This window comes from Falco biarmicus, chromosome 7, assembly GCF_023638135.1.
Source record: "Falco biarmicus isolate bFalBia1 chromosome 7, bFalBia1.pri, whole genome shotgun sequence".
Lineage (NCBI taxonomy): Eukaryota > Metazoa > Chordata > Aves > Falconiformes > Falconidae > Falco > Falco biarmicus.
In genome coordinates this window covers 58,303,833-58,562,435 of record NC_079294.1, presented here as the reverse complement: position 1 = coordinate 58,562,435, position 258,603 = coordinate 58,303,833, and the positions used below count along the sequence as shown (strand labels likewise).

At 41.9% G+C, this 258,603-nt stretch overlaps 3 protein-coding genes across 7 annotated transcripts; all 3 read left to right on the top strand.

The window, feature by feature from the left end:
- The first annotated feature begins 5,600 nt into the window (after positions 1–5,600).
- SHC4 (SHC adaptor protein 4) lies at positions 5,601–40,909 on the top strand. 3 transcript variants are annotated; one of them, XM_056347020.1, is made up of 12 exons: positions 5,604–7,081; positions 17,660–17,730; positions 24,733–24,796; positions 25,682–25,801; positions 27,461–27,514; positions 30,508–30,559; positions 31,906–32,032; positions 34,019–34,196; positions 35,580–35,640; positions 37,013–37,192; positions 38,664–38,917; positions 39,662–40,909. In XM_056347020.1, exons 1-12 carry the CDS (start codon positions 6,503–6,505, stop codon positions 39,815–39,817), a joined length of 1,896 nt encoding a protein of 631 aa, XP_056202995.1. In that variant the 5' UTR covers positions 5,604–6,502; the 3' UTR covers positions 39,818–40,909. The 3 variants fall into 3 exon arrangements, with proteins under 3 accessions (XP_056202996.1, XP_056202995.1, XP_056202997.1); XM_056347022.1 differs by lacking the exon at positions 5,604–7,081 and adding an exon at positions 9,224–9,424; XM_056347021.1 differs by lacking the exon at positions 37,013–37,192 and having other exon boundaries at positions 5,601–7,081.
- A 2,751-nt stretch (positions 40,910–43,660) lies between these two features.
- Positions 43,661–71,368, top strand: CEP152 (centrosomal protein 152). Its single transcript, XM_056347101.1, has 28 exons — positions 43,661–43,736; positions 45,060–45,182; positions 47,874–47,974; positions 48,238–48,304; positions 48,528–48,872; positions 49,339–49,507; positions 50,236–50,376; positions 51,266–51,405; positions 51,698–51,898; positions 53,350–53,497; positions 54,212–54,303; positions 55,124–55,287; positions 55,869–56,076; positions 56,950–57,063; positions 57,202–57,332; positions 57,517–57,645; positions 57,787–57,922; positions 58,651–58,830; positions 59,337–59,609; positions 60,031–60,162; positions 60,428–61,078; positions 62,735–62,909; positions 64,383–64,562; positions 68,021–68,102; positions 68,235–68,341; positions 69,095–69,251; positions 69,513–69,616; positions 69,848–71,368. The coding sequence occupies exons 2-28, from the start codon at positions 45,096–45,098 to the stop codon at positions 70,519–70,521; spliced, it is 5,088 nt and encodes a 1,695-aa protein (XP_056203076.1). The 5' UTR covers positions 43,661–43,736; positions 45,060–45,095; the 3' UTR covers positions 70,522–71,368.
- Positions 71,369–89,400: 18,032 nt separating this feature from the next.
- On the top strand, positions 89,401–247,010 carry FBN1 (fibrillin 1). 3 transcript variants are annotated; one of them, XM_056346772.1, is made up of 66 exons: positions 89,401–89,496; positions 89,937–90,208; positions 103,978–104,060; positions 104,967–105,065; positions 112,097–112,192; positions 113,785–113,880; positions 145,131–145,328; positions 148,634–148,759; positions 153,275–153,400; positions 157,259–157,417; positions 160,831–160,989; positions 162,290–162,430; positions 163,230–163,349; positions 166,774–166,899; positions 169,026–169,148; positions 173,998–174,120; positions 175,421–175,573; positions 177,808–177,861; positions 178,780–178,905; positions 182,071–182,196; positions 182,857–182,976; positions 183,949–184,086; positions 185,069–185,119; positions 187,740–187,865; positions 188,696–188,920; positions 190,195–190,320; positions 190,413–190,541; positions 191,030–191,155; positions 191,291–191,416; positions 192,326–192,448; positions 196,105–196,230; positions 197,044–197,169; positions 205,425–205,547; positions 206,111–206,233; positions 208,040–208,165; positions 209,699–209,821; positions 210,403–210,525; positions 211,394–211,558; positions 211,963–212,031; positions 212,141–212,266; positions 213,570–213,692; positions 214,317–214,475; positions 215,403–215,474; positions 217,693–217,818; positions 218,914–219,036; positions 222,103–222,228; positions 223,013–223,129; positions 223,542–223,670; positions 224,142–224,261; positions 224,697–224,822; positions 226,810–226,959; positions 229,361–229,426; positions 230,164–230,280; positions 230,646–230,765; positions 232,371–232,493; positions 232,918–233,049; positions 233,673–233,798; positions 234,354–234,560; positions 235,167–235,292; positions 235,507–235,629; positions 236,625–236,741; positions 237,530–237,658; positions 238,515–238,634; positions 241,936–242,167; positions 243,204–243,378; positions 245,738–247,010. In XM_056346772.1, exons 2-66 carry the CDS (start codon positions 90,039–90,041, stop codon positions 246,125–246,127), a joined length of 8,598 nt encoding a protein of 2,865 aa, XP_056202747.1. In that variant the 5' UTR covers positions 89,401–89,496; positions 89,937–90,038; the 3' UTR covers positions 246,128–247,010. The 3 variants fall into 3 exon arrangements, with proteins under 3 accessions (XP_056202747.1, XP_056202746.1, XP_056202748.1); XM_056346771.1 differs by lacking the exon at positions 89,401–89,496 and adding an exon at positions 89,599–89,744; XM_056346773.1 differs by lacking the exons at positions 89,401–89,496; positions 212,141–212,266; positions 213,570–213,692; ... (1 more) ...; positions 215,403–215,474; positions 217,693–217,818 and adding an exon at positions 89,599–89,744.
- Positions 247,011–258,603: the final 11,593 nt, after the last annotated feature.

Genomic DNA, 258,603 nt, shown 5'->3' with positions numbered 1-258,603 from the left:
ATCCGCAGGAGAGCAGGGCTCCATCACACATTGTCTTCCCAAGTAATGCTAATGCCATAATGCCCAATGTTTCCCCTTCTTTCCCCAGCTTTTATATACTCACTGTGATGTCTTATGGTACGGAATGTCCCCTTCGCTAGTTCAGGTTAGCTGTCCTGGCTCTGCTCCCTCCTGGTGTCCCGTGCCCCTCCAGCCCTCCCGCTGGCAGGGTCTGAGAAACTGAGAAGTCCTTGACTTGATACAAACATTACAAAGCAACAACTGAAGAAAACATCAGTGTGCTATCAACATCGTTCTCACACCAGGTCCAAAACGCAGCGCTGCACCAGCTGCTAAGAAGGAAATGGACTCTCTCCCAGCTGAAACCAGGACAACAGTTTCAAATAAAATTGCACAAGTTCTCCTGTTGGGTGACATCTTTCAGGAAAAAAAACAAACCCTAAATGTTATTTAGAGCATTGAACTCCTCGTAATGCCCTTCTTGCAAGGTATTTTCAGATGGGTTCTGCCCCTGACCATTTTGTCTCAGACTCCTGGGGATTTGCCAGCTGCAGTTGGGAAGGTAAGTGCCCTCTCTGCCATCGACCAGCTGGAGGAGGTGAGCATCGGAAAGGCAAGGATGTTTGGTAGAAGAAACCGTGGGTAGCAAGAACTGGAAAAAGCTCTTGCAAAGCTTTCCTTGGGGAGGTTTATTGACTGTAGAGGAAGAGAGCAAGTTAGCAAAAATAAAACAATCGGAAATGCCCCCATGTCAAGGTTTCCTTCCTGATTTACTGCAACCATGTTAAAAGCAACCATCTAAGGATGAAGCGGGAGATGCTGAGTGAGGGTATGTCCTTCAGTGTTTCCTCAGGTCTCCTCTGTGCAGCTAAGGAGATACTGGGAGGAGTCCAACCGTGTTGTGGGATTTATTCTTTTCAAATATATGCTCGTGGGTTGCCCTACAAAAATACAGCTTTAAGCTGAATTGCAGGAAAGGAGGTTCCCTGCCCGCTAATGCATAGATACCAAGCCCTGTGATGCTGCTGAAGCATGACTGCTTGCTTGTGAGCTTGACAGTAAGTTTGCAGTGCTGATGCTGAAACTTCTTTGATGTGCTGGGTTATTCTGCAGAGATGAAGCCTGAGGCTGCTTGAGGCTGAAATTTGTCTTTGTACCCCTCCTGCTGCAGGGCTGTGCTCAAAGCCAGAGCCAGGCACTAGATGCTTAATCTGCTGTTGCTTTCAGCACCTTGTGATACAGCAGCCATCAGATGATGCTGAGTTTTGCTCTTGGCCACTTGGCCTCCCTGCTAACAGGGCTGAGTCAGGCCGGCAAGTGCTGCTGAACAGATCTTTGGGCTCTTAGCGTGCAGATCTTCTTTCAGAAAGCAGTGGTTAGGGCAGTACATTGTTTTCTGAGAGCTTGCAGCAGCTCTGATGTGTTCGGTACATCCTTGCTGAGCCTGCAGAGGCTGGCATCAGCCACCTTGCAGAAAGGACAGCTGTGGCATGGGTCCCCCACACGGTGCTCTCCTCCAGTGCTCAGCTCTCATCTCAAGTGCTGTCAATAGCCTGGGACATGTGAGATTATCTTTGACTGCTTTCCCTCAGAGGTGCGCTGATGGGTCTGTGGTGGCTGTTGAGCAACCTTCAGGCTCTGAATTTTGGGCCCTTGCACAGGAGTCTCCAGCTTGTTGCTCTTCCCCCATGCTGCAGGGCTCTCCTGGTGGAAAAGGCAAAGCCCAGCAGTGTTTGAAAGAGGAGGTGAGGGTGCTGCCAGGCAAAGCAGCGGTGAAAAGGACAGACGTGAAGTACATCCACCTAAGCCCTGTTGCATTCGACGCTGGGTCCTCCCACTGGTGCTCAGCTGCAGGGATGCGCCCTGCACCCAGGCAGAGCAATGCTGCCTTCTGTTGCGTCAGCCCCGTGCGGCTCTGCTGCCTTGCTGCTGCAGCTTTGGACAAAGCAACATTGCTGTGAATGGTTAAACTGGGCTGAGCAGAACACAGCGTGGTGCCTGAGCAGGAAAACTGCGACTTGTCTGTCAGTCACCCTAGGCCATGTTTTCTGGGATTGGCTCTGTTGGATCCTTCAGAGCTTGAATGGGAGAAAAGCGGTGATAGTCTAATGTCCCACTGCTTCTGTACCCAAGGCCTTACCTTTGTCCTCCTCAAACCCATTTGCTCTCGGTTCCGTGTCTTCAGTCCTTGCAAAACCCTTCTGATACACCTGAAAATTAGGAGTTGGGCTGCAGTTGTCAAATACACCAGGTTGTAACTCATGCAGAACAAGGGAAAGGTACCTATAGGAGATAAAACAGTGAGGATGATTCAGTATGTGGGAAAATAAAATTTTCTCAACTGAAATGAAACGGTGGCTGTGCATGACTTTCACTAGTGCAAGTAAGTGTCCTTCAGGGCATCCCAAAGGTGCCTGCCACCAGGTTGCAGGTTACGGGGTTTTCCTGTCGTTCTGTAACACTTTGCTGATTTCTGCCAGCGTCAGCCAGGCGTATCAATGAGGAAGGAAGGAAGGCAGATGAGCTCAGTGCACCTTAGCGTGAATTAACTCTGCTGTTGCTATTTATACAAGGGAAAAAATCCCCTGTTTACTCCGTGTTCTAACAGGAGCGCTGAGCTCTGTTGTGCTGGTTGCAAGAAGCGCATAGTAGATTCCTCCTTCCTCCGGGCTCCTGCAAGAGTGCAACTGCTTTTTGGATGTGCTCTGTGGGTGGCCAACAGCTTTGCTCCCCAAGCTGCCCACACCCTCCTGGTGCAAGACTGCTGAGCTGGCTGCTCTCATCTAAATTGGTCCCCAATTTGCCTTGAGCTCTCCTGTCGCCAGTGAGCACCATGTGCATGTCACGGCGTCTGCTTTCCCTGGCCCCTGGGCTGCAAGGAGAGGGTGGTGTGGTGGCATTAACTGCCTGCTAGAGCTGCCATCCCACAACCCCAGCCTGAAATTCTGTTGCTCCCAAGGGTGTCCGGGGGTTCCTGGGGCTCTGGGCTGGCACTGCTTGCTCCTGCCGCAAAGGCTGTGGCTGCTGCCTTCTCTGCAGCTCTCTTAGAGGGGTGTTGGAGGTGGCTGTAGCTGGGTCCCATGTCACGGTGCTGCCCTATTGATGTGGTTATGCCTGCTAAAGCTCCTGCTCCCTGTGACGTGACATGACTGGGGACTGCTCGCATCAGTTTTTCATGCAGTATATTTGAGGTTGAGAGACCATGTGGGGCTGTGAACAGGGTGTGATGGAGGGTCTGGGTGCGAGGGGGCTTGTAACATAGTGAAGGGAGGTTTCAGCTCCCGACTGCACCAGAAGGGCATTCCCATGTAGCCTGAGAGCACACGTACGGTGTGGCCTTTGGCAGCACACACAGTCACATGTCACCAGCCATGTGAGGGGCAAAAGGACTTTTCCCTGTCTCTTGCCAGCGCAGCGGTGGGCGGGTGGGTGGGCAGCGAGCTAGGGCAGCTCCCCGGGCTCTGAGCACTGCGGGCAACAGGGAACTCAAGCTGTGAGCAAGAAACACAGGCTCCTTTTAGGCAGCATTCAAGACTGTAGGCTCGGTTTCACCAGTGCTTAAAGGAGCTTTGTTCTTTGTGCTGATTAGAGGCCGATTTCCCAGTATCTTAAACAGAAATCTTGTTTTTAGCCTTGAGAAAAAAAGCTTTTTAATTTACAAAGGCATGGCATTTTTCTTCTCCCTCCGCCCCCTCCCCACAATGGCTACTATTCCTTGGACAATGCCGCTCTTTGCTGGATTCTGCTCTTGAGCTTGTATTTCTTGATCGCTGCTGAAAGCAGAGCTTGTCGCAATCTCATTTTTCTCTGGAACGTGCTGTAAAACACCAGCTATTCTTCACTTCCCACACGGTAATCGCACTCGCTGGTGCCTGTGAGCCCAGGAGTGCTGGTTAATGTACCAGCCTCCCTCGCCTCTCTGGGAAAGCCCCCCTGAGCCCCCCGGCACCTGGGAGGTCAACAGTGCTTTGGCCATGGGGCCGCAGGTGCTGGTGGCATGCAGGGCTCCAGACACAGCTCTTGGGTGATTCGTGAAGGACAGGCTGTTGCATTATTGCTTATTTTTCTGGAAAACGTTCCCTTTCACCAGCCAGGTTTAAAGCCAGTCCTGTTACCCCTTTTCACCTGCCAGCCCTGTCAGCTGCAGTAGGACACAGTGGGGGCTGCAGCTCCTGCAGGGCCCCGCCTGCCCCTTTTCTCCCTCACACAGCTAAGGAATTCCTTGGATTGCCTTCCTCCTGAGGAAGGAGGAGCTGGAAGAAGGGCTCAGGAGATGAAGGCCAGCATGGGCCAGAGGTAGTCCATGGCCATGAACTGGTCCCTACTGGAGCTAAAGCGTGGGGGAGCATCCCAATCACCAAACCACCCTTTCCTGGTGTCGTCATCTGCGGCGAGGGGCTGCTGTGAGGCAGGAATTGCCTCGCTGTGTGCTCAGAGAAGAGGTGGGAAGGACGGTAAGGCTGATCTGGCTGGAAAGAGATTTGCTTTGTCTGGTTGCATGGTTTTTGCAGCAGTAAAAAGAGGAATCAGGGAGGTTGCCTGGGACAGGAGCCTGGGGCATCAGCATACTGGTCCTTGCTGTCCCCTTTAGGATACGCACAGCTGGCGCATCCCGGGTCCCTTCTCTTCGCCAGTGAGGGCACCATGGCTTCTTCCAGCCGTGATGGGGTTGTGTTCCAGTGTGGTGTTGACATGAAAGAGTTAAGACAGAAAAACGTTTGTGCTAAGAGTTTCTGGCTTCACATACAACCCCTAGTGCTGCTAATCACTTCTGAAGATTTCCTATCCTTTTGTGCTCAAAGCCATCATTAAAGCGTCATGAGAAATTAGTCACTCTGTAACTCGCCGCTGGTCCAGGTTTTGCCTTTGGGTTTGACGTTGCGGGCAGTGTGAGCTACCTCCCCAAAAGGGTGGCTTCAAAAGCCGCCGCTGTCGCCAGCAGAGCCTGGCCCGGGTTTCCCCCGCGATGCACTGTGGCAACTGGGGCGCCTTTCAGGCCGAGTACCGGCCTCCGCACGGCGGAGAAACCAGCGCAAGGGCTGCGCGGAGCCTCCGCCCGTGGTTTCCCCTCTCCCCCCGCCACAGGCAGGGCAGCCCGCCGCCCCTCCTCAGCCGCCGCCGCCTGGCAGCACCGAGCCGCGGGGGGGGGAGGCCGCTGCCACCCGGTGCCACCGGGAGGATGGCAGCGCACGCTCGGGGCCCCCAGCCCGCCCTCCCCTCCCCCTGGCTCTGTCGCCCCCCGCGCCGCCCCGCGCGTCGAGGCCCGGCGGGGAACCGAGGGTGGCTCCTGCGGGGAGCACCGGTGTTTTCGGGGGCACGGTAAACCCGGCGGCCCCGACTGCTGCCCGCGGTACCCGCCGCGCCAGAGGGGCTCCCCTGCCGGGGCCGCGGCCGGGGGCGCTGGGACAAGCCCGACCTCCCCGCTGTGGCGGGCGGGCAGCCCGGGGGCGCGGCGGCGCCCCCTGAACCCCAGCCCCCGGCTCTGCCCGTGCGGAGGCGGCCCGGGGGGGGTGGGGTCCCGGGCCGCGCGCTGCGGCGGGGGGGGGCCCCGGGGGGACGCCGGGACCCCGGGGGGGCAGAGGGGCCCCGGGGGGACGCCGGCCGCGGCCCCCGCCCCGCTCCCCACGCGCTGAGGGCGCGTGAGCCGGCGGCGGGCGGCGATTGGCTGCAAGGCGCACCCCGGGGGCCGCCGGGCCGCGGCCGCCCGCCGAGCGCCATTCACGGCGCTGCCCGCCTGCACGCGCCGAGCCTCATTCACAAAAACTTCATTCATAAAAGCGGCGGCGGCGGCCGGGGCTGCGGCGGGGCCCGGCGCGGCGGGGGCGGCTCGGGCGCTGCGCAGCGGCTGCCCCGCGGCTCTGCGGGAAGCGGCGCCGGGGGCGCAGGCACATCCAGCTGCTTCTGGATTACGGTGCCGACGGGCTTTCCAGCCAGAATTAGCGATACCGGCGCCGGGAGCTGCCGGGGCGGTTCGGTGTGACCCTGACACCGGTGCGGTGCCTGGCGGGGGGCAGCGTGGGGATGCTTCTCGCCTTCGGGGCAGCCGGCGATGGAAACGCGGAGAGCTGCGCACCTCGCGGGGTTCCTGCCGGCCTGAAAACGTGTTTGAGCTCGTCGCGATCTTGCTCTGCTTTGTGTGGAATATGCTTGAGCTTTTGCCGCAGCCAGGACTCCGCGGTTAACGATGCCACGACTGTGAGTCTTGGGAGCTAGGCGGGCTTTCTTGCCTGGCTTGAGGCAGGGATGCAGGCAGGTTTGGGTAGCGGCACAGCTTGAGCTGCTCTACCGTTGATGCTGCTTTTACTGCTGCTTACAAAATACCAGATGTCTATGCAGGTTTAAGCCTTGTCCATTGAGGAAAATAAACCACTCAAGAGGGAGTCGGCAACAATATCCGATAGGTTTCTGGTTTTAAAAATTGTGTGACTTGCTTGGTTTTCATATAATTTATCTACAAGAGCCAATTTATGCGAGAGTACCCAGTGACAGCACTGCCAAGGCTATGAGAGAACGCAGCCAGCAGAGCCTGGGTGGACACGTCCTGTATGTAGGGTTATTCAGACATCAAGGGATGCTGCACAGGGCTAAGTACAGCCGATTCAGGAATGATTCGATAACATCCCTAGATGAAGGTGCGCAAAATACGTCTTTAAATATCAAAGGTTCGTCCTCCTCTTCCCACTCTTCGACACCTAATTTGCTGACAGAAGATGTCTCCCTGGGGCCACAGGACACCTGCACCACGCTGTGCACGCTGATCCCCCGCATGGCTAACATTAAACTCGCCAACCCATCAAACCTGCCGGGGCTGAAAAGCTTCTGTCTGGGAACGAAAGAGGTGCCACGAGTTAAACTCACGGAGTGCGTTACCATCCCAAGCAGCCCAACCTCGCCTGAGATCAGCTGCCTGTCGGCCTCTTACCCACAGCCGGACCTGGACAAGCTGGCCCTAACCCCAAAGCCGGCAGGGGACTGCGTCGTGCGGGGAGCCGAGGGGGCCACTTCTGCGGGCAGGCAGGACAGGAGCCTCACACAGAGCGGTGAAAGCGTGGGGGAGCCGGCAGCAACCTACGGCGTGCGGGTGAGTACTTCTCACAGGGTTCCCATTCTCTGACAAAGCAAACTGCTCAGGTGGCTGCAGGGTGACCTACATGCTCCCACTCATAGAGTCGGTGCCCCAAACCACTGACTTCTCCCATACATTTCTTGTCTCCTGACATACGTAGGGCTGTGGTGGCGAATGGAGGGAGTTAAAAGGACCACAGCCACTCCCAGAGGTAACACAACATCTCTTTCCCAAAGACTGCCTCTAGACTCTCTGAGGAGTGCAGCTGATCTGCAGTTCAAACAGGGGTTGCTTTGGCTTGAAATGTGTGTTGAAGGCAGAAGGAGGCCCATGGAGAGGGCTTCCCAACCCTCGCGGAGCAGCTCCCAGGGACTAGGTGCATGCTGGCCCGTGCTGCTGACATATTTGTCACGGAGGGTGTGTGAGAGGTGCTGGGACCGCTGCTGCTGCCTGGAGAACCTCTCCTCTGTGCCTCCTGCCCTGGGAGGTGACCGGGCAGGATGCAAATTCCACCCTCTTCCTTCGATGTTACAGGACTGTGTCGGATTTTCTTGGTAACTATGACGTACAGTAAACCCTGCCTATTTCTTCAGAAGACACCCTGAAATAGCCTTCCTGGGTATTTTTCATGTTGTGGACTGGGGTTGGTGGGTATCGTCTTCTAATTAACAGTCAGTGGCTGAGAGGGGACCATGCCTCCTGGCCTTGGTGCTTTCACTCCCTCCACCCCTGCCACACCTGGGAGTTTCCTAATTTTCTTTTCCTCTCTGGACTTTACATCTCTGTGGCCAGACCCTGTCATTTGCTAGCTGTTTGCTTCCTTCTTTACGCTCTGAACCTCTGACCCTGCACATTTAAGTGCTTACGCTTCATCTGTCAAAAGCACTCCTGGGAAAAAACTGCCTGCTGCTTGCATGGAGGGAGCCAGTGCAGACCACAGGGGAATGGCAGAGAAAATGGGCTAAACCTGCTTCAGAAATACTCCTGTAATGGCTGGGCTGGCCAGGGGCTCCTGTAGCTCTCGCAGCCGTCATGCCTGTCCCTGACATGCGAGGGGGACTGCAGGAGCAAGCTGTACAAGGGTTTCTTAACCAGCATCTGATCCTTCTGGTGGGCTGCAGGCAAGGGTGCTGAGGGTGCACGCGTGTGTTTGTAAGCTCTCAGTTTGGTGTGCAGGAGGTATCGAAATGTGAGAGTAAAAAAGCTGTGCAAAATTTGTGTCTCCCAACGTGGTGTTTCACAAGCAGGAAAGTCTAAAGGAAGGTGCAAGGCCAAGATAAATCAATCAGTCCCTTTGCAAATGCAGCAGGAAGGGTGGGCAAGTCAGAGGGTAGAAAAGCAACATGGGGAAATAGCCATGTTCACCTTTCCCCAGGCAGGAATGAGATGCCCACCTGGCATCCAGCAGTGGTAGCACAGCTGGATTGATGGGACGTTGGCTGAAAGGTGATGGTACCCCAGCACTGCAGCAGCCGATGTGAGTGGAGCCGCAGGAGCCCCCAGGGCATTCACCTGGGGTGCAGCAGGTAGAGGCAGGGGATGCCCTGTTTCATCATGCTGATACGTGCCCTTTTGTTTACTTGCCTTTAAATTCTCATGCTAAAGTGAGCAGTTGAGGTTTTGACAGCAGCAAGCTGCTAAAATAGATGGCTGAGCGTGCAGAGTGTGACTTAACAGTGACAGTGCAAGGGCCACTGCAGCTCCAGGTGCTACGCTTTTGGCCAGCCTGCTGCTGGGCCTGCGCTGGTGGATGGCGTCGCGTTGCCCAGCACCTGCCACGCAGGATCTGCCTTGTGTGCTGCGGTTTGAGCAGTGCCCAATGCAGTGGAACTCGTGATGAAGGCTTTGAGGTACCTATAGAGATTCAGATGCTGACATGCTGATGCCTGAAGCACACTTAAAGTACTCGGTTTCTGACATGGGCAGGAGAAGATGAAGCGCATGCGGAATTTCCCGGGTTTCTGTTGTGGCCCAGGGCTGAGAGCAGAGGCACTGAGGTGTCGTCTGCTGGGGAGCACATGAGCAAGAAAGGCAGAAAAAAAAGCAAAAAAAGAGAAGGACTTGACAGGAAAGTCGTGTGAAGGGCTTGTCCTCTTCTGCTGCTTCCCAGGTTGTATTTACAGCGTGGTTCTCTGCTGGAGACTTTCTGGAAGTCACCCCATTTCATGGGGAATGAATGGGGATCACTTGTGGGAGCCTTTGCAACAGGGAAATGTTGTTTCCCTGCATTTTTCCTGCACCTTCCGACTGCTGTTGCTCCCTGCAGGAGCCAGCCCCAGAGGAGCTGCAAGAGCATTACTGACGTGTCCTGGCCAAACTCTTGGTGTTTTTTCAGCCAGCTCCTTCAATAACAAGCAGGTCAGTAAATAAGCAGCCTGGAGGTTTTGGGGCTTCAGCACCAGAGCACAGGCAAGGTGCTCATTTCCCCAGGGACCACAAGGCTTCCCTGGGAGCTGGGGGTGAAGCCTCAGATGGGCTGGGATGCGGCCAGGGGCGCAGGGCTGCAGCATGGCAGGAGTGCGGTGCGGAGGGGTGGTCTCACCTGGAGGCAAAGTGGGGCTGAGAGGCTGAGGGGCCAGGCAGCTGTGGGAGCTGCTCCCAAACCTTACCCAGTCTTCCCAATCCTCACCCCCTCGCCCTCGCTTTCCCTCCTTTGGTGTTTGGAGGCACCCGCTGCCCCATGCAGCTTCTTCTGCCCTGTTGGGTAGGGAATGGGATCCTTGGGATCTCTGTAGAGACCATTTTAGGAGAAGGGTTGGGTCTCCATTATGGGGTCTGCTGCTGGAGGTCTTTGGCCTTAAAAACTTAATTGGAGTCAAGAGGATTTTGCACTTATGTGGAGAAAATCCAGTTATTTTAGAAAGGCAATAATATGGTGAGGTAATGAAATGTCTTTGGACAGACGCTGTCTCCTATGGAGTGGAGTGAGGCAGAAATTGCCTTTCTGGGGTTGGTTTAAGACGATGCGATGCTGGGCTCATTGTGTCTCCCTGGGAGGTAGCTGTGGCTGCATGTGACTAGTGGTAACAGGACACTTGTGTCATGGCTATATGTCACCCGGGCTCTGGTGAGGAAGCCGAGACCCATAAAACACCTATTCCCCCGAGATGCTTATGCAAATAACAAAAAGCCCAAATATAATATTTTAACAGGAGCCCGGACAGCTCTGATACCCACACTGTTACGTTTTAAAACATACTTTGTATGCAGTTCGCTGTAGGAATTAGAAGATGGATCTTTACCTTGTCCTTGTTCACATTCTACCCGTTTTGTGCCTTGCCACAGTGCCACCCATCTGGAGCTGAGCTTGTCTCTAAATGGTGCCCATAGCAGCCACGGCACTCTGGTCTCCTGCTGGTGTTCGTTACGGCTGTGATGAGCCTGAGGAATATTCCAGGAGACACTTGCTGTCCTTCCTCTTGCTCAGTGGGGAGTGCCAGGGGCATGGCTGCTTCTGAGTGGGAGGGCAAGACTCGGTTTTCGGCACTCCTCTGCACCAGTGGCCCCTCTGAGACCAGGGAGAATCAACGGGATGGTGTTACAGGGAGTAAGGGTCTGTGGCAGGGCTTAAATCAATAATGCAAAGTCTTTGAGAAATGGTGTTCAGATTGGTTTAAAAATGTGCTATTTTACTAAAATATGGAAGGGAAATGCTATTGCCAGATATTTTAAAGTATAATGATGTTGTAATGAAATAATATGGTACAGGTTGTTTGCAGCATCCTTGGTCTTCAAGGAATTTTACGAATAAGCAGGTTGATCCTCTGCTAGGAGTTTGATGGCATATATCTATAGATACATGCCAACATATATATATAAAATCAGTTGCTTATCTCTAGAGTAAAAGAGGCCGGACTACTTCTAACACAGGAGTTCAATATGCCATTAAGTACGCCCTGAAAGAGTGCATGTGGGCAGCTGCCCCCTGCGCAGTCCTGCTGTTGTCCATAGAGGCTGCAACAGGTCAGCCTGGAGCAGCTGCTCCCTGCCTCTGTGTGGGAAGAGGGCATTCAGGGCAGCCCTTTCGCAGTCCCAAGGAGCCACCAGCCCCTCTTCTGTGCTCAGGGCAGGGAAATAATTGCGGTATTTCAGCTGCAGCCACCTCCCCGGCATACAGCACCCTGACACCGCACTGCTGCTCTGCATCACTTGTCATAAATAACTAACTACACGTGTACGTAGAGCTGGGGCTCTTGCAGGAAGGAGATGGGCTCTGGTGATTCATGGCTTCAGAGCCATAGCTGTGAGACATAAGCCGGGGGCTCAGGACTGTAGGGTGCTGGGGTGGCACTTGCTCCACCGGGCGTAGGGGGACGGGGTGTGTGGCAGCCCCGCAGCACCTATGGGTGCTCGCCTTGTCCCACGTGGCAGCTCCCCTCCGCAGCCGGCACTGCCTCCAAGGCCCACGCGCTTCTCTGGGTGATTGCTTCTTAAAAGACTCACATGTTTTCAGGCTGTTTGCTTTGTCACAGCCGGGAGCACAGGGACAGGGCAGTTTTGAACCAGTTCTGTTGGAGCCCTGGCCTGAGTACCTGAGCGCTGAGTACCAGCACTTTCTGAGTGCTGAAGAAAGTGGGTCTCCAGCACAAAACTAAAAAGGAAAGAAAAATGTGTGTCTGTCTACTTACAAACTTTTCCCTGGCTTTTTCTCAAAATGTATTTTAAAATGGAAAACCTGTGAAGGAAAGGGCCAGACTTTCCCACAAAGATTTCTGTTTATCAGAAGCTGTTCTCCATCACAAGAAGCCATGGCTCGCTGCCCCTTAGGGAAGAGGCCATGCGTGTGGGCAGGAGGAGCGGGGCAGACCAAGCCCATCGTTCTGCACCGCTGCTGCTACGGGGAGGAAGTTGAGAGCAGAACAAGCACATGAGGAGATTTAGGCCAGCCCTGACGAACCACTGCTGGGCTTTATTGTAATGGGCTTTTTTCTTCCTTGAAAGTGTCCCGTCTGTTTTTCAGCCCGTTTGGCCTCGGTTTGTTGCTTTCTCGCAGGTGCCCCAGGGGTACCCACGCCTGCAGCAGTGCATGGCCGCTGCCATGGGCTGCTTTTGCCTCTCCACTGCCCCTGGGGATGGGGGACAAGCTCTGCCGGCTTTGCTTTCAGCTCTGGAAGGGGTTGGTGTTTGCTGGAGGAAGCCAGCACAGTTCAAGCTGAGGAATGAGCTGATTGAATCTCCCGCAAGGTGCAAACATGGGCCAAAGCTCTTCATTAGCAGCCTGACTGGTGGCTGCTAGTGGTGTTACATAGCACAGACCCCAGCCCGGTAAAAGGCTGCTGCGTGTTGCAGGATGAGCTGCCAAGCCAACCGGCTGCTCAGCAGCATGGTGCAGCCTGCGAGCGGACAGGAGCGCAGCGCTGCTGCCAGGATAGCTGCCGTGGTCTCTGCTTTCCAGTGGACACAGTGGCTTTTCGACTCCAAAGCCACCACAGGCAGTGTCTAAGGAAGGGCTGAGAAAACTCCATCAAAACTACAGTGATCTGTGTATTGCTCCTTCCCCACGCCCCTTCCTGGCTCCTGGCGCTGTCCATGGAGGAAGGCCAGTGCTTCACCTTCCTGCCAGGGCAGAAGCCGGGGGATCTAAAATCAGGTGTTGCAACACGTGAGAGCATGTTCCCAAGGCTGGCAGCCAGCACAGGGAGAGCAGCACCGCTGCCTTTACAGGCAAAAGTAATTTTTCCTTAGTGCAAATTATTTTTCCTTAGTGTAAAAGGCAGAGGCTTGTGTCCTTGCAACTCCAGTGCGGTCGTCCTGCCACGTGCCGGTGGCTGCTGCTCTCTTCTGCCCAGTCTCCCTTCTCACTGGGTCCCTTGCAAGCTAGAGGTGAATTATTCAAGCAAATTAAAGCAAAACTTTCCTGCTGCTCTGCAGCCACCTATGCTGCATGGCAGAGAGCTGTGCCCTGATGTGGGGCAGCACCCAGCCCGGGCAGCCCTTGTCTGCAAGGAACAAGGGTGGGGGGCAGCTTAGAAATTTCCCCTCACTTCAAAAGCACTTTGTTAAAGTAGTGCCAAGGGGAAACGGTCAGTGACCTGCTACACCATTCAGACACGCACCAATCTGTGGGGCTGGGTGGGATCTGGCAGAGGAGATCATCTGGAGGGGGCTGGAGCACCCAGCCACTCTCCATCACGGATCAGGAGCCCTGGCTGAGCGGGGAGGCCCCAGCTGGCTGGAGGGTGGCAAAAATGGTGCCCATCCACAGGCAGGGCAGGAAGGAGGATCCAGGGAACTACAGCCCTGCCAGCCTGACCTGGTGCCGGGGGAGGCCGTGGAGCAGGTCACCCCGAGCGCCATCACCCAGCACGTGCGGGACAGCCGGGGATCGGGCCCAGCCAGCGCGGGGTTATGGAAAGCAGGTCCTGCCTGACGGGCCTGATCTCCTCTGTGACGGGGTGACCCGCTGGGGGCTGAGGGAAAGGCTGTGGGTGGCGTCTGCCTGGGCCTCGGCAAAGCCTCCGGCAGCGTCTCCCACAGCCTCTCCCGGAGAGCCCGGCTGCTCCTGGCCGGGCCGGGGGCTCTGCCCAGGGTAAAACGCCGCCGGGCCCAGGGAGCGGCGGGACGGGGTCACATCCAGGGTACAAAAGGGCCTGGGGGGCTGCCTGGGCCGGCTGGGCATGAGCCCCCCGGGGGCCCGGGTGGCCAAGGAGGCCAGCAGCGCCTGGCTTGTGTCAGACACAGCGTGGCTAGCGGGGCCGGGGCAGTGACCGTCCCCCTGCGCTGGGCACTGGTGCGGCCGCCCCTCGAATCCTGGGGTCAGCGCTGGGCCCTCACTGCAGGGGGGACACTGAGGGGCTGCAGCGTGTCCAGAGCCGGGCAGGGGCTGGGGAAGGGGCTGGGGCACGAGTCCCAGGGGGAGCGGCTGGGGGGGCTGGGGGGGTTCAGCCTGGAGAGGAGGGGGCTCAGGGGGGACCTCATCGCTCCCCACAGCTGCTGCAAGGGGCTGCAGCGAGGGGGGGTCGGTCTCTTCCCCCAGGTCACAAGTGACAGGACAAGAGGAACCGGCCTCAAGTTGCACCAGGGGAGGCTTAGATTGGAGATTAGGAAAAACGTCTTCGCTGGAAGGGTGGTCAGGCACTGGCACAGGCTGCCCAGGGGTGAGGTGGAGTCACCGTCCCTGCAGGTATTTAGAAGACGCATAGATGCAGTGCTCAGGGACATGTTTTAGTGGTGGGCTTGGCAGTGTTGGGTTAAATGGTTGGACTTGATGATCTTAAAGGTCTTTTCCAACCTAAACAATTCAATGATTCTGTGATTCCTGCGGGTGAATCACTGGCTGTCATTCAAGCTGGAGCTGGAGCAACTGTGTTATGGCAGGGAATGAAATGGGTCTGGATTAGAGGGTGCCTGAAAAGCTTATTCACATGGGCCCTTCCTAGTGCCTGCACGTCTCCTCCCACACGGTCCCTCATCCTGTTTGCAGTCACTCTCCATCATCTCTTGTAAATAGATGTGAAAAGATGTGCATGGTCAGTAACTGCCCTTCTCTCCCCCAACCTCCCCACCTCTCCTCCTTTCCGTCCTGAGAGCTGTTGCTCACCCTGGCAGGAGTTCTCCATCCTGCTGCTGACAGATCAGTGGGCTCAGCATCCCTGGCGGCATGGGGAGACAGCAGCCAGCCCCAGATCACCCTCCAGATTCAAACACCGAGAGTCGAAGCAGCCCCCGGTGCCAACACTCTCCCCAGCCCTTTGCAGGGAGACAGGGGACAGCCTTGTGCACGTCCTTAGAGGAGCCGTTCCCTTTCCAGCAGGGGCCAGTGAGTCTCTCCCTTCTGAGAGCTGTTGCTCACCCTGGCAAGAGTTCTCCATCGTGCTGCTGACAGATCAGTGGGCTCAGCATCCACTTTCAGTGGCAATGTCAGGTCTTTAGCACTGGGCTTGTTTCAGTGTTGGCATTATATTTTTCTATAGGTAGCTGGATTCTGCAGTTGTATCTATACTTGTGGCCCGAGGCTGGTTACAGCACCCTTGTGCCTGTGTCCAGCTTCCCCCCAGCTTTCCCTAGAAGCTCAGTGAAGCTGAGCCGTGCTCCTCTTTGTGGGGCTTCGGAAGATGAACCCCCCTTCCTTGGACACTACCTTTGCGCCCTCAATATTGCTGTTATCACGTTACGAAAACAGCCGGTGGAGAGCCTGGGCTGGGGCAGGGGCTGTGTGCTGTGTGGCTTCCTCTGCTGGGGCATTGCAGGTGGGCACGCGTGGCTGCTGCCCTGCCGATGCTTTAGCTTAACCCTCCCTGCAGCAGGAAGGTGGGAGCTGGCCTCGGCCCTGCATCCCTGGACAAGCCCACTAGCTTTCTGTGGGAGCTGCTGCTTGGGGTATACAGGCTGGGGAGCAGGGGCACCACCTGCACTGGAGTCTGGGCGCAGGAGAGGTCTCTGAGACAGGCGTTGCCCTTCTCTCCTGCCTTCCCCTTTCTCTCACACACCAGTCATGCTGCTTCTTGGACTCAGCTATGGAGGAGTTAATCTTCTCCTTGTTTATTTGTTAATTGTTTTTTCTTCCTTGGAGAGTGTCTTTTGTTTTTTGGAATAGGCTTCTGGTATCCCATTGTCCTTTTATGTGCTCCATGGGCTTCTCCCCAGCTCTGTGACCCTGACTCCCTCTGTCCCATTCCAGCGGTGTCCTCCTGCCCAAGGTTCTGCTGGTTCTCTGTACCCTCCTACTGAGATGTGAAGGTTCAGCCATTACTAGCTATGCTGGTTTAGATAACCAACGGCAGCTAAAATAAATGAGAGATGCAGTGAGGTGCCATGTTAATGCACTTCCCTACTCAGGCTTTTAAAGAGAAAAAAAAAAAAAAAGTCTTTTGTGAATCATTGATAAGTTCAGCTTCACTTAGGGTCACTTATGCAAAAACCTAATATTGATTTTTCATCTTTGCTTAGAGTAGCTTCCCACGCATCTGTTCAGGATGCAATGGGGACTCACTTATCAACATATGACTCACCTGCTCCTCTAAATCTTTCTTTTTTCAAGGATAGAGGAGCAGCCACCAGCTCACAGGATGCTTGACCTTATACTATAGGATCAGAGGTCACCACTGAGCTACAAGCTGAGGCTCTAGACGTATTTTCCACGTTTGCTTTGTTCTCATTAAGCAGGAATGTCTTTAACAAGTAAGATAGCTCTCCAAGTCATTAAATGTTCATTAGGGAAGCAGTTCTGCTAACCCTTCAGATTCTTATTGATGTCTTTCCAGGTCTCTGACCTAATTCTGGAGTTCTCCCAGGGGTTACATTGCTATCTGGAAAGAAACCAAAATAGGGATAATACAATTGTGGAATCCCTGCTTGACTGCGCGTATAATGTTCTCTTTTTAACACACACATTAATTTCTGAAAGTCTCCAAAGCTGAAACAGATACCTCAATCCAACTGCCTCTGAATGACCCAGCAGAAAAATCAATTCACAGGCAAAGTGAGGCAGAGGAGGTAAATACTGTCCCTTTCTCTGGACAGAGAGTGCTTCCGCCGTTCTTTCAGAACAAGAGGACAGAGCATGCATGTCCCTGCCTGGGATTTCCCGGTTGTCTGCTGTATCCCAGAGGCTTTGACTTTCTGCAGGAGAGGACTGCCCAGGCAGGTTGTCGCTGCAGCCCTCAGGCACTGTATGAGCACTGCAGGATGCTCCCAAACCCCCTTTTACCTCTGGGAGAATTAGTTGTGGAAGAGGAGGCGCAAACTGAGAAACCCAGACCTATGCCAGCCTTGTGAAATGGAGATGTCAGAGTGCTTCAACAGCAGAGAGATGGATATCAACAGAAAAGCTGAAGGAATTAGTAAGATATGTTTTGGGAGAAGTGGATAGACTTAGCCGAGCACGCTTCATTGAGATGAAAAGGTTTCATAGGTTTGTATGTAACATCAAAGGGGTCTATGGGCTGACATGCCATCGCATTCTTGATGTTTCTGAAAATTAATCTTATGCAAATCCCAACTGAGTACAGCTCAGCCCCATACAGCAGAAGTGTGGGAGTCAGCCTCTAATGTAAAGCAGGTCAGTGTATAGTGCGGGCTCTTAAGAGCTGTTGCTATGAGCTGGGATTGCAACTCTACCTCTTTCATCTTCTGCAGAGGTTATTTGTCATCAGATGTGCAGCAGCATGGAGCCAGTGGTTTTCCTCACGTGTGGTAATACCTGCCGCTGCTCTGAAGGGACATGCAGCTCTTCTGCATGGGGTCTTTCAGTGCATCAGTCCCGTGGGGCTTCCAGAGCCCCTCTGCTCCCGGGGAATTTCTCTCCAATGTTCATGTATTCCTCTCATCTCAGTGCCACGGGCTAATCTGTGAGGATAAGCAGAACTGGAAAAAAGGAATGATTGGATTTTGTGTCCCCAGAGTGCTTTACCTTTTTTTGTGCTATGCTGTTGAAGCCACTGGTATCTTTATTGTTCTCTCTACACTTTTCAGTAAAATAAGATCTATTTAGGAAGCAGGTTCAGGGTGGCTGATTTGATTTTCCAGTTAGACTGGGGTTCTGCATAATACTTGGTGGACTGAAATCATATTTGCTTCCTTCTGTGAGCCTCCTCTTACCTCTGTGCTAGGTATTAAAGTCCTCCTTTCTCTCTCTCTCTCTGTTTTCCCTAGTACATGGGCTGTATTGAAGTGCTGCAGTCAATGAGATCCCTGGACTTTGGCACACGAACACAAGTCACCAGGTAGGTGGTGTCTAACTGAAATTCAGCCCAAGAATGAAAAGCCCATGTGATAATTTCTGTATAAAGCCAACAGTGCGTGCCAAGCTCTGAGACAGTTTTGAATAGCAGTTTGTGTGTTTTGTTTTGTTTTGTTTTGTTTCCCAAGCGATGACTTGAATTATTTGATCATCACAATAGGCTATTTGCATTGGAAAATGAATTGTTTCAGCCACAGACCTAATTTCACTCCTGGTTCTTGTTCTGGATGCAGAGAGCCTCCCCCTGCAGTCGTAGCACAGTACAAACATCCCCAGCTAGCTGGGTGCCGGCAGCAGCCGGGCTGTGCACGCAGGGTGCTGCCTGCGCAGTCACCCAGGTCACAGGGTATATCTGCTGGTGCTGCCGCGGCTGCTGGGGACCAAGGCGGCGATGGATGCTTGCAGGCCCCTTGGCCACGCCACTTCACACCTGTGCTATCGGTCAGTCTCTCAATCCAGCAAGGTCATCTAGTGAATTTTCATCAGAGGTGTGACACTGCTTGACCCCATCTGCACCAAGGCCAGGCTCTGCTCTGCTGGAAGTGGAGTCACGAGGAGAACATGTTGAAATACAGCCATTTCCAACTGGCCTGCAGGCCTACGGTTCCAGGCTGCAAATCAGAAAAAGATGAGTGTTTTGCTCTCAAATACAACTGAATGTGGTTTAAACATTAAATATTTTGTGGCCATTTGAGAAGTTTGCAACTTCTGTTGTAGATTGTTGCTAGTTGCTGGGTGTATTTCATTGATATATGCACCTGTGGGGTTGCCGAAATGTCCTGTCAGGAACAGAAAAGCCCAGTTTATTTTTATCTTTGTTCTTGTGAGTCAGTCAGTGCAGGAGTGTTTGAGTTTTCAAAATAAGCACCCTGTTCCCAGCTCAGAGCACCATGTGCTGCTGGGATGTACTCAGGGTCCAGCAGCCAGGACTAGTGCTCTGCCAGGCAGCCCCGCAGCCACCTGGCATCCCAGCACCTCCAAAGGCTTTTTGGAGGGCTGGGGTGGGTGCAGAGCATTTTGGCCTGGCCTTAGGCACATTTGGCACATTCCCTCCTCCCCTCAGCTATTTTTCTGGCATGGTTCACGCTGATGAGTGTGGTTGAGGCTTCCTGCGCCTGCCCAACTCTTCCTTCCTGCTGGCAGATGATTTACAGATGCTCTTTTGCTTCCTCAAGTGTTCATATCAAAGAAATCCTGTAGAAAGGAAAGGAACATGAAGAGATAAGTGTTAACATTTCTACCTATTGGCTCCCAGGCTTATAAGCTAAAAGGAAGAAACTGGAAAACTTGAGTTCTTAAGTGCTTATATACTGCACTTGAAAGCTGCCCCATTTGTTTTATATTCAAAATCAGCAGTGATTGTTGACATTTACAATCAGCATAAGCACGCAGTCACCCAGTTCCTGCATGTGTATATGAAGAAGTGCCTGAGATGCAAATATACACCCCTCAGCCTAGTCATTTACTCATCAAAAAAGAGCTGTGTAGTACACTTAGCCCACGGCAGTCAGCCCAGCCCATTCAGACCGAGCCACTGAATTCTTGAACAGCCTCGGCCAAAGAGCGAGGTTATCTCCCGTTTGCAAGACACCGAATATGTATGCTGCTGCGCCTACAAAACAGGGCTTTGGATGGTTTGTCTGGAAAATAATGAATCTGAATTACTGTGTGATGAGAGCTTGCCAACTTAAATTTGGCCCGAATAGTAAGGTTTTGTTAACTGGAGCTATGTGAAAACTTAACAATGGAAATCTTTCCATCACCTAAAAAAAATGCCACCATTGACCTTAACGGGCTCTTTTGTGCATGAGAAATTCAAAACTTAAACTGTTTGCAAACTGAATGCTGAAGTGCTGAGCTCATGCATGCAAACTTTAAAGTTCGATCGATTACAAGCTGACTGGAGCGAAGATAACATTGATCATTCCCCTATTGTTCTCCCGGGGGAGTAAGTTTATAGACAGCATGCACAATGCACCAACCAAGGAGTTATTGGAAATGATCCCATTTTAATCATCTCTGTTCTTTGTACTGAGGGTAGAAAAATGTTTTTACTCCGATGCCATTTCACTAAACAAAGAGGCATCTTCTGTTTTAAAGTGATGTAGAAAGGGTTGCTAATTGTGTCTGCTCCCCGCCTTGCTTTATGTGTGTGTGCATTCTTAGTCTCCTGATCTTTAAAGATATTATTTACCTACCTCACGTGAACGTTGGAAAGATCAACAGACTCGTGTTTGCCAAAGTGCAGTGAGGAGCCAGAAGACATGAGCATGGAGGATTTATTTTCAAGTTTCTTGCTGGACTTGCATTTTCAGTGGCGTACCAGGCACAGGGCTGGGGAAGGCAGGCGGTGGCCTCTCCAGCGCTGCGAGTGCGGTGGGGGTGCAGAGCTGCCGTATGGCTGTCAGGCCCAGTGACGCAGCACAGCAAGGGAAGGAAGGGCCAGGCACCCAGGTGCTCTGTCCCTTTGGCCCTTGGTGGCTGTACGGCGAGGAGGTTGACAGAGGAGATTTTGCCGCGGCAGTTTTCTTTTCCAGCCTGCTGCCGTTGCCCGCCTGTGACCCAAGTCACCTGCTCTTAGGACATCCCTCCTATTTTGCAGAAATCTGTGATCCCAGACTCCATGTAGATGACAAGAGTAACACTGAGAAATAATAATAAGGGTGGCAGGTTCCTCTGCTTGACAGACTTTGTATTTTTCTGAATGGCCGCCCATAAACATGCTGTGCTTCTTGTCCTTGGTACCAGGTATGTTTGGGCTGTCGCCCTCCTGCCTTTGCTGGACCCTTACATGCACTTCCCTTCGCCAGCCCTTCAGCTCTTTTCGTATCATGTGTCTCCCACTTCTGTTAAATCAAGCTTATTATTAGTCATTGCACTGCTGGAAAAAGGGATTCTGTATCTCAGATGGGGGCATTAACTTGCAAACTTGAAAGTGGTCAGGCGGTGAAGGGCGTCTGAAACGTGCTGCTGGCGAGGGCTGCTGGAAGAAGGCTGACTTTGTTCAGAAGATTAATTTCAACTTTGTCGAGCCACACAATCCCTTTCTGTTAGATAGCGTAGGCAGAGCCCTAGATGCTTAAAAGCCAATCTCCAACAGCATGCTTACTTGCTTACATCAGCCCATCTCTCATCTTTTACTCTCATTTGGGGGAACAATAAACAAAGCGCTCACTGTTACTGCCAGGGTGTTGCTCTCCTGCATGTGCATGCTCGGGGAGGAGCATCTGCTGTGGGTTTTGCTCCAGAGGTGCAGACTCAGGGAAAACCTGTGGACTGTACAGCTGAGCTGATCGAAAGGCTCATGGATGCCAAAAATGGGGCCGTCCTTGTCACTCCCTCCCGCCCCAGTGCTTGCTGAGCCCTTGCCGAGTGGCTGGCTGCTAACCCAGCGGGCACAGGGAGTGGTGCCCTGGGGGACTAGGAGGCTGCACCAGATTTTTGGGGGGCTGTGGCACTGTCCTGCTTCAGTACCCCTTAGCCCAGGAGGTGGGGAGTTGTGTGCTCAGGAGTATCAGTGTCCCAGTCAGAGAGATCCCTCCTGCTCCCCTGTCCCACCTCCTGGATCCCACAGAGGTGCCCCCTGGGAACTGTGCCAGCCTTGATCCTTGCTGAATAGTGCCCAGGAGAGTAACTTGGGGGAAACTCCCCCCCCAGTGGATGGTCTGCTGCTGGTGACAGTCCAGGGGACCAAAGTGCTTCAGAGTAATATTTTTCAGGATGATAAAAAGAGCTGACCCAAATCTCTTCCATTCACTACAGAAAGTGAAAACTGTGTCAATGAAACAATGACCAGTTTATGTAATCGTGTGGGCACTGCAGGACTGACAGGCAGTGACTCTGCTTCACATGGCAAAAGATGCCTGAGGAGTCGAGGAGCAAGATTTTATTTGCCTTAAACTACAGGAATTTAAATTCCTCACAGCTCTCCGGATTTCATTCTGTGGCTCCCAGGGTTGAGAAGAGCTGTTGCAGGGTACGCAAATGGAGTCATCTCATTCAGGGTGATTTAAAAGAAAACAAAAAAACCCCAAACCCAAACCAAAGTGTTTGCTTTGGATGAATGACAGGGAGGAGAGAAAGAAAAAGCAGCCACATGACTGGAATAACAAGGCCACATTTTTCTGCTTCTGCCTCAGATTTGGAAGATATCAAATGGACAAGCAAATGCTAGAACCCATAAAGCTGCACATTCATCCAGGAACCAGGCAATTAATGACACAGGCTATGCACAGGTACATGCCATCTGGCAGATCTAAAAGCAGAGACTTGCCTGAGCAGCTGTTTGAAAATGAACAGCTGTAAGAATGAATTAATAGTGGATTTCCAGGAAGAAAGCACGGATACAGTAAATCATATTTCAGTTTACTGTGGACGTATCCAGAGTTTCTATTCTTCCTAATATATGGTGCAGTTTGTAGTTTGGGTCTACCTGCCCCCTGGAAATGACTGAGGGTTCAAAGTGTTCAGCTGTAGCAGTGAGGTGTTACTAAACTGCTGCTTTTCACCCCTTTAAAATAGTATTTGAGAAGGTTTGTTAGATTGCATGGAAAATCGCCCAGAGGTATACAGCAAGAAATGCCTGTGAGAAGATGATTTCCCCTATCAAAGAGGGGTAGTAGAAACTATTAAGTAGAAATTATTTGCCTAACTTTTGGTTCCTATTTGCTGGACAAGGGCTTCAGGGCATTGTGAAGTGGGCAGTCATCACACTGGCTTATACAAGAATGGATGGGATCTGTTGCTGGCAACTTTGCCTACAACTTCTTATTCCATATGGGCTGCCTGAAGTGTGCGAGAACTCATTTGTCACTAAAATAGAGGACTTCCCTGTTTTTTCCAATTTGTTCTGTGTCTGGTTTTCTTTCTAGGTAGAGCTAGACATGAAGGCTCCTAGTAGCCCTAATGTCTTGGCTCTGATATTAATTTCCTTTAATATTGAATGAGAAGATGAGCTCTCGTTTTCCAAGCTGATTATTGGAATCTGCAAGATCATCCTGCAGGATGCCTTTTGTATTTATTTATTCATCCGTTCATTCATTCATTCATTTATTAATTTATTTAGTTTTGGCCTTTCTACTGGTAACAGCTAAATAAAACAGGAACTAAACAAGAAGGATATCAGGAATTTGCTTCAGAAGCATATTTTCAGCTGTGCAGGGGGAAGTGCTTTGCTTTAAAAGGCTGAAGAAGGGCAGTGTTTAAAAGGCTTGCGTTTCTGACCCATCCTCTATAGCCCACCATCAGGCTTCTCTTCTTCCCTGCTGTTTTCACTCAGAACATATTAATGACATTTTTATTATTTTGCCATGGGTGAGGTGTCTCCGTTCATTTGACAGTCTGCAGGTTAAGTTCCTCAGGATGTTCTCTGACAGGATGACCTGATGTAGCATCGCTGATCTTCCGTGCTTTAAGCATGTAGCCCCTCAGCGTAGCGGTGTCGGTGGGACACCGAGCAGGGGGCAGCTGCGGTTCAGCAGCACTGTGCTGGCTTTACTTGTGGTCTGATCTGCTCCCCAGGCACGGCGCGGGGTCCTGGGGGACCACAGTTCTCAGTGGGGCACCTCTGCTTCATGGGGCATATCTGGCTGAAGCCTCTCGCCATTGTGTGGTCGCCTGATATTTTTCAGCCCTTCTGAACCAAAACTTTATCGGAGATGAAGCCCAGTGACATGTTTCTCCCACACACGTACCAGGATCTGAAAACAGACAGACTTTCCTAACTAGCTCATTTCCTAATTAGCTCTTTGGATAATAATCTAATAATATAAACAAATAATTAAACAAACTAATTCCCTTCCCCTTAAGAACAAATCAAAATCGCAACTGTTGAAAGCCCAAGTCTGGGTTCAGCCATGAGAGAATGGCTGAGGCTACAGCCTCAAAATGAAGTCACCCAGTATGGGAACTGGAAGGGGATGGGGGAGGCGGCAGCACAGCTCACCCAGCAGCCCCGTGGTGGGGGGCCAGGGCAGTAGCAGAGGTCAGGGGCTGCGGCTCACACCGGGGTGTCCAGGCAAGGTTAAGGAAATGTGCTAAGCACATCCCAGCCCAGTAAGTCACCGTTTTTCTGTTGACTTTAATGCAGTAAGTATCGGTCAGGGAAAGCCTGTGACTGCCAGCAAAAGGGTTTTTTCATGCTGGTGGGCTAACCTCAGCCAGGGCAGTCGAGTGCTCCACTGTGTGTCCAAACCCGTCACCTGCCTGAGCATGTATCAGGATTCTCTTTGTTCAAGTGCGGAAAATAGACGCAGTGCGCCACTGTGGTATATTAGGTGTGTGATTTAGCTGTCTTTCATATAGACCCATAAACATGGCGAGTGCTTTATGCCTTAGCCTTCTGCTTCTCTAACCGAGAGGCAACTGTAGAGAATAGTGGGTGGCTGGAAAGGATGTCTGGATTGGGAAATACCTGCCAGAGATGGAAAGATATGAACTGAGACCTCAGATCTGAAAAAGGAACTGGAGAGGCTGATTACACCTCCTTCTCCCCCAGCATTTTTTTTTAAAAAAAAAAAAGAAAAAGAGAAACCCCAAACACCAGAAGGGCAATCAGGGCACACAGCTGGGCTCACTCAGCACCCCACTCCTGCTCTAAATAAAAAGGATTAAGTCAGGGAGGTTCTCTTCCCTGCCAAGCCAGAAATCTATCAGCTGTATTAAGGAAAAGGATTTGAAGGCGTTAGGTTGTTTGAGTTTCTTGTGGTTAGTTGATGGGGATTTTTTTTAAAGACAGATTTTTGTTACGTGAAACTGATGTGTTTTGTGAAGAAAAAGAATCAACCCAAACCAAGCTGCTGAATCATTGTATTCTGTTAAGTAGTTGCATTTTTTTTTTAACAGTGGGAGGAAAGAAGAAAGAAAAACAAATGTGAAAGACCTTTCAGAAGATTTGTTTATAAGTGGGATGATAACAATAAATTGCAGAGTTGCAGGCCCTGTTACGGATGATCCAACAGTTTGTGCTGTATTTTTCTGTTTGCAGGGAAGCAATAAGCCGACTGTGTGAAGCTGTATCAGGTACAAATGGAGCTATAAAAAAGCGGAAGGTAAATACTGTTTTAGCTGAATGATTAATTTTCTATATCTGCTTTTGATAAGCTGGATACCTGATTCCCTAACAGACTTCTGTTCACACTGGAGTTAGGTCACATGAATCCATCTGAACTCTGTATAATCTGAAAGCGCTTGCAGCAGGGTGTTCAGCTTGCTGACTTTGGGGCTGGGGCAATGTCCTGCCTTATTTTCTTCAGGATTAATGCTTTGCCCAGAGTTCCTGCTCCTACCAGCCTTCACAGTGCTTAGTGCTTTACAAGTTTTAGGTTCTGGCTGGTAAAATGTCAGAGGCTATTTTTTTGATTGGAAGAAGGAGCTCATTCGCTGGAGGGTTACCTGACTTATTTGATATATGTAAAAAAATCACAACTAAAATGGCAGTGTTTAGTGGGCTGATCGCTTATTAAATAACTGGGATGCAATGAGGGGCAACAGCCATGGCTGCTGTTGGGTTGTGTCCAGTAGAACTTACCAATTCCCTTCTGTAACTATGGGGCTTGGGAGGAATGAACTTGTTCCTGAAAAATTAATGTATGAGAGATTTTCTTGATTTACTCGGAAACGCTTTATCCCCAGGAAACGGGGTGGAGTTCAGCAAGAAAACTACACATTCTGAATTACGAAGCCAGCTATAACATTTAGCTCACTGGGATTTTGCTTTAAAACTTTTTTCCCATTATTGACATAAAACCCATGCCTACAAGTATTGTGTTCAAGGCTGATATTTGTTAGAAGATCTATTTGCATCTGATCAAGCCATTGTCCATGCTCCATTGAAATTCTCAATAAGATATTGTAAAAATCTACTTGACTTTGATGTGTTTCTGCCCCTGACAGACTCAGCTGACAGCCTCTTTCTTTTGTTTCTTTGTTCAAAGCCTCCAGTGAAGTTTCTGTCTTCTGTACTTGGCAAAAGTAACCTTCAGTTTTCTGGCGTGAATATAAAGCTGACCATTTCAACAAGCAGCCTTACTTTGATTAATGTTGACACGCAGCAGGTAGGATACATATAAATCAGTGTCCTTTTCTCTATGCCACTGTATTTTCCTCCTTTTGTGGCTTCTGAAGGAAAGGCTGGGCGCTTCAAAGGGAAAGCAGTACCCTTTAGTCTTCTTGTGGGTGCCTGGTAAAGCTGAATTACATGATGCCTCTGAATTTAAAAATGAGAGCACTTTGGAGGAATTGGACATGTAGTACATGTCCTTTTTGTTTGTGATGGTGTCTTCCATGGGGAGGGATCCTTAAGCGCTTGGCAGACTGTTTCTCTGTGTGTGTCTCTGGCTGTACAGTGCCTAACAAACAAGGCACTAGTCCTGACTGGAGTTTCTGAGAAGTCCTAGGAAAAAAATGAAATTGATATAAACAATGAGTCAGAGCTTGGCTTTGGTGGTGTTCAGAGCTGTTCTACAGCTGGGTAACGTATATGCATAATCAGTTATACTATGCAAAGTCTCTGGGCTCCATCGAGATGTGCTCCTGAGAGCCTGGATCATGCCCTGGAGCTGGGGTGTGCTTCCTTCTTGGCAGGTGTGATAAGGAGCTTTGTCCTGCCCACATAATGCCTCCATCAACTGTTGGCTTCAGCTCCCAGTGTGATCTCGCCTGGGGCCAGCAGTGGGTTTCACTCCCAGCTGGAGCAGGGGAACATCAGGGAGGTAGTTTTGGCTCGCTGGCTGTGGGGAATTACTGACCGGTGCTGATGCTGTGTTGAGTGTGAAGCAGCTCTTGGGGGTTTGCCTGCAGCACAGAGGTCTCCGGTCCCTTGGACCTCTGTGCTAGGAGGGATACGGGTTTATGGCACCGGGTTTCTTGTCCTTTCAGGTACAGCAGCAAAGGGCTTACCTGCAGCAGGTGGAACTCTGGGCTTGGCAGCTAACGTATGGCCCTTCTAACCTGTTCTGTTTGCAACGGGACTAAAAGCCAGCAGGACAGATCTTCCAATTACACCCATGTGCCCGTTCACTGCATGCCCAGGCTTGCAGGGCACTGTCTTGAAATTCTTTCTGTTTCATTACTAGAGCTTTGCAAATGGAAAATCCAATTTGTTCTATTCGTGCATTGCTGCCATGTTTCACTGTGTTCGCATCTGCATGATTTATTGCACTTGATTTTATAATGAAGAACAGTTTGTCTCCTGAGATGAGGTAGTGTTTGAAACCAAGAAAAGCCAATGCTCGATCTGGCTAGTGAAATTTCTGCCAGGTCACAGTTTGGTGCTAGTGGTGAGAGAGAATATGACCAGAGTATTAATGGGGCCTGTTTGTAAAAACACCACCGTTATATACACCAGGCATTTAAATAAAATTGTTGATAATTTTAAGATGAATTAATATCTCAAGACTTTGTAAATGCATCCAGTGTCTCCAGTTATTCCCCTTTCAAGGTTTCATTTAGCTTCAGACTGAGCAGGTTAGAAGTTGGTGGTCAAACTCATTATGAAAACCCTTTAGGGAAGGTTACTCGGGGATCTAGACATTACTAGACAAGATTAGGCAGTCTCAAAAATATTCCTATTTTTATCTCCTTCACGGTAGATACGTGCATGTATTAATGGATTGGGTTGTCATGAACTTGCTTGCTCTATGAAGATATATGCTCTGCTGTTTTCTAAGTGTGTGGCACATAAGCATGTTTAACTAGTTTGTCATGCTTTTCAGATTATTGCCAACCATCACATGCAGTCCATCTCATTTGCTTCTGGAGGTGACCCAGTAAGTATTGATTTATAAGGTACACTTCTGCAGGTATAATGAAATTATTATAAGAATAAAAGTACCTGCAAATACTTTGCTTCATCCCTTCCTATCCCCACAAGCACTAAATGTGCTCCCTGTAATCCAATACCTGTCACAAAAGTGTTCAGCATTGGCATCTCTAAATTTTTAGATGAATTTTTGAGTCTAACAAACAGCTTCTATGACACAGAGGTGGCATAACCTTTTTCCTGCAGATACGTGGGGTTTTTTTCTCCTAGTATCATAGTCATGAGATCATTGATGTTTTCAAGCAAGAGGTTTTCTGTCCTCTCCCAAACTCTTTATTGCAGTGATTATAAGCAGGGCATTTGCCATCCGTAAACATGCCCTATTCTCTGAATCTAGGCAAGCCCAGCCCTGCCAGCATTCTGAATTTCACACTCCATGTGGTAGGAAAACAGTATTTTTTTTTAATCATTTTTTAATTGTCTGCCCTTCAATTTTGTTAAATGCCTCCCTGCTCTTGTGCTATCAAACAGGGAAAAGAGGAGGCTCTGGGTCATGCTCTTGATAACGCTGGGGTGGACGCCAGATCCAGCTTTGACTGGAAAATGACAGATCTGCCTCTTTGGATTTAGGAGCAGGCAAGGGAAAATAGCTGGGAACTGGCCCTGTGTGGCTGACAGATCTTCTCTGGAGAGCCATGTGGGTGACGTAAGGAGCCCAGCTGCTCAGAGATGCTGCCCAAGCTGCCTGAGAGCCGGAGCTTTCTGGAGCTGGGCTGGGAAGAGGGGAGGGAGCGCGTGTGCAGGCTCTGTGCTGTCGGTCCTGCGCCCAGAAGGGAGGTGCAGCGCGGGCCTGCTGCTGAAGTACCACATCCAGAAAGATCCTGTTTAAAGCTTAAGGCATTTTGGGAGTCGAAGTTCAATTTTCACCTTTAGTTGCCTGTGCTATCCTAATATGCCACACTGTACGATACAGTCCTTGGGCTTTGCAGACCCTTCCTGATGCGGATTTCCAGGTAGCTCCAAGCACTGGCGTGCTGTTGTGCTGAGCACCCCAATGCTTCATTTCCGAATTCCAGCTTTCTTCATAGTTAAACAATTTAAATATATCTTTATGCTGACTTGGTTCTGAAGTATGTACCGAACCCTAGATGCTGGCTGTCTAGTTTGTCTTTATGTAACATTTCCAGTCTGGAAAATTCAGGGATGTGTTTTCAGACCTCTGCTCAGCAGGTTGGCTGAGTAATTCTCCAGGGCTCGTTTACATGTTTTTTTGATACTATTATCCTGCATTGTTCTTGTAACAGCGATCCCATCAGATCTCACAGGCTACGCAGGGCTGGGTTTGGTCAGAGAATAGCGGCAGAACCACCAAGAGATGCACTTGCACACAGATGTGCTGTGAGGAAGGGGCTTGGTGGTGCAGCTGGTGACACTTTTCTCACTGGGAGAATATGTAAGATGGAGGTCTTGCTCAGCAGTGGTAACGGTAAATCTAGTGGCATTTCACATAAGGGGTGGTTTTGGTGGCTTGTTCAGATAACTTTTTAAAATTCCCTTTACCTTTAAAATGGGAGATAGTTTCCACAGAATGTGTCTTTCCACCTGCCCCCACGTTCAGGGTCTAAGTGCAATTCAGTGTTCCTCTGCGCTGTTGAGGACTAGCAATATTCTGCCCAAGAATAAAGCCTGTTCTGGCTTTATTTTGAAGCAAAGTCATCCATGCATGTACATAAACATTTCAAAGATATAAAAATAGCAGGTACTGCTCCAGTTACTTTAGTGTCTAGTTGATCTCTAGATGTAATTTATTTTAAAAGTGTATCCTAAAGTATTTATGAACTTTAAGAAAAAACTAAAAGGAAGGAAATTGAGTTCACTAAATGCATAAGAAATATTTAGCTTGCTTTGTTTTAATGATATTAGCTTAGGAGATTTTAAAAAGTTATCTAGGACAAGTTCTGCTGGCCCTAAGACTTGCCTCTTGTGTCATTCATTCTGAATTATTAAATGATTGTTCTTGTGCATATTGCAAATGAGGGCCTTGTTTCCTGCCAGCTGATTGCATCTTCCCTCAAGAGAGTCATGCCTTTAAGCTGCAAATTGCGTTTTCCCCATCCCACCTTAAAGATCCAAAATAACAAAATGCATCTTTAATAATTAAAAGAATGTTATTCATTACCTCACCATTTTTACTATAACACTGAATTATCAAGTGACTCTTTGCTTTTGCAGTGTGACTTGAAATAATAATTTTTCTATTCCAGTTTCCTTTTCAGTTTGACTAGGAAAAGTGAGGATTAGTTCAGTGTTGGCTGGAAAGAGAGTCTGAAACAGGCAACCGATTATATGGAGGTTGTCTGATCTCAGCAGCAGCCTTGAGATGGAGAGTCATTTAACCTGATCATAGCCAGATTAAAGTCGGGCAGCAGCAACTGAGATCAGATACCTATTGTATTCTGCAGTGTTTTAAAGATTAACTTTTTCTAAGATGCCTTCAAAACTCGATCTTCATGCTACACATAGAGAGCACTTTAACTTGTCCTTTGCAATATATTAGCAGTGTTTTATCTTGCACTGATACTGCTAAGGACTGTCCCAGCTAAAAGCTGTGACTGGCAGGCACGCAGCCCTCATGCGTTACACCGGAGAGGCTTCAAGCTCCGTGGGAGTGGTGGAAGAGAGCAGCATTGCCTGCTGATGAGGAATTACTCCTGGGGCAGTGTCTGGAATATAATACACAGTTTGTTGAAGATGCAAAGAATGCCAAATGGTCTAATGCGTTTATTACAAGAAAAAGGTTCCAGGACAATTACTGTGTTGATAGCCACCCGTGTGTCACTGATTTTTCCCATAGCCCACTTTGTTAGTACCTCTGGTTGTTTTCCCGGAAAGAAGCATGCTTTAAAAAGCTGAAAATATATCTCTTTATACTTAATTGCTTTCCTTTGGTGGTAGGGTTGTTCATAAAGTCAAATACATTTGTTGTCTTCTTTCCTATAGGATACAACAGACTACGTTGCATATGTAGCCAAAGATCCTGTTAATCAGAGAGGTACGGAAGCAATTTTCAGATTGTTATACATGTTTGTATGATTGCTTTACCAAGGGACTGTTGGAGTTTTAGAACAAGAAGGCTACTAAACAGGTCAATATTCTGTACAATTTCTGACTTTCCTGTGTGGATATGGGTGATGGTTTGAGGCTGTGGCTTTAAGTGTCACGTTCTTTGTGCAGTGAAGTGACAGTCCTCAGGTCTGACTGAAGCTGTATGGAGCTGCTGGCTCCATGCAGGGGTAGGAGTCTTCCCATGCTGGCCTTGCCTGGGGAGGAAGGGCAGGCTTGGCAAGGTGGGCAGCTGCCCTGCTCTGGGTCAGCTTCCAGGTGGGGGAAGGGGAGTGAAGGAGCCTCCTCATCTAACCCAGACTCCAGCGTATGTTGCTGGAAGGCAGAATGGGGATTGCACTTGGGTGTACGAGACCTCCTCCCCTCTGGAGGCTAACCCAGGGGGCAAGATCCCTTTCCATCACTCCCATTATTTGCCTGCAGTACAAGAAAGACTGGCCTGTGGCTGCTTCTTTCATGCCAAACAGTTTTCAGAGCAACACTGCCGGTGGCTCCGAGGTTGGCAGACAGCTCACAGGAGGGCTTACTCTGAGGTGCCATGGATGGCTCGGAAGATCAGGATGTTTTCAGGAGAAGCTGGGCTGGAGCCTTACAGTCTGGCCTGCCACATCTCTGTAGCTCCATCACCGCTATTTTGACTAACTTGGGGCACCCTGTGGATTCAGCAATAAGTCTCAGTATTGATGCAGGGATGTGCAGACCTCCTGTACCCTGGCAGGCTGCAGGCAGTGCTGGCATCTGGCCCAGCACCATCCCCGAGTACCATCTCAGGGTGGCTCCGCAGTGGGGAGAGCTGGTCCTGGGCACAGGACGCGCTGCTGGGGTGAGTGTCCTGAGGTTGTGCATGAGAACAAGGACTGGTGGCAGGAACACTGTCTTGCCCCAAGAGAGCCTTGGCCTTGCCCCTGGCTGCCGGAGCCACCCGTACTTGTGGTTTTGTGCTGTTTCACATCATAACTGCACACTGGCAGGGCTGGTGCTCTCCACTGCTTCTGCTTACTGCCAGGCAGGGAGGGAGAAGGAGGGACAGGAGCGCTCCATGCAGGAAGCATAAATGGAGAGTTTCTTTTATTGAGGTGTCAGTTGATACTGTGATTAAAACAATACCTGGAGCAACCTCCTTAACACATCAAAAATCTCACTCTGGGTAATGTCCTAGAGCTATCTAGATGCATAATTTCATGCCCAGCTTTTCTGCTGTAAACAATATCGCTTGTGTCTCTTTTCTGGTATAAAATGCATTTACTTACTTTAATTAAAGGTGTCTCTTTGCAGCATGCCACATCCTGGAATGTCCCAATGGGATGGCGCAGGAGGTGATAAACACCATAGGACAGGCTTTTGAGCTCCGGTTCAAACAGTACCTGAAGAATCCATCTAGCCTGGTTACACCTAATGAAAGGTCAGCACATTCTCAGTCGCTAAACTGGCAGCTTCCTTCTCTTATAATACTTTTCAGGAAAATAATATGCTCTGAAGAGTGATCGACAGATAAGATGCTTTGACTAGTTTTCTGGACATACTCTGATTGTAATATATGCTGTACGTACAAGGTATAATAGACTAAAATTAGCTTATTTCAGTAAACTCCATTGATTTCTGTGACATTCGCACAGGTGCATCACACAGAATTTAGCTGTATTGTTCCTTAGCTAAAACAGCCTTAAGTCATGCAAGTGAGTTGAAAAAATGTTCAAATTACTCTGCCCAAGTAGGTTCAGCTCTGTAAGTACTGTGCATACGTGTGTGCGCGCACATACTGAGCTTGGTCCTGACCCATGCCAAGTGTAAGCTTGCTGCAGCTGTGGAAAGTGTGGGGTGGGGAAAAAGCCATTGTAATTCACCGTTCTGCTACTCTGCTCATGTCCTGGCAGCAGCCTCAGATTCCACCTGGTATGACCAGCCTCATGTACTGAAACAGCAGCCACTGCTTGGTGTTTTAAAGGATGAAGCCCTGTCCTCTGCATGTTGCTTGAAATATAAGGCCTAGATTAATTTCTGGACTGCAGTTCCCCGTTTCAATTACCCTTTTTCCATTGCACTGGGGACACAATTGCTCTAATTTATGGCTCTCCTCACAGGTTAGCCATGTCTATTTTTCTCAAATATTTTCTTTACTGTAATGCCAAATTTGATTGCTTGCTACTTCCCACAAGCAGGTAAAGCAGTAACACTGCTTAACTGCATCGTGGGCACTGGGAGTCACTGTGCAGGCGGTGTCACTGGTACGGTGCCTAAAGCAGTGCCACAGAACTGGTAACAGCAGCCCCAGCTCCAGTTTATATTGGTTTCAGTGTATATAGTGGTTCTTGCCATTCCACTGCTAATACTGGTCTGTTTTCCCTGGGGACAATAACCAGAAGAAGAGCCTTTCCTCTGAAGCTGCGAAGTTATGCCACAAGTAAATTGGAGCAAGGAGAAATGGAAGAGGCGAATTAGATTCCCTCCTTGAGCCCAACCTGCAGCCAGCCTCAGAGAACCGTCCTGGGGCAGAGGAGTCGGATATTGCTGTGTGAATGAGTCACTCGCTTCCAAACTACTATGAATCACATAATCAAATACTTGCACTGCTTATCACATAATCAGCTACTTGAACTTTATCTCTTTCCTGCTCAAGGCCTTTTATCCAATTATGTTCTTGTTAATCAGAGAACTAAGATTTGAGATCAGCTTTTTATTTCAGGACCGGAGACAGTACAGGAAGCACCTATCTATTTTGCAGCATATCAGCTGTACATTTAAACTATCATCGTTCTGGTTTAGCTGAAGAAAAACATTGGGTGCTCTACTTTGTGTCATTCAGTGTTTTCTTCAAGCTGAAACAGAACAGTTATATTGATTATGATTATTAAAATTGGGGTACCTTCCACTCAAACTATTTTTTTTTTTTTGTATCAGGATTTGACTTCCTAAAATGGCTGCATGCTTTTCTAACTAAATGCCATGAGGTTTTACTTCTCTCTTGAAAGTCTTATGTGTGTGTCCATCCTGCAACGCCTAGATTTATACAGTGGAGACAAGAAGCCAGAGGAATTAGTTTTACCATCTGCATTTTGGGCACCTTAGTGAATGATGCATTGGCACTCTTCTCTGTTTCAGTAGATGGCTCATATATTTTTCAAGTCAAAGGAAAAGGGATGTGGGCTGTCTGATGCTAAGACAGTGACTGTACTTCCCTACATCCCAAACTGTGATGACTCCATGTTTAATTCCGGAAGAACTAATTGGAAAAATAAACAGCTCTGAAAGTTCAGGCCCAAAGCCCTTTATAGTCTCTGTATGGCTAATATGTGTATTGTGTGATGCACGGACACTGGGGATGTTTGCCTAAACTAGAAAGCAGTTGATTACATCACTTGTGCTTTTCCCCCCCCCCATATTTTTTCAGTGAGGCAGCAAATGCTAATGGATCAGCTGGGAATTCACAGGAGAGGGAGGATCATGAATATTACAACGAAATTCCAGGGAAAGAGCCTCCCACCGGTGGAGTGTTAGACATGCGAATGAAAGTGCAAACAGACCAAAGGGCTAATTGTCTTATACAGTGCAAAAAGCAGCATTGCTTGGTAAGTACAGCATCTTCTGGGATAACAGTTCGCTGCCTATTATGGGAATGAATAATAAAGAGTTACTGTGGTGTAAAGCATGGCATTAACATTAGAACCAGGTCCTGATTATCTTGGGAAAAGGTTTTTTTTAGGCTAGATTTAATGATGCTTAGTACATAATTGAATCCCAAAGCACTTTCTAAATATTAACTGCTTTGTCCTTAGAGTACTTTTAGGAGATCAAGTAATATTCCCTTGCTCACATGTTAGATGTGAGAAGAAAATAGATACAGATTTAAATGGCTTGTCTGAAAGGACATTTGTGAAATCTGGGACCTCCTGGCTCCTGATTCTGTGATCTGATAAATATTTCATTCTGTCCATTATGCTCTACAACCTATACATACAACATTAACTGATTGCAATGTATGTACAACATTAATTACCCTTGGAGGGTTTCCAGAGGCTCTGTTAAATCAGCCACAGCAGCAAAAGATCCATATATCTGTGGGTCTTTTCTGGGATAGTGGGGAATAAAAACCGATCAGTCAGGGAGTAAAACCAGCAGAGTTCAGACTGGCTGCACAGGCTTCAGAGCCTGCTGTGTGAGTTCTTGGAAACGACAGCATTTCCCGACTCGGGGAAGCTGGCACCACTGCTCTGCTCAGAGGGAGCACACTCAGATGTGCCTGCTGGAATCCAGTTGGTGCTGTCTAAAATGTTGGCGCTGGCAGCTGTTATTTGTCTCTGGTGGCAGCTGCTCCCAGGTTCTCGTGCGAGCTGCTCCATCCATTTGTCACTTGGTTAACCTCCACCATAGCCCCCATCTCAGCTGTGTGCCTGGTGGTCTCTGCCTCCCCCACAGTTCTCCAAAAAGATGTTTGACTATACGCTGAGAGCGCATTTGAAGCTTGCCAGAATTGTTGCAAGGAGTTGCCCTGCAGCACGTTAAGTGCAAATGCCTTTTTTCCGTGAGTTGTTACTTTTTGTTTTGCCTTTCAGTTCTGATGACCTTCTAATGCTGCTCAGACAACTTGATGACCATTTCACTTTCAAACCATGATGTCTGTATCATTTCTCCTTGTTTTTATTGCAAGGAACGTTTATAAGAAAAAACTGAACTTTATTACCTAGGAGTTACACTGCATATACTAAACCTTAGATACATAACTGGGCAGTTAATGGCCTCTGTGAGGTTGGCATGTGTCCAAACAGGATACCCTGTAGAAAGAAGAGTATCAGCATGAAATATGAAGTATTATTTGATGAGGTGGGACTTTCTGGATGAAGAAGATGCGTTTAGTTACCTGTATCCCAGTTAACGGGTGCATGGATGTTTTAAAGTTATCCGATGCTTCTAAGGGACTACTTTATGTGACTGTTTTTGCAATTTTTCTACAGACAGGCAGCCCAGCATTCATCAATATATATGAAAATTGTCCAGAAGAAAACAAAACTCTGGGTATGTACTCTCTTTTTCTTCTCACGCATATGGAGAATTAACAGAGGCAGACTGCCTGGAAGAGCTGCCCCTTCCTTGGCTTTTGATACAATGATGAAAAGTGTTCTGCTTAGTGGGTCATTTCTAGTTCCCTAGATAAAGGACAGACAAAAAGGCCTTACAGCTTTTCTGAAGGCCACTAATCTATCTTCATGTCTGCTGGCAGACTTACTCATTTTACTTGTCATGGTGCCCTACAGTAGCTCTTTGTCTTTTTATTCTTTCATACTCTTTGTTGTTTTATTGCCTTTCATGGTCTTTGAAAAAGGAAGATGCTTTGTTGCTTATCGGTCTCTGAAAATGCCCATTTCCCCTGCAAATGCTCAATGAGACCCAAACCACTGGCATCAAGGTGGTTGTTCCAACAGAGCCTGTACCCTTCCTTATAGCGTCACTGGCTTCTTGGTGCAACGGTGTCCTTCCCCAGCCTTGGGGGGAAGCTTTGTGCCCAAGATCAGTTTGCCTTCACCAAAACCTGCTCTCCAGGACACCAGCCTCCATCCCTTTCTGGACTTCCCTTGCCATAGCTGATGCCCTGAGCGCATTTCCTCAGCATCTCTTTCACTGTACAATGAGGTCCTTTTTGAATTCCCACCTGCACCACTCTGAAGCCATCCATTACCCAGTCTGCAGGGGGATAGTTTAGTTTCTTGAGTTATTTCTCATTTAAGGAAAGGAGAATCAAACGGTTCCCACAAAGAGAGGGTGAACAAATAAAAGAATGAATGAATAGATCTATGAATAAAACGTTTGCTGAAGAGCAAAAATATGCATGCTATTTGGCTGCTGCAGTGCTATTATTTTCATACCCTGCAGGGGATATTCTGTTACCCTGTTCATAGGCTTGGATCCTAACCTGACAGATGTGGCTTTGGCTCTCCAGGCAGAGCCACAAAGCGCCAACCTCCTCCATCTTCCCTGCTCCACCAGAATAGCAAGAGAGAATTGTTCAGCTTCCCACAGGCTTTTGTTGTGGTGCAGAGGGGAAGGAAAGGGTTTTGCAGCGAACAACGTATATGGCTTGTGTCTCTGTAGAGTCATATTAATAATTTCTTCTCAGTCAGTGGGGGGTTTACTGCTGACACTGTTTGAAGCAGAACTGAACCAGTGTGGAACATTTTTGAAAACTTCATTCTAAGTCATTTTGGATAGTGTACCTTGTGCCTTCTAGCCATAAGGAAAAATGAGTTCATCTGCCATTGTTCTTTTCCTTCTGAATGACTTAGTGGGATATATAAGAACAATGTTCCTATTTCAGCTTTTACAGTTATTTTAACTCGAGTTTAAAAAAAAAAAATAGAGGAAATCTGTGCATACTATATACTAATTGCAGGTAATTGTGGTGAAAGATCACAGAAGACAAGAAAAGAGGCAACATTATTGAAGCCTGCCTACAAAACAGATCTTTTTGATGATCCGTGTTACATCAACACACAGACCGTGCAGTCTGCAGTCTGTACAGCCCACGGTACAGCAACAACACAGACCCACGGGAGCCCACTGCGTCAGGCCAGTAGGTTCCCATTGCAATACCGTATCTTTCTAAGCTTTGAAAAGAGGGGGTCTTGTCATCTGCGCTCATGGAGAAAGATTTTGGTTTCCCCGTAAGAAATATAGAAAAGATGGGGGAAGAAATCCATCCTGGTTGGGTTTTTTGCTGCTTAAATTCAAGACAAAGGGGATTAAAGAGTAACAATAGTGATGTTAAGCAAGCAGAGTAACCTTTCATCTTCTGTAGTTGACTGATACAATGGTGTTCCACAAGTAATAATAAGAATGTCTTTAAGATGATATGAAAGCTTGGGACTGCACCATACCTCAAGGAGGAGGGTTCTCCTGTATTCTCAAGTTCTTAGCCACTCTAAGGTAGAATTGGCCTCAGCTGCCTCTTGCTTCACAGGCGGTAGTGTTTAATTGACAGCAAGGTCAATGTGGGATCGTTATGAGAATCTTTTCTTAATTCTTGCAGAACTGACCATTGAATCTCATCCAACAATTTCTAAATCAAACTGTTTGATCAGTAGTATCAAATGCATGTCAAATTAAATCTTGACTTACAGACTCAGTGGTGGATATCCATTAAAAGCCTATATAGCTGCTACTGATTGTCCGCATTATTGAAAATACTTGGTTAGCTTTGCCTTTTATGGCTTCCCACTGCTTGTTTTCTCCATCAGAGTTGGCCTCGCACAAGAAAGTGGGCAAAGGTCTGGACAGAATTTCAGTAAAGGAGATCTGTGACCATTGAGACATCTCCAGCCCAGGGCTGTATCATACTCTAAAAGGAACAGGCCATATCCCGAGGAGCCTTAGGTTGCACAATTCCATTGAAGAAGTGGTATCCTCTTATTTTCCTTAGAAGAATCCTGCCTGTGAATCATTTGCAGTTTGACTGGCTATATCCCAAGCCATTCAGTTTTGTTAGTACATTCAGTAATTGTTTGCTTTTTCACAGCAGATGCACCATGCTGTAATCCTTCCCTTCTGGCTATGTTGACCATGTTGTCTCACATTCCTGCACATAGCTGGAGCCACTCAACATGACTCTCCCAATGATCTGTAACAATATCTTCAGAGCTTGTTAAGGAAGAAGGAAAAACTAGATTTTAAAAAATAAAGCAGCTAAACCCCGGCAGTAATCTTGTTTTTACAGGGAAGATTTTACTTTTTAATACAACCAAAGAAATACAAACCCAAAACAGTAGAGCATCAGAAAAATTCCTGTTTCCAATCCCTGTTGCCTAGCGACCCAAGGCTTCCCATCTAAGGTATGGGAGGAGATGGTGTGATAATTTTACCTAATGCACTGGAGGGTTGTGAGCATTCATGTGTGCAAATTATTACAGTCTGTAAGGTTGGTTTGATTACAGCTTCAAGACTGAACAATTTGGATTTTTTTAAAAGCTAGAAAAAAGTGTCTTGCATCCTTTTAGAATGTAGTTCCAGGTGAAGTGTCCAATACATTCCCTTTCATTTAATTTTAGAGTTACCGGAAGCTGTTCTGCAGAGTGCCACAAGCAACACAGCTGGTCTCTGTGTTCCGCCGCAAATAAAGCAACAGCTAAAGAATGAAGATTGTTACCATGGCAAATTAAACAGGAAAGCAGCAGAGAGCCTCTTAGTAAACGATGGGGATTTTCTGGTGCGAGAGAGCACAACGTCACCTGGTCAGTACGTCCTCAGTGGACTTCAGGGAGGGCAAGCAAAGCATCTGCTCTTGGTGGATCCTGAGGGCAAGGTATGAACATGTCATATACTGAAATTTCAGGGCTGCTCAGATATTTTGGTCAAACTGCATGGGTGCATTCCACAAAACAGAACTGATCAGATTCCATCTAGTTTAATTTAGTGTAGCCAGTAACTTCAGTAGGTTGGAAAATTCAATTTAAGAACTTACAAGCACCAAAGTACCATGGAAATAGAAGCGAGGTACTTAAACACTGTTGTTAGTCCAGCTGCTGATAATTACTGTATACACTTAATACATCCTTTGAGCCGTTGTTATATTGCTAGAAAAATAACCCTAACATTAAATAATGAATTTGATTAGTAACACACTTCTGGAAACAGAAAAAGTAGAGCTGGTTTGTCGTCACTTGAATTCTACTTGCTTCTGCTCAGGGCTAGAAGAGCACTTGTGAGCGACATCTCTCAGAGGAGAAAGTAAATGAGAAAAGTAAGCCTCAGTGGGATTTAGGGGAAAATATCTCTTTTCTGTGGAGAGAGAAAAAAAAAAAAGAAGGTTATTTCATTCCCCTTAGCAGCATCAGCCCAGTTCTACATACATGCAGTCTTCTCTGCTTTTTCACGTCAGCTAATGGTAGGTCAAAGGATAGGTCTGAGCTGCTGCCTACAGCCTAATGATCCTGCTCCAGTGAGTTCAGTGGCTTAAATGCCTTTTGGCCGCAATGCGCTAGGCTCATGTCCAGCTAGTTACAAGTGCAATCTAACCATAAGTATATTCTTTTGCTTCTTTCATTAGGTGAGAACCAAAGACCATATATTTGATAGTGTGGGTCATCTTATTCAGTATCACATGGAAAATAATTTGCCAATCATCTCTTCTGGAAGTGAAGTGAGCTTGAAGCAGCCTGTGAGGAAAGAAAGTAATCTGGGACACATGCAATATCACAAATAATCCCTTGGATCTCACAAATCCCAAGACAATTCATATCTGAAAACTGCATTGAGAACTTTCTATTAGGAAGACAATTCAAAAAAAGTATAGACTGCACTTTCTGCTGCTGTTCCAGAAGATACCCTCTTGTGTGTGTATGTATGAATATATGTATATGTGTATATCTATGTAGATCTGTAGAGGTCAACAAGCATAGCTATATAGATATATATAATCTTAATCTTAACAAAATTACACCTTCCGAGTGTGAGATTCATTTGTGAGAAGGTATTTTAGACATGCACAAATGTCACTTTCAAGGTCATACTGAATCAGTAACTATTTAAAAGCACAATTAAACCTCTACATGCAAAAGCTCACTTGAACGAACTGCTGGAACATTAGTATGTGCCTTTTAGCATAGAAATATTGGAAATGAGTATTATTTATACTGAATTAGTTTTGGGTGGTTAAACAAACATGTCTAAGCTTTTAACTATTTGCCAAAACAAATACAATTTGAATATTACTAAAATGTCATCTGCTTTCGATAGACACTAACAATTTCATTTTGCTTGTAATAGCACTTTACTAGCAAGTAATGTTTGAAATGAATAGCGTACACAATACAGAAAGGTTGTCTGGTTTCTTAATCATTTTTTGTCACTGTCTGATTACTCAAAGATTTGAGATTATGCAACATTTACAAAGTTGAAATTAATATATGTAATATAATTTTGGAATAGAACTTGTTAAAGGACAGGCATGCTAGATCCTAATATTTTTGTCTTGCATATGATTTTACTATTATTACCAATTAATACTGGAGACTTCTTTTTTAAAGGTAGGCCTCAATATTTTTTCATTGATTACATAGTTGTTTACAGGCTAGAGAAGCTGAACAAAACTAATGATACATTTTGAGAGAAAACTATTTAAAAGACTGTTTGAACTTTGCATGTGCCCTTATATTTGCTGTTCTTTCCAAAACAACGTATGATTTTCCCTTCCTTCATGTAGAGTCCATTTGTTCCTAAACATGGAAAAAAGTCTTTTAAAAGAAACCTATGAATTGTTTCGCCACAATAAATACTCCAAATATGAACAATCCTATATTCAGAGTGAACAGTGATCTCTTGGGCTTCCTGTTGAGGAAGCAGTGATTTAATAATTAACTGAAGTAAGGCAGCAGGGATTTAGGGAATGAACTGGTAGTCTGGGTGATGGCCTGAGAAAGTTGTCCGTTTAAGATAAGCAATGTCTTCTGGCATAAGCAGGGACATTCTCTCTGTCTCCCAGCACACTGGCTCAGTTCCATAAGGCAGACAATTGTTGTGGAGTTCAGCAATTGCTGGAAGACTTGACTATTAAAAAATACATTCTGTTCTTTTGCGTGTCTTCATATTAAATGGGACACTACAGTAAGAACCCTGTCATCTAGAAAACAAGAGGGGTCATATACTCATGAGATTACTGAAGACATGAGCTTCCTTGGAGGGGAAAATACGATGTAAAGAGCCACGCTTGGAGCTGACTAAAAAACATCTTTATTAGTATCTTCAGCTAATAGGCATAAAATGTATTTCATTCCTTCAGAATAACATGATTAAAAATACCAATTACATATACTGAGAAGCTTTAAAACAGTAGCAGTTGATTTCATTGCCCATAGTCTGGCATTATTGCTACCTCAAGCCCTCAGATGAGAAGCTCAAGTTTATGCCTGTCCTGTCCTATGCAAGGTTTTCACCTGTGACAAAGGGCCCCAGCGAGAGTCATGCTCAAGTTTTGTGCCACTGTAAGGACCGCTGGCAAGAAACTGTAACATTAAATCCCTGCATAGTATCATTTCTATTCTCAGATCTTACCAAACTTCATAACGTGCTTGCCAGGACTTTACTGAGCGAACAGTGACGCAAAAATAGCTGCTTCTGAGGCATGTTAAGGGGAGCAAAGGACCTGCATAGGGTGGTTTTGATTTTTGCATCAAAGCTGGGTTTTATGACAGGTCATAGAAAGAAAATGTGCAGAGCTCCATCTCTGTTTTTAGTACAAATCAAAGTTACTAGGGACTAGAATAACAGCATTTGGAGTTGTGATACTGAGATCAAAGTTGTATGACTTTGCCAGTCAAGATGCTGACTTAGGGCCTTTTTTTGACTTCAATTTCCACTTTACCAATGCATAAAAACATCCAGAGCCAGTGTGTGATGTTTGGATTGCAGTATGATGCAGTCTAAATCTCCCTCTTTGAATATCACTACCTTAAAAAATCCACCAGAAGCTTTGTTTCGTTGCTTCTGCATCTTTTGTATGTGTCTGAAGCAAAACTGTGAAGGGAAAAAGGGGAGCTAATTGGGTGCTGGTGCAGTAAAGTATCTCAAAATCTCTTGATTTGAAAGCAAAGAATCCAACTAGTTACAGATACATTTCAAACACAACACGTCCATGCATTACAGACACCACGTGTTTTCCTAGAATTAATAACGTTAATTCTTCTGGAGCCAGAAGCAGGAACTCAGTTTTTTTGTTTCTAACATTTATATGCCTTCACTTAGTGATTGATGCTGCTTTTAGACTCTGGATCAGCAATCTCATGTCAAGTACACCATCAGCTCCTGTGTGGAAGTCTTAGAAGTAACTATGCTAAAAAGAAAAAAAAAAGTTATCTGAATTTTGGAAAGTTTTCCAAATTACTGTTCTTGACAAAGTTAATATGAATTTTCAGGCATGTTTAGACTTCTCTCTTAAGAAAACATCTTTTCATGCCTGAGGAGAATTGGTTAAGCTGTTCTAACAGTTACTAGAAACCCTTGGGAAAAATAACAAATGTTGCCTATACTGTCACATTTACAAGGCATAGTACGTCCATTTGTTTTCAAAGCTCCTATAAATTTCACAGAAGCACATTAACACACCTATCTGTTTGCTTCCATCAATAAAAATGTTGCACCAGATGACCCACACGCCTCTCTCCTGCCACAGCTTCCATCTTCTACTGCCGCTGAGGGCGTCACCAGATGGAGCTATTACACGCCTCCGTTTCTGAACACTCCTTGCTCGAAATCCCTGGTTTATTTTGGTTTTGTTTTTTTTTTTTGAACGCTTGCTACCGGCAATTCCATGGAAGAAGCTTGTTCACTCAGATAAATTTTTAATTTTTTATTAAAGGAAGCCCTGGAACCAGAGCGGCTCCCTGAGCACCCCGGGGAAGGCTGCTTGAGCGCGGCCTGGCTGCTCCGGCGCTCCCGTGGGGCTCCACCGGGTAAAAGCAAACCCCCTCCCGCCGAAGGGTCTCCTTTGGTGCGGGTGGGCCCGGGCCGAGCTCTCCGGTGCCTTGCGCCATCACCACCCCGCTGCCCCGGCGCAGCAGGCCGCTCCCTCAGGGGCGGCTGCCCCCCGGCCACCCAGCCGCTCTACAACGAGGGGTGCTCCTGCCACCAGCTTCCCTCAAGACGCCGCCGTGAGGGCCAGCCCCCGTCAGGCGGCGTCACCCCGTCGGGCTGCGGCCTCACGGGGGCATCTCTCGTTGCCAGGCAACTGCCACGTCTCGCTGCGAGATGGCGCCGCCGACACCTGCGCCCGGCTCTCTCCAACGTCACGGGGAGGCCCCGCCCCTCCGCCAAAAGGATACAGCCATTGGTCGACCGCTCGGCCAATCAGAGAGCCGGGCATGTTCCCGCTGCCATGCGCGCCTGCTTTCAAACAGTCGGCGGAGGCGGGTTTGCAGCGCAGCCGAGCGCTGCTGGGGCGGGGCGAGCGCGTTCTGCCTTCCCGCTCTGCTGCGTGCGGCGGCGGCGCTGCTGCTGCTGCTGCGCCTGCGGATTGGCGCCCGCGGCTGTCAGTCAGAGCGGCGGGCGCTGGGTTCGGTTGTCATGCGGAAGAACGGCGGGTGGGCCTTTGTTGTGCCCGGGGCAGGCGGGCGGCCGCGGCGGCTCAGGTGAGTTTCGGTGTTCGGGAGCGTGCTCTGCCTTCTCCTCCTGCCCCGTGGAGGCTGGGGCGAAGCCCGCTCAGGAGGCTCCAGCGGGAGGTGCTTCCGCGCCCGCACCGTGCCTAGCGGCAGTCGCCGTCCCTGCCCGGCGCCGCGCCACCGCCGTGAGGGCCTGAGCTGGCGGGGCCTGTGTACAGGCGCGGCCCGTCGTGACTGCCCGCCGCTCGTACGGGCCGTGAGGCGGCGGAATGGGGCTCTGTCCCGTCGCCCGGATGCCTCAGCTCTGGGGGCTGGGAAGTGCTTTAAGGGGAGCGGGGAGGGTGCTGTCGGGGGGTGGGTGGTCGCCTGCGGCTGGCGCGGGGCTGGGGGGAAGATGGCCGAGCCGCCTCGGCGGTGGCGGGCGGTCGCGCTGTGGGAGCTGGTGTTTGGGGCCGCGCACGGAGAGCCAGGCACTGGCGCGGCTGGGGCTCCTGCTGACTGGGTTACAGCGTTTCCTGGAGCATCTGTGGGCAACCAGGTCCTTTAAACGTAATGAAGTGACACGTTATGTCCTCTAACTTGAGGATAATGCCGTTGTAAAGCTTTATACTGAGCGAAGGCTCCAGCATGTGTGACACCTGTATGCCCAAAGAATGTGCCATTCTGTAAAATCTTCATCAATCATTTCTGTTTCGTAACTGCCTGTCAGGAGCATCTCTTCATTGGGGATTAATTTATCTTGCAACCAAGTGTGGGCCAGCACTTGCACACTGTGGCTTACTGCAAACTCATTGCAGACAAGGCCTTGGGAGTCTAAGTCTCCTCGTTAAGCAGTTAAATCTGGAACTGACACAATACTTTTTGTATTTCCATGATACTTTTCCTGTTTTTCTATCAGAGGTATTATCCAAATGCACAAGCAGCGGCGTACTTTCAATATTTAGTACAAAATGTAGGTACACTTTGTAACAGTTGAATATGTATAGATTAAATAAATTGAGACGTAAACGTGGACAGAACTATCAACATGTATTACAGCATACATATAACATACAGTGTCAGAACTTGAAGAAAATAATGTCTGGTTGGGAGTGATCTTCAATAATTTAATAACGTCAGCATATGAGAAGGCCAAATAGTCAGTTTTAAATGCTGTAACCTTAGAAGTGCGTAGCATTGGATATACTGCAAAACAAAAAGCTCAAGTGAATGATATCGGTAATGTGTAATGTTTCTTTCAAAAAAATCAAGCAACTTCTGTGTGTGTTTGGCTACTTAATTCAGGAAATGAGTGTGGTACTTTTTGGTACCCCCCAACTTTTACTCATGTGATATTTTCCTGTCTTGCAATAGGTTTTGCTGGATACTCAAAAATATTATTAGCAAACAATGTCCCTTGACTTTGATAGTGGAGCTCTACAAACACAACATGATGATGAAGACTATGACCAAGAGGATTATGCAAGAGAACAAGAGGTGAAAAAAATCAATAAATTATTTAATCTGAAGACTTGTGTATCTATCTTCTTTACATTTCTGTCATTTTAGTGTCTTTTTAAAAAATCAAAAAGTTTTATGCTGTTTTTGTTAAGAGCAAAACAGAATGCAGACTGTGCTTTGCAAGAGTGGTGTAAAGAGTGAAGACATCATGAGATGCTGCATTTTAAGAGCCTTGCAATGTCATTTGCAGTGGCTCGATGACTGGTAGTCCTTGCCTGTGCAATAGATCAAATGCAAAAGGCTGGTGTCACCTACATTTTTTTTATTTCTTGACAACTTTTTCACTTACTACAAATACTTTGAAAGCAACAGCTCTCTTTCACTTGAAAATTTGGTTAGCCTAGAAAAAAATGGGAAATTACTTTTAAAAATCTGATTATAAATTGCATACTTTAATCTCTAGAAAAAATATATTTAAATGTTTTGGGATTTCTTTGAAGTTGAAATATTTTGAGTGTTTCTGTTCTTTTTGTTTAATAAGGAGAATTGGCAAAATGTGTGTTTAACATGAATAAGCATAATGGTTTCTTATAGGGTGGTAAGTTATGTTGATGCCAGATAAGGTCCCAAATACATACTTCAGGGATTACTGTCTAGAGTGTAGGTAATGTAGAGATTCATGTTTGCGAAAATGTGTTGTAGAATGATAGCTGTACATCTTGGAAGTATACTATTTCAAATGCTGTAGGGAATGTGTCTGTTCCAAACCTTTCTACTCAGACAGAGAATCTTGTGCTAGTGCAGGAGAACAAGTAGTGAAATCATTGTAGGGTTATTACAGTGGGTGAGCGAGAGAGTGCATAAATAGGATTGTAAGTTCAGAGTGTTGAGGAGAACATCCTTTCTATAAGGAGAGGCTGGGAGAGCTGGGACTGTTTAGCGTGGAGGAAAGGTGCAGGGAGAATGTCATCGGTGTGTATAAACACCTGAAGGGAGGATGTAAGGAGAATGGAGCCAGGGGTTTTTTTGGTGGTGCCCAGTTGACAGGACAAGAGGCAGTGGGAACAAACAAAGCAGCCTCTTTGGAGTAAGTTCTTGGTAATCCTTGTAGATCATGTATGTTCTGGGGCAAGGTGGGTTTCAAAAAACTGTATGTGTAGATGTATCAGTGGGATGTGACTTTTAGCCTGCTAAAAGGAGGCTAAAACACAGGCTGTGCTGTGTTTCCTGATCAAGTTGTAATCCAAGACTTTCTTTGTTCGTTTCAAGTTTTCTGCTACAGCAAATTGGGTGGGTGTTTTTTTTTTCTTGAAAATTGGAGAGATCTACATGGTAGGAGAATACTTTGACACTAACTTAAGAATTGGGCAATTCTTACCCATATCTGGAGTTCTGTGCTAGCTAACCTGGTAGGCTGAGCTTGTTTCAGTATGAACTCTTATGATGATGTTTTGTGAACTGTATATGTGCTGCTTTCTCTTGATCTAATTTCCAAAGCAGTGCAAGACCAGCAAAACCCATGGTGCTTGAGTATGTCCTTGGTTGCAAGTAGGGCAAAGGAAAGGAGATCTTCAGTGAATGATGCTGCCTTTCCTGCTTCCTGGAGCTGAGATACAATAAATCTGAAGTATGCTCTGATGATAGGAAAACCTTTTTCATGCCACTAGTGAATTTCTGGGAACAAACTTTTAGTTCTCTGTTGTCTTACAGACACTTAGAAAAGTTGACCTTAACTTCTCACTTATCTTTTGGCCTTAGAGAGCATCTAAAATCCATCTGAGAGAATGTGATATCTTTAATGAGATAAACTTTTTGTAAGTGATAGTTTTTGTTTGTTTGGGGTGGGGCAGTGTGTGTTTTTTAAAAAAACTGAAATAAAAAATGAAAAGCTAATAAGGTATTTAGTATGGGCAGCTAATGTTTCTGCTCTTATTAATACATGCTTTGAGAGCTTAGAGAAAACCAGGGTTAGAGTTCAGAAGCTGCATGTAGTAACTGAATATATAGTGGAGTGCTCAAGTCCCCTAATAAGAAAAAGAAAGTGCATAGCTCAGATCTACAATCAACCCAATATGTGGCCTCATATCAAAGCCTGTTTGAAAACTGGAAGAGGTATATTCTATATAGGAATCTTTAGAGCAAGGAAGTTCAGGTGGGTTTGGGCTGTGGCTTTTTTTCAGTGGCACAACTTTCTGTTTTCTGGATTAGAATTGGTGGTATTTTCTGCTGTTCATGTCCATTTGCTTGGTGACTTCATCTGAACACATGAGCAGACCACTAATCATTGCAATGATGGCTTCTTGCATCTGGTAACACTGACTGGCAAGTTCTTACCTGGATTTCAATTTGGACTCCTTAGCAAGAGCATGTTTCTGATGTCTCTTGCCTGGAATTTAGAGAGGAGAAACCTTGGCATGATTCATTTGCAGTTCATTCTTCAAAAGTAGTCTTGCCTGGGACTTATCTATCTGGTGACACTTTTCTTGCCTCTTTCTTGGTGCAGCTCTTTTTCTTAACAAGTTTGCCAGAAAAATCATTTGGCTGGTACTCTAGTCTATTAAGCATTCTGTGGCACAAGTCTCTGTGAATTCCAGTGTTGTCCTTCCTTAGAGAATAAAACCAGAATTTTGTGCAAGTGTCTTACTTTGCCTAGCTCTCTCTGTTGGGATTGAACTTGCGTGCATTCTTTTGAAAAGCATATAACAAATGTTTTTTGTTCTGCTTCAGTTGCAACAGCTATTGACAGACCTTCCCCATGATATGCTGGAGGACAGTGGAGACCAGCTCTCCAGCTATTCGGACTGTAGCATTCATGAAACGGAGCAGCAGTAAGGCATTTTGCACCATCTTTTTTATTACTTATGTTGTGCTTTTGAGAATAAATCAAAATCTCAGCTGATGAGTTGTAGTCCAAGTAAATTTACTTGCAATCCAAGTAAAAGGGGAGCTGTAATGCAGTTTTGGCAGTATGGTTTGTGTTCCATGAGAAACAGACTAGATGCCACTTAAATTAACAAAGAGGTGGTTTGCTTTGTTTTTGTTGTTTTCCTGAAGTTATAAGTACATGGTTAAGCTGCTTGTCTTTCTGTAGATCTCATGAGTCTGGGAAGCATGATGGAAGGTGGAACGATCATCCATTGATAAGTGATCCTCAAAATGTAAGCTTGTATGAGCAGTGATGTAATTAGTAGGAATTGCTTGTTCATAACAACATGTTAAATATTATTCAAATTCATTGGAGAAATAATGTACATGTAGGTGACGTGTTTTGCTATTCACTTGGAAGTATTTCTGACTTGAGGGCTGGTAACCGCAGAAAAAGGGAGGTGGGGAGGGAATCTGAGTTTTGAGAGCAATTCTAAATGTCTTATCTGTGCATAGGATTATGAGCAAGGACAAAATCTGTTCCCTGAACAATTCTTGTGTGATCAGCAAAACAATCATGTTGAAAAACATGGAAAGAAATGGAATGGCCTATGTAACGATGAAGAGAAGGAACATTTATATGATGCTAAGGAAGATTACTCTGACCAGAATGGGCAAGAGGATCCTGATGATGTGTATCTTGGTAGAAGTGACTTTAATGCTCCAAGTTGCTACCAACAGAACAATGTGTATCATCTTCCTGAAAACTTCAGGCCTTATACAAATGACCATAAACCAGAATTTAACAATCAGCAAAGTAAAAGAATAAACTTTCCAGATGCTCCAAAGGAACATCTTAAGGTATTTCAGAAACTAATGTATTTTTCTGTCTCTTTTGGAAATTTTTCACGGGTCTACTTGTAGTAATGTTTTGTAATGCTTTCTCTCTTATTATCAGTTTAAACAATAATGGGAGGCTTCTATTGTCTAAGACAATGGAGCGTTAAATAATTGGATTTTCATATGTGCATGCTATAATTATTTTTTTTCCCTCTTGTTGGCTAGGTAGAATTCCATAAAGTAGAAAGAATGTGATTTACTGCAGTGTGTGCTTAGTCTATTGAAGCTGACGCTTCAGTGCTCTCCTAAAGTGGAATATTTCATGAAAATTTTTATCACACTTAAATGGTGTGCTGGATTGGAGCCTGAAAATGAATAGCTACTAGAGCTCTTAATGTCAGCCTGTAAAATGAGAAATATCTTCACTGAGCAAGACTACAGTTGTAAGTTTAATTTATTTCCTGTTATGTATATATTGTCACAACAGCAGTTCGTTGCATCTGACGTTGTCAGTGGCCAATCGCCAGAATCTTACAAAGTGACTTATAAACCATACCAAAATGGCATTCATCAAAACATTCCAGTACTCCAAGAAGGAACCAGAAGAAATGAAGTGTTTGAAGATTTGCAACATGAATTCTTGGGCAACGATGGAAGTAGGTGTTTGCTGTTTAGACTTTAAACATTAAAACTTGTGTGAAAAGTCCACTGGAAATAACAGAAAACCTGTTGATTTTAGTAGATGTTTAGTAAAAGTACATTAATGTACATGACCTTTTAATTTTGTTAAGCTTACATTAGAATAGTCCAATTTTGTGGGTTGTTGTGGGTTTTTTTCCCTGCCTTTATCTAGAAATCAGCTCATTTTGATCAAGGGTATTTGAGTTCCAGGCTATTTTGTGGCTTGATCTCAAGTCTTACTGGCACTTTGTCTTGTTTTATAATGGAAAATAATGACTTGCTCTACCTGGTGAAACATAACTTTGCTTGCTGCCACATTGGGTTTTTCTGGTACCCTTCAAATGACAGAACTACTTTGCTTGTTAGAAATGTTGAAAATTTATAGTTGCCACAAGACTGTGTGTGAATTCATAGCATGTAAACCTTTATCTGGCTTGATGTTAGGTGTGAATCACATCAGTAATTCCTGCAGTTCTTCAGCCATTGTTGCCTGAGCAGCTCAGGTGATGGGAGTCAGAGACGGATTCAAGAATGATGCAATTTTGTGAACCAGCAGCAAATTTGGCACTGTATTAATACAGTGTATCACACTGTACATTCATACAGAAGTATCTTGGGACAGGAATTACTTATGACAATGACTTCCTTGGTTAGCTTACGTGCTGACTTGTCTGTATTCTGTATGCTACTTGAAATCTGACAGATTCTCCAGAAAATATACAGATCCTTCAACTTCAAGTTCTGAATAAAGCAAGAGAAAGACAACTGGAAGAACTTAATGAAAAGCTAGAAAAGAGTGCACAGCAGATTAGGTATTTGAATCATCAGCTTTCAATGATCAAAGGTAAAATGTTTTGTACTAATTCTTAGCTTTTATTCATATTTAGTAACTTTCTTGTTCCAAAACTTTATTTAGGTAGTGTCTCTGCAGCTATTGTTAATATTAATAAACTTGATTTGGGATTATGTGGACCTGTCTCCCGCCAACGTTGTTCTAAAGAAAATTCTGTGCGTTGGGCCTGTTTTAACTTTTACTGCATTCTCAAGACCACTGTTGTATTCCAGAGTCCCTTCGTTTCAGGCATTAAAAACGTAGAGAAGTTGCCAAAGTAGTGTGCTAGAAGTACAAAAGTCAAAAGCTCAAAACAGACAAACTCCAATAGCAGAAGTGTATGTTTACGGAAAAACCCCTTTTTTTTGGTGCTGTTGAGTTTAACAAGCTGTTTCCTGGACTGTATGTAGAGGGAAGCTCTTCCGAAATGATCAAAGCTGTCATGGAGACTGGAGGTTGTCTTGGTCTCCCTTTTCTTCTAGGAACAGACAAAAAAAAAGTCATGAGTTTTGAGACTTAAGAATATAATTTTTAGAAGGTAGAAGGAGCGAACGAGATGGAAAACCAGCTGCCAAACATTTTGCTGTTCCTCCAGGGGAATTAGTTTGTTTCTCCCTTTAAATGGTATAAGGGATGATGCTAGTTCCTAGTGCTGACAAAATGAGGCTTGTTTCTACTAGGGTTCTGAAGGTGCAATGTATCAGAGTGCTTCCAGCTACCAGAGGGAGAAACTGGTTACTGGATGGAGACTGACTGAATGTTTTTGTTCCATCTTCTGCCCACAGTATGGGAAAGAGGGCTCATAGTGAATGGTTCTGTAGAGTAGGGGATACTGAACAGTTATGTTCTGTGGTGGTTGTGTGACTGGGCCATGTTTCTTACACATTGTGTCTCTCTTAAGATGAAAAGGATGGTTTGGCTGTTAGTCTTCGTGAGTCTCAAAAACTCTATCAGAATGGAAAGGAACGGGAAGTGCATCTTGAAGGTCAAATAAAAGCCCTTGAAACTCAAATTCAGACTCTTACTACCAATGAGGAGCAGGTACTATAAATATTTTTACTGTTTATTATGGAAGATCTCTATAGTTAAATTTGTGGCGCACTTGCATTAAACATAAGTGCTGGTCGCTTAAAACACTGTTCATGACCATTGCAGAAGCTGAATATATGACGATTGAATAGGATGCACTGGTGGAAAATAGTTTGTATTAAAATCCAGATATTATCTGAGGACTTTTAGCAACTCTTGCACCAAAAACCTGAACTGACGTATGGAATATGGAGCAAAAGTGAAATATATGTAACTGGGAACTACCCTAATATTGTTCCTGCAGATACTGAAGCAATCCAAAGTGGCAGAGGTAGCCATGGAAAGCATGCAGAAGCAGCTGTTAGAACTTCAGCGATCAGATGCCCTTCAGAGAGCCAGAGAGCAACATGAGGCCATTATTTCAGCACTCAAGCAGAAGTATGAAAAGCAAGTATTATCATTAGAGCAGAAACTTGATACTACAAGATCTGCGCTCCGAGAGCAGGTGAGAAATTATTTTAGGATGCTGAGTACCATACTGGAGAGGCTGTAGAGCTCCCCATGTTTCCTAAACTGCACTTCTTGACCTATAATTCTAATAACTCCTTCTGGAAGCTGCTAAGCAAATGGAAAGGAAATTCTGTGTAAGTTTCAATATTATGAAGCCTATGTGGTATGTTTTTATAAACATCTCCAGGCAGTTGTGAGCTCAGATTGTGAGTTTGTGCATAGCAAATGTAGAGGAGGCAAGAATGCATTCTCTTGGTTTCTCTCCTGAGCTTTCGTTCTGTGCACAGTCACTCTTTCAGAGTATCGGCAAATAAATTTGGGGAAGAAAAGAACAAAATAAGAAATATTGTGATATTTTTGCTGCAAGAAAAACTGTTTAATAAAAACAGTCTATTGCCAAGCTTTAGTCTCAAAATGATCAAGGACAACTAATCACTGAACAGTCCCTTTATTTTAGAAGTATAGATTTAAAAGGCGAAGGAGGAAAAGACTGGCTTTAAGATGGAGTTTGATATGTATTTTGTCACATGGTTATAGAGCTTATTAAAATTATTCTACTTGACTTGCCATAAAAGTCCATTACGCTATTAGAGATACTAAAGCAATGTAGTCAAGGCAGGCCTTAACTTATTGTTCTCTTATTTCACATAAAGGAAATAGAATTACATTTCTTTTAACTCTTGTAATTAATTTCTGTAATTCTTGTTTCAACATAGATATTTGTAAAAATAAATGAGTAGTATGTTTGGAAAGGTAACTAGCCTTTGCTTGTAAACAAGGATGCACTGCTAGATTTCTGTTAGTACCACAGCAAAGTTTACACAGCTTTGTCTCTACTGCAAAAGAAGTTTTTTTTTTATGGTGGTATGTTTGGGGTATTTAGAGAGAGGTCTCCTGTTTTGGAGAGAAAATAGAAAAGTCAAAAGGCATGAAGACTGGGTAGTGTGCCTCCCAGGTCTGTGTAGGTTATCTGTAAGTAATGCCATATGAAGGTCTACTTTGTGTATCACATGAAAAAACTATGGTTCTTCTACAGAGCATTGGAACTTGCTAGCTTGGCTTAAGCTCAGTTGAAATAAACTTAATTGAGTTAAGCTCAGACTTAATTTACATGAAGGCTTGATTTTTCTGTGGTAAACTAACTGTATGTGATTAATGATGGGATAATCTGGTATGCTGAAAACTAACTGTTCTAGGAAATACAAAACAGTTCACATCCATACGTTTATATATGAATATACTTACTGTCTCCTAGTGAAAATTTAACTTTGGTGTTGTAAGAGATCACATTTGATCTGTGATTGATTTAGCCAGCCTCTATCCCTTTAGGTATCAGATTGATTCTTTTGCTCCTGTGTCTTGTATGTATTGACTTTTTCTATATCTGAAATTGTACTAGATGGCTAGATGTTTTGTAACTTGAGTAAAAATAATCTCTCTTCCTAGACAGAGCTTTGCAAAAATCTAGGAGAGCATGTTAAGCAACTTGAAAAAATGCTGGAAGAAACCAAATGTGAGAAAACTGAAATAATAAATCGACTGACAAGAAGCCTAGAAGAAAGCCAAAAGCAATGTGCAAATTTACTGCAAACAGGTCAGCCTTTTGCTCATACCTTATCTTTCCTTGCACTAACAGCTCCAGTTTTTTGAAGCATGAAATTGCACATCTGTGTTCTTGTTGAAATGGAATCAACATCAGGCTATATGTACTAGGCCATTTCCTAAGCAGTACATTAGCTGGACTTAAAGTTTAGTTAGTTCTAGACTGAAGTGTAAAAAAAAAAAAAACCAATAAAAATTAAGAGTATCTTCTTCCCCTGCCCTGTCCCCAAAGATATAAAAACCCATAAACCAAAACTCCAAGCAATAGTGATTAAACTATTCCACTATTTTTATACACATTTTGTGCTGCATATGTGTAAACTTAGTTTTGGACTAAATAACAGCCTTTGTAAGCAAGCTGCTTATTTTTGTGTTAAGTGTTTGACTTGCCATTTCAATATCAAATCGCAACAGGAAAAGAACTAGTTTTGTGGCTGGAGGCTGATTCTTAGAAACTTGTAGGAATAGCACGTAAAATACTCTGCTCTTTGTGTATTTGACTTCTGCCTACCTTCACACATTGAAGTGTTTTAATAACAATGTATGTAGTATTTACTAGTGAGCTCAAGGAAGTAGAGATAGAGTAATGCCTAGTACCAGAATCGACATTGCTACTTGTAAGTGATCTTTTTCCAGATTTTTTTTTTTTAGTCTTTCTTGTGTATTTATGACTACTTCTTTGTCTCCTTTTTCTTTCCTTCAATAGGCTCGATGCAGGAGACAAATCAGTTACGGCTTCAATTGCAACAAGCTCAGTCTGCACACCTGATGAGCAATAACCTGAACAAGGCTTTGCAGGTTAATTTAATTTTATTAAATACTTTACTGTTTTGATTTTTAGGAGGGCAGGCATTATAGTTAAGGGGCTGGTAGCTGAAACTCCTTATACTTGGGGAAATATCTCCTTTCACTACTATATCTCCCAGTATTGCATGTTGTTTTGTGGTTGGTTTTTCTCCCTCCATTAAAACACAGTAGAGCATATGTATTGGCACAAATCTGCTATCATCCATCTATCTAACCTGCTTATGGAAAAAAAAGAATGTAAATTCTATGTGCTGGGAATCTTGTAACTTAATTAGACTATAGGGATAGTTGGGGATACTATATTCTGAAAATTACCTTTTGCCAGCAAAAAGGAATGCTAGCGAGTCCTCTGTAAAATATGATTGGAAGTCTGTTTCAAATTCAGTTCATGTATTTGACTTAAATCTATCATCTTGGAAATTACGAATGCTAATAAGTACTAAAGCAATACGTATTTTTTCTAGCTACGTACTTTTTTGTTGTCATCCACTTTACTGTACAAGGACAGCAGAAAAGAAGTAAGAGCAAAAGAAAGAATAGTACATAGATGAACAATAGAATATACTGAACAACAGAAAATATTCCCTAAATTGTAGTTTTAACATATGTTTTGCTAGAGGTATCAAAAATGATAGCGTAAAGAAATAAAACTAATGCTAGATGATTCAAGTAAATACAGCTAAATACAACTATATTTAGAGAGAATATCTCCATGTATTTGTCATCTTTGGAAGAGTCATCGTGGACCTGATGTGTTTGCTCGGAGTTTCTCTGCTTAGTGTAATTTTTTTTTTCTTTCTCTTCCTTTAAGGAAGAATTAATGGAACTGAAGGAAGAAATAGCTTTGTATGAGTCTGCTGCCAAGCTTGGAGTATTTTTGAATGATTCAGGTGGAGAGCTGCGTACAAATCTGGGTGATTCCTATGTAGATTTGGGAATTAAAAAAATCACTGGGAAGAAACCAAGGTTCTGCAGGTATTGAGTGATCCTTGTTGAAAGAAAAAAAAATCTAAAATTCTCAAGAAATTATACAAGTGATACGTAAAAAGATGGCCTTACTGGATCAGCATATAGTTTTTTTGGTAGATACGTGAAATACTGCTTGTATTCCTGGTAATCTGGGAAACAGGAAACAACTAATATAATAAATCGGATGCTAATTGCTGCTTAATAAATCTTCAGATTTTTATAGTGACTACGTTGCTTTTCCTTGAATTGTATGGATTATATGCATGGATACCTTTTTGCTCAAGGATTCCACATAGTTACTTAATACTAAAGCTGTCTTTTAAAAAAACCCAGCCAATTGAGTTGTCCCAAAATACTTCATATCATGTGAGAATGAATCCTTTGGGAAAACAGCTAATTGAACAAGTTTTCTGTATGCTGATTGCTACTTTGTGAAATAACACATGGCTTTTGTATTCATGTTATCTCGTTCTTTTTACTGTTATCCTGTTTGTGGTAGCATTAGTTGCTCTTCTCTTTGCTGTCGCTACCTTTCAGATAAATGTGTTTCGTCTTTTAAATACTGAACTGATTGTCTTCCCTAATAGTGCAATGCAGAACAGAGACATGGATAAAGAGCTCTCTAAAGATGAAATTATTGTAGAATTAAAAGCTGAGCTGGAACGCTTATTGAGCAGTAATAAAATGAAGAGAAACCAGGTTACTCAATTACAGAATGATCTTAAAGACTGCCAGAAGATGTTAGAGGAATACAAGCAGTTGTTGAAGGCAGAAAAAGCATCAAAAGAGTCAGAGGTTTGTTCCTTTACACTTCTTTTAAAAGTGAAGATGCACTGGATTTTAGTGAACGAAACGAACATTAAACTTATTATGAAAATGGACCAAAGAATTTACTCATAGCTGAGTGTCCATAGCAACTAAGTAAATCTGTCATTGATCTTAAGGAAAGTATTGTGATTTGGGTGATGCCTTGTTCTGTATTTTTGCTAAAAAAGAAGCAAACTGAAATAGCAGAACATGGGCACCATATGTGTTATCAGGCAAGTCCTGGTATGATGGCTTGCTTGATAGCACTTAATGGCCACTGCTTTTTTCAGAACTGAATTTCTCTGGAGGAAGTAGGTTTTCTTTGGCCAAAAAGGCCTTGTAATTTCTCTGAGAAAGCCAATAGTATCGGTAGGTTATACAAATGGAACATTAAACAGAGTGTCTTCACTATGTAATTTGATCAACAAGGAATCTCTTTGATACTGCATCTCTCTTCACCCCATTATTACCATCCCTCTATAAACTGATCAAACTTGTAATATCTGCTTTTGTAATCTATACATTGTGACCTGGATGTGGGATAGGAATATAATATGCTTGAGAAGTCTGCTCTCTATTGGATGATAGTCGTCATTAAGTTGCAGACATGACGTTGAATATGTGCTGCTTTAAACCTTCATGATGCTTTGAATTTCAAGTATTCATCTAGAGTAGCAGTCATACTGTTGTATCTTGTGCTGCAATGGTTTCCTCTGGTTTTTTTATTTTATGGTTTCCTCTGTTTTTTTTTTATTTTATGTTTAAGTACAATTTTTATTTGACAGCTTTAACTTTTTTTTAAGCGTCACCTTCTAAATCATATGTATCAAGAGATATCATCTTAATTTTGTTTAATTTCAGCCTGTCACAAATCGGAATGATAATTCAGTGGCCAGTCCTTCAGTTTCTGATAAACTTAAGGAAGAAGTTCTGAGACTCAGAAAGGCTAATGAAGCTTTGCTACGAGAAGTTGAGGTGAGACAGAGGTGCTGCTTATTCCTACAAAAAAAACCCCACCCAAAAAAACCCCAACTACTCTCCCCCGTGTCCTAAAACCTGCAATTAGAAAAGGTTCTTTTTGACCTACCTATTACTTGGCCCTTGTTTGTCCAGAACCATACTTCTGCTATTGAAGAACTGAAGGAAAATGAGGAAAAACTGAAAAGCTTAAATCAAGATCTGTGTTGTCAGATGAGAAAGATGGTTCAGGATTTTGATCAGGATAAACAAGAAGCCATTGACAGGTATGTCTGTTAGCTCTGTTTAGTTCCATTTGCGGACTTCTAGCCTGCATGTACAATATTGTATGAGGTAGCTGGTACAGGGGGAGGTCAACGTTAGAAGGCCAGTTTCTTAAGGAAAAGTTGAACTCTGTTTAAAAGGGTGTGAGGAAACCTAGGTAGTTTGTTTTTCCTTTCTTAATTTTAGGTGTGAAAGAATTTACCAGCAACATCATGAGGATACAAAAGCTCATTTTGAGGAAGACCTGGCGAAGAGGTGTGCTGCAGAAAAACAGCAACTTATTCAAACTTACGAAGAGACAATCTCACAGTTAAAGTAAGACTTGCCATTTTTTCCACTTTTACAGAAACTTCCACGTTTCCTGTAAGGCCTTCAGTACTAGTTACACTTCAAGTACAGACTTGCTGTCCTGAGAGTGTAAAGACTAATTGATTATAAATAATCTGTCCTGTGAAGGGCTAACATAGAGGAGCTGAACAGAGAGATGACTGCAGTGAAAGAATGTTACATTGGAGTCTGTGGGGAGAAGGACACCTTGGAAGCTACTTTAAGGCAGAAATTTGAGCAAGAGCAGCAGCTAAAGGAAGAGAAGGTACTTGTGGAAATACCTATAAAACATATCATTTCAGACTTTTTTCAAAATGTAATATCCTTAAGTGTATTTAACTTTGTAATTGTTAAGATACTTGGAAGAGATGTAGCTATATCAGAAAGTTTATACATGTCACCTATGTTAAATTAACCTGCTATTGTGTCCTGGGGTTTAAAATATTATAGAATTCCAGTAGTCATTCATTTTCATGTAGCCAACTTTCATAAATCTGACTTTTGAGGACTGCTCGGTCAATAGCATGAGGTTTTACATTCATGAGACATTTTCTAAAGACTAGATGACAATACAAATTTTCTTCTCCCTATATAAAACTGATCTGAAAATACTGTGGGCGTTTTATGTAATAATTCAAACTGCTGTATTGATTAAAAACTTTATTTTTCTGAATATATCAGTGTGAAATGACTAAAGTAGGTCAACTACCTTGCTGAGCAAGTGCAGTAAAGAGGTGCAGCACAAAGTATGGTGGGAGTAAAGATGTCTGATTAAAAAAACCTTACTTTAGAGCCACAGCCTATAGTAACCTCTGATATCATGCCTTAAAACACCTCCTTTTGAGAGCTGAATCTCTTGTCCAGGTGTCATCAGGAAGATCAGTGCACAGGCTCTAGAGAGTTAATCCTGTCACTCATGCTTTCTCATTACTTTGTACCAGAGCAGTTTGCTTTGCCTAGGAGAATATTTTAACTTTAATTTTTCACCCCTAGCTCAAGAAACAGCTGCTGGAAGAAAAAGAAGGTGCTCTTAACCTTCTGAGGACTGAGCTTGAAGAGAAACACAGCAGCGCTATGATAGCAGCAAAGAGGCAGTGGCTGGAAGAAAAAAACCAGCAGGTTGAAGAGGAAGTTGCGTTAGCCAAAGTTCACTGGGAGAAGGAAGAAAAAGAGGTGTGGAACTTAGACCAGGGGGGGTCAAATTTTTTTAAATTTTTTATTTTCTGAAAGAACTTGTATGTAGACAGACTTATGCACTGTTAGTCTACCATTTGAAGTGGCTTTTAAGGATCTGTCATTTTAGGAGCCTCTGAAGAAGTCAGCAGGTGTTACAACACATACTTAAGATTTTTTACAAAAGGCCCCTAGACCTTGTAAAGTAACATACAGAACATCCTGAATGTCACAGCTGGTAGCATGCTGGAGTTTTCCACCCTCATCCCTGGGTGTGTGGTTATGCTTTCTGTTGTGTTTGGTTATCTTATAGAAGTCCTCTGTGTATCCTATCCCATAGACAAAAGCTGTGATGAGTTACCAGTCTCTCTCTGAGCATGGTTTTGCTCTTCTCCATTATCAGGGAAGATGATTGGTGTAAACAGGATTTGGTTTGTCAAGTACCAGTGAAATTCTAGTTATTTGGACACTGGAGAGACTTTCTTAAAAAATATTTTTTTCCTTAGAATAAAGAACAAATCTTTGCAAAAATAGAAAGAGAATGGCAAAGTAGGCTGGAAGAAACAAGAAGGACCGTAGCTGAATGTAATGACTGCAGCAGCCAAACTGACCAAGTAACAGTTGTGGACGAAGTTTCAACTAAAGAGTTAGAAGGGATTGTTGAAGATCAGAGGCTGCAGATCCAGAAGGCTCTGAAAGAAAATACGGTCTCTGAAAAGGCCTTAAAAGAATTTGAAATAGAACTGGAAAATAAGTACCATAAAGATCTTGCCAGCCAGGTAACAAATAATTGTTCTGTCTGCCTGGAGCCTGTGAAACTGCCATATGCAACTAAGTCACCAAAAAAAAAAAGTTCTTTTCCACTAGCTTTCTCTTAAACTCAGTAATTATTTGCTATATTAGAATTATATTATAAAACTAAAGAAGCTGTAGCATGTAGCTTGTTTTTTATAGCTGTTCTTCACACAGACCAGTTTTGAACAGAGTTGAGAATGCTGACTTAGTTTATACCATTTTGTTAAGAAAAATATAATATTTTGCATCAAGAAATGCATCAGATGCTGCTGGTCTGATTTGTTTAAGTTCTGTAAACATAGGCAATCCAAACTGAAGTATGTTATTTCATTGCTACATGAAAATAGTGAAAATGTATTTGGTGGTGGTGACTGAAGTAGGTTTGGTTTTTATAACCTCTTATAGGTAGATGCAGCTTTAACCCAAGCTCATGCCAGGTGGCTTCAAGAATTAACAGACCTCAAAGAGTACAAAGTACATCTAAAGATAGAGCAAGAAAAATGGGAAAAAGAGCACAAAGAGACTGCAGCAAAGCAGGTAGCCAAAAATACTTGTATATGTGTATTGGTAGAGTTCAGTCTTCCAAAGCCCTTATACAACTGAGGAATTAATGTAGGCATCAGTGGGGAATCATTAAGGAAATGTATTTCTAGTGTACTCTGGTTCTGATCTTTTGTCTATATAGGATTGTTTTTATTAAATAATTTGAAAATAATCACCAATAGATTGATGATAACTCAGGGTTATACTGTGTGTATGTAAATGTATGTAGATATTTATGACTGTATTATGTATTCACCAGTTGGCCCTAGTTCTCTCGGCTGCTGAAGAGAAATGGAAGAAAGAGTATGAGAACACTGAGAAATCTGGACCAAGAATTAAAGAACTTGAAGAAAAAGTAATTTCTCTCAGGAAGGAATTGGAGCTAAGGGAAGAAGAAATCCCTGCAGCTATCAAAGCAGAACTAGCAAAAGCCCGTGCTCAGTGGAACAAAGAAAAGCAAGAAGAAATCCTGCAGATACAAGAGAAAAATGAGAGAGACTACAGATCATTCTTAAATGATCATAGAAACAGAATTAAAGAGGTGCTTGCAACAGCAAAGGAGGATTTTGCAAAGCAGAAGAATGAGCTCTCCATTCAGAAAGAAGCAGAAATAAAGACGTTACTACACCAAAAGCAGCGAGAATGGGAGGCTCAGGAAACAAAGAGACTGCAGGACAAAATTAATTGGTTTGAGGAGAAGACTCTGGTTGAGCTTAAGGGCTTGTTAAGTGAAATGCACAAAGAACTAGTCAAGTGCACACATAGTAAGCATTCTTGGAAGGATAAGTGTTTTGATGCTTGTAGTCAATTAAATGGTCAATGCAAAGACAAACTGAAGGCTTGCTTACAAAAGGCCTACAGGACCACAGTTTACACAATTCTGGAAAAGAAAGAGCAAGAATGGAAAGAGGTAATACTTCTGTAAATTGTAACTGTCAATCAGAAAAGGGACCTGAGAAGTCACTCATACCTGTTTTCTCCCAATATAAAATATCCACGTAATTGTGAGAATTGGAGAATCCAAAATTCGAGTTCATCAAAAACAACAGTCCTGTGAAACTGTAAGAGGGCTAAATCTTGCATTAGCAAGTGAAAAGGGAAAGGGTGTAGCTTTGATATCTTCAGTCTTTGAAGAAGAGAAAGCCAGGTTAGGAGTATCATTCTTTAATGCCAAGATTCATAAATTAAGGAGGTGAATCCACCATCTTAAGCTTGGGATCCTGTTGAAGGTTCCTTCTGACCTCTTAGGTGGGTTCTGTCATGAAGGTCAAGCTTGTATTTTTTGCATAGCTGCTGCTTTTTTTTTTTTTCTTTTTTTCTTCTAGAAATTTAGCAGTTTGTAATGGTGATTGAACAGTGATCATGTTACTTCCCCCCCCGCTTCTGATACAAGTAAAGATGAAAACAGTAAATCCTTTTTGCAAATTATCTGTAGTAGAACTGAATTGAATAACTAACAAACTGATCTATCTTGGGAATAATAGTATTGCTTAACTTTATTGTGGCTCTAGGAAATCCTTTTCAATGTGCCTGCCCAAATGAGGAAAGACATCCTGTTTGCTTCTAGAGGAGTTTGGGGCTAAGCAGAAATCTGTCCAGAAGCTTCTGCTTCTGATGTTCTGGCAGATTCTATTTTTTTTTTTTTTTTTTTTCTTTTCTCTCTAACGCTTGTGCTTATAGTAGTTTTTAGTTATGGGGAGCATCCTGCTGGAAGTGTCATTGCTGCCCAGTGTTTAGCAGCTGGGGAATTATCCAAGAATAGGACAGAGAATGAAACTGCTGCCTTTTTCAAGAAAAGGCAGGACAGGGGGAAATAAGTGTAAAGTGACTTCTTATGACAAAATTACCTGGTCTTTTAGTGATAATATGTTTCTGTTCAGAAAGTGGTCCTTTGGAGTTTTTTTGTCATGAGTTTTTTTCACAACGATAAAGAGAATCAGGAGGTTTTTCCCATGCCTGATGCATCTTCTGTAATAGCTATGAATGTCTGTTGGTAAACTGTTTTTAATATGCCATTGAACTTCAAAACATTGGTTGACTTGAACCACCTTAGCTAGTGAAGTCTTTAATTTCTTATTTAGGTCATCTCTTATGCTACCGTAATAATAATAAACAAAGGAGTTACATTTTTCTAGATGGCATTCCTGTTGCTCTGCTACCCATATTTGTGTAGAAACTTTAGATGAGTCCAGCCCTTTTTTCTGCTGGATATACCTTTTAAAAAAAACAAGTTCGCTTCAACTATTTGAAGACACTGTATAGTTCTGCAGTGTTAAGGGCTACTGACATTTCCAAACTGAAACTCAAGATAGCCACGTACTGCTGTTGCAGTGAGTTATGCAAAATAAAACTTCTGTATGTTAGAATATGTATTTTCCTCCTGATTTGAGCTGCGATATACAGTTCTATTGCAGGGTGAAAGCACCTGCATTGTAATTACTAAAGCTACTTTGTGGCCAGGGTTGCTTGGTTTTATGCATAACATACTACTTGCCTACCTTTAAGATAAGGTGGAAAAGTTTTTTGCTTGGTGTTTGGTTTTTAGGAAGTATTTTTTCAATTGCAGAAATACGAAGAGCTAGTGAGTAATGTAAATAAAGAAGCATGCTCTTGCCTGCAACGTGGTGGAGGAGATCCTGTGGACATGGCAAGACCTCCTGCGTGCAATGTTGGACACCAAGCAGAAGCACAAAAGAAGCTAAGACTACAGCCGCCCTTGCAGGAAACTGAAACAGACAAAGGTATCGGGTTTGCTTTTTAAACTGGCAAATTATGTATCATCAAATTTAAGCTTGTTAGTAGCAGTCTTTAATAGTCAATTAATAGTCTTACTGATGACTCCAATGCAAAGTTAGTTAATGAGTGAATATTCAGGTGATAGAGGGAGATGCAGTTCTGACTGCAAGGTTCTTTAATGTTGCATAAACTTGTACTATATCAAAGTCACAAACTGCAAGATGTGGTACTGATCTTCAGCTTACTAATTTAATGCTAGACGTTGAAGTTTCATTTTACTAAACGCTAGTAGCTTTCTGCTTTTTAAAGCCATTCTTCTGGAGTAAAGAAACAGCTGTTGTATTTACACCTGCAGCAGATAGTTTTTGGGGGTTGTGGACACGAACACTAATACTTTTGGTGTATAACAGCTCATAAACAAGCCAGTGTCGATCATGATGAGCAAAGTATGGTCTGAACAATGTGTTGTAAATGGGTAATACTTAATCAGAGCTTTGAAAATTGAATTATACTACTTGCTGTTGACACTAGACAAGACAAGCAATTCTGTATTCGTGTAAAAGATACTGGTGTGTCAAGAATTATGCTTCACCTGGCATGGTAATCTTTTCTGATTCTTTTGATCAAGAATGTAGTTGAGAAAAAGCAAATCCCCACGTGATGTTTCTCTCCCTCTCTCTCTTTCTCTCTCTCTCTTTTCTTTTCTTCCTTCCTTCCCAGCCCCCAGTATATACTTTGGCCTTGTAGGTCTTCCCAAAGCTGTCATATGTACTATGGCAAAGCTGGAGACAGTGTAGCTGGGGAAAAACTTCCTGGGAGGTACAGAAATCTCTCTGGAGCTTTCTGTTTAGTTTGTGTTCTTATGCAACTGAACAACATAAAGCAAGAAAACCCAAGAGAGTCTTTGGCTCTATGCCTATAGTGTGGCTTGAATTCCTTCAATGCCAAAATAACAAACCATCTATTAACACAAAACAATACGAGCAGTGCAGCACTGCTTCTGTCTCTAGAGCTCCCTGTCCTGGCTATACAGAGTAGCCATTGCTTTCCTGGAAGTAGCCCAGTCTTTGTGAATTTCTTAACTGGACTCAGCCACATGTGAGGCTTCCCAGCGGGGAGAGTTGCCTTCAGCTGACTCCAAAAGACCATGCTTGACTGTTTTTTGTTTGGTTTGTTTGGCTTTTTTTCTTAAAAATGGAAAATTCAACATCCAAGTCCCATATCACTGACTGAAGACTCAACTTGTCACTGATGGGAGTGTATTGAGACCGTGAAGGCTCAATGACTTGATAGATGCTGCTGCACCTTCTATAATGGGGCTCCAGCCTCTTGTGATTATTTGAATTAGACTGATGCATTATGTGTTTCCCAGTAAGAGGAAGATTAAGTAGAGCGCTGGAAATAGTAAGGCTGGGTTGATTCTTTTGGGGTTTTTACCTCCATAGTTGATGTATAACTTTCAGCAATTACTGTTGCAGGTCAGAAATGTACAAAAAGGAACCTTGGGTCTTGGGAAGACTTTTGCTGTGAACACTGCTGCCAGGAGCTTGAAAAAAGAGAGGCTGTGTGCCAGGACTTGAAAAGAGAGTTGAAGATAGCCCAGAAACATCTTCAGCTTGCTGTGAAGGAACGTGAAGCGAAGTCAGAGCAGATCCAAGGTAGGATTGTTAGTCACCTAAACCCAACTTTGAATGGCTCTGTCTTGCTGGCCGCGTGAGTCTCTTTAATCTGTTGCATCATTTAGTTTTTAGTGAATGTAACGGGTGTGTGTGCATACTTAAAAAACCAAACCCCCTACAACAACAAACCACAAACTGACACCATCCGACCGCTAAGAAACTCCCCCAAGCTCTTGGCTTGAAATATTAATTAATCACTATCCTGTGTGTATCAGGAAAAGAATAGAGGAAATCTGAACATGTGGCAGATGTTCTTTGAATATGTGTACGTGTGGATCCTGTTGCTCATAAGAGTTATACAGATAATGCGCACGTGTGCACATACATATACTTATATATGTATATGAGTTGGGGAGTTCTTTAGCTGTCTCCTTTGGGCCTGTACTGCTACCATGCACATACTCATTGCCCGCCATAACAGGAGTATGAAGAGCAGAGTGGCCCCTAGTGTTACGTGGCTCATCTTGGTACCACTAGTAATAAGCTAGTCACCACTGTTTTCCTGTACCTTCCTGCAGTTAATAATAGCTTGAAGGTGTAGTTCTGTTGATTTTTTTTCTTTTTTTTGGTAAACATTAAAGTAGGCTTAAAGTAGGCTTTAAGTAGGCTTTATTTAGCCTTCACCTTCTAAATCAAATGTTTTTTCCTTTGTGTCGCTTGGAAATGAGAAATATGGGAGAGATGACTGAGAAAAGGTCCCTAGTTCTTAAATCTTTTTCGTGTGTGATGACTGTCTCTACCAATGATAGATATGAAATATCCAGTCTGTTTTTTGAAATAGTCGCCAAAAGGAAGGCTTCTGCCTGTAGTATGGAAATAAGCCTTTTCTGAAGCTATATCTAATGGAAGAAGATGGTGCAAATAACTTGCTTGACATTCCTCCACTGTAGGAGACTGCTTCTGATTCAATAGTGGTGTTATCCAGTAGTCTGGTTTAATACGCACCCCGCTGGCTGTGATTGTCGTCTTCTTTGCTGCCCAACATCCCATTCTTGGCATTCTTAATTTCCATATTGCCTTCTGTGGGCAGACTGGTACTGCCTGGTGGTAAAACCTCCCTGAGACCTGACCATCAGTTTAGTCAGTTGCAATATTATGTGACTTGATATTGCTATCTGCATTTATTTTGGATGCTGTTGCACCATGTACATCTGTCATCCTTTCAGAATAATAGATTCCATCCTTTATTGCTTTATTTAACTTGGCAGAAGTCTCTGGCCATAGTGAAATCTGGGTTAATGAGGAGGAAAAGTCTTTGGCATATCAAACAGCTTTGCTGTACTGGTAACTACTCCTGCGGTTGTGTCTTCCTCTATAAGCCTTGCATGTAGGCTTTTCACTTGGAGGAAGTCATATTAATTCATCTGTATCTGATAGCAACAAGAATTCCTTTTGTCTAGGTTTATTTTTGAGAGGATTTGTAGGGGGAATGTCTGCTTTGCTTCATTCCTGTGCTGAAGAACTTATTTCTTTTCTAATTGGGCATAATGTGACATATGGAGCACAGTTCCTATTCAGTTGGTATCTGAGGAACTCTATCCCCTTATTCAGCTGTATTAAAGTCAGTAGCAGTCTTTGTCTTAAGGAGCAGAACAAAGAGAATGATGTTTTCTCTGAAGGAAAACATGTTGGCGATTGAATAAGAGGATCCTTCTCCCTGCAGTGTTTTAATCAGTTGAAGCTGTACACAATAGTATACAGGACATTTTTTTTTTTTAGGGTCTCCTTAGAGCATGGCAAGAATTAGAGTTGCTGAAGGTTCTGGTTCAGGAGAGGTCTCAAACTGCATCCTAAGGGTTGGTAACTGTACAAAATTGTTTAAGCATGTCTTAGTGCAAGGTCACTGTGGACTCTGTAAGCCGATTTGGCAAATGGCCAGTTTGGAGAGAGCAAACGTGAGGTAGTAGGATGTACCAAGTGACTAAGGAGTCTTACTTGCCAAAGGCGGTGGCTTGTGTGGGGTGGGGTTTTTTCCTTTTCTTTTCTTTTTTTTTTTTTTTTTAAATGAAAAGTCTCTGTTGCCTGCTTTAATAAATTTTGTGCTCAATGAGGAGGAGTAAAATGTTGTACCTTTGTAAGGGAAAGGTTTTTGCCAGCTTGCAGATTTGTGAGTAAGGCCAGGTGGGTAAGTCATACAGACTTGCGTAATACTGTTTCTGTGCTCTTTTGTCAACAACTACATAGTGTGTAAACTTCCTTGGGGACTGGAGGAAAGAGTGAAGGATAATAGGAGGTCTGTTAACAAAGACAGAGGCTACTGCTGCCACCAGGGTCATCATGGATACAGCTTTCAACTGCTCAATGAGATTTGGACCACAAATGAGGATCTCTGAAGGCTTTGAATTGTTTCTTTCTGTGTTCCAGGATGGCTGCTTGCTTCTTGCTTTTTCTGTGCATCATTGTAAAGAAGGAAGAACACCAAACTTGTCTGTGTCTTGCTCAGGTCGTCATAGTCTGCTCAGAAAGCCTTGATTCTTCCAGAAGGAAGACTTGGCTTTAGTAAGACTGTCACCATAAAATGGAGAGCATGTCTTTGTTTTCCATAGGCCATGGTTCATGTGAGAACTTCTGTGGCTGCGTGCATTGGAGATATTTCCAGCATTCAGTATAGGTGTTCAATTCATGTTGGTTTTCTTCCTAAAATAGGAAAGCTAGTAATCAACTCTTGATTTGTATGGGTCGGTCTAAGTTTATAAATAAATTATTCAAGTTACAGTAAATATCTGCACCTCTTTTCAAAATAAACATTTGCTTAGATTATATAGCTAATAAATGGGTTTTAAGGTTCTTTAACTTTCAGGAGGTGACCCACAGGTAGACTACCTGTATGCCATGGTCAGCAGTCTTCAGTGTCAGCTTGCTCTGGGCATTTTCAGCTCCACTATTATTCTCTGCAGTGGCTCATCATATTTATATGCCTCTTAGTAGCATCGAGCAGAGTTCAGCATGGAAGTCCAGCCCTTCTCTGTAATACTGGCTTTTGGTTATTAAAAAAACAAAACCAAAACAACCAAAACTGAATCCACAATCACCAAGTTTTATCTCTTTTCTCTCCACCCCAAAGAACACACAATTGCTAACCCACAAACTAATAATACTCTTTCTCGATGTTTGTCAAAACAACCCTTGCTATTTTTCCCTGTCCTTTCTATACATCTATGCCTGGTATCTCTGAGGCTTTGCCTCCAGCATAGTGTGGGTAATGGGGTGTGAAGGCTTTAAGCTTATTTATTTACTCTATGAGATGACTTCTGTATTCAGGCTTCATTGAAATGTGTTGTGATTCATTTAGATGTGCTTGTTACTACAACAGCTGTCCATTTGCTGATGATGCTTTGTGACATTGAGCTCTTATACTAGAGACAGCAGCTTATGTAATAACTTTTGTTGAACTTCAGAGAAGTGCAGTGAATTATGATGATCACTTTTTTTTATAGAAAATGAGAAGGTTCTAGAAGCTCTAGTTGCAGAAAACTCTGAGATGAAGACTAAATTGAAAGCCCTGGAAACACCACCAAGGTATTTAAAAAAAGCTAATCAGGCTGGGTTCTTTTTGGTGTGTGGGTTTTGTTGTTTTGTTTTTTGTTTTTTTTGGTTTTTTTTAAGCTAGAAATTGCTTTTCTTACGCAGCGTGACTTATATGCATTTCAGGTCACTGTCAAAGGGAGGCATCTCAAACCCTTGTACATCCTCTGACTCTGTGAAAGGGCTGGAAGAAATGCGTGCTCAGTACATTAAAGCTGTGACCAAGATTAAGCGTAAGTACTAAAGTCTGCTAAAAATTTAGGAGAGCAGAATAATTTCCTTTGTTGCTTCCTCCTCCTTCACCCAACTTGCGCAGGGATCTGACAGCAAAATTACATAAGCAGTAGATTTGTTCTCCTTACTAGACTGAATGTGAGAACTGGAATTGTCACTGTAATCTTAGACAAGATTAATTGCGATGGGTGAAGCTTTGTTGTATCCTTCTTGCTTTGTTACACTGTATTACATCTTTTAAAGTGGTAAAGTGTATTTTGAGAACTGATTTTGTTTCTCCAGCAAACAATTTACCTACCTGAGGGAGAATCTGGTTTCCTCATGTGCTGTATCTTGCCTTCTGGCTTAATTAGCACCCTCTGGCTGAGGGGAGAGGGTTTAGTGTAGTGCCAGATCTTACCTGAGTGCAGCAGATTCCCAGACACCTGTTGCACTGCTATTGAAGAATTCCTAGAACCACATTTTACCAGCCAACATTCCTCCTAAGTCTCTGTGCCTAGTGTTTTCTATTACTGCTTAAGATGCAGAATTGGACAACTGAATTCCTGTCTGATGCTGCATGTTGATGGGTTGTCGTCTTCAGTGGCACTCATCCAGTAGGTAACACTTGGCACAAGGATGTGGGTGGAATGCTGGCGGGTAAATCCAGGCCCTTGCTTATTTCCTCCAGGTCTGCTGGACAATCCAGTTTGTGGTATTGGCTTTTTTCCCCACTCTGGGGAAAAACTGGTACTGATGCAGTGTCTTTGTAGGTGATATGATTTGTTATATCCATGAAAGTAAGGAGCGAGCTGCTGAAATGATTAAAGTGGAGGTTTTAAAAGAACGCCAAGAGACTGCACGGAAAATGCGCAAATACTATTTGACATGCCTTCAACAACTTCTTACTGATAATGGGAAACATGAAGGGTAAGTTCAAGTATGTTTGGAAATTACTGTTGGTTTTGAAAGAGGTGTGTAGACGTTAGTCTGGTGTTTGTCCGCCTCGGAGCAAACTGACCTGAAGTCTTGCCAGTCTGCTCATATTGGCATGGGGTCACTGCTGAGCAGTCTGGCCTGCTGTCTTTTCAGTATTCTTTGACTCTCGCTAACATTACCTTGAAGTAGAATGCAGAGCTGAAAAGGAGTTACACTTAAACTTTTTTTTTCATGTTCTGCTATTCTTGGCAGAGCTGAAAAGAAAATAATGGATGCTGCCAGTAAGCTTGCTACAATGGCTAAAGGACTGGAAACACCTCTTCGACACATTCCCCAGAGCAAGTCTACTCGCTCAGGTATGTTGGATTCGGTAATCGTTCTCTTGATTGTATTGGTTTAATGCATGTAGTAATGAATATGCAGATGGATGGTGAAGTACTGTTTATTTATAAGCTTGCTAATGAAAATGTAAATATAAGCTGCTTATTTTGACAATGCTTACAATTCTTTATTTAAAAAAGATAATGTAGTTTTTCTTCCAGCATTAACTTTCTTAAATGAATTTATTTCCTTCCCTTCTTTCCTAGCTCTGCTACTAAATTCTGATCTGCCACCTGGAGCACAGTACTCAAGAAGAGATCGCATGCTTCAGACCAGGTCAAACCATATGGAAAACAAATCATGTGACAAAAGCACTACTGAAAAAGGCAATGACAAAGTCGTCCAGAAACTTGTACCTCGTGACTTGAGACAGCAGTTTGATGCAATGCAGACTGAAGCTCAACATGTGCTTCATGAAACAATGACTTCAAATATTCAGAACGAGAATAACTCTAAAAATCTGGATGGTGCTTCAAGAGATGCTCTGCCAAGGTTTTATCCAGATGAAGATGGAAGAAGAGAAAAATATTGCCCCATCATAAATGCAGATAAAGGACTCTTGTGTGCTGCTAGTAATATAGTACATCAAAATGCTCCTCCATCTGTTTTTCAAGTGACATTAGAAAATACGCCTGCACCCAGCTTTACAAATGGCCATACTATCTCTGGGCCAGCTCATCATATGCTTAAGAGCAAGAATGAAAGAACAGTCTTGAAAGAGGATAAATGTATCCGGTCATGTGGAAAATGGAAAACTAAATCTAAAAGAACTCAAGAATTTGGTTTTCAAGAAACTCCAGAAAGAGATGAAGGAAGCTGCAATGAATGGAGTTCTGTGAATGGAAGCCTGCATCTGGATCACAGTGATATGCCTCTCTAGTACTGGCTTTTTGTTCAGGATATAGGTGTGCAAGCACAGACTGCATACGGTGAAGAGTTTAGAGTTTCCTCACATCAGGTCTTTTTCCCCTGCAGATGAAGATGTTGTTACTTCTTGGAGAGACGTTTCTAATGGCAATGAGCAAGACTCTCAGCACAAAAAGCAGCACTAAAGTTTATGGTAGGCGGTACCTGGTAAGAAACCCAGAGCATGCTTCGTTCCTCAGCTCCAACAAATCAAATTCTGCTGTAACACAACTCGGTGTATCACCAGATTGTAGGAAGGTGCTGCAACAAATGCTTGGGAAAAAAATGGTGTGGGATCCCCAGCCTCTTCAGCAAGATAGTGGTTTTGATAACCCACTTCCTAACTTGAACCAATACCAGCATTCCTTCTTCATTTGAAGGAAAAAAAAAAGATAATTTGATACTTAAATAAAAGCATGAGAATTGGGGAAAGCCTGTTCTACTGTGTCCTTTTCATGATCAATGTTAAATGAATTGAATGTTGTGTGAAGAAATACTATAAAGTTACTTGAAATTAATGCAGACTTTTGTTTACCTTTGTAATAATAACACTTTTGTAATTGTTTATAGTGTATTATATATAAATGTATTAAATAGAATCTATTTTTATATTAAACACTGCACTGCAAGCTAAACTTACCTAAAACAAAGCCACTTTAACTTGTGGTAATCTTTTTAAATGGTTATGAAAACTCCTTCAGAGCTCAATAAGATATGTTTTAGGATTAGTTTGAAGTAAGTATTTTAATTGACTTTTCCATTTTGAAGGACCTTCTGTTAAGCCTCTGTGTGTTCCCATAATAAAAGCAAAAATACTTGCATTTTTTCTATTAAATTATTATAACAAATCGCACTTAAAGTATTCTTCCCTTTGCTACAGCAAAAGCAAGCTCATATGGGGCAGAAGAAAGGTCTAAATTAGAATAACCACATTTTGCAGGTGTTCCTTAAACATTATAGGTTATCAGTGTAAACTGAAGATGTAGTAATGTTCCTCTTGATGCTTAGAAAGCTGCTATTTTAAAGGCCTGCTCACATTTTCGGGAGAATTACAAAATGTATGGGTTTTTTGTCCTAGACTTTTTGTTTTCCTTGATGTTATTTCATTGCTAGCGATCCTGTGAGGAAAAGAGGTAGTTTGCTGCTTGCTTACATAGCGTGTGATTAAATTGTTGCAATTAATGGTATAGTTATGGGCCAACAATTCATATCAACAGTAATACGGAAGATGTAACCAAAAAGGTTTTGCTTGCTATTCTGTGCTATTAGAAGAAAAAAGGCTGAATGTTCTCCCAAATTGATGTATATGCCTTTCAATTGTAACAACATTTAACTGCTCTAAAGATGTTAATTTGGTCTTTCGGAGTCAAACTGCAGAGTCTAGTCTGAGAATCTTTTAAGAGGAAAATAGTACAAGATTGAACAGAAATCTTCTGAAGAAGAATGTGTTTAACTTCCTTTACAAAAATGCCCTGCCTGTTTATATTTCAGGCCAACTGGCAAGGCAGAATGCATTACAGTACATTACCAGTATGCAGGACTGGTTTGTGACTTGAGACTCTCTCGGGCGACCTAGTGTGAGACTTCTGAATTTCTTGGTGGCCTTTAATGTTGCCCATAAATCCAACCCCACTTCCTCTTTAGTGAAGGTGGGATTTGTCATCATCGGTGGGAGCAAACTGAGGCCATGAGAGACTGCTTGTGCCTAAACAAACATGGGCAGTGGTTAAGTTCAAGGGCCAAATTCCGGGCTCTTAGCTGAGGAAATAGCTGTGGCCTTGTCTGCAGGGGAAAGTTTTTACTAGTTGTCCTCTAAGCCCCACGTGGAGGCTTGCTTTTTTTTTTTTTTTTTTTTTTTTTTTTTTTTTCCCCAATGATGAGTGGCATTCTTCGGTTAGCTGAAACATTTTCCCAAATTGCACAAGGTAAAAAAAAAAAAAAAAAAAAAGCACATTTATTCCTATGGGAGAGGTGTTTAAACCAATACATCAGATTAATTCATTCCTTGGGCTAGTCCAGAAACCTTGCCCAGATGAAGAAAGCTGGCGTTTGTGGCGATAAACACGCAGCTGTCCTGTAGGCCACCCCTGGCTGTCCAGGCAGAGCAGCTGAGGGCCCATCATCTCACTGGTGTGGATGAAACTTGCTTTTCCAAGTAATCTTTCATTTGAAGTGGCTTCAAGTGCTTCTCTGTTTCCTCCCCAAAATGCCACGCTTGGTGCTAATGTGCAAACTGCTTTTAAAAAGTCTCCTAAAATGTTAACTTTTTACAGGAGATCTGATTTTATTTCTGTCGCCTTGTTTGATGTTTTTTGTATGCATAACTCTTACTGTCATTTTTCTGTAGCTTTTAAAAAGTTTTCCTGGGTTTAAAAGCTCAGTGGTTTCGGTGCAGAACAAAATACTTGATCCTAGTCCTGCTAAAGCTTTGAACAGCTGATGATTTTTATGTATTTAATTTAGAAGCTGAGTTCCCACACTGATGAGGTGACATTTTCTCCGTTACCGACTGCTCTGGAGAAAGCCAAGGGTGCAGCAGATCCCAGCTACCAGGGGAATTTTCTTCAGCAGGCTCCATAGCTTGACAGAAAAGGTTCTCCTCTGGGTGTCCTTCTCGGGAGATGTTATGCAGATGGGGAAAAGAGGGTGGTGGTGGTGGTGGTGGAAATCTTCCCAATCCCAGCTAGTAAAAGGGAGAATATTTAAATGTAGATAACAGGTACCCAACTAGACTTGGTTGCCGTTTCAGTCATGTCATATATCGCATCACGGTACCAGGCAACGTCGGTGATCAAAATTGCAATGCATGGGAGGATGTGGATGTAGGTAGGCAGAGATTCGGTTAAATCCTTGCTCACCTAATATTTATCATGTGTCTTATTGCACTGATCACTCCAGAGCTGCCAAGGGGATTTTAATGAGAATTGACTGCACAGGCTGGAGGAAAGATCCATACCCAAACAGCAGCAATCATTCCCTGGTGAGTAAAGTTTGAGGAACAAGAGGATACTTAGCCCAAGAATCAATAACTAGTCGAAAGCATTCCTCAGCCCTCCTCCTAACGTCACTAGGAAAGAATGAAGCAGTAACGGGCTAGTATAGGGGGTGGCAGCTCCTGGAGTTGGACAGCTGACACCAGTCGGAAAGCAGGATGTAGTGTTGCAATACATGTGGTTGGACTTCTGTAGTTGAGCCAAGATTGTAACAGAGCCACTAAAGGAATCTCTTAAAATATGTTTGCCCTGTATTTTCACCCACTAGGTTTTACTGCTGAAAGAACGTACCTGTTTTATTCAAGAATTCATTATTTGCTGTTGTCTTTTTGATTCAGATGATTCCTTGTTTTGATACTGCATTTATGTTATGGGAGCCAGATCTAATTTTATTCTAATGATGTTGCAGTTCGGCACTGTTTAGCTTAAATTTTGTTTAACCACACCCCATCCCCAAAGTAGCAGAATGCAGTGGTACTCTTTTCCTTGCTGCATTTTTGCTTTTTGTATTTTCTTTAGCTGATCTGTCTTGCAGGTTTAGCGTGTCTGTACATTCCCGTTTAGAACAATCTCTTTGTAAAAATGCACCACTATTCCATACTAAAATAACAATATGATAGAAGCTATTTCCAAGGTGACTTTTTAATATTGTTTAAATGGTAATTAAAATTTACATTTTATGTACATCTTATAAGCATTTTATGCACTATTTAATATATATATGATGTACAGAACAGGAATGCACAAGATTTGTCTAACTCATGCATGTTTTGAGTAATTTCTAGATTAATTATTGGTCTCAAATTCTAGTGCTTTAGCTTTCTCTTCAATGTCCTCTTTTAGCTGGAATGGGCAACACCTGTAGCTATTAATGAAAAAAATTAAGAATAGCTCTTGCATGAGCTAGATTTAAATTCCCCCATTCTTTATTTTTGGTAGACATACATTCATATCTGAAACCTTGTCTCCTATCACGGCAAGCTGCTGTGCACAAGAATAGTTATATGAGTGGAACTGAGGCTCTGAGAGGTTAGGTAGCATGTTCAGAAAGTTAGGAAGCCTGAACAGGGAATGAAAACCAGGTCTATTAAATCCTGGGCTAGTACTTTAACCACTAAATTACTTTTTTTTTTTTTTTTTTCCCTTCTACTTGATGGTTTTGCTGTGCTTTTACACTTCTTTGATTTGTTCTCTTTTCTGGTCTGGTTTATTCCCTTCTACTTTGTAAAAAATTCCTTTTGTCTTTATATTGTTCTGTTTTCTTTTCCCTGGCTTTGCACTTAGCCCCTCTTTCCTCCTTCTGCAATTTTAATCTTGGATTCTCCTTTGACTTTGCATGGACTCTTCTACCACCCCCACCCCAGTGTTTGAGCTTAATGTTATTTTTAAGGTGTGTGTGTGGTTCCCCCATTCTCTTGTTCAGCCTTTGCTGGTAGGAAATAGATTCTTTATGTATTTCTTCTTCAGAGTGACAGATACCATTTTTTTATTGTTATCTGATTCATCATACTCCATTATATTAACGTTATGTATTATATTAATTACAGTTTATTAATGTCAGAGGTCTTCTCCAGCTTTACCTTTCTAAAAAGGTCCTGCAGTCCATTTTCCTGCTGCAAGGCAGAATCACATGTATTGATACTGGTCCTAATGGATGTTTGTCCAATGTGTTCAGAAAGATCTCCAACTACAAAGACTCTAGCTGCCCAGACAAATCCTTTCCAGCATTATCCTTACTGCTGGAAAAGTGCTTCCCCATTCCCTTTGTGTCTTACCTGAACTCTTTTGTTGCAGGTTAAGCTCATTACTGCTTCTCCAATGTACTAAGGACGTGGAATATGGATTTTTTTTTTTATGTCATGCTTAAAATTGACTATTTTCCTCACCAGTTTTCTTTCATCTAAGTAACACCATCTCTTTCAGAGTTTTTTTGCCTAAGTCAGCTCTTAAGATGCACTGGTCTGTTGTTGCATGCCAATGTGGAAATAGTCCAAAGGACAGCAAATGGTAAAAAATGAGACAAAACAGTCTCGGTCCTACCATGCTTGGTAGGTTTCAGACTAGTTCAGCTGGTTGGTTGTTCTGCAGAATTAGTCCAGTCTTTGCAGAACACCCGACCTGTGCCTGTGAAAGCCTTTGAAGACTTGCTGTGAGTAAATCCAACTTCCTAAGTGTAACCTGTGGATGTGCAACTAAGGAGATCGCTGGCTTGCTTGCATTCCTAGCCTTTCCTTAACACCTTCGGAATTTCACATCTCATTACACCCTTACCTCTTATTTTACTTCGTAGTTGGTACTTTCCAGTGAAGTTTGGAGATCTACTTGCTCCTGTATGGTTGTCCCTTTTCCTGTAAAAATCTCAAGCTGGGTATACTTCCCAGAAGTATTGGGATACACAGTCACATACATATATTTCAGCCATTCGTCCTTTTTTTTTTTTTTTTTTTTCTGTCAAAGCCATTCTTCTGCTGTTGGAACTCTGTTCTCATGTTTCCCTTTGTTCTGTGGGAGCTGCTAAGATTTCCCATTGAAATTTATTTTAAACGTTTGTTCTTTTGTGCAGATTAACTGCTCAGTCTTGTCTCCCACAGTGTGGATGGGTTACAATGGAGACGATGGTAACCTGGCAGGGATACAGGAGCACATTAATTGCAGCTGTAGTGAGATTTCGCCCAGTATTCTGATGCAGAGTACTTCACACTTCCAAATTAATCATGCTTCTCTCACTGTTCTTGTTGCTTGGGTAAATATTTCACTGTTGTGTAGACTTGGGCAGTGATCTATGTGAGAACCAAGTTTCTTGTTTTCCTTCCTCTTGTGCATGCTTACCTACCGAGCAAGCTTTTAAGCCCTCTGCCTTTTTCACACTTGATAAAATGACTCTGTTTCCATCATGTAGCATTGCTTCTTTATAAATCTGAATACAAGTAAAGAAATTCATGTCTATTGCCAAATGTTCTGGCTGAATGCCATCCCTGGTGTTCTGGCTTCATCCAGATGACGAATGTTCCCTGTCAGCCTGCAGCCTAGTGAGAGGGGACAATGGTACAGAAATACTGTAATTATCTAATCAGCTTTGCTTAGAATGTTAAGCAAATGCAATTCTTTAATACTCTGGTTTTACTATAGCTGTTAATTAACATGTGCAAATGCAATTTGTACAGCAAAACCAGGCGGAGGAATCATTCACTTCTAAGTTACTTTACTCCCCTCTAGTGGTCCTACACCATACGTGCTTTTATATAACACTCATCACAATAGATTTAAGGACGGTGTTAATTTTCTGTAAAAAACCGAAAGTGCTGGTAACTTCTCCTTCCTTCTGCTCATCTTCTCTTTCCAAAGAGAGACCAGTTCAGTGACTGGGATTCTTGCCAAGGTAACTCTCTAAATGAAACTGGGTTTTATACGTTGACCTTAATTAAAGGCCAAACCGCACCTACAGCTTTAAAATCAGTACATACACAAAAATCTTAAACCTGCGTACTAAATATTTATTTTCTGTGCCCTCGGACTGTTCGCAAGGGGTGTTAGTGTCAGTGTCACGGTGACTCAAACTGCAGCCAAGGCTGTAGAAACATCAGCAGAACCCAGTCACATCTGTAGTGCTGTTATATGTTTGTTCTGTAGGACATGCCAGTTTTGGTGCGTGTCTAACGCTGTTTGGGCCTGTGCAACTTGTGGGACATATGGAGACTGTCAAATGACTGGGTTCCTCCTTTAAGCTTGCCAGTTGGCCATTTTGTGTAGGATGTGGCTTCCACTAGCTGGAAAACAGATGAAAACCTACAGGATCAGAATGGAAACTTCTCCTTTTCCAGTATTCCCCTGGTTCTTTGCTCAAGTTACTGATGTTGTAATCAACACTATACAGGTGTGCAGCACAGGCTTAATTTGGCAATAGTTAATGGGTAAGTTCTTGGCTAATTTCTTCATTGCTTCCTGGAGCCTGTATTTTAAAGGTTTTGAAATTACTTGTTAGTACAGTGTCCTTGGAGAAGATAGGGTACCTCATAAGATGCTTGTCTCCTTTCTTCTTTTTCTGCTCAGAGAGAGTATATTAAGAAAAATGTAGATAGAGGATTCTCCTTTCAGAAGCTAGTTTCTCTTTTCAAACTACCCACTTGTAACTTTTCCATTTGCTTTTAGAATGCCTTAGACTAATATTCAGAAGAAAAGAATGGGGAATAAGAGGGGTATAGAGTCAATAAAGAAAATGTTGACAATTTTCCATTTGAAAATACAGTTCTCTTCACAAAATTGTGTTTGTCTTCGCACTTAGTTATGGAAGAAAAATGGAAAGTTTCCAAGAATCAAAACATTTTAACACTATTTGAGTGGAACCTTTTGTTTTAAAATGAGTCTTCGTTTGTAAACTTTTGCAACTCTAAAAAGTCAAAATTGAAATGCAACAGTTTAGAAGATCCAAACCCGGCCTTTTTTCCGCATGATTTTTCTTTTGTGGAAAACTTAAGTATCTCAGTTTCCTTCCAAGCTGGAAGGAAACCAAATATAAAAAGTAAAATCCTTCATAAAGCGTAACTCCTGTCTTCCTGCAGTACTCTTACAAGAGATTATTTGCCTGTGTCAGCAATGCATGTTATAATAGCCAATAGCTGGGGAAACTATTTCCTACGTTTCTCAAGATTGTTCCCTTTAGGTCATTAGCAGATAGTTCTAATAAACATGAGCTGAGCCAGTGGAGGCTTTGACTCCATTTATCATTGCGGATGTCTGAGCAGCCCCTGTGGGAAGTTGTGACCAATTTATCAGCCAGGGAGTTTAACTTGTTCTTAGCTCCTCTCTTGAACAGCAGTGCCAACAGTCAAACTAAATTAAAATCATGCCCAGGTACACCTGTAGGAAGCAGGTAAGATACGTAATACTGAAATGAAGTTATCTGTACAGCTGTAAAAAGCACATAAGCTGGTCAGCTGGTGCAGAAGTTTCTTCACTCAAATGTGAAGTTTACCCTAATGCTTACCCTGCCTTTGGGAGTGCGTGGGCCTGGGTAGGGAAGGATCCGCTGCTGCCTGGGGCATCCTGTCTGACACCTGGCAGTTCTGCAGGAGGGCCCGTCCCAGCCCTGCCACTCCAGCACTGCAACGTGGGCACTGGGACTTGATAGTTGAAACAAGCTGCCCTGCCTCCTTTGGTGGTATTGCTATTACCCTTCTCTGTAGGCTCAGTTTGTTAGCTCTCTGCATCCAATCTGCGTAGTAGTCCCACAACCTTGCAATTTCAGGCATGCGTATGCTCTAGTACCTTCCTCCAAGAACAGATGTAGTTATTTACCAGCTCTGCAGCTTAACATGTGAGTCAAAGTAGGACTTCTGGGTTCTTGGGCTTAGGAGAACGCGGAACTTGACCAGTGTGGATTCAGACTCAATGATTCTGGGTCTCAAAAACAGTGAAACACTGTGCCCCAGTAGAAGTACCGGAGAGGAAGTGGCTGAATACATCCTAGTAAGAAGCTCATGATCTCTGTAACCCTACTTGTCAGAGCACAGAATCATAGAGCGGTTGAGCTTGCCCAGGAGCTCTGGAGGTCATCTGGTCTGGCACTCCTGCGCAAGCAGGGCCACCTAGAGCCAGTTGCCCAGTGTTTTTAATATCTCCAGGGATGGAAACTCCACAACCTCTACAGCACAACCTGTTCCAGTGCTCAGTCGCCTTCAAAAATTTCTGTAATAGTTCAGTAAGGTCTCATCTGGGCTAAGAACACACCTGTTGGGTACATGTGAGGTAAGGCAGTGGGTGGTAAGTGGGTGAGTTCCTACCACATCCACAGAATCAGGGAAGGGCTGAGGCTGGTTTGACCATAAGCTGTTGTTCAGACCCCAGCAGCTTATGCCTTATTCCTACAGCTTCTGCCTTTTAGGTCAGCATACTTCCTTCCCTTCAAGTATAATTTATGCTGTTCTCACATTTGGATGGGGAAAGCAGGGAGGGTGGGGAGAAAACAGTCGTGAGGAAAGATCTGCCGTTCCTTCAGCTCACAGTAGCAGCAGTGAAAAAGGAGAAAGTGAAAGAGGAGAAAGAAATGCATGATCATGTCAAGCAGTGTCCGTGGATTGCAGTACATGAATGACACTGGTGCTGTAAAACACTGCTAGGTATGAGCTCTTCATTTCTGTTGGGAAGCTCACTGTTGTTACTACCAGAAACAATGATATGACTAATAAGAAATATTTGCTAAAATCCCTAATAATGGGAAAACCCCCTCCCCCCTATAATTATTCTCATCCCTTTTTGTAGTTTCGGAAGTATGAAAGCGTTGACAAGGAAAACGGGTCTTAAAAATGACTATGCAAGTGGTCATGTCTAAAAGCTGTTAAGATCTCATTATGGCAAATGAAATTCTGGGGTCATCCTAGATACGGACTACTTACTGCCTTGCTGTCAGAGTGTCTTTCCGTGGCTTGCCTAGACCTGGTGTGGAGTCGCAGTGGCTAATTGTCTGGAGCTTGCTAGTTAGTCCTGTTAGTATTGTGCAATAGGGCCACAGTCTCACCTGAGGTTTCTGAGAACTTCTGGAATGTGAACAACCTTATAAATTCAATCACTACACTGCCTGCTGAATGCTTTCTTGCAGAAGTGCTGGCAACTGTGGAACATATTTTGCTGATCATCTGAAGAACAGCAACTTCTACACCTGGCAGCTGTCAGAGTTTTCTTGAAACAAGGCTGTCTGCTGATAGCTCAGGGGTAGGGCTGAGCAGTGCAGACTCAGATAGGTTTATAGCTGGGATTTGCAGATTAACACACTGTTGTACATCTTCCTGGGCTAAATCCCACCTGCGTTCTGCATAAGTGGAAGAAATTCCTCAGATTTTCTTTCTACTCTGGTCCTTCAGTCACAGTAACAAAACGCAGAATTTAGTTCCAAATGCATTAGAAGAGCTCTCTTCTCCAGCGTGAGGTTTGATTAAGCACAGGGCTAACCTTTCCCATTGTGGGATATGTGGCATAAATGATAATATTTTCTTGAAAATATTTAATTTGTATTTCCACTCCCTGCCTTTTTTTTCCCCCCTTGCAAATGATTTTATACTGTTTTTTGAGCGTAGGAAGAGGAAGGGCAGCTTGTGAAACAAACCTGTCAAAGCAGGGCAAGTAGCTACCAGGGCTGCTTAAATCGATTTACCCTTAAAATGCAGTTTATTGTACCACCGGACAGGAGGGAGAGAAACAGAAACCAAACCAAAAAAAACCCGCGGGAAAGGCTAAGAAGAGTTCAAATGCTGAGATGCCCTAGAAAAAAGCAACCTTTTCCAGGATTCCATGGGGAATGACTATTGTCAGCACATGCATATCGGTGATCCACTGAACTGATATAATGGTGCAGTTTTTGTAACACATTTAGCTCTGAATTTGTCACCACTGAACATGTGTATTAGAGCATGATATCTATGTGAATTCTAAAGACTTCTTTTTTACAAGTTCTAGTAAATTCAGAAAGTGGTCATTTCTTGTTTTACACAACACTGCCAAGATTTCCCTTTGTATTTTAACTGTGCAGGACTGAATAATTAGTCAGCAAGATTGCACAGGCTCGTTGCTGTTTTGCTGTTTGTGACAAAAACTCAGGCAGGTAAAGAGCCCCGTGTACGGACCAAAGAATGCAGAGGATTCCGTATTTTGAAAAGGAGAAAAGACTTTGTAGCCAGTTATATAGAAGGCATTGTTTCCACTTCTCCATAGTGCACTAGAATCCATGTAATGTGGTGTTTTCAGAAACTTCAGTGCTGTAGCTCGGCTTAACTGATGGAATAGCATTCACCACGCTGAAGTCAGGGCATGCTCTAAAGTCCACAGAACTAAGTGGAAGGGAAAAAAATTATCTCAGGCTTTGGACTAGGCTTGTAGTGCCAAAGGAAGTTTCTCCAGATCATTGCAGTGCAGGGAAACTCTGTTTTCCCAATAGTTTATCATAAAATGCGTCCAGGCTGGAGCCTCTGAAAGATTTCCTTATCTTTAAAAGGCAGCATGAATCTCCTTATTTACATCACCCGCTGTTTCATCCATAAAATTAGACTTCCGTCCTTTAACTGACAAACAGGATTGGGAAAAGTCAGCCTTACTATATATCCATATATCTATAGATAGATAGATAGAGATGTCCTTTTTCCCAAGCATCTCCTGCCCATGAGTATTTTTCCTTGGCTCTCGCTTACGGGTGTCAGATGACATTTCCTCTGCCGACTGTGTGCCTGTTCGACCTCTATTCTTATTCATCTGAAGTTATGTGGGTTTTTTTTTTTTTTTTTGGTATTGAAAGGAGTTGACAGAGCTAAAACAGTGTTCGACATTTTTATTTAAAATTTGTAAAGTGTCAAAATCTGTCCCTTTAAAAAAGAAATGTAGCAAGACCAATCTCTTCTGAACTCCACCCCATTCATCACAGTAATAGCAATTTTGGGTGGATCTGGGGCTGATAATTTGCAAACCATTAGGGATGTTTTAGAGGCAATATTTTTATGTTTTTTAAAAAAGGTTTAGAGATATTTTGTTAAAATGTTAGAATTGCTTCCTCTGTTTAAACTGTAAACTGAATAATTTGTACTAGAAACACTGGTAAAAGTTACCCACGTTTCCTCCAGTCTCTTCTCATTCCCACTTTGAGCCACAATATTTGGAATCTATTGCAACTTCCTACTCAAATGGCTTCTTTAATTTAATTTGGTTACTTGTAGAATGAATATGTTTTTGAATTAACTGCAATTATTTCCTGTTTCCTTATAATGAAAGGCAACCTGATTATTTGCGGTATATAGATGCTTTACAGCTATTTATTTTAGGACGCAATCAGCGTGCTGTGAGTTGAGCCAATACATAAATGAGAAAGGACTAATAATGAAACAAAATAATCTTAAAAGTTAATAGGAAATCTTCTGTTGACTTCTGTGGACTTAATGAACCCAAGTAACGATACTGGAAGTGCAAGATGCAATATGTTAAAGATGTGTGCATTATTAAATGGATCATGTGCTATCCAGTGTGGTGTATCAAAGACCTTGCATCTGATGGGCGTTTTGAGGCGATGAAGACTGGCTGCTGAAACGTATGAATCTGATAAAACACCACCCCAGTGATTCTCAGTAAGTAAATTTTAATACTTTCAACAGATGGAGGGGAATCCCCAAAGGATTATATACTCAGTAAGAAATCACAGCCTCTAGATGAGATTGTCTCATTGATTTACTGGTATCTAGAAAACCTGAGGAAATGAAGTCAGCCTTTGGGAAGTTACTGGATAAAGGAAAGTGCTGTTCAGAGCCTCATCGCTGTTGAACGTGAGTCAGCACTGCGCCCTTGCAGCGAAGGTGGCCAGCTGCGCGTGGGGCTGTGTCAGTGGGAGCGTACCCAGGCGGTGGAGGGAAGCGATTCTTTCTCTCCTTTGGTACTTGAGAAACTGCATCCAGCCCTGGACACTCTGGTACGAGCTCCCCCCTCACCTCTAAACCCAAAAAACGGATGACACCTAAAGCAAGCCTGACAGAGAGCTGCCGGGATGGTCAGGGGCTAAAGCAACGCTCTGTGAGGAGAGGGTTCATTCCAACGTGAGCAGCAAAGGTTAAGGAAGATGTTGTTGCTGTCTTCTGGGTACAGAGGAGATGGAGCCTGACTTTTCTGGGTGGTGAGCAGTGGTATGATGAGGCATGGGCACAAATTCTAAGAGAAACTCCTACTAATTACTAAGCAAAATGAACCAAATGAAGGTTGTAGAACAATGGAGTAGGTTACTCCAGAAAAGTGGAGTGTCCATACTTGGTGGAGATACTCAGAACTCAGCTGGATAGGGCCTGAGCAGCCTACTCTTAAGTTGGTCCTGCTCTGAGCAGGGGACTCCAGACCAAATGACCTCCACAAGTCTTTTCCAACTGAAATTCATCATTGATTCTATGAGAGCCATATGCAATGCTCTCATCATGTTATTTCTCAAAGGAAGGGCCTCGCAAATGGAATGTGGTGGGTTCAGAGTCTAATCCCTGGTCTCTTATTACCTATTTTATTATTTCAACTGCATCATGGGGCAACTCCCTATCAACCGAGACATCTCATAGCTAGAGGAACACTGGGATGGAAAACAGAGGCAGAGACACCCAATCCCTTGCTGACACAATGTTTGAAGGAATGTAGGGCCTGATTCAGCTGTCTTTGTTCGAGTCAGTAGGGAGCTCTGCATAAATGAGCTACAAGAAGAGGCTCCTAGTTACTGATTTCCACCCACTTGGAATGTATTAATCCTAATAAAAAGCTATATCCGTTTTGCTCAATGTGTTAGCCTGAAAATTCACCCAGCAGTTGGCATTTCATGCTAAGCCATGAAATTTGTTTCACTTCACTTCTGAGTTTACAGGTGGGATTTAAGAGGTCATCTGGGACAAATGTCAGATTGAGGAAGCTCAGCTTGCAACTGTTACTCTGGCAGAGTTCCCGTTAAATTTGACAGGGTTATAGCTGACAGAAAATGGTAGTATATCTATTTCCTTTTCTTGTACTAAGGCTGGATTAATATTTTTTTCTTTTTAAATCAAAGAAACAATTGCTATTTTTCAACTTTAGTTTTTCTAGCTAGACACATAGAATCAAATGTGTCTATGTATGTATTGTATTAGACTGCGATTTAAAAAAAATAATCCATTCCACTGTATTGTAGTTGTATTTCTCTTCAACTCTAGGCTTACAAAAATAGGTTGTGCTTCCCCATCCTGGAGTACAGAATAGAAGTCATAGGATTTCTTCTGGTTATTTTTTTCTTTAGGTCTGCAATGAGTAATCTTGTATGTCTTCAGTAAACGGAAATGTAACAGTTTCACTCTTGCTAGGTAAGGATTGATTTACAATGAGACCTAGTGAAAAGAAAATAGCTATGAATGTGATACAGAACTTTCCTAAAAATGGTACTGAGAAGGGGGTGTCTGAATTAGGGCACCTCTTGAGTTTCCTCCTGCTTTCTTTGCCACTGGTACTGAAGAATGGAAGTGGTTTAAAGGATTAAGAACACCTTTTTCCTTCAGATTTTATTAAGAAAAATCCAATTATTGTTTGACTTCCACAGTTTTTGGTGGTGTGATATCAAAATTTGCCTTGTTCTGGTAAATTAAAGGAATTGTTTTGTTTAAAACAACATAAACTTTGTGCTAAAACTATTCCATACAAGGGTAAGTAAGAGATGTGTTCTGAATTTCTATAAAATGTGATAAGTTTATGGTCATCTAGGACAAACTGAGAGAAAATACTGGAATTTCCTCAGAAGCATATAGGCCCCTAATGTCTGAGCCGAGAGAGATCTTCTTTTAATTCTTATAATATTACAGAAATGTTACCCCAACACTTTGCACAGTATCACAGATTATGGAATTATATGCTAATGTAGGCTGGATTTCCTCCTCCATCATTCTAAACTCTGCTGACAGATGAAAACTTATAAAACCATTTGTAAAAATGAGGTAAAAGTCTTAAGTGAAATCTGTCCTCTAAAAGCTATCATTCCTGGATTTCATAGCTAGTTGTCACAGTTTATCTGACCAAACAGCATTAAGAACAATAGGTGATGTTTGCTTTATTTTGAGTTACCTACATTTTTTTTATTTTTTATTTTTCAGATTTAAACCAGTTATTGGTTGTCTGGATGTAATTACTGTTTGTGCTTGTAATGTACTTAAAAAAATACACACATCAAAACTTTCCCACACTATTTGTTTTCATTGGCATAATCAAGACTTTCTTAATAAAGAAATATGCAAGATGGACATACTTATTTTTGCTCACTTGGTTGGAGTAAATTTACTGATCAAACCCCACAATTATTGCAAAAGTTCATACAAATTGAAATAAAAAAAAATGACATGAAATGAATGAAATGAACTCCCAACTCCACCACAGTACTTCCAGTGACAAGATTATTTTTTTTCTTCTCAACAGTTCAAAACAATTTCTCTAAAATATGAGAATTCTCATAAGCATCCTACAGGAGCAAAGGAAGGAATGCCTGCATAAGATGAAGAAGCCTGGCTTGGTAAAGGCCAGGAAAGAGGGAGACCGGTACTTTGCATCACTGCTGTTGAACACAAAGATCATCAGCACTGAAAACTTCAGTTCAATGTTTTTATGAAAATCGAATAGCAGGACAAACAGGTATTTCTCTGACAATCAGTTAAATTTCAAGAATGTAGCCACTGTATAAAATGATTTATGTAGATGATGTCAATATGCACAGGGAGGTGCACTAAAACGTAGCTAGCTAGGAGCAAGGTTTTGCTAGAGGAACGTACTGGACTTGATTTAGAGCATGTGTATGTGTAGTTATGTAAATATTTAGGATCACTGCTTCCAAGCTGATACCTAACTGCAAAAGGTTGTCTATGTCTTCTCTATTATTCCCTGATACAATCAATCTACCTGTAATTATCCTCCCTTGATTTTGGGCCCTGCCACCACCATCTATGCCATCTACATCCTCCCAGATACAGCTGTAAGATCATCAAAATCATCTGGAAGAATCAGCATTGTGGGGAAAAAATAGTTGTTTACATGTTAAGGCAAATTCTGCTGTGCATGTAGCAGGGATGTTACGTGCCTTGTTCTTGGCGTCTTTTGTTTCTGGGTTGAATTCCCAGGTTTGATCAAATATCACTGAGCTGCTGGATCTCTGTTAATCTAAGAGTCCATTTTTTTGCTTGTCACCGGAGACTGTGATGGACTGGATCACCAGAGTTGCTTCTTTGCATTTTTTTTTCTTGAGTGAAACTTCTGAGTGGATGACAAGTGTTTTGGAGGCCACGTAGGAATCTGTTTGTCTAGATGTTCTTCAGAGTCCAAATGTTTGCAAAGGCTCAAGTGGCTGTGGGAAAGTGTGTGGATGGCCCTTAGTAGCAGCTCTGTTCAGCAGCAGAGAGCAGAAGTTGTTTTAAGCCTTTTGCTTGTGACAGTGTATTTTTCTAGTGGTTTGAGACCCCAGGTGGGCCGCCTTCTGAAGTTGTCAACAATTTAAGTACTTCCAATATATAAGCATATTCTTTAAAATGACACACCAGAAGTTGATGATGTGCTACGTATTTCACCAGATTAATTAAGAGACAACCCACCTATCATATAACATTACTTCATATAGTGTAATCCGCATTTCTGCAACCATGCAAGATACCAAATAATACATCATAAAATGTCCTAGAAGATATGAGAAAATCATCCCATTGACCTGTGACACAGACTAGATATTTTTCTGGTAGGTCATCCAGAAAATTAAAGCAGTTGAAACAGAAAATGTTGAAACTGAAAGAATGTTTGAGTAAATAGTAACCCAGAATTCCTTTCATAACTCACTTTCGTTTACTGGTAAATTCTATCTTCGCATTATAAACATAATTAGTAAATATCTGACAACATTTTTTTTGCAGTGGTTTAGTTTAAACATATTTACCTTCTATATTCATGAAATAAATGTTTAGGTTTTGCTGTACACATAGATGAGAGTGAAGGAAGAGAACTGTACATCAATGTACTGCATGCCCTGGCTTTCTTAATAGCAGGGACAGTTACTACGACCTTTATTCTGGTCTGCCTTCTTTTTTAAGCAAATTTTAATTTGCTTCTGCCAAAGAAATACAAAATCCTTTACACAATGCTATATTGTCGCTTCAATAAGCATAGGCATAAACCCCCCAAACCCTTTGCTTATATGGCAGACAAACAAGAAAAACTTGGAATAATCAAATTCCTATTTATCCATCTGGATTGTAGCAGGAGAATCAACATACAGCATCTATTGAAACCCCTAATTTCTACTTCTGTGGTGCAAACTGCATGCAGAATTACAGTCAATTCCCTTGATTTATGTTGTACAAGTTACAAAACAGTGATACAAAGTTTGGGTTGCTACTGTCTTGGGCCTTGTTCAGACACACTGAAAAGCCATGCTCTGAATCCCATTAATACTTTCTTGTGCCAGTATCTTGTAGTATTTCACTGCACATCTACATTTTACCTGTATATTAAGTGTCCATCTGAAAGTGTTCATGTTAAACTGTTGAACAATGATTTTGGAATAATCAGAATTAAATGACTGTTTTGTAATTTGCGGAATCCACCACTTTTCTTGATAGTAAAAATCAGCCAAAATGATTAGAATATTGTTATTGTGGTGAGCATGCACAAATACAGCATTTCCTCTACTACTTTAAATACTTCTATGTACGTTTAGAAGGATAATTCATATTCATATGCGTGATATAAAAACTACTCTAAACTGATTCCAATTATATATTTCAAATAGCATCTATCACATTTTGTGTCGCCATTACATTTCAGCTGTAAACAGAGATTGGTGCTAGGAAATCTTAGGTGGTACTTCTTTTTTTCCTAATTCAGTATTAGTGGTATGTGATACACCATGCATTTATCTTTGGCCAGGGGCGGTTCAGCAGCTGCTCTGGGTGAGTGGTCAGCAGCTTGCTTATGGAATTGTGCAGCTGAGCTTTTGCAGCATCAGTTCAATAATACAGAACCATTCCCCGTCAGTACCTGCCTGAAACTAACAAAACCCGAAAAAACCTGCAAATTAAGAAATCCAGTATTTCTGCCAAAATACTTGTGGGGAGCAGCAGAATGCATAAATACCCCTTATCATGGAAACATCATAGAATCACAGAATGGTTTGGGTTGGAAGGGTCCTTAAAGACCATCTAGTTTCACCCCACCCCACCCTCCCTGCCACGGGCAGGGACCCCTCCCACCAGCCCAGGTTGCTCCCAGCCCCGTCCAGCCTGGCCTTGGGCACGGCCAGGGATGGGGCATCCACAGCTGCTCTGGGCAGCCTGGGCCAGCGCCTTGCCGCCCTCACGAAGAAGAATTTACTTTTAGTGTAATAGGTTTGCTTTGTTTGGTTCTGTATTTTCTGTGTATGTTGAAGTGGGACACTCACTGGAGTGTATAATCTGGGTTTGAATTTTTAACTACTAACTGTCCTCCCCCCACCCTGAATCATTTCAGTGTTACAACTTTCTGCCTTTCAAAGGGTGCTAGTGGTTTGCTGCTCTGCAGGATTTCTAGATCAACCCAAAAGCCTAAGTAAAAACTGCAGGGTTGGTTTTTTTTGTTTTGTTTTGTTGGGGTTTTTTTCCTTGATAAGGATGAAGGATGCATTTGTTCTGGAGGTGGCTGTAGAGATGTAGAAGGATGTACGGAAGAGCTCGTGCTATCCTAGTTGCTGGAAAGGGCGTTATCCATTCTGCAGCAGCCTCCAAGGTAAAGCCAACATCGTTGCAGCTTTTCCTTATAAGGGATACAGATACCATTATTTCTTTTTCTTAAGCCACTGCATAGATGCAAAATGCTGCACCTCTAGGGCATATGCATATTTTCAGACGGAGGCACAAGCGTCCGCTTCCTTCAGTCCCCCCCCGCCCTGTGTTACGCACTTACTGCGCTGCCCCGCACCAAGACGCGCTCGGGTGCCGGCGCTGCTGCGCGGGGTGCGCCGGGGAGCCGGGGGGTGCGCGGAGCGGCAGCGCTACCGGGCCGCGGCTTCCCCCGCCGCCGGGGGTGGCGGCAGAGCCCCGTCCTACCGGGCAGGACCGCAGGCTGCCCGCGGCCCCCGGGCAGCCGCTCGGGGCAGAGCATCCCTGCGGCCCCGCGCCCGCCGCCCGCCGCAGGTGACCCGCCGCGGGGCTGCCCAGGGGCCTCCCGCCGCGGTGGCCGCCGAGCGCCCCGGGAGCCCCCCGGGTGGCGGTTCGGGGGTGGGGGGACATTTTTAGTCCCCTCTCTCTCGCGAGAAAGTGGTGCGCGGGCGATACTTGAAGAGGAGCGGGGGGAGAGAGGAGGGGAAAAAGGAGGAGGAGGAGGAGGAGGGAGGGGGCAGCTGGAGCCGCAGCTGGAGCAGCGGTGGGTGCAGCGGCCGCAGCTGGAACAGCAGCGGGAACGGCAGCCGGCGGCGGCGGCGGCTCCAGCGGGTGCGCGCCCCTCGCAGCGGGCTTCCCCCGGGGCGGGCGGGCTGGGCGCGGGGCTCCCTGCCACGGCGCGCCCGGCCGGGCACCGCGCTCCGCCCGCCGCGGCTCGCCCGGTGCCCGGCTCGGGCGGCCGGGGGAGGGTGCGTGCCCGGGGGGCGCTTCCAGCCCCGGAGCGGCTCCGGGAGCGGTGGCGGCGGCCGCGGGCTGCCCGCGGCGGTGCGGGAGCCCCCGCGGATGCCGTTGGAGGGAAGGTAGAGTCGGCGCGGCTGCGGGCAGCCCCTCGCCATCCCCCGCGGCCGCCGCCTCCCGCGGGCGGGCGAGCGCCGGGCTGGCCGGGGGCCGACGGCGCCGGGGCGCGGGGGCAGGCGGCGGGGGGCGCGGGGCGGCCGCGCCCGCTTTTCCTCGGTCCCTAACACCCCCCCTCCCCTTCTCTCTCCTCGCAGCGCCTCGGAGAGGCCGGTCGGAGACAGGGCGGCGGGGACCGGCGGACTTCGGCGGCGGAGAGGAGGCGGCGGCCGCTCGCAGCCCGGAGCTCGGGGGACGCGATGTGGCGGGGGCGGCTGCTGGGGATCGCCCTGGGAGTTGCCGTGCTGTGGGCGTCCCAGGCGGGCGCCGCCGCCGCCGGGCACGCCGAGGGGGTGAGCGCCAAGGAGAGCCGGGCCAGCCGGGCCAAGAGGCGAGGGCAGGGCGGCGGCGGGCACGACGCGCTCAAAGGGTAGGTGCGGGCCGGGCCCCCGGGGCGCCGCGGCGGGGTGCGGGAGCCGGCGCGGGTCTGGCGGCGGCGGCGGCATCCCTGCGCCCGTATCCATTGTCCCTTGGCGGTGGGCGCTGGCGGGGGTGGGGGAGCCCCCCCGGGGGCTGCCGCTGCCGAGGGCGGGGGGGGCCGGGGGGTGGTGGGCGCCGCCCGCAGCATCCCGGGGCGCGGAGCCTGGCCGCCCTGCCGGCCCCCCGCTGCCCGCGGGCGCGGTGCCGGTCCCCGGCGCGCTGTAGCCGCGCCTCGCCCTCGGGTGGGTGATGCTTCGCGGGGACGAGCCGCAGCAGCTCGGAGGCTGCTAATTTAGCTTCTAGGAGAGACGTAGATAAAGGCACACTGCGGGCTTGCGCATTCCTCCCGCGTCCCGTACTTCTGCTTTGCATAAAGTAGAATAGCGATGGGGCCCGGAGACCACAGCATGCCCTTTTCATTAGCTGTCCTCTTTCATCTCCACCTTAAACCTTTCGCGATGTGCATCTTCTCGTGTGCTCAAGCGGACTGGCTTTGCTTGCCTGGGGTTCCTTGTGACCTGGGCATGGCACAGACGGAGGGAAGAATAGGGACCATTTTTTGGTATCAGAGCTATCTAGTGCTAGCATGAGTGAACCTAAGCGTACAGGAGTTTAAAATCGTCGTGGTGCACGCTTAGCAGAGTGGGTTTTCAAAGGGTAAATCTGTGTCAGGCAAACTGTTTCCCCAGTTCTAATGGAACACCTTTCCAATGAAAAACAGTTAAGTCAGCTGAAAGGCATTGCGTGTGTGCACTGTTGAAAACTTGGTTCACTGTAGAGGTGAAAGGCTTGCAATATTGGAAGAAAAAAAAGGGGTATCCGTTTTCAGGTGTTCTAGTGCACCTTTTCAGCAGAGGGCAAACATAGCAAAAATTATATAGAGATAGTTATGTTTCAGTAAGGGATGCAGGCTGTTTTCTTTTCCCGGTTTCCTCAAAAAGGAGCTATTACAGCTTTATTCTTAGAGGCCTTGATGAATACGCTTTAGTTTCTTGCTAATTGCCTCAAATTTGTATAGTGTGTAGTATGTATTTATATTCAGATTTGCACTCTTGGCTTTTTTAAATGCTTACTTGATTGGAAAAGGTTTATGATTTTAGGTCCCCGTGCTGCAAAAATGGATGCAAGTTATTGCTATTGTTTTTCAAGGCTCTGATTTTGTAGGGTGAGACTTTCTTCTTTCATTTCCTTATACCTTGTCACAAGAGAAACAGCTGGACAAAGTAGATCCTTCCTGTGGCAAAACCTTGGAGGCTAGGAGGATGTATAGTCAAGTTTGTAGAACTAATTGCGAGCAATGAAAGGTGATAAGGAAAAATATTTTTTAGAAGGTGCCTTTATTCTTCAGAATGCTTTAATAAGCTTTCTCATGATAGAACTCTGAGTTAACATCAAACTGACAAACACCGTTTTCTGATCAGTGGGACAGAATATGCCATCTAGCACACATGTGCTGACTTGAGGGACTTGGTGGACGTTAACTGTTACTCTAAAACTGCTGTTTAGACAGTAATAATAGTGCATCAAGAGATGACACTTCAAGTGTTAACTATTTTTGGAATCTAAAATGAGTGAGGGTGAGTATTTAGTTTTATGAGTGGGGTTTTTTGTTAAACGGAAGCCTTCCATATCTTATGTACTTTGCAATGATTCTTTTATTGCACATTATGAGTTACTTAGCTACTTAGCAATCTGCAAATGTAGAGGTAATGGCAATATCAGTTTTAGGTATTTTATATCTAGTCAGTTGTTTGGAGTATTACTAATCTGAATGAATGCCCTTGGGAAATGAGTTCTTGACAAGGATATAGTTATTTGCCAGATGATCTGAGACACAGTAAAGACAAAAATCATTGGTCGGGTTGCTTGTTAGACCTTTTTCTGTAACTCTCATTTGAGGCTGAGTGTTGAGTTCCCAAATTACTTGGAAGAGATTGTTAACACACAGTCATCTTGATCATTGTTGGCTGAATCCTGCTGGGTATTTCCAGTTTAGAAATTGTGAGCGCTTCCTTAGGTGTGGTACTGTACTGTACAGTATGAATAAAAAGAATTGTCATTTTAACAGACAAGGTTGGAACTAATTCTTTGGAAAGCCAGATGGAAAACATATTTTGAATGTATAGGAACCGTATATGTATTAGACAAGGAGAATTCATTGTTACTGAAGGACTAAAACACTAAAAATGTGGTTTTACAAGAAGACATACTATTTTTTAAATGTGTTCATCAGTACAAATACATTTGGGAATCCGAGAGTTGTAATACAAGTCATAACAGATGCTGGGAAACTATTTTCATGTTATTGTAGTTGACTAAGACTTTTTTTTCTTTTTGCAATGAACTTTTTGCTCTGATGGTAGGAGCATGGGGATACATTTTTAGAGAAACCCTTTTACATCTAGATATTTTGTTTGTTTGATTATGATTATTGAAAGTCTTTTAGCGTTTAAAAGTGTTGAGCTTAGGCTCTGTGTGAATAATGGTCTTGTATGTTTAAAATGAAGAAGCCTAAGGTCTGTTTCAATTCTCATGTTTTTTCCCACTTACCATTTTTTACTGCAAGCTGTTGTTCACAGGAGATGTTTGCTTTCGTCCTTGTGACCTTTGCCTCATTGTTTATGCCAGTGAGCTGTCTGAACATACAACGTGATTCTAGAAGTATATTTTAACTTTAATAATTATAAATTCTGTGGAAATGCCTCTTATGCACCCATTTTAAGACTTTAAGCTTGCTTCTCATGTAGTTTAAATTGGTGCAGCAATGAAGGCATTAGCAGTGAAGTCCCTGTAATGCTATCTGGTTTTGGTCTAAGGTGATGTATGTTTTTGTGCTGGTGCCTCTAAATGATCAGAAAGCAATCAGGATAAAGGCAGTAATTATTTCAAAATACAATTAGATTCTCTATTCATGGAAATTTTTTGGAATCTTTTGTGATTCAGCAAGTTAAAATAATAAGCTGTTACTTAAATATACTTTTATCCTCTGGATCCCCTAAACATGACTCTAATTAAGATGCTAATTACATGTATTTGTGTGAAAATGGTGTAATTTCTTTGTTTTTATTAAGTTGAATGATAGTGAATATTGCAGAACGGAATAGCTGGCTCAAAAATTATTCCTAAAACTCTTGGATTAAAGCTGTTCAACAGGGGATTGAGTTTTTTTGGACCAATTTCTTTTGGTCATCGCAAATGAAGTCCACAGGTTTACCGATACACTTAATTGAGTAAACTCAGTTAGGTTTGACCCTTTTTATGCATCACTGCTCCCTGAAATAAAATAAATCTTATAAATCTATAACATAATTCTAGTATTCAACTATATAATTAAGGCTTCTGGTTTTTGTTTTAAACCAATATTTACCACTAAAAGTCCACTGAAGAAAAGCAGACTTTCTGTACCAGTAAATATAGGTTTATACTGAAAAACCTCAAACATTTTTCTTACAACTTTTGGCCTGCACACCTCTGGCCAGCTGCTGGTGCCACACCTTGTCAGTGTCACTGTGAGCAGGAGGCAGCCCGAGTAATTGGGAATAAATATCTTAATTCAAAATACCTGCAAATTTCTGGAATACCTGGTATGCTAGAGCACTTAGCTGGCTTCCAGGCGGCATGGCTGAGCTCCTTCCAGGCCTCTGCCATGACGGGGTGAAGCCTGTATGGAGGATGAAGAACTTTTATGCTGGTGCATCCTAATGTAAAACCTGAAGCCCTCGGCAACTACATGCAGCATTAAGATTCTGCACCTCTCTGAATTTATTTGTCAGTCGTTGTGATACTTTTATTTTGTTATTACGTTATCCTTGGATATCCAGTTCTAGAGTGAAATGAGTTCATAGATCTTGGCACTGTGTCTCGTGTACATGTTTCCCTTCTTCCAGTAGGACTGTATGATGCGATATGATGTAGGTGGGACTTTCTCTGGGGAGCAGGATGTGTGTGGATGAGGAGCAGGGAGAGCAGACAGAACCAAGCAAGAAGCCAGTACCCAATCTATTCTGTGGCTGGCGATAGCTGCTATTAACACTTGCTGAGGGGCTAATATTTGAAGAGGGAATAACGTTGTTTTCAGTTCTGATTGTATAGATGTCTTCCCCTGGCTGCCACAATAGGTTTTAATTACATTTTGGGATATACTAGTTTAAATACTATATGGAAATTTTTGAATGCATTTAAGGAAAGCTGTCTGACCAACAGTGTGCCCTGGATTGCTTTATCCAGAGCTAGTAGCAATGCAGAGCTTGCGTGCTAGCATTCTTTAGCTGGAAGAAAACCGGCAAAAAGTAAATGATCTTCAGGCCTACGTGGTCCTTGTACTCCCCACTTAGACATCTAAATCTTGGTGTGATGGTGTCACTCGGACACCATCTCTTTAAAAGGCATGGCCTTAATCCCAGTTCTGGTTTATGAGGATAGACTTCTGGGCCTGCATAGTTCATAGTGCAGAATTAGGATTCAATTAATTTTGGGCATGCCAGTGAACAACCATCCTATGGTTAAAACCTTTGGTGGGTACTGCTGTGGTCTCCCTTTCACTAGTGAGTGTCTTGGGCATGTGTGATACTTAGCCAATCTTCCCCTCTGCCATCTTTTCTCGTATTATATTGTAGCCACACACAAACGGTTTTGAAATGCCATGTGTCTGTTGTTTGAAATTTGAATCGGACCACCACCTCCCCTAAAACACATTTGAGAAGTGCTTCTTCCCCATTCAATGATGGTAAGTCACAAATAGAGCAGAGGAAAAAAGCTACAATAAACAGTATAGCAACATTCTTGATGTACTGTATGGAACATGATTGTTTTGGAAATACTGTAAAATTGTCTCGGGGGACTCAGATGAAGCAGGTTTGCTGTCACTAAGCGCCACTTTGCCAAGGTGATACATTGAAGATCAGGAGGGCAGGATTGGATGTAATTATTTTCTTTTCTTCCCCTCTTATATTTACTTCTTTAGTTTTATTTATTTATGTATTTATTTTGGTCTGCGTCGCTCTTAGCTGTGTCAGGTTGGCCTCTTATGCTGACCCAGACGCTGCAGAACAAGTTACAGCTGGCCTGTGATGGGTTTCTACTTGGTATAGAGCGAGTAGAGTTTCACATTGGGTTTGCCACTTTCTGTCCCATCACGGGAAGGTGCCTTGCTGCTCTCCATCCTGAGGGTTCCTATGTAAGGCTGATTTTGGCTATGACTTAATTGCTTGGCAGGTTAGAAACAGATGTATGCTACAGCTCTTACTCAGAAAACAAGAGATGCCATGGATTGCTCTTTGTTTCTTCCCTTGTATTCTAGGTAATACATTTCTTCCATGGATTTGTGATGGAATTATCTAATCTTCTGTGCAGTGTTGCCTTTCTGGAGACTTTCTGATCTCAATTTGTTGGTGTTTAAATAAAACTTTATCAAGGGGGGATGGGTGGTGTTCAGTCTTTAGAAACTGGAGGCTTAAAGGGTTGTGGGGAAGTACAGCATCTGTAGAGAGTGTGTCTGGTGGCAACAGGATTCAGTAATTTGCAGTTTGCAGTGCAGCTTTCCAGAGATAATAGTTTGGAGGATGCCCAAGAAGCCTCTGGCCCATAGCTGGGATGCTAACCATAGCTGCACTTCCTTCAATCAGGAGCCCACTTAAGGTTTATAAAAGTAGAAGTCTCCCCTGTTGTTAGCCAGCAGAGGACACATTTTGTGTTCAGTGGTGGTTCCACAGGCTGTTCACCAGATTAAGTCTGTTATGGGTTTGTTTGCCTTGTTGACTGGATAAGCTACTACGTGTGCAACTTCATGCTGTTGTGCCAGAACTTCTGGGGCAATACTGGGCCTGAGGATGCAGACCTGAAGTAAGCATAGGGCAGCTCTCAGTTGGTTTGGGAGCAATGGGAGGATCACTGGGTTAGGGTTTGGCGGGGCCAATCCATCTGTCAGCTTCATTTACAGTGATCCTTATTGAATAAAGTTGCAGGTTCTGTTTTCCTGTATGCTTATTTTCCTTTCCTGTGGTGTGTTGCTAGCAGCGTTGCTCACCTAGGACAGTCTTTCTCATTGCCGTTCATCTTCCGTCTTGCAAACTTGAATGTTTTATATATGAAATTCATACACTGTCAGATAAGTTCATGGACTCAGCAGCCTGTGATTATTAGAACAGTACTACCCAAAACGCAAGACCCAAACTATTTAGCCACGTGTATCACCAGGAAAACTTCCTCTTGGTAGAACTGTAGTAGACATTGGCTAATAGGAGGCCATCTCTACTTAAACAAGACTTCAGGAGCTGAGATTCTTCAAATGTGTACATAGGGAAATAGTAACAAATTAATCGTTAGTTTTTTTCCACCTTGCAGTAAGATCACCTTCCATCTTGTTTGTCTTCATCTCCCTGCTGAACTCCGAAGATGAAGACAATATAGATGCATGTGTGTCACTTTGGTCTTACTCCCCAGACTCAGTAAATATTTTTGTAGAATGAAACAATTGTGGCCTGGAGTGTTTCTGATTAACCATCGCACTGTGCTGGAAAATATGTTTGTAGCATATTGGTCTTGTCTTGTGGATGTCTCCTTTGGTTGTTTTCCTGTCCGTTCTGACTTTCCCAATTCAGATTTATTTATTTTTAAAGGATTGCAGACCTGCTGAACAGCCTCATTCATGCTAAGGTTGATGTGCAGGTAGAGAGGCATGAGAAGAATCATTTGCTTTTTTTTGTGACAGTTCAGTGAAGTTGGGCTCTTCTTTGGAAGGTACATTGGGAGGTAAAATGTAGCCTGTTAAATTAAAACCTGTGCCTTCTGGTTTTGCTTATAGATCTTCACTGAAGTATGAAGGAGTTCCAGCTTTTATCTGGAAGAATATTTTGAATGTTGACTTGCTGGAGAATCTGTTGTTTTCCTTTCTACTTCTCATTTTATGAAATGATTCATGACCATTAAAGCCTCAGAAATACCAAATGAAAGCCGCAGTTCTTTTGTCTACAGTCTTAATCATTTTCATGCTCTTCTTCAAGTTTCCCTCTCTCATTTTTTTGCTGGAGGACATCAGAATATCCAGTGATGTTCAGCTGATGTTTGAAACTAAAATTTGTTTCCTTTCAGGAACACTTTTTTCCTGTCTCTTTTCTTCTTCTTTGTTTTTCCCTCTGATATTTCATCTTTTTCTCTTCCTGTATGCAGAGTAAATTACCAGTGGCTGCTAGGGGCAAGGTGAACTAAAACAGAGTGGGATCCTGTCGACAGGGTTTTCCTGTTGCCTTATGGCAGGCATGCCTGTAACTGGCCTTTTGAAAACACGGTATCACTCTCCCAGCAAGGAGAGAGGCAAAGGGTAGGATACAGTAGTGTGCTGTGAAGGGAAGAAGAGAAACGCTGCTCACTCACCTAAAATACAGTGCTTTCCTTTTGGCTACTGGAAGATTTAAAACACCAGTTAGTGGCGCTGCTTAACACCTAAGGGCGTTCACTGACAGGTGTGGCTATATGCCAGGTTTATGAGACTCCCTAAATGCTGATGTTTGCTCCAAGGTGGGGATGGTAGATAGCACTGGCTCATCCTACAAACTCTGGAAAAGCCTCGACAAGGGGCTGGCTAGCATTGGGGCTCGGCTGGCCAGCATGCCCCATGCCGGTCCTTGCACTGCTGCTCAGCTCAGCGCACGGTGCAGGCTGGCGGAGGTGCTGAGCTTGCTGTGTGCTTTCTCTTCAGAGACTGTTAGAAGCCTGCCTCCATCCATAGCCATTAGCAGGTACATGCTGAGTGTGGTCGGTGGTGCTGGAGGTGTAAACTGGTTTCTCCCTGTTCTCTTGCTGGAAGTGATGTCTGGAGAGCTGAGCATTACCCTAGACCACAGTTACATCTGTTTCTGGTGGGATGCTATTTAGTGCTACCAGGGTTGAAAGGTCCTATGATTTCTTGTCCCCTGAATGCACTTTTTTTTATTAATTTTTAGAAATTACCTGCTGGATCCCTCCTGTTTACCAGCTGTGCTTGTCTGGCCCAGCAGATAGTTTTTTTGGTGGTATACTTGCACTTTACATGGTTTGTACAGCCACGTAGATGGGGTGTCGAACTGGACCCACTGTCATTCTCAAGTGGAACAATGAGGGAATATGTGCCAGAAACGCGTCTGTTGCTGGCGATGAATGAGAACAATGCCTGGCTGTCAGGTTAGATGAGCCTGTCCCTGCAAAAGACACTGTCAGATTTTCAGAGCAAGTGTGGAAGAATTCACTTAATGTCAAATGCTGTTGTTGGATTGCTGTATTTAGCTGTCACAGTGTGATGGAAGTTAGGGTTAGAGAACTGTTCAGTATTGCTGCAGGAAACTTGCATGTCATTTTGAACTCTTGACTTGCACGTAGGCTGGAGCCAAAGATACCCATAGAGCTGCTCAGCATGTTATTTTTTTAGTTGAACCGAGCCAGGATTCTGGGACAGCAGTATCCTTACTGTTAGAGTGAGAAATAGTTATCATATTAGGCTCTCTGCATGGCACAAACATCCAGGCTTACTTATTGCATGATAAAAATGAGTATATCAGATGCAATCCTTTGTATGTAAAAATATATAATTTGCTTAAAAATGCATACTTATCCTTTATAGGATAATAGAAGCTGAATTTTGTGTTTGCTTTCGGAGTCTAGCATTGTTTCCTAGATTTTCCTTGTAAATGACTGAAATAAATAGCTTCAAGAGTCCTCTTAGTAACCTTCACTGAACGACAAAAATGGGCACAGTGACTAAAAACATCCTGTTTTCTAATATTTAGCTGAACAACAGAGAAGCAATCCCTGTTTAAAGTATTTGGGGTAGCTGGAGTTGAGGCTTATGCATGTTAAGTGCAGACCCATGTCGATGGTTTTTGCTGTAGTCCATCCACCCCTCCTGGAGGAGGGGGCAGGCACCAGTGCAGCTAAAGGAGGTTCTTTTGGTATTGACCTCTAAGTTGTGCACTAAGTACCTGGCTTCTGTCATTTAGGTGGGGAGGGACCTTGGAAGGCCGTGTGGTCCAACCCCTGCCCAGAGCAGGGTGAACTTAAATTGCGTTGCTCATGGCCATGTCCACTAAGGTTTGGAGTACCTCAAAAGGATGGAAATTCTAGATTCAGTGGGAAAGCCGAGTAAAGCTCCAGCAGAGTCAGCAGAGCTGGGCCACTCCATGCTTTTAGCATTTACTCTGAGGTGCTGAGAAATTTGGGAAGGTACATAAAGCTGTTTTACAGCAGAAGGTATAGATCTGATTGTGTGTCTCTGGAAAATTACTAGTAAAAGCTATTCTTCACATTGTGGAGCCTTAGCTACTACTTCTTAGTGCATTGGTTCTATCAGACTTAGACAACTGCATTCTGAAGACCAGCATACCGTTTTTCAGGTGCAGTTTGTCATTCATTTTGACTCCCAGTGCAAGCATGGAAGCACCGCTCCGATTCTATGTGGAAACGATTAGCAATTAATTCTAGGTACAGTTTTAGCAGGTACCAGCATTACTCACCAAAGAAGAAAAATAGGCAAAGGTTTCTCAAAAAGTAACCATTGGCTGATGATTTGCTTTAAATTGTATCTCTTGTGACAGAGAGTTGGGTCCCTACGTTATGTTAAACATACGCCTTCAGCCAAACAATTAATAAAGGTCCTTCATTAAACATTTTCTTGCAAGGAAGAAACCCTGTGTGTTTTCCTAGGGAGAGGAAAAGTGAGCTGAAGGAGCGATTGGAAACCCTTCCCAGTATCCCTGCAGCTCACCTCAGTTGTGATTGGTATTCAGCTGTCTCTTACTCTTTCAGTTGCTCTCTGCCCACTTTATCTGGCCTCTGTCTAATATGAGACCCACGCTTTGGGTTTGGTTCAGACTGGGTCACACCAGGGTGGCTTGGTGCATGGCAGTGCCGCTGACAAAATTTCCGCCTGAAGCCTTGCTGCCAGCAATGCCAGAAACTCTTCCTCCCGTGGGAGCTGCAGATGGGCAACACTTTCTTTGAGAGAGGGCTGTAATTTCCTCAAGAGGTCACAGGCAGGGCAGAGCGGGGATGTACAGAATTAGCACACCCCCCCGGGCAGGCTGCAGCACAGGGCTCCAACTGTGTCTCTGCCAGGGCCCTGGAGAGGACAGCCATGATGCCCCTGCTGTGCCTAGGCTGGGTGGCATTCCCTGCTGCCAGCTTCACACAGGGCTTTTGAACACTTCCCTTGCTTCTCCGGCTCTGGCGTGCTCTCACTGCCCGGTTGTGCCTGATAAGGAGGCACTGCCAAGCTTAGCATGATTTGCTTCCCATCATTTTACATTTGTGTGCCTGCTCCACAAATCCACCCCCAGTTGCTGGCTGATCGTGAATTTAGGAGAGCCAGGCAACCATTCATCCTTGCTGAGCCGGGGCGTTGAGAGCTGGAGTAGCAAGGAAGGGATGGACCCAGTTGGTTCTTTTGATGGGACAATGTCAGTGTTGCCCCATGGAGAAGGGAGATCATTAATTAGAGAATGCATGATGGGCAGAGGCTGTGCTGCAGCCACAGGACCTGGTGTGCCCGTCTGAAGGAGCCGATGCTGCAGTCCTGCCCGGGGTCCATCCCCACACGGGTGGAAAGGACACACAAAGCTTTACTTTGTCATGGTGGTGCAGGTTCCCCGAGGCTGTTCCTGAAGAAGAGTATCTTCTAGTTTGGTGCTTGCAGATGCTGTCAGCCAGACCTGTCATTCTCAAGCATTAGTCATCAGAATTTCCAGATGAACTTTTTTTCTCTCTGCTGTTCTAAGACTTTTCTAGTTGATGGCTAATGTCTTTTGATAATTATTCAACTCATTTTGCTATTGAATTTGTACTTAAATATCATTAATCTGAGACATAATTACTTGTTTGTTTTGGACGTCTTTGATGAAACTTTGGGCATCAGTCATACTGCCTCTCAGCACCATACCATTACAGAAATCCTTTTATACTTTACGAGTTTGTAAGTGACTCTAAAAGTGAAAGACTTGTCTTTTTTAAATTGCAATGGGAACAGCTTTGTCCCTGAGGTGCCGTCTCCCTCTGGGCTTTGGAGTGAAAGGAAGGTGCTGTGGGCACTGCAGGTGGCTTGGGCTGTATAGATGCATTTGTGCTTATTTTACCGTCACAAATCACATTTTATAACCAAACTTTGCTTGTAGTGCTGTTCAGGAAAACAGTTTTATAACAATATAAAATGCTTCTTTAGTATTCATAGCCTATAATATCAGCAGGAAAATATGCTCTATTAAACACAACAGTGGGTAGCTGTTTAAGTACCATGGTTGACCCTTTACAATTTGATTGATGGTTTTCGTGATTTTACATGAGGTAGATTGTTATTCCCTTGAATACTTTTATTTATTTATTTTTCAGGATTTAATGCCATAGTGTCTGATCACCTCATAAATATCAATGAATGTAACCTTCAAAATGAATTCTTTTAAAAGACATTTTACAAATAGGCAGAAGTAAAGGACACTCCCTCCCTCTCAAAGAAGTAACATTCAGACCTTAATATAGGTTTCTTTTATAAGCTAGACAGCAGCTTTCTGAGGAAAAAGTGTTCCACTGGAAAATGCACTTGTCAGGCTCAAAGTGTTCCATGGAAGTACAATTTGATGACTTTTTTTTTTTTTTTTTTTTTTTTTTACGAAGCTAAGCTTGCTGCATCCGAGTTGGAGCTTCTTGGATGTACAGCCTAGCCTACCCGGTGGACAGCTTCGAGGCTCCCCGGGTCTCTGACTTCATTGGATGCTGGCTCATCTAGGTTTTCAGAGCCCCATTTTGGAAATAGATTTTAAAAATCGGGTTTCCCCGTGGCACAGAAATCTGCTTCTGACTCTTAACTCGGACCAGATGGTCCCCAAAGCCATGTACTTGCTGAGACTGAAATTTGACAGAGTACCTAAACATCACTTTATGGTCAGCCATTTATAGATTCTTACCAACCTGGATCGGAAACGGGTGGTTTATGCCTGTAGGTTTTAACAGGTAGCAACAAACTCATTCTGTCTGTCTTAATAAGTTCCGTTATTTCTTGTGACTGGAGAAGGTGAAAAGCAATCTTACTTGTCTGCTTGCCAGTCTTACTTGGCAGATGATTGTGGAGCAACATTTGGCATTGATGAACAGGGAACTCTAGGAAAGTTACATGGTTATAGCCCTGCAGGGAAGTAGCTGACATTACTAAAACTGAATACATTGGAATTATATGAATAAGACTTTGAGTCTGTAACACCAGTTTGCAGGAAGGAGAAAGGGCCCTGCAACAAGTCCAGTTGTGTTGCTCACGTTCACCTCGGTTACCACTTTGTATTATCCAGAACCAGTGGAGGGTAATGGCAGTGTCTGCTTTGACTTCAGTCGTTTCTGGCCAAGCGCGTAAGGAAAAGACTAGATGTCACTGAAGTTAGTGTAATCAGAATACTTGAAACTGCATTAACAGTGCAGATCCCTAAATAAATATAGTATAAAAGTCCTGTTAGTTAGGAAATGAGCATAAATAAATGTTTGTATATATCAAGATTGTTTGTCTTAAGTTGCCTCACCATATGAGGTAACTGTTGTTTACTTAGACATTGCAATACTAGGGATGAAGAACTTTCTGAAAGACCAAGGACAAAATAATAATAGAAAATCTTTCCTAAAACAATAAACACTTTAAATCTGTCTCTAATCTGTATATGGCATTTTAATAAAGCAGATTCTAGGAATTTTATAGCTGGCTTTAGTTGCATTAATCTATTGAGTAATTGTTCACAATATTAATAAAGACTGTAAAATTTTGCTCTGATAGATTTCTTAAACATACAATAAAAGGAGGTAGATTTTCCCATTTCTAAAGCTATTCTTACTAGCTTTACTTGCATAGATAGATGTATTAAATAGGACAAGATAGATTAAAAAAAGATCTGTTATCTGTGAGGGGCATAGAACCATTTCAACTTTCATATTTTTTACCAATAAAATCATGACAGGAGTAGTGTCACATCATGTCAGTTTTCAATAGTAAACTCTAGTGATATATTTATTTGAAAGGGTAAATATGAATGAGAGGAATGGGTTGAAAAGAAAAACTCCTATGGATCCATCATTTAAGAAGGGCAGTAGGCCCTTCGTATTCATTTCACAGGACCCCATCTCTCTACATGCACCCACATCCTTGATTTTTTTGGAAAGTAATTTGTGCTAATGTAGCATCGGCATATTGTGGCTCATTTATTTGGCTGATGTCATGGTTGATGTTTCACTTGTACATACATATAGACATAGTTTTGCTCATGGACAAAACAGGGAACAGTAAAAGTGCTTCAGAGTAAAGAAGAGAAAGCAGCCTGAAGCTTAAACATTACTGTTCAAAGAGCACTAGGTTTCCTCTGTGTTCACTAACGGTGATGGATGTGATCCCTCATTTTGTATTTAAATGGGAGATTAGCTCAATATTCCTGTATGCTCCTTTTCTAGATATGGGATGACATGAGACAAGGTTTACCCATTCTGTTCCTGTTGCTCAGATGTTACTGATTTGATTTGTGTTTATAATGTAATCTTCGATTTGTAAAAGTGTATGTTACGTAAAAAAACCAACATCCAAAGGCATCTAGTTCTGCTAAAAACATACAACACTTCTAGATTTAATTATTGAAATGTATATTGTAGTGATTTACTTTTTCCCTCTTTATGCCTCTACTTTTAAAACATGTTTCTGAGTAAAAAGAAGAATTTGTCCTTTTTTTTTTCCAGACCAAATGTGTGTGGATCACGTTACAATGCTTACTGTTGCCCTGGATGGAAAACTTTACCTGGTGGAAACCAATGCATAGTCCGTAAGTTAATGCGGTTATGTGTTATGACTGAGGTTTATCTTCGTCCCTCTATGTCAGGGTATTTTTAATTGTATACCAGAACTGAAATGTGTTTCTATACAATTTCAATAGCAGCTGCACGTCATTTCTTTACCATTTTAAATATATTAAGCTAATATACCAAGTTTTGTGGGCTACAATACAGTGATGTGATACCAGTATTTAACAAAGGATTAATCTCATCCACATGTTCTGTTTAAGTCTGTGGGAAAGGGATCCAGGGTGTGTGTGGACTCAGGAGCAAGTAGCTGTGGAATATGTTAATCTATTTAGGTAAATGGAAGGAGGCAACAGCATTGGGCCAGCAAGTGCATTTTCTCTGCTTGTTTGGACCATATCCCTGTAATACCTGTGTTAGGGATATAAATATGTATATACATACATCATAGTGCTGTATGCATGCTCACGTGTAATGGTGCAGTTTACCAGAAATATTTGTTAAAGGCACTGTGGCTAAGACTGGTAAGACTGCCTCCAGAGATAGCAGGCAGTGTGCTGTCAAGTGGGAGTTACTATGCTTTTGTGTGTCTGGTGCAGAAATAAAGGGAGCGTTGTAATGCTGCCTCAGTGCCATCCTTCCTCCAAGAGCAGTCCAGTGGACCACAGTTTCACTTTTCCAAGGAAATCTCCCTTTATCTAGTGTGGCCTGTGGCATGTTCCCAGACCTTTTCATAAAAGGCTGTGAAGGTCTGTCTCCTATAGTGCTGTAGGTGAACAGGAAGAACTGTTTTGGAATCTGTTGTTTGCAAGTTAATGAGTTTGTAGATATTTATGTTACGGTACTGAGTGCATATTTTCTATCAGGTGTTCTTTGTGTATTTGGGGTTTTTGAAACACATTTTAAAGGCATTTATGTTTTCTTTATAGCAATCTGCAGACATTCCTGTGGGGATGGATTTTGCTCTAGACCAAACATGTGCACATGCCCAAATGGTCAGATAGCCCCCTCCTGTGGTTCAAAATCAAGTAAGTATTTCTTCTGTGTCTTTGATACTGCTCTTTTGAGTCTGTGAAGCTACTAAGATATGTAAGATAGTTCAGTGGTCAATATTTAAGACAAATAATGTCTGAGTCACCAGACATACTTTTACCATAGGAAAGAAAGCATAGCCTCCTATGATGAAACTGAAGAATTACCCAGAGACTAGCTACTGGTGACACTCTTGTTTTGCCAAATTAAAACCAAATTAGTTTTATTGGAAGCTATATTAATTTGCCAGGCTGTAACACTAATTCTGGTCTTCCTTGATTTCTGGAAAATACCTTACCTGTATTCAGCGCTAGACATGCACATATATACAGAAAAAAAGTTGTAACGACAGGGAGATGACTGTTGACAGCTGGCTGAATTTGGCTTGCTTTGTAATTCTGCTCTCGTTCTGGGGGTTGCTAAGCCAGACGCTATGCTGTATTTTACATACATAGGCCTACAAGTATTATAGCATTTCCTTGCAAGGCTCAGCACTTACCTTCTGAATCTAATGCTGCTGAGCTTATTCAGGTGATACTTCTGTAGGTACTAGAGATACAGAACCGGTCCAGGTTTTTAAGTGGAACGACTTTTCATCAGAAAAAACCCAAATGCTTTGGAAATGAAGCTTCTCAGAGAGATTACTTTTCCTAGAAATGCTTAAATTTCAGGTTTTCAAGGAGAGTTCCCCAGATCCAGAAAAAACCAAGTAAAATTAAGTTAATTCAATGAACCAGATCACTCAATGACTAATTTATGAGTATCTGATATGAAGTAGAAATCCTTCATTGCTTGGGATAGTATCTCAGTTCATGTCTTGAGATGCCGGCTGTGAAGTCCACTGTATTCTCATTTGAGTATGGTGCCTGTCTCTTAGAATGCAGAAGATTTTGATTTTTACATAGTATGTTAATTTTCTGGGAAGAATTTTGGGGGAAACTGGTTCCCACAAATGCCTGTAACTATCTGAACAACATATTAACTGGTGTCAGTGGGGGATGCACTAAGCTGAGGTCTGTAATATTATGCAAAATGGTTATCCTTTTAACTCTGAATATCTTTTCAGGCTCAATGTGTGGTCTGCTTTGCCCCTGTATTTTTTACCTTTCTATTTTTTTGCTTTCCTACTTGATAAGAGTTTTCCCACAAAACTGACCACTTCAGCTTGTGGCTTTAGCATCCTTTTCATATAATAACAGTGGAAACCCAATAACAACTGTGGAATGTAATGGAATGACATGTACTAAAATGGTAAATATTGTTCTTTGTAGTTCAACCCATTTCTCAGGCTCCTGTGATGACTGTTAGGGAGAGGCCAGCATGAGGAGAGTATGGAGCTGTGGAACTTCCAGAGAGTACAGGAAGGAGGAGGGGTGCAAAATGCTGCACAAACGTGTGTGTTGTTGTGTGTCTGCCTCAGGTTGCAGCTACTGTTTTGCCGGGTGCATATGCCTTAGCCCTGTAAGCCAGTAAAGAAAAGCATGACCTTCTTCCAAGTTCCCTTCAGGGTACAGAAGGGGAGATGTATCCCTACATCTGTTAAATATTTTGGCACCTTTGTAAAAGGCAGGAACAAGTGGGCCTTAGTATTACCTCATTAGGTTTTTTTAGGCCACACTGAAGTATTGTATGAATCAAGACTTGAAAGAAAAATAGAGTATGAGTAAAGTTACAGTTCTTCTTGTGGTTCTTTTTCTGAAATATTCTACCACTGATCTCCGTAGTCTTAGTGTTCATTGGAGTTGCACAAATAAATGGGTGCAGGACTTTACTGCAGTATTTTTAGCAAGAAGCTTTTAAGGCCTATATAACATAGCTATTTTGGTTGTTGACAATTACTTCTCCTAGACATGAATATTCTACTAGTCTTTAGTCAGAATTACAAGCTTTAATTGGTGCTCACATTATTTTCCTTGCATTGCTATGTAGGTTTGCCCGCTTTTTGATGTTGCTTTTCTGTATACGGTATAAGTATTAACACTTTACAAACAGACAGCAAGTTGGCTTAAAAAAGATACTGTTTATATCTTGTTTAACCAGTGCAATAATTTAAGACACATTTTGTGTGTATGGTCACATCACCTTTATTTATTGAGACCAGCCAATTCTAAAAGCAAAAGTGTCCTAAGCTGTTGTAGGCTGAAAAGACTCTGCTGCCTCTGTGCACTCTTGTGTAATAATGTTTATGACCCAGCACCTCATTAAGACTTACAGAACATACATTTTCTGTAAGCCATTTGCTCCGTTGGCACTGTAGACAAAATCCAGGAATATGTCTTTACACAATAGACCACAATTGCTATGATCTGCTATTAGGAAACAAAGTAAACAAACTTATAAAAAAATCAAAGGGTTACTGTCAACTCCCATTGGTAACAGTTAGCATTTTTTCAGAAAATGCATTCATGAACTTGATTTTAATTACATGTTCTAACAAATGAGAAAAAAGTCTTATTACAAAAATTTAAAAAAAAATAATAGATGATACAGGTTTGTCACATTCAAAATGCAAATAACAAATATGTGTGAAAATGCTGTGATTTCTCAGGATTAAATGTATGGCTTCTGAAATATGAGATGTGCCTGAGCTGACTTTTGGATATTTTAGGTTACATGTGTCTTTAGTCCTTAAGGAGTCAGGAGGGGGCACAGGTTTTATAGCATGCGCAGCCATAGGCAGAAACTGAATTCATGGTGGCCATATAGACTGATTGTCTGCCAGAATCAAATAATGCAGTTTGGAAAGCTTGTGGACTGGGAAGCAAAACAAAGCTTTCAAGTTTGATTCTTATGCAGGTCAGTTGTTGGGACTTTTCTGGTTATGAGTCAGCTTTAGGAATCAGATTCGTGGTTGAAAAGATCAGCTGGTGGTTTTCTTTGCAGGGATTTTCATGACATCAATGAACTTGCTGGCTGCGTAGTGGTTATTCCTGTGTAATTAGTGAATTTTTGGGTATGCTTACAGTAGGCTCGGAGATAAGATTGCCATGTGTGGAGGCATCCCCCCTGCTGGCTCCGATGTGTGGGTGGCTCTGACGTTGCAGGTGCGCATGTGGGGAGATGTCTCACACCCTGGCCATGCCAGCCCTGTGGTGGCTGCTCCGCTGCTGCCTCCCAGACAGCCCGGGCTATGGCTGCTTTGGCATGGTCTGTTCGTGCTGCAGCCGTGCCCCTGTTTGTGTTGCAGCCGTACCCTGCGATCCCGCCATGTTTTTGGAGTCACTGCTCTGCCCCAGTGGGAGCGGGTGGGGGAGGTGACTGAGGAGGAGGGTCTCTCCTCCAGCATCAGGCACCCCCTGTGCCCCCAGGGTTGTGGGTCAGGTGTGTCTCTGAGCCCAGCCGCTGGTTTTGCTCCCAACCTGTCTGGACAGCTTGGGCTGGCGTAAACACGGGAGGTGTGTGCTGCTGGGGCTGTCTGTGAAGGATGGGAGCGGCGGCAGGGGCAGCGAGAGCTGTGGGGTGCTGGGGGTGGCAGCTAGTGGGGACAAGTGTCTGTGCTCCCCCGGCAGGCCGGTTATGCCTGGGGTGTAAAATGGGGCCTGCTCTGCACCCCCCGGGTGTGCAGCTTCAGGGGCACCAGCCGAGAGCCGAGGTCTTCCTCAGAGAGCCGAGGTCTTCCTCAGAGACCGTGAGCTGTGGGGGGGAGCTGGAGCCTGGGCCCTTGGCTTCGCGCCCCGGGCTCCCGCTCCTCGCTCCGTGGGGTGCTGTGGCAGATTCCGTTCAACAGCCGTAAAAACTGGAGCTCGGCCCCTTCCCTTATATCCTGCTGCTGTCAGAGGTGGTAAGAGTTCTTGGATTTTAAACATTTCCAGTGTTTTCAAGGCTGCCGCGGGTTTTCTCAGCACCTGGTGCAGTGCTGCAGGCCTGTGTCCTGGTGCCAGCTGCCATCTTTCCTGAGGCAGCCACCCGACAGAGAAAGCACGCGGAGCATCTGGGATGCGATGAGACCGTCATTCCTTGTTTACAGCTCCTGGCAGGCAAAGCCCTGCGTCATGCATGGCCGGGATTGGGAATGTTTCCTCGGCGGTGGCACGGAGAGGCGTGGGGCAGCCCCTCCTGTGGTGCCCGCCGGCCCTGTGCGCCCTCAGCCCTCGGTGCAGGGCTTTTCCTGCCTGCGGATCGCAGACCCTCACACCTCACATTCCTTAGTTTGGGATTGCAGAGTAAGACAGCGTTTCGTTTGCATTTTGTGAGCTGCCTTTCGTTTGCTTGGTGAGCTGGACGTTTCCTGAGCAGTTGTGGGGTGATTGTGCTTTTGGTGTGGTGAAGTCCTCGCTCATTTCTGCTGAGGATTTATGTAAAAACTCAGGAACTTGTTGCTTAAGCACACAGCTTGTTATTTTGCTTCCATCGATGACGCAAATGTTGCCTGCACACAAAGTGTCTGTGGATGCACTTGGTCTCGCAGGCTCTTTTGCAGGTTTATGAAGCTATGTTCCTGTAGTTATTCCTGTTTTGATTTCAGGCTTTTCCAGTGCAGACTGCTTACAAATCGGACCCAAAAGAGGACAATACTTGATTAAAAGCAATAATCTATTAATGTTGTTAACATTTCCTGTGCGTGCCAAGCTAAGGCAAAGCTATATGCATTGATTTACCAGCATTATTGCTAATTCCTGTGCTTTTTCCTTGAGTATCTGTCAGTGTGATACCTTGGAACAGGTTATTTCATTTACTGGAATATCTCCGCTAACATTAATGGAATTGTTGATATAGCTGAGAAAAGAGACTCTGGATCTGCATTAATGTGCTACTTTTCAAAAATGCAATCTTAAAATCATCATCTGAGTGCCAGACAGTCTTCACATGTGTTTCTATAAACTTTTGGAAGGGTAATATTTCAGAATAGTCTGTATGATTTTGGAAATACTATTTTCAACATTCTCTCAAAAGAGAGCAGAAAATAAATTATTAGTTCACTGTATGCCACTGATTTTCTTGCATGATAATAAGGGAGGAAGCTCACTAATTTGAGTGGCTCATTTTAATAAAGATGACTGGGGGTCCCAGCAGTCTCCCGTAATGATTTTAGTTTTAGAAGGAGGAAGAAATATTTTACCTTGAAAAAGTTCCTTTAAGAAGCAGTAAGACAAAGTATGGAAACTTTGTGTGTGTATGTGTTATGTGTAAAACTGCTGCTTATCCCAAACCGGGGAAATATACTTCACTTTTACTTGAATAAACAAAGTGAAAATCATCATATAAGCTACCGTTAACCTTTTTATCTCAAATGTAGTTCAGACTATTTAAATGGCTTTGGTCTTCATGTGGGAATGGAAATTAGCTCTTGGCATAACTCACTCTAATTGAAATCAGTTTGTGGTTTTTAAGTTCCTTCCCTGCTTGACAGATGATATCATTTCCTATGCTTTTTGTAATCCCCTCTGTTTTTCTAAGATTGTATATTAAGTTGAACTACACATTTTAAAGTAACTATATACCTTTTTCTGACCTACTTAGGACATTGTCCAAAAATCTTCACCAGATATTCACTCTGTATTTGCAGACAATTTTACTTTTTGTTGAGGAATGTTAGTACATTTTTGTTGCCTGAAGTACTGAAGTACATCCAAAGTAGAACAAAGATGTATCATAACTATTAGACACAGAAGAAATGTAAGACACAGTTTTTACTTTTATAATTGAAGAATTAAGAGTACCAGTGTTTTAAATGCTAGTTTGTTTTAAAACCTTTCTCCAGCTGCATGATTAACTTCTATTCTATGGATTGATATTGCTATGGAAGGCAATACAGTTAAAAATATTAATTCTACTTGAAAATAAAAATAAAATTCCCATTCACATACTTCTGAACTGTAAAAAGCCAAATGATGCTTAAGGGCTTTGTGCAACAGGAAAAATTCAGTGGTTGGCATGGCACCTGTTAACAACAGGCGCTGGCGGGACACGCAATTTCTATTTTGCAGTCCTGAGCGTTTCAGACCGTGTGGTGTAGCTATCTGGTGCTCCATCACCATTCCGAAATGCTGATCTGACCGTAATCCTATCTGGGGAGGAGCCTTTCATGTGGTTCCTGTTAAGGGGGAAACCATTTCCCGGCTGCTTATTGGAGTGCCGGCCCCGTGCACAGCTGTGTCCGCCAGTGGGACCTGTAAGGAGGACTTCGCTTTGTCAGGAGCCCTGCCCACTTCTCTACGCCTGATGAAGAGCCTGACATACTTGAAATCGCTCCTGATGTCTACTTAAAAAATGTCTTTGTCCTTCTTACTAGAAAATGCATAGAAAATTACATAGAAAAATGCAGCACAGACTTTTAAGTGTTACTGGCATGGGACTGGAGCTGCATGTTAATCATTATAAATGGTGTGGCTGCGGCTGAGGAGAGCGTCTGCTGCTCCCCCGCCTCTGCTTCTTGCAGGAGAGGGTGGTTGGCTCCGGGGAAGCGTTGTCTGTGAGCTCCACAGCCCCCGAGTGCAGCAGCTGGCAGCAGCTTTACCTGGGAGAGCCCACAGATGGCATACAGAAAGAAATCACTCTGTTATTTTTCCTTTTCATGCAAGAAGTCCTACCCGGGCCGATCAGCTTTTGGTATTGTGTGTTGGCAGAACCGGGCTGCCTTCAGGAGCGTCCTTAGATGCTTCCCTTTAATACTGCTCTCCCCCATTGCCCAGATGATAAGACTCTCTTTCTTCTTGGTGGTATCTGCCAGAAGTTTAGTACTTTTCCCTTATTGTTGGCTTTTTCTCATTGTTGCAAACTGAGAGACAATTTCTTTATTTTTTATGTGGGTTTATGCTCATATGGAATCTCTTGGAGTTCAGTGAATAAGGGTGGTTGGTGTCAGGTTCTTGCACCATGTCCTATATTCCTTAGGAACTGTCAATCAGTATTGTTTTCTGTACTGCCATTGTAAGTGTGTCCTGAAATGTGCATCCTTGGTTTCTAATACTTGTTTATAGGTCATAGAATCAATCCCTAAAAGAAAAAAAAAATAAATCCCTTGGCAGACAGATAAGTGTTTCTGACTGGCTTGATATAACTGAGGAAAATCTTTTTTCCTTTCAAGTACAACACTGTAACATCCGGTGCATGAATGGAGGTAGCTGCAGTGATGACCATTGCCTCTGTCAGAAGGGATATACGGGAACACACTGTGGACAGCGTAAGTTACACTTTTATTAATATAATAGATATATGCATGAGGTACTGTGTACAGTTAAGTAATTCTGGGATGTGTGGGTTAGGCACCCTTTAGCACTATATTTCAACTGATTTTGACCTTGGTTTTGATCAGGTACAGTAGAATTTTACAGGAGAACACATGACTTCGTAATGAATGCTGAGTAAATTATTTCTCATCAAGACTATTAAAATAAACATCATGTGAATTCATAATAATTCGATATAACTTGATCCTGTAGTTCTCACACTACCATAATTCCCATTGACCTCTAGGGCTTCCCACTCACTAAAGCAATAGGCCGTTTTACATGGGATTCAGTTTTCATCTATAGACAAAATTAAGCTTTTAAATACAAAGCTTTATTTTAATTACAGAGGTTTGCTTCAGACTTTGCTAGTACGCTTTAGGAATTTTGCTCATTTTGATGAGCCTTATTAGCATTGATTGACATATTTGTGATTTCCTCAATCAATCCTGAGTCAACAGCATTCCTGGATCCGATGCTTGAAATCGCTCCCAAACTGACTCTGGTGGTCTCTTGGTCTTCTTGGCTGGAATGCTGTGAAGTAACTTAAATAAGGATGTAAACACTGCTTTTAACCAAGGCTGTCATGTTGCTATCTAGTGAACTATTGGTCTGACAGAGAAAATGTGTTTAGCTCATTTAATGAAAACCTTTTGTGCTCTGTCAAAATCAATGGCACACTTTACATGAACTTCAGTGGGACCAGGAATTTACCCTAATAATCTGGAAGAGGATCACATGGTGAAAGGATTAAGAATTGTATTTCTGCCTTCTCTGTGAAATATCAAGTGGATAAAAGAGGATAAATGGAAACCTCCTTTCTACTGAAGTGAACGTGAAACGGAACAAAGAATAATGTTGCTCAATGAGCATCAAATTGTATTTAAAAGGCCATTTTTCATGTGAATGTTCTATTTTCTGATTAATTTTTGAGAGCAGCTGCTTTTGGAGTTTATTATGAGGAAAACTGTGTTCTGAATCTAGTGACTGTCACACAGGGGAAGAATATCTTGGATTAACTTTGTCAAAATAGCTGCTGGTTACAGTTTGCTGTCCTAGTTAATAGCATGAATTATTTAACATCAGCAAACAGCCTTTTAATACTGGATTATTTTTCTATTATGGTAGAGGAGCAAATACATTTTTAAATTTGCTTCTGAATAGGGAAAAATCTTGAGGGTTCAGAGATGAAATTTTCTTCCTTCTATCTCCAGTCTCTACTATTTCAGTGTTTCTTTGTTGAAAGTTTGAAAGAGGTGTTATTTTGAAGTTAGGTGTAGCCATCCCAAAGATGAAGGCTCTGAGAGGTCAGAAAAGCTGTGATTTTTACTGTGTTTATATTATGCTGTCTTGAAAAGATCAATTTGTGATACTAATGAGGCCAGGAAATAAGAAAAGATTGTAAGTAGATTCTGGAAAAAAGGAGTGTCCTGTCCTGTTACGTTTACCATTTTTTACCGGTTTACCAGAGCTGGTAAAGTGCATACCATCATGTCTTTCTGGAAATAGCTCAATAAATATTAATTTTGCCTTTCATCTGATACAGCTGTCTGTGAAAATGGATGTCTAAATGGAGGAAGGTGTGTGGCTCCGAACCGATGTGCTTGCACATATGGGTTTACTGGACCCCAGTGTGAAAGAGGTATGTGCCCTAAAACAGTGGAAAAAAATTGATGTTCCAACGTGCTTAATAGTAACTTTAAAATACTTAAATAGTAATATGAAATAAAATATTTAAATAGTAATATTTTATTGCTGTCTGTGAATAAGATAAAATAGGATTAACATTCTTATAGAATACAATGTAAGGAAGCTTTACTGAAAGGGAAACTCCAATCTCAGAAAATAGTGGAGATATTAGTTAGGGAATAGCACAAATTAAGATGGTAACAGCTTTCCTAAATGGCATTTTTAATGAGAAAGAAAACTTCAACATTGATTTAAAGCCAAACGTTCAATATTATCTTCTTATTGTGATTTTTATATGTCACAAGCATTGATTGGTATGATTTTAATGGTTAGCTCTTCAGTTCATGGTAGGTTTACCAAGTGCTGTTTTCTTTTTCCAGGACAAAAATCCCCATTTATTTTACTCTAACAGTAGGGTTGTTGAGCCTTTACCTATTCTAATCTATAGTTGAATTGATTTGATTTGATTTGATTTACTTAAAAATAAATTTTAAGTAGCGTTTTTGGCAATGTGTGAGATTCATAAGGATAGAAGCCAAGAGCAGATACACAAGCAGCTGATTAAGGCCTTTCTTTTGTTTACTCTTTTGCTATGAAAATGTTCCAATGGAAGAGGTGGCAAATAAAAAATATTGATCAGTGTTTTTAGTCAAACTTCAGTTTCTAAGTCATTAGAAGAGCTCTTAGTATCTCTGATGCATTTGCTTGCCAATGGTAAGCAGCATTTTGCCTCTGGCATGTTTTGTTTTGGCAGAGTTTATTCAATTCTTTCTGTTTTGTACGGATTTATTGTTACCAATTTTAGATTTTTATTTGCCTATCCATAGTGATAATCACAGCAGTTTCCAGGTGAAAACACATCTATACCAACTGTCTTATCCCGTATATGGATTTTTTTTCAGGGTTATTAAACCAATTTAATGGTTCATTTGAGAGAGATGTAGTGAACAATGTTTAAGTATAATGTTTCTGTTGATTTTTGTAATATTAACAATAAAACATTTTCATTTGTTAGAGCTACCAATTGATCTGTTTAGTTGGAATTTCATACATACTACTTATACAATAGGTTCTGTTAAATGTCTATGAACCTGGGACAGAATAGACACCAATAACCTGATTTTTTGCTTTCATGTAGGCTGTGTGCTTAGCACATTAAATTTCTGTCAGTGAGTGTGTCAGATGAACACTGCTGTCAGTGCTCCACCTAGAGTAATGGTTGGCTCTCTTACATCAGCAGCATAGGTGGGTGATGCAGAACAACAAATCTTAGCCGACCAAAGCTTTTCATTCTGTGCTATGGCAGACAGTAGAATGAAGCAGGTATTTCCTGCACTCCCTACAGCAGATGAAATTGCTGTGTAGGCACTGTGTGAAGCCTTGCCAGTTGCCCACTCAGATCTTATAAAAGTAGTTCAAACTGATGGTGAAGTTTTTCTGAAGACTGAAAAGTAGCTGTGTTGTGAATCTTGGGATCTCACTGCTGGAGAAGAGTAAGAGGAATGGAAAATTAGGTTAAAAATCCTAAGTTTGAAGAGAATAAAGGCTTTATAAGTAAAGGATCTACTGAATATTACTGCAAAGGCTTTGAATTTCAAGCAATGACTGCTTGTTTTGCATGGGTGAAGGTTCTGAGCTTTCAGTCCAGTGAGGAGGTATAAAGTGCAAGTTCAGAAGAAGATTGTTCAGTGCTTTTATGTTGTCAGATCTGGGACCAGTTTGATTCCACCTCACTGGGGCAAGTTTCAAGGCTGAAGCCTGCTGACTGTCCTGTCCCGCAGGGTTCCCTGCCTTCTGTCGGGTGGAGTGAGAAATTAGTGAGACAGAGCCATTTGAGCCAAATCATGCCCTCGTGAAACCCCATGCATGTTACTGAACACAACCGAGGTGGAAATCTGTAACATGCCTCATCCATAGGCAGTTTTTACTTAGAACATGGATTTGATTCTAGGGTTATCAATAAAAAAGAAAATATACATTAATGAGCTGTAGTATTTCTGGCTAATGCTCACTGTGGTATTGAGGCTAAATGATAGTCATATCTTCCTAGAAAACCTCTGAAATTTGGCTTCTTTCACAGAGATTTCCTGAAGCCTCTCTACCTAGCTGAGCTAATATGTTCCCCTCCTCTAAAAAGGGTGTGGTGGTTTTTGGTCCCAGAATCACATTATGCCATCAGAAAAACGTTTTCTGAAGATAACTTTTCAAGTGTAAGCTAATGTTGGTCTTAGTCAGAATAACTTGCATTGTTCAGCACATGCACCTGTGTGGTCATTAGGGAGTTGTCTGGCTGCATATGATTTTACACATCTGTCAGCTAAGAAAGAAGTCCATATTTTGAATCTAGCTTTGGAAAGTTATGTGGATTTGTGACACTCCCTGGTGGGCTTCTGATGTATATGTAGATGGATGGTATCCAGTAAATTGACAAGATTCATGCCTTGTGGAATAAAACTGTGTCTTTATTAGAAGGAGAAGAAAAGAAAAAAACTGAACAAAACCAAACCAAAGTATCTCTATGTGTTTGGGGGGGGGTAGTGGGGCGGGAGCAGAGTGGGGAGGGGAGCAGAGCGGGGAAGGAAATTACTCCAGAGAAATTTAAACTAACACATTTCTTGGAGAAGCAAGAGAGAGTGTTTTGAAAACACCATTTCTGGATATAAATGTAACGTGAAGTGATACGGTTTTGTGGCATGCACGTTCTCCATCTGTTTGGCTGTGGTTTGACTTCTAGGTTATGCCATGCCACAAGTTAACAGTGATGTAAGTAATTTACTGCTGCATATCATGCAGTACTTTTGTCTAGAAGCATCAATAGTAACGGTCACAGACTGTGGCACGCATGTCACCGACCAAGGAATGTTCCATCCTTTGCTGCCTATGTCGTAGCTTAGAACCGTCTTGAATAAAACAATGTTGAGGCAACCAGATTCCTGGGGGTTATTCCATTAATCTGATATGGAAAACAATTAAAATGTTGCAGGTGGTTGTAGCAAAGTTAGTGCCAGTTTCTTAGATCCAGAGACTAAGTTGTGTAGTTCTATGTCTACTGCTTTAGGTAGTTTTTCCATACATTTGGTCCATATTTGTAATACAGATCAGCCTGATTGGTATTACCTTAGTAAATGCTGACCATATGATTGTTAATGAAGATCTGTGAGACTTCTGTATAGGTCAGTAGCTTCAAATACATGCACAATGAAAGGGCTTTATCTGGAAAGATGTACTGCTTTCACAGTACAGCAAACTCCCATCAAATTTGTGGCCTGAGTATTTTTATATATTTATTCAGTCATTTTTTGAGAGGGTAGCAGCTGGCCTTGGACAGTTTTGGCGCACAGATTGCTTTTTGTGGGTCTTAGAAGTGTTGATGGTGGTATAAAACACTGTAAACATGAGCAGAAGGAATTTTTAGATTCGTTATTATCAGTGGAGTACCTCTTCATGTTCTGGGAGCGTGTACCATGTCACTGGTGGGGTATGCTTTGTCAGCTGCACTGACAGCTGTGGCGTGGTCAAAACTGGTACACATGTATCACTAGCTCCTAAGCTGGTGTGTGTGGTGTTTGGCACCTTTCCAGAGCAGGGGAAGCCTCCTGGGTGTACTGTCAAATATGTGCATGTGTATCCTAAGTACAACAGACCTGACTTTTCTGTGGGATAATGTTCATAGAAAGGTGAACGTGACATAAGCTAAACAGTAAAAGTGTAGTGGAGTTGGAAATGCTTCCTACAGCAATTTAAGACACATTTGAAATACATAGTCCAGAAAGGAAAATATTTCATGGATATTGGCTCAGTTAAAATTTGAACTTCAAGGATTCCTTGTGGAAGGTGCTGAGTTCTCTGGCTGTGATTCAGTGGTGGGCTTTGACATGCATTTAAATTCAAACCTGAGATGTCCATATGCCTAAAATTATGCAAGTGCTTAAGGGCCTTGCTGGATTTTGGTCCGAGCTTTCAAGAGTCAATTAAAATCCAAGAGGTGCACTCAGTGTTGTTTAGCATATCATTCAGTCATATTGTTAATGAAAAGAAATCACAGGTAAAAGAAAATGAAGATGCAAGCAAAGCAAAATTTCTTCTACTGGTTAAAAACTGGACGCCCCATCTTTACGCCATTTGACTTTTAATGCTGAATAACTTGAGTGAGTTACAGATTCTGCAGTTCCTTTTAGTGTTGCTGAAGGGATTGAGAGCAGAGACTTAGTTTATGTTCCCCTGAGGATGATTCAGAACATCCACAGCTCTTTTTATTGTCTGTAAAAGAGCCTAGGGGATTTAGCTGGCTATGTGAGATGCCCGCATTTGGGTCATGTGAAAACATCCCTATGTCATGCACTTTATGAAGTCCAGAGGAAAAATGATGTTAGAAGCTCAGGGAGATCAGACATCCCTATCAGATTTGGTAGAACTGTGTCTTCCAAACTTGTGCATAAAAGCTTCCTTGACTCTGTATCTGTTTCTCTTTGGACAGTTGGATGATTATACCTTAAGAAAGCAATTTCTGTATAATATAAAATTGTATATTGTTGTTATCCTTGAAATGCAAAAATGCAATGAAATGTGCTTTTCTTTTTCTTTCTGGATCCATTTAGAGGAACACAGTGGAAGCTTAGAATGTGTTACAGCCCTGTTTGTTTATTTGAATGCTTGTGACAACATCAGGGGCTCAATCCTGCTACATTTTGGAGTTCTGCCACTCGCTTCGCATAGGAACAGAATTGGGCCTGATGTAGTTCAAATATTAAAAATGTACCACGTGTGTTTTGGTTTTTTTCTGTACTCAGAATATGAGCAAATGATTGCTTTTTCTTCAAACAGAGTCGTTTCTGTACTGCTCTCTTCATGGCAGGAATTTTTTGCATAATTTTTAATTATATTTGGCCATTATTAAAAGTTCCCAGAATTAATGCCATATGTAAAAATATCTTTCCCAGAGCCTCTCTGTGAAAGTGCAGCCGCTGAAAGTGGTAGAGAGTAGTGTAGTGCTGTGTGTATTTCTTTCTAAATACTACAACGGGTAGAATGTTTTCACAAAGAAGACACTGCACCCCTTAGTGTGCCCCGTCTCTGGTATTTAGTCTAAACGGAAAGTAAATAACAAAGTGTAGATAGCAGTAAAAGTATGTTCCCAAAGCCTTATGTTGCATTTAAAGTAGTATTGCAGCATATGGTAGCTGGCAAACATTTGAATAAACTTGATTTCTGTAGCTGTCTTCCAAGAAACACATCTGTTGACATAGACATGTAGTTTCTGCAGCCCTGTAACATGAATGCATGTACAGTGTTATAGCAGCAACTAAAGGATGGCTAAGCTTGAGGGACTGCAATAAGGATTTTTGCACATCATTTTCCCCCTGAAAAATTATGAAAAATGGCTTCAGGCCGAAGATAAGGATATTTGGTCACGGACTGACGTTTTATTGTCTAAAATAATTTTAATACATGTTGCCACCCCTTGATGTTTTTCAGTTTTAAACCAAAAATTCAGTATCGGTGTCTTACATTATCTTTTCTATAAAAGAGGTGGAGATAAATGAAGGAGGAGTATTTTAATTTTTAAAACTGAAGCTGCACCTTAATGGTGTAGAAGTCAGCCTCTGCAGAATAACTCTGTGTGATTTAAGATGTTTTATAATACTTAGCCATATAATCAATAGATCTCTGGATCAGAACTCAGTACTAAGCTCAGTCTGTTACTTGATGCCAAAAAGCATTTTTAGGATCTTGTGTATGTGAAGGTTTTTATCCACTGTTCTGCACCGTGGAAGTACACCCTATAACCAGTCGTGTGTCGCTTGCTCTATGCTTTGTGCATCTCAAAATATCACATAGCAAATTTTAAAATGTTTCTTCAGATATATGCTTAAAGCTTAATCAAGATCCATAAATGATTTCAGTGCATATGGCCTTAAGTCTCTTGTGAGATGTGAGGGCTCCAGCTTTTGTACATGAAGCTGAACATTTACATTTTGTTCCAAATTGAGTTTCGATTTCAGTCAAACAAATTCAAATCCAAAGTTTTCATTCAGCTATTTGGCAGCCTTTTCTGTATTTCCATGCCTTCTTGATTGGCTGCTAAGGGCGCTGACCTTTAGATGTGCAGTAAGGTATTATTTGGACTTTGTTTTGTTTAGATCTGATTTTAGTTGTAGCAGTGGAGATGCATACAAATTTAATCACAATTTGAGGAGCCTATGTTTTGGTATAAATTATAATACAGACATTTTAATTGAGTAGCTGTGGTGTTCTAACCTGTAAGACTTGATTCTTGCATGTAGGACATTGAAGGGACTCACATGAGAAACATTGAGATCGTTCTTTTGGTACTGCAGACAGCTTTGCTGTTGAACCTGATGCCTCCTCCAGCAGTGCTGGCAGCCTGTGGTACATGTTTGCTGTACGAGAAATACAGTTCTGCTTTCTTTGCAGCCAGGGGCTGAGCCTTGCACTGGCTTTGCTTGCACGTAGTACTTGTGATCTGCCTTGTAGTGTCTTAAGAAATGAAGAGTGGAGGCCTGTGCTTTCATCAGGAGGTTTTGTCGAAGTTATATACACAAAGAAATGTCTATGTTTGTTTGGTTATGCAATGTTGCATTAATACAGATACGACTTTTATATACACAGTGCAGGCATGTAACTTCCCTGAATGGCCTACACTGCCAGATCTATGCTCTGTGGAGCTCCAGGGAGAACTGGGAAGAATCTGATGCATTGTATCAGGAGAGTCAGATTTTTTTGTGTGTGTGGAAAAATTGAGGCAGCTTGTATTGATTTTGGTTGTCATTGCAACATGGTGTTGTATTTGAGGCCTTCAGAATGAGTGTCTTCAAGCTGTTCTTGCTCTCTTAGTACCATTGCAACGTGCCCATTTTTTGTAGTTTCAGCCATCTCCCAATTCCTGGGTCACTGTAAAACTTGTAGAACGTAAAATAGCTGAGCAGAACCAGTTTCTCACTGAGCTTTCCATAGAAAGCTTGCTTTCAAAATGGTGGCCCTGGGAGCTGAATGTGATACAGAGAATGAGGAAATGCAGCAGAGAACTTATTAAACAGTACCCACTTAGCTATTTGTGGAGAGAATTGTTCCTTCTTCTCTGGGCTGCAATATATTTTGATACAAGAAAGCACAGCTACCTGAAATCCTTCGATTTATTACAGTGAAAACAAATGTTTTCATTGTAAATCACCCTGAAATTTTATATGAGTATTTTCTATTCATACCTTTTTTTCTTATAGAGCTTGTAAGCTGACAATTTTTGTTAGAGTTGCAGCAGAAAAAAAAATAAATATCGGTATGTATGATACCATACATGATACCAAGTTTGTGTTATGGACTTCAGTTTTTCTTTGTTTTTTAAAGTAATCTGAAACTTTCATGATGGTCGGTTCTAACAAAGAAAAGAGACCCTCTTTTAAAGTATCACAGATTATACCTAATGCAAGGATAAACTGACAAGGGCATTTCCAAGTAAAACAATTCTTTTAAATAGGTCAGCTGCAAAATGCTAATGAAAATGTGTCTTAAGCATGAGATGCTCAAAATGGTTAGTGCAATTGTTTTGTCACATGTAAGTTTCCTTGCAATGTAATTGCAACAGAGTTGATGAAATCATTGTGAAAATTACAACTTTTCTAAAGTAAACTGTTACATTTAGAAAGATACCTCATATCCTATCTCAGCATGAAAGTTGCAAAAAGTTGTAGGAAACAACTGCCTAAGAAGAGCTGTAAGGATAGTCACACTCACACTTCCAATTGCTCTTCAGAAGTTCACGAATAATGACCAAGTCATTTTTATATGGTGACAGCTTGTACAGTTTGGCACTCTAGAGAAACACTGTAGGAAAAGAAGAGAGGCCTAAATAAGGTCTGAAAAGAAAGGAACCCTAAGAGAAATATCACTCCAAATTCTGCTCTGCTGTAAACCAGAGCCTAGCTTTGCACTCCTTATCCAGAAGAAACTGCTTTTGGAAAAAGGTGGAATTTCCTTATGTAAAGAAACCAAGATTCAATATTTTTCTTTGAAAGAAGATGTACAAAGGCTAGGGATAAGTAATTTAAAAAAGCATGAAAGGTGTTAAAAGTGCATAGATGTGTACACTCATATATACACATATGGTTTTATATTTTAAGAAAAGAAATGTGAAACCTTGTAAGCACCTGATTTTTGATTGTGATCTTATACATTTACTGTGTGTCTATCACAGGTATTAGCCAGGCTAAACTAGCACAGGTAGGTTAATGTAACGGCATTTTGCTGTGCCATAGGCTTAATTTCTTTTCATGGTCGTGTAATTTAGATTACGGGTCCCGTTCTGAAGGGGATGGCCTCTGCACTGTATTCCTTGGTCCCAAATGTTTAATTTAGTGTGTGACTCTTAATTTTAAAAACAGTTTAACTCAAGTCAACCTGGCTTATGAGGTGATCTTGGTCATGTTTTATAATGGCTCTGTCTTCATCACTTATGTTTTTTGCAAAGTTTACCCAGTGATCGAGGAGTTTCAGTACTGTCCCCATTTCCTCCGTACTTCTTGGGATGAATGGTCTGCTGTGACCCTCTCATGCTTTTTCTTCCAACACAGAAGTGTTGACAGTCATAGTAAAACAGGAGCTTAGCAGAAACCTGTATGCTTGCAGTTCTTGCCTCCTTAGGGAGGTGACAGCTGGTGGCTGATGCTTTTGTCATGCACCGGTACACACAGCATGGAACAGAGCCCCTGCTCCACTGTGCTGAAGGAGAAGGGTCCTTGCTGCCATTGCAACAGTGGTAATAAATTCAGTGGCATTTTATTAGACTTAACATATTTTTTCTTGTTTCTGTATACACAGCAATCATTTAGGGCTCTTTGGTCTCAAGATTAAGCCATCAGTTTTTGTCGTAAGTCCTTTTACATTGGTCCCACTGCTTACAATGGCTCCATTGAATCTATTGGTAGATGAGTTTTCAGCAAGGATGGAGAAATCAGTTCAGGAAATCAGCAAAAACAGCCAGCACACTAAAATGCACATCTAGTATTTAGTGGAGTGACTCCTACCTATCAAATAATGTATTTATTATTTTTTTTTAAATAGAGCTATAACAATTACAGAAGACAGGATAATTTCTAACGGTATTTCAGCTTACAGAGTCCCTTAGGGTTGAAGAGGCCTCTTGAGATCATCTAGTCCCACTCCCTGCTCAATCAAGATTGGCTAGAGCAGGTGGCCCAGGACCGTGTCCAGCCACCTTCTGGAAAATGTGTTAAAATAGATGTTAGTCCGTGATTTGTAACACCTCCAGCTGTATAATTGAGACCTGCCAGCCATTTAAGGAAGGTCCAGTGCTGACATAATCCTGCATGTTTTGCATCTTTTCTTATTTGTGTATTCTGCTGTCCAGAGGGTGTTTGTCCTGTGGCGGCAGTTGATTGAGTGCTGTGAAATGAAAGCACATGTTTTGCTTACAATTTCTAGTGTACTTGCCTAATAAAAATCTAAAAATGGAACAGATAGTTTAAGAATATAAAACAAGCTGACAAAATTACATTGGTTCATGGGGTGTAGGACAGGGAATGGTTTTAACACCTAGTAACACCAGTAACTACAGTTGCACTGTCAGGGGAATTTTCCTATTTGCACTTGACACTGGCTGTACTTATCTGCTTGCCACTTAAAACAAAAAGATGGGGAGATGCTTTAGGTAGCTGACTTATAATTTCACCTGATTTAGGAGAAAACTGTCTCCCTCAGTGATGGGAGATTTTAGGATCTCAAAAGCTCCTATGTCTGCTTAAATTTCTGAGAACTGCAGCAAGAAATAAAGCAATAAACATACAGTGGAAAGAGCATGCTGTGCACTTTCTTCGAAGTGCAATTAAGATGGGTCTTAAAGTGAGGCACCTTGAACTGCTTCTTCAAGGGCCACTGGACAGGTCTCTGTGCTGGAATAAAATGTCCAGACATCTTAGTTCAGTTGAGCAGTACAGTGACAGAATACTACTTAAGCTTGAAATGTTTACAAGAGGTAATAGTAAAACCAGCAAGCAATGAATTATAATTGTCCTGCTGGGATATGATGAAAGCCTTTATGAGGATCTCCATATCCTGGTGGGACAGTATGGGTGGTAACTTGGAGAGATTCGTAAAATGGTAGTATGACAGCTTTACAGTTGGATTAATACAGGCTTCAAAAGAAACCACAGGGTCAAAAATTACTTCCAGGCTGCAGGCTTTAAAGGCAAAAAGATCTGCCATTGAAATGGGCAGTTAAAGAGGTAAGTTGTACATAGCTGTGAAAGGAGAGTCAATGCTAGATTATTTGGGCTCCAATAACCTTTAAGATAAGATATAATTTAATGATGCGGATACTGTGTCTGGAGTTGAATTGCATAGTGTGAATTATTCCAGTTACTTGATTCTTGAGGTGAAGAGTAAAGGAGTAGTAAGAGGACAATTTGTGAGCTTTTTGAGGGATTGAAATAAGGAGAGGGTAATGTCTTAACACACTGAAATTGGATCGAATTTATAGGGGCTTATACAAAAAAAAGCAAGAGCAGCAGGTGAGGAGGGAACATAGGCAACAGGGAGATGGCAGAGGGGATCTAGTCAAATAGTTTTCACACATCTCAGGAAGAGAGCATTGAAGGCAGCTTGAGAAGTTTAGACTGCTGCTTGGGCAGGGGAGACCCAGCGGAGATGTGCATTCCATTCATCTGAACGGCTCTTCTAGTAAAAACATTGCTAGACACAAGCACAGTCCAGGAATGGCAAATGATGAATGACTTAGCAAGCTATCTTGCTGGGTATTTAATCTGTGTGGTTATCTAAATAATTTGAAATGCTTCTCTTGGCCTGAGCCAGGCTGGGCAAAATGAAGTGCCATGCATTAAATCTTATGCTATTTCAACTCTCAGGTCCCAGCAGGAACCCAACAAGATATGACTCCATGAAAGGTGATACTATATTAAACTAACAGTACAAGTTGTATCAAACTCAGTTCCAAATTCAGTACAAAAAGTTGTGGTTTTTAGAAGTAATTTTAAATCTAGCACTAGCACTTCAGTCACTTGCTGATGTCAGTACAAAAAAAATGCTTTGTACAGCTGCTGACTGCAAGGAAGATGAGAGGTTAAATTGGGTTAGCGGAAATGAAAGACGTGCAGTGGAAGAAGTATCGGTATCAGAATGTTTATGGAATTTGCCATTAAATAACAGAAGTGTTTAAATTGGAGGACCGATTTAAAGCGTTCCTTTTTAGAATTTTTTCCCCATTTATGTGAAATTGAAATTATTTACAGAGGTGTACAAGGATACATTGTTTTCTTCCTCTTTTAAAAAAAGAAAAGTAAAGGTTATGGCAAATCCATCTTAGTCTCTTACTGTTCAAGTCTTCTTAAGCTAGGGCCTGAGCTACCAATGTGCATTAGAATAACTCTCCTATTCTTACTACAGTTGATTACAGTGCTCTGTTATAAAGGGTGGAGACACTTGGTTGTTCTCCAAAGAAAGTGAGTAATAATTGACCTAATGTACAGAGCACATGAATAACATATTCTTTTGGTAAGAAATTTATGTTTTACAGGGTGTGCTAGAGTTCACATCCCTTTTTCACATCTTCCAGAAGATTTTAAAATACTCAGCTGCTCTATTAAATTTCTAATTCAACAAATACTCAAATACAAAGTATGCGTTAGATAAAACTCTTGAGTTGAATCCAAACATTGAAAAATCTTTTAATCTGCCTTGAAAACAGCTGTTTAGAATTTTGAATAGAAAGAACAACTTCCTTCAGCCTATGTTGTTGATGTCCGCTTCAGTCTCAAGCTGGGAGGAATTTCTGTTACTCTGGTGCAAAGTCTTGCTGCTGTTGCGATGATTCGACTATCTGCAAAACGTACCAGGAGGTGTATCCTGGTCCTGTTTGAAATAAGTGGTGACACTTCCTTTGAATTCAATATAATGGACTTAGAGGACTTGAGATAGTTCTGACACGTTAATTGTACCTGTCTGGAGTGCAGCTACAGGAGCCCTTACTGGTATCTCCCACTACTGAGAGACTGCCGCTGTTCTTCATGCTTGTCTGCTGTAGGAATTCTTGATATGAGAATAGTGTTTTATAGTGTCTGAAATCATTTAAACAGATTAGATGGGGTTTGTGCATATAAACATGCAACTTCTGTTCCTTCTTCATAAATACTTGGGTAATCTTGTAAAATTATGCAGTGACTTTGCATTAAATACCGCAAATGAAATTTCTAGGCAACTGCCCATTGCATCTAAGAACCAAAGCAGTTCAAGATGGCTAACTTAACATTGAACATCAAAAGCAGTAATGATTTGCCACTTATTGTAAACTATTACCAAAACCCTGCAGCGAATGGCTTACATTTATTCTATGACTCTTTATTTTGCTGTGTCTGGAGGGTGGAGTATGCATGCATTTCACACACACGCCTGTGCACATATCAGTTGTATATTCAAAAGTCTGGGCAGTATCTTGAACTCGGAGGTAGAAGTCTTATTGTTCAGAGAAGTGAAGCCTGGATGTAACTTTGCAGTAACTATGTAAGTGATCCAAAACCTACTCATGTCAAAGAAAGGGATGTCCAAAGACTTAAGTCAGGGTTGACATGATCGGGTCTTGTCAGCTAGGTTTCAAGGCGTGCAAGGTTATTGAGAAAGCAGTTAGCTTTGTGCTGTGTTACCACACAATACTACCAACCAGTAATTTTGGATAAAAGTAAGAAGTGCTCAGAGACATAAGTCACAAATATGAACATATTTTAGCAAAGATTACTGTTATCTGTGACTGTAAGGTATAGAAAATATCATTGTATGGAATGGTATTTATTGAACAAAAATTTAGGATTTCAAGGTGATGAATACAAAGTATTCTAGTAGAGTATTGTATGCAAACAAAATGCATACAACCTCTTTCAGTTTTATAATATAGTGTGCTTTTTTGCGTGGGGGCTTATGTACTGCATACACAATCTTTCATATGATATTCTCATTTCTAAAGTTTCTTGAATGCAGGTGTGTTAATGTACATTGTTTAACACATAGAGAAGTTTGTATATATGTTTTCCAATAGCCTCTGATGAAATCTAAGTAGTCCTTTCAAATCCTAAGGAAATCGTCGTATTCACTTTAGTGGGATTTAGGTGATGCTCAAGTCTGAGCAGTTGTGGAAGAGTTTTGGGCCTGCCTTCTTCCACGAGATGATGTCTTTGTGGTGGTTTCTCGGTTGGTTGTTTTTGTTGTTGTGGTGGTGTTATGGTTTTATTTGGTTTGGGGTGGGGTGTTTTTTTTTAAAGTAGTCAGTATTGTGTGGTTTGCGGTGGTGCAATATTGATGCATAGGTGCAGATGGAGTACCCAGGATGGCAGTGGCTCTCTGCACCTCTTTCAAAGCAGAATGAGACAGCGGGCAGGGAGCAGGCTTGCTGCCCTGCAGAGGGGCAGCCTGATGCTCATGTGAAAAATAAACAAGATCACTTTTGTGAACAGCGCTTTTAATTGGCTGTTCAAAAGTTGCTGATCCAGTTTCAAGGTCCTTATTAAATGGAATGGGGGAAAGAAAGAGATCAGTATGCTGCCAGGCAAGAGTTCCAATCCAGTGGTTATGTCATTTCAAATGTGTGGGCTAAATTACATTATCTTTATAATTTAGGCTTATAGTATATTCATGCACCAATAAAAATTTCTTATATAAGGGCAGTTTAACCGCTACAAGCTTACTTTGTTTTATAAGCTAAACTATTTGATGCTTTAAAAACATTTTTCTAATGTGAGTGTTATTTATCAGAACTGTAGTTGAAACCTGAAGCTTAATAATACAAATAGATGTTCATACTCCTTCCTGACAAGAATGATGTGGATAAAAGACATTATTTCCAGCAAAAATCTTACTTACCTTTTGGATATAGTGCAGAATACCTCTGATAATCAAGGGGAAGTTTTCTCTTCCACTGAAGTGTCTTAAGTTATGAGCTTTCTACTGTTTTATTTTTTGAAATATTTTGAAAGCCACCTAAAAGTTTTCCCACGGTGCTGGTTACAAGCAGTTGAAAATTTAGACACTGCTTGGAACAGTCTGTTGTTCCACTGTTGCTGGGAGTGTTGCACATGTGTATTGGTGACCACCTAGATTCCTAAATGTACCCATTCTATTAAAAATTAAAAAAATATTTCCTATATTTTTAAGTACAAGTTTAAATTGGCACTGTAATTGCTAAACCTTGCAGCTTAGACAGATGCCAGAGCTCCCACAGAGGGACTTTAAACTGCATTATGCCATACTCTGTATGCATACTCCTCTTAACTCTTTGCTGCTCCCTCCTGCTTCCCTTCTTCTCTCTCCTCTTACCAGTTGTGGGAACGCCAAGGTGCTGCCTGTATCACATACCATTCTCTTGTACTTAGTCCCAAGCAGAAGTCGACTTTTAATACCTGAAGTACACTCTGTCTAAGCTGTGAATCTGCTTTTGGCTTGAGGGGGCTAGGGGAATTGAATTGGATTACTAGCTTCCTAATGGCTTAATACTTCGTTCAAAGCCTAGTGAAGTTAAAAGGAAAAATATATTCAAGGATTTCAGTGGTGTGGATCAGACCCTATATCCAGAGGGTAAGGTAAGTAAGCACTGAGACATTGCTCGTAGATGGATTACCTCACTTCTTTCTGTGAGTCCTGATTTCTTGACACCTCTTAACCGCAGTACCTGTTTTGTATGATACTGAGTTGTGGCAGGAAGAATTGTTGTGAAGATAAAAATGAACAGGATGTGCTTAACAGTCTGGTGATGGTGAAATGGAGGTTCATGTTCTCAGAAATAATTTAAATCTGTATTTCTTACTGGTCATTTATTTTTCTTTTTTGAAAGACAGATTTTAAATCTAAAGATGGGAACACAGTTGGGCCTTGCCATGGTTTATTCTGCTCCAATCAATTGTTCAATTATTGTTCTTTCAGTGTAAAAAATATTTCAGAAGACAGCACAAGTATTTATTGTCTATTAGAAATCCACTAGCTAGTTTCAAATTTTTCCCTATTTAATGGACTTAATTTTATTTCTTAGAATTGGATAGCTGGGAGCTGCCTAGTTTAACAGATAAACAGGATATTGTCGGTGCTGGGTTAGGCCATTCTTCATGTGGCTTGTATCCCCTTTTCCTATCTCCTGTCCTCATTTGTCACTGGCCTGGTGTTTGTTTTTCCTGATTTAGGATTATGGCATTGAACTATACAAATAATATCTGGGTACGTAATTTCTGCTTTATCAGCCTGAAAATATCAAAGTAGAAAAAGAATCAGCTCTACAGATGGGAGGAAAACACCTTTTGGAGAGATGCATGGTTAATATCTGCAATTTGTGTAACTGTTTTTTGGTCATATTTGGTCACCCAGTGATAACAGTGGATAGTATTTCAGAGTGCATAGCCAGGTGGGATACTGTGCTGCTGTGCCAGTGAGATGCTCATCCCGTTGCTGGGACATTCTCAGGCATGTTTTTCCTTCTTGTGGCATGAAGGTGAGCGCTGCCAGTGCCCATTCCCCCTCTGCAAAGCATGGTGCTTGCTGCAGGTCACTCAGCTCCTGGGTGGAGCTGGGACTGCTCCCACTTTACTGAATATGTGGATTCCTCTCCTGGCTGGCTTTGCCTGGCTGGCTGCTCTCTACTAGTTGGCTCTCTGGACCTCCTTTTTAGCTAGGTAGTTGGCCAGCCTGTCCTGGCAAACCTCCCTCTCTGGGTTGGCTGGCGAAGCTCTTGGGCTGGCCAGCCTTTTCCTTCCCTTCCCCTTCCTTTTCTCCCATTCTCACACATGGTGTCTGCTGGCTCCCACTGTTTATCTCTCCATGTCTCTGCCTCCCACTCATTTGTTAGATTTGCTTTGATCCATCCCATCTTTGCTGCCTTCCTGTTTTGCTTTTCTCTGCTCTTTTGCTGTTTTGCTTCTTTGTATCCTTCCTTCCTTCACACTTGTTCCCTGAAGGCTTTCTGCTCCGGCTTTGCCCTACCTACAGGCAGCATGTATCTTTTCCAGAGTGTGCTTGTCTCAGTCTTGTCCATTCATCTGATCTAGCAACAACGTTATTTGAACTGATTAAGGTTATAGCTTGGAGAAATGGTTATGTTTATCACTTTTTTTCCTGTAGGCATTTTTCTAAGTTCCCTTATAAATCTGGTCTGTGCTTACATACAAATGCCTGTGATAAAATCCCAACCGAAGCACTCTGTTGTGCTTCTGTGTAATCTTTCCCATAATTGTAGATTATCAAGTATCTGCGTATTCTCTATAACTCACTGTCAGCTCCCTTAGGACTCTTAGAAATGTCACAACTCACTGTTTTAATCCAGACATCACAATTATAACTATAGTCTCACAAACACTTCATTATGTTAGTGTGGAGTAAGTACTTTTGGGTGATCACAATGATGGGAAAGGAAGTGCAGAGAAAATTAATGGCAGTTGAAAATTTGCTGCTGAGGACCCTGTGAGAGAAGGCATGGAATTCTGTGGCCATTCTTCTGCTTATTTTAATCTTTGTTCCAGAGTCCTTATTTGATACAGTTCCTGCTGATGTGAATTGAGGTTTTGTCTGAGTTAGGACTAGAGAAACAGATCTCTGTTGTTAGATGCTCTAGTGTACCTCATCTCATCTGTGGTTAAAACCCCTGTAAATATCTGTAATTTTTGTCCCTGATTGGCTCATACCTATTTTATAAGTCCTTCTTATGCTCTTTCCACATGGCGAATGTTTTTGTTCTTCCTAATTATAGAATCATTTAGGTTGGAAAAGACCTCTGATATCGTCAAGCCCTCCACTAAAACATGTCCCTGAGCACTGCATCTATGCGTCTTCTAAATACCTGCAGGGATAGTGACTCCACCACCTCCCTGGGCAGCCTGTGCCAGTGCCTGACCACCCTTCCAGCGAAGACATTTTTCCTAATCTCCAATCTAAGCCTCCCCTGGTGCAACTTGAGGCCGGTTCCTCTTGTCCTGTCACTTGTGACCTGGGGGAAGAGACCGACCCCCCCTCGCTGCAGCCCCTTGCAGCAGCTGTGGGGAGCGATGAGATCCCCCCTGAGCCCCCTCCTCTCCAGGCTGAACCCCCCCAGCCCCCCCAGCCGCTCCCCGTGGGACTCGTGCCCCAGCCCCTTCCCCAGCCCCTGCCTGGCTCTGGACACGCTGCAGCCCCTCAGTGTCCCCCCTGCAGTGAGGGCCCAGCGCTGACCCCAGGATTCGAGGGGCGGCCGCACCAGTGCCCAGCGCAGGGGGACGGTCACTGCCCCGGCCCCGCTGGCCACGCTGTGTCTGACACAAGCCAGGCGCTGCTGGCCTCCTTGGCCACCGGGGCCCCCGGGGGGCTCATGCCCAGCCGGCCCAGGCAGCCCCCCAGGCCCATTCCCGCCGGGCAGGGCCCAGCCGCTCGCCCCAGGCTGCAGCGGTGTGTGGGGCTGGTGTGACCCACGGGCAGGGCCCGGCGCTGGGCCCGGCTGAGCCTCACACAACCGGCCTCGGCCCATGGGCCCGGCCTGCCCGGCCCCTCTGCAGAGCCCGCTGCCCCCCAGCAGATCAACACTCCGGCCTAACTTGGTGTCATCTGCAACGTACTGAGGGTGTACTCAATCCTCACACTCATTATGGGGTACCTAATATCATAAATCACTCTAAATACAGATTAACAAGTCAGTCCCTAATGATCACTGCACAACCTTGTCAACTGGAAAATACACTCATCCCCCCGTATGTGTTTTCACCTTTCATGACAGAAATATGAATCCCACATGAGAAGGCATTGTTCCCATGTAGCAGCCCATTCTCTTCAAGTGAATATCATCTGTCCTTCTCCTCTAAGATTTTAAAAGTTTTTGGGATTGCTTTTACACATGTGTATCCAGTATAGATATATTTCTGAAAAGAAAAAAAAAAAAAGTCCATAGCATCTATTGAGTTGGAAAATTAATTAGACTACCTAATTGATTGTGCATGAGTTCCTCTGTGGAATGCGTTCTGCTGCTGTTGCACTCACCCAGCACAGAAGATCTCAGGAGCTAATTCCTCTGGTCTTTTACTAGAAACTGACAATTAATTGAACATAAAAAAACCTTGAAGGGTCTTAACACAAAAAACATTACTTGAAAGATCTTTTCTCGTTTTATTAGAGTGATGCCAAGAGGCCTGAACTCAGCTTGAGGCTCCCTTTATCATTCACAAAACACACAAGTCTGTGTCCCAAAGGCTGTGTAGTCTGAAGAGGAAAAAAACCCAACAGCATCCAGAAATATTGGCAACCCCACGTTACATGTGAGGAGCTAATATACAGGGAGATTAAGTCACTTGTGTAAGGACATACAGGGAGTCTGTAGCAGAGTCTGAAACTGAACCCAGGTCATCTCAGTCCCAGCCAAGTGTCTCAACCACAAGACTATCCCTCCTCTTCAGTATGTCAGTGTAGAAAGTAGGCCAAAAAGCAGTTTCCATCCTTTTATACACAGAATTTTGTAAGGCTGTGAAGTATTATGTATTAGACAGGCATCTGGATCAACAGCAGTTTCTGCAGATACTTTTATCTGTAAACAGAAGCAAAGCCTGTAAGGGCTTTGTAAATTTTACATAAATTATATATTTTATCTATAAATAGCATAGTTAAATCTATAAATACTATACTTAATTTCAAGGCATTTTAATGATTTTTAAGAATGGAAAATGTATGTAAGGGACTTAGGTATTCTGTGGCTCTCTAATTTTCATATGTTTTGGGTTCTGCTACTCATATACCATAATGCATTACCTGTGCATTAGTAGCTACACCACACTATGTATATGTTACTCCACGTGGTGTAAGCTGAGAAACGGAGGCTCAGGCTGCATGACAGGCTGATGCACCCATGCTACTCAAAGGTTAAGTACTCCTGTGTTGGGAGTTAGTGAGGCTTGAAGTTTGCTGACTTGAATCTGAGTGGTTCCTATTATGTTGAGTATTTACTTATGTTTTGGAGAACCTCTGTATAACCAGCGTGCTACAAAACCTCTGCTTTAACCTTTTGTACCCCATATGGAAAAGAAGAAAAAAGTGCAAGATGTGCAGATATGTATACATGCATATCCATTATCCTCCTTCAACTAGGATCTCCCATTTTTGTATGAAATCAGCATTACTGTGCTGAAGTATACAAAGAACAGGCCAGAACTGCTCATTCCTCTCAGTGCCCTAGTTAGCTGTTCACAGACACCTGGTTCATTTACTGAACCCCTGATTCCTTTCTCCCACATCCCCCAAATAAAACTTACTTATCTGGTTCTCACTGATGTATGTTCTGGAGCACTACTTTTATGAACTCAGTTTATTGAAACTATTAATTCCAGATGTTCTGTGTATTTACACAGATAAATTTCAGTGATTGTCATGGCAAAAATAAAAAAGGCTCTGAAGGACCACTAGGATTTATGTGGCATGGAGGTGACAGAAACCTTGTTTTTCAACCCAGAATGTCTAAAATAAGTAGTGAGAAATCATCCAAAACTGTATGGTGATCAGTGTAACGGACGATTGAGTACAAATGATGGTTTCCAAAATTCTGACAGTATTCCCTGTGAGCACATAATTAGTAAAATACAATTGGTGCGTTGCTTTTGGTTGAGACAGTATGGCCCAGCTTATGGAAAGAGGTCTTTGATCTCTCTCTTCTCTTCACCCCCTCAATGTGTTCCGTTTTCTACATGCCAGCATGCGCATGCACAGTCACAGGCAACAGGATTCCCCCACTGAATTGTCATTCTCTCACCAAAATCAATGAGTGTTCACTTGTAACTGGGATGTGGACTTCATGCTGGATGTCCATGTCTGGGCACCTACAAAACCAGCAAGTCCTGTCTAATAGGGAGAAAGCATAAATCTGTTGGGATTTTAGTCTCAGAGCTTGAATGTTCATGTTCAAGGCACTCAGGCTAGTGACTGTTTCCCAAGTTTTAATGACTTGCCCCATGTGTGAAGGCAAATGAAATCCTAGGACCTGACATTCCCATCAAGTAGAAGAGATGCCAGTTGCCAGTGCTGAAGTAAAAGTAGATGAACAGTACCTGTTAAGTAAAATAACGTATACACAGCAAGTGTGACGAATAAGGAAAGACCAAAGCCATCAGCACGGATGCTATTAAAAAGAAATGTTAAACAATATGCTGAGAATGCGGAGTTGCTTGCATTTTGAGTAAAAGCAGTTTCGCATGTTTGCCTAGAGTTCATGGTAATTTGAAGTCTTTCAGAAAGACTAGCAATTGTTCTCCACTAATATCTTAAGTTAAAAAATAAAATGTGCTTTTCATTACATTATTAACAGAAGAGTCAGTAAAGATCTTTAACTCTTCTTGCCTGCAGTGTGCAAGTAAGAAAAGAACTTGACCCTGTTTGATAATTGTCTGTGGATATTTCCCCCCCCCTCCCCCCGCCATTTTAAGATAATTAATAATAGTTCTGTACTCTCTCACTACTTGGGAGAATTAGGCTTTTGCTAATGGTTTTAAAAAAGAGTAGTTAATTGACAGTTGTCATAAATAGTTTCTATAATCCTTAGGTTAAAGATGTGATGAGTGCAGAAAGTCTTCAGTCACTCGAGGCCACTCATTCATTGACTTTGTGGGATATCCACCCATTAGTGCTAAGCAAAGGGGACACTCCTTCAACCAAGTGAAGATAGGAGTGACAGTAGACCTTAAAGAAATGATATAGCTTTACTTTTTAAAATTAAATACTAATATATCTGATGTTCATTGGCTCTTTCCAATAAAAATAGAAGTCTAGAAACTCTGTGAGTATCTTTGATTTTCTGAAGATCATTCACAGTTAACAGCAGAGCAATTTAATGCTTTGGTAAATATTACAGGAAAGTGTTAAAGAAGGAAGAACCCTAGGCTCACTGAAAACCTGTAAAAACCAAAGAAGACCAGAAAAATAATAACTGAGAGGTAGGGTCCACATTAATATCTCTAGAATTGTACACAAAATTAAAAGTAATGAAACAAGTGAGTGTTATCATCTCGTGTACTTAATATTGGTGGATATAATATATCTGTGTTTAATAAATGTATACTTGCTTAGTTGAAAACACTTGTGAGTCAAGGATAGATCATTGGCCTCTTGGAAGGAGATGTTTTCTATTTCTAGCAACAGGTATTGAATACATGAGATAATTCCAGAATTATGGCAAGTATTTTGTAACATTTCAACAGGGTTACCATCAGACTTACTCAGAGTTAAGTTGTGCATGTTATTACTGTGTTTATTTTTGGACCACATTCTTAATGCAAATCCCATATATGTGGTTATGCAAAATGAGCCAGATTCTCGTCATGATTGCACTGGTGTACACACAGAGTGATGCCATAGTTTCATTGAGGAAGGAATCTGATCCTGTAACACAGAGAGTTGCATGGTATTTCAATTAAGTAGTTGATGTGTTTCACCCTTAGAGTTAGAGGTGAGATAGTGCCAGAAGCAATTTTCGTACGTTATTGACTTAAATTTGTAATGCTTTCTGAGATTCTTTTAAGGGGTCGTTGTGCAATCATGAAATGAAATAACTGTTAAAATACTTCTGTGAAAATCAAAATACTGTATGTTGTCTTTGTTTTTCAGGTATCTGTTGTGACTTTTTCGCTAGCTATTTGCAACAGAAAACTCTGTGTTACCACCTTACTCAAAAACAACAATATTAGTTACTCCAAAGTCTTCAGGCTAGTAAAAAAAAATCCAGTATTTACATAATATAAAATCTGCCATCAGTAAAAAATATCACTAAAAATACATGTATGTGGGAAGTACTGTGAATACAAAACCCCGGCCAGGTGCCTAGTTGAAGAAATTTGGCCAGGGAGCTGTCTGCCATGTGGAGAAGAGTCTTCATGGGAATACAATATGTGCCCCTTTTGTTTTGGTGAAGTTTTCCACTGCCATAATTTCTCAGGAGTGCTGGTCCTTTAGGGTTATGGCAAAAAGGGAGCTTGCTTAGGTCAAGCTGGGTAATTCCTGGCAGCTGTTAGTTACACAGGAGTGAGAAGAAATTGTTGATTGCTCTAATTACCTTGTTAAAGAGCTGCCACGACTTTAGATGTTCTGCATTCTGTTAGGACCACAAAAGTTATTTGTCCATGTGTCATTGTGGTAATATATACTTACCAACACCCAAAACATCATTATTAGACTTACTGCCTTCCCTTTAAGTGATCCACACTGAAAACAAGTCGACTTCTCACCATTCCTGCTGTATGTTTATTCACTGTATTTCACTTAGTTTGAGCAGTGAAATTGGCTCCCTTCCTCCCTCTCACCTCCCCTTTTTATTTATAACCCGTTTTCAATTCTGGACTGAGTTTCATTCCAGTGCTCTGCAATTGTATTGTGTTTCATGACACTGCAGAGGAACATTTATATTTTAGAAAAAAAAAAAAAAGGTTATGTCTAATATATTGTACCACTCCCTCTCCTTTTCAAATGTGAGCTGTATCTCTTTAAATCCTGTGTGTTGCATTGTCTGAAAGCATTTTCCCTTTCTTTGGATGCTGGTCTATTTAATGTACTGTAAGTCATTAGGATCTATTTTTCTTACACAGTGTGCACTACTTTTGGATAGTCTCAGTTATTTTATTGTCAGTGTCTTCTGGAGCCAAAGAGAAAAAAATATACAGAACTCGTCTACAAGCTTTGTCTTTACCTTGCTATGTAATAGTTAATACTTTGTGGTATGTTAAGAGACTTTCTATAACGTGGCACTTCTTAAGAACTCTTTTTAAAAAGTAATAAACTTCAGCCAACTTGTTCTTTTTAGAGTGAAACTTCCAGAGTTCTTCAATTGAATCCATTCTCCTTAATAATCATCTGGTCTTGACAATAAATATGTCACCAAAGTTAGTTACTTTTTTGCAAAGAAAGATGGAAATAAACTCAGAATTTTATTTCATTGTTGCTAGCCTGTGAAAGAAATTGGAAAAATTAAAATCTGCAAAGAAATGTTCCTTTGTAGCTTATACAGGAAAGTAGGGGGCTAGAGTTTGTCAGGTAACCGATTATTCAGAAATGAGAAGTTATTCTGCATTAGCTGCATTGCTTACTGTTTTCTTCATCATGGAAAAGAATAAAATGTGGTAACAATTTTCTGTATTTGGACTACTGCCGCACATAATTGGGAACAACAGAGCTAAAGCCTTGATTTTGGTGAAATGCTTAGTCTGCGTGTTGGATTAAAATGTGTGCAACAAATCACTCCAATTCTGTAATAATTTTTTGAACATTATTTTTTTATTTTATTACTGTAATGTTATTACTTTTCAGTTACAGACTTCGAGAACTGGGTCAGTTGCAAGAACAAAATTGGCATGAAAATAGTTGTATATTTGTTCTGGAAAATGGATTGCCAAAATACTTTTGAAAATAGTCAGCCTGAATTGTTCTGTACATCAAATGTAACTGATAATGTTAGTCTCACATGGTTAGTAAGCTTTTATTTAAAAGTCCTGTTCTTTAACCAGTATCCTAGGAAGACTAGATAATATTTGCTCGATAGACATGTTAAACAGATCATCTGTGCAGAATTTGGATTTGTGAGGCAGCTTACGGAATGTAAAATAAATTTAGGCTGAGGTGTGCCAGCAAGTCAATATAAGAGAACAATTTGCAACAAGCAAAGGTGAGGAAGACATGCAGAAATGGGGTCATCAGAATAATGAATTAGAGGATAGTATTCCTGGGGCTGGAGTATATGAGGCAGTAACTAACTTTCGTGGCTCACTAATACAGAATCAAGAGTTACGATACCAGTGGAAGTTATTTATTGCAAGTGTTAGATATGCTTCCATAGATGTTTTTTACTCTTGTTAAAATAACGAGAGGCAATTTGGAGCTGTGATCTGTCCGCAGCACAGCTGTGGTATTTTGAGGCATTTCTGCTGCCAGATTTATAACTCTGCCAGAAACAGTGCCTAAATGGTTGTACTCTGAGTCCCTAAGTCCAGTGGCATCTTAGCACTAGCCAGTGTTAAATCTCAGCTATTTGAGCTCTGTGCTGCACTGTGCACTTAGGCAGCAGAAAAAGGGTCTTGTTAATAATAGCCTCAGCCACCTCTGGCACTGGAAGTGAGCAGACAGAAGTGGCACGGTGATAATTTCTCCACATACCACAGCTAAACCTACCAACCCTCATTGGTAAGAAGTGCTAGACATCATAGGAAATAAGTTCTAAAATTTTTACAAAGATTTGTTTTCTTTCCTTCTGAACACCCTCTGATATCTTTGCCATGTACTTTCCAATGATGACACACTGGGATCTGACTGGGGTGAGTAATGGTGTCTGGCTGGGGGGAGGAGAGGACAGGGAGTGCTTAACAGTGAGTAATTATTTAAGGAAATGGCCCGTGTGGAAAAACGAGTGTTGTGATTGGATGCATTTATCAACTGGCGTTTTGGTGTCACCTGTGGACGAGGAATTATTGAGTCTGAGTTTTTAAATGGTTGGAAGTCAGTGCATTGAGCTAACATGGGAATGTTGTGTTGTGTGTCTGGTCTTGATTTAGGCTGTGAAGCAAGATGTGTGACGTGTCCCCTGTTGGGAAAGATGGAGGTAAATAATAGTTATCCTACAGGTTGCTCAGCATGGTCATTCACTTTTCTGACCAGTAGTTAAAAACCACTAAGTCCTGTATGCAAAACGTGATTTCATACACGCCTACAAGTAACTGAAAGGAACATTTTGCAAATAAAAACGGAGTTACGAGCTCATTGCCCGTTGCTGCTTCTCTGGTACAGTGACACACAGAGGTTTGCATTGATGTTTGGGGAGGGGTACATGGGTAAAGCATTCTGTTTGTTCTCTCTGTCCTTATCAGGAGATGTTAGGATATCTGAAAATACCTAGAATCACTTTGAAGGATATTTGGAAATTGAGCCTGAAATGCTAAACCTTTGTGTTCTGTAACTCTCTGTGCTGTGGTGATGCTTACTGCTACAGTTTGCTTGGTCATGCTGTGCTCTTGTGTCAGCTCTGAGACTCTCTGTAATTCTTAGAATTTTACTGCAAAAATTCTCATTTCAGGCACAGCACATCCTGCCTCCTGAAATGAGGCACATGGTGTTTTTCTCCATCATCTTTAAATGTGTTGTTGCCTTCTCTGAAGAGAGTGAAATGATTGAAATACAGTGAAACATACAGTGATGGAAGCTGTGTTTTTCCATTAACAGTATAGTTGTTTCTATAATGAGAGGTATGGTATGGTTTCCAATCCTGTCAAGAAACACGGCTTTCTCAAAGATCTAAAATTTTAAGAGTTGTGTTTCTTATCATATCTATGCTGCCATTGTGTCATCATTTACTTCAGATTTTAGGTCAGACTATGTGATATGCATTTCTTTCATTCCTGGTTTTTATGCTCAGGAAAAGTGACAAGGGTTTTGTTTGTGCAAGGACCTCTGAATCAGCTTTGGTAAATATGATTGTATGTGCTTATTTTTAGGATTCATTTAAGATTCTTCATTTATGGCTCCGTGAAAGCAATTTTTATAAAACACTGTCTTTATCCCTATTCCAAAAGCATAATCTGCATGACGTCATTCTCATACCGTTCTTATTGGTGACTTTTGCATTGATACAGAGTTCCCTTCTGTCCCATTAAATTTTCCCATATATAAGTGTCCAGCCACTAAACATTTTTGGTAACTCCTTTGGAAATCCCATCATCTGTTTTTTCTAATCCTGATCCTATGTTTTCTAATCTGAAAGTTGTGTTTAAGGCAAATTCTCCCCCTCTGTAACAGAGATGTGGTATCTTTTGTTATATCTAGCATTCTCAGCACCTGCCATTCCAGACCAGGGAAAGATGGAAGCTTGATTTCTCATACTGTTCCTGCATCTGACTGCAGTGCTGCATTTTAATTACCCAGTATTTTTTTCTGCTTGCAACTGCATAGGTACTAGTTCTCTCACCATTTAAAATTCCATTTTGTACTTTAAGAATGCCACTGAAACCCCAAATTGTTAGAAATCTTTTTTTTTTTTTTTTCATTAGAAATACATGTTTTGGATGCTTGAGGAAAAAACAGAGTTTAAATTTGCCTAAAGTCATGTACCATGTGGAAAGGATTCAGCTACCTGAAACTCAGCCTGCCAGCCTTTTAGCTAGCGTTATTCTTTGGCTGTGTGAGATCAGTTTCTGAAAGAGCATCCTCAGGTGTGACCGATTGCGGTTCTTTTTTCTGATGGCTGGCCAAGCAGTGGCACGAGCGGTCAAGTGCGGTGGGTCACATGTGGGCAGCGCTGAGCAGGCTTTGCAGAGGCAAGGCTGTGTTTCTGCCTTGTGCAGTCTCACTTCCAGTGCTCCTCTTTTATCCTCAGCTGGTAAAAAAGAACAAACCAACCCACCAAACAGCAGAAACAAAAGTGCTGCTAGGCAGGAAAGTAAGTTCTAATAAAGATCAACTTTAAGGTACTTCACTTGCCTTAGAGCCCTTTCTGACCTTTCTTTCAGTATTTGTACGATAATGGAATATTCCTTTCTTTCCTTTTTCCCCTGTACTGAAGAGAGGGAAAGTTGCCAGTTTGCGTTGCTGAGGGTGGTTTCAGTTACACAGCAGTCTTGGCTGCATTTGGGGGTTCATGCAGAATTTACCCATGTGAAGTGCTAACAGCTAGGAGGAATGCTTCCTCCCTCCAAGCAGTGTTCTTTGCTGCTCAGCCAGTGTGCAACAGAAGGAACTGTGTGAGCTATGCATACTGTGTGCTGAAAACTGGGAAAGCAGCATTTATTTTATCTTTACCCATTTCTTTATGATGGCAAGAGATGGTGTTTTCCTGTTTTTGGTAGTGAGATCTTGCTCACGGTAAGATAAATGCTGCCTTGCTAGGGTTTCATCCTTTGACCTTTGCATCCATTCAGTTTCCGTTTATTTTAAGAGAGGTGGAGGAGTCTGTCAACCTCTCTACCAGGTGGTTATTAGTTTGGAAAATCAGGCTGTTAATTTGAAACATCAAGAACTCTTTACAGGAGATTTATAGGGAATGAATCTTGGAGGAAAGAGTGGCCAGAATTTCATCCAGCATCCTTGCTCTAGCTCCGTTTAGTTAAAAATTTAGTTTAATCCGGGCTCCATTAGTTAAAAAAACCAAACCAAAACCAACAACCTGTATTTTTACATTAAAAATTATATTGTGCTTGCAAACAGAAGGTAACGTGAACTGAGGGCTTAAGATCTGTATCTGGTCTCAAAAGTCTTGCGTTATCGTGGTACTTGGAGTCTCTTTGGTGCTGTCCAGCATTACTTGGAACAATTATCATTATTTATTGCTGTGCTTGGTTTTGATCAAAGGCTGCCAGTACTACATATTTCAGCAGCCTCTCTGATGCTTTTAGGAGCATAAAGGATCTTTTGAGAAGATAACTAGAATTATTTGATGATTGTGGCTGAAACAGGAACAAGCTTTAGATCAAAATGCAGCTTGATTCATTCCTGCAGACTTAATAGGCTGGATTCTTGCATGGTATAAACCAGCCTCATTCTATTGCCCCCTTGCTCTTTTTGACAGAATATGAACTTAATGTGGTTTTACAGTTTCTGCCATCTTCTCAGTTGTCTGAGGCTCCCTGTGGAATTATTTCCTATCAAAATACCTAAGAAGTATGTGATGAAACATATAAAGTTGTTAGATAACTGTGACTAATGCCTTGCTGAAGGCTGCTTGCATGTGCTGCAGTTTGCATTAGAAGTAACATAAAACATCTGAATTACTAGTTGCGCATCTTTAAAAGATCATTTTACTAAAATAATTTCAAGTCTCAACGTTCTTCAGTTAAAATGAAATTACCTCTGAAAAAAAAAGAACAACCATCAAACCAAGCAAAATGTGTAGTAGGGTTTTTGGCTATATTTTTTCCTGTTTCTCTCTTTCCAACTCCTGATGGATCACTTGGTACCTTGTATTTGCATTTTACTCATTGAAGTAGTTTGAATAATCGCAAATGACATGAATGTGTAAGGAAACTTTGTTGTTACAAAATATTGTTTTTTTCAGCTCATATCCCAAGGCAATGGCTTGTAGCATAGACCCTAGGGTTTACTGCATATTCTGAAATGAGCAGAATTCATGAAACCAAACACTTTCAAGGAAATCTCTTTACATGTGATACCATTCCCTTTTCATTTTGCTGTTGTGTTCGTGGAATCCCATTTCCTTCTCATAGGCCTTCATCTTGTAATGTGTCAAAAAATCTTAAACTTGCTATTAAGAATGGTTTAAGTTTAGGGCTGTTTTTATTCAAGCCTCTGTATGGAGGAGTCTTGATGTGGATTTCTCTGTGGCCATAGGTTGGTGTGTACATCCAAAGTATCTTTTTCTTATGCATTTTCTGACCTTTAGAATTTTCCATTAAGAACACAAAAGAAAATCATACTTGTGAAAAGGTGAAAGATTGAGAAAATAGAAGGAAAGCAGTACTCAGCAGAAAACTGAGCATTAAGAGTAAAATTTATCGAGGCAAAAGATTAGGTGAAAATATATTCTATAATTCTCCATACTGAAGTGCTATGAACTTGGATAATAATAAAGAGGAGCTGGATTTGCTTGGTTTTGAGTGCATATTTGACCTACTTCATGTTACTGAAACCTCGTGGAAAGATTTGCATGATTATAAAGTTAACTTCATTGGGTTCACCACATTTCTAAGTCATATTAGCTACTGTTAAGTCATTTATAGCTTGAAAGCAAACAATCGTAAATGCTGATCCATTCATTTTCTCCCATAAAATACAAGATGGGTTATTCACTACTGTCTGATGCGTGCTTCCCACTGCAACTGAGAACAAAATGACTCTTTTTTAAACTGTCTATATATAAACGGCATAGGGACAATCTACAATGACGGATTTCATTCTGAGGAGGTACACTGGAGATTTCTTGTTGCTGACACAAAACTGTGGTGTTTCTAAAGAAATTGTCACCTATTGTTTTAATATTATGAGTTTTAATCCTGGGAGTTTTGCATCCAGTAAAGAATGCATTCTCATTTTGTTCAAGGATGAAGAATTGATCTTGAAACTAACGTCTTTTAATTGATAGGTATAATTGGTCATGACTTATTTGTATTCAGTTGTATGTTGAACGAATGCGATAAAGCTGGCAATACTTGGTTTTGAGCTACATGCTTCCAAAGCTGTATGTCTACAATAAGAAAGAAAGCAATGTAAGTTTTAACAAAAGCAAAACAAGCCTGTCTTACTAGGAAAATGAGAGCAGTTACAAAAATACTCAAAATGGGAAAAGAACTTGATAGAAGCTGTAGTGTAGAAAATTAATAGGGGAAGTGAAGGGACGGACACAATGAGAAATACCAAGCCAAAAAAAGTTAAGGCAATGAAAAGGAATTAAGAACCAAGGGTAAGGGAGATGTTATGAGAGATTCTGACCCATTTCATGATGAGGCTGACAGAATTGTTAGGGAAGAGGAGGGAGAAGTGTTCAGTAAAAGTAGCTGTACTGTCCAGAGGGGACAAGACAGAAATTTCGTATATGCAATCTGATACCATTTAAGGATGACATTAAATAGCAGTAATCGCATTTACATATTTTTATACAGCTAGTCCAGCTCACCAGCACCAGGGAGACTGAAAAGAGCTAGCTGAAAGGTTCTCATATCATGAAGGTTAATTCCTCATAAATCTGGAAATACAGGACAAATTTCCAGAGGCTGTAAGAAAATTATTTTTGTTCCAGTATTTTAAAAGGAAAAGAGATTTTCTGGGTGATTACAGGTATGTTTAATAGGCAAAAGATAGAGTAGCAATTATAGGAACTAATACATAGTTCGTGAAGAGTAAATGGTATTTAGTGCCATTTAGTGCAAGTTTATCAGAAATAAGTTTTTCAAACTAGCTTGATATCCTTTCTGAGAAGATCATGCTTAATTGATGAAGATAATAGTACCAATATAGCACTACTGTATAGCTTACAGGACTCCTCTAGCCATTTTATTTATTATATCAAAGAGTGGCGTGATTAATCAGCAGAATTACAGCATATGGACACAGCATCCCTGGATTGGAATGAAAATAAGTTAAATGATAGGTTTCAAGGTGCACCTGGTGTGGGGAGATGGGGCAGATGGGAAAGTCATTCATTCTTAGTTCTGCCCTGTTTAATACTTTTTACTAATGGTTTAGTGGAAATGTATTATAGTTAACAAAGTTTGGAAGTGGCACAAAAATTGGAGGAATTTATAATGTCATGACTATAAGGCAGTGTGGATTACATAGTGACCTTGGCTGAGGCACCTGGTAACTTTCAGTACAGACAAACATCAGGTTTGTAAGTTGCTGGCTGTGCTTACAGGATGCTGGACTCTGTCCTAGTGCACCGTAGCAGATAAAACATTTTAGGGTTGCCTGTGAAGATTGAACTGGAGCGCGCACCCCGGATATACAGGAGACAGCAGGAGCTGGCAGTACCACTGTTTGGTTTTTGCCCTTGCAGAATGGAACAAAATAAAGCCTACTAGTATTTTAGTAACATCTTAGTTCAGTTCTGTCTGTTGGCTAAATGGCCTGTCCTACCATAAACAAATCAAAGCAGATGTGTTCCACATGCCCTCCATTCAGCTGTAGGCAAAGCTTACCCACGTATCTGGTACAGCGTATGCCTGAATAACAGTGAAATCTGTCCTCAGAAAACTTCCTGCAGTCTGTATTCTCTTCCCTTGAGACTCATTTGAGAACACTTGTGGAAATAAACATATCCTAACATTTTTATCACTATTATTTTAATTAATGCGCTGAGTATTTAAAACAAACTGATGAAAAGACCCCCTAAAGGATATTGCTGGAGGTTTAACCAGGCAGCAAAGGGGGCCTGCAGAATCTGAAGTTTATCATACTCCTGGTAAAATAGTCAAAATGTATTTAGAATCATAGATTCTATTCTACAATTCTATCATCTTAAGTATATAATACTTACAGTAAAATAGTCACCACGTATTTCTAGACCTGCTTATTTTCAGTGGATTTGAATGGAAAGAAAACTTGAGAAAAAGCCTGTGCAGAACACTGCTAAATAAAACTGTTGAGCTGGTGGGCAATTTGTGTGTGGAAGACTTGCCTAAATGTGCTGCTGTTTTGCTTTATTATGAGTTTTGTTGTGTAATTCTGTTGTGATGCTGATTAGGTTTCCTGTCTTTGGCGCAGATTACAGGACTGGCCCTTGCTTCACTTTGGTAACCAACCAGATGTGCCAGGGACAGCTCAGTGGAATAGTGTGCACCAAAACCCTTTGCTGTGCAACAGTTGGGAGAGCATGGGGCCACCCCTGTGAAATGTGTCCTGCCCAGCCCCATCCCTGCCGCCGAGGCTTCATTCCAAACATTCGAACTGGTGCCTGTCAAGGTAAGTTAGCAGCAAAGCTTCCCCAAAAGCTGCTGAAATTGTTACTGGATTAAGCTTAATTGAGTTACACTGCTGTGAATAACCTGTCCTAAGCCATTCTCAGCTATATGTGTGAAGAATGGAAAAAAATTGTCAGATGCATTACTTCATGATTCAGTGAGTGCCTGGTGTTCAAGTGAGTACATTAGTAACTTAGGTCATGTGAGAGCAGCCAGCATCTTAATGAATTTCTCACTGCCAGCAGCCCTTTCCCTTGGTTCTGTAATGGTGTTTTTCTGAGTGTACCATTCGATCATTCCGTGGAAGAATTTATTCTGTTTCAGAAAGCACTCAAAACATGCAAAAATCAATCTGTGGCAATACTGTTCCATTTACTCGGTGTGGGATATTTTAGCTAAAATTTGTTGATTTTGGATTCATCTTGTGTGTCTTACCTCTTGAGCTACACTGCTTCGACCCGGAGAAAAGTGCCTGTCATGCCATTTGAAATGCCCTATTATATATTTTATACAATTTTGGAAATGCATTTGCATTTGTTTCAAATTGTAAAATCCACCCAGATGTTGCTTACTTCTTTCAGAGCATGCCTTACCGTAGAAAGTCCTTACACTGCTTTTGGCTTTTATTCTAATACTTCCAGCTGTATAAATTCTTTTATTGTCTGGATGTCTGGCAGGAAACAGGAGAAAGTTAACAGGGGCAGCTATGTATTAAACTAATGTGGATTATACATTCCCAGGACCATATCTTTGGGGCTAGTTTATTTCAATGTGTCTAACATTTTCTAATGAGTTACAATATTTTTGAAAATAGGGGAGATAAAGATTATAAATCTATAAGTAATTTTATTTAATCATGAAATTCCTATGAAGGACTGAAAGGCATTCCATTGCATTGAAAATGTAGATACCCTCTGTAACAGGCCAAGTCCTGGTTGGTGCCTGCAGACAGGCAGGATGAACTTTGAGATGGACGCATTTGTGTATGCCACATAATGTGCATGGGTTTTGACCTCAACCATTCTGTTCCCCTTCTTGCTGTAAAGGTCAGAACTAAATTGTGCAGAAATCTGTGAATTGAGGTTCTGGACACTCCTGAAATCTTATGTGCATAAATATGTGGCCCACACCCCTGAACTCATGCCACACCTAGTTATATTCCTCTTGTTTGTGTCACGGAAAAGCTGCAGTGACCTCTCCAATGGGTTTGTGCAGTTCGGAATAAGGCTACTTCTGCTTGCTGCACATTTCTTAGCATGCAGCTACAATTATGCTAATCTGTATGCAGTGCCAACACAGTTTTGGCGCTGTATGTTTGACTTGTACTTTCCAGTTTTCCCTTCTCTTGTAATGTGTTCATAATTTTAACAGATCTTCTATGGAACCACATATTAGCTTTATTTTTCATGCAATTGTACTAAATCCAGTCCTTTTGAAATCAGATAACATCCATTCAGACTGAAGACATTTCAGGGATTTCACATCCATATTCAATCTAAATAAAGGAAAGCAGGTTAAATAAAATCCAGGTTCTCTGAAGAAAAAAAGGAACCATTATTATTGCATGGAGAAGTTAGAAAAAGTAAAACGGAGGGAAGGGCATGTTTATTTTAAAAAGTAAATAGAATATCACTGCCCACACTTTGACTTTGTCTGTCTGGCGGAAAGTTAAAATTAATATCACAGCTGAGATTTTTAAAGAGACGAAAGGGGAAAATGAAAGCCAAAAGGTGGGATTTTGAAACAGACATTGTGACTCAGGAGCATGACTTCTATTTTTTAAATAGAATTTTTTTAAAGTCAGTGCAGTGCCATGAAGTCTGGCTGATCACTGTTACTAAAGCACAGCGTGTTGCTGCAGCTAGGGTCCCAGCAGCACTGGGGTTGTGAGGAGGGTGCTGAGGCTGTGCTAGTTCTCTGTGCCTCCCAGCACGGTGGTTAGCTCAGGCACAGCACTGCTCTGCCTCTGCTGCTGTGCCCCCCGACCCAGTTCAGCCAGCCAGGGGACCTTTACATAATGCTCTGCGATGTGGTACAGATATGCCCCTTGGCGTTCCTGAAACTTCCTACTCGTGGCTCCCAGGGAAATTGCCTCTTGGCCTTTTGTACAGACATAATACTTTGCTTTTCAGACTACAAGACACATTACAGCTGGCTCTCTGGGATTTATAAAGGCAGATTTGAAGGCATCATCTCCTTCAGCTTGTGTCCCTGCATTGAAACTGATCCTAGCGTGAAGCCCAAGAATTCAAGAAACTGGGTTTTACCAGCAGCAGCTGGTAGTCCTTGGGGAGATGGGGGAAGTGCAGGCATTTGGGTTGGAGAGGAGCAGTGCTCTGTTTGGTCCCGAAGGACAGGGAGCAGCAGACACAGGGCAGCCCCTGGGGACTGTGTTCCAGACCTCCACTGTCTCCTGTTGCAATGGCACTCCTCCTCCTTCAGTCTCTTTTCTCTAGCTGTTACTAAGCCATAGCAACACTTTTGCAGCTAAGTGACAACACACATGTTGTGCTAAAATAGCTGTGAGGCCAAAAACTGGGGCCTCTTGAAAACGTCTTGAGCTTCCCACCTAGCCTGTGATATCATCTTTGTTGTTTCATTTTCTTGTGTGAAAAAATTAAAAGCAAAGAGAGAGAAATAAAGGAGAAAAAAACCTTCCAAATTTATGAATGTCTAAGCAGATCATTAATAATTCCTCTGGAGACGTTAATTATGGCTATGAAAGTTCTTGAATCAAATCCTAACCGCAGCCTAAGGTCATGGGTGCTGATCTTACTGGAGTGACGAGTTAATGATTTCCATCAATAATGACTATGCAGTTCCCCATGCCGCTCTGTGAGGCCCCCTCCATGCACATTGCACGCTGCTCCTCCATGGCTCCTGCATCTCTGTGCTGGTGGGCTACATGCTGTAAGGAGTTGCCAAGATTTTCAAAGGGGCAAGTGATTTTGGGTGCTCAGCTTCAGATACTTTAAAGGGACCTGACTTTTGGCAGTGTGTGTTCTCTGCACACCATTCCCCAGATGTTTTGGAAAAACAAAGCAATAGCAGTTAGATGTTTAATGTCTGTAACAATAATAACCATGTGATTTCTTGCAGAAAATATTTAGAGTACTGTACTTAATCATACTTTACATAGAGTAATTACAAAATTAGTGTCTGTCCTCACAAGCAAGTATCATAATATTATGATGGGTGAAGAATGGATTTAGGCATATTTACTTTAATTTCTATGTAGACAAATTATTATGGCTGTTCTTGAGAAATGAATTAAAAGTGGGTGTTTTTTCCTTTTTTACATGATAGATGTGGATGAATGCCAAGCCATCCCTGGGATCTGTCAAGGGGGAAATTGCATTAATACTGTTGGATCTTTTGAGTGCAAATGCCCAGCTGGACACAAGTTTAATGAAGTGACACAAAAATGCGATGGTAAGAACTTTTAGAACTTTCTTCTGAAAGTAAAGCGGGGGAAAGTTTTCTTTTTGGGGCCAATTTTGTTTGTTTGGGGCCAACAAGTTTGTAACAAACTTTCCAGTCTCTTTTGCCTTTGAATATGCAAATAGCATTCTTCACAACAAATATGAGTAACAGTCCTTTCTCCTTCTAAACCAGAGCATCTTAAATATTGCCCCTGCAGCTTTTCCCAGCTTTTATTCACGTAACATTTTACAGGCTTAAAGGTACATCTGAAACAAATTAAACTTTAAAACTAAAAATACCTCTTAACCAAGAGGTTGCTTTAGAAATGCTTGAGGCACATGTATGTCTCTTTGTGGATCATTTAACTAATAAGTGTGTATGACTGGGAGGTTCAACACATTCCTACCTGCTCAGGTAAACTGTATTTAACATTAATGGGAGTTTGACACTGGTGAATGAAGACTGCAGGACTATGCTCTAAACTCATCCTAGCAGTTGCAGGTGTTAAAGAAGGACAAACATTTTATCTGCCCTTATTGGTCATCCTATTTTGGCATCTAGTAATTAATAAATTATCTAGCAGCAGATGCTGGATAATAGTGTGGAAATTTGCTGTGCATGATAATGGAATCTTGCTAATTTTTAATTGTGATTGGATAGTATTTTTTCTCTATATAATCAGGCATAGGCGTTCCTTTTGCTTTAAAAACATTTTGGATACATAAGGAACAGAGTACTAAAAGTGTCAGTTGCACAGTTTTGATTCATCTTCTTTACAATGAAGTCCAGATAATGTTTAAACTCTTACAACTGATTCTCCTTTCAGTCATTAGACAAAAACTAAATTAAATTGAGCAAGACAAGTTTCATAGGTGGTTAGTGATTTTGGAGTGCCAATTTTCAATCATAAAGGTGTGCAACTGTGAGAGTAAGGTGTGCATCCACCACCTTCTTGCATCAGGTGCCGTTAAGGAAGCACTCAAAATTTTTTAGTAATTTTGGAAGTATTATGACTTTTTGAAAAGAAAAATCCCTGTTTCAAGCAAAACTATAAATTGAATTGCAGGTTAGAGAAAACAATTTCAGGAGAGTTTGTACACAGTATGGTTTTCATATTGACTGCTGATGGTTTTGGCAGGAAGTAACCCACATTTAGGGTAGAACCAACATTGCAAGTACTTCCTTCAGGGGGTGAAGTACCACGAACATGGTGAATAGGAAAGACTGAACATGTGCCTTGTTAACTATTAGCATGTGAAAAAAAGAGGACTGTAGGCTCGCATAGGCAGCGTTGTATAAACATTCCTATGGTATTTTTCGATTGTTGAATCATGTAAAAAAAATCCAAACAAAGAACAAAAAATCCCAAACAACCACCACCTTCAGAGCCTGCACTTAGTAATAGTTGAGGGACTGGACCCAAGAACCTGGGATAGCTTGGTTCATTCTCAAATCCTGCCACAAATTTCCTGCTTCATCTTGTGAAACCCCTTTGGAGTGATCACCTGGCTGCTAAGATAGAATTAAGTTTTCTTTCTTCAGTTCCATACCTGTAAATTTTTGAACCTCAGCAGACAGAAACTTACTTTCAGTACATCTTCATATTACATACCAAGCAGTTTTAGTTAAAGCTGTGTGGGTATTAATACGATTCAAAGAATTAGAAGTATCATCCGTATAGAACTGGCATGAAATAGGATAGTGATTCAACAGGTAAGAGCATAGTCACCTAAGAACAGAATATCCATTCTGCTTTTTTAAATTATCCTTTTACGTTGAAATCTCCAGTGTAAGACAAGGTACTTGCATTATAGTAATTAACTGTAATTAATACATAATTCACATCTGATCATGTGCTTGGTTTAACTTCCTATCCATCAAGTAGGACTTCTGGCAGCTGTAATGTGTCCGTGGTCGCTGATTTAGTAGAACTGGGAGCTACCTGCTGAATTACCAGTACTCGTTTTGTAGTGGGTCCCCATTGAAGTAAGATCATGATAGAAATCATCAGGTACAGTGAGACAACACAACAAGATGGGAAATGAGGTGTGTTGGCCCAAGTTCACTTTGTTAGCATAGCTGATGGAAAACTGTATTTTAAGTGTTACATTATTTCAGTGCTTCATATAACCATTCCTTTTCCATTAATGCTGAGGTAAATACTTTTTTTGTGGTGACTGGGGGGAGTAATTTTTCCTGGAGTGACATTTACTTCTGTGAGTACATCAAGTATACTTACCTTTATAAAACTCGCATACTTAACAATGACAATATTGCTTATATGAATGTCAACACTAATATAAATAGTGAAATACTGTTTGGGTTAGGCTCAACCCTAAAATAAAGAGTGATGATTTTGCTTTTAAAAAGGTCGGACTCTATATAAACAGTGGCAACACTGACTTTAAGATAAACATTGGTGAATGTGAGTCAGAAAATGCTTGAATCTGATCCATTTACGACTGCATTTTTCTCTGTTAATTAAGGGCTTTATTCAGACCAAAATTCAATTTCCACATTTTTTGTCACTGAGACTTTTGGGACTCCTGTGGAGTATAATCCTGGAGCAGAAGCCAGAAGTCTCTTAGCAGTGCTCCCAGGGCACTTGGACTTGAGGCTTTGGCAACACCCTTGAAGTAGCACTGAACAAAAAGTCACACCCCTCTCACACACCCAAGTGAGAAATGCGACCCACATCACGGACAGCTAGCAAGATGCTGGGGAAGAATATGTGTATAGGGGGCCCAAGGTCCTGCGCTGCTTAGGATGGGTTGATCTGCAAGGTCTTGTTATCTGTATGCCACCCCACTCCCCCTGCTCCTTTCCTGCAAAATCAAGGGGCCACAAAATTATTAGAGTATCCAGTGCTTTACCTAGAGGAAGAGGAATTGATAATTTTTGTATTACTGGATTTTAGTATTAGCGCCTCCACAGGAAAAGAGCAGAGATCCTCTCTACTTGCTAAAACACTCATTAACAGTCCTGTGGGACTTTGGGTGTTCCCCCATCTGTTGAGGCCAAATTCCAATTTAGGCGTTACATTTAAATTCCTCCAATCATTTTTAATGACTACAATATTATTCACTCCTTGCCTTGGTCTGTTGGGTGGTGTTGCAGTATTTCATCTCAGAAATTTTTGTGGTTGGTGAAATCATTATTACAGCCATGTGTCTATCTCTTTGTAGATCTCTGGAGGAGAGGTTGGACAGAATCCTGTGATGCCATTATTTCTGGCTGGATTCTCTTTGCTGGGAGAGCAGCTGGGTCATTGTAGATGGCTGTGACAGGCAGCTGTCAATGATCACGCTAGAGAATAACCTCCCTTTCTTCTCTGCTTTGCTGATTCTTCTTGTAGGTGCCATGGAGAAAAGCGAGCTGTTTTTAAGCTCAGCTGGACTCCAGGTTCCTAGAAGATGAGAGCAGTGCTAAGTAGATACAGCTGCATTGTTAAGACAGACACTGGAAACCAGGGGGAAAGTAACTACACTCACAGGCAGGCTACTGATGGTAATTAAGGAGCAACTGGGGCTGGCATAAATTATTATTCACATGCATAAACTCCTAGCTGTGGAAGAAACCCTGCAGGTTCCCTCTGTTCATATATGCAGCTATGGTCAGGTATAGGAGGGTATTTATTAGTGTTTTTTCTGCAGTCTTTGAAAGTTTTTCTGCATTGGATCTATGATTCTGTGATTTAGTACACATATTGAGTATACAAACACAATATGGACTTCTAAATCACTGACAAAACCTAAGAAGAATTATTGACATTGCCCAACTTCTGCAGTAGATCTTTCAGTTATTGTCCAGAAATCTGTTGAAACTTCAGAACATTCGTTTAGCAAAGAAAGTCAGGAAAGGTAATTTTTGTTGCCTGCAGTTATCCTGCTTTGAGCTATAATTCTGTCAGGTTGCATTATTTAAACAGTGCTTAACTGTTCAGTGCTTTTGTATGGGGGATTTCCAGGAGAAACCCAAGGGCAGTGAGAAGGATGGGTAATTCAGTAGGTGGTGCGCTTCCCTTTGAGTCAGTATTGAACCATGGCCTCAGTATGGTGCCAGGGGATGTTGTGCTGCTGGAGATACTGTGAGATAGAACTGTTAAGCTCCTGATCACTATGGTCATTACAGGTCCCATGACAGTTTTTTTAATTTTAGTGTGCAGAATTCAAACTGGAGGGGTTATGGTTTACTTACAGTTAGTAAATCCCCTCTGCAGTTTAAGATTTTCATCCATCATTATTAAGCAGTAAAACTATGGGTTTTGGCAATTTACAGATGCAGTATTTTCTTAGGTTCTGTTTCACTTGTGTTTAACTAACAAAAGATCCTGGTTTAAAACTGCTGATTATGCCCCTAGTACATAGGTTGGGAGGGGTCTCAGACCACACTGAATTTGATCATTAATACAAACTATAAAATACCTGTTGTTGTGCCAGAACTGATACAGCTAACCTTCCCCTGCTTCAGCTAACCTTCCCCTGCTTCTGTTTTTTTTTTTTTTTTTTTTTTTTTACTCTGAAGATATCGATGAATGCAGCACCATTCCTGGAATCTGTGATGGAGGAGAGTGTTCAAACACAGTTAGCAGTTACTTCTGCAAGTGTCCTCCAGGGTTTTATACAGCTCCTGATGGCTTAAAGTGCATAGGTGAGTAGAATCTTGTAAGACAGTAAGTGTCATGAACATTCATGAATATCTAAAATGGGTAGCAGTGTACCAGAAACATATTTCAATTTGTGATCTTGAAATCCTTCTTTTATGTAGAAGTATATCATGTGCCTGTCTATATATGTATGCTGAAACAAATTTTCCATTTGTAGGATGTTTCCTCTTTCCCTCTTTGTTGTGACCTTCCCTTTCATTTTTCTTGCTACACTTTTTATGTTATGGCATATTTGTTGCCTTAAAGATAGGCAGAACTTGTTTAACACATCTCCTTGATCCTCTTGCTCTCATGTTTATGTTTGATTTAGTCCAGGTTAGATTCAGCATTTAGAAAAGCAAATATACTTGAGAAAGAAGGTAATCACCTCAAACAGATGTTTTTTTCCTTATTCCAGCTGTTATGACTGTAATGCAGATATGTTTCATTAAAGGAAGTAGTTTGATAAGCTGGGTGTGGGGCATTTGTATCTGCTTTCATGATGCTGATGATTTGGCAGTGGTGTTCGTTCAGGCTTTTACTGTGGCAGTGCAGAACCTGTCCTCCAAAGGCCAGACCAGGAACCAAAGGACTGTGTGAGTTAAACGGCTGCTGCTGCAGTGCCAAAGCCATGAGAGAGTAGTGTTAGCACTTAGATACAGCCTACTCTGAAGCAGGTCAAGTATTCAATTAATTTTTTTTCCTAATTTTTGATGTAGTAATTTCTTTTTTCACTGCCAGTGCTGAATTTTGAGCAATTATTGTCATTTGGGAATCAGATGAAACGTTTCTTTCCTCAGTTTTGGCTTGCTTCTTTAAAGGCTCATACACAGGGCCAGCACTGTGGTTCGAGAGAGCGCTCAGTCTTTTAGTACCTTTGGTAGAAAATCATTTGGGAAAAAATAGGAAAAAAATAACCTCGCAGACAGAAGTACCAAATGATACTAACTTTCCCAAGAGATCTGGAAGTAGTTTGGGTTTTGTTTAATTTTGAATGGTGCCATACTATTTCTGCAGGTTGTGAGAAATGAACTGTATTTCTTCCATTTTGGTAGATTGGATCCGTACTGTACACTTAAAATGCCAGTGGAAGTTGCTTTTATTGCTTCAAATTAATAGCTTCTAAATGACTGTGGATCATTAAATCATTGATTGGTGCTTGTACTTAATGTTTATGAAAGAGATTCACCTTTCTGTAACAAAAAAATTCCAGAGATGCACAACTTCCATTTGCTTTTTACTTTTTATAGTCATTGCTTAGTCAGGACTGCCCAACATTTACACCCATGTTATATTCCTGCAGTTTTCCAGCCTTTTTACCCACTGTATTTGTAGGCTGAAATAGTTCAGCTAAAGAAATGGGTATTTAAATGATGACAAGCTGTGTTAAGTAATATGTCAGACTATGAGCTATCATTAAAATTTTGGCTTTGTGTCCAAGGCAAAACGTGCTACATGGGAAGCGCTATTAATTATCTGCAGATATTTTGGATTCATGTCTAATATGCAGACTGCATACTTGCCATATTAACAAGACCAGAGCCCAAATCTGTATTTGAGCTGGGCAAAACATGTAATCTTGATTTAATTACGACATGCCTGTCTTAAGTGAAAAGTGTTAGCTGAACGTGTCTATTCTGTTAAGAGATGAGGAAGTGCTTCTGAGACATGTGTCCCTTATGGGACTCAAACTGAGCAGCACTGGAGCCAAACATCCAAAGGAAGAACTGGGAGTTCCATTATTACAAGCCTTAAAAATTAGAATAGACAAAGCAAAGATGATATCTCCTAGAGCTGAAGAGCAGTAACAAGAGCAGGACATCTCAACTCAAGTACATGAAGAGTGCTATGAAAAAAGCTACTAGCCCATACTTGCAGCTGGCATAAGTTTCTTTGGTCAGTGATTTCTCAATGTTTTTTTTTTCCACCCCCCCTTTTTTCCTCCCTCTCTCTTTCTTTTCTCTCTGTTTTTTAGAGGCACATCTTTCTTGGAAATTATTTTAATGGTGATTTTTTACCTTTTCAAAATCCTATATTTTTTAGTGAAAAATACTCAAATACTGAAAACTGAACAGTAAAAAAGTTGTTTCTTGCTGTTCTCGTCTTACTTGTTTGTTTTACCATTTGGAACAGAAAATGGAAGAGAAAAACAAAAAAAAGAGTCAAATTTGATTAGGAGTATGGAAAGATTTAGCATTTTTCTCACAAACTTACTTTTTCTGAAAGCAGTGTGGCTTTTGGATAAGCTCTTACACCTGTAGGTAGACAAAGATGTTTGCTGTGTGTTTACCTTTTTATGGCACATTGTGTGCTTGGCCAGGTCCTATGTAGATCCTTTTTCTACTTTTGCCCGTTACTGCTTTTAAGTGTTTCAAAACTTGGTAATGACCAAAACTGAGAAGGATTAGTTACAGAGGGTGATGACAGGGTCTGTTAGAGGACTGACTGACTTACTTATCATCCACCCCACGACCACACCAAGCATCTGAGTAGCTCTTCAGGGATACTGGAGAACAGTTTCCTCTCCAGGGAACAGTTTGCATCAGAGCTTTACTTGTTTTTTTTTAAATTGTAGATTAAGGAGTGTATGTATTTGGCAGTTTAGTTGGGTACCAGGAGAAAATGGAGGACCAGTAATAGAACTGAATAGACATTTTTTCCCTCCGTTTCAGATTTCCATTATATAATAATATGAGTGAACTAACTGAAGTTTGGAAGCAAAGGCCAACTGACTCTTTTAGCTGTACTGCCAGTAATATCCATGTTCAGGGTTCCAGCTATTAAAAGGCAGAACCATCACAGACTCTCCTAACTTATCACTCTATATCAATTTCCTCAAAATAATAAGAAGCTTTTTTTTATATCCACTAGAATAGCTAGTAAACTCTGGAAAGCATCGTTACTTGACAGATGAATCCACCATGCCCTGGATAACTGAGATACTGTTTCTTTAGAGAATGGTGTCTGCTGTTGTAAGGTTATATCTGCAACTTTTTCCTCTATATTTTGACAGCAAATGGTTGTATATTTTAGAAACAAACTTACTCTGGTTCATTGTACAGCATCAAATCACACCACAGCTTATATTGCATTTGACATGATGTGACATGTGAAACAATTGCTCAGAGTTTCAGATTGTATCATAAGTGGGGTTTTTTATTTATTTTTTTTTCTCCCATCTATATTTTCTCTCCCTTCTCTAAGCTGAGGGATCTCTGTGCAGTGTTGTTAGAGCTGAGTGGACGAAATCTGGGTACAGGGTGTTCTGTGTACAGCATGTGCTTACCCTTTTCAGACAGGAAGCCAGCACATCTCCATAAACAATGTGATGGCACCAGTTAAAGCTATGTTGCTCTTTCTTGCCTGCAAGCCTATATCTTGTCAGATCACTACATACTTCAGCTGGGGAAGCCATGACTGATGAAAAATAAATTAAGGCTTTGAAAGCTGCAGTGTTGCGAGTTTACTGCTGTACATTGGTGGCTTTCAAATGAAAGCTTAAACAGAATTGATTTGGTACTCTCTTTAATAGAGATGACACTGCAATTTTTCATTGGGGGCACAGAAGCATGTTTTATTATATGTGGAGTACATGTTCTGTTCTATTTTTGCCTCCATTAATTCATTGCTGTTCTGTATTTCACTTCAGCTTTCTTGCAGAAGGTGTTACACCTGAATCCAAAGCAGACCAAATATTATCTAGATGTTCCTGGTTTTCTGCCTTTTGTTTTCTGATTGTTGTAATGTTGCAAGTGCTATGCCATTGATAATGTAATCAGCCAAGAAAAAGGTGCTTTCCCTTCTGTGAAAGTCACATTCCTCACTGGACTGATGATTACATATCCGTTTCTTTCTGTTGGTAGATGTGCGTCCTGGATACTGCTTCTCTTCTCTGACCAACGGGCGCTGCGGCAATCAGCTCCCCCAGCCTTTGTCCAAAATGCAGTGTTGCTGTGACAGCGGCCGATGCTGGTCTTCTGGTGCAGCCACTGCTCCTGAAATGTGCCCGATCAGATCCACTGGTATGAATCAAATTGTATTCATAATTATGAGCAATGTTGAACACTGAATTAGGCAGTGATTTTCTTTTATCAGTAATGTTTTCATTAAAGAACTACACGGGATGGTTGAGGCTGGAGGACACCTTGGGAGATCATTTAGTCCGGTGCCCCTGCTCAAAGCAGAGCCTCCTATGGCAGGTTGCTCAGGACCCCCAGGAGGCTAGAACAAGCAGACATAAACAAGGGGTTTTATCCGTTGCTAATTAGTGTTGTAGCCTGGTTATTCCAACCTTATCTGATACAGGTTTCATTTTCAACATCCTCTTCTAGCTTAAGTTGCTGCCTCCAGAGCCTTCTAATAGATCCCTATTCTCCCTGCATTTTCATTCTCATTGGAAAATTGAGGTTTCCTTCCTCTTATATCTAACTTTCTGAGGTGCCATTTATTTCCTGGTTTGACACAGAACACGATTTCTGTCTGCTACCAAAATGTGCTGTACTTTATCGCCTCCCTGTGTATTGAGATCCCCAGATAATGTGAGATTTGAATTTAGAGAAGATGGTGAACAGATTGTGAAACTAAGTGTGAGGGAGTGGAGGAAAGATGTTTTGGAGATGGTTTAGGACTGGAAACCTAATGAAATGCTTTAGAGAAGAAGAATGCAAGAAACTTAAGGACTGATGAGAGCAGCTCAAGGGAGGTGCAGAGTTTAGGGAGGAATGGGGGTCATAACACTACAGCAGTGTAACTCCAAAGAAATTGTCAGAGGTCATGTATGGGAGTGTTTATTATTCTTGTTTTTAATCCTTTGAGTGAAACTGCGTAATACTGGAGCAGAGATCTATGATCAGAACTCTTGGAAGACTCTTCCTGGTTCTGTCAGTGTCTCATTAATAATATTTAAACATGTTAAATGTCCAAGACTGGCTAGAATAATGCTAACAAAATAGTGTAATCTGTTGATGCTCATATGAAATAGGAACACAAGGAGAAAACTTTCAGTCTTAACACAGTGTCTGCTTTCTTTACATACTTTCTAATTATTCATATCTAACTGGTGAATAAATTGGGTGGAAAAGTGAAGTAATTTGGCCAAGGCTGCAGACTGAGACGTGGTGGTGAAGGAGCTAGAACCCAAGACTTCCTGACTCATAAATCCATGCAAAGTCTTCCAGATCATGGTTACATGCCATTTTTTTTTAGTTTTATTCCCCCCCCCCCCCCCGACTTGGGATATAAATTGAGATGATAAATTACTCTTTTGAAAAGTGCTTTGAAATTTTTTGAAAGCCCTTACTTCTACGTAAGGTATTGCTGTCATTATTTAATCAGCTTCAGTTATTCCTTAATGTATCCTGAGAAAGCAAGATGAGGAATTTAGAGCTGTCAGTGGCCCAAAGTCTCTCTAACTCTGAAATGGAAATTTACTGCAATATAAAGTGAAGCACTAGCTGCATAATGTAACCAAGTGGTTGCATTTTCAATGTGGGCAACAGACCCAGATGTTACTATAAAATAGGCTGTTTATTGCTAGAAATTATACATGGAGATTAAAGTTGCAATAAAAAAGGCTTGCACTGTATTTCTTTGCATAACATGGCAATAATTGTTTATGTGGAATGACAGGGTTTACCATTGACACTATAAATAGTTTAAAAGTGGTATCTTAGGCATCCAGCCATGTGTGTGTGTTCAGTTCTCACCTCAGCAGTCCCTTTGTGTGTGCTAATTCCATTCAACCAATGGGCAGCCCCAAGGCCATGGCTTTGCAGGGAAGGGCCAAGGCTCCTGGTGGATTGACTTTGGATAATTGGGTATTAGAGTGAAATCTAGATCAATCTAGAGTAAAAAAAGAAATACAGTATTGTTTCTTTCACAAAGATTGATCAGTGGGTTGTAGAGAATTGACTATTAAAACCACCGTCATTAGCATACATTTGCATATTGGAATTTGTGTGTGTATATGCACAGACACTATTCTGAATGTCTCTGTTTTATTACAGGTAGACCACTGATTGAGAGTAGATTCAGTTTACATATGAACAGGCAAAATAGAAAGCTAGTAAATGGAACAAATAAACAAAGTACAATACCTGATACAGTAAAATCTTCTTGGGAATGATTTAAAGATTAAAATCACTCTTAAGGATCAATAGAGGGAAATGCAGTGACACATGAAACAAACTGATCACCTAAGAGCATTAAAATAAATGCAAAGATCACAATCGGGAAACGCAGAACGTTAGGCTACCATGTTTATTTAACAAATCCTCTGTGATTAGGCAAGAGCTTCTAATGCATTTTACAGGTGGAAATAAAAGTGAGATGAAAGTGTTGAAGGCTGAAATATCCAGCTTAGTTCTCCCAATACTGAATTTATTTTTCAGTTCTCATTTTTTATATTGTTTCAGGAATTCATGCATCTCTGTAGCATTTTGTTTTCATTATATAATTCCTCTCCCCTGCTGTGCCATAAACTTTAAAATTTTGAAGTTCAAAGATACTGGCTGCACAAATAGTTATTTGTGTACACATGAATTGTGGACATAAATTAGGTCAGCTGGAAATGTCGTTTTTAATTGTGATACTCTGTGTGCGTTCTTTTGATCACAAGTTCCAAACACACACTTTCCAAAGACAAAAGAGTTGGGGGCACCAGGAAAAGTGGGGCAGTAGGGCAGATGCCACTAATAGAGATAAACAATAGGAGAACGCATGACACTCAGCATAGACTGTGCTTATAGCAGAACAGATCATTCTCCCGTCATCTGGGAAAAGATGAACTTGGTGTGGATCTGAGCATAATTCTCTATGTCTACTCTCCTTAAACTGAACCTCATTTGGTTTCTGCTTTTATTGGCAAAATTAGTTTTCACAGGGAAATAGTGTTAGTGTATGGATTGTCCTAATTGGTTTTGCCTCATTGCTTATATTTATATTTCTTTGGTTGTGGAGGTTAATTTCTAAGAAATCCAGTTGAAATGAAATTCCCCCTGTTCAGTATCTTTTGAGGTCTGTGGGAAGCTTTGTATTCAATTAACTTGGGATCAAGTCCAAAAGTCCTCCTTTAGGTAAATTTCCCACTGAGTTCACCAAAAATTCTGTTTGAAAGAAGGCTAAGTAGATTAAGAGCAGGTCCCTGCCTCACTGCTCAGTTTCATATCTGGAATGTCAGCTATGTCATCTTTTTATTAGCAGTCCTCTGACAAGTAGTATTGATATTCTCCTGTTTCATAGAAAAAATTCTGATTCATAGAACGAATTCCTGAGTCATAGAACAAAGCTTGTTACTATGAAGAAAACATACAGACTCCAATTTTCCAGGTTATTGAAGGTTTGTTATTGCTAATCTGAAACACCGAAAAGGAGGAGAGTTGGATTAAATGGAAAGGCTACAAGAGTCCAAAAAATCATTCATGTTTTCATGTTTCAGATGAGTATCGCAAACTGTGCGCAATAGGTGTTCCGCTGCCAGCAAGACCTGACCTTCCTCCGGGTCGTCCTGATGTATTCCCTCCACCACTCGTTCCTGGTGTTTACCCTCCTCAGCCACCAGAAACCATCTATCCATCTCGGGCTCCACCATCTCATGGTAAGAGAGAAATAATAACCTTTCCCTGCACCATTTACATTTAGCTTCTTTAGAAACATGTGTTTCTCAGGAGCAATGTGCTCCCTTCAGCTGTTGGTATCTTTTGTTTACTTTATGTGGACTATTAGTCTGTGTATAAATATCCTTCTAATCATAGCCTGGTTACTATATGTCTTACAGCAAATGTACCTCATTGGTAGTATTTTCTCTGTTAAGACAGGATTCAAAAATTACATCCTCACTGTACTGAGGCCCATGAATTGTAGTCGTTACATTACTGTTATTTTAAGGCTGTTGTGAGCTTTGCTGCATGTCAACGTGGAGGAATGTGAATAGCAGTTTGACTAGGTTGTGATAGTTACTGACATTAAAGAACTTGGCTGGGAGAAAGCTTCTTTCAGGTTGTTTTCATCACTTGCTTGGCCAAGTAGGAAATGTACCAAAAAACCTACTGGTTTGCTGGACACTGAGGCTGACCCAACACAAAGAAAGAATCTGTGATAAGCATGGATAGGTTAGACTTCTCTAGAGCAAGGAAGAACAGAATGCTGATACATTCTTCATTCTGTCCCTTGCTCAGGGAATTTACTACATGCCCATATAGTCTGCAGTTGGCATGTGCCACCTGAAATTGTTTGGCATAGCCACATACTCTCCTGCAAGTAAACACAAGCTTATTTCTCCCATGCTCTGTGCAGAGGCAAGCAGGCTCTGCTTGCACTGACACCAGCTGAAACAATTTAGCCTTCATTGAGCGGCAAGCTGAGCTTAGCCCAAGAGGCAAAGTATGTTAACTCAGGGCTGACACCGCACTGATGTAGCTGCACAGCTTCTGGTCGGCTGGGTGCACGGAGCCAGCTCACATGTGCCAGCCAAGGACCACACAGGCATACCTTCCAGGGTTATCCCTGCCCTCCTCTCACTCTGATACCTATGAAAACAGAGATAACTGAACCAGTCTGCCTGCTCTTTGCTGCTCTAGGCTTTTAGTAGCGTCCCTGCAGTGCCATGTACCCGCTTTACCACTAGGTATGAGCAGACTTGGTCCTCTTGTGTCCTGCAAAAGAGGAAAATGGGATCAGACTTGCCACAATGAATAAAATCAGTGGCTGCTAGGTGTTTTCAGACAAGTCTCTAAGAGTCAACGTGCATTTTTTCTCTCCCAATGCTTATTTTACTGTGATTCACATTATCATGAAAGGTAAATGTTGACTTTTAATGGAAAGTGCTACACAAGTTGCAATTACCAAAAATTATGATGATGAACCATTAAAATATTTTTCCAACTTTGTTATTTCAGTAATCTTGCCGGTGAACTTCACTGACTATTGCCAACTGTTCCGACACCTTTGCCTTAATGGGCGCTGTGTTCCCACTCCTGGGAGCTACCGCTGCGAGTGCAACAAAGGATTCCAACTGGATGTTAGAGGGGAATGCATTGGTATGTGGTTTTCTGCTGTAAATTACAGAGGGGAATTTTGTTTTAAAGAAAAAAAATTCTTTTCCATACAATGTAATAACTCTGAATTCTTAAATACCACACCCTGCCCCCCCCAAAAAAAACCCCACCCAATCTAGTAAATAGACTTCCAAGAATTAATTGCTTTCAACTGCAAATTTATTTTTACAGCAGTTTTGCCTTTAAGACAGTATTTAACAAATCTTGTAACTTGCCACAAAATTACACAAACTAAGGATTTCTTATTTTACTAACCTGTGGCTATAATGTGTTTATTAGTGACTGAAAATGACCTCTTTAAAATGCTACCAGCTCTCTGAGAATGCAAGTGACATATTATTAAAAAAAAAAGCAGCAGTAGTGATCTTGGGCTTAGTAAGATTTACAAGTCCTCTTTCAGCTCATCGGGAGTATCTTGTTGGGCTTTTGAGCTCTTTAATTTTGGAAGTCAGCCAGAGCCTGATGATAGAAGCAAGGTTTAGCTGTCTTTTACGTGCAAGATTTTGCTGTCAAAATCAGTGTCTTCACTGGGCCTGGGAGTGTGGAGGTGTGGGGGTAAGGCCTCTACCTCTCGCACATGCAGTAACCTGTATTGTTGAATACTCCCTTTTCCCAGCTCCTGCTTAGCTTAGAACATGGGATCCTTTTACTGGGAATTCAGTGGTTATGTCCTTTCCTTTCTGCTTGAAGCACATTATTTCTCCAGTTACAAAAAATACCCCTACAGACCTGAATAACTCAACCAGTGTCTTAATAAAAATATATTGTCTGTGTTCCACAGATGTTGATGAATGTGAAAAGAATCCATGCATCAGTGGAGACTGTGTGAACACCCAGGGATCCTACGTATGCCAGTGTCGTATAGGATATCAGAGCACGCCAACAAGAACAGAGTGCCGAGGTAAATTATGGTTTTACAGCCATATCTATACTATTGTATACATACCAGAGAGGGAAATAGTTTTTAAGCAAAATTTAACAGATGTGTTAAATATGAGGTGTTTTTAAAAAAATAAATCAGATATGGCAGTAAAAATGATTAATCCGCCTGAGTTGGCTGTTCACAGACTGGGTTACGAAGAAAGACATTTTGTCTTGTGCTGAAAGTATCTTGGCACCATTTGTGGCTATGAAGTGGAAGAGACGTCTTTTTTTTGGTTTTGTTTTTTAAACTATTGAGACATTTTTTTCTTCTGCTTCTTGAGGATCTCAAGGACAGTTAAACATTCCCTCTTTACCTATGAAAGACTGTTAAAGGCTAAGGGGGTGGGGAAGATGAGTCTTCCAGTGGGTAAATACAAGAGTACAATGCCTGTGTGTTGTCCCTGCCCTGTCACTGTCAGAGAAAGAACTAAGCATAAATTACAGCAATGAAAACTTAAATAGGGTGTGAAAAAGTAGTGAAGCACTGGGAAGGTCTAGGTGGGAAAGCTGTAGAATCCACATTATTGGTGTTTTGAAGACCAGGCTCAACAGTAGTCGTGATGGTCTTCATCCTGTCTTCCTATGGGAGTGGGGAACGCATAGTTCTTCAGTAGTCAGTGCTCTGTCAGGGTTCTGTGGCTCCCAAACTGTCCTGCGGTGGGAATTTTACCGTAAAGGTGGATACAGTCCTTTATAGTTAAGTCATAATGGGAGACTTCTGGCAGGAGAATGAATGGCTACTTTGATATTCTGTAAGAAATGAAGCATCTAAATGAAACAGGATGTTTGAATGCTCAGAGTCTCAGCTTGTCTTCATATTTTGCTTTCTGCACTAAGAGGAGGGTTCCTTGAGCATGCACTCATTCTGAAGCAGAGAATTTCTAAAAAGCCAGGCGAGAGCTATCTGTATAGTGTGCAGTTTTTTTCTTTTCTTTGTGAATCAGAAAGATACTAGCAGTAGAGAAGCTTACTCCACTCCAGGAGGACACGCAGAGCCAGCACCGCTGCTGCACATTGCTGGGAGTATTTGACCTAATTGCTGCCAAACAGCCATGTTGTGGAAGCATCTTCATAGTTCAGCTGACTAGTGGTGAAGGAGTGCTGAAGTGGAGTCTCAGCAGTGATGAATTTACTCATGAGTCATTTTTGTCACACGCTTTTAATTTGACTGATTCATTACACAAACACATGGTTGTCAGAAGCCCAGTAGCTTAATGGCATTAAAGTGTGGTCACTTAGCAGTTCCTTTGCAGTCTATGGGAACTGCGCTTGCTTGACAGGCAGTTCAGAAAATGCTATGATGTGCAGAATCTTTGTTTTCTGAAGGAATTTTTAGGACCAGATTAGGGAAAAGAAAAAGGCTGGTGGGGTGCATTTGGCAAAACATACATAGAGCATTGGTGCCTGCCAAAATCAGCATTTGTTGTAAAATTAATTCGCATGACTACTTTGTATGTTGAGGTTTTATTCTTTGCATACACATATGTGTCTGTGCTGATACGCTTTTGCAAATGTATTCCTTACGTCTGTTCTTGAAAAATGAAGTCTCCATCGTGAACAGATGTTTATCTATTCCTTGCTCAGAGGTTCCAGAGGAATGCTTTTTTTCTGCATGATGAGTCTGATAGGTGACCGATTAAACATTGCAGACTGTATTGCAAGCTACTGATTCAACTGTTATTAGGATCCCTTATAATCTAGTAAGAGTTTGGCTGAATGTGTATGTTAATGGGAGACATTGATGAATCAGCTTGTCACATTATGTTTAGTGATCAAAACAAGAAATGCTTTTGAGTTGCAGAAGAGGGGATGTAAAGTGGACTGCAGAAAAGAAGTGAAATTTTATGGTGATTAGCTATGAATGTATGGGAGTCAAAGCTTTAACAGCTAAGTGCTTACTGTAATCTACCTGACATTTCTGAGAGGGGGAGGTCAGACCTTACATGAAGATGGCCACAATTGTGGGTATGTCAGTGAGAGGGGAGCTTTGATTTTTACAAGTTTCTCTGAGCGGGAAAAGAAAATAATCCACAATGTTATTTCATAATTTGAAAATTCAAAATGTAACATAAACTAGTGGTGGGTCTCTGATCAGCTGTGTGTATGTAAAGAACAACAAGATTCTGCCATGATTTAGATGGCATGAGGTACATAAAAGTACAAATCCTGATGAACTCTTGAAAGCTAGAAGACCAGAAAAATCTTGAGATGCTGTGGCATTTCTGCCTGTCCTAAGGAAGGAAGCTGGTGGAGTAGCTGAAGCCAAGCTCAGGTAAAACTGATTGCCACAAAAGTGGGGCAAAAGGGACTGAGCAGAGAGAAAACTCACTTCTATGCATTGTTGATCCAGTAATGCTTGTTTGTCACCTGAGGGGAGGTTTATCGAGCCTGTATGCTTTTACTGGAAGTCGAGGGGGCTGTAAGCTACCACTGCGGTGAGCTGTCGCTTGAGTGGCGCTTGCCTTTGCTGGCCTGGTTGCTTGCTTGCAAAACACTTATATTCAGGGATTTCTTAGCAGCTTCCAAAAACTACCACACTGTTGAGAAGGCAACTACTGGTTCACAGTTTTGAGAGACATCCCTTCCACCTCAGATAGGTGTCCAGAGAGCAGGGACATTTGGGAGAACACCCTGTGCTCTGCATCTTCCTGAAGCAGGGTAATGCACTGCTGTGGGGATGGGCACCCCCAGGATATTTGGGGAGACAGTCTGGTTGCACAATAGATAGGTCTGCATGGGCTGGTTGAGATCGCTGTGAGCAGAGTCCCCTGTGTGCAGGAATCTCTGGGAGATGGTCCAGGCCTTGATGGAGAACACTGAGCAATCTGAAAAATGTCTAGACAGTCTGTCTCAGCATCTCCTCTCCCCTCGTTTGGAGGAGAGGGAGAGCTGCCAGCCTCGTGTGATATCACTATTCAGGTCCTCCAAAGCACTTGCCAAGTACCTCCTGCAGAGAGAGGGAAATGAGGAGCTGATGTTTCAAATATAAAATAAGCAGGAGAAATATCTTCCAAGGTGGGAAGGTCTCGAACTTTCCTGTTATCTTACAAAGCCTCCGTCTTTCCTTCAGTAGTTACTATTGTTAAGTTAAACGTCAGTAAAAATATTTTCATGCTGAACAAAAATGCAAAAAAACAACTGAAAGAGTATGATTCTTGTTTGACCAAGCTGCAGGGTAATGTTCACTGAAATTCTTTCACAGCAACTTGAAATTTCAAGCTGATGAACATTTTCCACCCCCATAACATTCGGTTATGAAAATAAAAATAAATCATTTTTCAGGTGAATATAGTTTCCATGTAGGGTTAAAGACCTAGGGGAAGGGGAAATGGGAAAAATTCCTCTCAAGTATAAAAAAGAAAAAGCCCAAAATGTTATTTTTCTTTTTGATTGGCTTTCAGACGTTGACGAATGTTTACAGAATGGTCGTATCTGTAATAACGGACGATGCATAAATACAGATGGCAGTTTTCACTGTGTGTGTAATGCTGGCTTTCAAGTGGCAGCTGATGGGAAAAACTGCGAAGGTAAGACTTTTCTGAAGTTATTCTGTTGCAAGGGATTATTCACGTCAATGAAAAAGAAAAGGACCTCTGGTGGGGGGGGAAGGGAAGGAACAAGGAATCAAATTTCTAAATACCTTTTGCTGTATCTGGGAGGGCAAGTAAACTGTCTTTTGCAGCCAGCTCTGGAACCTTGGCTTGGCAATCCTCAACGGGATGTCTGTCCAGCAGGAGAAATAGCACATACCACTATCACAAAATGCAGTTTCTTTGATGGGAGTGGTACATTTTAAAACGGAGCACAAGTCACATGCTGCCTGATTTTACTGTGTGTTTAACAGCACGCTTTATGGGATCTTACTGGGTGACTAGCTATGTGTTTTATGTAGATGCAGTCTGGTCTGACCCATAAAAACTGTTTTAAGAAAAATTTGTAAACATAATTGATGTGTTCCTACCTCCCAGACCTTTAGTAAAGGGGGGAAAAAAGAAGAATGTTCTTTATCATGCTTCCCAAGGTCCTTGGGAGGGTTCCCAATGATCTATTCATACGTTAAAGGAATTTCAAGCACTGTTCTTAGAAACATTTTTGGCAGAATATTATCTCAGTGATTCAGCTCTAATACTTTATGCCAAAATTCCTGGTTGGGATAGATACACAATTTTTTTTTATTTTTTTTTTTAAATCATAAATTATTTTTGTCTGAATTAGCCTGTAAGTAAAAAGAAAACACACCATGTCTAGAAGTGTAATTTCTGTCCAAGACAGCTGCAATATTAAGGAAAATAGCACGATTCCGAATATATTGTAATGTCATTATGATCCAGTGATTTTATGTGCTAGTAGTGATTCTGTTAATCCTTGGTAGAGACAGACATTTTAAGACTCTGTTTTTCCTGACTCTTTTTTTAGATACAGTTTAGCACTATAAGCTGCTTTCTAAATATCTTATTACGGAACTATATTGACTAAATAGATTTGGAAATTAATATATTTTGGAAAAAAACCTCTATTCTGGTTTCTTCCTTTCCCACCAAATGCCATGTGCTAATAGTAATAAGAACCAGGACATTGGTGGTCTGGTAAAACATTTTTAATTCCATTGCATATGTTGCCAGAATGTCTGTTGCGTCCACTTATGAAACAGTTTAATCTCTGGCATTGTAATGCATTGAGTTTTGTTCTTAGGAGTACATGCGCACACTCACTAATCAGTAAAGACCTTGTCATTGCACCTATGTATAGTCCTTTAGATGAAACTTGTAAATAGTTCTGATTTTTTTCAGATGTAACATCCAAAACTGATTTCATTTTGTGCCAGGACAAAATAAAGACAAAGAGGATATAAAAGCTTGCTCAAATCAAGCACAGAATTCTCTGTACTGTCTTGGTGTTTGGGTTTTTTTTGTCGTGTGAGTACCTGTGCAGGGTTCAGAATAGCAGCGTCTGGGACCTCCACCTTTCCTTATTTGAGTCCTTCATGTCATTAGATCAGAGGGTGAATAATGCTGGTATGAAGCCAAGATTAGTAAGTACCCTTCTATGTGACCTGTCATGCTGACGCCAGGGAAGGGGTAGGTTTCATTTTAAATGGAAGTTGATGAAGGTGCTCACAGAGTGCATGCTTGAGCACAGTGGCACAGTGCTGGGAATTCTCCCACATCATAACTCTTGGGTTCATCCAATGGAGGTCACAAAAACCTTTACTCCAAACAGAGTTGCCCACTCCTCCCCTTTCAGGTGTTCTTGATAACATAAAATTGTGTTTACCATTTCAAATGGAAGGCTGCTTCTAACAGCTTCTATTTACAGCAAGATTGCAAGCCTCTTTAGTTACATATGTTTCTCTCTTTCTTACAGTTTCTACCAACTGGCAGTTCTTATAGCTGTCCGGTTTCTCATCTGTTTTTCATTCTCTTTTGCCTGTTCCAGATGCTTACCTTTATATATTAATGATACATTATGAAAAAAAAGAGTCATTGTTTTGACACATCCTCTAGGATGGTGTGCTATGTCCCATTGTATGTTTCTGATTAACATATACCTCTGATGACTAAGAAAGGAATTAAAGTTTATCTTTTGGGTATAACTAGTAAGAGCTTTTTTACTTAAACATTATGAGCTTTATGTCTATTATGTACATTTTCAGATATGGATGAGTGCAGCATAAGGAACATGTGCCTCAACGGGATGTGCATCAATGAAGATGGCAGTTTTAAATGCATTTGTAAACCAGGATTCCAGTTAGCATCTGATGGACGTTATTGCCGAGGTGAGCACAACAAATTACAGGTTCCCAAAGCCTATGAGTCATATCCCTTTGCTAGCTTCAAGAATCACCTTATTTTCTTACACTGATCCTTAGGGACAAGAAATACTGGGCAGAGTTCTCATCAGACATGGTTTTTTTAATTGGGTAGGATGATCTGTCATACTGCAAGACAGTACTCCATCTTCTCCACAGTGTTGAGTAACTGCCTTAACCAGCCAGTGGGGAATATTCTTTGGTCAAGGACTGTGTGATCTGACCTAGTTAAGTTCCAGGTCTTTTTGCCTATGATGTCTTTTGCAGTTTGGCTTCAGTATATCTCACTTTTTGTGTTTGGCTTTTTAAATGTTCTGCCTTTGGCCACCCAAACATCCTGGCTCATTGCCTTTTTTGGGTTTTGCTCCCATTCCTGCCTGGGTGTTCCTAGTCAATACAGCATCTGCCCAGTACCCCGTGTGACTGAGATGCAGACATGAGCAGTACAGCAAGATTGTCTTTTCCATTTATTACGCTAGCTCAGCAATACCGGCTGTGGAGACACTGCACCATTCTGGTTGCTGGTTACATCATCAGTTTCCGTTCAGTCGTGTCAGGAACTGGAAGTTTTGTATGTATAAATCTTCATGTTTCAACAAGTTTTATAGGCACAAAGCAGAAGCTGAAATAAGGAATAAACAAGTGCTGGGGTCAAGTTACATTTTTTTCTTTTGAAAAATGTAAAGTCTTTCAACTCTTGGAATCAAGGCAGAAAAAGTGCTTGCTTACACTTTGGCAAATTTTAAAAAAATGTCACACTGGATTACACAGCAGCATCTTGTTGCAGACCAATAACAAAAGCAAATGTTTGAATAAATAATTTGGTTTTGAGAGCTAGTGACATGAAAAGTCAGTTAATTTGGATCCCGTTGCTTCTTGAACATTGTACCAGTCTTAGATCTGAACCGCACGGTGTCTAGACTTAGACTTTAGATCCAAACCAGGCCAATAAATCTGGTAAAACATCCAGAACTTCTCTTGCATTTGGTAATTTTTGCACTAGGTATGTAGGACAGTGCTACCCAGCCTCCAGGTGGGGGAATCGTGCATTTCTAATGAGATGACCTCATTCTTGCTTTGTAATAGGGTTGCTTTTATGGGGAGACTGAATTGTTCTTTAGTTTCTTGATTGAACAAATGTGCAGATCCATACAGGTGTTTCCTTAGCTTAACAGCTACTGGCTGTGTTGGCTGCAGCCTTTGCACACTTAGAGCAATCGGCTTCATTTCCATTCTTACCTGCTTTCCAAGTGTTAAGTGTATGTCTGTGCTCTGCCAAAGCTTATTTTCCAGCTGGTCTGTGTGTGGGATGGCAGCAACACTTGGTCTCAGACTTGGTGGGGAAGCACTCAATGCCCGTCAGGCCTTGGCACATCAGCCAGTCGCCTTCCCAAAGACCACTGGCTGCTCTGTGCGTCGTTAGCAGGGATGTGACTCACTGATGCAGACTCAGCCCAAATGCTTGTCTTGATTCTTGCCTTCAGCATCTTTTGGGGTTTCTTTTCTTGTTTTTTTTTCATCAGTCTGTGCACTGAAATGCCGTGCAAGAAGATGGTATGTAAATTGCCTCAGACTACTTAAAAACCAATGATACTCAACTTCACAGCCTCTGTTACATGCCTCCTGGCTAAACAGGTTTATGGATACAGCCAAAAAGAGGTTTCTGGCCCTAGAGAAATGTTACTTCTGTGCATCAAAGGAAGAATATTTGAAAATTACCCAAAATTGCAGGCAACTCAACTGATTCCTACTGAAAGTTGGAACAGATCTTATAGTAAAATGAAGGATTTCTCTACTGCTTTTCAACACTTACAGGAAGCCTTGTTCTCTATGAATGAGCATGTGAACGTTCGTTACATATTTAAATTGCTGTTGGGTCAATATCAAACCAGATTCTGAGACCTTGACACTCAAATTACACTTTTTCCCAACTTCGTATTTGTCTCCTTTCTTCCACTTACCCAAAGTATCATGAAATAATTCCCAGGAATGTCGTGGCGAAAGCGAACACAACTCATTGGTAAATGTCTGCAGTCATGTTGGTAAAACTTCAGAAGACTGATCTTCAATAGTGTCTTTTCCTGTACATTTTAATGTTTATTCCTTATTGAGCCCTTTCTGTATACACCACATGTGCAGAGTAAATAACTTCTGCACTACAGAACAGTTAGCCTTTGAAACACTCATTGTTCACACTGCATATCCTGAATTTGTTGTGAAGTGAATGCATTAAGATCTTTCACAAGCTTAAACTCCAAGATCATGCTTCTCCATGCAGTTAGTGCTCATGCATATTGGGAATGTGTGTATGCATGAACTGACATTTCTGCAGCAAATTGGCTACCTGTCTGAGCAATTTTGATATGGAATTGAACACGTGTCTTCACCGAACTCTTTAGGGGATCAGCAAAGGAATATAAGAATTGCAGTGTGCAACACATTGCTCCTATAAACATCTCATTTGATGCACTGTAAGCTGAACTTTGAGCTAGTAAGAATTTCTAACTGAAAGTTGGGGATACTGTAATTGACAGTTCCATAAAATTGGATTTTAAGTATAAGTACAGGGCATATGCTTGGCTGTCTCGTAAAAAATTCCACTCAGGCTTTATGAAATAATGTGCCAAAAAAGAATGTTACACCATGGTCTTGTATATTCCCTGTAATACAAGACATACTAAACTTATTCACCATTAGCTTTTTTCACTGATGATTTGCTGATGATTTTTCAGAAATACTTAGATCAGGCAGGGAGAGGTTTAAAGCATTCCTTCTGTTCCATACATTGTTTCATCTTTAGACCAAACAGGAATTCCTCAAGTTGAAAGCTATTGCAAGGCAACTGGAAGTGGCAGTTTAGTAGTCTGAGCAAATTTTTCCTGGTTAAAATTAGAGGACTTCCTGTGCTCAGCTGGCACTGCTGAGCAGGCTAAGCAGAAAAAGCGAAAACTCATTGAACATGGAGAATGAGTCCATTAGTAGGTTTTTGAGAACCAGTTTGAGGAATTCTGGCAAAAGTCAGAAAAATGAATATTTTTGAAGTTGCCCAAATGGTGACTTTTACCACAGAAGACAGCAGAGCCTTGTCAAGGTTAGAAATTTGGACTTTTTGCCTGTGTACGTAGTGGATTTACTGGGTGGAATCTCAGCCCTGATAAAAGCAGAAGCTTTTTACCCCATCTTTACTGGAGCCAGGTTTTCCTGATCTGCACAATTCTAAGTGACCCACTTTACCTTCTGTAAACCATCTATGACAGTATTTTCAACACATTTGTAAATCGATGCAGAGGAAAATGGATTGCGCATTTCACCCCTTACTAGCTTACAAAATCTTTTTTAAAAATGAACTACAGCAAAAAGAAAAAAAAGTAACTTTGCCTTTCTGTTTCTGTAAGTAACCTTAAAAAAGGAAAGTTAGTTTTTTATTTTTCTTCTAGGAGAACTTGTATCTGTCAAAGGAATTCAGTGTTGTCTAACAAAATAACTGTCTACACTGTTAAACAGTATAAGCACATGTTGAAGTCCCAACTCTGTTTTTACTTACAATGAGTAAGGACTAAATTTAAAGTGAGAAAAGCATTTAAGATTTGTCTGAAACAGAACAAAAGATTGCAGGATGAAGTAGAAATGAATTGAGCCCATGTACTTAAACGTAACTTCTATTTTAAAATGCAGTTTGAAAAAGGAATCTTGGATCATACAAGCCATGTTTTATGCCAAACAACACAAACTAAGTAAAACACAGAGGTGTTTCACTCTCAATTTGCCCTTTTAAGGTCAGAAAAAAGGAAATTGTCACACACACCGTCTCTTGTATATATTATGGAGAGTTGTTATGAAGTGATTATTTTATAAAGGTTATACATACTTCCAAACAATATTTTAAACACTCCTTTTCTTAATCACGTACACAATAATGGCACGCTCTCTCTGTCTAGAGAATGATCTTACTATTAACAGGACGCACAGCCTATACAATTTTTGTATTAATTTAACATCCCTTTGTGATAGTCTAATACTATAAGGCTTCGTTCTTGTATTTCATTGCTAAGGGCCTTATTGTTCAATGTACTATTGTTGGGCAAAGATGGTGGCTTGTGCTCAGCAATTGCTCAGGGCTCAAATCATTAACAAATTCCTTTCAAATTGGAGTGCTGCCTGTCCATTGAAAGTTTATAAAGTGGGCTGTAATGAGCATCTGATAGGAAAACCCAATTGTCGTGCAGGTCACCAGAGAGACACTACGTGTGGGCAGGGTCTGACTGTGGAGATTTAGATGTGCTGCCGAAAACTGAACCCACAGCAGAAGGAAGGGAAATACTTTGGTGGCCCTGTGAAGGTACCTCGTAACAGGGGTCAAAGATTCAATTTGCTATCTGGACTGGTTTCTTACAGCAGGAACTAACTGTTAGCACCGAAAGGGACTGCCCTGTTGTACACTACAGAAGTCCTTTTTTTTTTTTAGCAGTCACAGTTTCCTCCTTCCTCTGATTATGTTTTTGCCTGAATGAACCTTAAATCAGAATATATACCTCTTGGGAACAAGTTAGGAAAATGTAGTCCCTTTTTGCTTTCTAAGGACAGCTAAATTGTTTTTTTCTGTTTATTTCTCCTGAATTTTGCATTTTCTTCATCCGTTTCACAAAATGAATTGGTCGTTATTCCTAATAAAACACTTACTTGAACTAGTTTCCATTTACACTTGATATTTTTCTATAGGATGTATTGAAAAGAAGCTGCACAAATGCAAGTTTCAGCCAGGCATTGAACACTATGTAATTTAATTTCTAATAAAGGTCATTCTGTTCTCCAACAGACATCGATGAGTGTGAGACAGCTGGAATATGCATGAACGGGCGCTGCGTGAACACTGATGGCTCTTTCAGATGTGAATGCTTCCCTGGCCTTGCAGTAGGACTGGATGGACGCGTGTGTGTCGGTAAGGCAAGCTTAATGTGTGGTGAGACACAATTAACCAATGCTAAGGCATTAATGCTAGACTGATGGACAGATCAAGTTTGAATGAAGAATTCACCAAATTTTTCATGGATTGTTGGGTGGTAGTTGTAGTGGATACTACTAGCTCTGGGATATTTACTGTAATAGCCCATTTTGCTTGTTTCTCGTTCCTTTGCATTTAAAGAGAAAAAATGTGTGGGCCAAATCACAAGGTCAGGTAGACTGTACAGCGTAGTACTGTTGGAGGTGAGTAGTGCTGTATCAGTTTTGAGTAGGTAAGAATTTGCCCCATTTCTGTCAATGTAGGATTCTTCATTTGTCACTAAGCTTAAAGATATATTTTACTCTTTCTCCTCTTCTTAAAGTAGGACATGCCAATTTTTCCACTTCTGCCTCTTTCTTTACAAGTGAAAGATATTTGGGGTGTTTGATTTTAATATTCTAATGTGACTGGCAGCTATTATGGACCAGATTTTTAAAAATGAGAAACATCACACCTGGACCTGAGAAGATCAACTTTTTAAATCCTATGCACTGAAATAGCATTACTGCCTTTTTCTTTGTTTTTTACTAGAAGTTGTTTTTACAACGAAGGATTTTTCTAGCGGCAGCACATATTGTGATCTTTTCCTTGTGGAAGTTTTTTCTTTTTCTCTCATTCTGCCTGTTTTTCAGGTATAAAATGAAGTAAGCTTTAGTGTAGCCTTAGTGGGCTTAATCCAGGATGTTGCACCAGTGGTGATTTTAGCCTTTGTGAGTCAGAGACAACTAACAAGGCTGGGAGGGGGAGATAAAATACTTCTTGTTAAAACCAAATCCATCCTCTAACTCTGAAAGTAAACAGTACTGAGTTGGTGTTTTTTTAAGTTTTGGGATGATACTTGTTTCTAGCTCAAAGATGATGATGCTGGGCCTGTCAGGTTGCAAGTCAGTAATGTCCCTGCCACATGGTAGAGACTTGGTCTGTTTTCCCTGTGGCCTTTTGCTAGTTCAAGGTTAAGTATTGATTGTTCCCCTCGTAGTTCACTGATGCATGTTGAGTTATGAAATGCAGTAACTAGTTTGTATATCTGAACTCTTAGGAGCATAAGGAACAAGAATTTCCTGTCCCAAGTAGAATGAGGGTATAGGCCGGTAAAAAGCACAGGGAAATGGTGAAGGATGTTTTGTTTTTACAACTATTTTACCGTGGTTATGATACCCAAGCTACATGTAATACTTCTTGTAATTTATGGCAGTATAGTTCCTATGGCATGTTGAAAAGAGATTTCTTTCCTCAGATACACATATGCGAAGCACGTGCTATGGTGGCTACAAGAGGGGACAGTGCGTGAGACCATTAACGGGTGCAGTTACAAAATCGGAGTGCTGTTGTGCCAGCACTGACTATGCTTTTGGGGAGCCTTGTCAGCCCTGCCCAGCGCAAAATTCAGGTATGGCCTATTTACTGGTACATATTCAAATCCAAGCTTTAGTCGATAAACTGTTGTTAGAAAGGTAAAATACACTTTCGTATTAGCACTGCACATCAACATTAGCATTAACCTTCCTAAATCAGAAGGGTTAAATTGTTGTATAACATCCTATATTTTGAACAATCTTCTATTTTGCATGTTGGAGAGGAGTACAAGGGAGAGTTTTTTGAGGCAACAGTAAACACCAACATCTGGGTCCAGAGTTGTTACATGCATTAAAACAGATTTTCAAACGACAATCTCTATTTCAATAGATGTGGATAACGAAAAAATATATATTTGAACTGGAGTTATTAATGGAAATATCTTGAGTAATTCATATATATATACATATTTTCAAATCCTTATGTACACCTGTGAGTCAGATGTTTCCTGCTTGAATTCTGTATCCTTCAAGTGATCTGGAATTGTTTATACAGTAACTAGCCTTTGGATAGTCAATGCAAAAACAAATGTCCAGTTAAGTTGCTTGAGAATACTTGAGTCTGTCACCCAAATCCCCACCTAGCAAAGTTGTCTGGAACATAACCTCTCTCTGGCAAGAAAGCAATCTTAATCATTTTCGTGGGCAGAATCTGCTTTCAGGAAAGCACTTCTTCCAAGAAGACTGTGCTGACACAGTCCTTGCTGTGAAGCCAGTAAATAGACACTGGTTTCACGGAGGTGACTGACTGCAGGGAGCTACTTTGAAGCCCAGCTTTGTTGAGTGATTCTTCTCACTCAGCAAATCTGTTGTTGCAACGTAAAGAAAATACGCTATTCTATATGTAGTTCAAAAGCATCTCATACTAATGTGGTATATGTTTTGTAGGCAAAAATAATTTTAGAATCATTTTTTAAATCTCAGTTTTAATGGATAGCTTTATGAAAAGCATTAGGGAGAAAACCAGTTGGAACAAATTAGGCTGGTTGAACTGATGTGAGCTCTTCAGCAGGAACTTGCTGACCACTGTTGTATAACATGCTGTGTTGTTTAGAATAGCAAAACACCAAGGAAATGTTAGCAAACTAGGAAGGAGCCTTTCCAGCAACCTCTGCTGATATCAATGGGCCCTTATCGTATGGTAGATCTTTTATGGACTCTATCATTGACTTCTGTTTTAGATTTGAATTGCTTTAGCAGAATGTATATGTATGTGGAAGCTATTTTTCCTGTGTTATTTTACCCATCTCTTCAATTGCTTAAGAAATACCATCTGATGTAGGGTGAAGTGTAGCACATGCTTTAGGCTTTGAGTGGGGAAGGGAAGGTGCAGATTTCTTGTGAGAGCAGCATTGTATCAGAGAGACTGAAAAAAATTCCTGAAAGGAAGACATTTGTGTCTCTGTGCCCCTTGGAAGCTCTCTGCACGAGTTGCTGCCGTGCTAGACTAAAAGCGTTGCTGATGCATGTCCAGAGCAGGTCTGCTTTCACATACAGTGGCAGCGATTATTTGATTGAAGCAGGGGTACATATTCATCTGCTGGTTATGATAATATTGGGAGATATGTTCCATGTAATTTTCCTTAAAGAGAAGACAGCCAATGCCATAAGTATTTTTAATATATATTAATTTTAGCAGTGTGATTATTTGGGCTGTTATTAAAGTGCAGATATATTGGAAAATATGGCAACAATTAATGCTACTGTGGCTGTCAGTTTAGTCTGTTAATTGCTCTGAACTCAAAAGTAGAACTTGAATCCAGTGATAACTGAGACATTTGAGATACTTTGATACATATTTTAATTAATTTTTTTTAAGGATAAGAGATCCTTGATCTGTTATGAACTCCTGAAGATACTGCTGCTAAATGGAGTTAAATATGGGCTACATTTATAGGAAACCTTCTGTTTCTTGGTCATTTTGAATGTGCACCTTGTGCAAGGGCTTGGACATATGAGTTCTGGAGAATCTTACTGTGAATATGTTATGGTTCATTTGTGTAGGAGGGCCAGCATGAAGTTTATGTCTGTTCCTAAATGCCTCAGTTCATCATGTGTTTTCCCTCATCCGTCTCCATGAGCAGATGCAGACCCTGAATCTGCTAAAATGTTTCACAGGTTCAGAACACTGTGAGGCTGTTAACGTTTTCAGAATAATTGAAAGGCATGTTCTTTCATTCGAGTAATTAATTGGCATGTTGTAAATGGTGATGCTGAAAGCAATGAGCTAAGAAAGAATATTCCAGTAAGTATTTTAATATTTTTCCAGCTGAATATCAGGCTCTGTGCAGCAGTGGAACTGGCATGACTGCAGGAGGAAATGGTAAGATCACCTAATGTAATTTGAACTATAGCAGTTCTGGCTAGACCTTGATATCCTTGATTTGTTAGACACGCTGGTGGGGATGATGGCAGGAAGGAATGGGAGGAAGGCTTATTCAAATGGTTGTTTGCGTCACATTAGAATAATTTAGGATGAAATGACTGGAGCGTGCCAGTGTGTCCTCTCTGGTTTATGCCATAGAACGTCTGTGAGTGCAGTTATAAAAGAATGGCAAATTTGTGAGAAGTGTTATTACCTATATGACTTAGAAACCATATACCTAAGTCATATTTACACATTTCAACTGAAATAATCCAGAAGAATAAAGCCATGTTGAACTTGAGCTTCTTACATATTTCCATCTGTCAAAAAGGCCAGGCTGACAGAGTTTGGTTAATTACAGAGAAAGGAGCAAATGATTACAGTGAAAGCTTTGTAGTTGTAGAACTGTGAAACTGCAGACTCATAAGTCAGCCAATGCTTGCTAGTAGATTTGCTGGCAGCAGAGAGAGAGGGAAAAGCATTCAGAAAGGAGGGATGTTCATGCTTTGGAGAGCGATACCATCTGAAAATGCTGTGAATCAGGAGATACAGGGGGGCATTAGTACATGTGCCTCTCGAAATGTAAGACCCCAGTTTAATATCCCAGTTCTTACCTACAGTTTCAAGTCTCTTAAATGTCTGTGGGCTAGAGGTGGTCTTAAGTCAGTGTGAAAGGGATGCTCTTTTCTCTGGAGTGTGAATATATGTATGTGTGAATTCCCTAATTAGAACTACATGATTCTAAATATGGACCAGCCAATGGTACTTGTATTGAAAATGTATTTTTTTCCAGTCTGGAGAATTAACCTCCACAACCCCTCAATAACTGACTCTGGGGTTTTTTGTTTGTTTGTTTGTTTTTTTACCTTTATGTAGATATTAATGAGTGCTTACTGGATACTGATCTCTGTCCAAATGGAAGGTGTGAGAATCTGCATGGAACATACAAATGTATTTGTAACCCTGGGTATGAAGTAGATTCAACTGGGAAAAATTGCATTGGTATGAAATGTCCCATTTTTCATTTTGAAGTTTGATGCTTGTTTTTATCCTCTTTCACTTTTTCAGTGTTTTTTCAGATCCACTAGCTGCTCTTCTGATATTTCTGGATGTTTCTGCTGAATTCTTGTTTTAATTTCACTGTTTTGCAATGCTTATAAAATCCTCCGCTGTGGAGCTGGAGAGGGCCCATTGTGATCAGTGACTCTGGCAACCAGGCAATAAACATCCAGTTCTGTTAAGTCCACTGAACCTGCACTCTGCAATACCAGTGTTTCTCAAAATCAGAAGAAGCCAGATCCTGCGATTAGAGTGCACCAGAGGAGGGATGTAGGATCACCAGTGTGCAGAGGATTTAAGTGAAGCTCCTGACTGATTATAAAAAGATAAGCATCCCATATGCTGCAGAAGGCTTACATGGTTTCTCCCAACTCTGATGTTGGAGAAAATTCCCTTTCAGCTTTCAGTTAGCGCTATTGGTGTAACTCTGTTAAGTGTACTGGCCAGACACAGGAAAACTTACTGTCATTGGAAGCAGCAAAAGAATCTGATGGCATGGTGTCTCTAGCTAGGGCTGATTTCCTGTGCTGTACAAGTGAAATAAAATCTAAAGCCAAATTTTTCATCACAGAAGAGGTGAAATAAATTCTTCTTACTCCTTAGAGGTGACCAGTGGAAGCACTGTGGCATGGGATAAAAAGAATTCAATAAGTAGCAGTCCAGTCTCTTCTCACACTTATCTGGGATGTTAAAAATCCCATTAGATGCCTGCAGACTCCTGTTACAAATTTTAATTCTGGCAATTCTCTTGTTCCATTACACTGTCCCATTGAAAGGCCATAACTTAAAACCCTTTAGATTCCTTTCTTCCACTCATGCATTGGTGCATTGTTCCAGACCTCCTTTGCACAACTGATTAGAAATTTCTTCTGGTTTCCTGTTAAAATTTATTTGTGACCATTTTATTGCCAGTTGATGTTGTACTAATATTATCCTTTGACTTAGCACCATGTCAGCACTTATCCCTGAAGTATTTATGAAGAATCATCATATCCTTTCTTAAATTCTGTTGGCTAACTATCCAAATCCACACTTTCAGTCTTTTCATAAAAGCAGAGGCTGAAGGCTTCTCTTGAACACGACTGATCTGACCAGTATACAGTGTTTGGATGAGGTCTGACCAGTGCCTTGTATAGTGGTGCTAGCAATTCTCCACTGCCCCTAGGAATATCCTGCCTAAACTGATTCTAGAGTGCATTAGTCTTTTCTCAAATACATGTTATACTTCGGGATCAAAGTTTAACCTCTAATTGGGCTCTACATCCAGAGTTTTCTCTTGTTGATAGCCTTCAACTGATGAGTTCTGGTTTATAGCATGTTATTGTTATTGGTCCCTAATTGCAAAGTTTTGAATACTGGTGATTATATTTCATCTTATTACTCTCATTCATATTGTCAAGATTAATTTAGTCTTGCATGATTCTCTGTATTGGTAATAACTTCCAGCTTAGTGTTGTCCTCAGTTTTTGATTCTGTTCATTTTTTGTTTCTGTATTACAATGAATATTTTATAGGACTAGTCCCAAGACTGATCCCCAAAAGGCACTGCTAATATCCTCTCTCCATTGTGATTACTCCCCTTTTCAATATACCCTACTGTAATCTCTCCTTCAGCCAGCTCTGGAACCACCTTAAAGTTCTTAAATTCCTTCCTGTTATCTCCAACTTACATAATAATTTTATTTGGGTTCTGTATTCTCTGCTTAAACCTTAATAGCTTAAGTCATCTGTGTTATCCCAGTCTAAACTGTCCACTATCTTATTTTTAAAAAAATGAGAGTTGACCTATCTTTGATAAAAGTCATGCTGTAATTCATCCCATTTTCCCATTTGCTTCTTTGGCTTTAATTATCCATGTCCCATTTCAGTTTCTGCCCATAGTTTATGGCATGCCTTCTCTTCTCCCCATCCATCTGTGAGTTTTCCAGCTGCTCCCCAGCCCACCCTGTTGCAGCCCACATCCATGCTCCATCACAGCTGTTTCCCATTCTTCCATAATGTTCCACCTGGCCCTCTCTCAATTTTTCTGAACTCCTGTGAAGCTTCCCACATGGTCTGTTTTATTCTGCAAATCTCCCTGCTTTTTCCTAGCACTTTTGCTGTTCCCAGCTGCTGCGCTGACCCTCTGAGTCTTCCCAACTTCTCTCAACACTTTCGGAGGCCTCTCTGACTTAGCCAATTGTTGCTGTCTGCTCTCGGGGTCTCTCCTGGTCTTGGTCTTCACCTGCCATTCATGGCCCAGTGCCACCTTCTTCCAACTTCTCTCTAATGACCACAGCTCTTCCAAAGATTTCCTAAGGGCTCTTGAAATTTAGTACTAGCGTTTCTATTTAAATTTTTCACCTCTGAAGCAAGTGTAGACTTACATTGGCCTTGTTAACCATAACATCTAAGACAGTTCAGAGCCAGCTTGGAAAAAATGGTGATTTAAAGACCAGAATGACCAGCAAACCTTTCCAAACCAATCATCTCCTTGTTTCTTTCATGACTGTGGGGGCTGCTGTGCAGGGAATCAGAGACTGCATAAACCTGTTTCACAATATAGGCAAGATGAAAGTGAGATTCTCAGCTTTATTTTGAACAATAGTGTGGCTGTCACATATTATGAATATATGTAGAAAGGAACTATGAGCTCTTACAAAAGCAAAGCAGTCTGCTAAAGAATAAAGCTCAGGAAAAATTCAACAAAAATAGACAGAGAAGGGTGGGTGTGTTGTGTGGTCCCCCCCCTTTAAAAACCAAAATTAAAATGTTTATTTTTCTCTAGGTAGTATTTGTGTGGTTGTGATTCGTAGAACTATTATTGTTTCTGTTATTTTAATGATAGTTTTCATGAAGAAGGAAGGTGCACGTGGGATCTTTAGTGTTACTTTATTTGGTATGGTCGTTTCCATTTGAAATAATTCCAAGCCTGTTGTCTACGAAAAGAATCTAGAAATCTTTTTAGTCTCTCTCCCTTCCTCCCTCCCTCCCCTGCCTCTGCCTTGTCTCCTCCTCCTCTCCATATACACAAAATCTAACAAAATGTGGCTGTTGGGAGGGAAATTCTGTCCTGGCTTCTATTCCAGAAATGTTTGTTTCTTAAAAAGTTCTTGATTTTCATTATAGACATCGATGAATGTGCATTGAACATGCTGCTTTGTGACAACGGGCAATGCAGAAATACCCCTGGAAGTTTCACCTGCACCTGTCCAAAAGGATTTGTATATACTCCTGACCTAAAGACATGTGAAGGTAATTGGTAACACTCCATTTTGTCCCGGTTTTATTCTTTTGGATTGTTCTCAGATTATGCCAGAAAGACTTTGAACCTTGATGAGGATATAATATGTAGAACTAAAAAAACCATGAGGAAATTATATGGGGAGGTAGGGGAATGAGAAGAGAGAAGGCCAAAATGAAAATGTTAGATAGCCTCGTGGAATAGCCTGTTAGGTGTGTACTAGCCCTCTCCTTATTGACTGCTACCAGCAGGCCCACACTGTGCCAAGGGTGAGGGAAACTTGAGAAGAACCAAGTTATACAAATCTGTTACCTTGTGTGGAGAACAGAGCCAGACAGCTCCTAGTTTGAACCCTTTTTGAGCCGCAGACAGGATGTGTATCAGATCATTTAAACAATACTCTCCATTGCCATGAAGCAGGACAATAGCTGGGTATCATGGAAAAATGCGATACTGCTTCCAAGTTCGAAGTTTTAATGTTCTAACGTGTTAGTGTGTCTTTAGGGCACATGCATCATTGGTCTATTGTGAAGAGTTTCATAATAGAAAAACAGAGTATCAGGAAAACTGGTCATGAGGAAAGCTTCTTCCATTTTTCCCTAAGCTGAAAAAGGCCATATGTACTTTTGTTAATGCTTCCTGGCACTAACGGCAGTGTGTTTCTCTTCTAGATATTGATGAGTGTGAATCTAACCCCTGCGTTAATGGGGTGTGCAAGAACACACCAGGCTCTTTTGCTTGTGAATGTTCTCCTGAAAGTACTTTGGACACAACGAGAACCATCTGCATAGGTATTTATTCTTGCAAAGATTTTACGTTTGCTGGTTGAAAATGTCCAGTGACATACAAACATCATACACTAAGTTTAGGAAATATTTTAAAATAACTTGTATAGATAAATCTGGTGGAAAAACATTAAGAAACAATGTTAACAAAGTATTTGTTTTCACTGTTACTGTGGGTACATAGTGTGGCTAGCACTTGGGAGCGGGGTATGCTTCCATGTTAAATTTGAAAGAGAGATGAAATTTTTTGTAAGAAATACAGAAATGCCAAGACTACTTCTTCAGGACTATGCTCACCAGCTTAATTCTTCCTGCAAGAGAGGTGGACATGTTCTCGTTAAGATCTGCCCTCTAGAAAGGCCCGTTTTCTATTTGAGGTGGAGCATGAGTAAGTTGTATACAGTCCAGACCAGCTCAAGAGCAGCCACGGACAATGCTGTGACTCAGATACTCTATGGACTTGTAATTTCTTCCCTTACCTGTTCTGGAGGGACAGTAATTTATAGCTGTTGCCTAGTCAGTGAGGAAAACTGTAGAACTAGATTTCCGTCTGATCCTTAGCTCTCTCCTGCTACTTCCTATATAGGAGGATCACATATCCAGACTGGAGAATCTGATAGATTAATGGAAGATCTAGGAGGGGCTCATATCTACCCCACTCTTCTACATGTGCCTCTAATCTAAGTCATAATAAATACAGTGACTCAGATCTTGAATGGTGTTGAGATATTCCCTGTTGAGGCCAATAAGCATGAGCTAGGATTTGCAAGGGCTCTGTGCTGGGATGATTTCAGGCTATAGTCCAGCATAAAGAAGGATAAATTTCAAGAGCTTTTGAAATAAATTCAGATCTGATGTAGTAAGTTATAATGAAAGGATGATTCTTCTTCATGGTTAAATTCACATGCGTTTGCAAATATATTAATGTATAATGCTAAACAATCTGTATGACAATACACTGGTTTTTTTTCCAAACAGAAACTGTTAAGGGCACCTGTTGGCAGAACATAGTGGATGGAAGATGTGAAATAAATATCAATGGAGCAACTCTGAAGTCCCAGTGTTGTTCCTCACTAGGTGCTGCTTGGGGAAGCCCGTGTACACCATGTGAACGAGGTAACACTGTTCATTTTCCTCCGGACCCTAGGATTTTTCCTATTCTGAGGGTGGTCCAGATTATTGTCATAGAAGTTTGGGCACAGGCTAGACAAGCAACTTGTACTATCAAGCAGTCATTCAGCCTGAAAAAGGGAAGTCTTAAGTATTTGAGAAGTAGCATGTAGCTATGGAAGGTTCTTCCTCTTGATTTTATAGTGAACATTTTACAAGTTTAAATTCTGAAGGGAAGGGACCACACCTACAGTCTGTAACTTGAAGTATTACTTTAGCATTTTTGTCATAATTAGTGATCTAGAGTTCCTAATGATGTAGCAATAGATGCATGTTCCCCAGAGCTCCTAAGAAAAATGTTTGCAACAAATGGATCTTTGGTGTGGTAATGGAGGGAGGAGAGGGAGTAGCCCTTGTTGTTATACTCTGTAGATTAACTGGTGACCTAGAGAATCATACAGTTGATCAAGAAATGGGTTGAGGTCTCTGCATATTCACTTGATAATTAGGCTGAACTGTGGGATGAGCTGGGAACCCAAGGGTGAGCCAATGAATGCAGAAATGTGTGTGGGTTGTCACTTCTATATGCTGAAAGCTGCTAATTTGTTCAGCTCTTTGGTTAAGTTCACCCTGTATATCTTAGCAGAATTCATCCTCATCCATCCGTGGCAAATAGAGCTGTAATGTGCCGTGATCAAGTTAAATGAATTAATTGATTTGAATGAAGCAAGAATCATATAACCACTTTCGGGTTAGCTAGCTAAGACACATGGGAAGCAGAAGAGGATAATGGCTGACACTATGTAGTTTATGTAGTTGCCCCATCTTATCTCTGTTATTTCAGAAAATACTGAGATACTGTGTAAGCACTTAGACTTCTCATAGCAATCAACTGTAGATAATATTTCACATGATCAGTTTTGCACAATAAGATAATGGTGAGTTTTGGACTGTAGCATTCTAAAAGTTCATTTTGTTTGTTTTACAGACCCGATATGTCAAAAAGGATATTCAAGAATAAGAGGAACATTGTGTGAAGGTATTTATTGTTGCCTTAACAGAAATCAGAGCTTGAATGAAAAAATGCTGGTGTTTTGATTTAAGTGGTTAATTTAGCATAGAGGAACACTATGCCAAATTTTTACCTCCTGTAGTTCAATTGACTTCATTAGAGTTATGTCAGGGATGAATTTGCTTTCAGTTTGTTTAGTATTCCTGCATGCTCACAGTGTATCTTAAAGCACACACTTGCAAATATAGTGTCTACCAGTGTAATGAGATGGTACTCTCTCTTCAAATACTGTTAACTGAGTAACTTATTTGGGCAAAGTATGTATCTTATGTATGTTATAAAACACGGCATTATTGGTACAGTGGTATGACAAATCATTTCTATACTTAGAAAAAGAATGTTTAAAAACTAGATTTGACATGAAAGTGTTTTTTGGGTTGGTTTTTTTTTTCCCCCTTAACCTTGGCTTTCTTCCATGCAACATTATATGAAATCAGACATGTTCCAAAGCGTAGTTTCATTGTCTTATTAAAAAGCACAAAAAAAAGGCATCAGGACACAGTTAAACTTTGGTTAAAGAGGAGATTAAAGATGTTTTAAATGTGTAGCTTTTTACTTGGTATGAGATGACTCTATACTATTCTGTGAGAATTGAAGGTCCCACCCTATTTCATCTTCCTTTGAATTGATTTGAACCCCTGGAAAAGTACTGCATATTTCCATAATATGCAGAAGCTCAGTGTCTCAAACTGCTGTGGGTCAGCCTGACTGACAACATCTGACATGACACTGCAGTTAAAATATTTTTTAAAAATTACTCCCATATGTAGCTTCCATAAAGAAACATTGTTTTTCCCCTTAACAAAAAATAAAATAAAATTAAAAAAAAAGAGGAACACCCTCACACATATTCTTTGCTTTCCAAATTATGACCGAATACCTTGGCATGTCTGTGCTGCAGACCCACTGTACATAACTTATCTGACCTCAGCAACACTTTCTGGAGTGTGTAAGTGAAAGAAAAGAGGGGGGGGGGGGGGGGGGAAGTGGCCCCACCTATCTTTCTTCACAAGGAAAGTCTTAGAACATTTTCAACACTGCTGGGATGGAAAGTTTATCCTTCCAAGATGTAGCCATAAGTGTTTTCAGCATTTCCTTTACCAGCACTTTGGATTACATCTATTATATGCTTTAATCTTTCTCATTTCCATGGTACCTGGATAGCCCTGGATTTTTCAGAGGGGTTTCCCCTGCTTTTAACATACTGAAGCCGTATTTTGGTTTCAACCAACATAAGCATTTTTCAAGGCAGAGAAAGACCTCTAGGAAATGTACTGGCAAGTGAGAGACAGGGCAAGGGAGTAAGCTTCATTCCCAAAAGGTGATACTCAGTTCTCCCATACACAGCCCATGCAAAATGAGTAATGGACCTTGTGCAAGGAAATAAGCAAGCTAAATTGGCAGTGTTCCTCTAGTTTACGGGTGAGCCCTGGAGTTGTCAGCTGGAATATTGCTCACAGGCCGTGAGCTGGATTTCAGTGGTTTCTAATAGTCCACTGGCTTTACTTTCTGCTTTCCAGTCAATATGGGCCATTGATTTATAATACCTGTTCAAGGGCAGAGGCTGCTGATGTCCACCCCATACTTATCCTCCACCCTGCTTCATGCGGTTTGAGAGCTGCAGAGTCTGTCTGCACCAGGAACGTTGTCTGGAGGCCTCGCGAGTCCAGCCTACCCTTTTCTTGATTGCCCTACACATGAGTGCTCAGCTATAGATTGTCGGAGTCATTCTTTTTTCATTTCTTGTTCTTGTCCTCTCCTGTCTTAAAAATTGTCATGCTTCATCTTGGGCCATATTTAATACTGGAGGCTTTTTCCTAAAGGGACAGTCGTGAAGCATATGATTTTCACAAAAATGTGGGAGGCCCCCACATTTAGGTTACTAAACATTTATTTATGCCCAGGCCAAGCTAACACAGTTAATCAAATTATCCTGATCCAAAAATATAAAATTTACCACTTAAATATAATCTTTACTTAATGAAGCTAAACTCTGTGTGCAGTCTTAAGGAGTTTATTTTAATCTATATAAAGTTACTAATTGCTGACAAGGCCATAGGGCCAGATTTCAAACAGTGCTGTAGTTTCGAGACAGGCAGAGGTGTGCCTGATAAGACACAAACATTAAAAAAAACAAATAAATATTAAAACCCAGTAAAAAAATACAGTATACCTTAATCTCATTGGAATAATTTATAATCTCATTATGCACTTGCCTTTGTCTGTCTTTGCCCATTTGCTTCAAAAGTCTGGCCCACAGTGAGTGTGAAAATTGATATAATCTTTAAATGCCTCTCCTTTTTTTGTTACTTTTGAGTTTGATTTCAGTATATGTAGGAATGGCAAAAAGCAACATGTATTATTTCCAATCATCAGCAGTTTTCTGTAATTAATTGGTTCTGGCTGACTTGCATAGGAAATCCTAAACCTTTGGAGTTTTGTCAAGGCGTGTAAACTGCTGTAATTTTGTATTTTACCTTAAAAACAAACATTAGAATGTTCATATTTTTTTCTGATTTGTTCAATGCTAAATGATATTTATTAGCATGCTAGTGACTACTTTTATTCACATTTTGTTTGGAAATAGATGTAAATGAATGTGAGGTGTTTCCTGGAGTCTGTACAAATGGGCAGTGTGTCAATACCTTGGGATCGTTTGTCTGCCAGTGCCCTAATGGAATGACTTTAGATGCTTCTGGACGGACATGTCTTGGTAGGTATTAATTCCACTTACAGGTCTCCTAGGGAAGAACAAATCTGTATGGTGACCAATATTAGTGCTGTATGTGTTCTTACAAGTAAGGAACATTATTTTTGTCCACAGAAGTAATTTTCAAATGGAATCAGTCAGGGACATGAACTTCATTCAACTAGAATATGAACAGATTCCAATGGTAGTAGCTAAAGCCCATCACCATCTGCTAGCTAGTGAATAGCATTGCTTGAGTTCTAGATTGTTCATCTGACAACTCCCTACACATAATCTGTGCTCTCAGCACTCTTCATCCGCAACCTCACTGAAACCACTGAGTTTGGAAGAGTCGGGGAGGGGAAACCACTGTGGGCTGGGACTCAGGTGTCTGAGAAGGGATGTGGTGTTCCTAGCCACACTGTATGCCTTAATGGAGGGTGCAACAGAATATCGAAGTTCTGTATGCTGTCCATCCAAAGCACCTTTGTCCCTTCAAGACAGTAAATGTGTAAGACATCTCAGAACAAGACATAGCTTGTAGTAATTAAAAGGCCCTATATATGTATGGTATGGTAAGCTGGAATGCTTAAAATCCTCTTCTGATCCAAAATCTACTTCAAGCGTTGAGCACAATTTTTCAGAATAGTGCTTCAAATTTACTTCAATGCTTAATTCCTGAGTTTAGCATTAATATTTTGCTGTTAGAAATTATGCAGTGTGCTTGGTACGCTCCTGTAAGTCCATAAAAACATGAAGCAAACTGTCCTGTGAAGGGATTCTGGAAAAGGATTCCTCTGCGGTGAACTAAATTTTCTCTTTCTCTCTCAACATGTTGTTCAATTGCCCAACAGACATTCGCTTGGAGAGTTGCTACCTGCAGCATGAAGATGAGCAGTGCACCTCTCAAATACCAGGCCGACACCGAATGGATGCTTGCTGCTGTTCAGTGGGGGCAGCGTGGGGCTTTGAGTGTGAGGAGTGCCCTCTGAAGGGGTCACCTGAATTTGAAGCTCTTTGTCCTAGAGGATCTGGGTTCTCTACTAAGATAGAGATAACTGGGAAACCTTTCTCTAAAGGTATGTGATCCCTTTGTGGTTTGTTGCCAGCAAATCCTGCTGGCTTTTCATTTTACTCTTCCCTTGGACAATTTCTGTGGGTTTGAAGATTTCAGTGACAGTCAGGGATTTCACTTGCCATAAGACACGTTTGAAAATCCAGTTAGATTTTATAGAAATTAAGGCCAGAATAAAACATAAAATAATCTAGTCTGTCTGACAGACCATTAAATACTGTATTATACTGCAGCCTCAAAACATTAAATTTGTGTCCCTGCTAGAGAGGTTAAATTGTGTCTGACTTTGCCTCCTGTGTTGCACCTATTGGTGCATATGGCTGATGGAGTAACTCTGAAAACCTGGCACCCTGAAGTACAAGAACTGGAACAAACTGAGCAATCACCTTTGGATGTATTGAAAGAGCACCTTACCTGTGCAGGGTGCAATAACTTTAATTCTACTGTGGAGCAGGCAAGGGAGGGTGAATAATATTAGGAATTTCTTGTGGAGCTACTTGGAGAAGTAAAGAAAAATGTTTCCAGGATGATAGCTCAAATCAGCAGAATTTAATTTACTGTAAACCAAGTATTGTTACGAGTGTTATTGGTAAACTTCCAGCATTAAATGGAAATCACGCAGCAATATCCTAGCATCATGTGCTGAAAGCCATCTTTCTGGAGTTGCCAGTGGGGTTAAGCTGGACAATGTCAGAAGCACAAATTGATGTGAATATGTTTATAAAGAAAGCCCATTACCCCATAAATTAAACATTCTGAAGTCTGAAAGGAGGAGAAAATACATATGAATGGCAATTGCTGCTGTTAGTGTCAGCCTTAGTTTTATGAACAGTTACTAAGTCATTAATTAACCATAAAGAAAAGTGACATATGCTTTTATTTATGCTCATTATGTTTTCTGTGACTCATGGAAGTCATGTTTTTTTCTTGGAAACCAGAAGACAGAGTGGTTCTTTTGGAAGTTCCCTTTGCCCTTGTAGGTTTGATCCTCTGTCCACTGAAATCTTACTGTTAACTTCTGTGAGCTGCAAATCAGATTCTGCAGGACAAAGGGAAGACTAATATTTTCTGGCAGAAAGTGCTCTTGGAAGTTCCAGTGCCGAGTGTCTACTTTGTTGGTCAGGTAGAAGTCAGTCTTGGTTTATGTAGTGTGATCCACAATTTTCCCAAAAGGAGGGGTTATTATTATGAGAAAGGATGAGCTCTGAAGTTGACACTGTTCTTTTGTGCACTGTTTTTGTATGAAATGATGATATGTCCTCACTGTTCCATTTTTAGATATCAATGAATGTAAAATGGTCCCCGGTCTTTGTACCCATGGAAAATGCAGAAATACCATTGGCAGTTTTAAGTGTAGATGTGACAGTGGATTTGCCCTTGATTCTGAAGAGAGGAATTGCACAGGTAAAGTGCATGGATATGTGTCTCATAACTTTGATTTGAAATGGAAAAACTAAACTCCTTTGAAAATATGGTGGGTGTGTTTTGTGTTACAGATATTGATGAATGCCGCATCTCTCCTGATCTTTGTGGCCAAGGCATCTGTGTCAATACTCCTGGAGACTTTGAATGTGAATGTTTTGAAGGCTATGAAAGTGGATTTATGATGATGAAAAACTGCATGGGTATGTTTTTTATAGATCACAGATGTGCAATAGTATGCTATGTATGGTTTATTTTTTGTTTATTTTGTATTTTTTTTTAAGGTTTGATTGCACCTGGGTTTAGGCCCCTCTTATTTTGTGAGTCTTACTAAAGTTCACTTTAGCTTGATTTCCACCCCAAATGGGAATTTACTGCTTCTGCAGGATGCCAAAGCATAAATGAGTGAGGGTCAGTATTTTAGGATATTAAGTTTATCCCCACAATCCCCATTTTGCTAAGTGGGACACCATCCTGAACTTTGAAATTAGACTAGATTAAAATTTAGAAGAAGCCTCTTCTAATTCTATTTTAACTGCACTGTGGTGTGAAGGATAACTAGCTATAAGAAAGGCTCCAGAGCCAACCTAAAGAGACAGTGCTGTGATGGGTAGCAGGCAGTGGGGAGGGATGGGCTCTCGCTGTTGCAGTGCTGGCCCCTGCAGTGATGTGCCTTCCCTTCTCCCCACAGACATCGACGAGTGTCAGCGCAATCCCCTTCTCTGCCGAGGTGGCACCTGCATCAACACGGAGGGAAGTTTTCGGTGCGATTGTCCTCCAGGCCATCAGATATCACCAAATATCTCTGCGTGTATAGGTGAGACATACAGGCAAAATCACTATCGTGCACAGCTTTTTATACCTCTCATGTGCTGCACATGGATTTATAATGTTTGCTTTAGTATCATTTTCATTCAGACCTAAAATGTGTTCCTGTCTTCTTTCGCAACAGACATAAATGAATGTGACCTAAGCACCAGTTTGTGCCGAAACGGACGTTGTGTCAACCTGATCGGAAAATATCAGTGTGCTTGTAACCCTGGATATCAGTCGACACCTGACAAGTTATACTGTGTTGGTAAGGACAAAATCTACACAGGATCTCTAGTGAATAGGGAAGATAAAACAAAAGTTATTGTTCCATTTTTAGTAGTTGTATAAAGGCATTTTTAATGGTGGTTCACAAATCTAACACAGTCTGTCAAAATAATTTGCAAAATACCCAAAATGTGCACTTCCATTATTGCTAGGAATGAACGCAATTATGGCAGCACTACAGTTCACTGTGTTATCGCTTATTTTCTCCAGTAAATCAGTCATGGTACATAAAACAGCATACTATTTTAAATGGCCTAAGACTTCAGATTTTGATCATTAAGAGGGAGTGCTGTGTTAAATCCCGAGTTATGTATTTTAGTAAAAATCAGCATTTCTGACAGACTATGGAGTAGAATCATGTGGTTCAATTGAAGTATTTCCTAATTTGGTCTGCAACTGTCTCAAATACAGGGCCTTTCCAGTAACTTTTTCTTTAAAGCCACGTTTTGTAAACGACACTTAGCTTAAATCATGTATTGTGCACTCTTATGTGCATACGTTCTGTTGTGCAACACAAAACCACATGAAAAGTCCACTGGCTTTAATTCTGCCCAGTTGATATTTTTTTCCCTTGATCCTTATAAAAACTTTGCTGCCTTCATGATACTGTGGTAACCCAGCAGTTATATTTTTATGTGCAGAAAGAGAACTGTAGAGGTATTTATATATGCAATCAGGTAATACCATCTTTTTCCCTCCCTGGTTTGCCTGACATCCATCCCCATGCCTGTATTTCCAAAGACCTGAATGAATGTTCAAGGATTGTACAAATACCAGGTGTAGATTGTGGACCGAAGCTGTTCTGGAAAGCTGACTCAAAGTGTGTCCTTGAAATGTACTTTACAGTATAAGGTACTGTGGGGTTTAACTGTAATTTTCTCCTTTTTAGATATTGATGAGTGCAGTATAATGAATGGCGGCTGTGAGAACTTCTGTACAAACTCAGAGGGCAGCTATGAATGTAGCTGTAAACAAGGCTTTGCACTCATGCCAGACCACAGGACATGTACTGGTAAGAGAGATTTTGGGAAGTTTTCTGCTGGAAGTGTTTATTTCAATAGTTTAAAAATGGAGCTTCTTTTTAAGATTAATTCTATTGTAACAAATATATTGAAAAAAAAAAAAAAGTAGTAATGCATGGAAAGTGAAATTCTTTTTCTAAGTAAACATCTCCAAACTAATGGAATTGGACAACTGCAGACTGAATTGGTTCGAAGGGAATTGATTCTTTATCGTTTCAGAAGGTGTACAAGTTGATTCTAAGTTTTGTAACAAAAAGCTGTCATTTTTTCAGTAAGAGAGAGATTTTCTCCCTTAAGGTATTATATTAGATGTGAATCCATAATGTGTTGAAGTCAACGGAAAGGATCATCATAAACAGAAGCCAAAATGGTCTGCATGTGTAATGTATGGTTGTATTTGAGACAAAATAGATAGGAATGCTAGAAAATGAGCTGATTGCCTTGTTCTGTGGTTGTGTGTTACCAGCTTTTAAGCAAGCAAGAAAGTTACTATCTTTAATTCTTTGTTTAGTCAAATGCAAGCATACTGCATTACTTCAAAACTGAATGACTTTCAGACAAACTGAAATCTGAATATTTCTAGTATGAATCTTTCTTAGGATACAGCTCTAATCAGGATTTGCGAGAAAACTTTCAGAGCTCTGTAACAGTCAAGTGTTCTCCTTTTGGAGTCTGGGAGTCATAATCCCAGTAAGTGAATTGTACTCGGTGATTTCCACATAGGTTACTGGAAAGATAATTCTGTCCTACTCTTCTCTTCTTGCTGCACAATCACTGGGCTGCTGAGGCATGTGAATTTTTGCCAGCTGTGTGCCAATTCCGTTCAAGAGCTTATTGAGAAGCATAAGAAAATTAACAGGGTTAATCCCTTGGAATAGAATTGCCTGTATAGTTGAACAAATGGAGGGTTTTCTATACTGAATTAATAGAGAGAACTCACATTTAGAATTTGTAAATATTTATAGACCTCTGACCAGGGTCTCAATTGCCTCGAGGTCACTCACTACCATTCCAAAGGATAAAAGAGCCTTAAAGCATCGTTAAATGTAGTTTGCCCCCCCCATTGTAGCTTACACTGGCAGAAAGATGTAAAGTAGCTGATCTTCAAGCATTGGACCCTTGTTCAAAGAAAGAAATCAACTAGAAAAAGTGCAAATTTGGCTGACCCTGAAATTAAGTATTTTAAAACCTAAAATATTTAGATTAGAAATAGTTTGCTTTAGGTCAAGTTTCTGAAGAAGGCAAGATAATACAAAAACATTGGTGTTTGGGGCACTTTTTCAATGCAAAAATAAAACCAGTTGACCAAAATAGTGCCTCAGCCAAAATCAAAACCCAAGTGACAGGATTAGAAGGACATGAGAGGGAAGGGAGGAGGGGGGAAGCAGGGGTCTCTGAGCCTCTTTTCTGTTTTCATCTTCTTGGCTTGACTGGGAACCAAATGACCCAAGTGTATACTTGGACAGTCTTAGGGATCTCAAGTCTGCTGGCTAGAAACAGTTCTGTGCTTTACTCCTGCTTGCCCTTAGCCACCCAAAGACTTACCTAAACCCAAAACCAGAGTGGATCATTTAGAGCACCTTCCTGTGTATTAAACTAAAATCTTTGGAATAGAAAAGTATCATCTTTCCCTTCTCAGAATTAAAAATGGAGAAAGCAATTGCCTGTGCTGTGGGGCAGGGACAGATTTCTCAGTGATTTGTCCACGTTAACTTGACCACAAACATGCCCATAGAAGTTTGTAGTCTGATGTTACCTGGGTGAGGAATAAAAAAGCATCTGATCTTAGTTGTGAATTTTTGCATATTTATATCCAACCTTGACCCTGAAAAATAGAATTTCATTCATAGGCAGCCAGTAATAGCTATTAGCTATTGATTTTCATACTCTCCTCTAAGAAGGACTTGTATGCGATAGCCAACACATAAAAAGGTTTAAATAGCAGAAACACCAGATACCTGTGGATGTCAAGTCAAACTCTGCCTAAGAAAATATCTAGAAATGTGAGGGGTTGCCTTTACCAGCCTTTAGTATCTAAAAATGCTGCTGCCTTCTCTTGAAGAGATGTTAATTACATATATAAACATCTGGTGAATATTCAAAATCTGCATGCTGAAATTTTGCCTCTACCCAAACTGCGTGAAAAATAAGAAAAAATGTATTTTGTGACATTTTCTACTCATTGTGCTGAATATCTGGATTTATTGCAGTAGCTGGTTTCGCATGGTACAAGATACAGTAGTACTGTGACCTGAGTATGTGAAACACCTATTTTACATTTTCAGTTTGTTGTCTGTGTGAACATGTCTTTATCTTTAACATCACACAAAGCTGGAAGCCATTACAGAATATATTTCTTGATAATAGAGCTGGTAAGAATGCTGTTCAGTTCAGTACTAGGTCAGGTTTGAATTGGTGAGGTTATGCATAAATAATCAGCTCAATTAGGAGAAACAACAGGTTCTTTGTCAGCTGATTTTCCCCCAACTGTGAAATTAGTACAGTGACAGGTTAGTAAATAAAGTTCTTTATTTCTGTCATTATTATCCCCATTTCTAGAGCTTAATTTTGCATTTTAATTCAAATTCCATTCCAAATTAACATTTTCAGGCTAATGTCCATGCCAACATTATTTGCTTGTTAAGATGAACAGGGACTGGTCAGCCTTCTTCCTTGTAGAAGCTGTGTATCCACACAAGCACTAGCTGCTAGAAATGCAGAATAACGAACATAATATTTTAAGTTAAAGTGAGTTCATTTTCTGCAGCTGCATAATTACTGCAATCCACAATAGACGGGTCTGATAATGAGTTACACCCTTTGTCTTGGAGAGGGTTCCTGAATCTTGTCCTTTTTGTGCTGATTTTTTTCCCATGGTATCACTAGGCAGAGTTTCTGATTTTTGCTCTTGCTGGTCTGAGTTGGTGCTGACACAGGGAGATTCTAGGGATTTTTACAAGGAACACTAATATAACCCTAGGGACTCTGAAAGATTCCAGACCTTAGCATGGCTGCATTAATATAATAAAGTATATGCAGCTTGGCCCCAATCAGTGATGGCCAATTTAATGAATTGAGAAAACAACCTACATGCTAGAGGATGTTCAGTCAGCTGAAATGCTAAAAAACTCCAGTAAAATCTCTTAGTGAAATAAATGTATGTACTGTAATTATTCGCATCATGAGTTTGACTCTGTGTTCCAGTTTGTCACCACCCTTGAGACCTGTAGAGGTATTCTGCATGTCTGATGGCTTTTTTAAGCTCTGTAAAGTCCAATATTTTTGTCACTGAATTTGACTTAGAGCTTCCATTGACCTCAACAATGATGGATTGTATCCAAGAATCTCCAATTGTATGTGGCCATGTGGTGTGACAAAGGTTCTGTTTGTTTTGGTTTTTTCTGTCAATGACTTTTTTACCTGTAAAGTTGGTTCCTGTTCCCATTGGAGTCAGAATGTTTGCCACTGACTTCAGCTGAAGATGATCAACTTACTCATCAAGACAATTTTGCAATGTACTGTTTGGTTATTTTCAAGGATTCAAGCTTTTTCATGTTTATCAGAGCATTAAAATGTTTGCTTGCCATGATTATGCTTAGTTGCATTGCATAAAGTTAGCATATTTTAATCTGATTTTTCCCTGTAGATATTGACGAGTGTGAAGACAATCCTAACATCTGTGATGGAGGCCAGTGTACAAACATTCCAGGAGAATACAGGTGTCTTTGCTATGATGGATTCATGGCATCTGAAGACATGAAGACTTGCATAGGTAAGTGAAAGTACATGTATTCCAATCTGCATTAACCAGGGAAAAATTATTTATTAAGGCACTATTTCCAATAAGGCAGAAAATGGTATTTATTGCTTTTATGCCCTAATTTTGGCCACCTGACCATAAGGACCAGCCCCTTTGCACAAGCTATGTTTATCAAATGCAGGTGTAATCTCTATAACCTTGTAGATCAGGATGCAAACATGGTGATCTATAGCATCATATCTTTGGGCCCTCTTCCTGTGAGGGTTTTATGCAGCTGAGAGTCCTTGCAGAAAGGAAATGCTGGTGAGTGACAGCATGGAAAATTTCTAGCAAGATAAATCACCAGTCCTGATTTAAACTTGTCTCCAAGACAAAACTATGTGCAAGTGCTGTACCTTGGTAGAACAAAAGTCATGAAACAATGTATCTCCAAAATGAAATTTTCACATTTAAATTAAAAATCTGTAGTGTATTTGAGGAGAAACGTATGTACAAAACTAGATTATATATGTAATATATAAATGTGTATACACACACACACGTATACATAGAAAGCATCAATAAATAGTCATTGTCATTCTTTGGATAATATGCTGAATCTTAGTCTCTGTTTTTTAAGGAGAGTTGGAATTAAAGGTATGTTAATATAGCAGTGTTAAACCAGACCTCAAAATATACGCTAGGTAAAGAATAACTAACCTAAGCAGTTTTCTCTTTGAATACGTAGACCCATTTTTGTACCAAAACATCGTATCCCAAGAGATTTTGCCAGTTACTTTCTAAGAATTTTATGTAATAAATCTTAATTCATGGGGTTTTTTTTAGATGTTAACGAGTGTGATCTGCATCCAAACATCTGTCTGAGTGGAACCTGTGAGAATACAAAAGGCTCGTTTATCTGTCATTGTGATATGGGTTATTCAGGCAAGAAAGGCACAACTGGTTGCACAGGTATGTTTTAAAGTCTAATTATTAATTTCCAGTTAAACTCATGAGTCTGCGTGCCCTTTTTTCTAGTGTTCAAAACTTCCTCTCACTGTGCTTCTTTTCACTAAATATTGTATCTCTTACCCAAATTTTCTGAGCTTGTGCTCTGCTGGACTTCAGTGGCACAACATTCAGCCTGATGCTGCTTCTGCTGAAACGAGTGACAAAATGCCCACTGGGAACAAAATTGGGCTTATTACTGCATTGTTGTTGGTCTAAGAGAACAGAAAATGGCATTGCCTGAAATTTGACAGACTCTGAGGACCTCAGTGCGTTTGGATTAGTTAATTGTATACTATGCATGCAAATAACAGGTATCTGTTCCAAGTGTTATTTTGGCAATCACTGATAGCTTGAAATATATGCTAAAATATATTTTCAGGTTTTGCGAAGTGGCAACAATACAGCTACTCAACTGCATTATATCAGCAAAATGAAAATTTGCATTATTTCATGTATTGCCAGCAAACAGAAATGATTCAAATATATAGGCTCGGAGGCCATGACATTAATAATCCTAGTGCTGGTGTCTCAAGCCAAGGTGTTGAGAGTCTTAGACTTTGCCCAAATATGAATGCAAACATATGTTTAATACAATTTTTAATGTAGGCTTAGGGTAAACACAAAAATATATTATTAACTGTGCATAATAAGGGCAGACTAATAATAAAAGTTTGTCTCAAAGACATTGCCAGAAATGTAAGTGCCCCAAATATATGAAGCTGGTTTTTTACAGCTCTCGTAGAACAATCTGAGAGCTGGAGTTGTACTTTGCGTATTGGACAGTGGAGGAATAGTTGTGTGTTAGTAACAGCTGCCTTTGACTTACATATGAACTGATCTAAATCCAAGAAATCCCTAATTGTACCCTGTAGACCAACTTTTCAATGTTCTTTGTTTCTGTGCTAAATTATATGAAGATCTTCAGTACTCTAGACCTGAACACCCTCGTGCTGAGTGCTGATCAGTTACACGTGGCGCAGCTGTCACTCCCAGCGTAAGGAGCAGTCAGGGAAGATGAAGCAATTAGTAGAAGGCAAAAGACAGAAAAGGTCATGGAGGCAAGGGAGGAATCTGAGGTATGGCTTCTGGGGAAGTGCCTGGCAGTAGCCACCATTCTGGCATTACGTGACGCAGGGTAGTGGCAAATGTCCCAAGCAATGCTTCCTTGTTAACAGTGAGGCAGGGAAATCCCTGCCTCCTGGTCCTAGCCAAGGACAGCCCCCTGGAGGGATGCTGTCTGCATGTAGTCTCTTCCCACCGCCTCATACATCTTTACCTTTCCCTCAGCCCATCCTCTGCTGCTTTTGGCTATAAGCCAGTGTCCCAAGGAGGATGGCACTCACCAGGAAAACCAGCAGAACACCACCAATTACAAAAGATGCCGTAGGGGGGCTCAGTAATTTGAGAGAGGCCAGTGGTATAAGACAAAATGGTGAAGTACCAGTTATGCTGATACAGCTGAGATGGGACCGAAATAAATCACCAAAATCTTTTGTATTTATATAAGGGAGGAAGCAGAGCAGGAACTTTGTAGGTTGGTTTCACGCTGAAGAAACTGTATGGATACAGATGCCATTGTGACTAGGGTGTGCAGTTTCTCACATTCTGGTTTTTAAAAAGTCTGATTCACTGGTGGAGACTTTTGAATTCCCTCACCTCATGTTTGTGCAGTATTAGAGCAGAGCTGAAGTTCCCAAGCTCGGGTACATAAGAGCATCCTTCAAGACTTCTTCTGCAGCGACCTTGCCAACAGCATCTTGACCTCAGGATTCAATTCTTGTCTTACAGACAGATCAAAAGCATCCACGGGTTTTAGGAACTCCCGTGGAAAAAAATTACAAAAATGTGTACAACCCTTTGAATGGGAGGTACTCTGTTTCATGAGAATAACTAAATAACATCCTCTGGGTTCCATTAGAGTTTTGTCTAAATATTTCAGCTCCCTTGTCATTACTAATTGTTTCCATTTTAACAAATAAACATGCTTTTTTTCCCAATCATTTAATAGTATTCAGAATCCACCTACTGACTCTACATTCCCATCCCACACAGATGTTTGTTACCCCCTCCTTGATTCTCAGTAAGATTGTGAACATAGTTTAGTAACAAAAATAGAATTTTTTAAAAAATATGCAAAAATATACATCATAGATGCAGGTTTCCTAGGCAAAGTGCCACAAATGGTTTAATTTCTCTTCACAAGGCAAACTGTGGCAAGACTGACTCGGAGCAGTTAATTTTAGATTTTTCTAGGCAGACAATGGTACATAGCCACTAGAGAGAAGATTGCAGAGTGTTCCCCTATCCCAGTTCCAGATTGCCCAGCTTTATGACAAATACCTTGTCTCTGCTTTTTCTGTCAATAAAGTATACATGTACTTGTGCAGAAATGAAATCCTGTATTGGCACTTGGCATTTGTATTTTGTGATTCGTCACCACTCTGGAGTATTGCCTGTAAATTTACTTGCCCTGACGTTTTCACAGAGGAACAAATTCTTCTCTGATCGGACTCTCTCCCAGCCATCCTTGCCAGTTCCAGCTGTGTGCACAGACCTCCTGTTTGCTCCTGGTGGATCTGTGCCTGCACATGCTTAAGGTGCTCTTTACAAAGTCAAACTGAACGAGGTGAACCTGGGGGCAGAAGTTGCCCAAGGCAGTCATCTGGTCAAAAATAAATGTGCTTTAAAAGTCAGCTGGATTTCTCCACAGCAGGCTCATGGAGCTGGAGGGCTGAGACCAGGCTCTGACTCTGCAAGGGCCATGCTGTTTGGAGAAAGACTAGTGGGAGATGTTCAGCTGCAGCCTTGCCTGGTGTGGGGTATGAGGTTAGAGTTTGGTCTTGAGTATTGCTTGCTGTCATCCAGTAATGATGACCCTAGTAGATAAATGAAGAGTGGGCACACACTTCATACTTGCATGGTTGACAATAACATAGTTATAAATAGTTATAAAGATAGTTACAAAGACATCACCTGATAGTGTGAAAAGAAAAGGTGATTCCTGTCATTTGCCCTCAGAAATAGGTCCGTAACATTTTGTGACTTGTATAATGTGCTTGCCTCTCTCCTATCTTTGGCTTCTGGCCATTAATAATACGTTGTGTTTCAGTCTTGATGGCACTAGAGAGTTCTGGTATCAGTGAAACAAATCCATTTCCCTTTGTGAATCTGGGAGCTGGCTGTGTCAGGCCAAATACCAGAAGATAATACTACGAAGATGCTGCCCGCCAAATGGGGGTGTCACAGAAGGAGCGTATTGTGAGTAGGCGTCTCTCCAGCCATAACATGCTGCGCCCCAGGCTGATGACGTAAGGATGAATAGCAGGCAAATCTGAACTGCCCCATGTGAAACTCCAAGAGGTGCTTACAGTGCAGTATGCTGAATAAAATCCAAGAGTGATTCCAAAAGTCAAAACAATTCTACATGTATAGAGATCAGAATAGAGGAATTTTTCCATATATTTTTCTACTTGTGTGAGCGCTAAGTTGAAACTCCCTGTGTTCTCCCTCTGAAAAGCCTCTGTTTTACCTGCCTGATTACATGGGCAGCGACCCAGGAGGAGGAAATGCCTTGTGACTTCCACCAGACGACTGGCCCCGTGGGAATTGGGCCCAGGCTTGAAATGCCAGTGAAATGTCTGTGCAATAAAATGCACAGATACGCAGAGAGCGCCAAAAACATTAAAATGTCAGAAAATGCTTAAAGGATTTGCAGAATTCCTGACAAACAGTGCTGATAGATAGGTGGAGTCTCAATTAAATTCACGCTTTGCTAAGAACCCTTATAGACTATTGAAGCCCCAATGAAACCTAACAAAAAATGTAAATGGTACACAGAGTTCCTTGAGGATTTCATGCCCTGTGATGAATGTATGAGTTTTCATGTGTTAATGTTCACTCTCATTCTGGTCAAACGCAGAGGAATGACTTGGGTGCTTCCAGAGTATAGGTGAGAATACGGTGACTTAGCCCCATGTTCCTCTCTGGCCAAGTTTAATGATCCACTTCAAGACTGCACAGGGATGCTAGCAGGTCCTGGCTAGCTGTTTGTTTCCTTTGGTTGCCGTGTTTGCAAGCGTAGTGCCAACATGACAGGTATATACGACACGTATTTTTGCTGCACATCCGCAGCTCCAAAAATCTGTGCCTCTGTCATTAATTGGAGAGACGCTTTATTAATTGCCAGAGGCTCGAGAGAAAAAATATTTGTTCAGAGAAGAGAACCGAAGGAGCCAACAAAATAGAGTGACTGACAGTTTTTTTTCCCCAGAGTGCTTGGGATTGTTATGATGTCAGATCTGCATATTATTTATTGTGCGTATTCTCATCTGTTGTAGGCAGACAACTCCCTTAGTATTAATGGGAATTGTGCAATTACAAAGCTGAGAACATGTGTGCAGCAGGACTGGGGCACAGTGGGACCAGCTGAGGATGCAGTGTCAGTCTCGGATTGGAATGTCTTTATTTTCCTTGGCTTGTCACGGCCTCATACTGGAGGCAGAAAGAAAAGGTTGATATAAATCAGTGACTCACTCCTTTACTCTTTAGTGGCAGTCCCCCTGAAGTCAATGGGAATAGGCCACCATTGTGTAAAACCCTGACTCAAGTAGCGTCCTCCTGTGCACGCTTTGGGTCATGATACCTTCACTCAGACCAAGTAACGCTTTTCTCTTCAAACAATTATATGAAAAAAGTTGGAGTATTTGAAGAGTGTAGTACTGTTTGTACTGCCATGCAGACAGCACAATCTGGACTCTTGCTCTTATTAAAGACATTTATGTTGAGTTAATTTTTCCTCTACAGAGCTCAACTTCTCCTTTCTGTTTCATTCTGTGAAGCTGTAATTCAATACTTATGGCAGCATAAATCCATATTAAGCTCCAGTACAAGCAGGCATAAATTCCATTGATTTCACTGCCCCGTTTACACAGGAGCGTGTTTGGTCTGAGATCTCTTTTGCCTTGGAAATAATTGCCATGCAATAAATTTAGGCTTATATCTCAGCTGTGCAATGAAAGGAGAGAATAGGGATTATAGTAAAACAACATCTGAGTTAAATGCAGATAGCTTTGAAAATAAGTAAAATCTGGGATGAAGCCAGTGATGGTATTTTATATGCCTCAATCAGCTTTCATTTAAGTATCTGAAAACCTTTCCATGCGTCAATGAAATAAGCCCTGCAATGTCCCTATAAAAGTAGATGGTATTAGACAATATATTTTGCATTCCCTGTTTGATCTTTACCCAGGCAGAAAGCATTGAAATCTGTTGATTTTTTTTTTTCTGGAAAGAAGCTGAAAAGGATTTCAGGATTTTGTTCAAAGCAAGTGGAATGGCATTTCAGTGGATAATCTCTGAGAAAGTTGATCCCATTATAAATACCTGTGTTTGGATATAGATTTGTGTTCACAACTTTCATCCCACAGAAGTTTCCAAGCTTTTAGTGAGTGTGTCAAACAGCTGACAGGGGAACAAGTGCCTAGTGCAAGGGCACTAGTGTCACTGTGCTGCTGTTCCACTGAGAGATGTTAAGGGGGGCTCTCAGGTGCAGAGTGTTAGTGCAAGGTGGGATGGAGTCCACAGTCATTTTATGTAGAGTTGAAAATTTGTTTTAGATTGCCTTAAATTTGAGCCCGAGCATGACTTCATTGCGGTGTAGCTGTTGCATGCAAGTTACTGTTTGTGTTTGCTGGTGGTTTAAAAAAATTCTTGGCAGAAATCTCTCCACTGATGATGTTTTTTGTGGTGTTTTGTTGTGCTCCGCAGGGTATAAGGAAGCATGTGATTGTATGTTTCAAAGCATCAAATAATCAAATACAGTGCAATCTTAATGTTAGCAGTGGTTTAACAGTTGAGGTTTTAAAATCCTGTAAAGGTTAAAATATAGAGTGTTTGCTTCAGCTTCTTTATGTCAATGTATACTGTAGCTGACCTCTTGAAATTCCATCTAGGCTTTCCCTTCAGTCCAAGCCAAAATGAGGGTTTTTTTCTGACCAGCCTTAAGATTTTTGACAGACACTCGTTTCCTGTTTAGGGTGATGTTATCTTCATATGAGTTTCTGCACATGTTAAAAGCAAATATGCTCTGAGATTATCTGCTCCTGACCCTTTTTTTAAGTTTTAAAAAGTAAATGTCCATTTGCATGTTTTCAGGCTTGTTGGTGCAGTCAACAATCATTAATAGTAGATTCCAGCTGCCAGATTTAGATCTATATCCAGACGTCAGGACTCAGATTATGGGAATACTCATGTCTGGGGTTTTGATTTAGAGTAATGCCTCATTTAGAAAGAAACCCAGAAAAGTAAGGTTGGATGCAATTTTACTGTACAGACTTAAAAAGACCCAGCAAGTAAACAAAAAAAAAACCCAAGCCAGCGGTGGGTTTGGGTAATTTCTGGGCTTGAGTATTTAATTGTAGGATGACAGACATATGTTGTCTGCTTCTCAGAGTCACATGTAGCCTTTGTGAAAAGTGACTATATATGTACAGGGCATAGAGAAAGGACACAGAGCCTTTTGTCTAAAGAAGGGTGGGCAGAAAAACCTAAGAAAGTGTTACAAAGGAAATTATTAACGTGGTACCCAGACACTTTCCCCAATGGTTCCACTCTCTTGCCCTCTTTAAAGAGCTAATAATTTTTAGGTATATTGATAGGGAAACAAATTGTGATTTTGGGGCTGAGAACCCCAAAGGTTGTTACATGGTTGATGGCTGATGCCTTTTCTTAGTCATCTTCTCAAGAGGAGTCTGTGCTGTGTTTTTCTCCGTGGAATCATGTGGAGTTTGTGAGCTTGTTTTCCCTTTCCATCTGCTATTGTACAGAATGAGATGATTTGGCTTACTGCAACAACAGTAACAGGGAGGGCTGAAAAAATTGCTATAAATATTAAGTGGTTTGATGTGAATTCTAGATAATTTACATCTTGTGTGGAAGTAAAGCTCAGTTAGGAGAGGGCTCGGTTACAGAAAACACTGTAAAATCCATAGCTCAGGCATGTAAGAAAATTCCTGCCAGTTTTGTTTTAGTTACCAGGAGTAATTGCTGAAAACAATTGTCTTTGAGTTTATACATTCTCCAAGTACTTGTATAGGGTATTAATATTGTTTTGTGACAAGGAAGAATGGAGGTCAGTTTGTCTTTTTTGGTCTGTGCATTTTGACATTGCCAGAGAATGCCCAAGAATGAAAATAAGGTGAAAATAGCAAGTACTGAAATAGAACGTGCTGGCATGAATGCATATGTTGAAGATTGGATGACTTGCTGCATGATGTCTCCAAGGATGCTGGCTTTTTCCACGGTGTTAGGTTTTCTCTTAATAAACGGCATACTTGATGAGCTTTGTGTCCATCAGCTGTCACATTAAAGACAGTAGTGCAGCCCATCCTCCACCTTTCACACAGTCTCTGGCAAAGCAGAACCTGGCTTGGTTAACTGCCTAGGGATAATCCTAGGAGAACTTTGCAGGTTGTGCCCAGCTGGTGTTCATCAGCATCCTGGCAGATCTAGTGGGGCTGTGGGAGTGCTGCATTCCAGGAGTCCCTGGGCAGCAGAGTTGCCTCTGAGACCTTTTAGCAAACCATGCGCTGTAGAGCCACCGGAGTCCCTCACTGTGGGCTCTAGGATGGGCAGATGGGAAGGCTGTCTTCTTTCCCTCAGTCATCTTAAGGTATGGCCAAGATACATCCAGTGCATTGTAGTGGTACCTTTCTGTATTCAGGGGAGCACAGGTCTTCCCACCAGCTCATAGTCATCAAATTTGACCCACAACCCTATTGCAAAGCTGCTTGACAAACGTACATCCCAGGATGCTGAACACCTGTGGTAATCTTCATGGATGCTAGTCCTCTTCTTCCCGAAGGCTGTGGCCTCATACGCTGAGTGCACCAGTCGGAAAAGCAAAAGAAAACCTAAGTTACAGTTTTCCTTCTTGAATATAAAAGTTACCAAGCTTTGTAGCAAACTGCAGAAGTACTGCTTTATATACCTGTCAAAAAAATACATAGTAGGGCAGCACATTTGAAATATGCTATGTGCTTCTTTGTTTTTCTTTGTTGAGATTCCATTTCTCTTCTGCTTCTTTTTTAAATGTCATGTTACAAAGAAATGCAGACTTGCTTTCATGTTCTTACTGTCTTGAGAAATTCCAGTATTGGTTATCTGGATATGAGAAAGTTTGATTCACGAGCTCTTCAAACATCTCTGTGTTTTTACAGATATCAATGAGTGTGAAATCGGAGCCCATAACTGCGATCGACATGCCATATGTACAAACACAGCAGGAAGTTTCAAATGTAGCTGCAGCCCTGGCTGGATTGGAAATGGTATCAAGTGCACAGGTGAGGGTCATATGCATTGGTATTTATTTGTAAGTTCAGACCAAAGCTGGGTCCTAGAAATTCTGAAAAAAATCAATACCACACCTACAAATTGAGCAGAGATATGATTGCCAAGCTTGTTAGGTTGATTTGACATCCTCCGTTGGAGGACAAATTCTCTGCCATGGTAACTGTGGAATCAGCATTATCTCATGTTTGACTTGTGAGTTGGTGAAAACAGACTGGAGCATGGAGACAGACGCTGTGTTCTTGAGGGCAGCTGATGGGAGGCAGTGAGAGGTCTCCTGGTGCTCCTCGTGAAAACAGGATACAGGTCTTAGTTTGAGAGTGCCCTGCAGCTTCCTCATTCACAGTTACTTTGTCAGACTTCTTTGCTGGGCTGCAAAGAAGCTGTGCTTGCTTCTCCAGTCAGATGACCCCACATACGTGTGAGTTTTGTTATGGAAGATTATTTAAAGTAGAGCTTCTGTGCGCCTTACACTATATTTAAAGTTTGTATTCATCGTGTGGTTTTTAACTGATGTTGCTTTTTTCCTTTTTTTTTTCCCCTAATTATTTTAAAGACCTGGATGAGTGCTCCAATGGAACTCACATGTGCAGCCCACATGCTGACTGTAAGAATACAATGGGCTCTTACCGCTGCCTGTGTAAAGAAGGTTATACTGGGGATGGCTTCACTTGTACAGGTGAGCTTTAGGAAAGCATGGGATCACCTCCAGTGGTCCCTTGCAACCTAAGTTAGTCTACGATTCAATACACAAAACCAGCTTTTAAACAATTGAAATTATTGTCTAAGATATCATCTTCTGTTGTCTTCTACTTCACCTAAGTTGCCGTAACTTGACAGAAATACTGTGTATTATACGTAATCTAAAGCAATCTTTTTTTTTTCACTTGATAAAATGCAAGTTTTCATTGAGCTTTTCTTGTTAATCAGAGTGGGTGGCTAAATTATTAAAACTATGCTTGATCATATAATTTGACTTGTTAGAAACCAATCCATTGGCAACCCACCTTCCTATTTAAATAATAAGGCACATGCATTAAAATGACTTTTTAAAATTGCCTGAAAATGTTTATTCTTTCCACAAGTGCATGTGTGCTGCCTGTCCTCTTTACTGCATCATCCTGAGAGATGGTGTCAGGGTGCAGTGTTGACATGTAGAATGATGGAAGTAACTGCTTCTTAAAACCTCATTTTATAAACTAAATGTGATTATAAAACATTGCTAGAGAGATGTTTTCCACCCACACTTCATTCTTCTGCTTTGAAGAACAGATTGGCTCATGTAAGCTTAGTCATTGGGAGCCCTGCTATTACGCTAAGGATATCAGTGTTGCTGGTGATGCTATGTGGAGGGTGACCTTGTTTGGAATAAAGCCATGTGATAGACAGCTGGTGGACCAGGTTTTCAGCTGCGCAAATCAGCAGCACTCTTATCAGCTACAACAGATTTTTATGGCATCTGAGAATCTGGCTCAGTGGGTTTAAGGCTGAATTTGAATCATTCCAAATTATAAATGGACCCTGGGATTCTGTTTAATTCTCTCCGTATAATTTACTCTTGAATCTGATTCAGCTTCCTTAGCAGCCTTCATAACCCAGTACTCTTTGTTAATTTCCCATATGATGATTTCCAGGAGTCTATAAACTACATCTTTCAAATGGAGTGCTTACGGAGTTTCTGCATTCAATAGAACTTTTTTTTTTTAAAAAAAAATTGTATACTGTATTGTTCATGGATGCAGGAGGTGGCTGGGATTCAGACTAGGGCACACAAGTGTTCCATAAGCCCTCTGCCAACGTGTGCAGCATTCACCCTGGTAGTAGGTACTACTTTGGATTTGCCAGACTTTGATTTTTTACAAGCTCACACTGCCAGCCAGACTCTGTTGCAACAAGTAGGGTGTTGTATAAAATTTCAGCTAGAGAGTAAGGGCCACAATCTATCTGAAGGGCAGCACAGTCCAGTAGCAAGGCTGGTTTTCTCATAAGCTGTTAACCTGCAGTTTAATTTTGATCAAGTTATTTTGACCTCAGTGCCACTTTTTTGTCAGTGTTTTGCACGTTTGGTGTGGAGACTGCCTATTACCATATGTTTGCTCATTGCACAGTAAACCTCTTTCTTCAATTGCTGCCTCAAGGCTTTACTGTAATAGAAACAATAACTATAATAAAATTCACATGCTCATTCTGAGTCTAAATTTGACCCTGTGTACTGCCTCCAATTGTTATTAGCTGTAGCTACTTTAGGAGTCTGTGCCTCTCTAATTTTCCTTTTGATGAGAAGCTGTGTTTTCAACATGTCGGAAATACACCAAGCTGTTACATGTAATAGTCTCTGCACATAACTAGGTTGCAATTTCTTTTGCAAGTGTTCAGAACTAATAGGAGAATTAAAATCTTTGAAACACCGCATGCTTCAGCTGAAACAAATGTTGGTGAGAAAACCATGTTTACGGTAAACCTGCAATTTCTCTTCCTTTTACAGACCTCGATGAATGCTCAGAAAACTTGAATCTCTGTGAAAATGGGCAGTGCCTCAATGCCCCTGGAGGATACCGTTGTGAATGTGATATGGGATTTTTGCCAAGCCCAGATGGGAAAGCATGTGAAGGTAATTCTCCATAAGCTTTAAACAACACTCAACAAATTCTGCCTTAATAGTTTTTTATGTTTGAAAATTTTTATAATTGGTTGCAGTTGTGGTGGTATTGAGAACCGCCTGAAAATTGTCAATAGTAGTTGCTTCTTTTCAGTTTTATACATTTATTATGGGCCTCTAGGTGTTCATCTACCTATTGTATGTGGAGAGAACAGCTTTTTGGAGCTTATCTTACGAGATACTCTTGTCAGCTGCCATTTCATCTTGGTCAGTTGTACCCAGTTCTTCATTTTACTCATAACAGTTAAACAGAAAAAGCTGTTACTTTGTCTCAGTGTATATGAAGCTGAAAAACACTGATTTGGTAGCTAGTACAGTGAACGTGCTTTGAGGGCCTCTGTGAGGTGCAGAAGCAGAGTTTGAAGCCTTGCAGAAAGTTTGTATGACTGCCAAAAAAAAAAAAACCCACCAACATCCCATGAGTATGCATTCAGTTTTGAAAGTGAGTTGTCGGTTAACTGTTTACAACTCGTTCATAAGAGTTTTGCATGTGCAAAGATTCGCAAAAATCAAATAGTAAACATGTTACCTACATGATTCAAGGTCATATATTTGATCGTAGCATTTGAAATCTGCAGTTCATATAATGCTAATCAGTCAGTCAAGAAGAATCAGCCGTATCATCTGACATATTAATAACTCATAGTAACTGGTGTTTGATGGAGTTCTTAAGTACATCACTATAAATAGAATTTTTTTCCCCTGTAAAGTGTTCTGTGTATTTTTTTTTAGTAATCTACCAAGAGAAATAATTTATGAGAGTGAATTTTTGGGTAAACTAAAACAATATTAGGTTTCATAATATTTCATGAAACAATTTACTTTCAAACCTTTTAGCTAACTTTAAATAGCTTATGTAGAGCCTAGTTCCTGTTGCTAAAACAGACTTTCCTTGATGTCCCAGATACGTACTCTAAATGCAGCATTTTAAGGTACTTTGTAAACACACACTTTTTTATTGTTATCAGATTGGTGGCTCTTGGTGCAGTGCGTATAGTGTTCAGTAGATACTGAATCAGATGCAGTGATTTGGACAAAAGGCACAAAAGTGAGCTTTGCTTGCCAAACCTCAGATCTGTCAAATGCAGAAACCTGAAAATGAGCATCAAGTTCACCTTTGGGCAGAAGCTTTTCCTTTGCTGATGTCCAGCTTTCTGCAGATGACTGCTGATTAGAATTTTTCAAAAGATGTCTCCTGCCATGTTTAATTTTGCTACTTGCCAGATTAACCCACTAATAAGCTCAGATTGTTTCTGGCATGGCTTCCAGAGACACTGGAAAGAGCCTTTTACCCAGAAACAAGGTTATGGATTAGGTTCCTTAGACTCCATACGTAAATCTGGCATGTTATTTTTCTGGTCTTACACAGTGTGCAGAAGCAGTTGGCTTCCAGATCCATGTTTTCTGAACCCTTTTGCATTTCTCTGTCTATATCTTAAAAATACAAGGAAACCTCATATTTTTCCCTTTCTGTTCCTCTATCAGATATTGATGAGTGCTCACTTCCTAACATCTGTGTCTACGGCACTTGTCATAACCTCCCTGGACTTTTCCGATGCGAGTGTGAAGTGGGCTATGAGTTGGACCGAAGTGGTGGTAACTGCACAGGTAAATATAATTTTGAACAACATGCTTTTTAATTTTCTTCTAGTGTCATGGTCAGCTCTGTAGGAAATTCTTGTAAAAAGCTATACAAATCAGACTGGATATCGGAAAATGTGGACTTCCCTGCTGTATAACATGGGATTCTCCTTCCTGCCTTTTCTACACTCTTTCCCCTTCTTTGTCAACCTCTGATATCCCATTGGTTTAAGAGAAGAAGGGGGAAAACAGAGCAGTGAGAGCCCTTCTGTCTGCCTGCATCTCCCAGCCAGAGATGTGTTGCACCTTGTAGTTTCCATTCACAGTACTGGAGGGTAAGCTATGACCTTGTGGTGTACTTTGCCCTTAAGCATTTCTTTTAGTACTTTATGTGAATTTTAGTTCATGGATTGGTTTCCCCACAAAATGATGAGTTTATCTCAAACTGCTGTTCTCAAATGTGTATGTATGGGTTTTTAGAGCTTCCTGGAGATCAGTGTATCTCCTAACTAATGGATTTATGGTGGTCAGCATATGATACCTGATACGTTGATGGTTTGCACTGTCCTTGAGTATTTGCTTACCGTCTGCTTTTATTTTTTTCCCAGATGTTAATGAATGCGCAGATCCCACAACCTGCATTAGTGGCACATGTGTCAATACTGCTGGTAGTTACACCTGTGAGTGCCCTCCTGATTTTGAGCTGAATCCCACCCGAGTTGGATGTGTTGGTAAGGGACCGTTCCTTATGTTATTTACAAGTGAAGTTGTGCAGAGGGGCTGCAAGGCTAACTGTTCAGGAGTAGGAATAATGTCCCAGGTCATAGAAAAGGGCTGGAACAGGCTCTCCAGCTCCCACCCCACTGCCCCTGGCTTAGAGGTTGTAATAGTGCAGTGGGCATATGTCCAGAGTGATGTAGCAGGCCAGCAGTGCCCAGCTGCCAGAACCCAACCTTTGGGGCTTGTTACAGCTGTCCACAATTTACAGCAGGCGTGAGACAATTTTAAATTTCAACAAGCTTAAACCAAAGTCCAGCTGGCCCCAAGATGGCAGGTGAAGTTGCAGCATAAAGCCATGAGGCTCTTGGAGCATTGAGCGCAGCTTGGCTAGGTGCAGCTTCACAACTGATGGAAATGCTCTTGTATTAGGCTCCAGCTGCTTAGTAATCCTCTGATTTTTTTTGTTTGTTTGTTTAAGAGGACATAGGGATGCTCCTCAAATTCAAATGGATTTGAAATTCCTAACTTTAGTAGATGCTTTCATGCTTGTTAACCTCAAGGAGAAGAAGGCAGTGAGTTTCTAGAACTGGAGGGATGTACAAGTGCATGTGAAAATGCGAATCAAAATGAGAAAGGGCCTGGTTGAACTGCCCTTGGTCATGCTGAATAAATTCCCTATTTTGTGACAAGTCCAACAAAGCCAAGGAATGGGACACCACCATCCTATCTAAGTGGGAAAAGCTGGGCCCTCCTGGACAATGCAAATTACTTGCTTTGGCTGTCCTACAAGAAATGGGAGCCATCTGAAGGTATCCCTCGTCCTGAGATACGTTGTGTTTTCCTCTTATAAGATGTGTTTCTTATGTGCATTCTGAATAGATACACGATCCGGCAACTGTTACCTGGACATTAAAACTCGTGGAGATAATGGTGGCACCTTCTGCAGCAATGAGATTGGAGTGGGTGTTTCCAAGGCTTCCTGTTGCTGCTCTCTGGGCAAAGCTTGGGGCGTACCCTGTGAACATTGCCCACTTGTGAACACAAGTAAGCCAGCTTTCCTGGGTTAAACACAACAATACAGTGTGTTTGTTGGATTTTTTTTTTTTTTTTAATTTAGGCAGGTAACTCCTCAGTGTAGTCATTTCTTGTGTACATGCAGAGGACAGTTTTTCACTGGTCTCAACCAAAAACTTTTCTGATCTTTGAAAAAGATTATTTAGCCAGAAGATTATAATTTTTGAGCAAGTTTGGTGTTACACAAGAAATTACATTATGAAATGGAATAGCAGTTGATGTTACAGAGTAAAACCTAATGTTTTTACCTGGTTACTTTGTTACTTTACATTTAAATTACCTGTAATAATCTGATTAATTTTCAAAAATAATTTCAAAAAATGCGCTGAAAATGTTTATACTAATTTAGGTTCATAAATCTATTTTATTTTCAGCTGAATATAAGGTTCTTTGCCCTGGAGGGGAAGGATTCCGACCAAACCCTATTACAGTTATATTAGAAGGTAATGTTTACATTTTCCTATATTTACACATCTAAAATTATGAAACTCTTCAGTGACTGTTGCTTTTCATAGGAAAGCATAAATGAAACTTGCGGGTTTGTTTTAACAGATATTGATGAATGTCAAGAACTGCCTGGACTTTGCCAAGGAGGAAAATGTATTAATACGTTTGGTAGCTTCCAGTGTCAGTGTCCATCAGGGTACTATTTGAATGAAGAGACCCGAGTGTGTGATGGTAGGTAGCCTTCACTTAACCAGTCTGCTTTTATTCTTAGAAAATGATGACTGTTCAATATGCAGAAGAACTGGTCTGTCCTTGAAAAGGAGTGTAACCAGACTAAGCATTGTAAAGCTTAAAGGTGGGAAGATTGGAACAGTTGAGAGAGAGAAAATTCCTTCTTGACTATGTTGAAATATATGCAAATTTTTGTTTAAAATGATCAGATTTTGATCAAAACCAGAAAACCCCAAAGTTTTTATTTAAGTAAAACATAATTTACTAACCAGCTATAAAAAATAGCTGTTTGGTAATAGGTAATGCATAAGCGCTCAGATAAAGAGCAAACTTACACCATGAGTCTGCTGAGCTGGTTACAGGGTGTCCAGGACATTTTTCTACTACTTATTTTCTCTCCTGCTGACCTCAATGTCCAATTGAAAACACTGGGTGTACTGCAAAACATTCTCCTTCCACTAGCATGTTCACTAGTACATGTTCATCACATTACATGCAACTGTCAGATTGTACTGGATATAAAACTTCAGGCAACCCCATCAAGTCCTTAATTTCCCATTGCCTAGGCTGTCTTCAGCCTTCCAGACTGTTATATAGTGCCTATGACGTGCCAAACATGACAGAAATACAAAAGATTCAGATCCTAAATTAACGCTGAAGCAAAGTGCTTCATCCGTATTGTGCTTACATAGCTCAACAAATGTTAAAGAGGAAATCTACCGCTATATTTTTCCTTCATGGTGTGTCACAGATATTTCAAAATGGTAAGGCTAGTGAGATACTTCTAAAGTTTTAGGAACTAGGGTGTTTTGGGGGTGGTGATTTGGTTTGGTTTTTTTAAACAAAGGTTAAAGTCTCTTGATGAAGTAAACATGACTGACATCTTGTGTTGGGAAAGTTACTCATTTTCCCCAGTAAGGCAGACTGTATTGGCATCATTGCTTATTGAGATGGGCTCTCCACAGGGAACAGCTTTGATTCTTGTCCGGATCTGGGAATCCAGAATGGATGAGATCCTCAAATACTACTTTTGTACAACAGGGGCAAAACCCAAATTGCTGTCTCTGACCTGGTAGACATATCAGAGTTCCCTTCGTCACATCATAGACAGCCTTTCCGCGGCCACCTGTGCCACCACTTCCTTCCCTCTGTGGGCTTCACTCCACCGTGACCTTGCTCAGAGCCCCTTCAGCTCTCCTCCACCAGTACCTTCCTACCTCAGGTGTTACTGAGATATTCTCATTCTCAGAAGCACAATGAGATAGCTTCTGTGGCCACTCACTGCCTTTTTGTTCTCTTCTAGATGTGAATGAGTGTGATACACCTGGCATTTGTGGACCTGGCACATGTTACAATACTGTTGGGAACTACACGTGCATCTGCCCTCCTGATTATATGCAAGTTAATGGAGGAAACAACTGCATGGGTATGGGTTGTTGGGTTTTTTTCAAGCTTATCTTAGTGGTTTGGGGCAGGGTTTTCCTGGGCACAAATCAGAACTATTTCTGTGAATTGAGTTATACAAGAATTAACTAAATGAAAGATCAAGCTTCTCTCATTATTTTTTTAAATAAAGCAAGGCAAATCACTTTTAATGCAGATGTTTCAGTACTTCATCAGAATTTCTCCTCTAATTTGGTATTTTCTTACAAGTTTCACTTCAGCCCTGAAAGCTTCTATATGTGAAACACTGCTAAAGTTACTCAGACTTCACAGAATGAAGTCACAAGCTGTGTACAGTTCTGAGGGGGAACCATAAACTAGCTTATGGTTTTCAGTGTTGGGCAAAGCCCCAACTTGAATACTTTGGTAAGTCTGATGAGTGTTACAGCAGTGTTGCTTGCTCTTGAATATTTCTATTGCTTTCTCGTACTTTTAGAGTACTCTTCTAGGGAGAGGCTCTTCTGTAGTATTCTACAGTGCTGCAGCGTCTCCTTGACAGGGGCAAAAAAGTACATATTTGAAGGAGGTATCTCCTAAACCCTTCAGATAGATCATCTTCCATAAGAATTGCTAATGCATTGGTCTGGGTTTTTCTTCACTTTCACAGATATGAGAAGAAGTCTGTGTTACAGAAATTACTATGCTGACAATCAAACCTGTGATGGTGAGCTGCTCTTTAATATGACCAAGAAAATGTGCTGCTGTTCCTACAATATTGGACGTGCGTGGAATAAACCTTGTGAACAGTGTCCTATCCCAAGCACTGGTATGTTTTTGCATTGCAAAACTATTTGAAGGCCTTGGTAACATCCGAATTATTATTAATGCGTGTAACATTGTTAGAGATACAATATCCTTGTCTGCGCTTGTGTGCCCAAAATGAAGGAATTAATACTTTTCTGGCCCTAGTCACAATGAAGGCATATGTTGAGTGGCTTGTGTTCATGCTGCTGGGCCATGCCTCCTTTGTGCCAGTTTCCCTGTCTGGGAGGCTTCATGCTCTGTATTGGTTAATCTGCCTCTCTGCAAATGCGTGTTGATCCGGTGGTGAGGCACTGACCAAGGTTTTGCTCCATTGCAATACTGCCATTGCTCCAGCAAATGTGGTGTCTACAGTGCTGTGCCTCAGCTGCTGATCACCGCAAAGAGCCTTTGTGGTAGCCATGGGTTTACAGAGGTCTCCTCTGAGAATGATCTGTGTCAAGCAGCTAAACATAAAATGTAGGAGTTTCTGTGCTAATTGTATGGGCGTACAGGACTCCTCCACACGGGGTAAGACCGCAGAGTTGAGCCCAGGACATACCACTGGTTCAAGGTGGTTTGCTTCAAGAACAAACTTCCTAGACACTTATTTGAATCTCTTCCAACTTAACCGTTCATGGTTTTAGAAGTCAGGTCTTTGTATGAAAAAACTGTAAGGCACAGAGGTGAGCATGTGCAAAGCAAAATGGGGATGTGGTCCCAAGCCCTCTGCATCTTTGTGTTTGCTAATTTCAATGGCCTTTGAATGAGAACCCAAGTGCATGTTAAGCACATCACATGGTGAGCCTCGGGGAAGGGTCTGCATACCTCTGTGTGCCCTGCAGGTGCTGAAAGAGTAGGAGATTAACTTTCTTGGGCAAAGGATGTAATGACTTTTTGACTGTTGATTAATTCCAAATACTATAATTGTTGCTTTGTTTTCCTGCTGCAGATGAATTCTCCACACTCTGTGGAAGTCAAAGGCCTGGCTTCTTCATTGACATTTATACAGGATTACCAGTTGGTGAGTTGTAATTTCTGTTTTTAACTAAGTGCCATGCTATCTCTGCCCAGGGAAGAGGGAAGGTTTGTTTTCCCAATTACTTTTTTTTCATGAGAGGAATAACGACTAAACAGTGTAATGGAGTTCAACCCTCCATTTAAATCTGAGCCTGCAAACTCTCTGCCTAGCTCCTCCTGGCTGGCAGCAATGATAATTGCTGCTTGTAATCAAGACAACATAAAGCTCCAAAAACTGTAATCAGGCCTACATGAGCAGGGCACGGATACTGAGAATAAGAGGTCTGGGAGTAAGGCCAACTAGCATTTGGCCTGAGAGGAATTAGGAGTCTTTCCCTCAAACTAAAGCAGAGATTTAATCTGACATTTCACATCAGTCCCCCTGTGTATTGGTTTGACACAAAAATCCTTTTTTCTGCTCAGCTGGAATATTTCTCACATATGTTATTGTGTGTAACATTTGAATCGTGAGTAACAAATTGCAAAACAAAAAGAGGGAGAGAATGAGGAATTCTAAGACAGGGAGTTGAGTAAATCCCTAATGGGACTTCCTTTTGTTTTTATTCACACAAAAATGCAAATAAGAAGCAGATAATGTGCCCTGTAGCAAACACAGGCAGCATATAGGCAATAATCAGGTGCTTTAACATTAGGCTGTTGCTGTGATGCAGTGTTCACCTAGTTAGATGGAAATATTTATAGTAAAGTGGGGAATATGATTTTTAAAGAAGTTACAGAAATGTACAGTATTTATTGTTTACCAGGTCATTTCTTAGAAGCAAAGTTCCCCCTTCTAGCTATTAACATTAGCCCAAATTGTTGCCAAGTCTACTCAAGCTAATTGGACATCAGCACTGGCAGGGAGACCTTGGATTGTGCTAACTTGTGTAGGTAAAAGCTGCATTTGTAGCAGCTGATGTGTGTGCCAGGAGTGTTGCAGCCTGCTCTGTCTGCCCTGCTGCGTCATAGAGCAATCTACCTTCAGAAGCCAACTGAAGCAGAAGGGCTGTCCCCCTGCAGAGGTCACCAGTACATCCCAGTGCATGCAGCACTGTGGTGAGACTGATGCACATGCAGCTTTATGCTGTGCAGATCTCGGGCTTTCCCTGCTGCTTTGGGATCTTGGCCTGTCTCACTAAGTTGTAGCACTCAACCTGCTGCTTTTGCACAGGAGTTGCTTTTGTCCCTTACATCTGTAGGCACAGGGCACAGGAACAAGGTAGCACCCACTCTGCAGGGAGACAGCTTTATGTACCCTGTAATATTTGCTTACAGTCCTTACGTGATGTTACTTTTCTGTTTGGATTAAAGTTCTATATATTTACTCCAGATGGTTGTTTCAGACATAGAAGTAGTTCTATTTTTACTCACCCCTTGTATAATCAGAGGGCTCAGAATTACAGAATCTAATGTAGGAAATTAAAGGTTTGATCCAGCAGCAAAATTAAAAACAATACATTATCTGATGGAAAATCACTTTAGCTGAAAATTTCTCACCATATCCTCTGTATTGTGTACATCAGTGCATGTGGCAGTTTTTGGAGAGGACTTTGAACTCTTCTATGTTGTCAGACTATTCAAGATGTGTAATTTACAGACCCAATAGGCAAGACATGTAATTGTAATAGCAGCTGGGTTTTTTTGTGCCAAAATGAGTTACTTAACCCTGGTGTATATAAAGCATTGGCAAACCCTGGCTGCCTGGCTTCATCAATCTAATTAATAGCATGCTGGCAACACTTCAGAGGTTACCTGGCATTGGCACTTTCAAACTGTTATATAAAAACATGAAAGTCTTTTCAGATTAACAAGGGTAAAACTGTGCAAAACTAATTCTGACGAGTGTTTGTGTTCAGTCATGCTCTTCTGTATTAAATCAAAGACAGTTACGTTCTCTCTGGCTCTTCCCAATAACTTCACTGTAACACTGAGGAGGAGGATGTTCATCAAGGCTGTGGGTGGGAGACGTGGGGAAGGATGTGTGCTACCTTCTGCATTCCTATGTGGCAGCATATATCTTCACTACAGTGAAGCCTGAGAAAACAGAAAATACCTACATTTCCAGTTTGGAATGACTCACTGTCTGTTGCAGTTGGGAACATTCTGATGATAGCATTATACATTTGATAATTCTCTTAAGGATAAATGCATAAGGACATATTCTGTAGCAGATTTCATGAAGTGCTGTTTACAAGTATTTTAAAAAAAAATTATTCTTGCAGATATTGATGAATGCAGAGAGATTCCTGGAGTGTGTGAAAATGGGATCTGTATAAACATGGTTGGCAGCTTCCGATGCGAGTGTCCTGTGGGGTTCTTCTACAATGACAAGCTACTGATCTGCGAAGGTAGAGTGCTGATCTCATTCAGAGAAACGGGCCTTCACCACCTGGCGACTCAGACACTGGCAAATCTGATATACTTGCAAATCATCCTCAATGAGGGGAAAATACCGGTATCATTGTCATAAGTCTGTGTCAATTCAGACGTTTTGAATTCTTTTGCATAGAAAATACCAGATTTTCCATCAGACAATCTGAGGCCTTGAAGGAGCGTGAGTCAGCAGTCATGGGAAGAAACAATGTTTTTCAGATTTGACAGTAAAGCCAAGAAAAGAGTAGTAGTTTTGAGTCAGATCATGAGCACATTTTTTTTTAATTCCAACCAAGATATTTTTTTGTAATGGAACAAAGATTTCTGTAAATAATATAAACACATGATCATTTTTTCCCCAATCTAAACATTTCCTAACATTGTATTAGTCAGTTTAATGGAGAAACCAAAGATGGCAGTATGAATTGATTTAATTCTCCGGTGTGGGTTATGCCTGCTGACAGCATGGTGCTGCGCTGCAAGCAAGGTATTGAGACCTTTAAATAAAAGCATCTTCCGTATGTTGCTTCTAACTGAAACAGTTACATTCCTAAGGAAATAAAGTTCTATTTTTTTGCAGCCACGTAAGTAAGGAAAATTGGACAAAAAATTTTGCCTAAAATTTTTTGGTGGTGTTTACACTGAAAGCTACTAATATCCTATAGGGATCTCAAGGATCTCCCTTAATCATAACAGAGCATCATAGTCTCCAGTGGAGATCTGTGCAGACAGAGCAGCTTACTTTTTCTGATCACAGTCTTAAGACTGAAATCCACCCAAGTGAAGTGTTGCAACAGGCTTTTCATGGGCCTTTCAACACCTTCAGGAAACCATGGTATAAATTCTCTAAATAGGAGTGTATTTTACAAATGGACCATGTGGGTTTGGGATCATTTCAGGAGATACCTAATGTGACCAAAAATCTACTTTCATCAATACATTTATTTTTTCAGGATTAGAAAGAAATTCCTCTGTTTGTGTAAGATAATACTCTTTATGCTAAAAACAAAGTCAGTTTCTTTCTAGTGCCAGCTTACCATAACAATCAAATTCCCTTTTTGTATTGACAGATATTGATGAATGCCAAAATGGACCAGTGTGTCAGCAAAATGCAGAATGTGTCAACACAGCTGGTAGCTACCGTTGTGACTGTAAACCTGGCTACAGGTTCACATCAACTGGCCGCTGCACTGGTGAGTCCTTCTGGCTTGTTTGTGTGAGGCTCTGCAAAAAGTAGTAGATTTTTAAAAGAAGACTAAAAAAGCATAACTTTTCTTCAGAAAGATGGTATACCAGGACATGACCTGGGCTCCAAGAACCCTCTTCTTAAAGCCTTTTAAGGCATCCCATAAACACTCTGGTCATTCCTGGAAGATTAGGGGGCCCATCCCACAGAAGCATAAATGAGAGTTAATCACCTGAGTAGATGTTTGTCTTCCATTTTATCCCACCAGCCACTGGCAAATATTTTTCTTTAGCCTGTGTTGTGTCTAGGCAGACCAGTTGATTCACTACCTTTTGACTAACTATTTTCTGATGCTAAAAATTCAGTTGCAGTCCTGACAGGGACCTTCCTCTACATAAATTCTTTGATTTTAATTTTAATTCGCTGTTTAATTTAATTTTAAGATTTGTTTTAGCAATTTATTTGCCACTTGTGTTTTTACAAATAGCTCACTGCTTGCTGGGGTCTCTGCTGATAACATGAACTTATCTGCTAGCCCATATGCACTAACTAACTTAAAAAGCTTATTGTTAAACTTCCTAACTTTTATGTGGATTTGAACAAGCCTCTGAACATTATTTTTAAATACTGAGTGGGACTGCAGTTCTCTAATCTATGTGCTTTTTCTTATAATATCGTAGTCCAGAGGGGCATTCATGTTATCTTGATTACTTGAAGAATCACAGAGATTTTTTTAAAGACTGCTGTGGGCCAAGCACCTGTAAATATTATATACATTTCTGAGCAAAATAATAATTACAACGGAAACTGGTAACATTTTCCTTGGGTTTTTGCTTCTGAGTACTTGAGTTTTAGGAAGTGTACTTTTCCCTACAGTGCAGTTTTCCATTGTTTCATGTGACCCTTAAGGGAAAAGGGTGTAGGGACAACCAGAACGCTACTATGAGAACTAAAACTTTGTTTTGTTAAGCTATGCAGTGCCACATGTAAATATTCAATATGTTCTAATGTAATTGTTGTTGTTATGGGTTCGTTACAGCAGTACAGGAAGAGCCAGGGAAGGTTCTGATATGGGTTACAATACCAGACATGAATTGGCACCAACAGTAATACTTCCCTGTATTTTGCTCTTATTTTATATTTAGTGAAAATAAAGTTACACAATTAGAGTCAAAATAAAAGCAGTTGATAAAATACTTGATTCAGCAAAGGGAGGAAATTTCCAACAGCTCTGCTGAGAGCAAAGAGTGCTGAGCATCTTGCTGTATTGGATCAGTCATGCTACCACATGGAAAATGATGATATCCCAGTAGTTTATTGAATCAAAACTGATGTATCACAGCCACTTTTACTATGAGTACTGCATGTATCTTACTGTGAAAATACCATTCTACTGGTGCTATCTATTGTGGTATAATAAATAATTTTTCATATAAACTCATTTTGGCACTTAATTTTGCCTCCCAATTTTTTAACAAGTTACAGTGTTCTCTGTTTATCCCAAAAGAAGTGACTTTTCCCTGGGATTTTAATTCACTATTCATTTGCCCATACAGCAGCAAAGAGAGAATCACAATTTTTCTTTCATCTCTGCTCTCCTGAGCTGTGAAGGTTAAGAGTTCTTAAGAAGCACATTATCCAGCACTGGTTTCCGTTCTGCCTTCTTTAGACTCTAATTAGCAGCAGTATCATTAATAGCATTGGGAGAGCTTGGTCCTCAGTGAACAGACATCCAAAATTACTTGCGGCCCCAGCTGATGCATGGTAATCCTGGGGATGGGGGCAATCAAAATTGTCCATATGCCAGCTAGAGTGTAGAGAAGTGGCAGCAGAGGCAGGGAGACAAGATGTAATACATTAATTTCTTTGCAATTAGGAACTACTTGACTCTTAGTTTTGCAGTGACCTGGGGGTGGTTTGGTAAGAAACTGCAGTCGCTTTGCTTAGGTTGCATTTAAAAAGAAAATTAATGAATGCTAAAATCTAATCGATTCTAATGCAAGCTTATGGCAGCACCTCAGTTCTCGTTTTTGGAGCTGCTGCAGACAGAGTGTCAGGAAGCATATTGAATGAAACCAGCTCTTGTTGGTGATGAGGTCAACAGAAGGGCGTCATTTGATTCATGTTTCTGATTTGTCATGGGGGAAAAAAATGTGCTGGACAGCAAACATTCCATTCTTCAAAATTTTGTTTCATTCACTATTGATAGGATCCTGAATTCTGCCTGAAAGCATTGATAACAAGAGTAGCAGGAGGCAGTCAGCTGTTGGACAAGTGTGATGGATGCCCTGCGATTGTCAGGCAGCATAGCACATGCTGGCAGGATAGCTTTCCCTTTCCCTAGCGCTCTCTGCAGAATTATGCAGTTGGGTGTTTGCTGCTGTTGGCGAAGTATTTTCAGACTCCATATAGCAGTAATTCTTCTTGCTGACTGAGCTTTGTCTGGTTTACAGGATCATCACATTGCATGAGGCATGGATGCTACAACACATATGTATACATGTCCCATTTTATCACTGCATAATGAGTAGATAAATCTACAATGCATTTTATCTCTCTGTAAGCTGAGTGAGAAAAGTGCGGGATTCATCTCCCTTTCTGTTTTGTATGATTTCTGTGAGTTAATCAAGCAATTTGTGCTATAATCAAGCATAGCTAAAAGCAAGTAGCGGCTTTCATGAGAAGAATAGAAACTGTGATTTATATGTGGCTTTTGTATCTGTTGCAGTCAATGTAGAGCACTCAGAAATCTCCCTATACAATTTCATGTCGGTAATTCTACTTTTCAAAATCCAGGCGATATGCTTTTCCCTGTAGCAAGAATTTGTGTTCGGTAAATACCATTTTTACGCTAGGTTTTTTTCAGCTCCACAGATATTGAAGAGGGTAATTTACAAGCAAACAGCCCCTTTTCTGACATTTACTTAGTAATGGTTTCATCATTAATAAATTAAAAATAATATTTTAAATTAGGGCTGTGCACTGGATTCTGACTGTCATGGTTGCTGCTAATACATCTTTCCAGCCCTGCAGTTTCGAAGCCTTAACTTTCATGGTACCTTTGTGTTTTCAGATCGGAATGAATGTCAAGAAATTCCCAACATCTGCAGCCACGGGCAGTGTATTGATACTGTTGGAAGTTTCTACTGCATTTGTCACAATGGATTCAAGACCAATGATGACAGAACAATGTGTATAGGCAAGTATATCAAATTAAGCTGTACTTAGACTTCCATTGAGATAGTTATGAAGCCTATCCTCTTTGTCATAGGTGTTGCATAGGTCTCATAGAACTGAGATTGTGAGCCATTTACCACCAGGCAAAGGTGCAAAACCACCATAGCTGGCAATTAGAGATGATAACAAGTTGATAATGAATGAAGAACATCTCATTAAAGTGAACCTTTAAAAAAATATAGCCTGTCTAATAAACTGCTAATACTGTTGTTTTTCAGGAAAATGTTCTATTCTTAGAATTTTCTGAAGCATCTTGTCTGATTTATTACTTTAGGCAAGAAATTTAGTAGATGAATATTGCAATGCAGCAATCGTACACAGCCTGCTTGTTAACAGACTAAGTGAAGGGTGTACTTCTTGCCAGAGAAGTGCCCTTTTCAGAAACAGAGTCATCTTAATAAAGAAGGAGATTCTGTATTTAACCCATTTGCAGCTGTTAGTGTGGTGTCTGCTGTCTGAGCAAGATGAGATTTCAGAACATTTATGATAAAGATAGCTTAGATATCCTTTGGGAAGGGTGAGATGGGAGCCACAGTAAGATAAATGATTGTTGGACCCTTGATTATTTTTGTAGGTGTTGATATCAAGTGTATAAACCTACGTAAAATCGTCTTTTGGGGACAAACAATTCTTCTGTTCAGTCTGTTGGCAGTGGATTATTTCTTTTGCCTGCAGGATAGCTGAAGACTTTCCTTTCCCCATCAGTGATTAAAACTCTTGCTGCTTATTTTATTTCTGCTTTGTAGATATTAACGAGTGTGAGAGAGATGCCTGCGGCAACGGAACCTGCAGAAACACCATTGGCTCTTTCAACTGCCGCTGCAATTTGGGGTTCATCCTCTCACACAACAATGACTGCATAGGTAAGGAGTGCTGAGACCAGTTACGTGTTTCTAAGACTTTCTACTTCTAATGAATGTACAGTTAGTACCATCTTCTCCATTGAGTTAGGGTCACACCTTTCATGGTCTGCATGATTAAAGACAAAAAACAATTTCTTAGTCTGAAGAGGCTTCTTTGATTATGCACTCCATACTTTTCTATAGCCCCTTAAATGTTTGCATGTGATATGTGCCACTCTGATTTTTTTACTCTTGCTTTGACAATTTTACAGCATAGATCAATAGTGGTATTTTCCCCTCACTTGCTTTTGAAGCAGAGGATATTTATGTACTATCAGTTATTGTACCAATGTAGTGGAAACAGAAGTCTCACCTTCCCAATTTCACTTGTTGCAGGTGTTCCTTTTATCTCTTACAATGTTATTTTTCTTAGATGTGGACGAGTGTGCAAGTGGAAACGGAATGCTCTGCAGGAATGGTCAGTGTGTGAACACGATTGGGTCCTTCCAGTGTCTTTGCAATGATGGCTATGAGGTGGCTCTGGATGGAAGGACTTGTATTGGTGAGTGCTTTCTTTTAGGGCAGAACGAAACATGCAGCAAACCTTGAGGAGATACTTTTAGTCAGGGGTCCTCAAACTTTTTAACCAGGGGGCCGGCGCGCAGATGAAGTGGCAGGCAGTCATCTGCGGCTGCTCGGTTTCCCCCCCCAAACCCCCGGCGGGGGGGTTGGGGGTTCTGTAAATACCAGGGGCTGGATTGAGGACCCTGGGGGGCCCTGTCCAGCCCGTGGGCTGTAGTTTGAGGATTCCTGCTCTTAGTAAACAGTATAAGAGATCAGAGAGAAATGTCACACTGTCATCATTGTACCTAGCAGAAGAAAACAATGCCAATAGGATGAGAAGAGGGCTCTTTTCTTGCTCCTGGGAAGTTCCACTGTCAGTTTGATGGAATCAAAATTAAAGCAGGCTCAGCCACAGATTTATTGAGATAACAGCAATTATCTCAAGTAAATTGTCTTTCTTTTCTTTTAGATGTCAATGAGTGTGCACTGGATCCTGGAAAATGCTCACCAGGCACATGTCAGAACTTGGATGGGTCGTTCAGATGTATCTGTCCTCCTGGATATGTCCTGCAGAATGACAAATGTGAAGGTGTGTACAGAACAACCCTCCTTCTGCCTCTGTCCTAGCTACTCACAGTTGTTACCACTTTCCTCTGCATCTAAATGGTGAGTAATGTTTAGTCTTTTGTGGCAGTGTACAGTTCTGAACTGTAGCCACTGGTAAGTCACTTCCCAGAAGTCTCACCAAGTTTTGTTTGAACCAGAACTACCTGATCTGATCCCAAGAAAAATCTAATCCCAGGCTGTTTGGTTGATGGTACTTTGCTGGGGTTTGCCTACTGCATGAGGATTTAAAAACTAACCCTAGATTTTGCACCTGGATTTCTTGTTCCTCTTTCTGTCTCTTCCTTTTTGTTTTTCAAATCTGTTAGATATCAGTGATGATGTAAGGTTACATTTTATGTAGTACAGCTGCCAGTGCAAACATTTTTATTTCTCACCTCTTTAATTGCTTTTCTTACAGACATTGATGAGTGTGTGGAACAGCCAGAAATTTGTGCCCTGGGCACATGCAGCAACACTCCAGGCAGTTTCAAATGTCTGTGTCCAGAAGGGTTTGTGTTGTCTTCCACAGGGAGGCGATGCCAAGGTAAGTTCATTCCTGTTTTCTGGCATTTCGGAATTTGTTTACTGTCTTATAAAAACCTTATTCCTGCCTGTTTCTAATATAACAAGGAGGCTCTGGACTCAAACAGTGTTTTTCACAAGGAAAACGTGATAGTTCTGTAGCTGGGGCCAGGTTCTGTCTTGCCCTAACATCTGTTTGTCATTAAAGGAAGCATTGCAATAAAAGGGGCAAAGATAATGTTAAATGCACCAGGTTAAGCGAGGAAATTATGTTGTCCTGTAGCCCTTTCTTGCACCCCTGGAAGAAATGTTGAGGGTACCTGGACTCTGTATAGACTCTGATATGTCTGACACGGAGATGGAGCACGAATGCAGGCAGGCAACTACTGCAGTGCAGTGCTAATGGCAGCATTTCCAGCAATAAAGTTGTTCTTAGCACTTATCAAATTCACCATAACACTTGTTATATGCTATTCTTCTCCACAAATGTGTGGGTGGGTAAAAGATCAATGGAAAAAAATTGCAGTGTTGTGGGGACAATAAGCACCCACCTACTTAGAAAAGTCTGAAGCGTCTTTTGGCTTCTAAATTACCACTTACACTGTTCAGAGCCTAAACATGGGCACTAAGACAGAGATCAGATGCTAAAAGCCGAAGATCTACTAATGAAAAGCCACAGGTTAGTTTGTTTTGTGGATAAAGAACAAGTACAGCAAATTAGAGAGTGAGATATTTTAAAAACTTTGGGAATTATTAAATAGATACATCATTAAATGTCCGATACGTAGTGTGCACAGTGGGAACCACTGACGAGTAAGACCTTTATAAGGACCTCTGTAGTTATGCTTGGCACAGAACGGTGATGCTTGTTGACACCATAGTGAGTTCTTCACAGTGGGCTAAATGAAACTGTGGTTTTGGTAAAAATGAATCCAACCTGCAGTAAACGTTCATCCAAGTCTTCAAACCACCATGCAATTTGGCACAGTTACTTTACTGAACTTCAAGAAGGCAGCACGGCTGTTGTGGCTGTGCTTTTGTAGCTCATATAAATGAAGTTTCTTCAGTCTGAGGGTGTTGTCCTCTTCAGGTAAGGAAAAAAATCATAACCCTTCCCCCAAGAAAACTATAAAAAAGAACGCAGCTTAATCTTCTCCTTTATGAAAACAGACCACTGTTTCACACATAATGGCAGAAGAAAGTGCACACTTGTGTGTATGAACTTCAGGTGGGCTTCTCCCCATCCCGTGGAGAAGACTGGGGTTTTTTTTTCCAAGTATCTCAGGCCAAACAGAGTTTTGTTTAAAACTTCCCATTACCTAGGAATTTTGTAAAATCTGGATGTTGCCCAGCATTGATGCTGCAGCCGGAAAACTGGATGAGCAGCTGCTTCCACAACTGCCCTGTTGCTGTCCGCCTGCCAAGTCAGGGAGCTGCCAGCTCTCTGCCTGCTGGATGCTTGTGGTCTGTGATCTCAGCTCTGCTCCAGCATCCTGGTTATCCAGCTTAAGGGAGTAAAAAGTCACTGCGACAGTTTTCTTTATGTGTACCTCAGGGGAGAGGGAAGAAGGACAGTGCTATTGGAAATTGCCTCTCATTTTAACACTACATGGTATTATCATTACAAGTTGATTAAAATCTCTTGACTCAAGTGGTTCGTCCTAATAACGGAATACAAACAAGTCAAGCCAATATTCATTTTTTACAAAGAGGAGTGAGTCTAAGAGGGCAGTACAGCTTTTCCATCTCTGCTGGACAAAAGAGGAAAAGCCTTCCTTTTCCATGACTGAAGTAGGGCACGATCCCATAGCTTTGCTGGACTGGGGTAAGGAGCTCCCCTCACTCTTCACATCTTCCCCAGAGACAATAATGGTCCTTCTTAATGCGCTCAAATGGAAGTTGGGTGTTTTATTGAGGGGGGCCTCCTGTAATTTTGCAATTAACAACTCTTAAGTGAAAACTGTGTCAAAGTCACCCCAACTGCTCATAACAAGTTTTTCTCTATGCAGATCTGAGAGTAAGTTACTGCTTTACCAAATTCGAAGATGGAAAATGTTCTGTGCCGAAGTCACGAAACCACTCCAAACAAGAGTGTTGTTGTGCCTTAAAGGGACAGGGATGGGGAGATCCCTGTGAACTCTGCCCAGAGGAAGCAGATGGTACGTTACTGACCAGGTTACCTTACTGTCATGATAACCTCAGAACTAAAAGAAGGTTGGGATTCTTATAAGAAGAAATTAGGAAAAATTATTTTCCAGAGGTGCTTAACCTCTGCTTAACAATTGTCATTGCAGTCTCAAAAAACATTTTTCTTGCATAGTCCAGTCACAAGCATATTCCTTGTTTGCTTTTAGGTTTGTTAGCATGATTAGGTGCCAAGTATTTTGCTCTGGAGGTGTCACATACAGAAAGCAGAAAGTAGTAAGTACGTCCTTGATAGGCTCTGAGTGGAAATACCTGCAAGACACAAATGGAATTCATCTGATTGTAAATAAGTGTAGGAAGGGGTACCATAAACATGAAATCTAATTTAAAAAACAACCAAACAAAAAAGCAAACAGACAAAAACCAACAGTGGAACTAGATGTACATCTGAATAACCCTGTTACATTTTGTGACTTCATTTTGTTATTAAAAAAAAATTATCTAATTTTGCAGTCTTATCAATACGAATGACTTGCAAAACCAGCATGGAATGACAAAACACAGGCCTTGAAGCCTCACTCACTGAACTGTTGCTAAAGGAACACTCTCCGTTGTTGGTATCTGTTGTAAGACTGAGTAACTGCGCATCGAGCAAGTCAACAGGCCTTTGTACCGTCATGGTACAACTTGCTGAACAGACTTTAATTCATGCTGACAAATGTGGTTAACAGCGTTACTGGTTTCAGCAATATATTAATACAGTTCATTTCATTAATAAGTCATGTAGATGTTTTGCAGACAATCCTCACAAAAGCCAAGGGAAGAAAAGAGAATCAGATGTGCCAGTTGCAATACTCCTCCTAGGCTTATTGCCTGTGCCTGTTTCATTACGTTGCTTGGAGCGTTTGAATCAAAGTCAGTTGGAAAAGCATGGTATACATCGCAGCATTTCCTTGAAGTGTCAGCACATATATTTTTCACAGTCCAAACTGTTTGCAAAGGATTATATCAAGGCCATTTTTCTCATCTTCTAAAAAAGAAATAGCTTTAACATATCTGAGTCTGGGAAATTTCTGTCTCAGCGTATCACAGATAGTGGAATTGATTCTTTTGGGGAAAAAAAAAATATTTCACGCATGGTCTCCATCGTATGCTATCTGAATGGAGGCTGGTAAGCTCAAGCACATGTGCCACCTGAGTCTCCTTCTGAAGGCTTGAGCAACAGGCGGGTTTTGTGCTGCCCAGCTGCGTAGGGCTGAGTTTCCCATTCAGAGCCTGGCAGTACGTCAAGACACTTTCTTACTTTCAGTGCAGGCGTGCAGCTACATTTAGTTCTATTTTGTTCAACCTCAGCAAAGATCAGCTAATGCAGTTCAACTAAAGAAAGGGTAACGTTTGTTATGTCTGACTGTATTATACTGCTGCACTCTAAACCTCTTTGCAGCCTACTGAATTTGCAAAAGAAAAAGTAAAATCTTGTCAAGGGTTCTGTGATGTTCTGAGCACGGTTAGTAGAGAATATGCTCAGCAGAATCTTGAGATGGTTAGAATTCCAGTCCTGTGTCCATCCATCTGCTCAAGATACAATTTAGAGGGGAGAGGTGGAAGCTTAGTTTCAGTTGCAAGGCTTGTATTTTTTGTGTGTGTGTGTCAGACCCAAAGTTAGAGGAGTTTGTGAAGCTGAAGGTCCTTTATAATGATATTCATCCATATTGCATTTTGGTCCACCAGAATGGAAATCTAGGATTTCTTATTTATTCTATTGCCAAGAATATGTCAGATGAATTGCACAGATAAGGGAGTACATACTTCCTGTGACGAAAAATAGAGAATTTCTTGTTCTCAAAAGACTTGCATCATATTTACATCTTCAAAAGTCACACCAAAAACATTGTGGATTTGGAAACTGAGTGGTGACTTCATTCTAAGCTGAGCCCAGAAATTTTACTCTCAGTTTACCTATAATAAAATTATTACTTATTCTGTAACTAGAGATGGGCATGCTTTAAGGGCCATGGTGACTACAGATTAAATTGTGTCATCTTCAGAAAATTTAGGAAATGTTTCATTAACAACAAAAAAGAATGCTGTCACTAGTATTGATACTTCTAAAATGGAAGTACTGTATTTATTTGCTCCTTAAAGGAAAGTACATAATGTTAATTATTCACAGGATTTTACATATTTGCATACAGGAGATCAGATGAAATGTCAAGAGAGCATACATTTTTTACATGAGTGTAAGATTAAATTATAAGTTTATACATTAACATACTATATTTCTAGACCTGATCATGAGGAAGATGAATTGGTATCAGCGGTTACTTTTGTGGCTCATGAGTAATGCTGAATACCAAGATAGAATTTAACACATAGTTTGATTTTTTTACTTTTTTTTTTTTTTTTTTCTTACAGAGGCGTTTAGACAGATTTGTCCATTTGGAATTGGCATCCTTGTTGGACCTGGTGATGCAAGACTGGGTAAGTGCCCACGCTGCACGATGCCGTTGTTGCATCAGTGTGCTGTCTTCTACCCGTAAGCCATTCTCCCTTTCAATAGAGAATAACGCCTCTGCAACTATTTCCAAAAGCCACGAATTGTGGAAACTTATATACAGATTTTTTTTTTCCAATTATTCCTACCAAGTTTAAATTAAAGCTTGAATATCTCATATATCAGAAATAAACTTCTTTTAGAGTATTGTATTTGGCTTTTTAATTTATGCTGAGTAGACTTGCTAGGAAACTTGTGTAGGATCTAGAGAATGGATCACATAGCATGCTTGTCTTTTCTTATACAGTATATGTAGCCTGTTTACAGTAAATGGTTTTAATCCTCCAGAAGTGCAAACCACAGTTTCCCAGATCCCTTCAGTACGTTCTGTTCTCTCCCAAGACAAACAGCACTTCAGCCTCATTGGTAGAAGTTTTCATTTAAGGAGCACTGGATGACTACTGCTTTTCATATCTGCTACTCTCCCTGTGGTCCCAGAGAGGTTTTTTATCTGACGTGTAGAATCAGTTTCTTTTCTGCATCCTGAAAGCTGGCCTGCAAGAAAAATTCCGTACCCTCATCCTAATATATCAAAATTCAGATTTTAGTATTTTTTTGTGATTTTAGGAATATTTATTGCCAGAACAACACCTGTCCTTTGAAAGAAGTCTAAAACCACATGAAATCAGTTGCACTTACTGTGTTGTTTGTATTTCTGGTTAAGATGTGGATGAGTGCCTAGATCCAGATAACTGTAAATTTGGGCAGTGTATCAACACAGATGGGTCTTTCCGCTGTGAATGTCCGTATGGTTACATCCTACAAGGAGCTCAATGTGTAGGTAAGTACAGCTGTTTCATCTTCCATTTTAAAGAAACCCCTGCATTGCTAAGTATGGCATTAAGGAATAATGGGGTTATACTATTCTAATGTCGTGGAATCTCCATCCCCACTGGTGCTTAAAATCTGCCAGGGCAGAGCCTTAGCAATTGGCTCCAAGTTGGTCTTGCTGTGGCTGTTTGACCCAGAAAACCTTTATAGCTATCCCAAATTATGCTAGGAGTCTATGACTCTAAATCAGTAATTTAAATGAGGTCTTGGGTTTTGTATTTTTGTATTTTTTTGGTTGTACATCAGCAGTGTAGTTTTTATACCTTTTTAGTTGAGTGTAACCACGTAGTCTTGCCTTAATTTAACTGCTTGCAGATACTGATGAATGTGCTGTTGGAAACCCATGTGGAAATGGAACTTGCAGGAATGTGGTGGGAGGATTTGAATGCACCTGCGTTGAGGGATTTGAGCCTGGACCGATGATGACCTGTGAAGGTGAGACTCCATGTGTTAAGGACTGTCACTGTAGTTGTGTGCTGAAACAGTTTTCTGATTTTGGAAACAAGCGAGGGGCGTAAAGCAGCTGAAAAAGAGAAATACAGACATTTGGAACAATGCATCTTTATCTGAAATGGAAAAATAGGTTCCTTCTTCCTGTATGAAGGAGCCGTGGTAACTGTTTCTAACTGAAGGTTGGGTGAACAGGTTTTCAGGCAGTATCTGCAAAGGAACCGCCCAGAGAGGAGCATGTTTGGGTACGCTCTGTCCAGAACAGTTCCCAGAAATGCTGCTTATTGTGTGTATGGGTTTTGCTTACCGACTAGGGGACCCTTGGGTGAAGAAGGTCACTGTGGAGGATGAAAAGAGAAAACGGGCTGCTTGAGTTTGTTAGGGAACAAACCAGAAAATATAAATACAGTACTAGACATTTACCATGGTAACCCTAGGTTGAATATTTTTCATGCTTTGGTGTCTCATTTCAAAAATAAAAATTTGAAAATGCACAAAGAAGGGAGGAGTAAGGAAGATCAGAGTTATTGAAGAGACATGCAGAAAATTAATTGGACTAGAATTTTTCAGTGTGGAAAACTAAAGACATACGTGATTTCAATTTATAAAGCCACAAGTGGTAAAGGTACCAGAAGTAGAAGAAACATGTTAGACAGACCCAAGCAAACATTTTTATATGCATAGTACTTACTTAAGTTGTGAAGCTCTTTGCTGCAGAATGTTAGTGAGGCCACAAGTATAAACTGACCCAGAAGCAGATTGTACAAATTTGTGTGGGAACCTATCAGTGGAAATTAAGTTTGATAGTTTGGTTGTGGCTTTTGGCTGTGGAAGTCCTTAAAACTGAGAGGCTGTGTTAGGGGAAGGATCTCTGCATACATGGTATGGGGGTTTTAATACTCGTCTCCTCCTGTTTCAACCACAGAGAGGAGAATGTCCTAGGACATTTTGACACTCTCTTCTGACCTGACACAGCTGTTCTTAAATTATCTGCCACAATCTATTTGTTTGCAAGCCCATATAAAAGAATGCTTCTATTTTTGCATCAGCTTGCGTTAGTTTTATATACAGTTAGAGCTTCATTGACTTCCCTGTGGAATTTGGGTGAAAAGCTCAAATTGCAGAGGAGGAGTTAGCAGAGTGCATAAACATCGTTATACAGCAGTAATTACTCAAGTAGCCCAGAGTGTATGTAAATGCACTTCAAAATAGTGTTTCTAGTAAGGATATTGTTTTACGGAATTCATTTTATGAAGAAGCTGGAATTTAAAAAGGACCAATCATAAAAACTGACCCTAGGATACAGTGAACTGAGACGCTCTTTTGGCAGCATGGATTTTTTTCATTGGCTGCTTGCTGGTGAAGATACTGAAACTTCAGGTAGCTGTGCAAACATCCTGGCATGTCTCGGCCTGCTCTTATACAGAAATCCATAATGAGTAGAACCATTGGTCCACAACTATTAAGATTTAGCCCTCAGTAGCCTGGGATCTGTGGTATTGCTGTATCTAAACCATGCGCACTCAAGTTGGCTGAGTTTTACAAAAGCATGTTTCACTTCCCCCGTGGTCTTTGTCGCTCCAAATCCAGATGTCAATGAATGCATTCAGAACCCTCTGCTCTGTGCTTTCCGCTGCGTGAACACCTTTGGATCCTACGAATGCAAGTGCCCCGCAGGGTATGTTCTGCGAGAGGACCGGCGCATGTGCAGAGGTAAAGCTCCTACCAGACTCTCATGGTTGTGAGATAATGATTTCAAGTTCCTGCAAGGGTAGGGCTCTGACTCACTGCGCTATTGGGCCAGAGTTTTAATCCCAGGAAGTAACTGAGTCAGAAAGAATTTGGGATGAAATTCTGTGGTTTGCCTTATGCAGTTGGTTGTATTAGACCTGTCCTGCCCATAAACTTACACATCTGCATAAAGTGAGGTCATATCAGATGATACAGTTTTGTCTTGCCCTGAAAATGGGCATTTGGGAGAAATCAATTTGCTTTAGGCTAGTATATCTTACGGTTAGTTTAGCACAATAAAAGCATGTGTAGTTCGATTACGATTGAAATTCCAAAGTCAGAATTTACTATTGTGAATTTTCAGGATTGTCTGTCTGTGTAATGAAGTCTAAACCTTGTGTTTTAGATCAGAATGAGTGTGAAGAAGGAATTCACGACTGTGACTCAAAACAGATGGAGTGCAAAAACCTAATTGGCACCTATATGTGTATCTGTGGACCAGGTTATCAGCGCAGACCAGATGGGGAAGGCTGTATAGGTAAGTGACACTGAAGCGTTGAAGCTCTTGAAACACACAGCTCCTCAGCAGAGCTGAAAATTTTGGATTTAACAAAGTGTTGAGGAACTCAGGGGAAGAATTACACAACTACCTGTATAACGGATCTACCAGTGCTATACGCACTGTGCTTTGCTGTTCAGGTGTGCACACATGTGGGCAGTAAGTAGAAAATCTGGATGTGGTTGTCTTTACAATCAGTTTGTACTGCTGCTGCTGAATTGCTCTTAACTGAGAAAAGCAGAGATTGGGCCCATTGCTGTGAGCTAGTTCATCTCTGTTAGCATGAATGAGAGCAGATCTGAATCATTTTTAAACTTTGGATGGCATTCAGAAGTGCAGCTGTAGTTATGAAAAATTTTGAAAACCAGTGAGGAATATATTGCAGAGAAAAATGTAGTAACAAAATATATGATATTGTGAGCTTATATGGTATCTTTCCTCTGAAAACTGAAAAACTGAGGTTTTGTTTTAAAAAAAAAAGAAAAACTTATGCAAGTTTAACCAGACAGAATGCACAGCTTAAGAACTCCATACAGACTTCTCTAATGTGCATTAAGCCAGTAATGGACTTGATTTTTTGTCATACCATTTCAAAAACACAGATGAGAATGAATGTCAGACCAAACCTGGGATCTGCGAGAATGGGCGTTGTGTAAACACAGTGGGAAGTTACAGATGTGAATGCAACGAGGGATTCACGGCCAGTGACACCCAGAACGAATGCCTCGGTAAGTTGCACACTAACATCCCAATGAACTGTCGCTTTCATAGCAGAAATTGTGATTGGAATTAACCTTAGAAATATATAGTGAATAAACATGCTGTTGAATTTACATGCCTGCGGGAAGGGGCCTTTGTAAGTAGGTGCCCTGCTGCAAGTTCGTTCTTCCCATGCTGTCCCCGTGCCTGCTTCAGTCAGGCCGGTTGGGTTGACTCGCTGTGGAAGCTGACTATTTGGTGGTTTCAGTCAGCCAGGAATTGCTCTGCCTTATCTTTGGTCCTGATTTTCAGCCAATCCTTTTTCTCTGGGTTTAAACAGAAACATATTTTTATAAGCATAATGTAACTTGTCTTCCACCTTTTGCTAAATTTCCTGTCTTCTTTGTTTCCCTCAGACGTTGTGCTCTTTTTCTTACTGCTGGTAGTCTTTCACTCACAGTTCCACAGTCCCAGGGTGAAGTATGCCCTTTCTTTTATATTTCTGACTAAATTCATAATATCTCATTGACCCTCTGGAGGTCGTCACCATTAGGATTCTCTGTGATGCATAATTTGTTTTCCAGACAACAGGGAGGGCTACTGCTTCACTGAAGTCTTACAAAGTATGTGTCAAATTGGATCAAGCAACAGGAACTCTGTCACCAAGTCTGAATGCTGCTGTGATGGTGGCCGAGGCTGGGGGCAAAACTGCGAGGTCTGCCCCTTCCCAGGCACTGTGGCTTTCAAGAAACTTTGCCCTCATGGCCGAGGATACATGTCTAACGGAGCAGGTACTGACTCTTCTATTAAAGGCTCTCTTACACAATGCCAAATTAAGTGATAAATTATAAACTCGCTTCTTGCATACTTGAACACTGTGAGGTCCTAAATGGTTTTGGATATCAGTCAAAATTTTCGGAGAGTTCTCATGTTGAGAGAGTACAGACCTCGGGGAGGAGGGTGCATAGCCAAAGGCCCGGGATGACGAGGCATCCATCCCAACTTGGCAGATACTTATTTTGCATGCTGGTTGATTGACATGTGCTCGAATGGGAATTTGCACTCTCAACATTTGAGTGTGTTGTAGGTAGTGATTAAGAGCTATTTGTGTACATGAAAGCAAAGTGTTGTTTGATTTATGGAGGCTAATATATGGTCAGCTCCAGTTGTTCACTTCCACTTAAGACTCATTCGTTGCATTTGAAAGTTAGATTAATGTACCATTCCGTATTTTTCCACTTATTACTTCTCCTTAATCTGTGCAATATTTCATTATTTTATGTAATTTTTTTTTGTTCTATGTAGGGTGTAGGATTTTTGTCAGGTCACAAGAATCTATTGAAGCTGTATAAATTCAGTTCTTGTTCCATTGTGAACTAACTCTCATTTAATTGCAGATATTGACGAGTGCAAGGTTATTCATGATGTCTGTCGTAATGGGGAATGCATCAATGAGAGAGGATCTTACCGTTGTCATTGCAACCTTGGCTATACTACAGATATAACCGGCACTATTTGCATAGGTATATTTCTCAGTACAGTGTATGTATATAAAGTTTGTTACTAAGAGATGACTTGAAGAAGGAAATACAAAGATTTTGAAAAATTAGAAAATAAAATTTCATTCATTAGAATGCTTTGGGGATTTTTATTTCCTTCTGATATCTCCTGAGCATTTTGAAAAACATTTATCACAAATCTTGGTTATCAACACTAAGTATCTGATTTTGCTTCTAGATCTGAATGAATGTAATGAGTCCCCAAAACCTTGCAATTTCATCTGCAAGAACACAGAGGGGAGCTTCCAGTGTTCGTGTCCAAAAGGGTACATCCTGCAAGAGGATGGGAGAAGCTGCAAAGGTAAAAATCAAGGAACTAATTTACTGCAGAAACTCAGTGTTTCACAGGCGAATACCAATCCAAGGACATGTAAATGATATAAATCTGACCCCTTGATTCATGCAATTATTTCCACTAAAGACAGTAGAAGTGTCCTGCACAGGATGGAGCTGGTGTTCCAGTAAGTTCTTTCATAATCTGGATGAACAGTAGATCCTCAGGAATTTCTGCAGGCTGATGGCAGCTAATCTTAAAAGACTTTGTAACCGATAGTATATATGATCAGTCTTATTTTTGTAAGCATGTTGATTTATAAATTCAGTGATAAATTTATCTTAATGGATGCAAAGATGAGCATGGCAGGGCATTGTCCAGCATCACCAGAGTTTTAACCTACCACCTCTGCAGCATGCTGAATGTTGTGAAAGGAGTGGTTAGGCCAGGTCGCTTAAAGAAAAAGTGGTTAGGTCAGGTCATTTTCACCCGGAGAAGGGAGGGAAGCACACCATACACTGAATATCGGACAGCAGTGCAGGAGAGACTTTGAAGTGTTCATTATAATTTCATTTATTTATGTATCTTGGTGAAACTGCACAAGTTAGAGCAGCAGTTCCAAACTTGGCATGGGAAATAGCAGTGGACTTTGTCATTGGAGTAACAGCCTGCTTCAGTGCAATACCATTTTGCAGTCTGCCACTACTTCTCATGAAGATGGTGACTCTCTGTTTATTGGCTGTGGTAAGAACAGGCATTTATTATGCAACAGTGCCTTGCAGACAGACGAGAGTGGTGTCTGTAATCCAGCATCAGCATGGACACAAGTGTAGCTCCAAAGGCCCATTCATTACACATGGGCTTTGTGTGACAGGAGCAGGAAGCCAGCGTGGAGAATGAGACATAGATTCAAAAGGTTTTATTTGATACATTATTTATTTGCAATCACTTCTAAGTCCAGCTGAACTGTCAGATCCTACACAGGGAACATAACTGAAAGACCTTTTCTTGGGTTTTTTTAGATCTTGATGAATGTGCAACAAAGCAGCATAACTGCCAGTTCCTTTGCGTCAACACTATTGGGGGTTTCACTTGTAAATGTCCTCCTGGATTCACTCAGCACCATACAGCCTGCATTGGTAAGTGATGTGGGAATATAGATGTGGATTTGGGATTTGTTACTGACGCTTATTGCAGAAGAAAAGTAGCAAGTAGGTGAAATCAGGTTCCTGAGAAACCAAATGGAAGCATAGGCCAGGTTCTGATCCCAGTCGTACCAGTACAGAAGATGCAAAGAGGTCCTCCCTCCTACATTCCCTTGTTTTCATAATCTGTCTTCGAATTTTGCACTTGCAAGAACCAGACTATAAAAGCACCAGATTATAATTCTTGCCTTACCCTTTCTTACCCAGTGAGCAAAAAAATGTTACATTTCTGTTCTTGTAGCTCATTGCAGGACCCACATTAGAGATTATGTCAAGGCTTCTTGAAACAATAAGCATGAAACGTACATTTCTGCAGTTGTCCTATAATGCATACACATTATGTCTCTGAAAATGTTAAAGAAAACCACTTAATGCAAAACACTCTTTCTTCTCTGCAAGCTGGATATTGCTTGTGGCAGTCTGGTAATCCTGTGGTATTGGTGTGAATTTGGGGGTGTTTGAAGACTAGGACATCAAACTCCATATTCTTGGAGAAGAAAAGGAGTTTCCCTTCCCGTAGCTGTTGTTAGTATTTTCGAATTAGAAAGGAGGTGATGTCAGCTCTCCTGTCGTGCAAAGTGAAAAATGGAGAGGGCGGTAAGACAGCTACGTTAGTGATGTTTCTTTACCTCTTGTCACAAACTGTTCATTGTTAGCGTTGCTAAATGATCATCTTCACAACAAGGAATAAAAAATAACACTCAGGCTTTGGTTTCCTTCAGATAATAATGAGTGTGCCACTGAAATCAATTTATGTGGGGCAAAGGGCATTTGCCAGAATACACCAGGAAGTTTTGTTTGTGAGTGTCAACGTGGATTCTCACTGGATCAAACTGGGCTTAGCTGTGAAGGTAGGTACAACACCCAGTACGTTTAACGCGGCCTTCTCTTGCTTTCCTTCATCTTCTGTCAGCCATACTGTCATCCAGGGAGGGACCTATGGAGTAAGCACTGAAACCGATGGAGTAAGCATGTGTAGATCAAACGAGAGCAGAGTATGGAAGTTTAGCAACAAGGCTGTATTTCTCTCCATGGACCTGAATAAACAGATGTATTGCGGGATGCTAAAGGGCTGGACAGACATTTTCTGAGAAGATGTCAGATTAGCCTGGAATGTTTTAATTTAAGCATTGTAAGTTCAGCAGACTTCTGTTGAATCCTGTGTGGATTTCTGAGGGACTCAGCAAGGACAGGAAGTCTTGCATCTTCAAGGTGACCTGCTAAAGAGAGAGTTCAAGGGCTTCAGACTTCATTCCTCTGGGTCCCTAGAGCCTCTAGAGCCGCCTTCTGGGATACAGTTTGGTTTGCTTTGAAAAGAGGTATTCTGGGATTCCTGGGTTGTATGCTTGGGTAAAAGCAAGGGACTTTCTGCTGTAGAGCTGGGAGCCTTAGGAAAGCCTTGGGGGTCCCATATACAAATGGCTTTCTGTTGTCTGCTCCATGGCAGAATGCAAAAACTCTGAAAACTGTGGCTGAATTTGAGCTTTCAGTGGTTTTCAGTCCAAAGTTACTTGCTGTGGAGCCAGAAATCCAAACCTGAAAGGCATGAAGTAGTCTGCCAGCACTGGTCAGGTTTTTGGGAGATCCTGAAATATGCTTCTCTCTATATGATATATTAATATATATGACTATTTGTAACATACTTTTCAAATACAGCATAATTTGAGCTGCTCTTCCAAAACTCAAGAGTGTATGTCACCTTTTTAGATGTTGATGAATGTGATGGAAACCACCGGTGTCAGCATGGCTGCCAAAATATAATTGGAGGATACAGGTGTAGCTGCCCACAAGGATATCTCCAGCATTACCAATGGAACCAATGTGTTGGTAAGTCACTTTTTAAAATGCATACATTAAAATGTGTGTTACCTTTGTTAGCAGCAAGAAGTGAGGGGCAATGGTGCAGTTTGCTGTATTTTCTTCTTCCGACTACAGTAAGTTCAGTGGAGTTTCATTACAAATGTGTGCTCCTGTGAAAGGTGGAGCAGATATGAAGCGCCCAGTAGCCTGTGTCCTGGTTTGACAAGTGTTCAAGCACAAAATTATCACTGAGGGTGCTAGAAGTTGTATTGACTTTGAGGGAACTTTGTGTTACTCGCGTATTTTGTAGTCTGAACAAAGGAAGCATTACTCAGCCGTGCCACAGTCGCTGCTCAGACACAGGTCCTCTCTGAGAACTGATGGTGGGTTGAACCTGGCAGACTCAGGACTACAAGTTTGGATTGTTAAATTGTAAATTAAATTTCTGGCCCAAAGCATATAAAAATTATATTAAAATCCTACTTGATCTGTGCTTTTATCATTCTTACAGTATCTACAGGAAGGCTGCTGTACAGGATTAACCATTTGTCATATCTCAGCAGAGCTGCTGCTGTCTGTCTAAAGATGCTTCCTTGCAGCTTTGGTATACAGATTATAACAAGGACTTACAGGATAATTCTAGTTATAAATAACAAATGCAAGTGCTCTTTATTTATGTTAAGTAAATACACTGGTGAACAAAAATGCTTATTTCTTCCCTATTTAAACTTTAGTTCTATCCCATGTCTCTGAGCCCTCGTAGATGGGGCTGCATGTACAAAGCATTGATGGGTCCTCTGCAGAAGTCATGGGAAAGGTCTGCGTACGTTTCAGCAGTGTAGCACATAGCATATTCAAAGAGAAACATGAATATTTTTTCCTCTAGTGACAGTTACATGCATTTTTAGTCACATTTAATGGGCTTCATACAAGCTAGTCTTGTGTGGATACCGGAGATGTGTTTGATGACCTCTTTGAGAACAAAGTTATGAGAACATAACTCTTTGTTTGACTTTCTTTGCTTTCAGAGACATAAAAATGCCTTTGCTTGTTATCATTGTGGTGCTCTAGGGAGGTCTTTGCTTTTAATTATGCTTACTGAACCTCCTGACATTTTATGTGGTCCTTGCTGTGACATTTACTTGCTTGTGCTCCAGTACTCTATGCCTGTAATATGCAAGAGAACAAGGAGGGAGGGCAACTATACGGTGGGTTTGAATATTAATTAAAGTAGCCGAGGTTAGGGGTACATTAGAATTTAATCTGCAGTAAGGTAAAATAAAAACCAAAACAAAACCCCAAACAAACAGCACTTCATGTCTGGCTGCCGGATGACATTGTAGAATCTGAAAAAGTGCAGCACTCAGTTTTATGAAACATCTTGGCTGTTTCCAAGTCTTTCTGGGTGATAGCTTTTAACGAAGTGTATTTCCAAACCAGGTGTACACTGTTACTCCAGCATGTGAGCCCATTGACTACTGTATCGATTTGATACAGGGAAAATCAGTTTCAAAATCCACAGTCACTGATAATTCCCCAACTGAAAGAAAGGATTCAACCTTGACACCACAGATACTGATCACCAGAAACTCCACTAGCGAATATCCTAGCACTTACACCTTCTTGGACATGGGGTAGTCCAGGCAGAAACCCAGAAATGCAGGGAAGGAGGCTTGGCTTCCTCCGTCCTCATGGCATCTCTCTTTCCTGCTGAAGCTGAGCGTGACAGAGCTGTGTGTTGCAGAGCACAGGAAAGCAAGGCTGGTGCCTGACAGCACAGCTCACACAGAATCCGAAGCTCTTGTAACTGGTTTTTTTCATTTTTCTTCATAATTTTTCTTCCAGCAATCACCCGAAGTATAGAAACTAAGCTCACTAGTGTCCACACTCTTGCTGCTGTGGAGCAAGGCGAAGTGAGCATATGTCATCTTGGTTCAGTAATTTTCTGTGGCCCAGACATGCATTTATGATGTTTACGTAATTGCAGTGTTAGGTATGACAAATACTGAAACGTTGCTCTAAGTTAATGGCAAAACTCCTGCAGGCTTTGGTAACACAGAATTCAGCCCCAGGTTTTAATACTTTGTGGTATCCACATGTTCAGCTTGTAACATCTGTAACTGTATATGCTTAAGATACTTATCTAGATCTCCTGGGCGTACCACAGGGGAAGAATCCATGTAATAGGTTTTTCCGTGACAATTCCTTCATATTCCTTGGCAGCCCCAACTCTGCAAACAGTTTGTGTCTTTTTTAGCTTATTTAATGAAGCGTTCAGGGACTTTTGATGTTGCTGCAACACATATTTAGATAATCACTGAAGAATGCTTTGGTTCCTCCCATGTCTTCTGTGTGTGACTGCATCCCCTGCCCAGCCAATTCTGTAGTGCACCATGCTGTAAATCAGGCTGCAAGAAGCAAAGACATTGCTTTTAAACAAAGAACAAACAGCCACATTGTTTGGAAAAAGACAATAATGCTGTGAATTAGTACTTATTCTCCTGTAACCTGGATGCTTAGGTCAGAGATGCTGCTCTGTGCTTTGCATTTTATCCATACAGTGTCCAGATGGCATTTCCTACACATGGGCATACACACGCAATGCACATATGCAGTTGCTTTATCACAGAAAATGGGGAACAATAGCATTCGGAACTTTTCAAAGCAATTTGCCACATCAGACAAAAAAATGCAGAGCAGCTACATTAAAAAAACTACCCATTTACAGTAAGTAAGCCTGAACTGACCCCGAACTCCTACAGTGCCTCACTTGGGAAGTTTGGAAAAGGGCTGGCTCAGAATGTGGCTTTCTTTTGTATCTACAGCTGCTTTTATTTTTACTTTACTACTTGTTCCTGTACCTTACCTGTACCTCATATTTAAATGTGAATGTGTAGGGGAGGAATTATCAGTGCCTGGAAAAGGTGTCAGAGCTTGATTCCCTACTCTTGTTGCGTTAATGTTGAGTAGCATTATGAACACGGGATTACTGGACCAGATTGTTGGCTGTGCAAAGTTTTATTCTTCTCAGTTGTTTTTGGAACAAAAGAAAAATTGCCTTCTCTGCTTCTTTGCTCTCCAGAGCATGAGCTGACGTGGCATGAAACATCTTCTGTAGAGTAGCCCAGATGGGGCTCTGTTGTATGGTTGTAGATATCTCCTAGTGACCGGTGCCCAAGCCAAGAGTGGGGCCAAGCCCTGTTCTTCGTATCTGTCCCTCTGATGTGGCAGCATGTTTAGCAGCAGCGAAGCATGACCTTTCTGAAAGGGTAGGCTGGACTATACCTGAGAGTAAAAATTAACGTGGTATGTTCTACTTCTTTTCCAGATGAAAATGAATGTCTCAGTGCGCACATTTGTGGAGGAGCATCTTGCCACAATACTTTGGGAAGCTATAAATGTATGTGCCCTACCGGATTTCAGTATGAACAGTTTAGTGGAGGTTGCCAAGATATCAATGAATGCGGTTCTGCACAAGCCCCATGCAGTTATGGTTGTTCAAATACTGAAGGTGGCTATGTCTGTGGATGTCCACCTGGTTACTTCAGAATAGGACAAGGGTAAGGGATTCTCATTTTAAACTAACAGACATAAAGGGGACATAATCCGCTCCTTTCTCTGTAGTGTGAAGCAGCAGAACCGGGGGGATGGTCACCAATGAAAGAGGAATAGTGGAGGTGCACAAGAGTTGGATGCGCCTGCTGACTTTGGAGATGAGGGAAGGGGAAAGGTAGCCAAGGGAAGGGAGCAACATGGGTTTAATGCTTGATGAAGTTTGGTCAGGGCTACCAGGTTCAGCCATCTCTTTCAAGCTACCGCTTTCACCTCTCTCCTGCACACCCCAGCAGCTAGCCATGTTCTCTGAGCCTGCCACTTGGGAGCTCACACCCCTCACTGTGACTTGTGATGTGCCATTTGCCTCCTTTAAAAAAAAAAAAAAAAAAAAAAAAAAAAAGGATAAATAACACCCTCTACCATCTCCAAAGACAAATTATACAAGTGGCTTCACCCACTGGCTGGAATAACAATTCTGTATGCTGTTGTATGTTCCATATTCTTCTGAGTTCCAAATGAATCGGTTTTTGAATAAATGTCTGCTTTATCAGGCAAACCAATGTTCACTTGCCCCAGTGGAAGCATTAGGGCTGTGGTTCATGTAGGACCAAGCAACTCAAATGGAAGGCAAAAAGACTGTGGCTTGAATTTTCAAAGTGCCTAAAAGCTTTGGGATACATTATGAAAGACCTAACTTTTCAGATTTTTCAGCAGTTGCTGAAAATTGGTCTTTTTTAATGTGTTCCAGGTTGGATAACAGAAATTACTAACAACTTCTCAGAGCTTAAGCCTGTGTTTCTAAAACTGCTAAATATTGGCAGGTCCCTCTTAGGCAAAGCCTCGTGGAGCCAGGCTCTTGAAATCAGAGGTAGCTGCATTGTGATTCAATGAGAATTTTGCCTGTTGACCTCAGCAGAAATTTTTCCTAGGAAATAAGTGCAACAGAATTGCTTCATTATTTGTATTCACAGTCCCCCAAATTCAGCTTTTGATAGGAACTGTGTCTCACTGGCATTAATTTTGAATTCCTTCCTTCCTCAGACACTGTGTATCTGGAGTGGGGCTAGGCAAAGGTCAAGGACAAGAGCTTTCACTCAGTGGAGAAGTAGACGACAACTCCCTCTCTCCAGAAGCTTGTTATGAATGTAAAATCAATGGCTATCCCAAGAGAGGAAGGAAGCGCAGAAGCACTAATGAAACTGCAAATAAAGCCGAGGTAATTGACCCTTTTTGGCAGAAGGAGTTTGTGGTTGCCTTGAGAAAGCTGGTCTCAGAAGGATGTGTGCCAAGAGACAAGCTCACAGGAAAAATGTACGCCCCAAACCAAGTAGACCAAGAGCTGGTCTGAGTGTCAGCAGTCTGTGTGTGGGCTTCCTGATGATGTTCACTGTCATTAGGCAAAGGTCACCCTCTGAAGCCCCTGCATACCTCATACCCGTGTGGCATCAAACACTAAAAGAAATGCCCATCCAGCTATCTAGGGAGCAGTCTGCTCACCAGCAAAGTAGGCTTTTGATGTCAGAGGATGTATTTACATACATGTACAGGTATGTAAAACATTTGGGTGACCCTGGGGCCAGAACGGCAAGACACGTCAGTCAGGGTGGACGAGACCCTGCCAAGCAGCACCATGTTTTGTTTCTGGGACTGGAGCCCTCTCCAAAGCAAACGCAGAGCTCTGGACACAAACACCTCACCTGGAGGGAGACCAGGGCTGCAGCCCTCCCTGGGGCTTGTCCAGACCCTTGCAGTCAGTCCCCCAGGTTGCCATCCTGGGGCCGAGGCTACCAGCGAGGCTGCGCGCAGTGCTTGCCACTAGCTGAGGCAGCAGAACAGGAGACAGAACTTCATTTGTCATTGCGAGGAAGTCTCTGGGGACAGAGGCAGGTTTCCGTTTGCCTCTGAGTGGGGTAATTGTGTCAGTGAAATGCTTATCTATTGAGATGCTCACACAACGCCACTTCTTCCTAGCTGTTGTCATTGGCTTTTTTTTTTTTAACCAAATACTAATTCGTGGTTTCAGCACTTATACTTAGATGAAAACTAGTCTGCTGTGTGACAAGTGTTGTCTTTATGCAAAGGGTGGGCATCACTTTTCACTCACCCTTGGGCATTAGCAAATGTTTCTCAAAAAACTTCAAATCCTTCACCAAACTCAGCCTGCTGGGGTTTGTTCTGAATTGATTACAGCAGTGAGATACGATGGGATGGAGGTGGCTGTAATTCTGTTTGTCCTTCTGATGGGCTTCCAGCACCACACCTCCCGGTATGAGTGCAGAAGTTGTAGTAGAAGCATGATCTTGTAATGTGTAATGTTACTGTAGTCTCTCCTGCACAACATGCAAACTCCTTGCATTACCTGGGGGGTCCCACGTTGGCTTATTTCAGCTTCTTGTAATACAAAGTTAGAATTGCCCAGTGTGCTCACCCAATCCACCGTCCAGCACGGGTCACTGGATTTAAGCCTTATTGTTCACATGAATTATATACAGACTTCAGCCAACTGTGAACAGCTTGTAGACGTGTCACCAAGTCCACAGTCGTTTGACTTCTCACTTCTTCATCCAGTTTAAGGTGACAGTGATGTTACAGGTGAAGGGATCTGCCCTGAGCTGGCCAGAGAAGCAGCAGGCCATGGCAGGTCTCTGCGCTGCGCAAGTATTTGTCATTCAGCTGAAAGTACGTCCATTTTAAATATAACAAAGAGACTCTGCGCACTCGTAAAATGTTGCTGTGCCATCACTACCCTGAGCTAAATGTCACCTGTACTCTCTGCTCGTGTGCGAAGAGCTTGCTTTTCCATGCAAAAGTGCAGGGGATTTGGGAGCCTGTTGGCCGTTTCCATTAGGTGCTCTGCTAATGTGGGAAGACAGGAGAGTGCTTTTGCCCAGAAGAGCGTGGACATTTGATTTAGGGCAGAGTGGGGTCATAAACTGTGTTCCTTCCATGTGTATCAGTACTCTCCTGTGATTAGTGCTGAATTTGCCTCAGGGGTGATGTAGAGCTTCCCTTGCTTTCCAAACGCAGCCAGTGCAGCATGACTCATGCGCAGGGGACTCAGGGGAGCCCAGTTACCATCACTCAGAGGTGAGGGGCGATGCTGCTTTCCCAGCACCCCGCTGCGCCCACAGCCCACCTTGGCGCCACACCTGAACAAAGCAAATCTTGCGAAGCAGAAAACTCCCACCTTAATGATGTGCCTCCCCTACAGACCCTGCTCTCTTCTGCATGCTGGTCATGTTAGCTTCTGGTCCCCCTGACAGAGAGGAGGAGTATGCCTTTGCTGCTGTCCTTGGAGGGAGACTGATGCAGACTCCAAGCACAGGGAGGCTGTGTTTGTCAGGCAGCGGCACCCGCACGCAGAAACTGACAGTCCATGTTTCAGGTTTCCGTTACCCGCGCAGAGATAGTGACAAGGACCGTACTTTATCCTGACAAGTCCTAGGCCCATAATAGTGGATGTGACAGATGATATTACAGAACCTTCTTTTAAAAATTAATTAATAACGAATGAGCTGGGTAAGAAATACATACACGTCTGAGAAAGCCAGCTAACATCATTTGTTCTTGTGCAGGATCAGCAAGAGCTGGAGCCGCCAATAAGTCTCGCCAGCTGGGATATTGAGAAAGCAGCAGTCTTCTCCATCAACATCTCGGATCTCAGTAACAAAGATCGCATCCTGGAACTGCTTCCTGCCCTCACAACACTGACAAACCATAACCGATATTTAATTGACTCCGGAAATGAAGACGGTTTCTTTAGAATCAATAAGAAGGACGGAATAAGTTACCTTCATTTCACAAAGAAGAAGCCAGTGCCTGGAAACTATTCATTACAAATCAGTAGTATTCCACTCTATAAAAAGAAGGAACTTAACCAGCTTGAAGAGAAACATGACAAAGACTACCTCAGTGGTGAGCTGGGAGATAACCTGAAAATGAAAATTCAGATATTGCTTCATTAATTCATCAACCAAAGACCAAATAATTAAACCAAAGATAGATAGGTAGGACTGAATACTCCTCCCAATCAGATTCTCCATATCATAGGTACAATCTTACATGAGTACATTTGTATGAATGAGCACTATTATACTATTACATAAACAAGGTACAGGATGAATACCCTAGCTCAAAACAACCACTTTCTCAGGCTTTTAAGTGTAGCTGAGCTACCTTGATATGTTGAATCTTGAAAACTGGGACTTTTATCATTGGAAGTTGGCCACTGATGCTGAGACACGTCATCATTTCAGCAGAGGTACAAGAATGTGCTTTCAACTGATGGACAGCTCTATTTTTGTAATTCTTAAACTTCGCTTCTCCAACTACAACTTACTAGGTCAGCCATTTATGATATCCATTTGGTGCTAGTAAATTTTCAACCTAGATTTATAAATGCACTGTAATATTTACACAACTTAGAAGCCAAAATTGCCATTATTCAGTCTAAATACTTCAATCAACCAAAGTTAGCTCAGTAGTTTATCTCAGTTATGCCTATAATACATTACATGTAAATTAAGTGTGTGTATACTGTAATCATGCTATTTTTATCAATGAAGCATTTGTAAACTAGATTAATAATACCCTTAATGTGAGGGTTTGTAATGGTGCTTATAAGACCAACTACTTGTTAACTGTATACACAAACCTGATGATAAAGTTTCTGTGACTTACCAAAATGCACTGAGGTCAGTAGGGACCATTAAACATTCTCAAAAGTCAGATGACAATCAGTGCCATCCTACACCATGACATTATGTAACGTGTCAAAAGTACCCATGGTCATTCATATCAACAAGGGTTCAATGTCATAAATGTCACAATAAAGCAGTTTTTTTTTTAGTTTATTCTGTGGCCTTGTGTTCTTGCTAAGAGTGTGATAAGCTACATTCTTATGTTTCAGGCATTGTCGGTAGGGTTGGTTGTGTATCTGTGTGCGCAGGTTATTTCTCTTCGAACCATGCCGTTTGTTCATTCTTCGTGGAAAGGAAGAACAGAAGAAATTCAGGAACCTTCACAGATCTAAACATCAGCGGATCTCTGTCAATTGGGTGGCTTCAGAAAGCAAATTGCAACATTTCCAATGACGTGACCTGAATAATCCTGTCAATAAGTAACTTTGATAGCCAGAACGTGCAGAAGTGGATGTTAAATCATTATACAGAAAACACAATTAATTGGAAAAGTCTTGTTTGCCAAAACTGCCTTGACTTAAGATATTCCATTCTTTTACCCCCACTTCAACAGCTGTTGTCAAGTAATCTAAGACTGAGAACAAAGGGATAGTCCAATACCAAAGGCCATCGCAAGTTGTGTGTAGCTGGGTTTTAATATCAAACTAATTATTCGATGGTGCGGGTGTTCTTGTATACGCAAGTGCCGTGGTGTATCTTTTAGCAGCAGCAGAACATTGTGCTTGGCTGTGATGCTTTAAAATCTGGAAGAAGAAATGGAGCAAGTGGTGTTGCTGAAACTGCTGGTTGGACAACACTGGAGCTGGGAGAGGGAACATATATTGAGCTGTCGTAGCTCTTGAAGGGAAATGTACTGTAATAATTCACTCCAAATTGTATTCTTTTCTGTAATTAGGTTTCAGCTCTCTTTGATTTCTTCTGCTTAACAAATATAACTATATAAAAAGGAGCTTGTGCACAAGGTTACTTTGATATTTTTTAATAGACCGTGTCTGGATTTTATTTATTAGTGTGCCAAAATGTTGAACAGTGTATTTTTTCCACATGTTGCGTAACTATGGTGAAATATAATCAGAACTTCACAGTTGTAAGTGGCACTCCTATTTCAGCAGATTGGGAGTGATTTTCAGTGCCAGTGGCAGTGTGCAAGATTGTATGTTCTGTAGTTCAGTGTACAGTTTGAGAATTTTCTCTCCAGCCCTTAAACACTGAGAGCAACTGAGAGGAACGATTTCAGAAAGACCAGTCAGGACTCTGCCCAGTGGAGTTGGTTTAGTATTTAAGCTGCTGTACAACACTTTATCACACCAAAAGTTCCTTGATTGTTTTCCATCAGCACCAGTGCTGCCTGCAGAGTTCTGCAAATCACCTTTGTTACGCTGCAGAAACAAGACATCTTGACAGCATCTCCTTTAGTGATTTAAAAATGGAAAGCCCAGTCTTGCTGTACTGATCTGCACATAAAAATCCATTTTCTTGTGCAGTTATGCATCTGCCTCTTTGCAGCAGTGCCCTTTAACTGGTACAATTTTTTCCTGTCAGTTTTAGTTGCTCTATGTATACAATTCTTTACATCAGTTTGAATTTCTGCAGTTTCCTTAGTCTCAGTGAAACAGGTTCCATAATAGTATTGCGCGAGACCTGCAATTAAAAAGTGGTTTGTAACCTGCAGTGTGATTTGAAATAATTTCCTGTATTTGATTTGACGGTGGGATCGCAGAATGATGCTTAAGCACCAGAGGGACTGAAGCGGAGGTCTATCTGGATGTGGATCCTTTAGCAATTAAAGGATATTTTTCAAATTCGTGGAAATGGCAAATTCTTTAATTATTTGAAATAAGTGTGGCTTTCCTCCATTTTGATTGTGGTTGTGACTCGGCATGGGTGCATGCATGGGTAATAAATACAATTTTTTGTTCAGTTTAACAAAGATGGCTTGTTACTGTACATACCGAGTCATTCTCTTGTTGTGTGTTGTAACAGTATCTTGTAAACTTGACAGCTGACGTGTACTTTGGCAGAACATGACTGTTTCCACAGTCTCCCTTCTAAGCCGCCTTTGAAAGGACCCAAAGTGTTTGCTTTTTTATGGCAGGTCCCACAGGTTCACACTCGGGTTTTCTCTAAGGTAAATATTCTGTGCCGTGATTCAGCTTCAGCTCTGTGCTTTGGAAGAGCTAATCCGGTCAAGACTTCTCAGCATGGAGAGGCCTGGGTTGTTTGGAGGGCAAGATGCCATGGCTGCTGCCGAGGAACTGCCTGCGCCTTCCCGGGACCACGTTCGGGCAGTGCCGGGCTCTGCCAGCAGCACCACGACAGGTAAGTGCGGTACGAGGCATCAAGCCCGCGGCGGTGGCAGCGCTGACCTTGCAAAAGCCTTCTCACCGCTTGCTGTGGAGGGATTTGTAGGATTCCCCTTTTAAACTGATGCTGTGCTTGAGCTGTTAAAGCCTCGCAGTCCTCTTGCGGGTCTGATGGCCTCTGCCAAAAGGAGCGAGGCTGACGGCTCGCGTGGCGCTGTGCGGCTTGAGTAGGCGGCAGAGGAGCAGGAGATGGCTGCTCTTCTTTTTGCCCCACTGCTGTGACAACAAAATCCTGTTTTCAGTTATGGAGGGGAAGCCAAAGTGCAGCAGCTGACGAGGCCGGGGCTGCCCATGGAGCCGCAGGAGCTGCGTCCCCCTCTCGGTGCCCCCCAGCTGCCCCGTGCCAGGTAGGACAGGGGCTAACGGGACACACCAGCTTCCCAAAGCTGGGCCGTCTGGACCCAGGATCTTGGCTACTTCCCTGGAGCGAGTCGTGGAGCTTTTCTGCTTTGGTTGGCTTCACGCTGGCAGGAGCGGCCAGCAGCGAAGGCGGGGGTGTGATGTGTAGCAGGTTAATCCAGCACACCCAGGTTGGCAGTGTCCTGCCGCAGTGTTCGCCCACAGTAAGCCCTTGTATTATCACACCTTGGCCGGGTAACGCTCGGCTAAAACTGCTGTGTTCAGAAAATCCCAGAGCTCCTAGTTGTTGCCTGTGGCTGGAGCACGTTGGATGCCTGCAGAAACCCGTACAGCCCCGCGCGGGCTCCTGCGGCTGCGGTCTGTGCGGGGGGGCTCTGTGGCAGCCGGGGCTGGGCCGTCACGGTCACCTGCAGGGTCACGCTGGGGCTGGGCGCTGTGCAAACCACTGGGCAAGCAGAGCTGTAACGGGGGGCCAATATGCAGTCGTTTAATGAAAATGCAAATGATTGCAGAGGTTGCAGCGGTAGCAAGAGGGAGAGAAAAGGGGAGGGGGGAGAATGCCGCAGCCACTCAGTAGCCGAAAATGCCCCAATGCACGTGGCTTCTGCTTCACTCGCAGATGCTGCTCCTGCGCCAGCCCCGGTGCCTTGTGCTCCTCCTGGGCCACCCCTGGCAGGTCCCCACGCAGGCACCGGCCACCCTACGCCAGCGCTGCCCTCGGAGCAGGCAGAGGCACTGCTGGTGCGGGGAAGGCAGAGGTGCTCCGTGGCCGGGTTCTGCGGTGGTATTCGGCACACGCTTCACCAGGGTCCTTGGTGCCTCCAAAGAGACTTTGAGGACAACGCCTGGCCCCTGTGGCATGGGCTGTGTGCTTTGGTTCACCTGAAGATGAGACCCTTTTCCTTTTTGTTGCAGCAAAAACCTTGGAGATGCCAATGACTTCAGCTCTGACAAATTCCAACGACCTATTTCTGCTGGCCTTAAAACTTGTCCAATACTTCACGCCCTCATAACAAATGCTTTTGAGGAATATCACGCCCAAGCCAACTCCTCAGTTACGAGCTTCCCCTTGAGTTTAGCAGAGGAACCTTGAGGCCAGAGGGGTCACCAAAATGTTTGGGTTTGTATTTTAGGCTCTCCTTTCTCTTTGTAACAGAGCCCACACATGGTGGGTGCCCATGCTGCCTGTTGGCACACAGCTGTGTCCTCAACCTGCTTAGACACGCTCATATCTGTATGTAAAAATGTACGTGTGTCTTTCTGAAGAGTCTAGACAGTTAACTCTCTCAGTGCTTCCAGGCTAAAGTCATGCTGTGCTAAACCTTTGCTAAATACCCGGGAAGGGCTTTTTCTCCTTCCACCAGCTGGGCTGGAGCCTTCCCTCGCACACGGCGGCAGCGCGGGCCCAGCTCTCGCCCCAGCTTGGCTCTCACATCTGCAGGTTTGTTTGTTTATGAGCTTCTCTATGGCTGCCAGGGCTGTGGGATGTGAGCGCCTTGCAGACACGCGTGCTGAGCCTCCCTACACCCTTGTGAGGTCGGGATGTGTTTGTCATCCTCGTTGTACAGGGCAGGAACTGAGAACCAGATGTTTTGGTTTAGGAGGGCCCATAGGCGATGGCCGTTCTGCCAGGAGCAGCCCTCAAGTACTGAGGTGTCCCTGGAGAGGAGGACAAGGAGCCACACGGGCTCATCAGCTGTGACAGCCCTGGCAGGCATCAGAACTGCCCCTCGGCACTAAAATGTGTCCCATATGGAGCCGCGGCTGCTCCCCATGCTCCGCAATGCCAAGGGGATGGCCCTGCGTACCCCCAGAGGATGCTGCCACTGTTAGTGCAGCAGCACTAGTTAAAAAAAAATAAAAAAGTGACAGTGACAGTGCCCGGTAGATTTCTGCTGGAAAAAGAAGGGTTTGGGTGGATATCCAGGTCAGCAGGCTGCGTGGAGATAATCAAAAGCACCACTGCTGGTGAGCAGGACCTGGGCTCTGCCAGCTTCCCTGGCTTGTCTCTGAGGCTGCTGGATGAACCAGCCAGGAAACCAGGGCTACTGCTTAGTTTTCTTTGGAGGTCGATTCTTTATTCCTATCATTCCTATGTGAGGTGCTTCAGGGTGATTTTTTTCTTTTTTTCTTTTTTTTTTTTTTGTCTGCGACAACCCAGGAGAAATTATTTTTTTTTAAGCAGCCCACGTGGGACTGGGTTTGACTAGCTGTAGAGCAGCACATTATTCAGCCAGTAGCTCGGACAGGTTGGAAAGGTGTCTGGGCTTCTTCACTTTGCAATGTTGTGTGTACACTTGCAGCTCGGTATAAATGTGTTGTTACTGTAATCATCATAAATACTAGAGCCATGAGAAATGTCTATAGCCAAACCCAAACCAGGTGAAACTGCCCTGGTTTTGGGTTTCATTACAAACTCAAGGCTCAGGCCAGGTTTGTCGAGGTTCATGAACCTCTCTCTGAAGCTGGGCTCATTTTCAAGCAATCCTGGGCCAAGTTTCAGGCAAATCCGGGCCAAGTTTTGAATAAATTTGGAACAAATTTTAGGTGAATAAGAGATGATTTATGATTTTAGGTTGAAACCATACAAACCATGGGCTCTTTTCTTGGTTTCAACCTGTAACCAGGAAATCTTGGCACTTTGGCTGAGCTCCACTTTGATTTTGAATTTTGACCATAAGAGCAAACCAACCAGGGCAAAGAGGTGAGTCCCCAGAACAAACCACGCAGCAACTGTTTTACAGGGTGGGAGCCCAAAGCCCTGCACTGAGCACACGCCTGTGATGCCGCACCAGCAGCGAGGTGCATTCCCCCCACCGCAGGTGACGCCGTGCACGTCCAGCCAGCAGCCTGACATGGCTTGTGCTGCCCCAGTAAATCTGCCAAATAATTAAGGCTTCCCCAGACTCTTAATTTAAAGTTGCGTGTGCAATTTCTAAGCCTAGAATGCACTGACTTCAGGTTTGGCTTATGCAATAAAGGTCCAGTCCGTACTGCGTGTTTGCATTTTGAGGAGCACATTCAGCTAAGGAATCTACACAGGGGAACAAGACCCATGGTCCTCGTCCCCGTATTGCATTTAAAAATGGCTCACATCCAAGCACACAGTGGAGAAATGGACTTCCTACCTGAATTGCTGGGATTCAGAGTGATGTGGTGCCAGTTCTCCAGAATAGAGGTGCCCAACAAGGTTACGGATTTCAGCTTGCCAGTGCTGCCAGCTCTGCCATGGCACAGATACCTTAGAGATGGAAAGGAGGTGAAAACACTTCTCATGCGGATTTATAATTTTTTGGGGGCACTTTAGAGGGATCTTCAGACATAAGCTTGTCTTTTTAAATAAAAAAATATATATATCATCATTAAACCCCTTGATCATGAGATCCCTTTTGTGCCAAACATAAACTGTAGATGGAAAATATTTGAGCAGGAGCTGGCTTGAACTGTCAGGCATAATAGGAACAGCTGAACTGGGAATATAAGTTCTCTGAGTCCAGAGGAGAAGATGATAGCACAAGTTGCTGCTGTTTGAGAAACGTGACAGGAGGGACGGGCAGGGAGAGAGGAGGAAGGTGCCAGCCCAGGGCAGATGAGGAAGGTGAAGGGAGCCGTGCTGCCAGCCTGTATTCACAGCAGTGCAAAGCTGGAACAACAGGAAACTGGGCGAGAGGAGAAAGGGAATGAGCGACTCGGCAGCACCGGCTTTGCAGGGCGGCTGCTCAAAAGACTTTCTGAGGTGAATCGGCAGCCATCTGCCCTTGCGGTACCCAGCTCCGCAGGGCTACCAGCCCTAATGCAAAGCCTTCGCCAGCAGCCGGCACTCCTGGGCCAAGCAGCACTCTAAGAACGTCTGTAGAGCTGTACACAAGACTGGCTGGTAAGGAGTTACCAAATAAACCAAACAGGAAAACCCCAAGGCCTGGCAGGACCACATCATGATGAGACCTTAGCAAGTATTGAGTGCACATCAATACACACTTAAAGACAATTCCTCGTCTACTGGATTAAAAAAAAAAAAAAAAAAAGGTAACTGACCAAGGAAGGATTTAACAGATTTCCCATTCCACATTTTTAAATTGTTCTTGCCAAAGGCATAATTCCCCTTCACCGAAAGCTTTTTGCTGTCAGGCTTTTGCCTCCAATTTTCAAATCCACTCCTGTAAAAGATGTCCCAGTACTTTTTTTCAAAATTTCAGTGTCCTTGCAGCGCTGGGGAGAGGTAGCCACAACAGAGGGTGTAAAGCTGTGAGACCCTCAATCTGTTAGTAGAGCTCTTACACCAAAGCAGCACAGAGGTGAGATGCTGACACATGTTAGAGCAGCAATGATTTCTACTCTGGGGATACAACTGTGGTGTGATATACCATGAGGCCAGAGCTGGAGAATCCCAAGTGGAGACTTGGGCTGTGAGAGCTGCTGTATGGCACAGCAGAGCTTGGGTGAGGGATGGGTGGTGGTCCTGGGGAGACCTGGGTTTTGTGGTCAAATCATGTATCATGTCTGTGTCGCGTGGATTAAGGCTGAAAGCAGCACCCAGCAATGAAAGGGAAGAGAGAAAAAAGGCTGGAAAACACCCGCTACACATGTTCTCAGGGCAAAGATAAGACGCTGCGTACCAGGGAGCAGAACTGCAGCTCAGAAGTTCACTCTCAACTAAGCCAGCTCAGGGTGAACTTGCCTCATAACTTGATTATGTCATTTAGGAGACTGTTTATATTAAAGACCATGTTGTCACCCATACATATGCCTACTGTGCACTCATATAGCCCAAAATATGCTGGGAACAAAAGTGATTTCTGCCATGGGAGGAAATTGTGAGTCCCAGTGTAACCACCAGGCTCAGGTTGAAGGCCAAGTCTGGCAGGAGTTGCACAACCCTCTGGTGAAAGAGACCGATTATTTGTGTTGGGTTCATTTGTGCTAACAAACAGCAGTCTTGAGTTCCCCACAGAGCAGCCAGGAATTCATCTAAAAACCAGAGAATTGGTAAAGGATTATGCAGGGGGACCAATTCAGCAGCCTCCTGAGCATTAAATACCTCATGTCCAGCATCATCTCTAACCAGGAGCAATCCTGCGGGAGAAGTAGCTGAACATTGTGTGCCAGATGGGAAGGCAGGGTGAAAGAGCAATAAATACTGGCTTTGATGTCAGCTGAACCCCATCCCTGCGAAATCTGTAACCACGCTCCATTTGCTGTGAGTCCCAGCGGTGCCACCAGCCTGCCCCGGCCGGGCAGCAGCGTGCTCCTCAAACCTGCTGCAACAGCAATGGCCTGAAATGACAACTCCTCCTGCCGTGTCCGAACTGCTGCCATCTGTGCTAAAACCTGCCGCTTTATACAGCACGTGCTGGTGCCACGCAGTCTCACGTTGGCCATACTGGTCTGCTGCCCGTGCAGGAGGGGCGATGCACCAGGGGCTGCTGGCATCTGCTGCGGGGCAGGCTCGGGGGCAGCGAGCTCAGCCGGCATATTAACGCACAGATGGCATTTTCCACACAACGGCAGTGCAAAGGCAAGTGAAGTACCTCCACCCGCCAGAAAGAAAATGGATATTAATGCACAGCCTATGTGGGCATGGATCCTGATACTTCTTGTTGCCCAGACTTATGTTTTGGGTGGGCATGGATCCTGATACTTGTTGTTGGCCCATTTTTTTCCCTTGGAAATGAGAACAGAAGTGAAAGCCAACAGTTATTTTGTGTCCTGCTAGTTTAGATTTGTCCAGATCTGCCCTTCTCGGGTAGATCCCTTTAGTGGCAAGTAGGTTTGGTAGAGGGTCGCTCTGCATACGCTTCACGGCACCAAAAACGTGTCAGCAAACCGATCCCTTGTGACCCAGGGTCCTGCTCGGAATGGTTGGATTATGCTTATAAAGTGAAAGAAAATGATGGTTGATCACAGTAATATAAACTATGGCATGGAAAATGAATTTTGAATGAAATGCACAGATAAATCATTTATCCTCACCAATACCCTCCCTGTGTTTCTTATCCCGGTAATTGAGACCATGTGTTGTGCTGCAAACAATAACTATGGGAAATTACTCATGATTCTTCCTTCATAAACTTGGGAAATGAAAGTGATGGGAAGTATGATCATCTTAATTTTTTTTTTATGTTAACAGCTCTAAATTATTAGGGTGGGAAGAAAATGTCAATAGAACATAAAAGTGCTTTGTATAGTGTTCACATTTGCTCATACTTTCAAATCCACTGTGGCTTATTAGTTCATGGGAAAAATGACAAAAAGGAATAAAACCCAGAAAATGAATCCAGTATCAACATCTTGCCTCTATAGTAACAGAGAAATTGTAACTTGTGGGTAAAAGTGACAATATTAGGAAATGTTTGTTGGGCAGCTGTGGTGATTAACCCTCTCCTTCCCGCAGCACCTCCGGCATCCCAGCAGCCCGGCACATTCCTACAGATTAAAGAGTGCCTACGGCTCTCGGGGCTGCTCCTCGCATCAGGAGCCTGCAGCTAGCAAGGCCCTTAACCTCTGTTTCAAGACTTTATTGCTTAGCTGTAAAAACTCTCCCAGGGCCGAAACTTGACAGAAAAATGTCTCCGCCTGGGAGGAGTTTCTCTGCTGGGTATGGTTTGAATTAGTTCAGCCCTTTTCCACTTGCAGTAGGACAATGGAGCAGGATTCCCTCTCCCTGCTTGTTGGTTTTTTTCCTTTTTAAATCAAGTGGCCGTCCCACCAGGGCAGCACACACGGCCGGCGGCACTCAGCCCCCAGCCCCCTGCGGCTGCAGCAGGGGGTCAGCGCTGGCCGCCGCAGCCGTTCCCCTGCCCGTAACGGGCCAGGCTTCGTCCCTCGCTGGCCAAAACCCGGCTTGTGCCGAGGCTGCTGAGGACCAGCTGGACTATGGTGCAAACTGGGAAACTCAACGGCTCAAGGGACCAGCTCTCCACGATGCAGCACCACCCGTGCCGCACCTCGGCGGGGCTCTGGGATTTTCCCGGCTGGCCAGCATGCCTGCCCATCCTGCCGCCGCGGGGGCACGGGTCAGCCCTGCACAGCCCGGGGCTTGTGTGCCATACCCGCTGGTAGCCTTCCCAGATAAAGGGCTTGGCCCAGGGAACCTGCTCTCCGCAGCCCTCGGCCCGAGCCAGGGGATTCGTTTCTAGAAGAAAGAGTGCTGGAGCTGTTACGCTTCTGCCTGGGCTGCCTGCAGGGCTGGTAAATCTATTATAACAGTCAACGCTTTATGAATGAATTCCGGCCCCACCAAAGTCAATGGCAAAACTCCCACTGATTTCACTGAGACGAGATTTTATCCTGAATCCTCTGTACCCCTGGGATCTCACCCATGCTCAGCACAACGATCCACAGCTCCAGCGGGGAAAGGAGAGCAGAGAAGAGCCCTGGCTGTTCTTGAGTCCTACTCCGGCAGATGCTGAGAATATCCCTTCGGCAGTACCGGCAGCCCTGGGTGCGCGGCGATAGGTGCTGAGCGGCTGAAGTGGCTGTCGGCGATACTTTGGCACAGGAACGTAACTTTGTAGGTCAGAGAAGTTTTGCCCTGAGCTCTCAGAGGGCCAGAGCTTAAGGAACAAACAAATAAAAATTTCTGTGGATGGTGAGATGTCCCACCCACCCAGGAGTACCCTGACCCTGTGCCAGTAACCCAGCCTCTATAGCCACTTCTCTGCGTGCATTTAATTGACGGAACAGCTACTTGATATCATCCAGAACAGCTTATAAAATTAAATGTTATTAAACATAAGGGCAGACTCATAGTTGCCAATACTTATTTCAATCATGATGGTATGCCTGCCACTCCACAGATCCGACCTGTCACTTGACAACTCAAATGACCCATAACTTAACATGTTTTACCCACCTATAAATTCAGGCAGGTTCATTAGCCAGACCTGGCACGCTGTGTCATATTCTGTCCAACTCTTTTACAACCATTTAATTGCTTCCTGCTCATACACTTTCCCATCATCCCAGCACTTGTGACTCCTGGCGAAATATTTTCCCATCTACCTGAGTAAATGAACAAGATCAGCATCTTATCCCAGAAAACAGAGCTAAGGAAGTTAATTGCTGTTATTTAACAGCTGTTTCACTGGTTTCTTCTTTTTTTTTGGCCAGCTCTCCCATACCTTACCATTTGCTAAGCTGACCAAAAGGTTTTCTCCATTTTTGGATTCAAGCAACGTTTTTTTTCTTTGACAGCTGCTTTAGAGTTGCCCTCCCACTGATCACAGGTGAGCTCATCTCCAGTCTGCACTGTGGGATTTCTGATATATGGAGCTCTTCCAACACTGCTATCAGGGTGGGAGTTCAAATCTGAAATAAGAGCAGTCTGGCATCCTGAAGGCACGGCTTGTACGTGGATTATTAATTTTTTTATGGCTAGGAAGAGCCAGGGCTCGCTCAGGTTTCGCCCCCGGATGGGCAGAGCATCGGTGGCAGCTTCTGCCCGCCTGCTGCAGCCTAAGGCAGGTGAAGCTCATGGGGTGTCCTCTCATTTAGGTGGCAGCTAATCCCACCTCTCCTTCGCTGCCTGCTTTCCTGAAAGGCATATATGAGCTCAGCAGCTGTTAGACATTTACCGCTTGGTTCAGTTTGGCTGACACTGACCGCTGGCTTTGCACTTTTACTAGAAGACATTTAGGCACACGTACAGGGAAAGCAACTGTGAGTATTGAAGTTAGCTCATGGCTCCTCGTCACCGTGGAAAAGGTCAACTATGCAGCGCTTGACACAATTTCAATCAATGCTGCGCGAAGGGTTCCTTTCCACTCTTCCCTCTCATTATAGAGGCTAATTAGGAAATTGTTTCTTACTTTTTTTTTTTTTTAAAGTGCTGCAAATGTCTCTTTAAAAAGAAAGAAAGAAAAAGAAAGAGTCCTTCAACCACCTTGCATTGTGATACCACAGAGGTTTTTACTTAAAGCCAAGTACGTATCAGGTTGGGCTTTGAAAATCAATCTGTGATTTTTATTTCCCCTTTTGCTCCTTTGAATGTGCAGAGCTTTTTTTCTGTTTTTTACAGTC

Coding starts and splice junctions, on each gene's coding strand:
- SHC4 (XM_056347020.1), top strand. CDS start 6,503: ATGAGAGAACGCAGCCAGCAGAGCCTGGGTGGACACGTCCTGTATGTA. Junction 37,193..38,663: donor GAGCCCACTGCGTCAGGCCA/GTAGGTTCCCAT, acceptor ATTTAATTTTAG/AGTTACCGGAAGCTGTTCTG. Junction 38,918..39,661: donor TGGTGGATCCTGAGGGCAAG/GTATGAACATGT, acceptor TTCTTTCATTAG/GTGAGAACCAAAGACCATAT.
- FBN1 (XM_056346772.1), top strand. CDS start 90,039: ATGTGGCGGGGGCGGCTGCTGGGGATCGCCCTGGGAGTTGCCGTGCTG. Junction 237,659..238,514: donor AACTGGGCTTAGCTGTGAAG/GTAGGTACAACA, acceptor TCACCTTTTTAG/ATGTTGATGAATGTGATGGA. Junction 243,379..245,737: donor AAACTGCAAATAAAGCCGAG/GTAATTGACCCT, acceptor GTTCTTGTGCAG/GATCAGCAAGAGCTGGAGCC.
- CEP152 (XM_056347101.1), top strand. CDS start 45,096: ATGTCCCTTGACTTTGATAGTGGAGCTCTACAAACACAACATGATGAT. Junction 55,288..55,868: donor AAGAAACCAAGGTTCTGCAG/GTATTGAGTGAT, acceptor CTTCCCTAATAG/TGCAATGCAGAACAGAGACA. Junction 69,252..69,512: donor GATAATGGGAAACATGAAGG/GTAAGTTCAAGT, acceptor TATTCTTGGCAG/AGCTGAAAAGAAAATAATGG.